This window comes from Rhinatrema bivittatum, chromosome 11 (genome assembly GCF_901001135.1).
Source record: "Rhinatrema bivittatum chromosome 11, aRhiBiv1.1, whole genome shotgun sequence".
Classification (NCBI taxonomy): Eukaryota; Metazoa; Chordata; class Amphibia; order Gymnophiona; family Rhinatrematidae; genus Rhinatrema; species Rhinatrema bivittatum.
This window is the reverse complement of record NC_042625.1, coordinates 22,680,142-22,919,185: the sequence shown is the minus strand read 5'-3', so window position 1 is coordinate 22,919,185 and position 239,044 is coordinate 22,680,142. Positions and strand designations below refer to the sequence as shown.

Here is a 239,044-nt window from a genome sequence, read left to right as displayed (position 1 = left end):
CTCCGGGCAGCCCTGGGCTTCTTTGGCTGCCAGCAATGTGGGTCCTCTGCCAGCAATGTGGGTCCTCCCACTGCTGGGATTTTGCTCCCCTCATGCCCACGGTTTGGCACACTGGGCAGTTGCCTTTTTTGTGTAATAGCAGCGCTGGCCCTGCCCATTTCCCACATTCTGGTGGACTCTTTGCTAGGCTGTGGTCCACCTAAGTGAGGGGAGAGTTTGTAAAGGCCGGGCTTAGGATAGAGATGGTGGCTGCTTAGTCCATTTGCAGTGAACAGGAAGCAGGTATCATGGTGGAGGAGTGGCTGCTTGGTTAGAGCAGCAGCCTGAGAGCCAGGGTTCACATCCTGCCAATGCTTCTTATGACCTTGGTTAAATCACATCACCCTCAGTTGCCTCAGATAAAAACAGATTTGAAGCCCGCTGGGGACAGGGAAATACCTACTGTACCTGAATGTAACGTAGCTTGTGCTAGCAATGAAAATTATAAGCTAAATCAAATAAATAATTATTCCTTCTACCAGCGTCTAGGGCCATCCCCATTGGGGGTGGGTGAAAGAGGCAGGGCTGACCCTAGTAGTAATACAAGGCCCTATTGCCTTCTGTATTGTCTCCCTCCCCCACCTCCACTTGTGACTTCCTCCTCTCCCCAAGCTTCCACTCAGCCCTCTCTCCCCACTATCACTCTTCCCCCTAATCCCTACTTTGCAAGGTAAAAGGCTGCTGCTCCAGCCTCCTACGAGTCTCTCCCTCCCACCTCCTCTGCAGCCTTGGGAGCTGGGCTAGTGGTCCTGAGCTTTAACCAGCAGCCATCGACTCCTCTTCCATGCGGATCACATTACTGTTTGAGCTAGCCGGAGGGCGAGAAGTGAGTTAGAAGCTCAGGACCAAGTGGGCAAGGACCCGTGTGGATCTGGCCCTGAACCACCCATAATAAAAGGGGCAAGTGCCAGAGAGCCAACTTGGCTCCAGAAACCCAGATACTGGGAGGTGCTGTCCCCGTCTCACCAAAGGACTCACCGATGGTGCTGTGCTCCCTGCAAGTCATCTTGTTTTCAGAAAATAACTTAACCGAAGTGGGTGGGGGGGGGGGGGAGTTACAGCCACTGAGAGCTTCTTTCAGCGCATTAACACCTGGTGCATGGCCAATAAAAAAGCCTACCAACACATCTATTGTAGAATAAACTTTATTTTCCTGAAACCATGACGTTTGTGATGCCCATTAAGGTGTCAGCAGTGAAATAAACACTTGACTTATTTACAGTTGATCTAAGGTCAAACATGCATTTGCAGTTACTGACTTTGTCTTTATTTTCAGAATTGCAGCACAATCTTTGTATTGCACCAACACCTGGCTACCACATTTAGAATTAAATAAGTTACATTACAGTGCAAAAGATTCCATTTGCACACCCAAAATAAAAAACATTCTGCAATTGTGAACTGGAGGTTTACATTTTAAACATTCAACATCTGTTAAGTGGTTTCAATTTATTTATAAATAGACTAGCATATTGTACATAGCTGTTTATAAAGTAGTTAAGGTTGAGATGACAACAAGAGAGAGATTTGACTACTTACAAAGGAAGCCATGCATCCGAATATTGTACATTTTATAAACTATGACATTTTACACAGAGAAATAGGGGAAACTTGGTTGATTTCTCCTTACTTCTTTCTTAAGGTTAAGAATGAACAACAAAATCTTCTCCATGCAGTAATAAGTCCCCTGAAAGAATTCCAATTTGTTACGCTATATTGTACATCTGTACACCAGCTTCCTCTCTTGCTAACTGAAGCCTTAGCTATACCACACATCTCCTCCACATAACACACTATTTTTTACTTTTGGTTTTTTTTTTTTTATTTTTTAGAGAGGGATTTTATACACATTATACATGCAGTTTATTTTTAAATTTTTTTTTGTTTTTGGAAGATGTGTTGCTACAACCGCATGCAGGCAGCAACAAAAAACAACCTTACAGTTCTGCAAAATTGTTTGGGCAGGGATTACTCCAGTTGTGCTGAAAAGGAGAGAGAGAGAGAAAAAGAAAAGCAGGTCAGCTTGAGAAATTCAATCGTAGCTGCTGATGCATTACAAACGTCCTTTCTATGCTCATTTAATAAATAACTGCTGTTTCCACTTCTCTGAGCCAAGTTGTGTATCTTGATTTGGAAAGCAAGCAAACTGGCACTCTTTGAACAAGTCCTTAAACCCCCAACAGGCAAGGCAGCTTGGAGTTTGGAAGAGTCAAGTAAAGGATAGGACAGTGGATTCCATTTTACAGGAACTCCTTAGGGCCGTGCTCTTGCATGGTAGGCAACATATTAAGACTAAGGAAATGTTTGCCCTAGACAGTACTGCCACTGGTCATGCAAACTGGCATGCAATGAGCCTTCAGAGGCGGGCTTAGTACAGCGTTAGACTCGAGCTAGCCAAGGTCAGGAAAGCAGAGTTAGAAGTGTGGAGCATGGCAGGGAAAAAAAAAAAAAGCTGAAAGAGCAGACGCAATTCTATATTATTTATTATATGAATTCCCCTCTCCCATTTTCATGTTTCTTCATCCTCCTTGTTCTCTCTCCTTTTCTCAGCTGCTCCTGGCAATCTTCCCTTTTTTCATGACTGCAGAAATGTTAGTAAAGTCTAACTTTAAACCATATTAGCTGATAGCAGTCAAGGATAAGATGAATCTGTGCTGGTCAAAAGCCCTTGGTTCTCTACCATTCTGGATGGATGAACAAATGTTCACACCCCCTCCACTGTCTTTTACCCAAACTCTCATTCCTTCTTCCACTACCTATCCCAATAGTTAAATACTAACAAAGCGTTGGTCCCCACCAATTCTTCTAATAAAACAACCTTTATTTTACCATTTTAAGAATATTCTGGGGTTTGATATATTTAAGAGCAAGGCGACTTTGCTATTAAAGCCAAGGTAGTTTTGGTAGCGCTTTCTTACCCCACCCAGATGATAGTGAGACTCGAAGTTAGGTCTGTGTAGCCCTTTTTCAACTGATCCATAATGGAAGACTTCCATAGCCAGTAAATGTAAGACCCAAGTTCAAATCCTGCTGCTCTCTCTCATTTTTCTCCCATGGCCTCAGGGAATTAAACTTTCTAGGAAAGAAACTAATTGTATTCTGTAATTTGTTGTAAAGCACCCTTGGGTTGGGAGTACTAGATAAAGGCAAAAATAGTAGTAATATAGTGTCTTCATTCAAAAAATGATTTGTTCAAAGGCACTGAATGGGAAAAAAAATAGTTCTCCAGTAAGAACCTTTAAATTAGTTCCTTATGGGGGCTGTCTCAGAGGGGGGATAATTCAAAACCTTGTCCTAAGCCAGTGTGGCCAATTCCAGTCCTCAAAAACTGGTCTGGTTTTCAGGATATCCACAATGAATATGGATGAGAAATTTGCATGCATTGTGGATATCCTGAAAACCAGGCCTGTTTGTGGTTCTTAAGGATCAGAGGTGGCCATTGCTGTCCTAGACGCTCTCACTGCTTTAAACTGGATTTCTTATTCAGCCAGATGTTGATTGGTCATTTATAGCAGTGGTTCTTAACACGGGCCTCAGGATACACCTAGCCAGTCAGGTTTTCAGGCTATGCACGATGAATATGTATGAGAGATTTACATACAATGGAAGCACTGCATGCAAATGTATCTCATCCATATTCATTATGGATATCCTGAAAACCAGACTGGCTAGGGTTCCTGCAGCACAGGTTTGGGACCCTCCGCTCTATTTGTTAGGGAGTGGATTATTATTATTTTTAAACAAATGAAGGGACTATATATCTAAGCAGCATCCAACCTTTGTATCTGTATTTTTGTAAGAATGCTTGGGACCTTATGCATATTTGAGTGTTCTCCAAAGGCCTGGTCTCTAGGGCCCTGACTCAGCCTAAGAGCATGAAAATCTGAACCAAAAAAAAAGAATGAAGGTAAGGTCTAGAGGCACAAATTCCTACCCATATCCGTATGAAGCATCTGCTTTTGTTTAATGCTTCCTGCCTAGATGGGGCAGTGGGGAGGGGGCACAATTTTAGCCGGATGGACACTGAAGTCCTCCATGTCTTAGAAGTCCCTTTAACGAGCAGTAGCAGCATCACCCAAAAGGGGCCCAAACCCCGTTCCACATGGCTAGAAAGCAGTCACAGCAGCTCCTCTTTCGTCCGTGCTAGCCCTGCTCCCTTTCCAAGGATCATTTCTTTAGCTCCCTTTTTGTAAAAACAAACAAAACAAGGAAACCAATTCCAGTTTCTTCAATGCTCTAGGCAGTTCTTCAAGCTGAGTTGTTGAATTCTAAGGACAGAGTAGAAAATAGAGGCATTGTGCTGCAATCCTGCAGGTTTGTGCTCTAGGAGATTAATTGCACACTGATTCCCTTCCACTAACCTGTCTATAAAAGCAAACTAACTTTTTGAGAAATCTATTTTGGGGAGTGCAGGTACTGGAGGGCCTTACTCAGCCCTAGTAGAAATCTAATAGAAGCTGCAGCATTAGCATGGCTCAACCCTGGCATATACGGTTACATAAGAACATGCCATACTGGGTCAGACCAAGGGGCCATCAAGCCCAGCATCCTGTTTCCAAAAGTGGCCAATCCAGGCCATAAGAACCTGGCAAGTACCCAAAAACTAAGCAGAGCCCATGCTACTGATAGAGAATAGTCACTGCTATTACTGGTAAGACAACTTGATTAATAGCAGTTAATGGACTTCTCCTCCATAAACTTATCCAAACCTTTTTTTAAACCCAGCTACACTAACTGTACTAACCACAACCTCTGGCAACAGATTCCAGAGTTTGTGCATTGAGTGAAAAAGAATTTTCTCTGATTAGTTTTAAATATGCCACATTCTAACTTCATGGCGTGCTCCCTAGTCCTTCTGTTATCTGAAAGAGTAAATAATAGATTCAACTTTACCTGTTCTAGACCTCTCATGATTTTAAAGACCTCTATCATATCCCCCCCCCCCCTCTTCTCCAAGTTGAACAGCCCTAACCTCTTAGCCTTTTCTCATACAGGAGCTGTTACATCCCCTTTATCATTTTGGTTGCCTCTGTACCTTCTCAAGCACAGCTATATCTTTTTTGAGATACAGCGACCAGAATTGAACACAGTACTCAAGGTGCATAAGAACATAAGATAAGATATAAGATAAGAACATGCCATACTGGGTCAGACCAAGGGTCCATCAAGCCCAGCATCCTGTTTCCAACAGTGGCCAATCCAGGTCACAGGTACCTGGCAAGTACCCAAACACTAAGTCTATTCCATGTGCAGTCTCACAATGGAGCAATACAGAGGCATTATGACATTTTCTGTTTTATTAACCATTCCCCTCCTAATTCCCAACATTGCTTTGACTACCACAGCACACTGAGCCAGCGATTTAAATGTATTATCCACTATGACCTCTAGATCTTTTTCCTGGGTGGTAGCTCCTAATATGGAACCTGACATCGTATAACTACAGCAAGGGTTATTTTTCCCTATATGCAACACCTTGCACTTATCCACATTAAATTTCATCTGCCATTTGGATGCCCAATTTTCGTCTCGCAAGGTCCTCCTGCAATTTATCACAATCTGCTTGTGATTTAACTACTCTGAACAATTTTGTATCATCTGAAAATTTGATTACCTCACTCATCGTATTTCTTTCCAGATCATTTATAAATATATTGAAAAGTAAGGGTCCCAATACAGATCCCTGAGGCACTCCACTGCCCACTCCCTTCCACTGAGAAAATTGTCCATTTAATCATACTCTGTTTCCTGTCTTTTAATGTTTGTAATCCATGAAAGGACACCACCTCCTATCCCATGAGTTTTAGTTTCCTTAGAAGCCTCTCATGAGGAACTTCGTCAAACACTTTCTGAAAATCCAAATATACTACATTTACCGATTCACCTTTATCTACATGTTTATTAACCCCTTCAAAAAAATGAAGCAGATTTTTGAGGCAAGACTTGGATTGGGTAAAGCCATGCTGACTTTGCTCCATTAAACCATGTCTTTCTATATATTCTGTGATTTTGATCTTTAGAATAGTTTCCACTATTTTTCCCAGCACTGAAGTCAGGCTCACTGATCTATAATTTCCTGGATCTGCCTTGGAGCCCTATTTAAATATTGGAGTTACATTGGCCACCCTCCAGTCTTCAGGTACAATGGATTTTAATGATAGGTTACAAATTTTAACTAATAGATCTGAAATTTAATTTTTGAGTTCCTTCAGAATCCTGGGGTGCACCCATCTGGTCCAGGTGATTTGCTACTCTAGCTTGTCAATCTGGCCTACTACATCTTCCAGCTTCACAGTGATTTGGTTCAGTTTATCTGAATCATCACCCTTTAAAACCATCTCTGAAACTAGTATCTCTCTAACATCCTCATTAGTAATTACAGAAGCAAAGAATTAATTTAGTCTTTGTGCAATGGCCTTATCTTCCCTAAGAGCCCCTTTAACCCCTCGCTCATCTAATGAGCGAACTGACTCCCTCATAGGTTTCTTGCTTTGGATATATTTTTTAAAGTTTTTATTATGAGTTTTCACCTCTATGGTCAACTTCATTTCAAATTCTCTTAGTCTGTCTTCTCAATGTTTAACACTAAACTTGACACTGCTTATGCTTTTTCTATTTTCTTCAGATGGATCCTTCTTCCAATTTTTGAAGGTGTTTTTTGTTTTTTTTTTTTTTTGTTGCTAAAATAGCCTCTTTCACCTCACCTTTTAATCATGCTGGTAATCATTTTACCTTCCTTCCACCTTTCTTAATGAATGGAATACATCTGGTCTGTGCTTCTAAGATTGTATTTTTAAACAATGTCCACGGCTGTTGTACACTTTTTACCTTTGAAGCTGCACCTTTCAATTTTTTTTTTCTAACTATTTTCCTTATTTTATCAAAGTTTCCTTACAAAACTGAATCCCTCTTCCTTGCACCATTGTCTCATCCACGCATTGAGACTCCGGAGCTCTGCCTGCCTCTGGTGACCTGCGCGTGGAACAGGAGCATTTCAGAGAATGCTACCCTGGAGTTTCTGGATTTCAGCTTTCTACCTAAAATCCTAAATTTGACTTCCAGAACCTCTCTCTCACATTTTCCTATGTCGGTGGTGCCCACACGTACCACAACAGCCGACTCCTCCCCAGCACTGTCAATTTTAATTTAGATTTTTTTCAAGCCTGGTATTTGTAACCAAATGCAGTATTTTTCAAAACAGCTCAAACTTTCTCGATGCTTGTATAGTAATTTGAAAAATGAATTAGTGATCACAATCCTGCGATAGCCCAAAGACATGTTCAATGAAACTGGAACCAAAACAAAGACTTTCTTTGTAGTAGGCCCTAAACAAATCAGGTTTTATCACAAACCATGAACATCCGTTATTCATAGGGCACTATTTTTAGTATTAAATGAGAGAAAACATTAGAACAATGCCAATGCCTGCAGTACTAATAACATCTGGATTTTAATTATTGAAGGTTTGGCGTAGACAACTTTAAACTCTTCCAGCAGTGCAGAATACGGCCCAGCTTTGACCAACAGCGTCAGACAGATACAAAGCAGGCATTGTTTTCACTACAGAACCTATTTACCTACTCAAGTTTTTTTTTAAGCAATAGGTAGCTCCCCGAATGGCAGGTAACTTTAAAATTTCTCTTTTCAAGGAAGTTATACTTTGTGTACTGAGAAGCAATTCAGAGGAATGTATCATATAAATGGAATTTGCAGAGCAAAGGAGTTGTTTTTTCCCTTTAAAGAACAATTGTAAAACATGTGATGAATTGGTTTAAGTCTGGTCCCATCACCGCCCTAGGATAGAGTGGTCATTGGGATGGGAGGGAGTCAATTCAAGCTTTAGGGGATTCCATGGATATGGAGGGAATTACCAACATCACTTCCTGTTCCTTGGGAATCCCTGCTCCCCAGAAGCCAGTGCCTCTCCTCCCCCACTCTTCAATTTCAGGGGCAGCCAGGAGACCAGATTTAGAGGTCATGAGACAGGGCTCCAGCGGGAGCTCTGCTGCACGGCACCTGCCCTCGGGACCTTTGCTGCAATGACCAAACTAGGAACATTTTATTTGAACCGGATTTACCACTTTTTCATGGTAAGCAAAGTGGTTTAGGAGTAATATTCATAATATAGAAAGTCCTACTTCTATTAGCTCATGCCTTTTCACTGGCAGCTCAATGCAAGTTACATTCAGGTACAGTCCGTATTTACAATACAATCATAGCACATAAAACAAACAAATGGTTCAAAAGATGAACCACTATTACTTGATTTTCCCTGGAGACCAGGGGATTCAGGAAACCTTAAAAAAAAAAAAAAAGCAACCCCCAATTTAGTCCCTAATGATTGAAACAAAAAAACCCCCCCATCACAAACCAATATTGCTAGGTGGTTGTTTCCCTCTTCTCACATACGTGGCTAAAGAGCCAAAAGTTGACTTGCTCCCTAGTCAATTGTTTAATACTGGGTGCTCAAACTGGTCCTACAGGCCCTCCCAGCCAGTCAGGCTTTCAGGATATCCCTAATGAATATGCATGAGAAATATTTGCATACAGAGGAGATGGTGCATACAAGTTAGTCATAGATATATATTCATTAGAGATATCCTGAAAACCAGACTGGGGGAGGGGGGAGCCATAGGACCAGTTCAAGCACCCCTGGTTTAACTCATCCTGAATTTTATCCCAAATAAAGAGGCCAACAAAATTGAAGGCTAAACGTCTTGTAGGTTTTTGTTTCAGAGATGGTTAAACCGGGCTGCCAAAACCTGACCCCACAGCCAATCAAGGAGATTCCATGCATGCAAATGTATCTCATGCATATTCATTGCGGATATCCTGAAATCCCAACTGGCTGTGGGGGCCCCAGGATGGGTGTGGGAAACTGGTAAAATCAAGCGAGCTTGATGACATGGATGGGCCTTTACAGGCTCTTATCACCAGTCTAGTCCTTTTGCCTAAATAAGCAGGCTGCCTCTATGGAGGCACTTAAAAGTATCTTTAATTATGATGCAGCTTCCATAAGAAGTTAAATGAAGTACAGGAGTAATGTGACTTTTTTCTTCCTGTCAAAAACCTGGCAGCCATATTGTGAACTTTCATCTTTTTAAACTGGAATTAAGCAAGCCTTGGCCGAAGGCATTACAGTGATCACCAAATCATGGATCAGGATGGCTAAGTCTGCCTGATCTAAGCAAGATCAAAGCTGGTAAACTTAGGCATAGATGACAAAAAAAACCCCCTAAAAACCTCAAGCGTACCACAGCCGATCTGAGGGGCCATGGATGGACAGGCAATTTTACCCTCAAACTAGAGGCGAGAGGCCTAGACTCCAGTGCTACTCCTGAAAGTTGCAGCAAGCACAGGCAGTGGATTGGTTTTCTGTGACAGCCACTAAACTGTGGACTTTGTTTCAAAATGCATCATAAGCTCAATCTGAATGCTACAGTCTCAAGCAGGGCTGCTGCACCAGCATTAGGCACCTTAGCTGAACCCTTAGTCTTTTGCCTGCTACTCCTCTTCTCACTCCCATTAGTATGAGTACAAATTCTACATTTATATTAAGATTTTACATGAAAAAAAAAACCCCAGTGACTGCAAGTGGGGGTGAGGCAGGAGGCAGTTGTGGCCCTTCCTCTCTTGGGTCCCACCTGGACCATTTCAGGAAGGTGGTGGGTCTGGGGACAGGCACTGGCGCTCTTCCTGCCTTCCAGCACAGGTCCTTTTTGCCTCTGCTCATCAGGAGGGAGGCACCAGTAATGGCAGCTGTGGTAGAGCAGCTGTCCCCCAAGGCAAAGCAACAAATGACGGCAACTGCCTAGTTTGCCTAATGGTTAAACCAGCCCTAGTCTCAAGAAAATTAACACTGGCCTGTTACTGTGCCACACAGATGACGTTGGCCAGAAGTGCTGAACATTATACAGGACTGGAGTAAAAAAATAACACTCAGAGCCTGAAGTAACTCACAACAGGGATTCTCCAACCAGTCCTCAGGGCACACCCAGCCAGTCAGGTTTTCAGGATATGTTTAATGAATATGCAGAAGATTAATTCACCTAGAGTGAAGTAGTGCATGCAAATCTATCATGCATATTCACTGCAGATATCCTGAAAATCCAAGTGCCTGGGCATATTCTGAGAACCCCTATCCCACAAGATAGCAGCTGAGGCTCAGGACATTGCGTCCCACCCACCCACACACAGAGTGGCTTGGATCCTTTTTTCTTTTTAATCAAATAGGACCCAAAGAGGTTCCTGTCACTCTTAAGACCAACAGAACATCTTAAGAGTAAGGGTATGGTCAAGTGAGTGCAATGCAGCTGACCGGTCTAGTTGTTCCAACCACCCTCTCCCGAAAAAAAAAAAGCACGTCACTGTTTGCCAGGAAACTCACTGTGCATGGTCTCTCTATCAGCTTGAAATCCCAGTTGAAATGAATAATGTAGCTGCCTGGGTCAAATAACCAGAAAATTGGTAATTTGCCAACTTCTCAATCTTAAAGGCAGGTTAGATACTGGGCGATAACATGAACGTAACCCTTTCTTACCACCCTTTTGAGCATGGTGTCACCAGTACTTTTAAAGTAGAAATACCACCCTGCTCCAGGGATGCATTAATGATTTGCATTAACAGAAGTGCAACCTCCTGGTGGTGCAACCGCTCAGCTATTCTTGTCAGTGCAGATTCTAGCTTAGTTGTCCTTTGTAAAAACCCCAACTTCCTCCTCAAAAAGCAGCCCATAGAACCTCTCTCTCCTGGTCTAACTTAGCATCTCTTCTGAGCAATATGGCTGGCAAATTTAATAGAGAGGCTGTTACAAAATGGACAAATATCCTTTATTTTATCCACAAAAAACCCTAGCAAAAGTCATCAATAGCAAGCAAAGGCATAGCGCAAAGGATGCCCAGTACACAAGTAAGTTGATTCGCTAACTGGTATAGCTTCCCCAGCTGATTTTCTGCCATGCACAGCTGTCTTTGACTTTTTGCCTCTGAAGATTTGATATAAATTATGAGACTCGCGGCAGTGTTCATCACTGCTTTGCTACATCTCTAATTAGTATCTCATCATGCAGAGGCCATGATGATATGGTGGAGCTTTAGCAGATTAGTTCTTTAAAAAATAGATCTGGAGGTTGGGTTTATTAAAACTGGGGAAAAGTGTATGGCAAGTTGTGAACGAAAGGTTATGGTGCCAGAATCCCAGCACTCGTTCCGACTGAGCTGGAAGGAAATGAAGGCAATACCAGGTCCAACACAAAAGGTCATCCTTAATTTACAAGCAAAAGTGGCTTTTTAGGGCATCCTATTGCCAATCCTTGTATATTGTTTAAAATGTATCCACTGAGGAAATAAAATCCTATCATGAGCAAGCTACTGGTGGCAAACTTAAAAATAAAAAAAAAATTAGATTTTTTTCAAAAGAATATAATTTTTCCAAAGGAGGATTTATAGCACTATATTGCAGATAAGTGTGAGGACTATGTTTATGGCTTTTTGATGTATCGCATTTTTAATTGTAAAGGGAGCTTTGGGACACAATTAGACCATTGATGGATGAGTAAATCCTCTTAAGCCTGTGAGTGCAATTGGGTGAGCTGCATGTTTCCCCAAAGTGAATGGGCAGCTTTATATCAGTAAGTTTATATACAAAAACATTTTTACTACTTTGATTAAGTTTGTCACCAGTAGCTTTCTCATAAGATGACCTTATTTGTTCAATGGATATAGTTTTTTGTAAGATCATATTCTGCTTCACTTTTTTTTTTTTTTTAAATTAGTTTCAATGTGACATTTTCAATGTTTGAATTTGTGCATATTTAATGATGCAAAACTGCGTATAAGCCACAAATGCTGTAGAATTTACTTCCTACTGTCTGCTGCAGGAGACTGGGGTTCTCTCTTAGATGATTTGTCTGCTTGCCTTAGGCCAGTGTTTCTCAGCCACCTGTCCACAGCGGCAAGTTCAGAGAACAGGGCTGCAGCGATTGGCTATTTCCAATTAGGGTCCCTACAGGAGCCAGTGGAAGGAGAAAGGTTACCATCCCGTCCCCATCACTCTTCACTGGCGGTGCAGGATATATCAGCAGGAGCTGAGGATCAATAGGGACCTACATTTTCAGTTTTTAATTTTATTTTTCCTAGGAATTTAGGGGGTCATTTATCAAAGTGCTATATGGTGTTTTCACATGCGAAAACGCCATAATGCATAGTGCGATGCAAATTAGGAAACGGGGAGGAGTTTGGGGTGGGATTTGTGACCAAGTGGGCCGGCTTTGTAATTTGTGAAGCCATATTGCACGGCTTTAACTACATCTTTTCATTTGCCTTAAGCCATTCAATATGGCTTTATAACGCTTTGCGATGTTTTCGCAAATAGTTTTTAGTATCTTAAGCTGCTGGAGAGCGTGAGAGCGATAAGGCCGTCATACTAAGTACGTATTTATACCTGTGATATGAGGCCCACCTAGTAACTCGAGGTGAGGTTTAGGTATTAGTGTAGGGGTTAGGGGCCACTTTGACATTCAGAGTGCGATGTACGAACAGAACAGTGCTCTCTTGTGAAGATCTGATGACCTTCGGAGTGAGGAAACTCAACCAAAGATGAGAATTGTACAATGGTCTCTCAACCTAGCTTAATGTTATCCAGGTAGAGAGTCCATCGAGCTAGGTTGAGAGAACATTGGCCCCTAACTAATACCTAAACCTCACCTCGAGTAGCTAGGTGGGCCTCATATAGAGGTATAAATACCTACCTAGTATGAGGGCCTTATAGCTAGTCTCTCTCTCTCTCCCCCCCCCCCCGTGGGTGAAGGTAGGAAATACAACAATTCTGGCACTTATTGCAAAGTGCGAAAACGTTATTGCAGTTTGTGCTAATACCTGTGCGAAGCGCTAAGATACTGTTTATCGCAAAGTGCGCTATTACCTTAAAACATGCCCCTTTTCCTATCGCATGCGATAGTGCATTTTGATAAATTCAGGCCTTAGTTTGTTATAACAATTATATTTACCCAGAAAAATGGAGTCTTTTTTCCCCCAATCTTTCCTATTTTTGTTGTAATAAAACACTGAAAGCATCAGTAAGAGCAGTGTGGCAAGAGAGATGGGAGACACGAGTGGCTGAGTGGGGGATGTGACTGACTGGCAGTCTATCAGTTTGGGAAGGTGGGCGGCTGGTAGGGATGTGCATTCGTTTAATTCGTTTCATACATTTCCCATTACATGCCAATTAGATGTGCATTTGTTTCATCAGTTTCATATTACATGCTTGTATACGAGCTGGTCCCTGTCCTAGCTGGTCCCTGTTCTAGCTGGTCCCTGGCATCAAAAAAAGGTTTAACTACTACTCCAAGGAGTAACAAGATTAGTTTCCTGTCTCTTGAGCTTGTATGTTAATTGAAAGATAGGGGATTTTGAGTCATGGGAAGGGCTGTGGGTGAATATAGGAAACAGTAAATTTTCTAGAGGAATGTTGACAAATATTGTAGACAATGTCTTGGATTTGTTTTACATTTTGTATCAATGTAGTTACTAGTTTGTCTAGTATACCATTTTCCATTAATGCGAATAAAGATATATAAAAAAGATTAGTTCCCTAAATAAACTACCTGATACATATGAGAAAACATTTTTGCATACTGGTGATCTGTAATAAGTTATAATAAAATTCAAAGGGGAGTCACCTCATCAATAGTAAGCAAAAGGTGGCAATTAAGATTAGGAAAATCTTGAACAGAAACATTTTTGTTTGCAGAGGAATGCTACCATCTTAACACTATTTTCTCAAGCTACACGGCTCTTTCAAGATTACTGAACTTCTGGGTCCTGTCCTCAGCATGTGCCTCTCTTTCACTAGGCCACAGAAAGGTACAGGGCCCCTATCCTGTTCAGAGGCAGATCCAGAGAGAGAAAACAGCAAACAGTGTGTTGGCTAGCTAAAAGAATAGTAATTCTTTAGGAGGAGAAGCTTAGTACATTTCATGCACTATATTCTTTAAACCGTGCTAAGAATATGGCACCACATATATACATAAAAAACACGCAGCATGGGATGAAGGAAACAGTACTGTTTATTCTTTAACAAAGTACACAGAACGTCATTTTACATCAACACATCAGGGGGATGAAGGAATGTCTGAAGAGCAGGAAATACTCACTTTAGTTGAATGTTGGAAGGCATGGAGGAAAAACATCACAGTTAGGACTGTTAATGGCTTAAACATAGCTGGACATAGGGACAACCCAAACACATGCACTCGCATTTTATCAGAACGGTGGTGGTTAGTGTAACATTAAAATAAAAATAGTTCTGTACAGTATATTCATTTGGTCATGTGCTATTTACAGATTTTACAAAAACACACACGCTTGAGCTGAAGTTACTTCTCCAAATCTGGTAACACGATGTAGATGACTAATTATTAGTGCCCTAAATGTGTAAGAAATCCAGCTTCCAACGCGGCAGTACAAGATAATGCAAGCACACATTCCAAACATTCTGTAATCCATATATCTATACCGATATAGGGACTTAAAAAGAAAAATTAGATAAGGAGCCTTAGGTGATAAAACTTAAAAACAAGACATTCATTTTTCTCTGTCCATTAAAAGGTTTTATTGTCACTTTTACTTGTAGCTAGAATGTGAACTAGCCACTGAAGTGGGCAACACTGGCAAACAAGGTCTGTTACAATAAAAATACAATAGACATTTAAATAAATAACCTTAAAATCTGTGATGGTAGGAAAGCAAGACTGGCGGAGGGGGCCAAAAGAATTTTCTGCACAAGCGAGAATCGGCATACCTCATGAGGAGACTGGTGTAAACAGGACAGTCTGGGTGAAATGTGGGTCCAGGGTAAAGCAAACAAATACTGACTGAGGTAGCAGTACTCCGCTTAGTGCAGAAAAACTGGCTAAAAAAATATTAAACCTAACAGACAGCAGAACATCAAATTAAATTCAATCAGATACCCATGCAGAAAGACAACTCATGCTTTTTAGTCTTGTGAAAAATTCATTCCCTGCCAATTTTTACTGAATGTCCATTGGCTCAATTTTCATTTTCCTTGCTTTTATTTTATTTTTTTTTACAAGAATGAAGACTATGAAACAGAACACTGTACATGCTTTTCATCTACAAAAAAATATTTGCATAAAATAGTGTTAGTTCTCTGTACATGTCAATGGACACTAGGTGTATAAAAAAGGAAAAAAAAACGTTTTGTCCCCACTGGAGTCAAACAAAAAAAAAAAATCTAGAGTATGAAACCTCCTTCACCAATAATATGTTCATGTGAAAATTCAGCAGAAATAGACAGTTTGCTTCAAACAATAAAAAAAAAATTGGTTAAGTTAAACATCTTATGTAAAACTAGGTCAGTCAAGACCAGAACATCTCGGTAATGTTAGTGTCTGTACTATAAAGCCAGATAATCAGAGGCATGGTAATGCACACAAAGGGCCAGGAAATCCCTTCCAAGCATGCGGAGAATGCGCAGGACTTGGCGGCAGGCTTTTCACACTCTTTACCAGGTTCCAGGTAGTTACGAGCGATGTATTTAAGTGTCTCGTCCAGCAGAATGACGGGGATCGAAATTTTCAGCACCATCAGCCACTGTATCAAGTTTAGAGGCGTGATCTGGAAGATAAGCTGAAAAGGAGGGAAGAGACTGGTTTAGTTTAATAAAAATGCCACATAAAATACATGTAAATTCAAAGAATTCTGAGAGGACACAAGCAAGATCATTTTGCTAGATTGGTACTGGAGAGCAGAGACTTATTTAAAATTACCACCTGCCCTTCCTACATTCAGGGCGAGGTAAAAACATTACATCAGAATCAAACAATGAAAAAAATCAAACAAAATCAGATATTGACAGCGCTTCTAGACCCAACTATTGTCAATATAGATGACTTTAGAGGCTCAGATGGAAAATGCTTTTTGAAATAAATGGGTTTTAAGAGCTTTCCAGAAAAACTTTGGTTCTATTGTTATCATCTTTTGGGAGGGAGTTCCATAAAAAAGTGCCTGCAATGGAGAAAGCACGCTCCCTAGTCTCAAGATGGACTGCCTAAGGAGAGGGAGTATCTACAAGGCACTGTCTGGAAGAGCTTAAAGTTTGGGATGGAGTATGAATTTTTAGTGTTGTTGCAATCCACTGTGAAGGAATATTATGATTGAGGGCATTAAACAGTAACTGCAAGCTTATATTGTATCCACAATGAAATTGGGAGCCAATGTAACATTTGCAAAACTGGGGTGATATGTTTGCATGTGTGTTCCCGTTAATAGCCTGGCAGCAGAAGTTTGGATAATCTGTAAAGGGTGAATTGAATAAGCAGGCAAATTGGTGAAAAGTGCATTACAATAATCCAAACTAGAGAAAAGCAACTGAAGAACCGTTTGAAAATCAGGAGGATCCAGAAGTGGTTTTAGTTGGCAAAGGGGTTGCAGCATGAAAAACAAAGTTTGTGTAAGGGTCTTGATGTGAGCATGCAAAGACATGGATCGATGAGAATGCTCAGATTATGAACTGTTCTGGATATGGGTATATTCTGCTTTTGGAAGACAATTTTTCCAGGAACATAAAAGGGAACAGATATAGGATCATAATTTCGGTTTTCAGGATGTTTAAGGCAGTTTGTTTTGAAAAAGCCAATCATGAATAGTTTAAGACATGATGAGATGAATTACTCAGATGCCAAATATCCTTGAGGGGGAAAAGATTTGTATGCCATCGTATACAATTTATAGCGAACCCCAAGGCTGGCAAGCAGTAGACATAAAGGAGTCAGATGTTGAAAGGGGCTGCTGATAATGCAGAGTCCTGGGGTATACCAGAGGTCAGAGGGACCCAAGTTTTACCTGTTGAGAATGACGTTACGTATGAAGTAAACCATGAAGTCACAGAACCAGCAACACAGAGAGAAGGATACAATGATCCATGGTGTCAAAGGCAGATGGAATTTCTTTTGCACTCATTCACTTAGATATTTCAAGCCCATCGAATGGTGTCAAAACTAGAGAGGAGGAGTATTTCAGCATTGTGAAATTGCCAGAACTGAAATTGGTACAGATCTAGAGAAGGATTGAAATTGCAGAAGACTGAATTCTCTGCTATTTTGGCCAAATATGATAGAGATGAGAAGGGACGATAATTCAGAATAATGGGTTAGCAGAAACCTTTTTTAAGACTGGACAGACCGCTGCTCTTTTTGAGTCAGGAAGAGAACCTGCATTCAGTGATGTTTTTTTTTTTTTTTTTTTTAATTCTTTATTTTCAAGTTTTTTCACAACTTATTTACCAGGAAAACTCCTTACAGAAAAGTCAATGTCAAAAGGAAAACAATAAATTTCAGATTAAACATTATTTCAGCATAATGATTAACGACATTTAAATAAGAAAATTTTGAGATGAAACTGGCTGATTAAACTTTGCTAAGTATTTTTTTTTATAATTAAAAACGTATATTGGATAAGTGCAAGTAAAACATTGATGTACTGTACAAAACGAATCATCCCCAACCATCCCTCCCACTAGTGCATCAAATGTAAATATACACTTAAGCACAGTGTACATAGAGAATCAAAGGTAGTACAAATATACATTACCCAGAACACCTTACAAGGAGAAAGCAGAGTTGCTTACCTGTAACAGGTGTTCTCCCAGGACAGCAGGATATTAGTCCTCACATATGGGTGACATCAGATGGAGCCCTGTCACGGAACACTTTTGTCAGAGTTTCTACAACTTTGACTGGCACACTGAGCATGCCACTAACCCTGTGGCCACACGGGGTCCCCCTTCAGTCTCGTTTGTAGCAAAAAGTACGAGCAAAAAATAAAATAAAACTGTTTCGAACCCAACTCCATGGGGTGGTGGGCGGATTTCGTGAAGACCAACATCCTGCTGTCTTAGGAGAACACCTGTTACAGGTAAGCAACTCTGCTTTCTCCCAGGACAAGCAGGATGGTAGTCCTCACATATGGGTGAATAGCAAGCTACAGGCTGACTCATATGAAGCAGGCCAATCAGCACACATGTGCAATAGGCACAACAACTAGATGCTGTTGGCAATGAGGCAGCCTGAAATTCACAGCTGGTCAAGGTAGGACAAGTTGGGTTTCTACACTGGGAATAAATTCCTTAGGACAGACTGGCCAAAGACAGTCTTGTCGTCCAGCCTTGTCTGGACAGTAGTGAGCTGCGAAGGTGTGGAGAGAGTTCCATGTCGCAGCCCTGAGGATGTCTGCAATCGGTACTGAACAGTAGTGTGCTACTGACGTTGCCATGGCCCTGACTGAGTGCGCCTTCACTCATCCCTGAAGTGGAAGGCCTGCTTGCTGGTAGTAGAATTCAATGCAGTCTGCCAACCAGTTGGAGAAGAGTTTGTTTGCTCACCGCTTGTTTTTGTCAAAAGAAACAGAGTTGGGTGGACTTCCTGTGGGCCGTAGTGCGGTCTAAATAAAAAGCCAGCGCTCGCTTACAGTCCAAGGTGTGCAGAGCTGGATGAACATGAGGCCTTGGAAAGAAAATGGGCAAGACTATGGACTGATTTAAGTAGAAATCTGTTACCACCTTAGGAAGGAATTTAGGGCGAGTTCCAAGAATCACCCGGTCATGAAGGAACCTTGTGTAAGGTGAGTAGGTCACAAGGGCCTGTAACTCACTTACTCTGTGCGCAGATGTGATTGCTACTAGGAAAATAACTTTCCATATAAGATATTGGAGTTCGGAGTGCAGGGGCTCAAAAGGACGATGCATGAGCCATGCAAATACCACATTGAGGTCCCATGCCACAACCGTATTAAGCCTCTCATGAATCGACTTACAAGGGGTTGAGCCATTATCGGGGCATCCCCTACTCCCTGATGGTAAGCAGAGATGACACTGAGGTGTACTCGTATGGAGGAAGTCTGTAGGCCAGATTCCGGGAGGTGCCAGAGATAATCCAAGAGTGCTGGTGTGGGGCAAGAAAAGGGGTTAAGGTCCTTTTGTGTGCACCACACGGTATACCTCTTCCATTTAGAGCGGTGCAACTTGAACTGGAGTTGATGGAGCAGAACGTTTTGACCCAAACATGTGCTCCATCTTGTCCAGTCGATCATGGCAGCTTTTGGGAGTCATTTGTGCACAACTGGGGCACCGGACGTCATGCGAGGGGGCCTAAGCACAAAAAACACATTGTGCGGGTCCATTATGGACATGGCCCTTGGACACTTGGGGCATTTTGTAAAATCGGTCGCAATGTCGAAAAATTGGCAGGCGGGCGAGCGGTCAGTGATATGCTGCCAGGAACAGACCAACTGCGGTAAAAAACACTTACTGAGCATCAAAGGGAACGGAGCGCGATGGGGGACCCCGGGTGAGGGTGAATTAGGAAGATAAACTTCAATTTTTTTCCCGTGAGGAAAAATATGAGAAATTTCTCAGAGCTCCTAAACCGCGAGACAACTTGCTGCGCAGAAAGAGAGAGACTGAAGGGGGACCCCATGTGGCCACAGGGTTAGTGGCATGCTCAGTGTCTCAGTCAAAGTTCTAGAAACTTTGACAAAAGTATTCCGTGACAGGGATCCATCTGATATCACCCAAATGTGAGGACTACCATTCTGCTTGCCCTGGGAGAACACCCAGAGTGTTTCAACCACATGGATATTTAGTAGCAGCTTTCAACAAGTAGAAACGCCAGCAGAGCCATTTGCCAGGGATGTATACGTTATACACTGAAGCCCTGAGATCTATGCCAGTTATCCAAAGGGTTCCATATCTTCTTAAAAGGTTTCAAGTGATTGAGACGTAAAGCTGTGAGATAATCACCTTATAAGCATCAGCGTTTCGACTAACTACAGACTGAAAGGTAGGTACCTCAGAACGTTCCCAAAACAGTGCCACTTCACATCGAGCTGCTATAAAGGTTTGCTGGCACAGGCACTGGACAGCAGTACCTGAAACCAGCTTTCCAAGTAAAATAAGACAGGTATTGTATACATCTCCCACTCAGACATTTGATGTCCAGTCAGCAATTCGCCGCCAGAAGGGCACAATGCCCTCCAGCAAAGATCTGACACCAGGAGATAAATACGACGAAGCCTTGCAAGGGTTAGGTGCCATCTAAACAATAGTTTAACACAATTCTCTTGAAGGCTAGCAGATATGAACATTTACTAGCCCCAGAAAAGATGTGCAGCAGGAGCACAAAGTCGGCAGAAAAAGGTTTAAAAGTTCCAGCCTTCGGACTTCCGGCGATGACGTAGAGGCGCCGGCAGCACGGCTTTAGAGCTCCGGAGTCCCGCTCCCTGCCTCTGCGGAAAAACCCCATAAATTCGCGGCGAAACGCTCCCCAATTTACTTGCCAACTTTCGGGGGACGGGCTACAGCGGTTCCGATCTGCGTGGGCGGTGTGGGGGATGCGGCAGAGGAATCTTCGCAAGACTGCGGTGCGACGACCTTGCTGCTCCAAGATGGCGGCGGCCCCATCTTCTCCAGCGGGCGCGAAAGTTTTGGAAGTGGTGTCGGAGGACGCGCTGCTGCAGATTTCCCAAAGTGTGACTGCGGCTCTGGATGCCCGGCTTATCCGCATACAATCTACAATGGAGGATCTTAAGGCGGCTGTGGAGGGTCAGTCTAAGCGCCTAGATGAGGCGGAACAAGTTCTCTCTGATCACGGGGATCGGATGGCGGCGGCCGAGCGCCACGTGGCTGAGCTGCGAGCACAGCAAAAGGAGCTGTTAGACAACGTAGAAGATTTGGAGGATCGTGGGCGCCGAAATAACCTCAAGATAGTGGGGCTACCTGAGGCAGTAAAAGACACTGAGCTTCTGGACTGGATTGAGAATTGGCTCCCTGCCCACATAGGTTTGGCCTTGTCCCCCGGGGAGCTAAAATGTGAGAGGGTCCACCGGGTTGGGCCCGTGCGAGACGGGGCGCCCAGACCCCGACCGGTGATGGCGCGGATCTTGAATTGGGAGCACAAGACTAAACTCTTGCGAGCCTTTAAGCAAAAGGATCTTGTGGAATACAACAGTCACAAGATTTTAGTATTTAATGATTTTTCCGCCTCTACTGCTGCAAAAAGGAAGCTGATGACGCCAGCTTGCTCGGAGCTCTACAGGAGGGGTATCAAATTTGGTTTGCTGTACCCTGCTAAGCTCCGTGTGTATCATAACAACAAAGTTCTCTTCTTTAATACTAAGGAGGAAGCTGATGGATTCCTTGCTAGTCTACCTGGGGCAGCCGGGGACTGAACAAGCTAGGGCGCCCATAGGATTCACGATTTCTTCTTTTTACCACCGTTGTGGTTTTGTGAGCTGGCCGACCCCTCTCCATGGAGGGGGGGGGGGTGAAGAGTCTTTGGTTGCTTTTTCAGGATGGTGTGACTTATCATTGGCTCCATTTTGCCGGCTGACAGTCTGGTGTTTTCTTACGAAGGACATAACGCATCCTTATTTTTCTCCCTTTCTTATTGCTAAAAAGACTTGAGAGCCTAAGGATGTTATTTGATTCTTGTCTCTGGTTACATTGGTTTGATGTTAGGGTGTGTGTTCTGTTGTATGGACCATGTTTCACTAACTATGTTGGCTGGGGGTTCGCGGGGTGGGAGCGGGACGGAGGGGGGTATGCTTGACCTATGGGAACAATCGGTGGGTGAGATGCCTCTGTACCTCCTTGAGCGGTTTTGGGTATGTGTGGGGGTGTGTGTGTGGGTGTGCTTGTGGGGCCAGGGGGAGGCATTGTGTGGGGGGAAGGATGGGAGGGTTGGGATAGTTGGGGGATGGGGGGGGTTGGGTCCAGGAACAGTGGTGCTACAACTCTCCTGTTGTTTTTCATAACCCCTTGTGGTCTAGGCTGGGGGGCCATGAGGGAAGGTGGCGTACGCTCCTAGAGCCCACTGGTTGGGCTCCCATACAATTTGTGCGGGGTACCGTGCGCCATGGCGAAGGTTAGAGTAACTACCATGAATGTAGATGGGATACACTCCCCTGTTAAGTGGAAAAAACTATTAACTATGTTTAGTCGCATGCATTCCCAAGTTGTTTTTCTCCAGGAGACACACTTGAACCATGTGGAACATCGTAAACTTAAGCGGGAGTGGGTGGGTCAATGCATATATTCTTCTTACAGCTCTCGCAAGAGGGGAGTGGCTATCCTCTTTCATAAAAACCTGCCCTTCCGCCTCACTAGAACTTGTCATGATACAGAGGGTCGGTATGTGATTGCAGCTGGGGTCCTAGGTCACCAAAAGATAGCTTTTTGTAATGTTTACGGGCCCAATGTTTTTTCTCAGGATTTTTTCTCGTCCCTGGCGGGCTTGCTCACAGAGTTTCTGGATTATGTGTTGGTGGTTGGGGGAGACCTTAATGTAGTAGCGGACAACCTTTTGGATCGAAAACCGCCCAGGCCAGATGCCGCCCGGGGCCGTTCTTTGGGAGTTCACTTTTTATGTGATGAACTTCAACTGCTAGATGTGTGGAGGGTTCTTCACCCTGGTGAACTTGATTTTACATTCTATTCTCATCCCCATCAGGTCTACTCCTGTTTGGACTACCTGCTGGTGTCTGAGAAGTGGTTTGCCAGGGTGGAGGAGGCGTCTATAGGCGTTCGATCGGTCTCCGATCATGCCCCGGTGTCCGTCTTGTTGCGGAGTGGTACGGGAGAGCGGTCCCCGTTTTCGTGGCGTATGCGCCCGGACTTGTACCACGATGAGCAGTTTCGTGAGTATTTACAAGGGTGCTGGAAGGAGTATGTCAAGCATAATTCTACCCCAGATATCTCCGTGGCGACCTTGTGGGAGGCCGGGAAAGCGGTGATGCGCGGGGAAATCATTGCGTATGTGGCTAAGACGAATCGTCAACGGAATGCTGAAATAATCCGCCTTACCCAGGTCCTTAAAAGTGCCCAACAGAGACACGTGGTTGATATGACCCCGGAGGGTAAGGGACAGGTTGACCAGGCGCGAGCTACGCTGAATTCTTTGCTCCATCAACGGGCGTCCAAATCACTCAAATATTTTCAATATCAACTTTATAAATATGGTAATAGGGCCGGCCGACTCCTGGCCCACTTGGTTCGCCCTCGGGGTCAGAGGCAGGTTATAGTTAGTATTAAAGATAGTCGGGGCGAACGTCGAACGTCCCCTGGAGATATTGAGGCTAGGTTTCTTGAATATTATCGCCAACTGTATGCGGAACGTCGTAGCGATCCGCTGGTTCGGGAGGCGTTATTCCAATCGACTGAATGGCCGAGGGTGACTCCAGCTCAGTTGGCAGCTCTTAACACTCCCATTACTGATCAGGAGGTGCATCGGGCCATTCATGCTCTCCAGTTGGGCAAGGCTGCGGGGTCGGACGGACTCGGCTCCGAGTTCTATAAAATTTTAAAATTTCATTTGCTTTCCCCACTTGGGGCTTTCTATAATACATTGTTGGAGGAGGGGGGCCTCTCTCCTGCGCTTAATCACTCGGTTATTGTGGTTCTCCCTAAGCCGGGAAAGGACCCGGAGGAGGTGGGGGCTTACAGACCTATCTCCCTGATAAATGTAGATGTTAAGTTATTCGCGGCTATTTTGGCTGCCAGACTTAGTGGTCTTCTTCCCACACTCATTCACGACGATCAAACTGGTTTTGTACGGGGCAGACATGGGGTTCGGAATGTGCGCCGCCTGATGGCCTCTCTTAGTTATTCTGCTGGTGCGGACGCGGCTGTTCTGAGTCTTGACGCAGAGAAGGCCTTCGACTCATTGTCTTGGGATTTTCTTTTTTGGGTGTTGCGGCAGTATGGCTTTGAGGGGGCTTTTGTGAAGTGGGCGGAGGTTCTATATAGCAACCCTAGTGCTAGTATTTTATTGAATGGGACAGTGACCCCGCCGTTTGACTTACATTGTGGAGTCCGTCAGGGTTGCCCCCTTTCTCCCTTACTTTTTGTTTTAGCGCTGGAACCACTGGCTATTCGGTTGCGGGAGGAGCCACTGATACGGGGATTGCGGGTGGGCCAACAGTCCCTTCGTACTGCTCTTTTTGCGGATGATATTTTGCTTTTTGTTGGCAAACCGCAAGCCAGCGTTCCCGTTATTAATCTTTTTGACCAATTTCGGGAGGTGGCGGGACTATGTATTAATTTTGGGAAGTCGGAGGCGCTGGCCTTGAATCCTCAGCTGCAATCTTCATGGGTGGGCACTTTTCCACTTAGGTGGGCGCCAGCTAAGCTGAAATACTTAGGTATTTGGATTCCGAGGGACCTACGGCACTTATATGAATTGAATGTTACTAGCCTATTGGAGCGGATCCGCTCACAGCTGGAGGCTTGGGCCTCGCTTCCCTTATCTCATTTTGGTCGCTGCGCTCTTATTAAAATGATCATTGCTCCCAAGATCTTGTATGTCTTGTCCATGGTTCCTTGTTGGATACGGGATAGGGACTTAAAACGGCTGTACGCGGCCCTTCAGCACTTTATATGGCGGGGACGGAAAGCCCGTCTTAGTTATCAGGCTATGACTTACTCTCGGGATCAAGGGGGATGTGGCCTGCCTGACTTCCGCTTGTACAACGCGGCATGCCAGCTGCGCTTCATAGGGGAGTGGCTTACGGGGGACTATAAATTCTGCATGAGGGGGCTGATTTCCGGCATGGCTGCCCCTTGGTCGCCCCTGAGTCTTATTCAATCTAGTGCTGGGGAGCGGCGTGGGCTTACATACCCTAGGGTTCTGCTGTCTCCGTGCATTGCGGCATGGCGATGGTTACGGGGGCAGCGGGGATTGGACGGGGTGATTTCCCTCCTAGTGCCCCTGACTGGCAATGTGGGCTTTTTGCCGGGACGGGACTGTGGGGCTCTGTTTCATACGTGGGCGTCTAAAGGGGCGATGTTTGCCTTTCACTTTTATGACACCGACACTCATACATTGCTGGACTTTGCTACCTTGGCTCGCACTTATCGATTACAGACTCATCAGTTTTTCGCGTATCTGCAAACCAGGCACTACTTAACCTCTTTCCGCTGGACGCCAGACTGGGTGGGACTCGAGTGCTCCTATGCTAACAAGGTTTTTGACACGGCCTACCTAACTAATACCATCGCGAAGTGGGCTACGCTTGGCAGATCGTGGCGCTCAAACCCGCGTCTTGCTGTGTTGGCGGACAAATGGACTGTTACTTTTGGAGAACCCATTACTGAGCAATACTTGGCGAAATGTTTCGAAGCGGTGCATCGCCAGCTACCTGACATTGGACTGCGGGAGGTGCAGTTTTGCATCCTTCAGCGGATTTACTGTGATGATGTGCGACGCTTTAGGATGGGGAGTACTGACTCTCCTCTCTGTATTAAATGTGGCCAAGAGGAGGGCACTTTGGTACATAGACTGTATTCTTGTCCCACTCTTCACTCTCTGGGCCACGGTGATGGGCGTGATTTCCCAGTGCACTGGAGCACCGCCGCCCATAACGGGGAAGTTTCTTCTTTCCAGTCCTCAAGCCTGTACTGCTGTTGTCAGCCGATCCAAGGACCGCTTTGGACGTATTGCGGCTATGCTGGCATGCCGCACCATATTGTCTGGATGGGCGACACCTGTGACGGCCCCTACTTCAGCAGAGTGGTTTCAGCGCATGGCCTTGGTTTTGCAGATGGAACGATTGGATTTTTTGAAAGGCCACCGTACGACTGATAAACTGTATGGGGCGTATTGGACTCAGTGTGTTTCATTGTTGCCGACCTCAGTCCAGGTCGGCCTGCGGGAGAGTGGGTATACTAATGATTGGATTGCTAATATGGTCTCTGGGGGGACGGGGTTGGGAAGGGGGAAGGGTGGCCCGGTATGAATGTGGTGTGAATGGGTTGGGTGGGGGGTATGTGGGTGGGTGGAAGGGGCGAGGTGGTATATTTAGACCTAAGAAAAGGCCAGAGCGCATCTACTGGCCTGGACGGCTTCTGTTCTTACGGTTTGTCTTGCTTCTTTGCTGTATTTCCCTCCTTGTGAGGGGTTGATTGTTATTACCTTATGGTTTTCCTTGGCTGGTTGGTTGTGTTTTGCCAATAAAAATTATTCTGACAAAAAAAAAGTTCCAGCCTTCTCAGGCAAGGAACTAGGCAGCAGCAGGATAGTATCCTCGTGGTCACCACAGTCTCCCCGATCACGGGCGGAGACGGCACGAGCCAGGGACAAGTGAGGAGGAGCATCCCCTTCCAACAGCGCAGGAATGGCAGATGGAAAATCCAAGATGGCTGCTGTTCCCATGCTGATTGGGAAAGAATCAGCACCCTGGTCAACAACGTGCATCAAAGCTGGGACGGAAGCAGAGGCTCCCAGATGCTTCTTTGCAGCAGCTGGACAGTCGGAGGGGCCTTCCCATCCCTCAGAGCATGCAGCACAGAGGCCGAGTCGGCTGAGCTGCGAACGAGTCATGCTGCATGCGTGCCAGGCCGACCCCCCAGCCCATCAGTGCACGCTGCCAAGACAAAAAGGCAAGAAGCCGGGCAGAAGCCAAAAGGAACAGACCTACCGCATTGCTAGAAGAGAGGAGAGGGTTGCAGCTCAGGAAAAAACTTCTGAATTTTTTTTTAAACTTTAATAAAGGGGCACTCTACAACATGAGACAGAGCCTCACATAATAGAAAAATATAGGCTGTTGCAGAAAAAGGAAGGGTGCCTACAGCCTGCAGCTGACCAAGTGGCCTCGTGAAGGAGAGGGATCTGGACCACCAGATTTACTCCCCACGGGTGCACGGGTCAGGCTCACACAAGGGTTACCAACCCGCGTCCTGCCTGCCTCAACCAGACAGGGAGAATCCCTCAGGATCCAGAACAAACACACACCAGGGAGGAAGGCTCAAAAAAGGAAAATAAATGTCAAAAAATAAAAATGGTCTGAGTCGCAGAACTGCAGGTATGCACCCATCTACCATCTGCTGAAGACAGAGAAATACCGAGGAACTAGAGGGTGCACGTGTGGTTAAGTAGCAGTGTCAGTAAAACTGTCTCCATCTGCTGGAATGGAGGCACAACCCTGGAGTCTGGACCGATCTGGGTACGTACAGGGAAGAGAGAACACTGAAGTTGAGAGCATATTCCAGGAAGCTCAGCGACTCTATATGGTACCCGGGGGTGATAGCAGCGGGAGTCATGAGATCCCTGTTACAGTAAAGATGCCCCATCTGGGCGATCCCATGCCTTTCCCAGTTTTGAAATACTTTAGGATGCAGGCCAGCTGAGAAAGATAGAAAGAAGAACTGCTACCCACTAATTTACATTTCCATCAGGACCAAACCTGCAACGTCGTTTGGAGAGCTAAAGGCAGACTCTGAAGAAAACACCAGGTGGAATGGGGTTGCCAGGGAAGAGCAGACAAAGGCATCACTCCTATCAGGGTTTGCTCAAATAAGAGCCACGGTTTTACAGTATGAGTCCTATGACAGTCAGGAAGTGCACCAAGCTGAGAGGCAGCAAGGTAGCATACTAAATTGGGAACACCTAAGCGCCCCCCCCCCCCCCCCCTTTTTAGGCTGAAACAGTACCACTCAGGGAAACCCTAGAAGGCTGCCGTTCCCAGATAAAATCAAAAACCTTCTTCTGCCAGGAGAGTAAGATTGCAGCAGACAGGTAAATGGGTAAGGTTAAAAGCAAATGACATCGTGGGAGAACGGTCATCTTAGTTATTGCTATACGACCTAACCAACTTTGATAAGTTTTAACAGAGCTGTAGCACATGGATTAAGAGGGCTAGCTGATGATTTCATTCTATTGATGATGGAAATATCAGCCTCTGACACGGTTTCAAAACATTCCTGTGTCATTCACACCGATAACGCATCATCAGTTACAGCCTTCGCAGAAGTTTGAAACGTTTGCCCTAAAGCAAGTAACACAAGTGTTAATGCGTGCTACTTGTGATAGATAATGAAGGCATTTAACACATGTAAACTAGCTTGCATTAGTGTTAATGAAAAATCTATGCTAAGGTAATAAGACGCAAGAATACAGAAAACAGCTCAGCACCGAGTAGTAACATATCCACTTCCTTACCTAACTATTCCTGCCTTTTTGCCTTACCATCTACAGTAATGCATACTCAACACCAGCTGTTAAACTGCATTAACACATTAATAAATCAGCCCCTTAGTTACTGGGTCAAATCAGAAGCAACAAAATGACCACCTCCCCTCTCTAAAACTCACTCAGTACATTTGGGGCTTACACTGTGATATGTCTTGAACAAAAGAAAACAAACCAGGAAGTGTATATACCTTTAAGACACACACTTACCGGCAATGGCTCAACATAAAGGATGAGGAAATGGAGTGACATGGAAAGGCAAATCGAGCCCAGCAGCCAGATGTTCTCCCACGGGGGCATGCGCAGTAAGGACTGGTTCTCCGACAGACTGAGTCACAAGACAATTTAAAAAAAACAGAATGAACATCGAGTCAGGACAGCACTCCTCTCCAAATACTTTTCAGACATACCACAAGTACTACTGATCAAACAGTATTTAGGTTAGAAATCTTGCTTTAGATTCTTTGGAGACACTACAGTTACAAAATTAAAACTAGAAAAGAAATGAGCAAGCTGTGGGCACTGCGAAGCACTCTTCTTCCAGAGAGATACTAATAAAGCTGAATGGCTTCATAGCAGGATTTTCTGCTTTATGTGCAGAAATTTATCTGCAGTCCCTCCAAAAGCTGCAAATTTTAAATATTTGTTAACCTTATAACAAGTATCTCTATCAAACTAATTTATTTTAGCTGGTTTTAGTTTAGAAGTGGCAATTATGGTTTGTGAATACGAGAAAGGGAGGCGTGACTTTGTAGAGCAGTTAATATGTTATAAGAATCACAGCTACATGTTCTGGAGCACTTTAAAGGGTTTAAAAGTTCCCAGAAATTTCAACATTATCTATGCATAATGCAGCATCTTTAAAAGAAGGCTAGTCTATACTTTAACTGGGATGAGGTAAAGAAAAGTTGATCAAAAACATTAAAACCCCAAAAGACTGCTACTGCATTTTAATCAGGGTCTGCTGCACCTTTCAAAATAATTCAAACCAGCTATATATAAAATTCATCTTGTTTTTCAATTAGCCTTAACACCTTGTACAGTTTACAAACTTCTCATCTATAAAATTAGGTTAACTGAATGTAGCCAAATTCCTTCAGGATATATATTTATTTTTAATTCCATTATTGCTGTTATTCTAGAAGGCATATCCAAGACTGGAATTTCAATGGTAGCACATGGCACCTATACCTTTCCGAGTCGACAAAGGTCCAATGCTTACATGCATGTCAGACTGCATTCACCCCTCCACGCCAAAGTACATACTTCACATGATGTGAAAATACTAGGCATGGATTCGTAGTGTAACCCATGGAGACCTTGCTCTTCTACATAACCCTTATTAAAGGATTTATGAGCCTTGCAGCAGAGTGTTTTAAGGTTAAACTTTATTGATCGACATACACAGATAGCGGCTCGAGAGCAGCCAATTAATTTTTCCCTTTTATCCCCAAACTAAACCTACAGTAAAACTCTAACCTAAGAGAGAACAAGATAAGAGTATTATCAATTGCTTCCTTTCAAACAGGCAGATCAATGTTTTAATAGTTTTTTCTCTCTTGGAAGAAAATTGAATTATGTTGGTCCAATCAAAGTTGTCAGGTATGTATGATGTTCTGAGGTTATATGGATCCTTTCTACAAAAGCTGTCCCATCCCTCCTTGCTTGAATTACACCAACCTGTTAAGAGCATTGCACATCTCTATGGTGACCAAGACGGACAGAGCCATTGTCATTGGGTATGGGGATTCAAAGACCACACACTCCACACCAGCAAAGTCTGGGTTTTCCTCTTTACATTGCAGGAAGTGGCTCTGCAAGGAAATAATTGTCCTGTAACATCACTCAAAAGGAGATAAACATGCACAAGAAAGCTGGAAAGCTAGATTCAGTGAAAATGTGTACAATGAGAACTTCTTCCTCCTTTATTTTAGTGTTGTAATCATAGCTTCCAACAAGAAGTTTCACTCAGAACTGAGGAGGCCTATTTTCCAGAACATGCATGTGTGTATGAATACAGACTTCCCTAACCACCCCCCCCCCCCCCCAAAAAAAAAAAAGAGAGAAGAAAAGAAGAAACCCATTCCATTTGGACTCCGTGACAATCCCTGAAAATCTGGTGTGATTAGGACACCAGCCAGGTTATTAGGATGTGGGACACACAAAGATGGGATCTCATGTACATCCGACTTTTCTTTCTTTGGAAAGTAAGTACAAAAATGTAATTTCCATCTTGGAAGCTCTCCAGCTGACACCTGAAATCCTTCAAAAACAGTTGTGACTCCTTCTGCTTGTTTTTAACAAGTCTATTTAAAGCTGGGTAGTGCTAAGCTGTATGATCACATTACAATCTAAACAGAGGTTACTTTTTATGTTCCCTGAAAATTGGAAAGCTCACACACAAAATATACCATCCTGAACACCTGTGGATCATGTTAAATAAAATGAAACAAGCCAATACCAGCTGGTAAAAGGTAACTCTTGGGCCATCATCTGCAGCAATGAACCACCAGGCAGCAGCACCCACTGTAGCTGCTCCAACATAACCTGAAAAAAACAAAACACAAACATTGTATATTGCACAATTAATATTCTACAGTAGGGTTCGTTCAAACAGCTTTATCTACCTACTACTAATGGGACACATTGTTGCTACTTCATTTTCAAAAACAAAAATGCCCAACTTTGTGATCACTATTCATCACAGAGGACAGCTGCCTGCCTTTTCATCTTATTCTGGGATGAACCACAGAGTTAAATAAGTAAAACTGTAGTGAAAATTAATGTCTAACTATTATGGGCTATAACATCCTGGAGAATGGAAAATTGAAAGGGAGCAGCAATTACCCAGAGATTGATTCTTTAGTATTCAATATGTGCAGAAAATCAGGCCAGCGTGTACCATGCATATTTTAGGTGTCTGCGTTCGTATGCAAACAACATTTTTTTCCAAAAAAGGAGTGGGGGGGGGGGTCTGAGCAGGGCAGGGGCATTCTAGGATTTATGAAAAAACCAGCATGCAAATACTTCCGTGCACAAAGTGTGCGCTGGGATCCCCTACCACGCAACTTTACTTCTGCTACTGATGGTGTGTAAGTCCTAAAACAAAAAACTAGGCTATTCAGCAGGGTTTTAAGGGCAGGGGCTAACAGAGTAAAAGGCTGGTGGGCAGGTGCGTGAAAGAGAGAAAGCTGATGTGGGTGGGTGTGCTTGTGTCTGCACCTTTGAGAGCCTATATATATTACATACAGGCGTCTGTGAGGGAGAGAGGGAGAGTGTGTGTGTGTGTGTGGCGTGCACAGAGCCCCGGGCCGCACGTAAGTCCCGGGGCTTTGTAAAAGGGGCGTGTCCTAAATGACGCGGTGTTGCGGGGGCGGGCCCGGGGGCATGGCGCCTGCCCGGGGGCATGGTCGAGGCCTCCAGACTAACCCCCGGGTCGGGTGATGGCGCGCGCAGATTTACGTCTGCTTTTAGCAGGCGTAAATCGTGCAACAAAGGTAAAGGGGGGGGGTTTAGATAGGGCCGGGGGGGGGGGGGGGGGGGGGGTTAGGTAGAGGAAGGGCGAAGGAAAGTTCCCTCCGAGGCCGCTCCGAAATCGGAGCAGCCTCGGAGGGAACAGGCAGCGCGCGCTGGGCTCGGCGCGCACAGGTTGCACAAATGTGCACCCCCTTGCGCGCGCCGACCCCGGATTTTATAACCTATGCATGTAGCTTATAAAATCCAGCGTACTTTTGTTCGCGCCTGCTGCGCGAACAAAAGTACGTGCTCGCGCAATTTTATAAAATCCAGTCTTGTGTGGCCTTACCTCCCCCCCGAATCCATGAAAATCTCAGGATGACTGGAAATCAAAAGGTCCCAGGTGTGGAGAGAGCAGGAGATTTTTTAATCCTTCTTAATTTTAATTATTGGGTGTAACTTGCTGTTTTGAAATACTTTGTTTTTTTAGGACATTAGAACTTTAATTATTGGATTTTTTGAAATATTGTATTTGTGTTTGGGAATTTTTGGATATTTTATTCATTAACATTTGAAATATTTCTTTTTATGAATATGATTTTACTATGTTATGTTTCTCAATTTTATTATTTAATATTTTATGAAGATTGGTTATGTTTTTGTTTTTCCATTGTTGCTCTGCATGTAGAGGCTGGCTTTTTGCGAGTTCCAGTTCACTTCTCAGCACGTTTCTATTTATACTTTCTGGACTTTTTTTTTGTATTAAAAACTTTTATTAGCAAACAGAAAAAAGAACATAGGTCCAGTGTACTATTAAAGTAGGTACATGCATCCAGAATCCTTAACAAGTACACAATCACCATCATAATTCTACTCCCCTCCCTCCCCTCTATATCATAATCAACATTTTTCAGCCCAGTCAAACAGTGTGATATAATGACGTCAAGAGAAAGAATGCTATAAAGGACTCTGGGTAACCTAAACTAAAGAAGGCCTGAGCAAAGGGATAACAAGATTGTTGAATGTAATATAAGTCAGACCTAAATCATGCCTCGAATCATGAATATCAAAAGGATTTACAAGACCACTGAGCTATGCTGTGTCATATGTCTTATACTATAATGTGAAAGGGTCCCAGACAGCCTGGTATGATGGTAAACGTTGATGCCGAACAGCGGTGATATGTTTCAGGACTTGTATTTTGTGCAGGTGATTGACAAGTTTCATTGGGGGGGGGGGGGGCAGTATGGGTGCATCGCCAGTTACGGGCCAAGGCAATATGAGCCACCATATAGATTCTGCTGGCAAAGGCGTTGTTGATGTTGAGATAGGCCTTCAACCGATATTCCAAGAAGAGCATAGGTAGGGTCTAATGGGATAGTCTGACCCACTAGTTGAGAAATCCAGTTTGTAATCTCCTGCCAATACAGGGTGATGACCGGGCAAGTCCACCATATGTGTATGTCCCAGTTTGCCCACACTGGCGCCAACAGGCTGCTGAGGAAGTGGGATAACATCTTAGACAATCTAGTAGGAACATAATGCCAGCAGTACAACATCTTGAAACAATTCTCTTGAAGAGCAGAAAGAGAACTTCTACGAGCATGGAGGAACCGATCCTCCCATTCTTCAACTGTCCAGGATAAATTAAGTTCTGTTTCCCACGCCAGGGAACAATCAAGTTTAGTCGACTGCGCTCCTTGTAAAAGTATATATAGTTTCGAAATGGTTTTTTTGAGCCCATGAGGAGAGAAACAAGTTTCAAACATGGTTTTTGTAAAGTCCAACCGATCAGCATTCATAAGGGTTCTAATAAAATGTGCTATTTGTGCATATTTTAAGAATGGAAGATCCACGGTGGGGTATTTAGCTTGTAGGGTCGGGGAGGATAAAGTTCTTTTTTCCTGTGTCAATGCTCCAATATTAGACAATCCCAGGGATTTCCAGACTGCAAATGTGTTATGAGGTAGTCCCGGTGGAAATTGGGTGTTGTAGAATAGAGCAGATAAGATGATACGGCAGTCTTCCTACCAGCTTCGATTTCCACCGCGTCCAAACCTTTAGCGTTGTGTTGAGAGTAGGAGGAATCAAGAGTACTGTGCGCCAGGTACATCGGGGTTGCCAAAACATTGCGCTAAGGCTCATTTCCCCAACCAAATATTGTTCAATATTCTGCCACGGGACTATATCAGGGAGTCCAGCATGCAACTGTATTACAGTCTTCATTTGAGCCGATGCATAATACCATGCCAAGTTTGGTACTCCCAATCCCCCGCTTGCTTTAGAACGAAAAAGTACTGCTCAAGCAATCCTTGGTGGTCTTTTCCGCCAGATAAAGTCGAAAATTTTCCTCTGAAGAGTCCGCAGTATGCTGTTCGTCAAGTAAATGGGTAACGTGATGAAAAGGTATAGTAATCTAGGGAGAACGTTCATTTTAATTATGGTTATACGTCCAAGCCAGGAATGAGGATCCCTATACCAGCGGAGAAGGTCTCTCTCAATGGCCTTAGTCAGCGGTAGGTAATTGAGTTGGTAGAGACAGGTAATATCTGCGCCCAGATAAACGCCCAAATATTTTAATGGTTTAGCCATCCATCGAAAAGGCAACTGAGCCTGAAGGTTGTGCACAACTGGGACAGGCAAACTGAGATTCAGGATTTCAGATTTCTCTAGATTTACTTTAAAGCCAGAAACCGAGCTAAATTGTTGAATGGCTGTCAGTACAGCAGGTAGAGATAGCTGGGGGTGAGTAAGAGTAAAGCAAAATTGCTTACCTTGTAATAGGTGTTTATCCCAGGACAGCAGGATGTAGTCCTCACATATGGGTGACATCGATAATGGAGCCCTATACGGAAAAACTTCTGTCAAAGTTTCTATTAAACTTTTGACTGGCACAGAGACGACTGAGCATGCCCAGCATGCCATTATATTCTCTGCCACAGGGGTCTCCCTTCAGTCGCTTTTGTAGCAGTTAGCGTTAGCCAAAAATAAAATAATAAAATGTATCGGACCCAACTCCGCGGGGGTGGCGGGTGGGTTTTGTGAGGACTACATCCTGCTGTCCTGGGATAACACCTATTACAAGGTAAGCAATTTTGTTTTATCCCAGGACAAGCAGGATGCTAGTCCTCACCTATGGTTGGTTAGCAAGCTAGAGGCTGGGTCATTTTGTAGTAAAGCAACAGTAATATTGTGGTTGAAATGAATCAGCCGAAGATCACAGCAGATTGGATGTAGAAGGAGTTGGGATTAAACTGGAAACAAATTCTTTAAGACAGATTGTCCATAGGCTGAATCCTGTCGTCGTCCTTTGTCCAAACAGTAATGAGCTGCAAAGGTGTGAAGAGAACTCCATGTTGCTGCTTTACATTTGTCAATTATTGGCACTGAACGATAATGTGCTACTGAGATTGACATTGCTCTTACTGAATGTGCCTTTACTCGCCCTCGGAGAGGAAGACCTGCTTTTTCATAGCAAAACTGTATGCAATCTGCTAGCCAATTGGATAAAGTATGTTTACCCACTGCTTTACCCGGTTTGTTTGGGTCATAAGAAACAAAAAGTTGATTTGATTTTCTGTGGACTGCAGTGCGGTTCAAATAAAAGGATAGTGCACGCTTACAGTCCAAGGTATGTAAGGCCCTTTCTCCTTGGTGAGAATGCGGCCTTGGAAAAAATGTGGGTAAAACTATGGATTGGTTCAAGTGGAATTCCGTAACTACTTTGGGAAGGAATTTTGGATGTGTACAGAGAACCACTCTGTCATGTAGGAACTTCGTATAAGGTTCGTACGTGACAAGTGCTTGTAACTCACTAACTCTCCTAGCCGAGGTAATGGCTATGAGGAAGATAGTCTTCCATGTGAGAAATTTAGATCTCTGGAACATCCTTGTAATCGTCAGATTCTGGGACGCCACGGATCCGTAAGCTACAAAAGTAAAAAATGTCCAAGAGGCATGGTCATTGTTAAAAAATACCATTCTAGAAGCACAGTCCAGATGTATTCCACACATTAAGAAAGGTGGAAAGAAGGCAAAACGATTACCGGCATGGTTAAAAGGGGAGGTGAAAGAAGCTATTTTAGCCAAAAGATCTTCATTCAAAAATTGGAAGAAGGATCCAACAGAAGAAAATAGGATAAAGCATAAACATTGGCAAGTTAAATGTAAGACATTGATAAGACAAGCTAAGAGAGAATTTGAAAAGAAGTTGGCTGTAGAGGCAAAAACTCACAGTAAAAACTTTTTTAAATATATCCGAAGCAGAAAGCCTGTGAGGGAGTCAGTTGGACCGTTAGATGATCGAGGGGTTAAAGGGGCACTTAGAGAAGATAAGGCCATCGCGGAAAGATTAAATGATTTCTTTGCTTCGGTGTTTACTGAAGAGGATGTTGGGGAGGTACCCGTAATGGAGAAGGTTTTCATGGGTAATGATTCAGATGGACTGAATCAAATCACGGTGAACCTAGAAGATGTGGTAGGCCTGATTGACAAACTGAAGAGTAGTAAATCACCTGGACCGGATGGTATACACCCCAGAGTTCTGAAGGAACTAAAAATGAAATTTCAGACCTATTAGTAAAAATTTGTAACTTATCATTAAAATCATCCATTGTACCTGAAGACTGGAGGATAGCAAATGTAACCCCAATATTTAAAAAGGGCTCCAGGGGCGATCCGGGAAACTACAGACCGGTTAGCCTGACTTCAGTGCCAGGAAAAATAGTGGAAAGTGTTCTAAACATCAAAATCACAGAACATATAGAAAGACATGGTTTAATGGAACAAAGTCAGCATGGCTTTACCCAGGGCAAGTCTTGCCTCACAAATCTGCTTCACTTTTTTGAAGGAATTAATAAACATGTGGATAAAGATGAACCGGTAGATATAGTATACTTGGATTTTCAGAAGGCGTTTGACAAAGTTCCTCATGAGAGGCTTCTAGGAAAAGTAAAAAGTCATGGGATAGGTGGCGATGTCCTTTCGTGGATTGCAAACTGGCTAAAAGACAGGAAACAGAGAGTAGGATTGAATGGGCAATTTTCTCAGTGGAAGGGAGTGGACAGTGGAGTGCCTCAGGGATCTGTATTGGGACCCTTACTGTTCAATATATTTATAAATGATCTGGAAAGAAATACAGCGAGTGAGATAATCAAATTTGCAGATGACACAAAATTGTTCAGAGTGGTTAAATCACAAGCAGATTGTGATAAATTGCAGGAAGACCTTGTGAGACTGGAAAATTGGGCATCCAAATGGCAGATGAAATTTAATGTGGATAAGTGCAAGGTGATGCATATAGGGAAAAATAACCCATGCTATAATTACAATGTTGGGTTCCATATTAGGTGCTACAATCCAAGAAAGAGATCTAGGTGTCATAGTGGATAACACATTGAAATCGTCGGTGCAGTGTGCTGCGGCAGTCAAAAAAGCAAACAGAATGTTGGGAATTATTAGAAAAGGAATGATGAATAAAACGGAAAATGTCATAATGCCTCTGTATCGCTCCAGAATGTTGGGAATCATTAGAAAAGGAATGATGAATAAAATGGAAAATGTCATAATGCCTCTGTATCGCTCCATGGTGAGACCGCACCTTGAATACTGTGTACAATTCTGGTCACCGCATCTCAAAAAAGATATAATTGCGATGGAGAAGGTACAGAGAAGGGCTACCAAAATGATAAGGGGAATGGAACAACTCCCCTATGAGGAAAGACTAAAGAGGTTAGGACTTTTCAGCTTGGAGAAGAGACGACTGAGGGGGGATATGATAGAGGTGTTTAAAATCATGAGAGGTCTAGAACGGGTAGATGTGAATCGGTTATTTACTCTTTCGAATAGTAGAAAGACTAGGGGGCACTCCATGAAGTTAGCATGGGGCACATTTAAAACTAATCGGAGAAAGTTCTTTTTTACTCAACGCACAATTAAACTCTGGAATTTGTTGCCAGAGAATGTGGTTCATGCAGTTAGTATAGCTGTGTTTAAAAAAGGATTGGATAAGTTCTTGGAGGAGAAGTCCATTACCTGCTATTAAGTTCACTTAGAGAATAGCCACTGCCATTAGCAATGGTTACATGGAATAGACTTAGTTTTTGGGAACTTGCCAGGTTCTTATGGCCTGGATTGGCCACTGTTGGAAACAGGATGCTGGGCTTGATGGACCCTTGGTCTGACCCAGTAGGGCATTTTCTTATGTTCTTCTTATGTTGTTTCACCGCGATCGGTTCGAGATCTTCAAGTTTTTCTAGGATGGCTTGGTTTTCATTTTGCAATTGTAAATATTGTGTTACACGTCGCCATTTTGTCAGCGTGGCTCTCTGCCCTGAGCTCCAGCTCCTCCACTCTGTTGCCCAGCGCCATGTCCTCTCTTAATTCCATCATTGTGGCAAGGAGCTCCGCTTTGTGTTGCTTTAGGTCATTACGAATAGCCATAAACCAGCCACGCAACTCGTCTCGACTAGGAATGTCAGTGATCTGTAGCGCGGGACCCAGAGCAGAGGGATTCTCCCCGAGGGCGGTGCCATCTTGGGATCCGGGGTCCTGCAACTCCTTCAGTCTGCTGCTCCGATTGCAATTTCTGGTATTTGTATTGCTTAAGGTCTGCTGTTTTTAGTTTTGCAGCCATGGGTGCTGATTCTCTGACAACTCAGTAGTAAGTTATGATCCAAAAATCTGTTGTGCGCGCACAAGGACAGGGTTAAGAGATCTTATGCACGGGAGCTCAGCACTCACACGTCCATCTCCAGCGCGCGCTCAACAGCACCCCCTTTCTGGACTTTTTAATTCTGTATTTGGTCAGGGTCTGTCTGTATTCTACATACGTGACAGAGGTGAGCTAATTTTGCTGGCATGTAGTTTCTGTGTAGGGATCTATAGTAGCCTGGCTTGTTTTGTTTTCCCAATAGGAGGTATATTAATGTTCTAGGGCCTGGTGTAATATTTGCAGTGTTGTCTTTTCATAGATAAGGTTGCTACTGTTTGAATGCTTGCAGTTAGAATTGTTTTGGTATGGGATGTTTACTATATTATGATGGTAATTACATTTATTCGTGGCTTTCTGAGATGATGCCATAAATCTAGGAGTTCCAAGTGTCTTTTTTGCAGAGTTTTTCGGTTGGCAACACACCAGTGCATGTAAATATAATATGCATGTTGTGATATTTTGCCTCAGAAGACTGTACTTGTGAATATTTTATGTAATTTGTTACAAGTGCATAATTTGTTACAAGTGCACAAATAAATTACGAGGGTGTGGGATTGTGGGGGTTGGTGTGCGTGCAAAGCTGTAAGGTTTCCCTAGGGTATTTAATACCCTTCCCTTGACCATGGGTTCTATGGAGGTATGGATGGGTGTCAGTTTTTAAAAATATAGATTGCTGGAGGGGGCAGCACAGTAATTGTTCACACAAGCCAGCAACTTGAACAAATCAAAGAAACTGCATGGGATAGAAAAAGAAAATGTACAATTTTTATTCACTGCAAACAGCCTCAGTTGGATTTACCTACAGCTTTACTTTTTTTTTTATATCCCAAGCTCCATGCATACCCATTCATCCTCATCTGATTACAAACACTTATTCACCCTTTCAAATCTGTCTCAGTCTAGGAGATAAAAAGAAGTTTCAAGTTCTATGCCCAGGGATAGTCATACTTGGCAAAGGCTGAGTTATAGTTCTATCGAATGTCCACTGGTAAGTCCCTGACCCCCCAAAAAAAAGAATTTTAGTAAACATATCAGATCTAGTGGACATTCTTGTAGATTAAACATTTCTATATGAAAGAACAGTATGTGATGCAATATCTCCTCAACATTTCCTGTTCTTTGTACCTTTTAGAGAGTGAATGTGTACTAAAAATGCTTCCAGGTGCGCTTTCTTCATTGCAGCACCACCAACTTTATGAAATTCCCTTCCTATAGATATCAGAATGCGATTCACTTAATTTCAGAAAACAAATCAAAACTTTATTTAATTTAGCGTATGGTTAATTTTACCTCTATTTTGCTTAAAAAAAATTTATGTTTTCCCATTCATTTTGTTTATTTGACATTTGTCATTTAATATTAGTGATTTTATGCTGTCTTCTGTATATTTTATTATGTATGTAATTTTGTTAACCGCCTAGGCCTAAGTGTTAGGTGGATTATAAATCCAAATACATCTACATACATTTAAAAGCTACAGTTAGAAGCATACAAAGTTTCAGTGATATTGGAAAAATAAGCTGAAAATGTTTCTACTCACATCCAATAGCCAGGTAGCGGAAGAACAGCCACCCGCTGATAAGTGGCTCTTTGGGATTGCGAGGCGGTTTGTTCATGATGTCCAGATCAGGTGGATTAAAGCCCAAAGCTGTGGCAGGGAGGCCATCAGTCACAAGATTTACCCACAGAAGCTGGACAGGAATCAAAGCCTCAGGGAAACCAAGAGCAGCAGTCAAGAAAATACTGAAGAGAAGAGAGACAAGAGTGAAGTTAAAAGGTTACTCTGCTACAGAGGACTCAACATCCCCAGCTTCCCATCCAAGAGGGATTATACAATGAGAATCTAAGACCGTTCCAACATCACATGCCTAGAACTGTTCTTGACAAAAGCTGATCTGGCTCACTGTAAGAATGGAAAAATTACTTACCTGATAATTTCATTTTCCTTAGTGTAAACAGACCAATGAGGAGTCTTTACTATATTTGCCCTCCAAAATACCACAATAAATGATTGTTATACCCCGCCTTGAGCCTATGTCACCTAGAAAAACCTCCCTACTGTTCAAGTGCCAGAGAAGCCTACCCAAGTCAAGCTTGGAGACAGACTAACCTGGTAGTCCAGTAATACACACTAAGGTTAGGCAAGGCCATCCCTCCCTGCTACTCACTCAACCAAAGTTGTCTCCATTTCATCCTAACAGGCTCGCAGTTCCAGATAAACTTACCCATCAGTCCATGTAAATCAGAAAATAAAACCCTATTAGGTATAGCACATGGGACATGTTGGATTAGATATAAAACTAGGAAGAATATTCATCTTGAGCAGATTAATTATTCCCACCCATGAGATAGACATCTTGCCCCAGGTCTGCATCTTTTTCTTAATGTCCCCAAAGAGGCCACCAAAATTTTTAACAAACAGCACAGATCCCTGGGGAAATATACAAACTGTACAAAACCGTCTTTGCACTACTCAAAAGCTAGTAAAAACTGCGCAGGATTGGCCTTTTTTATCATCAATAGGGAAGTTCTCAGATTTTTCTACAGTTTTTTATTTATTTATTCCACGTTTTGCACTTTTTCAGCACTTCAAAGTGGATTACATTCAGGTACTGTAGGTATTTCCCTATCCCCAGAGGGCTTACAATCTAAGTTTGTACCTGAGGCAATGGTCACAAGCAGTGACAGTGGGACTTGAACTATGGTCTCCTGGTTCATAGCCCACTGCTCTAACCACTAGGCTACTCCTCCACTCCTCCACTCATTAACTTTATAACCTGAAAGGATCCCATACTCATCCAAAAGGCTTAACAGGACAGGCCCATTCACAAATGGCAACAAATAAATCAAAACATCATCTGTATAAAAAGAAATCTGCTCCATACCACTCAGCTTGCTGCCTTATGGCCATGGCTAAAAGTCAAGGAGCAGGGGACAACCCTGACGCATACCTCTAATGATATTAAAGCAAAAGAATAATGGATCACTGATCAAGACGCGCACTCAAAGTCGATGGTATATGGCCTTAACCCAAGATACTGATCTGGTAATCCAGCAGCAGCAAGAGTCTGAAACAGGAAGGGCCACACCAGCCTATCAAAGACCTTCTCAGCCTCCAAAGATGACCAAAGCCAGCTGGCCCCCTTTCTTGGCCATATGTAAAATGCTGAACAGATGTTAAAAGTTTTCATCACAAGCTTTTTCCAGCAAATTCCAACTAGAGAAAAGTTTCACTGGTTTCTAAACACACCTTCCTAGCAATTCAAGGACACTGGCTTCACTGTATCTCTCTGTTATGCATATATGTGGTTAGTAAAGTAGCATCCCCATTCACATCTTGGCTAATGGGGATATTACTTTACTAGCCACATATATGCATAAGAAGGTTTAAGGTTTAAAGATGTGGGTCTCTTCTGGAGGGGAGGGGGAGGAGGGGAAAATAAGATCACAAGCCTCACTGAGCTCTCTTAGGAAATGTTTCCCCCTGTGGTGTGAAATCAGATAAATAATGAAATAAAGAAACATTTTTCACGATTACAGAAGGTAAAAACATTAAATGTTTTGGTCAAAGAATGGACTTAATGTTATCTCTATTAAACTTCAAGAAGTCTGCTCGGAAAATGTGAAGACTCCTATAAACAGGTTTATTCAAATATTTAAAACGTTATATGGTGTTAATCACCAGTAAGAGTGATATCTGCTAACAAAATGGTAAACTACAAATCCTTAAACTCCCCTGATGCAGAATGAAACCCCAGCAGTAATGTTTATAGGGCATTAGGGTAAGCAAATTTTTTTTTTTTACTGGACATACCAAACTACCTCGCCCACATTGGAAGAGATGAGGTAACGAATGAACTGTTTCATATTGTTGTAGATTGCACGCCCTTCTTCCACAGCAGCCACGATGGTCGAGAAGTTGTCATCAGCCAGTACCATTTCTGAGGCAGTTTTAGCCACTGCCGTGCCTGACCCCATAGCAATGCCGATTTCAGACTTCTTCAGCGCAGGTGCATCGTTCACACCATCGCCCGTCTAGAACACAAATTCAAAATTTACAAAAAAACCCCAGCATTTTTCAGTTTCTCTCCTCTCAAATACATCCAGCCGTCCACCCAGGCCTAAGCGAGGACCTGTTCAAAGCCCATGCTCTTGCGTCAAGATAAGAGGATTAACCAGGAGGGGGGGAAAAAAAAAAAACCCAGCTTGCAGGAAACCTTGCCACAAAGCAAACGTTGCATATTAAGCTGTTAAGCTAGCAGGGTCATCCTACCAACAAGAGGTAGCCCACAGGCGCCCCCAGAACAGTTACGAGCCCAATGCTGACACAAGAAGCTTGACCAGCATCACCTGCTTCCCCAAAGATTGAACTAAGCAGTCACCAGGTCAAATTTAAGATTATAGGGCATTAAAACATGCCTCAGTATATTTTGCAGAGTATAAAAGTGAAAATGGAACCCAGGTCTTCTGGCTGGCAGCACTACCGCTGGCCTCAGTCCATCTCAATTTAGAGGAAGCTAATTTAACTAAACCTGAAAATCATCCGGAAATACTCTCTCTCCAGCATTTAATTCTTCAAACTGTGTCCCATGTGCGGTGGCATTGTACAAAACCATGCTACAAACAAAATGTTTGAATATAACAAACAAAACTCTTGCAAATCTGTACAAATAGAAAAATTAAACCCAAAATGAAAATCTGAATATATAGGACTATAAAGGACCTAGAATCTAAAAGACAACTTCTGTGTTTGCTACTTAAACTTTAACATAAGTTTTCCGTGCCAGGCTCCATCCGATTTCACCCATGCGTGAGGACTACCATCCTGTTTGTCCTAGGAGAATTAAATAATTCAGATATTTGGCAAAACAAAAGAAAAATCTTACACCCATTGAATTGGTAAAACAAAAAAGAAATCAAACTGTTATCAGGGTATTACTGAAATATGGCTAAGCACGTACAACGGAGGGAATAAACGAAGCTATAAAAACAAAACAAAGAAGTGCATGAGTCTTCCAGAAAAAAGTAAACCCATTGGTGCAGATTTTAAAAGACCTGCGTGCATAAATCCGGCTGGATTTACACGCGCAGGGGGGGTTACGCGCGTCAAGCCTATTTTGCATGGGCTCGGTGATGCGCACAAGCCCCGGGATGCGTGTATGTCCCGGGGCTTGAAAAAAGGGGCGGGGCGGTCCGGGGCAGGGCACAGCCAGTGGCCTCCGAAGGCCTGCCAGGCCAGCACGCGCAACCTATGCCTGCCCGGAGGCAGCCGCAACTTAAATAATAAAGGTTTGGGGGGGGGGGGGGGGGGGGGGGGTTTAGGTAGGGCTGGGGCGGGGCAGAAGGAAAGTTCCCTCCGAGGCCGCTCCGATTTCGGAGCGGCCTCGGAGGGAACAGGGAAAGCCATCAGGGCTCCCCTAGGGCTTGGCGCGTGCGCAAGGTGCACAAGTGTGCACCCCCCCTTGCGTGCCGACTCCGGATTTTATAACATGCACGCGGCTGCGCGCGCATGTTATAAAATTGGGCGTAGATTTGTGCTCGCCAGGTTGCGCACACAAATCTACGCCCGCAAGTCTTAAAATCCGGCCCATTATTAGCAAATCCAACAGCATTTTTCAGATTGGAAGCTTAAGAAAGTGAATCATATCCTTGATGCCAAGCAAAACTCTTGACTCCAAGTGAATAGGATCCAGCAATATATTTCTGCTCAGGCACCAGTAAAGCAATGGTATGTTAGCTAAGCATGCTTCGTCTCAGAGGGCATGAAGGTGCTGCTGTACAGAAGTACACTAAAAAGGTTATAGGCAGTCATTAGTCTGCCTATTTAAAATAAATTCATCAATGGCACTGAAATCTTAATTCGTATGGCTCACTTTTCTTGCTCTTCCCAGCATTTATCAGGCATCCATCTAGAACACATTATACCAGTTACTGCAGTGAAGATGCTCTTACAGACCTCTCTGCAGACTACTCACCATGGCTGTGATCTCATCAAAAGACTGTAGGAACTCCACAATCTTTGACTTGTGTGTTGGCTCCACCCGAGCAAAGCAGCGAGCATTCATGCAAGCATCTCTCTGAGCAGCCGGAGAGAGTTCATCAAATTCTCGGCCCGTAAAAGCCTTTTCGGAGACATCCTCATCTTCCCGGAAAATGCCAATACGACGACAAATGGCCACAGCTGTTCCCTTGTTGTCCCCGGTTATCATGATCACACGGATACCAGCCAGCCTACACAGCTTCACCGATGTAGCTACTTCTGTCCTTGGTGGGTCTAACATACCAACACAACCTACAAAGGTCAAATTGGTCTGAATGAAAGAGAAAAAGAGTTCAAGTTGAGCTCAAATACTTGTAGTTTCAGGTTCCCTTATTATAGACTCAAAATACACACACATACTCCATTCTACTAGTCTACAAATAAAGCCATCATAATCCCTTTGTAAGAATGTTAGGTGCTCCAGGTAATTATGTTGGGTTTGCACATGCACGACGTAATGATCTCACCTGGAGCAGCACAGGACTGTAGGGAGCGAAGGGGAAGTCTGCATCGCAGCATGGGTTCAGTCAGTGCAGCAGCCATGGCATACAGCTCTTTTCCTCTACAACACTTTCTGTATATGGGGAGAGGGGGGGGGGGGGGGGGGAGTAGCACTGAGCTGCAGCCCTGTCCTGTCTCCTCTCCCCCTGCTGTGCTTGGAAGCTGTGAGTGGGGAAAGGACCTCACTCGAGTGCACTCGCTCTAGTAGCTGCTGTGCAGCTCTTCCCCCACCTCTTCTCTCTGCTGTGATTGGAAGCCATGGAAAGAGGGGACGGGGACACAGCTCAATCTCACCTAGCTGCTCTTCCTGCACATCTCAGGAATGCCCCAGAAAAGAGAGAAGCACAGAAGAGGCAAAAAGGAAGGGATGACAGAAAAAATAGGAGTACAAACAATGGAGAAAGGAGAGGAGGGTGAGAGACAGAAGGCACAGGGAATGAAGGAGGAAGAGTCAAAAGGGCATAGGAGATATTGTAGGATGAGAGAGAGAACATATGCACCCCTCCCACCCTACACATACACCCCCACATGTATGCACCCTCATCCCATACATGCACCTCCATGAACCTGCACTCCCCCCCATGCTATTCAGACATGCCCAGCCACTCCACACACACACACACATCCCCTCTACATATCCAGGAAGAGGGGCAAAGTAGAGAGAGAGTGAGGATGAGAACATAGATACACCCAAAACGAGTACACTCCCCCCTCCCTGACATGCACAAATGCATCCCCAATACTCAAGAGTCCCGTAGCACAAACACTCAATCCTCCACCCCCACAGGGGGAATTCTATGGAGATTGCAAGGGAGAATGAGTCCATCTACCCTCTCGTCTTTGTGCACACATGGAGAAGAGGGGAAATGGGGAATGCAGTGAGGGAGAGCGAGAAAGGGCACATGCATACAACACCCCCATGCACAGGGTAGGAGATGAGAAGGAAGGAAAATGGGGGTGGGTCCCCTGCCCCAACACACCCACCTCCTAATGCCACTTCCCAGACAGGTGGGGAAGAGAGTAGTAGGGAAGAATGCAGAGAGAGTGCCCTCCCCCCAACCAATCCAACACCACATGCATGCACCCCACCTATCACTATAATACACCATCCCACCTGCATGCAATCACCTCTGCTGCTACCCCTGCAACCCCCCCACCTTCACACCCTCTGCAAGCCTTCTGACCAACAACCCCCCCCCCCCACACACACACACACACCCCTACCCCCAATCTTCCACTCCCAGCAGAGCACATACAACAACCAAAGTACATATCCAGCTGATGGAGTCATAAAACTGGCTTTTGATGTGGCCATGCAAATTAACGACTATTTTAGGTGTTCCTTTAATATCCATGCACACTTGAGGGTGGGGGGAACGTATTCTGGTGCTCTCCCTGTCCTTCCTTTCATTAAAAATCACTGGCCTTCCCCAGCTTGCATTTTCCACCTAGGCATGAACAAGGAATCTATAGCGGAGTCCACTGGCAGGGTTGGCAAGTAAACTGGCCGATACAGTAAGGAGCGGTAGGAAGAGCTGCGTTAGTGCCGGGCGCACCCGCGTTTGCCGCACGCACAGTCCGGCTCACCTACCGCTCGATACTGTATTTAAATAGCTTGCAAATGCAAGCCGCGTCCAAGAAGCGTCTGTGACGCGTTAGGCCCGCGCAACCCATTTTACTGTATAGGCGCTTAATACAGCGCCTATACAGTATCCTGGGTGCGCTGGTGCCTGTCATTTCAAATGACAGGCACCAGGAAGTGGATCCCAACTTTAACCCATGAAAACTTATTTTGTTGCTTTCAGCCCCTTCCCTTCTCTGCCGTCCTCCGGAGGGGGCAGCCGGTGGCGAAAGCAGCTTGGAGCGGTCCCCCCCCCCGTGCAGGTCACTCATCTGAAGATTGTGAAGTCAGGTAAGAGCCCACTGTTCTGTGCCCTCTCCAGTCACGGTGCGAGCGGAGCGAAGCGAAACGTACTTTCATTGGCCTGAGCGCCCGTCAATTTGGGCGCTCAAGCCAATGAAAGCACATGGACGGGCAGGCGTGACATCACCCGCCCGTCCATGTGCTTCATTGGCTTGAGCGCCCAAATTGACGGGCGCTCAAGCCAATGAAAGTACGTTTCGCTTCGCTCCGCTCCGCTCGCACCGTGACTGGAGAGGGCACAGAACAGTGGGCTCTCACCTGACTTCACAATCTTCAGATGAGTGACCTGCACGGGGGGGGGGACCGCTCCAAGCTGCTTTTCGCCGCCGGCTGCCCCCTCCGGAGGACGGCAGAGAAGGGAAGGGGCTGAAAGCAACAAAAAGTAAGTTGGTAACATGTCAAGTCGCTTCGGGAGGAGGGGATTTTAGGTTTTTAGGTTTCCTTCTGGGGGAAAGTTTGCCGCCTACCCTTACCCCTGCCTCTAACGCAGGGGTAGGGGTAGGCGGTAAATGAGCAGGTTAAACGCGCGGCAAAACAGCAGGGTAAAAAAGCGATAGTCGGGGCGCACGTTAGTGTATGGGAGGGAATAGCTAATTCGATCGTTTACATGTAATATACATGCCGCGTGCGGAAGGGATTACCCGGTGACTTAAAGAGGCGGTAAGAGTAGGTTAAAGGGGATAGTGTATCGCGGGTTGGACTAACAAGGCCGAAAAGTGAGTAGAAAGCGTGTTAGGAGCCGGGTAACCGCAGCCGCACTTTACTGTATTGACCTGAAAGTGAGCAGAGGTGTGACCTCCCCCCACATCCCTAGTCCTTCAATATTAATTTAAGGGAAAATTGCAATATTTAACGTTTTGAGGATTAAAATCACTTTGCAGTCCCTGTATTTTGTTTAAAATTCAATTTATAAAGGCCTGAGGTATCCACAGGAAAAGATGGCACAAGAACAAATTACAGTGATTTAGCTGAAACATGGTATTGTTTACTTTAATGTAGCTACCTAAGAAATATGCACAGTCAATGGTGACAAGGCTAGAAATAACAAAAGAGGAATACTGCACAAATGATTTAGCTGTATATTTCATCCACAAAAGTGTGACCTCAATTTTCAAAAGGTGAAATCAGCAGATCTACAGAGGCTGATCTGTTGGCATTCCTGGTGACAGATTAGACCCACACACTTGAATTCCCAGCCCATAACCACCAAGGGGGACACAGTGGTAACATTACAGTTTGCATATTTTCAAAGCATCACATGTTTGCGAAAGAGCTATTTAATAAAACTGACCTCATAGTTGATAAAATTTGCAGACTCTTCAAGGTTCATTTCTTCTTTTCTTGGTGGATTATCATGAGTGGCCAGAGCCAAACAACGCAAAGTATCCCTGCCAGTACCCCACTCTCTGATAACACTCAGGATCTTCTGCTTGATGCCTGCCGTCAAAGGAAGTTTGGTGCTGCCAACACGGATGTGTGTACATCTATCGATCACGCCTTCAGGAGCACCCTGGAAACACAGCAATGAAATTAAGATAGATTAACAATTCCACACCGAGATCAGATTTAAACTTCATGAGGTGTGGGGGAGAAGAGAGAAGACTGGATATTTAGGATTAGAATGCATCGGCTTTATAGATCAGCAAAGCCATCTGAGAACCTTCTGAAATGTTAAGACAAATTACGCTAACTATACTTGCCTTAACAAACATCTTGTTCATGGCAGTACGACTTGGTTTATTTGGTGAGCAATACACAGACATAGACTTTCTGTCTCTCGAAAATTCTAAAGTGAATTCTTTCTTCATTAGTTGTTTTATGACCTGTGAATGAGAAATGTCATGGATATAACATGTTGCATTGATGTGCCTACATCACAAAGAAAACACAACTCAGAATTAAGAAATAAATACCAACCGAGTTGCAGGCATTTGCACGTTCAATTCTGGAAAGTCCTTTAAGGTCAGTATCAAATACGTTCATCTTCTCAACCAGACAGGTGAGTGCTGTCTCTGTAGCTTCTCCAACCTTTTCATACACTCCTTTAACCTTTAATTGGGATGAAACAATCCAAACTCCTCGGTCAAGTAACATGTCAAAATAAACAGCTTTAAAGTCAGCTCTACTGTAATGTGTGCAGAAGGTAAGAATAAAAAAAAAAAAAAAATTGGCTTTCACTAGATGAAGCATGTGCCAGAACTTCTACGTTGAATACCCAGCAATACGCAAGTTCTTTGTTTCACTTGGCACCAGTACCAGGGAGTATACTCCCAGCATAGGGTGCAGACAACCCATCAAGGGTTTGAGCCTCACCAAAGAACACAGAGGGAGGGAAATCTGAGTTCCAGAACTGCACTCTCTCAGAAATAATGGTAAACAACTTTATTTTTATCGCCTGATAAAATAACACCAGCGGAAAAAAAGGTGGTGCTTTTTTTCCTAAATGAATTAAAAGCAATTTGCCTTTATGAACTATGATATTTTCATTAAAATTGATTTTTGACATTTGCCTACATTTTTGGGATCCTCTGATATACCTTCCCCTTTATCCCCAGACTACAAAATAGCACTACATATTCAAACACACTTCAGAATCAAATTTTGACTTAGCCCTGTTGAATCACAGCTCTAAATTGGCAAGTAAAAACACAAAGATCGCATGAAATTGCATTGCGAAATGTAGTGTAAACAATAATGCTCATTATGAAGCAAAAACCTGATGTATTAAAAAAAGTATTATAAAAACCCTAAAGAGAAAAGCTGAAGTGTGGATGTACAATCTAATTACATCTTAAGATACAAATTTGAATTCTCTTGAGTGATGCTGGCTAACCTGTTATATGTTCCCTCTCTGCTTTGGAAGCAAACATGCAGCCTAGGGTCAGAAATGTGCTCAGCCTATCCACCCCAGGACTGCTGCATGCAGATTTCTTAAGCTCTAGCACTGGAAATGCCTTGTGCTTTCCATCCAAATCACAAGAACAAATTACATCCTGCTCCTATGAAGTAAGCATTTTAGAAATTAAAATCAGAACTAGATGAGCTGCAAGCTGAATAGTTTGCAAATTAATTTTGCTACTTACCTCGTTGTAATCCAAAGAGGAATCATTGCAGAGTGCGCAAATTGTGGCCAGTTCTATAAGGCCATCATACTGATGGCATTTAACCAGTTTGTCATCTTTATGCCTTTCAAAAAAAGGGAAGAAAAGTTCCTTATAGATTAATTCCTAAAGATGCAGATATTTTCATGAAGTCTGGCATTCTTGTAACCATTAGTCCTGGAACAATCTAGTCTTTGAAAGATGTGATATCTCAAAGAAATCAACAAAAAAGTACATCAGCTTTTGAGGTCTCTTCAAAGATCTTATGTAGAGAAGGCATGTAAGGGTCTTGACCGCTCATGTACAATGTTTAGCTGTTCCTTTAAAAAGGTATCACAGGCCACAGACTATTTCTCTCTCATTTAACCTTTTGAGGCATTTATTGGTATACAGAGTTTAAATTGCACATGTTCCTCTGCTGGATAAGATAATTACTTAACTGTTGCTCAAAGTAGTATTTCCATGGACTCTCATAATACATATACTGTTCTTCCTAGGACTACTTTAGTCTCTCTCAAGATGAAAGCAAACTAAACTAAGGGCTGGAGCAAATTGTTGGCAGACAGTCACTAGGCAGAACTCTAAGCTCCATGGGCAGCACTCAACAGGTCAGGTAAGTTTTGCAAGAATTCATACTGTTGATTTATTTCTGGAGAAAACTGAATGGCAAAAAAGCAGGCAGACTGAAAAGATTTCATGAATTAACATACTAAAAACATTTTAGACTTGTTTTATACTCTCTTTGCACAAGACAGTCTAGCATCTCCCTTCTCTCATGCTTTAAACAGAGTTTCTCATGATTATTCAGCAATCTCTCTCCCCCCAGGCAGATGATAATTCTTTTGTCTTATCAGTCACACTTGGTGGCAGTGTTCAGACTACGTACTTGTCTGTTCATAGTATGCAACTAACTAGAATGTAAAATCTTTCTGGAAAACAGGCTCCTTAAAGCTTAAGAACTTACAGGTGTTCAATGGATATTTGGGAAGCTCCAATGTTCCAAGTAATTCTTGTGTCTTATCTAGGGCCAACCTTCAATGGGTGGCGGTTACATAGTTTCAATAAAAACTGTCTCCATCTGCTGGCAGGGGTACAAAACCCAGGAATCTGGACTGATCTGGGTACGTAGTGGAATATCAGATACCAAAGCAGTTTTAAAAATACTTCATTCTAAGTTATAAGATATCCTTAAATAGCTTTTTCTTTAAAACCCTGATAGCATAATTCTTTGCCAACATAAAATCTGTTTCTCATGGCGATTACAGACTTATCTAAAACATTTTCCATAGACAATATCCTTATAAAATGGTGGGAACGTTTCTGGAGGCACTGCAAGAGCCTACTTTATTCCAAAAATTACAGGCTCAGTTCCTTACAATGAGCTCTTAAAGATTTTTATTAAAAAGAACGAGGTGATCATGATATATTTATGCAATAAAACTCTGGTAATTTAAGAGCCATTTGTTTGGACACAAAGCTACATAGCATCTCCAAACCATTAATCATGGCACACTTATGACAGTGCCTGCACTAAAACCAATTACTAGTTATCTGCTCAAGAACAGATCTCTACTCCTTAGGATTCCTTTATGGCATTTGTGGGGTATTTGCCGGCACCTGTTTCTGAACAGAAATATCCCAATGTACACGACTTGCTGGATTCCTACCTAAACAGCAGCTGTTTAGTAAAGCTTAGTCCTGCATCAGGTTATACAGCTCTAGTTCACTTGGCTCAAGCAGTGGTGTGGGATGAGTAGCTAAAACAAACCACTCCTGATACCAAGAGGGATTAACTGTGCTCCAGTCTCAGTTAATTACATTAGGAGATTATACTGCATGATTTTAAAAGGCACATTTTATTTTTATAGCCGATTCAGAGTTTAAAAAAAATGTGTGATTTTCTTGGAGCACATGCCTTATGGACCTAGCTAAAAACTGCAGACTTACCGTACTTAAATTCTGACCTATTGCAAGGCAGCCTGGTATGTGCTATCTACAAACAAGGCCTAAGAAGAAAGCTACAAAGGGGAGGCAGGAAAGGATCCCTTCCCAGAGCTAATACGTCACTATTTTAAACACAAATGTAACGAAAACATAAACAACAAATGGGTAGAGATTAAATTACTTGTTCTTTCATGTCTTTCAAATGTTCCCAGTATTACCACCCTTGTCAGTCTGGGCCGTTTCCATAGAAACCAAATAAAGAAACCTTAAAATTTGGTTTACACACTTTTTATATTTCTGAGAACTATATAATCTCGACTACGGATTCTGCCAGCAGCTGAACTGCCATTTACCTGTACTACTATAAATCAGTGGGACAACTCCCCATGTCTAAAAACAAAAAAACTAAGAAATAAAAAGTGTTGTGCCTTGCCAGTGTTCCTTAAGTACAGTTAAATTTAATTTTCAAAGGAAATTAGAAAGAATGCAAAGTTAGCCCAAAGATAGAATCAGTGAAAAGAAAAACCCTGTAGCACTATGTCTGGTGGTTAAGAATCTGGTTCTAATCTGTTCAACATCAGGACTAATTGGGGGTCAGATTGCTTAGTCTTGAGGAAGGAAGGAAGATGGCTGCTGTCCTGATCCCTTCTGAACTCTCTTGTTGAGGAAACCCTTCCACCCCTCAGGGCTAGCAAGGGTTTCCAGTATTGCTTGGGCATGCTGTCTTGTGGCAGAGAATAAAATCAGAAGTAGTTTAGCAGTGGTACCTATTACAGGCTGATAAGAAGCAAGATTTATCATTACATTTACCATTTGTTAGCCTTATAAAAAGATATATCACCAGTAGCCAACTAAACCTAAAAATTGCAAATCATTTAAAAGGTGACCACCCTGTAAGTAGGAAGCAAAACTGAGTTTGGACAAGCAAGCAAGCTTCAGGTACTGTCTGTGGTGGTGCTCAAGTCAAAGCCAAAAAGTAATTCAGCTCTTGAGAAGCAGCCAGGTAAAGCAACTGATGAAGAATGAAAGTGATCAACATTCTGAATAGCATGTGTTTTTGCTCTATTGCAGCCATTTTAAATACTTAATGCAAATTAAACACTTTAGAGTGACTTAAATGTCTGGGACCTCACCTCCTCTGCAGAGTTCATATGGTCGGTTTTTTTTTTTTTTTACTTCAGTGGTTCCTAACCCCAATCCTTGAAGCCCACCTACTGGTTTTAAGGATATTCACAGGGAATATGCATGAAATGTTTGCATACACAAGTGATCTATACCTCATATGGCCTTTTCAGTGCTAGATGAAATACAACTTTTAATTCCAATAAAGATTTTTCAGGTTATGCTTAGATTAGGTATGCAAAGTTATTTTCCCTACATAAATATGCCCATCCTGCAAATTGCATTTGTCCATCAATAAATGTATACAAACTTACACTTCTCCCATTGGAGCATATGTAGAGCCAGTTACAGTAAATTCATTCAGCAAACAGGAATCACCTTCCACTCTTTCCACAACAAACATCTGTAGGGTAAAAAAAAAGGTTTTAAAATTTTATGGTAATGATACAAACCTCTTGATGGTGGCCACTTGATTAAGCAACATAATACCTCAAGTACACCAAGATCAACAAACATTTTTTGCTGCCTAGCACCTTCACTGGTCTCTGCCAGATATGAGAACCTTTGCTGGTTTCTAGGACTGGAGAGGGGCCTGCCTACCCCAAGGAACACCCACAGTACTGCCAGTTAGCTAATAGAAGCCATCAGTAGTAGCACAAACTAAGCTTGGGTGCACCACTGCCAGGATCAAATTTTAAATTGAAATGAAGGCAAAACCACTTAGTCTGTAAATTCTCTGGGGCATAGACCTGTCATATCTGTAAAAATAATGTTGTAAACCATCTTGAGCTAAAATCAGAAAAGCAGGTCTTGATAAAAGCACAGTTGCTTAACTGTAACAGGTATTCTCCTAGAACAAGCAGGATGGTAGTCCTCAAAGATGGGTGACATCAGATGGAGCCTGGCATGAAACTTTGACTGGTGCACAGAGCATGCCCAGCATGCCACTATCTGCACATCCATGCGAGGTCCCCCTTCAGTCTCGTAACAGAGAATACGAGCAAAACACAAAACGGAAGGAGAACCCTACTCTGCAGGGTGGCGGGCGGGATTCCTGAGGACTAACATCCTGTTGTCCTAGGAAAACACCTGTTACAGGTAAGCAACTGCACTTTCTCCTAGGACAAGCAGGATGGCAGTCCTCACAGATGGGTGAATACCAAGCTCCAGGCTGTCCCTGTCAGCAAGTGAGATCAACAGTTACCGAACAAAGTGCCAACGGAACAACAAGAACTGCAGTGCTGATGGTCAAGAGGGGACGGCCTGGTTCCAACCAGGGACTCTAGGCAGGAAGAGCTGGGTTTAAGTCTGGAAGAGACTGTACAGGACAGACTGGCCGAAGGCACTGTCCTGTCAACCATCTTTATCCAAGCAGTAGTGGGCCATGAACATGTGAAGAGAACTCCACATTGCTGTTTGGCAAATTTCGGTGACTGGGACCGCTCACAGATGAGCCACCGACGTTGTCATGGCATGCACAGATTGAGCTTCAATTTGGCCTGCCAGCTGAAGGCCCGCTTGCGCATAGCAGAAGGCGATGCAATCCACCAGCCAGCTGGATAGTGTCTGTTTACCTACCGCCACTCCCAATCTATTGGTATCAAAGTTGAGTGGACTGGCTGTGACCAGCTGTGCGTTCTAAACAGAAAGCCAAGGCCCTCTTACAGTCCAAAGTATGAAGAGCTCTCTCTCCCCTGGATGGGTATGAGGCCTGGGAAAGAAGGTGGGTAAAACAATGAACTGATTGATGTGGAAGTCAGTCATGACCTTAGGTAGGGAACTTGGGATATGTACACAAGATCATACGATCAAGAAAAAACCTTGTATATGGCAGGTACATAACCAAGGCCTGAAGCTCACTGACCCTACAAGTTGAAGTAATCGTCACTAGGAATATAAACTTTCCAGGTGAGGAACTTCGGATCGAAGGAGTCCAACGGCTCGAAGGGAGGATGCATGAGCCGTGCCAGGACAATGTTCAGGTCCCAGGACACAATGGGAAGCCGAAGAGGGAGCTTCAACTGAAGCAGACCCCTCATAAAGCGACCCACTAAAGGCTGCACAGATGTGTGTGCCAGCAACATCTCGATGGTACGTACTAACTGTGCTAAGATGAACCCTGACTGAGCTGGTTTGAAACCCAGACTTGGAAAGCGCCACAAATAGTCCAAGAACTTGGAGGGGGCATGTGAATGGGTCTAAACCATGCCCAACACACCAGGTGGAGAATCTTCTCCATTTTAATCTATAAGACTTCCTGGTGGAAGGCTTTCTAGAAGCCACCAGCACCTGGAAGACACTGAAAGGGCCAGGGGATGAAGTAGGCACTCAACATTCACACTGTTAGGGCCAATGCCCGGAGGTTCAGATGGCACAGGGTGCCCTAGTTCTGAGTTATCAGATCAGGTGCAGTTCCCAGCTGGATGGGATCCCTTACCAACAGATCCTGAAGGAGAGGGAACCAGATCTGCCGAGGCCAGTAAGGTCCCATGAGTATCATGGTCCCCGTCTTGTTGAAGCTTCAGGAGAGTCTTCAAGAGGAGCGAGAGAGGAGGGTTCACGTACAGAAGACCTTTCCCCCAGTGAAGGGAGAAGCCGGAGGAGGCCGGATGACCGTCCCATGGCAACAGGGAGCAGAAATTGCTCATCTTGTAGTTGTATGGGGAGGCGAAGAGGTCCACATCTAGGGTTCCCCACCGATGACAAGTCCTGGCTGCTACTGCCAGATTTAGGAACCACTCGTGTAGCTGGAAGGAGCGGCTCAGCCGGTCCGCCAGTACATTCAGAGTCCCGGGCAAGTACGTCGCTTACAGTAACATCCCTTGTGACAGGGCCCAGGACCACACCTGTACTACTTCATACTAGCAGGAATGATCCCATGCTCCTTGTTTGTTGATATACCTCATCGCGACTTGGTTGTCAGTTCAAATCAGGACTTCACTGCGTGACAACCGGTCCCGGAATGCCCAGAGGGCATAACAGCTCACCCAAAGCTCTAAAAGGTTTGACAGAAAGCTTCTTGAGCAGTCAGAGACCTTGCGTGTGGAAGCCATCCACATGGGCTCCCCGGCCCTGAGAGGTGTCTGGGGTGAGGACCACTTGAGGAAGGGCAGCCTGGAAGGGGATTCCCTGCTCCAAACTGGAGAGGTTCTCCCATCAGGACAGATGTACTCTAAGGTTCCATGACGGAGAGGCAGGTCTCGAGGTCCTGGGAGGCTCGCTGTCATTGCGACCCCAAGGTCCATTGTGCCCTTCACATGCACAAGTGGCGAGTGGGGTAACATGGACTGAAGCTGCCTTGTGGCCCAACAAGTGGAGCAGAAGGCAGGTACTCATTCCAGCTGTTGTGCATGAAGGTTGCCAATGAAGCAAGGGCAAGAGCCTGATCACATGGCAAAAACTTTCACCTGCACCATGTCCAGCCTAGCTCCTATAAAGTCTAGTTGGGGAGACTGGCAGAGGTGATATTTTCGGTAGTTGATAAACCAAGGATTGCAGTGTCTGCATGGTCAGAGCTAAAGCGTTCAGCGCCCCTGTGCATGAGTTGCTCTTGATCAACCAGTCATCCAGATATGGGAAGATGGCACCTGAGATGCACAGCCACCACCGCTAGGCATTTGGTGAAAACAAGGGGCCGAGGCAAACCCAAAAGGCAGCACCTTTTACTTATAGTGAGCCTTCCTCACCATGAAGTGGGAAAGATAACTATTGGGCCGATACAGTTAACACACCATTGGACGCACATTTCCCTTACCCCTTATTCAGTAAGGGTCTGAAAACGCGCGTCCAACTCGCCAAACCTAATAGCGCCCTCAACATGCAAATGCATGTTGAGGGCGCTCAACATGCAAATGCATGTTGAGGGCGCTCAACATGCATTTGCATGTTGATGGCCCTATTAGGTATTCCCGCGCAATTCAGAACACAAAAATGTGCAGCCAAGCCGCACATTTTGCTTTCAGAAATTAGCGCCTACCCAAAGGTAGGCACTAATTTCTTCAGGCACCAGGAAAGTGCACAGTAAAAACTGCTTTTCTGTGCACCCTCCGACTTAATATCATGGAGATATTAAGTCTGAGGTCCCGAAGGGTAAAAAAAAGTAAAGAAAAAAAAAGAAAAAATTTTTGAAGTCGGCCTGCGGCTGTCGGGTCGAAAACCAGACGCTCAATTTTGCCGGCGTCCGGTTTCCGAGAGTCCGTGGCTGTCAGCGGGCTCAAGAACTGACGCTGGCAAAATTGAGCGTCTGCTGTCAAACCCGCTGACAGCCACCGCTCTGGGCCAAAAGGCGGCGCTAGGGACGCGCTAGTGTCCCTAGCGCCTTCCTTTTGTCTGTTTCTACCACCGGGCCTCATTTAAATACTGAATCACGCACACAGGCGAGCGGGTATTCACCTGCTCTCCCGCGGACTTTAATCGGCCCATATGCAAGTGTAAGCTTCCTTGAGATCAAGGGAGCAGAGGCAGTCTCCTCTTTTGAGGAGACAGATCGGAGTGCCCAGAGAATCCATCTTTAACTTAGAGAAATTTGTTCAATGCCCTGAAGTCGAGAATGGGGCATAAGCCTCCGGTTCTCTTTGGTATGAGGAAATACCTTGAATAGAACCCTCTACCCTGCCGAGGGCGAGGAACAGGCTCTACTGCTCCTGTCGTGAGAAGGGCGGACAGTTCTGTCTGAAGTTTGACCCCCCCCTGGGGGGGGGGGGGGAATTCTCTGGAAGCCTTCTGAAATTGAGATGGTATCCCTGGTGGACTATGGCAAGGACACATTGGTCCGAAGTGATGGTCCTCCAATGGTGGGCGAAGCCAATAAGCCTACTTCTACTGGGGGATCCAGTGCCAGGGGTACATTTTGCTGACTCGTGTTCTCTCGCTGCCAGTCAAAAACCCACAGCCGAGGCAGCACCTGGGGCCTAGATGCCCACTGTTGACAGAAGCAGCCTCTGAAGCTAGTATGCAGCGTGCAAGCCTGAGAGGGGGGATATTGCCACTGCCTGTAAATGGGCTTCCTGGAGCTTGGTCTGGAAGACTTCCTGAAGCGCTAGCAGAGAGCTGCTGGAGGGTTTTGTGGTGGTCCTTCAACTGAGCTACCACATCTCTGATCTTGTCCCCAAAAAGGTTGTCACCTGTGCATGGGAGGTTAGCCAGCTTCTCCTGCACTGCTGGGCGGAGGTCGGAAGCCCAGAGCCAAGCCATTCTATAGGCACTAATGCCCACGGTGGCTACCCGGGCTGCAGTCTCGAACACATCATAGGTGTATCTCACCTCATGTTTTCCTGCCTCCAGCCCCTGCAGAACAATGGCAGAGAACGATTCCTGTTGCGGCAGGCTCTCTGCAAGGTGGTCCTGGACCTGCTTCCACAAGTTTCCTGTTGTATTGGGTCATATACAACTGGTAGACAGAGATACAGGCAATGAACACAGCACCCTGAAGGACCTTCCTACCCAGAGCATCTAGCTCCCTATGTTCTCACCCTGCAGGGGCAGAGGAATAGGTGTGGGAACCCTTGGCCTTCTTGAGGGCAGAGTCCACGACCACTGACTGGTAAGGGAGGTGACTCTTCTCAAACCCTAAGGCCTGCTTTATCAAATAGGTCTTCCTATTTACCAAAGATATGGAGATCTGGTATTCCCACATCTGAAGGAGAAGATCCTTAAAGATGTCATGGATGGGAACCGCCACAATTTCCTTAGGAGTGTCGACAAATTGGAGTACTTCCAACATCTTATGTCGTACATCCTCCTCCGTGAAAAGCTGGAAGGGCATAGCTTCAGCCATGGCCCTGACAAATTCCGCAAAGGAGAGGTCCTTGGGGGGGGGGGGGGGGCAGGGGGAAACAGACTTCTTTCCTCCAGTGGGATGCCTTGGAGAGAGGTCGTCCAAGAATTCAAAGACTCGAGGAATCATTCCCCCCCCCCCCCCCCAACAGGTCATAAGGGCCTTCTTCACTAAGGCCATCGCGGGATTTACACGAGTGAGGCTTGTGGAGAACCCTAGCCCTGGGCTCCCAAAGTTTTTAAGACACTGAGGGCACCATGGGAATCGATGGTCCCACTGGTAACGAGGGGACTGGGGGCCACAGAAGGCCAGAGGGCCTGGGCAAAGGCTTGGGAACAGAGGCCTCAGGAACAGCACCAGCTACATCTTCCTCCCTCGGAGGACCTAATAATGGGAATAGCTCCCGAAGGTCCCTCTGGCACCTGCTGGTTGGAAGGGTGCCGAGGAGGACGTCCAGACGCTTTAACAGGGGCGCCAGAATAAATGGCGGAATCTCCGGCACTGACATGGGAACCAGTGGTGAGGGCAGCTCAACACTCCGCAGAGCACCATGCTCTACACCTTGCGGTCCAACTCCTCTTAAGTCCAGTGAGGCCAAGACTGAGGGAGGGGGCTGAAGCGTTCACCGGTGCCGTCTCGGTTCTCTGAGGAGGTACATGCCCAGCACTGATATCTGTGGGGAACGTCTGGGACTCCTGGGTATATCAGAGGATGGGGCCTCCAAACTACGGGAGTTGCTTTGGTGGTGGTATGGCAGCAGCCAGTACCATATTGGAACTGTAACCAATGCTTGCGGGATCTCCCATGGTACCCAGGCCTGGTCTTTTCCCAGCACCAAGGATGCTGATGTCCTGGAAACCGGTGAGATCATGGAAGACCACTCACCGTTCCCTTGGTCATTCAAAGATGTAGTCTGAGTAGCAGCAAGAGGGTGTGTATCAAGTGGCTCCCCTTGACCCCCAGGTGTTGAGGACTCCGACACAGGTGTGGATGGAACAGACTTGTTGGAATTAAAAAGCTTCTCCATTTTGTCCAGGCCCTTGGGGGTCATCTGGTCACACAGCTGACATCCACCGACGTCGTGCGAGGCCCCCAGGCAGAGTATGCAAGCCTCATGCAGATCCTTGATGGACATGGGTCTGTGGGCACAGACGAAAGCTGGACGATACCATGAAAAATAACTGGTGCACGGTTGATGACTTGGGGGCCACTGAGAAGTGGGATACTGGGAATCAACCACGGAAAATAAAGGAAAAGTGATTTCTACCTACCGTGCCAAGGAGAGAGAGTCTGTGAAGGGGGGGGGGCACTTGTCGATGGAACAGGGAAAAAATCCCGATTTCAGACACAAAGACAAAGAAGCAGAGCTCCAAAAAAACTGAGAGGCAACTGCACAGCGGAAAGAGAGTGAAGGGGGATCTCGCGTGGATGTGCAGGCAGTGGCATGCTGGGCATGTGCAAGCATGTTATAAAAGCCTGGCCACATACAAATGTGCGCCACATTTTAAGTAGGGGCATGCAAATCCTGCTTCTGCCACGTAAATGGGGGGGGGGGGGGGGGGGGGTGGTGAAGATTTTAAAAGGTGTCATTGACAGTTTTACCAGTTCATCCACAGTTAAGAGATAGATCCTTCAAGCCTCCTTAGTTTAATAGCCTTCACTCCCCCCAGTTAGCCCTGGCCCTCAATATCTGCCGAGTTTATTTTTTTGAACTTACACATCATCCATAGCAGAAGTAAAATTAAGCAGATGGGGAATCTTGGTGCATAGGTATTTATGCACACATCTCTGGTTCACACCCCGAAACGCTCATGCCCACGCCTCGCCCCTTTTTGAAATCTCTGAAGATGTGCGCACTGCAGGAGATACGCATTTATCCAGGCGGCTGAAAAGCCGCTCAGCGCACTGGGCTTTTAAAATTCACCTCAGTTTGCAAGTTAAAAAAAAAAAAGCAAAAGAAAAAATGCAGAATTATGTCTCAGTAATATTTTAGAATCCTATTGTATTTGCTCTCCCAATCAAATTCCACTTTAGAACAAGTTTAGTACAAGACACTTACTGTATTCAAATAGAATTCTCCCTATTAATCCTGAATTTTTATAAATGGGAGTTTAGCAATTAATCCAGACAGCAAAAAGGAAAATGAGTTCTTACCTGTTAATTTTCGTTCCTGTAGTACCAAGAATCAGTCCAGTCTGCTGGGTTATGCCTCCCTTCCAGCAGATTGAGTCAGAGAGAAAACTGAAAAGCACCACCCACATAACCCGGGGTGCCACCTGCAATCCCTCAGTATTATCGATATCAAAGCAAAATGAATGGACATTGCTACAGAAAAATTTTTTTGTGAAAGATAAAAATCATACGTAAATACGCTTTTGCAACCAGTGACTGACTAGATCAAGTTAAAAAACTAAACCTGCTCAATAACATGAACTTGTAAGAAGAACAAGGTAGTCTGCCCTATGTAAAGAACGGACTTCCATTAGAACCTGTCGAGAAAATATGAACAGCTGACTAGACTCTCCTGTGTATGGGCGGGCGTCTGGACTGATCCCTGGTACTACAGGAACAAAAATTAACAGGTAAGAACTAATTTTCCTTTCCCTGTATGTACCAGGATCAATCCAGACTGCTGGGATGTACCCAAGCTGCCCTAAATGGGGTGGGACCTGGAGAGTCCCACGCGAAGCACACTACCGCCAAAGGAATCCACCCTCGGATCCCTTACATCCAACCGGTAATGTTTAGCAAACGTGTGTAAGGATTTCCACGTGGCCACCCGACAAATCTCTTGCGGCGAGACACACTGGCTCTCTGCCCATGAAGCCGCCTGAGACCGAAGAGAATGCCCCTTAAGACCTTCCGCACTGGGCGCCCGCAACATATGTAAGCAGAAGCAATAGCATCCTTCAACCACCGGGCGATAGTGTTAGAAGCCTGAGCCCCTTTCTTAGGACCGCTCCACAAAACGAAGAGGTGATCCGACAATCGAAACGGATTAGTAACCTCCAAATAACGCAAGAGGACCCTACGGACATCCAACCTCTGTAGATCCTTATCTGCATCAGAAAAAGCCGGTAACTCGATGGATTGATTGACATGAAAAGCCGAGACCACCTTGGGCAAAAAGGAAGGTACTGTGCGAAGAGAGATACCCGAATCAGAAATAAGCAGAAAAGGCTCTCGACAGGACAGGGCTTGAAGCTCAGAAACCCGCCTAGCCAAACAGATAGCCACGAGAAACACCGCTTTAAGCGTCAAGCCTTTAAGCGTTGCTCGCTTCAAGGGCTCAAAGTAGTAGGACCGCTCTGGTCTCCAACTTGTTGATGGACCACTGTGCCTGAAACAAGTCCAAAGGCCCTGAGCCGTCCTCGACTGGCACACTGCTCCCCAACCGGAGAGGCTGGCATCAGTCTTTACCACTATCCATTGTGGACTCTCGCGGTAGACCCCCTTCAGAAGATGATCCGGATTTAGCCACCAGGCCAGACTGGAGCTGGCCGGTTCGAGCAGAGGCAAGGGAATCTGGTACTCCTCCGACTTGGGATCCCAACGCGAGAGCAGCGCCCTCTGCAACGGTCTTAAATGTGCGAAGGCCCAAGGGACTAGCTCCAGGGTAGACACCATATATCCAAGAACCTGCAAATAATCCCACACCACTGGGGAGGGGAGAGAGAGAGCAGACGCCGTACCTGGGACATCAACCTGTCCATGCAATCGAGGGGTAAGGAAACTCTGCCCGCCAACGTATCGAAGCGAGCCCCCAAGAACTCTATTACCTGGGTTGGGATCAGCTGACTCTTGGCATAGTTGACAACCCAGCCCAGAGACTGTAAACGACACACAACCGAATGGACGGCCGCCCGGCAGAGTTGCTCCGATTTCACTCAAATAAGCCAATCGTCCAGGTAGGATGCACCAGAATTCCTTCCCGACGTAAGCTCGCCGCTACCACCACCAACAGCTTGGTGAATACGCGAGGAGCAGTCGCCAGGCCAAAAGGGGAGGGCACAAAACTGATAGTGTTGCTCCAGAATCATGAATCTGAGAAACCGCTGATGGTGTTCCTGGATCCTTATGTGAAGATATGCCTCCGTCAGATCCAAAGAAGCCAAAAACTCTCCCTTGTGGACTGCCGCAATGACAGACCGCAACGTTTCCATACGAAAGCAAGGCACCCTCAAGGCTTTGTTGACCTGCTTGAGGTCCAAAATTGGGCGAAAAGTCCCATCCTTCTTTGGTACCACAAAATAGATGGAGTATCGACCGGTCCGGTGCTCTGACGGAGGAACCAGCATAATGGCTCCCAGAACCTTCAACCGATCTAGAGTCTGAAGGACCACCTGTTGCTTGCGTGGTGGCCCGCAAGGAGACATCAGGAAAAGATCCCGGAGGGGACGAGCAAAATCCAAAGTGTACCCCACTGATCGGAAGTAATTTTGACCCATTCCTCGTAAAAGTGGGACAGCCGACCCCCAATGTTTAGAATGGGTCGGCATCCCTTCATTGTGCAGGCTTGCTGCTGTTGGCGAAGGCATGGGTCCCGGCTCGCTGAGGCCGCCTGCCTTGAAAGGAAGACTACCAAGACTGTGCTCTCGAAGCTGACTGCCGAGGGCCATAGCCTGCAGCCCCCCTATTTAACGAAAACAATGCTGTCCCCTGAAACAGCCTCAGTAGTGTTTTCAGCGGGAATTCGGAAAGCACCTTCAGACAGCTTTATGATCTCAAAAGGCAAGTTTATTGACAAAGACAAATACAGTATAAATGCAGTATAAGAAAGAGGAACAAGGAAAGAGGAAGTCGTTGTTTCTCTGGAGATGCAGGTCAGTGGCAATTGGCATTCAGCTTGCTTCTCAAAGTGCAGAGCCCTCGGGCTGGAGTTTTTAAACTTTTAGCATTGTCCAATAGAAATACATTGATGCGCATCCTGGGTGTATTATCTTCTTCTAATATCCAATCATGAACGTTACTTTATAGTCCAATCAGGTATCGTCTCTGGGGTGTTGGCTTCTTCCGGTACTGAGCTTGCCAAAGCACATGGTTGCGAAATATGTTGCCAGCAAAGTCAGGAAATACACAGCTCAGGCTTAAGGCCTATATACAGTAGTTACCAGGAGAGCGGGCCGCCCTGGGCTTGTCCTCTGGCAGCTTGTACACCTTGTTGTCACCCAGTGCCTTGATAAGTTGTTCCAACTCATCACCAAACAACTTACCCCGAAAAGGGAAGGAGCCAAGTTGGGATTTAGAAGAGGCATCCACGGACCAGTTCCGGAGCCACAGTAGGCGACACGCCGATACCGCCGAAGACATGGTACGTGCCGAGGTCTGAAGGAGATCATAGAGGGCGTCAGCCGTATAGGCGACAGCTGATTCCATACGGGCCGCCTGTTCAGCCTCCCCGGGGGGGGGGGGGGGGGGGGGGGGGGGGGGGGAGAAGGTCTTGGGCCATCAACATTTGCTGAACCCATCGAAGCAAAGCCTGCTGCATAAGGCTACTACATACAGCTGCCCGTATTCCCAAGGCGGATACTTCAAATATACGCTTAAGCAATGCTTCCAACTTCCTATCCTGCAGGTCTTTAAGCGCAGTGCCCCCATCACCGGAATAGTAGTGTGCTTGGCCATGGCCGTGACTGCGGAGTCCACTTTGGGAACCTTAAGGAGGTCAAGCGTCTCAACAGGGAGTGGGTATAACTTTTCCATAGCTCTAGTGACCCTCAAGGAAGCCTCCAGGGTCTCCCACTCCCGTGACACAATCTGTGAAAGTTTCGGATGAAAAGGGAACGTCTGCAGCGGGGCGCGGATTCCCGCTAAATGCTGCATCCCCTGTAGACAAATCCGATGAGTCCTGAGATTGGGGGAGTTCCAGCTCCTGCAGCACATGCAAAATTAAATGGTCCAGTTCTTCCCTATGGAACAGGTGTAGGACCTGTGGGTCGTCCCCCTCCACCGGAGTGATGTTATCTCCCTTATCATCCAGGGTGAAAGGATCCTGACAGATCAGGCGACCGATCAGGCAACTTACCACCCCCCCGAGTCCCTCGGGATCTTTGCAGGGAGGGGAGACTGAAGATCCCACTCAGACTCTGCCTCTAAATAAGCTTTATGCAGCAATAATATAAATTTAGATGAAAAAGGTTGCCGTCCCCCCCAAGGCTTTACCCGGGAAGGAGCTGGTTCGGCCGGCAAACCGCGCAGCCTGTGTGGCAGGGACAGTGGGGGAGTGAGATCCCCCTCCCTCCTCTTCGTCTGAGGCAGACAAAATGGCCGCCGCTCCCGCGCTAATTGGGAGCAAGCTAGGCCTCTGCACCCCTGCCTTGTGCCCGTCTGCGCCGCGATATGGCCGCCCCCCCCCCGAGCCGAATCGCCGCGCTGCGAAGGCCCCTCGCCCCCGGGGAGACACCGGGAGCAGAGGCCTTCACGGGAGAGCTGGAGCCCCGGCTCTCCACAGGAGCTGCATGCCAAGGCATGGTCTGCAGCTGGGTGGAGAACTCCACCCCCTCCGGAGGCCCACGAGTGCTGGCAGGCGTGGCTGAGAAGAAAACTTTTTTTTTTTTTTTTTTTAAACAAAACTCAGCCCACAGGGAATGGTGCGTCTCAGAGGGGGGAGAGTGACCGGCCCACTGGTAAATCCTCTCCCTCTTCTCACCGGGCCAAACTGAAACAATCCGGGAAATAGAGACAGGACCAAGCCCTGCCGTGCCTGCGGCTGACTGCTTCAGCAAAATAGGGAAGAGAAAAAAGTGCTTTTGATTTTCCTCTTTTTTTTTTTAAATGATCCAGTCACAGGCTCTGAAGCCATATTGTACAAACTTTCTTTATCTCTAAAAATGCATAAAGCTAAAAGTTATTTGGCAAAACCTAGTCAGTGAGACAACCAATCTGAAAGTACTTAAATATTAAAAACCAATGTTTCCTGTATTTTGGCATTTTTAAAAGGAGAAGAGAGCTCCTGTATAGACCACAGCAGTTATGCAATTTTACTGAAGTAACTTCAATTAAGGGTACTTGATTTTTGCTCCCCCCCTCCAAATATAAATACTACAGTGCTTTACTGCTCTGTCCTATCTCCTCCATCCCAATAAAGAAAATATAAAGAATACCCTATTAATCAGCAACGACATCAAATAAATCACCAGTAACTGCATTAGAACAAGTTAATACAAGATTAATGAAGCCAACTTTCCAGGACACATGCATATAAATAGATAATAAAAAATATGTATACAATTCTCCCCTATTAGGATTCCCTGACATCTACTGAAAATTTGGTGTGGTCAGGACACACACAAGTGTCATTAGGAAGACAAGACATGTGATCTCATAAGCCTTATTTCCTTTGAAATGTACACTAAAAAAAATTAGAGAAGTTTTAATGTTTACATGGAAAATGTTTGATCTGGTGCTGTATTTTTGAAACTAAATATTTAGTCATGTATCCAATGAAGTACCATTACAAAACTAAGAAATACTTGGAACTTAACAAGTCCAGCACCAAATCAATCTGGCTAGCAAAAATTAAATGTAAAACAAGGTAGAACATTTGAGGATAGGGCATTAGCAGTATGACGACATCCCTACTTAAAATGCATAGAAGAAGATATGATGGGTCACATGGCGAATGATCAACCTTAACTAAAAAGAGCACTGCATGCTACTTAGATTAATACAATAATCAGCACTGGAAAGTATTTTTGGGAGTATAAACACAGCATGATGAGTTGAATTACTCAGAAAAAATCTAGTATCTAAAGTGACATTGAAAGTGTTCATCCGACAGCATTCCAGACCAGGAAACCAAGCTTGAGTTCTGTGGTTTGCCAATGTAATCTGGTACGCTGTAGTGCTCTGTTCACCTTAATCCCAGTTAAATATCATGCTTCATCAAGGGTGGGGAGCCTCTGGTCCTCGAAGATCACATACTGCTTGGGTTTTCAGACTATTACCAATGAATATTTTTGAGATATTTGCATGCACTGCCTCCAAAGTATGCAAATTACATACATATTCATTAGTGATATTCTGAAAGTCCAATTGGTATATGATCCTTGAGGATTGGAGATTCCCCATCCCTGTGCAATGCAATAAAAAGAAACCACACACAAATATTCTAACTCCTACTTAGAAACAGATCCATGGCACAGTCTCCCAGTACAACTGAAATGCTAAAATAAAAAATGTTTCTAAAAGAAACAAAGATGGGCTAGAATTTAAATTTGATGGAGTCTCAAATTTAATTCATTTAGTGAATGTAGACAGTGTTAAGGCAGCAAAGTAAGCCATTAGTTTGCTCTGAAATGCATGTGTCTCTTGTAAGTGCAAGTATGTGTGTTTAGGTGAAATTTAAAATCTAGTTAAAAAAAAAATGTTTTCACTTTAAAACTCAAATGGAGATACTGAGGAATTAAAGTTTTTGCCAGATCTTTACCCTGTTCTGGGGCTGCAGGAAGTTTCTGGAACAGCTGTCTCAGTGACAGAGCAGGAGGAGGAGAAAAAGTAAGGGAACAAAAAGGGGACATGGATACACACACACAAAGAGTATTTCGGCTCCACCCTGGGCTACGGCTATGATAGTTCACTGGCCTATGGCACTGGAAGACAGATCAAGAAGATACACAAGCTGAAGCATTTCCTTAGAAACTTCCACAACTTTGCGCTTCTGGCTCTGATAGGGAAGAAGGAGAAGCCAGATAGCACCAGTTAAGGCCACATGCTGATCATCCTGCCTTTTGCATCTTTGTTCAAATTCTAGAACAAGATGGCATAGAAGGGCCATCTCACCTGCTCTATTTAAGTGCTTGACAAGTGGAAATGCATAGCCAAGAGGCTAAAATCTCAACTAGTAATATATTTAGGACATGTGGAAGAGATCCAATACCCTTTTAGCAATCAGATGCTATACAAGTGCATACCAAAACATTGTGAGCACAAAATCAGACTGGAAGAAAATTCTTACATACCCTACAGACTGACATCTGGTTGGTGGTAAGGGTACCAGTCTTGTCAGAGCAGATGACAGATGTACATCCCAGGGTTTCCACAGATGGTAAGCTTCGGACAATGGCATTCTTCTTTGCCATCCTACGGGTTCCTAGAGCCAAGCATGTGGTAATGACAGCAGGCAGACCCTCAGGAATAGCAGCAACAGCCAGAGCAACTGCTATTTTAAAGTAGTAGATAGCACCACGAATCCAGGAGCCACCATGTACTGGGTCATTGAAATGTCCAATGTTGATTATCCAGACAGCAATGCAAATGAGTGAGATGACTTTTGATAACTGTTCACCAAATTCATCCAGTTTCTGTTGGAGTGGAGTTTTATCTTGTTCCGTCGCAACCATTTCATCACGAATCTTGCCAATTTCAGTATTCACCCCCGTTGCTACCACCACTCCTATGGCTTTACCAGCAGCAATGTTTGTACCCTGAAACAGGAGTACAAAAGAAAGAAAAAATGTTTGCAATTAAGTTAACCCATGTAACATGATAGAATTACATTATTAAAACAGCTTCCCCTCAACGCAACCGGAACCCATTCTTCAACATACAGGATGACCATCTAAGCCCAGAAAAAATGAAGATCATGAGAATGGGGAAAGTTACAATACCACCATGCTGGATGGGATTGAAAGGGAGTGAGCAAAAGGGGGGGGGATGGCTGGTGGCAGGAAGGGCAGATTTATGAAGAAGGCTGGGAGTGTAATTAAGATTAGGAGAATCTTCTTGTGTATTAGCAGCTACATTAACTGTAGTTCAATCTTTGTATTAGTTATGCTGTAATATTTTTAATTTAAAACCCAAAATAGCCCCACATCCTCCAATTATAGAAATTTTATTCTACATTTTGATTTAATTTTAAAGGTGGAAATCCAGTGCACTGACAAAGTTATCTGCAATTGTGTCAAGACTATCTTTAGAAACCAAGCTTCTCAATTAATTAGTCTGGATTCTCTCTTTAGACTATGTTGCAATTTAAAAAGCTTTTAAAGCATTTCAACACAGCTGATTAGCCTGCTAGCAGTCCTGTGGCTGTGTGGTGCCACTGTATGGTTTTATGCCCTTCTGGAGGGTCAAATTTGAACATAAAATATGGACGCTGACTTTCTAGAATACTGCTCAAAGTGAAAGTGGTGTTGATAATCGCAAGGGCAGCTGCACCTCGTCCTATATGTGTTCACTTTTAAGGTAACTGGAGGGGATGGACCTGCTGCATGGATTATGAGCACCATGTCCATGAGAGGCTGCTTCTTATCCTTAAGAGAAGCCAAACTCAGGATACACCATTCACCTCAGGCACAGCCAGATCAGCTACATGGTATGGGAGATGAGGTAGCTGTATGAACATTAGCAATCAGGATTTTTGAGAAAAACAAAGGCTGATGGAAGCAACAAGGTATTGAATGTCAAACTCCTCGGGAAATTGTTTTACTTCTGTTCTCTGTGAGCTGCTTTATGATAGGAGCTTGAAGGGAGGTGTCAGAAACTAGCCGAGAACAGAGAAATAAGGAAAAGTGTCCCAAATTACAGCAAATTTACATTTTAGTTAAAAATGTTCTTTTAAATGATGTACAGCATTACAAAACATTAAGATAGCTTATTGTACATCCAGGGCCAGGTAAAGCACTAATATGGGAAGTGTTAAAATATCCAGATAACATTAAGATACTCCAGACTATGCTTTAAACAAAAAAAAACCCATCCCATTTTAAATACTTATGATGCCAAGACACTGATTTCACTTGGCCATTACAAAACAAGAAATCTGTTGAAAAGCGTATCAGGACAGACTAAGATCTAAACATGTGTAGGCCTAGAGGAAAGGTGGGATAGGGAGATATGAAAGACATTTAAATATCACCAAGGAATAAATACACAGGAGGTGGGCCTTCATCAATGGAAAGGAGGATCTGGAATGAGGGGTCATGGGGCGAGGGTGAAAGGACAGAGTCAGAAGTAATCCAAATAAATATTTCATTAGAGAGGGTGGTGGATACATGCAACAACCTGTTAGTGGAGGCAGTGGAGACCAGGACAGTGGTGAATTAAAAAAAAAAAAAAAAAAGAAGCATGGGATAACAGAGGATCTCTGAGGGATGGGTAGACTAGATAGCAGAAAGAAACCAGACATGATAGGCTGTATGGTCTAAGTATAACTAAGAAGCCACCTCAGCTTCTCTCCCTTCAACTGTCCCTCATTAGTATTTAAACTCATTTTAAATTAGCAGGGCCCCTCCCCCCACATTTTTTAAACTTGTTCCCCACTCTTTATGTTCTCTTTTTAGCTGAAATGCTGATTGTTTGTCCAAACAAATCTATTGGGATAAATAGCACCTCTGGAAGATTGGGCACCCAAATGGCAGATGAAATTTAATGTGGACAAGTGCAAGGTGCTGCAAATAGGGAAAAATAACCCTTGCTGTAGTTACCACAATGTTAGGTTCCATATTAGGAGCTACCACCCAGGAAAGAGATCTAGGCATCATAGTGGATAATACTTTGAAATAGCAAGCAAACAATGTTAAGAATTATTAGGAAGGAAATGGTGAATTAAAACAGAAAACGTTATGTCTCTCTCGCTCCATGGTGAGACTGCACCTTGAATACTGTGTGCAATTCCGGTTGCCACATCTTAAAAAAAAAAAAAAAAAAAAGAGAAGGTACAGAGAAGGGCGACCAAAACGATAAAGGGGGATGGAACAGCTCCCCTATTAGGAAAGGCTAAAAAAGTTAGGGCTGTTCAACTTGGAGAAGAGACGACTGATGGGGGAATATGATAGAGGTCTATAAAATTACGAGAGTTCTAGAACAAGTAAATGTGAATGTTATTTACTCTTAATACAAAGACTAGCGGACACTTCATGAAGTTAGCAAGTAGCATATTTAGAACAAACCATAGAAAATTCTCACAACACACAATTAAGCTCTGTAATTGGTTGCCAGAGGATGTGGTTAAGGTAGTTTGTGTAGCTGGGTATAAAAAAAAGATTTGGATAAGTTCCTGGAGGAGAAAGCAGAGTTACTTATCTGTATCAGATGTTCTCCAATGACAGCAGGATGGTAGTCCTCACACATGGGTGAATCCCTAGCTACAGGCTGCTCCTTAACAAAAAAGGGGACTAACAGACACCTAACCAGGTGCCAATGGGCACAATACCGGTGCTGTTGCTAACAGAGGGGGACACAACCTGAACCCAAACAGGGCCTAGGTTAGGAGAGTTGGGTTCTATATCTCAAACAGGTTCCAAAGGACAGACTGGCTGAATCTGCTATCATGTCGGCCATCCCTATCCAGACAATGTGATGTGAATGTGTAGAAAGAAATCCATGTCGCAGCCTTGCATATCTCCTCCACAGGAACTGTTTGCAAGAGGGCCACCAACACTGCCATGACTGACAGAATGAGCCTTGACTTTGTCTATGCTGTACATGATGGTTCATATTTTGTAGAACATTGTTAATACTTGTTAAAACTCTAGTAAAAAACAAACAAAAAAAGCCTTGACATGTCCCACAAGATGCAGTCCCACCTGGGCAAAACAGAAGGAGATGCAATCTGCTAGCCAATTGGATAGTGTTTGCAACAGCAATGTCCAATCTATCATCAAAAGAAACAAAGTTGGGTGGACTATCTATGGGCTTCTGTCCACGCCAGATAGAAGGCTAAGGCTTGCTTGCAGTTCAAACTGTGCAGCGCTCATTAGCCTTGGTGTGAATGGGAACTGGAAAAGAATACTGGCAAGACGACTGACTGGTTAAGATAGAAATCAGGCACCACCTTAAGCAGGAACTTAGGCTGCGAATGCAAGTCCACCATGTTGTGATAAAATTTAGTATAAATGGTGGATAAGTCACTAATGCCTGGAGCTCGCTGTCAGGTACTTCAGGTCACAGGTGACAGCAGCTCCAAAGGAGCTTTCATCAGCTGAGCCAACACACGTTGAGGTCCCAATACAGAGCGTGAGGCCTTAAGGGAGGCTTCAACTGAAGCAGGCCCTGCATGAAACGTAAAACTATAGGCTGTACAATGATGTGCATACCATCTACACCATGGTGGTATGTGCCAATTGCACTCAGATGAACTTTAATGGAGTGGGTTTTCAATCCAGCCTCCGATAGGTGTAAGTGGTAATCAAGTAGTTTTTGTGTGGGTCAGGAGAATGGATCTAGGACCTTCTGCTCACACCACATGGAAAACCTCCTCCACTTCAGTCCATAGGACTTTCTAGTGGAAGGCTGAGACAGTCTGAAAGATCAAGCAGCTGCAGAATCAACCTCTCAACATCCAGGCTGTGAGCGACGCCACAGCCTGCCCTGATCTTGCGTGATGAGATCAGAGGAAGTCCCCAGACTATTGGTTTCCGGATGGACAACTCCTGAAGGATTGGAAATCAGACCTGTCTCAGCAATTGAGGGGCTATGAAGATCAGTCATATGTCCTCGTGAAGCTTCAAGAGAATCTTAGGATACACATACAATAGCCCTGTGTCCCAATGGTGGGTGAGGGCATCTGAGGCTGGTTTGCCGTCTGTCCTGTGCAGGAAGTAGAACAGAGGCACCTTCCTGTTGCAGGGGAATGAGAACAGATCTACGTCCGGGCTCCCCCAGAGACAGAATATTCAATTCACTATCTCCTGATCCAGGGACCACTCGTGGGGTCTGAAGGCTCGATTCAGCCTGTCCGCTACCACATTCTACGTCCCAACCAGATACATGGCAATGAGCACCATCCTTTAGGACAGGGCCCACGACCAGATCTGGAATGCTTCCTGACACAGGAGGTACAATCCCATGCCTCCCTGGCTTGGATGACATACCACATGGCTACCTAGTTGTTGGTCTGGATCAGGACAACTTTGCTGGACAGCCAATCTCTGAAAGCTCCTAGCGCATACGTGATCACCCTAAGCTCCAGGAAGTTGATTTGACAAGAACATTCCTGAACAGACCAAAGACCATTGGTATTGAGCCCCCCCCACCCCAGGATAGAAACATCCATGGCTAGGACAATTTGAGTGGGGAGACTTCAAAACAAGATCCCCTGTTCTAGACTGGAAGGTACCCACCACCAGGACAATGAGTGCCAGAGAGACAGGGTGACTCAGAAGCAAATCGTGGAGGCTCTGAGTGCCCTGGGACCACACTATGACCTCGGGTCCACTGAGCTCTGCACATGTGTAAATGTGCCAAGGTAGTAACCTGGACAGTTGCAGCCATATGGCCCAACAGCCTCAAAATGTGCCAGGCCGACATCTGCTGGCTTTGTTGAATCTCTGCAGCAATTAATTGCCATGTCGGCAGCCCTCTGGTGGGGGCAGAAAGGCCTTGGGCTGAGCTGTATCTACGAAGGCCATGAAGTCCAATTGAGGTGATGGGCTGAGATAGGACATTGGGTAGTTGAGAACAAACCTTAGTGACTCCAACAACTGAATGGTCAAGTGCATGGACTTGACTGCCCCTGCCTGAGATGTGCTCTTGACCAGCCAATCATCCAGATATGGAAAGACATGCACTCCCAGTCTGCAGAGGTGCACAGTCACCACAGCCAGGCATTTTGTGAAGACCCCTGAGGCAGATGTGAGCCTGAACAGTAACACTTAGTACTGGAAGTGATGTGTTCCCACCACAAATCAGAGATACTTCATTTGACTTGGGAAGATCTCAATATGAGTGTATGCGTCCTTTTGTTCGAGGGAGCATAGCCAGTCCCTTTTTTGCAAAAGGGGGATAGAGGTTCCCAAGAAAACCTTCTTGAACCTCTCAAATGTTGAAATGGGATAGCCTCTGCCATCACTCTCACAAACCCTGCAAAGGTAAAGTCCTCCAGTGGGGAATTCCTTCACTCATCTGGAGAACTGTCTGATGGGAGACTATCAGAGTGCTTGGAGGAGGACAGTCAGATCCTATTCCTAGGGGGTCATAGGGACCCTCATCCTCACTATATGCTATAGGGGATAGGGCCCTAGGTGCTCAGCCTTTGGCCAGAGGGGCAGGCACCAATGAACTGGATTGGGGGGAGGGGGGGCCCTAAAGTCCTCAGCATTTCTGCCAACATTGGTGGAGTTTCCTCTTTGGAGGAACCAGCAATGACCACTGTATTGGTAGGGGAGGACTGTACCCTGTTGGGCACTGATGATGCCCCAGGAACCAGCACCAGCTGGTCTTATACATTGATGAGCACATTGAGCTTCTACAGAAGTGGTACAAGGATGGGTGGCACTGGGCCCAGTGCAATCAGTGCCACAGGACTGAGGCCCTGCAGCACCTGCTCCACCGCCAGCTGGACTCAGCACTCCAGCTCCTCAAAAACGTTGCAAATGCCAACACAGACTGGGAGGAAGGAGGGTTGGCCAAATATTTGGACCCACAAGGGGGATTGGAGACAGGCACCAGGACCGGAAGAGACAGTCATAGACCCCCAAAACCAATAGAGGATGGGCTCTCCTCACCACGGAGTTGCTTCAGGGGCACAGTGGCAAAAGGCAGTACATCTCTGTGCCTGGCATTGTGCATAGACAGGAACCGGTGCCAATGCTTAATAGGCTTACCTCTATGCTTGGCCCGGTCTTTCCCTCATGCAGAGGTCAAAGAAAACCAACCTGATGACCTCAGCCCAGAGGAGACTGACAACTTCTATCTGCCAGCGGCACTGACAGAACAGACTGTCCCGCCAATGTCTATAGCATGGTGTCCATCAGTGTGGCTCCAAGGTCCCTCAATGCCTCGGATTTCCTTGATCTGAAGAGCTGATCCATCTCGAGTCAAAACAGACATCCCTTCAGGGTCATCTGGGTGCATAAGTGGCAACCTCGGACATCATGCGATGCCCCCAGGCAGAGGATATATACCTCATGAGGATCAGTGATAGACACTGTCCGACGAAAACCGAACATGGCCATGATGGGGTGAAACAAAAGTGCCACAAAGTCGAAAGACATTGCCATCATCGGGGGGAGGGGGGGGGGATCATGAAAGAAAACTTACTCAAAACCATGACTAGAGACACTACGGGAAGGCACAGAGAAAGACCTGGTAACAGACTTGAAGGAAAAAACAAACCCCCAAAAACCAAAAGAGAGCAAAAAGGTTTTCCACAAGGTTAAAAGCAGTCAAAGTGAGCTCATTCATACCACAAGGCTTACAGCTCCACGAAAGAGACTGAAGTGGGACCCTGCGTGGACACATGGTATCGGGCATGCTTAGTATCTAGTCAAAATTGTAGAACTGATATATGTTTTCCACATCACTGATCCATATGATGTCACCCATGTGTGAGGACTACCATCCTGCTTGTCCTCAGAGAAGTCCATAAACTATTAATCAAGATGACTTAGGGCAGTGGTTCTCAGCAGGTGTGTCGCCACGAACACGCAGGTGTGTCGCCACACTTCCTGGTCCTCCACTGACTCAGCTGCTCCCCGCTCCTCCTCCGCCCGGGCTTAAAATGCTGTCAGCCCAGACAGAACGCGGCAGATCAGGTGGCATCAGCGGCACCGGCATGGTCTCTTCTTCCCGCCCCCCCCCCCCCCCCCCGCAGCCCGGAAGAGGAAGTGGTGAGCAGTGGATGCGTGCGCGGGAAGAAGAGACCATGCGAGTTTGGTCAGCATCGGCCCGAAGAACAAAAGAGACACGGCCGGAGGAATGAGCAGCGTGGCTCAGAAAAAAAGATGAAGAATGTCAACCCCCACGGCCCATGGAGCGCCTTGCGAGGGCTGAAAATGAAGGAGGTTAGGGTTGGGAAGAGGCTGCTGCTGCTAGTTCCGGGGAGGGAGGGAAGGAGAGAGAATGAATGAGCAAGCAAGCATGTGTGTTTGAGAATTCTGTGTGTGTGTGTGAGAGATTGCATGTATGTGAAGGATTGAGAGCCTGTATAATGTGAAAGAGAGTATGTCTGTGATTGAGAGCCTGTGAGAGAGAGCATGAATGTAAGTTTACGATTGGGAACCTGTATGTATAAGTTTGTGATTGAAAACCTGTTTGTGTGAAAGAGTATGTGTGAATGATTAAGATCCTTTGTGTGTGAGAGATCATGTGTATGTATGATTAAGAGCCTGTGTGTATATGTAAGAGAGAGAGCATGTGTGTGTGTGATTGAGAGCTGGTTTAGGTGAGGGTGCATGTGAGTATGTGATTGAGAGCCTGTGTGTAAATGAGAGAAAGAGAGAGCATGTGAAAGTGTGTGTGAGAGAAAAAGACAGCATGTGTGTGTGTGTGATTGAAAACCTGTGTGTAAGCCTGAAAAGAGACAGCATGTGTGTAAATGTGTAGTTAAGAGCCTATATAAGTGAGAGAAAAAGTATGTGTATATGTGAGTGACTGAGAGCATATGTGTATAGGTGTGTAATTGAGAGCCAGTGTGAGAGAGCGCTGGTATGTGACAGAGGAGAAAGTTCCAAGCAAACCACCCCTCCTGCTAATTCAAAACAACCTCAGGAGACCTGGATATCAAACGTTCCCAGGTATGCAGAGCAAAAACATTTTTGTATCCTTATTTTTCATTACTGGGTCTTTGTGTCTGCTATTTTGAAATATTTTATTGGTATCTAGAAATTTTTTTATAAGTTTTTAATTATTGGATATTCCACTCATCAGCTGTTTCGAAATAATCTGTTCTTTGTTAGTATGGTTTTACTGCTACTGATTTTATATTTCTTGATTTGTTTTATAAGGATGGGTGATGTTTCTTTTTTCCTTTATTACACTGCATACAGAGACTCTGGCTTGTTGCAGTTTCCAATTCAGTTTTTGTCTGCATGATTCTAGTTATGCATTTTGGTCTCTTTATTCTTTGTTAGGTGAGGGTCAGCACATGTGATTCAGGTGAGGTTTTCTGCTGGTGTGTAGTTTCTGTGTAGGGCTCTATAGCAGCCTGGCTTGGTCCGTTTTCCTAATAGGTGGTGTATTGGGTGTCTTAAGGCTTGGTGTAATATTTGCAGTGTTGCCTTTTCTTAGGTAAGGTGGTTACTGTTAAGTGCGGGAAATTGGTGCTGTTTTGGTGTGGGACGTTTACTATTTATGTAATTTCTGTTCAGACAGAATATGTATCTTTTCCTTGTGTCATTTTAAACAATAAAAATAATTACCGGACCTTTACTTTTTATTTCCGCCGTGAATTGTAATAAGCAGTGTGTCACACATGTGAGCGTGGCCTGTCAGGTGTGTCACGATGGGAAAAAGGTTGAGAACCACTGACTTAGGGAATAGCCACTATTACTGGAATTAGTAGCATGGGATCTATTTAATGTTTGGGTACTTGCAGCCTAGATTGGCCACTGTGAGACAGGACTCTGGGCTTGATGATTTTATAAACTTCTATTATATCCCTCCCTCACCCATATCTTCCCCAAGCTGAACAGCTCTAACCTCTTTAGCCTTTCCATCCCCTTTATCATTTTGGTTGCCTCTCTGTACCTTCTCCAGTGCAACTATATCTTTTTCAAGATGCAGCAACCAGAACTGCACAAAGTATTCAAGGTGCGGTCTCATCATAGAGTGATACAGGGGCATTATGAAATTCTCCGTTTTATTCACCATTCCCTTCCTAACATTGTTTACTTTAACTACTGCAGCACACTGAGCAGATTTCAATGTATTGTCCACTTTGTTGCCTAGTTCTTTTTTCTGAGTGGTAACTCCTAACATGAAATCTAACATCGTGTAACTTCAGCATGGGTTATTTTTCCTTATATGCCTCACCTTGTACTTGTCCACATTAAATTTCATCTGCCATTTGGATGCCCAATCTTCTAGTCTCGCAAGGTCCTGATGCAATTTATCACAATCTGTTTGTGATTTAAAGGAAAATTGGTTCTTACCTGCTAATTTTCATTCCTGTAGTACCAAGGATCAGTCCAGACCGCTGGGTTGTGTCTCCCTTCCAGCAGGGGGAGTCAGAGAAAAAACTGAAAAGGCACCCCTCTTAACCTGGTGTGCCACCTGGTCAACCCCTCTGCTGGGTTAGAGAAAATACTGAATGATCACAGGTGGCACACCAGGTTAAGAGGGGTGCCTTTTCAGTTTTTTCTCTGACTCCCCCTGCTGGAAGGGAGACACAACCCAGCGGTCTGGACTGATCCTGGTACATACAGGGAACTTCTCCGAATAATTGTGTCACCTGCAAATTTGATCACCATACTCAAACCCCTTTTCCAGATCATTTATAGATGCATTAAAAAGCACCAATCCAAGTACAAATTCCTGAGGCACTCATAGGTTTACCTTGTTCCACTGAGAAAACTTTTCTGTCTTAACAGGTTTGCAATCCATGAAAGAACATCACTTCATATCCCACGATTTTTTTTTTAGTTTTCTTGGAAACCTCTCATGAGGGACTTTATCAAACGCCTTCTGAAAACCCAAATGTACTACATCTACTGGTATTTTCTTTACTTTGGACACCATATAGGCCAGATTTTTCCCCAACTGTTTTTGTTTTATTTTTACTGAAAGAAGGTAGTGGGGGAATTTATACTCTTCCAACTATTGCTAGTTAGAACGCAATCTGTCCAAAATATTTAACCAGATCTGCTGCATGTTAATATATCAATCTCTATCTACACACTATAATCTCAATACTATACAGTTTTACCTACCAAATTGTCAGGAAATTCATTCAGTCACAAATTCCTCCAATTTTGAAGCACTGTTTGAAATAGTATTTTAAGAATGTAAAGGAAACACTTTGGTCAAGTACAGAGGACCATTAGTAAGAAATACAAAGAAGAGAAGACAAAGAGAAGACAGTACCCTTGAGACCATACAGACAGAACATGTCTCAGAAGATCAGTCAGGAACTTCTGAAGTTGATCCCAGCAATGGTCTTTTTAGTAAAAAAAAACCAACTGTATTTTGTAAAAATGTCTCCCACCAGTTCTTTGCCTTTCTACAGTAGCGTTGTCCTTCTTGCAGTCAGTTTGACTTCTGTAGCAAGCAAGAGGCCCTGTTGTCATAAGGTATATCTAGTGCCCTACTCACTAAGCAATCTCCTTAATCTTTGCCTCTTCCAGGTAAAGAGGGTAACTTGCTGGTGCAGCAGTTACTACCCTTAACCAGTAAGCCTTCATGCTGTTGATGCAACTCCATCAGTGCTCTCTGCTTCAAAGGCAGGGGAAAAGATGAAAAAGGGAATTAGATTCAGACACAAACAAGGACAGTGAATTTTGTAGTCTGGGAAAACACAATTAAGCATAGGGGTAACTTGCTGATGCGGCTGTTACTGCTCTTAATCAAAAAGCCTGAAACTCTTGATGCAACTCCAGCATTGCTCTCTGCTTCAACAGCAGGAGATAAATAAAGGGGAATCGGACTCAAACAGCAACCAACAAGGGCCCTGACTGATGGCTTTGGAAATTGAAAAGTATGGGGGTGACTTGTATTGCGTGGCGGAGACTACCATAAGCTTGCTGGGCAGACTGGATGGACTGTTGGTCCTTTTCTGCCGTCCTTTCTATGTTTCTATATACTTGCAGAAAAAACTAAAGCAAGAAATTTTGAAATTAGATTTTAACTAAATGTGTACAAATTTGTCAATATTCATAATCCAGCTCTATAGTTAACATATAGGTTCTTATATCCACTGTACTATATACACATGAAAACATGTTTCCACAGTGACTTTCATTAAAATTAGTATTTAGCTGGCATACCACTTGGACTTCTTGCTATAGCAGAAGTAAAGCAAGAGAGTATAAACCTTAGAAAATAAATCTTTCCAGACATTTACTTACAGAAAAGAGCATGTTCTTTTTGTCTTGATTGACAGCACGAGGGTCAGGAACAGGGTCAGTGTGTTTGATAACAGAGACTGATTCACCTAGTTGAGAAAATCCAGAGTTAAATGTAATCATATACCCACAACTACATCATGTTTTCCCTTTTACAACATGATATAATTTCTAAATGTTAGCATTCAGGTCCAATAGAACAAACTGATCATTCACAGATTTAAATGTAAAGTTATTTGGTGAAGCCTCTATCCCACAAAATTAAATCCCAGTTTTAGACCATTTTATAATGAATTAATGTCATGTATCAGATAGGGAGGATAGAATGTAAGGGGGACAAAAATGTATTACATAAAAATATCTAATCTATGACTGTATAAAGCTTGATATGCATAAGGAACCAATGTTTTCAAAGTGTTTATTCATTTGTTTTATTTAATAAACAGTTTAAATATAAAATTAACAATAGTACTTGACTATATGGTTCCAAGTGAGTTTGTAAAGACTTTTTTTTTTTTTTAATTGACTCCCATTATCTGGCAGGAGAAAGAATCTTGCCTCAAGGCTCTCCCAAGCTTGCAATCTAAACCTTATACCCTATCAAACAGGCTCTCTAATATACTGTCACTGGCCCAGTGCAACCAAATGAGTAGGGAGAGCAGTCTATTTTGAAGTGCTTCGTCCTTGCCTACAGAATTTAAGCAAAAAACAATCCAGCTCATACTAATCAGAAAAGCAAGGAACAATTCCTCGGGCTGAATTCTCAATATTACCATTTAAAGCTTTATTTTGACTACCTGCCCAGAATTTCTAGCTGAAAAGTTCAACTGTTGAGGGACTGAATAGTCTGCTCTTAAGATTTCAAGTAATCTTAAAAAAACAAAACAAATTTCTCCAAAATGAGGAAAACAAAGTCTAGTATGAAAAAGTAAAGCATTAGATAAAAAAATACAAAATAAAGTTGTTCAATAATGCAAAACCAAATAATCTACTAAATCTATTGTTCCAAGATCTCATTTAAGTTAGCAAAAAGTCAAAGGTTTCAATTCGGTTTTTTTTTCTTACATTTAAATCTACTGCTCTGGAAAATTATCCCAATTATTCCTTACTAAGAATTAGCAATGAATATCTTTGGGCTGACAAGTCTGAGCATTAATCATTCAAAAATCTACAATTTGTTTACCAAGTAGCATTAGGTAAACTGCAAAAGAACAGATATTTACAAAATTAACCTAGCTATTCAGTTTACAGGAAGGATTTCTAGATGCAGATTTAAGAAATCCTTTTAAGATCTCAACTTGGGATGTGTGCTGTATTCCTGTAATGCCACACAACAGAGCTATATGGAGTTAGAAGTGTTTATAGAAAGCTGGCCTGGTGGGAGGGGGCTGCTACAGAGGCAGCATTCACAGCCCTTGGGGGGAGTGCAAAGAGTCATGTCGCTGCTCAAAAGTGACATCTAGTGACCTGGATTTAGGGCCCATGATTACAGGGATCTGGAAGAAATCCTGGTAACATGGCCTCCAGCCAAGGACAGTTACAATGGCTGGGCAAAATGAATTGGGAGAAGGGTATGAAATGAAGGTGGTGGGGGAATCCCTGGTAGTTGTGAATGAAGGTTAATGGTGCTGTTGCCTAATAGGGGCTGGAGAAAGTCATTCTGTTTTCCTTTTTTTTTGGCTGAGTTGCTTACCTGTAACAGGTGTTCTAGGTCAGCAGGATATTAGTTTTCACACATGAGTGACATCGGATGAAACCCGGCATGGAAAACTTATGTCAAAGTTTCTAGAACTTTGACTGTATACATTGAGCTTGCCTAGCATGTCACTACCCACACAGAGTCCCTCTTCAGTCTCGTAACATAGAATTACAAAAAAAATAGAACATGAGAAATCCAACTTCTGTTACAGGTAAGCAACTCTGCTTTCTCCTAGGACAAGCAGGATGGTAGTCCTCACATGGGTGAATTCCTAGCTATAGGCTACTCCTGAACAATGAGACCAGACACCTAACCAGGTGCCAACGGACACACCACTGGTGCTGCTGGTAACAGAGGGAGATAACCTGAACCATGGGCCCTGAGCAGGAAGAGTTGGGTTCTACAGCTGAAATATTCTAAAGGACAGACTGGCCGAAACTGCTATGGCATCAGCCATCCCTATCCAGACAGTAGTAAGAGGCAAAAGTGTGGAGAGAACTCCACATCGCAGCCTGGCAGATCTCATCCACAGGGACCATTTGCAAATAGAGCCTTGGAGACTGGTGGCCTAACAGAATGAGCCTTAACATGGTCCCCAAGCTGCAGTCCCACCTGAGCATAGCAGAAGGAGATACAATTCGCCAACCAGTTGGACAAAGTCTGCTTGGAAACCGCAACTCCCAATCTATTCCTGTCAAAAGAGATGTAGAGTTGCTTGGACTGCCTATGGCCTGCTGTCTGCTCCAGGTAGAAGGCTAAGGCTCTCTTGCAATCCAAACTGTGCAGAGCCCATTTGCCCTGGTGCGAATGAGGCCTGGGAAAAAAGGTGGGCAGGACAATTGACTGGTTAAGATGGAAATCTATCACTACCTTAGGCAGGAACTTAGTTTGCGTGCGCAGAACCATCCTGTCATGGAAAAACTGTGTAGGGTGGATAACGTCACTAAGGCCTGTACCCTCTGTGAACAATGGAGAGAATCCACTGGTCCGAGGTAACACTGGGCCAAGGCTCCAGGAAGAACCATAGCCAACCTCTGACCAGAGGGCCATGCAGCAAGGGTATGGGCATTTGGTTTTATGCTCCCTCTCAGATAGTCAAAACCCCATTGCAAGGCTTGCATGGGGCATCAGCTGAGGCCTGGGGGCCCATTGCTGTCTAGGGTGGGCCCTAGAGCTCACCTGCTGGGACTGGGTGCAACAGACGGGAGGGTAGTATTTCCTCTGGCGGTAGGACCTCCTTGGGCACTGACACAAGGATTTCCTAGCTGAGGACGGCGGGTCTGTCATACTGGCCGAGAGATGCTGCAGGGTCTCATGATGATCCTTTAACTGAGCCATAGCATCCCTCACTTTGTCAAAGATGTTTTCACCAGTACACAGCAGGTCCATGAGCCTCTCCTGCACCTCCAGTCAGAGATCCAAGGTCCGTAACCAGGCCATCTGGCAGGTACCAATTCCTGTGGCCACTACACTTGCCACGGTCTCAAAAGCATTATAGGTTGATCGCACCCTCATGCTTGCCACATTCAAGACCCTGCTGGACTACCGCTGAAAAAAAGTGTCCTGCTGCTGCTAGGGCAGGTGCTTGCTCAAGTCCTGGATCTGCTTTCAGAAGTTCTGAGAATACTGTGTCATAATAAATAGTAGGAGACAATACAGGCGATCAGCATGGTCCCCTGAAACACCTTCCTATCCAGCACCCTGCGCTCCACCCCAGAGAAGCAGAGGTATGGGTGTGAGACCTCTTGGCCTTAAGGGCAGACTCCACCACAACCAATTGGTGTGGGAATTGAAGCTTCTCAAACCCCATAGAATGCTGTACTAAGTATACTGCATCGGCCTTCCTGTTCACTAGAAGCTTGGAGATGGGGTGCTCCCAAACCCTAAGGAGCAACGTCTTGAAAATTCTCATGGACACCCATCACCTCCTCTGGGGCATCCACAAATTGGAGAACCTCCAGCATCTTGTGTCTGGCATTCTCCTCTGTGAGAAGCTGGAACGGGATGGCTTTGGCCCTAGCCTGCACAAAATCAGAAAAGGTTAAAGGCAGAGATAGATGCCACTCCTCTGGAGGGGGATGGGTACAAGGGGAGGTCACTGGAGTCATCTGAAGAAGGCTCTTAGGTATCACCCCCCCCCACAGGTCGTAAGAGGTGTCATCTTCACTAAGATTGCCCAGAGATGCCTGTGGGTGGGGCCTTGCCAGGCCCAGCGACTTGGGCACCAAGAGCATTGAGGGCCCCGACGGACCCAGAACAGGCAACGCTAGCCTCGGAACTGAGAGTCTCGATGGCCTCTCCAGCCTCAAAGGCCCTCTTCTCCTCCTCGGATCCCAGAATTGGGATAGCATCAGTAGGAGGCACCGATGGCTGTTGGGGTATCTATGGCACCCTGGATACCAGCATTGGCTGCGTAAGGAGAATGCCAAGAAGAACATTAAAGTGCAGGCTCCGGCACCAGTGGGGCCGGCGGCTTGATGCCCTGAAGGGATTGAACCACCACCAACTGCACCCTCCACTCTAACTCCTCCTCAAAGACTGCCTACGACAGGACAGCCTGAGGTGACGGCGGCATAGCCAGATCTCCCTTAGAGCCCAGAGGGAGATTGGTGCCCGGCACTGGAATCGGTAGGGAACGCCTCAGACTCCCAGCATCGATGGAGAGAGATACTTCCTCGCCGCGGGATTGCTTTGGGGTTATCACAGCAGGAACTGGTGCCAACTTCAGCCCGACACTGTGCGAGGACTGAGACTGGTGACTGGGCCGAGCACCGTGGGAAGCCCCAGAAACAGTCTCCCCAGCACTTGAGGGAGGAGATGACAATCTAGAGGTCTTCTAATGAGGAGACAGATGAAGGCCAATCCCTGGCACCCTTCTCCACCAGTGGCACCAGCAGAGGGGTGAACACTGAGGGACTGGTGTCCATCAGTTCCCCCCAGCCCTTTGGTGTTGATGCGCCCCCCCCCCCCCCCCCCGACACCAGTGTCATGGGTTTGGACCTCTTGGACACAAGCAGCTTCTCTATCTTGTTCAAATGGGTGCGCCAGCCCTTGGGGGTCATATATTGTCACAAAAACACCACTGAACATCATGTGATGCTCCCAGGCAAAGGATGCAGACTTCATGTGGATTTTTAAGGGACAGAGGGCACTGGGGGCACTGAAGAAAACCTGATTCCATGTGGAAAAACTGTTGGGGTAGCCAGCAAGCGGTCAATGACCATTGGCCCCCGAAGGGAGCCACTACTGGGAGTTGACCGCAAAGAAGGTAAATCTTACTGAGCCGCCAACTAACTAGAAACTGGGAGGCATGGAGATGGACCCGGCGCAGAAAAAATTTTTTCCCAAGAGGAAAAAAAAAAAAAAAAAAAAAAAAAAAGAGTACGAGCTCCACAACTGCGAGATGACAGCTCCACGTAAGAGATTGAAGAGGGACCCTGCACGGACAAGTGGATAGTGGCATGCTCAGTGGGCTCCAGATGTCACCCATGTATGAGGACTACCATCCTGTTTGTCCTAGCAGAAATGAAATAAAACAAAACCAAGTGTCTAGGTCTGATGCACAAGGAGAATGACACAGGTTTGAGTGATGGTGGAATGGAAAACGTGCAACTTGTTACTCTTCCAAAACCTGGATTCTTAAAATTCTTTTTACTAACAGCTCACAGACAAGTTAGCGTTATACTACTTTTAAGCTGCAGAAAAAGAAGGACCTATGAATAATTCAGGGAGGGTAATTTTATAACTGTGTGGGTAGGACTAAAATCTGTGTGTAACTTGTACATGCAGTTTAGCGCCAACATTTTCAAAGCAAACTAAAAACAAATTTGCTTTGAAAATGCTAAGATAACTGGCCCGATATATGCCCAGATTAACATGCTCAAAGTTAAACCTTCTCTTCATAGACGTAACTTGTGCAGATTAACATTTTAGTTTATTTTAAAGTGTGTTTGCAAATATGCTGGTAAATTACAACTCCACCCTCAAGCTCACATAAGATACACACCTGAGCATGTACTTATGCACACTGAGCCGCAGGCTATTTTCTAACCACTTATTCACATAAAGTACAAGTTTTGTGTGCAAAATGGCTTTGAAACTTCAGCCACCCCCAAGGGACATGCGCTGAAAGAATTTAAAAGTAAACTGATGGATTAAGATCCCTTGCACTCAAAGCACTGCTAAAGATTGCAATCTGTTCTGAGAACATGCATTTTAATTTTTTTCTTCCCTTGCTGCATTATTGGGAAAGGCTGAAAAATGAAATGGGAGAAAAAAGGGATAAAATAAAAGTGCTATAATTAATGTCACTTAAATGTGCAGTTTTAAAATTCTCCTTTCCACCCTGGTTGTGGATTAAGAATCTGTAGTCTATTGTAATCTAAACCAGTACTGCATTCTGAGGGGGGGGGGGGTGATGGGGGTTAAAATAAATAGAATAAGAGTGGGGCACTCTGGATGGTCTGTCCAAAGACTGGAAAATCTGATACATTTTTCCTCCTTTAGGAAGAGCCAAGGATACATCACAAGCAAATGTTTTGATGCAACTTTAGCCACCCAAATAGTTTTACTACCAAGTTACAGAGGAACTGAAAAATCCCTTCATTATAACATCCACATAAGATATTCCAGGAATATACAATTTCCATTCAAAGTGAAACAGGTACTAAAATGTTATGTTTATAAATCCAATGTATAGTCAGATGAAAATTATACCTGTGAGGATTGACTGGTCTACTCTCAGGGTTGTAGATTTGATTGAAACAAGTCTTATATCAGCAGGCACTTTGTCTCCAACTATGGATTAAAAAACAGCAAGTTTATTATTAGCAAAATGCCACCATTTTATTGTTTTATATTACAGGTAATTGTTGAAGTAAAGGTTTAATGACAACACAGGCCCAGTTACAATTTTATCTACTTCAAGCATTCTATAAAAACAGGTAGTTTCCACTGCAGGAGAGCATTTTAAGGCTGAACCTAATTAAACATACAGTTTGGCCAGTCAGATACAGGGGAATAAATCTGCAAGATTCCTCACAGGAGAGAGAGTGTTAGAGTCCCAAATGCAATTTAAAACTCTCATATGAAGCTAACCAGACATGTACCGTGTCAAGTTGGTCATGCCCTTGCTTCCGATCCGTGGCCCAGAGATGACACTCGCTATCCAATTTAATCAATTATAAATAGTGTAAAGACACTTATGTGGCAAAGTGGAAGCAAATCTGGTTTTACAAATCAGAAATTAAAGGTCTTTTATTTTCAATATTTCTCATTAAAAAAGTTTTAAACAAAAGTGCAAGATTGCAGAACAACTGACTGGTATTTATTTGAAGGAACTGTAAAACATTTCATTAAAATATTTTTTCTGAATTCGTGTTTTTATATTTGTCATTAGTTTGCTAAAACCAAAGCTTTTACTATATTAAAACACCATACTGTCCCTCTGAAGGGGATGCGGTTGAAAACAAGTTAAACGCCTTCTCCTTTTGCAACTGAGGATGCAGGATTTTATGAGCAAGAATTTATCAATGTATCTAAACCAGCTCTAGCTCAAAAGTAGCCCAAAAATCAGCAAAGTTGTCAACACTGGGCTTTAATGTAGCAAACTGTCCCTCTCACTGCTCACTCACGTTACAACACAATGTCCTTTGAGATCTACATGTAGACACACAGACCCCCTACATACATGCGCCCCCAGGCATTACTGAAAAACAGGACCAAAAATCCACATTTATTTCATTTTCCTAAACATGGGTATTAGTATTTCAACAGCAATCTGTGCAGTTCTTAAGAGTCAACTGAAAATGACTACTATAAAAAAAAAGTTGTCCCACAGCACTTCCCTATGCACATAATAGAAGGTCAATACGTGAACTCTTGACTAATAAGCAATTAGCTCTTTAAAAATGTATTTGGTCGACACTCCTCAAATATACATAAACTGCCTACTGAAGTAAAATACACAGCAGATATTTACATTCATAAAAACCTGGACTGAAAATGTGCAATTAACAGTTATAAAGCTTAAAAAAAATTTTACTATGAGGTCTAAGAAATCTTATAGAACAAGAAACAAGCTAGAAAAGTTTTTAGCAATGCAAAGACACGAGCCTGTCCACGAAAGGCCTGGTGATGACAATTCCCTTCTCGTTTTACTGCAGGGAATTTTAACGTGCATAGAAATTCCTACTGGAGCTGCTTATGCAACTAGAAGCAATAGCTAACATTAAGAGACTATGCAGTCAGAAGTGCCGGCAGTGCTGTAGTCTGCAGTCTCCAAGCCTGTACAGTCAAGCAGTAGAGCAAGGTTGAAAGTAAAAGAAAAAAAAATCAGAGTATTCCTTGGAAGAACTGCTACCCAAGAACGTATTTATTAATTTTAAATTATAAAAAGCCTCCACTACTGGCTTTCAACATTTTTATTTATTTTTAAGTAGTCTAGGCGAGGATGAAATAGGGGAGTTTGGGATGTCTCCTCTCTGGTACGAGCAGCTTTATTATTTTTCTATAGAAAGTTTCAGTATGTATTACAACTGCAAACCAAAAAAAAAGCTAAAGAAATTACTGTGAAAAATGACCATCTAGCAGTTTAACTCAATGTTCCCCTTTCATACCACTACTGCACATGAAAATTAATGTACACTACTATGCCCTTGAGCAGTGAGAGAAAATAGCATTAGACAAACAATGAGCAAGGCCAAAAATGGGAAAAGTATTTGAATACCCTCCCCTGATGTGAGGAGGTTTATGTGGACATATGATAGCAGCTGGTTTTCAGCTATCACAATTCCACATGAACAGCGAGCCAATGCTTCCCCCTGAAATGTGGTGCACTGCCTGTCACTCTCTGGGAACACATTATTGTTAAACCTTTTAACAGCTGAGCAACCAGCAACCCTCTAAACTCAATATTACGGGCTAGACCCAGCTTGCACAGACTGTCTTTCAAGGAAAGACAATACCAGGAACAAACGAATAAGGCAGAGCTTAATAAAGGAAAGTTCTCACAAACTGAAAACATGAAAACCCTTATCCTTTGAGGCATATATATATATATTATTTTTTTGTTGAGCATTAAAATATAAACGCAAAGAGCAGAGGAGGCAGCATATACAAATGCCAGACACAAAGTCATTGGAAACACTAGTTTTGGTGTCAGCTAAGATAATTGCTGGCAATGTTGTCATGGAACAGCTGGCTAGCTCTCTGCATCAAAAGCAGTATCAACCAGAAGCCCTTTCTGCAATGTGAGGAGGAGCCACAAAGTGAAAGTCAAGTCAGGTTATTTATTCTAAGAGGAAGGAGACTCCCTCCAGAGTTGTTTGTTTTTAAGTCAGGGCCCATTCAATGACAACTTGAGATAATTACTGCAATTAATAGGTTATGGCAGTTTTCCTTTAAAAAACAAACATTGGGTAAAGTTTCTCTGGGTTTTTTTTTTTAAACCAGTTTTTGCACATTTTCCTCATATGATCTGTGCAGGTAAATGGTGAAATAACCAATTATAAACATGGAAAAATTGCCACAGAGAAAACCATGTGTACGTTTAAGTCATCCAGATTTTGACAAAACATGCTCAGAATATTTTTCTCAATGCCTATTTACTGAAAAGGAACGCCAACAGCTAAACCTGAACTGGAAGCTCAAGAATTGAATATGCTGATAGATTTTGCAGAATATAAGAGAGTATTAAATAAACTAAATAAAAAATTCAAAAAAATTCATTAAGGTTTACTAGCATGTGCTAAACTCTAAGAAGCACTTTCACATAGATATAATTCAGTTGCCTGGAATTATTCCCCCAACACTATTTTAGAATACTATATAATCTTAAGTAAAATTCACTTATCAGTGCTGGCACAGTAGCTTAGTGGCAATTACTGAATACTGATTTGCAAACTTGTTTTATTCCTGGGCCAGAATCCTGTTCCCTTGACCAGATGGGCAGCACCTAGTGGGCAGACTTAGGATCTGGGTGGGCTGAATTCAGAGGGGGATATAAAAATAACATGGGGCAGGGGAGACAGCTTGGATATTGCTAAATGAAGACTCATGGCACCGTAGACCAGAGGCTGGTTCAGATTGAGTTGGAAACCCAGAGGAGCAGGAGGAAAGCACCACCAATACAAGGATCAGGCGCATTCTCCAATGTGGCTGAAAAGACTTCCATTAGGCAAGGTTAAGTGGGAAACCTTCCTGGCACTCTAATACCCTTCCCATCCACCGCTTACCATCAGAGGGTCATACACGCGTATCAAATTTAGGAATTGACCACAATTAAGTCCTGCATTAAGTTCTAGAAATATATTTAAACAAAAAGTGAATTGTATTCAGGTGTTTCTGCAATTTTCCTTCATTTTATCACCTCACTCATATACAGCACTGCAGGAATACTGCATTTGTAGCACACAGCTAATGGAAAGGAAGCCTTTAAAACAAACATTTCAGAATCTGACACCAAGTTACAATTTACAAAAAAAAAAAAAAAGTAATTTTATTGCCACAGTATTAAACAATGTACAATAAAGATACAATCTCCAAACATGCAAGACTTTCTTCCACAGATTTTATTGTAAACACTACATGGACAAGCCACACCCATCTCCATGTTAAAGTAATCCATCTCCCACCCCACAAGAAGAATAAGAACGGGTGTGAGACAAACCCCTACCCCCCCCCCCCCCCAAAAAAAAAAAAAAAAAAATCAGACAGCCAGCTGAAACTTTAATCCAGCCAGATAGCAAGTACCAAACTCCTAAGGTTACAATATTTTGCTGACCCCCAGGAGCCCTTTTGGGGGGGGGGGGGATTGCATTACCCAATCCTTAAATAAAATTGCTAGCGCAAAGAAATCCACTGTACAAAAGGATCCCACACATGATTAAATCTTAAAATATTGTGATGTTTAATTGCTGTTAGCATATTTAATTCACAAATCTTCTCAAGTCTCTGCAGAAGAGTCATTACCGATGGTATTACAACCGATTTCCAACAGGAGGCTAGCTCCCATCTTGTAGATAATATAATGTGATGCATCAAACACCACCTAGCAGCAGAGTTATCCAAGGGAAGATCCAGAACACACACTTTTGGGAGAAAGATCAACTGGTACATGAATTACCTCATGAATGTACGTGAAAATATTCTCCCAGAACTGAACAATCTTTGGGCACTCCCACCACATATGAAAAAGTTCCTTTCCAACACAAATCTCTATTAGGATAAGCCTTGTGGAGGCATACCTGAGTAAGGTGCCACCTTCTAATACTTTATAGCTATTTTCAGATATCACCACGGAGATTGAGCTCCGCTTTGTATTAAAGAACACCAGATCCCATTCCTCCTCTGACAATTCACGGCCTAAACCCCTCTCCCTAGTATAGGCGGGGCCTATCCCCGGGGTCTTTATTAAGAAATCTATATGTTATTTTATGATTACTCATTTTATCTGCATGATCACACCAATGTTCAAACTGTTTTACCCAAAAGTAAATCCTCCCCCACTTTCTCTGTTACCATGAAATGTTTGAAGTTGTAGATATAGAAATATATCAGTACTCCTCAAATGGTAATTATCTTGTAGAACTGGGAAAATTAAATATACCCCAGCTTCCCACAACTGATCTAGACTGTGTATTCCATTTGCCATCCAATTTCTAAAAAAGTGCATATTCCATCCTGCCAGAAAAGAATTATAATTAATGGATGAGTTGAAGAAATACCACCTCCTGCCCACTAATTTCTGCTGCTATTGCCTCCATAACTTCAAAGTATTATCTGTAGTCTGAGGCAGACAGGCTATTGGTTTCCAAGTCTACCAGGTCAACGCCCATATTATAGCTTGTTCTAGTATCACCCACATTTTCTGTTCCCCTTTTCTATTCCAATCTAAAATAGCCCAGATTTGCGCAGCCACGTAATACCAACTAACATGGGGGGCACCCAGACCATTACTCTGTTCAAATGATTAGCCAAAATATTTGCTAATATCTTACGGTCCACATTAAGCAAAGAAATAGACCGGTATGACCCACAGGAAGTTGGGTCATGACCAGGTTTGGCTGGAATAGTAATACCCACCACACTGTACCTGGGGAATAAAGAGGTACCCATCCATAAAGAATTAAACAATCACCAATATCAAAGGTATCAATTCAGGAGAAAATGTATTTTTATAAAACTGGGCCATGAAACCATCCAAACCTGGGGCTTTATTCACTAAGATCTTTGATCATTTGTTGAATCTCAAAAGCTGCAATTTCCTTACCAAAATATTGTTTCTCGGAAGATTAAAAGAAAGTAAGTAAAGATCTGCACATTGGTGATAGAAGTATTTGCACTATAAAGTTCCCTGTAGAAATGTATAAACCTTAGCCAAATATCAGTAGAAGAGGGGCAACGAAAAGCTATCTGTATTTCTGACCCTAGTAATTTGATTTTGATATATGTGTTTTTTCAACCTGTGAGCCAGCAGCCTGCTTGCCTTATCCCATTCAAAATGTTTAACCAAATTTAACTTTAAAGTGACAGCATCAAGTTCTGAGTATAAAGCATTTCTAGCCCTCTGTAATTTAATATACACCACATTAGATAACTTTTTTGTGTAACGAAGCCAATGTTGCAGTTTGTTTCAATGTCAATTTCCCTCTCTTTTTAAAAGCTGCCCGGGAAATCAATCACCTATGGGTGACAACCTTTAAGCAGTCCCAAAGAAGAGAAGGATTAGTATTTCCCATTTCATTATCCACATACTCTCACTATCCTCTGCCAGCTGCACACAGAAGTCCTAGTCCAATAAAGTATCATTAAGTTTCCAATACCTTTTCCCTGCCGACATCCATCCCCTTATACTGTAAGTCTAACCATATAGAAGCACGGTCCAACCAGGTAGTTATTCCGATCTCCACATTGGAGCCCTGACCAAGTACTGCCTTATCCACCAAAAAAATCAATTCGGGAATAGGATTTATGACCAGAATAAAATGAATAGTTTCGCAAATGGGAAAAAACGATGCCTCCAAACAACAATATCCCATCATTTCATTAAAAGCTTAAGATGGTTTCTATGCTTGCTGGTATTCAATCCCCTGCCCCCCAATTGTGACATCAAGGTCAAATTAAAATCCCCTGCCACAATCAAATGACCCTCCCCTTCCACATTCAAAAGCGTACCAATAGCATCACAACAGGGGCCCTGCTTTGTATTAGGGATGTACACATTTAATAAAGTAAACACTTTACCCCCAGCTTCAAATTTTGCCAAAATAAATCTGCCATTAGGGTTTGCAGCTCATTTTAATGAAACATTCAAAATATTTATGAAATAGAATTCCCACACCTGGATTTCTCAGATTTAGAGGCTGCAGCAAAATAAGAGGGAAAAGTAGGCCACACTAAAAGGTACTCAAATAGTTGTAGTACTATCAAAGCCCCCAGATCCTGGATCTCAGATTTAAGAAACTGCCAGTTGCGAGGAATGTTTAATCCCTTAACACCAAAAGACAAGATTCTAGTTAAAGCCATGGCATAAATAAATTAACACAAAGAAAACCTCTCCCCTCTAACCCTTTCCAAAGCAACCAGCACCCAGGCCCTTCAGAGTCCAGAGAAGATTTAACATAGGATAAAAGCAATTTAGGACTTCATTTATCAAAAAGGCTTTTCCCCATAGAAACAGAATGAACTTTTTTATTTAAAAGAAAAAGGCTCAAACTTAGTATTTGGAGCTACAGAGTTTATTTTTCTTTTTTGCTCTCATTTCAGTATTTATATAGTGTATAACAAGGCTGCTTTATAACAAGTTACATATGTACAACATATCCCTGCCTCAAAAGGCTTTACAGTCCACGAGGGTCTCTCATGCACTGAGACAAAGTGCCTTGCCCCAAGGTCATGACGTGCCAGTGAGATGCAGAATCTGAACCCTGGTTTCTTGGTTCCCAGCCAGTTACTCAGATACATTTTCTATGGATTCTTAATCATTTTGTGTCACCAGCCTAGTGGTTAGAGCAGCTGCCTGTATGTCAGGGTTCAAATTCCACAGACATTCCTTGTGACCTTGGGCAAATCACTTCACCCTCCATTGTTTCAGGTAAAGAAACTTAGATTGTATGTCCACTGGACACAGGGAAACACCTACAGTATCTGAATATAATACTCCTTGAAGTGTCACGAAATGTGGAATATAAAAAAAAGTAACAAATCTAGTCCTATGACAATCCTAAAGCAAATCATACCTTAACTGGAAGGGGAACAGTCATTAACATCTGGAAGTAATTAGTAATGGACATAGTATTTTCTGTCAACTGCTTTTACAGATTAATTTTTATTACATGCTAAAAAAATTATCTAAGCTTGGCACAATAAAAACAATCACTAATAAAATACATACAAAAGTAACAAAAGCCTAACAAAACTACACAACCACCAGGATTTTCCATCTGATGAAATAAAGTCTAAGATATAGAACCGGAGTTTGTTCTAAACATGTCTAAGATTATAGGAAAAAAAACAAGGCTTACTAGAATGTCATCCATGCCTGCTTTTCTATCAGTCACTAATAGCAAGCCCATATGCAATAGATACAACATATACATGCACCTTATTCAAACCACAAAACCTAACTGATCTTGAAAGAAAAAGTAAAATTAATCCTTATCCTTACTTTCAGAACCTATTTTATTTTAGTTCAAATATGAGAAAAAAGGAATTTAATTTATACATGGTTTAATGTAGGGTTTCAAAGCCTGTACTGTTTATTGCCAATCATGCAAACTTCTTACTGAAAAAAAAGCAGAATACATACTATCAGCTTTCAAGCATATTTACCTTTGTCCCTAGTGCCTTTAATTTATCAGTCAGACTGTAGAAAGAAGTGTGAAATAGGCTGAGTTTCATTTCAATCTTTTCAAAACCCACATTGTAGTCTACATAAAAATACAAAGACTGCAAGACTACAGCTTGGGAAATGCCCAGTCTACGCTACACAATCTGTAGTGGATGTGAGGGCAAACCAAAATGAGAAGTTCAAAGGAATTAGTTCTTTAGACTTTCACTACAGGAGCTCTGGTGAAATCGGATTTAGCATGCAAGTGAAACAAATTGCAGTCTTCATTTTACTGCTTGAGGACATGTCACACACACACACACACACACGCACTACAACAGGCAGAGGAAAGAGCAGGACAAAGGGGAATGGACATTACTTTAATTAGATAATTTAAATCTAGTGTGCACTACCAGGCACCTGACTGCTCTTTCCTCTGCCTGTTGTACACAAGCATGCTTTCCAAAAGAAATGCAGAGGTGCTCAATTCATGATTACCTAACTGTACCTTAAGCAATCACAGCATTTCAAGTCCTCCAAACCTCTTCAAGAATTAGGGGCAATCAATCCTAACAAATTGAAAGACAAAAATTCATTTCTGGCAGCACAATGTTTATACTCCAAATGTGCAACACTCCTCTGTAAAACCTTTCAAGCAGAAAAAAAATTTGTTAAAATCCTTAAAATGTACAAATGCTCAATTTCACTTTTATATTGACCTAAATATTTTAAACTATTTTAGCCATTATATGGAAATTGCAAGTCTAATCTAATGATTAGAACATACATGTATACTGATACTGTTTTTTAGATTACTATTACTGACTGAGTCATGATTAAACAACTAAAATAGCAAAACTTTCTTATGTAGTGGGAAAGGGATGAAGGGGAATAAATTTAGTTTGCATATTACAAAACGAGTATTTACAAAAAGATCTATCTGCTCAGTAGCTTCACAGAGAATTACAATGAACACCTGCAGCAGATGTGTTTTGTTATTCAGTCTGAGTAATATTCAGAGAACAAGGATGCTAGAAACAGCAACTCCTGCTCTAACCTCAGTACCGGCACCATCGAGCCAACCACACCCAGGTCCTCTTACTCATTGGGAAAAACTGGAGAAGGTTCATGTTAGACTTTTAAACAGGGGGGATTTTTCTGCTGGGTTATGCTAGGTTGCTGATCTGGAATCTTTTTGAACTTGCTTTCCTCTCAATAGAGGCTGCCACCGGTGCTGAGCTACCACCTTATTTTTAGAAACTAACCATTGGACTTACATCAAAATCCAGAGAGGAGAGGAAACAATGGACAAGACATGCAGGGCAGAATATTATATCTGGTTTAAGTGGTGCTTTTTCAAAACTGGATATAGTATATATTTTATATATCATGAGAATCCTGTATCCCACTATGGCCAACCTGGGACACTTGGAAGTACCCGGCAGATCATAATGTGGAGATCCATTCTCTATTGCTCATCCCCAGAAGTAACCACCTTCAAACCTCCCTGATTCATAGCTGCTAATGGACTTGTCCATACTTTCTTTTAAACCCAGCTACACTAGCAGCCTTAACCACAACTTAATTGAGCAGTTTTGACTAGAAAGGCAGGGGGTAACAAGTCTAATAGACTGGAAAAAAAAGTGTTTTTAATCTAAAACCAGTTATACATAGTGGGGCGGATTTTCAGAGCCCTGCTCGCCTAAATCCGCCCAAATCCGGGCGGATTTAGGCGAGCAGGGCCCTGCGCGCCGGTAGGCCTATTTTACATAGGCCTACCGGCGCGCGCAGAGCCCCGGGACTCGCGTAAGTCCCGGGGTTTTCGGAGGGGGCGTGTCGGGGGCGGGACCGAGCGCAGCGGCGTTTTGGGGGCGTGGCGGCAGCGATTTGGGGGCGGGTACGGGGGCGTGGCTACGGCCCGGAGCGGTCCGGGGGCATGGCCGCGCCCTCCGTACCCGCCCCCACGTCGCGTCCCAGCGCGCAAGAGGCCCACTGGCGCGCGGGGATTTACGCCTCCCTCTGGGAGGCGTAAATCCCCCGACAAAGGTAAGGGGGGGGCTTAGACAGGGCCGGGCGGGTGGGTTAGGGTAGGGGAAGGGAGGGGAAGGTGAGGGGAGGGCAAAAGGAAGTTCCCTCCGAGGCCGCTCCGATTTCGGAGCGGCCTCGGAGGGAACGGGGGTAGGCTGCGCGGCTCGGCGCGCGCCGGCTATACAAAATAGATAGCCTTGCGCACGCCGATCCAGGTTTTTAGCAGATACGCGCAGCTCCACGCGTATCTACTAAAATCCAGCGTACTTTTGCTGGCGCCTGATGCGCCAGCAAAAGTAGGCCAATTCGCGCTATTTGAAAATCTACCCCAGTATCCCCTAGCCCTAATACTACTCTGAAAGGATAAACTGCTCCTATTAACTTGTTCCATCCCAACTCATGATTTTATAAACTATCATGTCCCCTCTCAATTATCTCTTCTCCAAACTGAGCCCATAGCCTGTTCAGCTTCTCTTAAAAGGAAGCCATTCCATACAGAGAAGGGGAACAAAAATGACAAAAGGTATCTTTTAAAGTTCCTCCATTTCTTTTGAGATGATGCACAATAGTCACAGTGTGGTTGCACCATGAATTTAATAGGCAGACATTACTATAAATCAGTTCTTCTATTTGGTTTTGTCTGCCACTACACACTGAGCTGAGGAATTCAACATATTGTCCACAATGACTACAAAGATCCTTTTCCTGGGTGGTAACTCCTAATATGGAATCCAGCATTGTGTGCAGTTATGATTTTTTTTTTTTACATATGTACATGAATTTGCATTTACCCTCATTAAATGTATCTGCTATTCAGGTGCACAGTCAGAAGTCTTGCAAAGTCATCCTACAAGTCCTCACAATCTGCTCATGTTTTAACCATTTCAAATAATTTTATCATCTACAAATCTGAATACCTCACTTACTCAATGATTTGGAAAAGTGAGCAATAAGTTGAACCCTGGTCTCAGTACAGATCCCCAGAGCACACTATTCACTTCTCTCCATTGAGTAAACTGACCATTTAGACCTACTGCTTTCTACCCTTTAACCAATTGCCAATGCACAATAGGACAATGCCTATCATTACCTGAGAAGCCTCTCATAAGTACTTTACCAAATGCCTTCGGAAAATCTAGATTATTATTGACTGGCTTGCCCTTCCCCACCCCATACTTTACACCTTCAAAAAAATTCCAACTGCTGGCTCATGGAGGAATTCTACGCAAAACACTTTAAAACCTCTGCACATTTTAAAATTCTGCAAAATGTTATCAACTATTTGTTCAACCATATAAATCAGTGAGTAATTAAAAAAAAAAAAAAGGCAACACAAAATTATTCAAAGATTAATAATTTTGTGCAGATTTTCCCCATCAAAAAGTTTATCCTCTCCCCCCACCCCAGCTCTCTTCCAGAAATCAACCACTTTTTCCCAACCCTCAGCTTCCCCCACCTGTCCCTGTTCTGCCTCCACCCCTGAGCAAGAACCCCCAAGCTTTCTCTGCCTCCCCACCCCAGTTCTCTCCTTATTCAGCCAACAAGACCTCTGCATTTCTCTGCTCCTCCTCCTTCCCTTCAGCTGGCCCATACAGGCTGCAATCACTACAGCCTCCTCCCCAGGTCCATGCAAGCTACTGCAGCAGCCTCCTCCTGGTGCCCATACTAAACCTTTTGGGAAAATACAGAATTACCCTCCAGTCCTTAAATACAGTGGCAGATTTTAATGACCATCAGTTGCAGGTCTGAAATTTCATAGTTTAGTTCCTTCAGAACTTTGTGGGGAACACCATCAGGACCTAATGATTTGATACTATTTTGTCAATTTTTTCCAGAAGAATTTTATGTTGGAAGCTTTGACACGTGCCAGATGAACCAGCTACAAGTACCAAAGGCTCACCATCACAGTTCTAAGAATATTGTTTGACAGTTTCCTCTCTCTAACGTTTACAGATCACAAGCAAAACAAGTCAAGCAGCACTGACTGATACATGGGGGTAACCTGCACGGCACAGCAGATAACTACCATGGGAAGCTTGCTGGACAGGACTGGATGGACTATTGGTCCCTTTTCTGTTGTCATTTCTTTATGATGTTACAACTCTGGTACAAAAAAAGAACTTCAGTTTGAAAGAAATATGCATGTGGTGCATTGAATAAAGTCAGGGGTACTTTTCTTGATATCAGCATGTTGAATTTGCTGACTGTACATCAAACAATGGGACAGAAAGTTTGGTGTGTATGTTTTGACTAGAAAATTATGTAGTCAATATCAATCTGGATATATGTAAATATTTAATATTAGAATCAATGTTGAAAATTTTTAATTAAAAACTTATTTCTGCAATTATAAGTCATTGATACCAATTTCACAAATCTCATTTTCAATCTGTCTAACCCCCATCCTTGAGCTAAAAACCCTCTACATGCCACCATATAAGTAAAAAGATTTAACTAATGGATAACTGTTTCAGACATAATGATTTCTTTACTTACAAAATTCAACACTAATATTGAGCTTTTTTCTAAATGCACTGACAGCTTTAAACTGCTGCACAAATGCTATCGAAGACTGGTAGCAGTACCTGGTATTAACTGAACATTATCTTTATACTTAACATCCAAGCATTATGTTCAGGACATGTCGTGCTGAGAATAAATCCAAGCTGAAGTATCAGCTCTGCACATGGTATTGGAGGCCAGGTATGTTCTGAATGTAAACAGGAATAGAATCAGTTTCATTCTTGCAAGATCTACTTAACAGATAATACTAGCAGGGGCAGAATTCCCAGATTTTGAATTTAAGTGTCTTAAACACTAAGTTGTATGACATTGCCCTTTCCTGTCATCACATTCAGTCAATGTTTGCACATTTAAATAATTTTTCCATTAACATTCTCAACCATCACCCCTCTAAAATACCACTTGCATTTTGTAAGCTTGAGAGTGATATTTCTTACTTGTGAGTGCAGCTAGATTTAACCCCTTCCTCCTCCCACTGCATGCCTTTACTGCTATATCCACTCTACTAATCTCTACTCTAACAGATGTAGCGCTGGGCTCTGCTGCTGTCAGGAATATTAGCAGCTACAGCAATATTATGAGCAGCACAGTCCTCCTGGCAGTTCCTCCCTCAAAAGGAAATCTAAGGAGAGTGAAGAGTTGCTGCAGGGACTGAGTGAACTACTCCAGTGAAAGTTCCATATACTACTATCTCCAAGAACCAATGCACTTAAACTGGGTTGGGGGAAGAGGGCAGGTCAAAGTACATTAAGCTTCCATTAGGTTTTTAGAGGACTTCTTGAGGGCCAACCACCATTTCAGAAGTTAATGATAAAATAAAATGTGTACAATTCTGGTCGCCGCATCTCAAAAAAGATATAGTTGCGATGGAGAAGGTACAGAGAAGGGCAACCAAAATGATAAAGGGGATGGAACAGCTCTCCTATGAGGAAAGACTAAAGAGGCTAGGGCTGTTCAGCTTGGAGAAGAGGCAGCTGAGGGGGGATATGATAGAGGTCTAAGATCATGAGAGGTCTTGAATGAGTAGATGTGAATCTGTTATTTACACTTTCGAATGATAGAAGGACTAGGGGGCATTCCATGACGTTAGCAAGTAGCACATTTAAGACTAATCAGAGAAAATTATTTTTCACTCAATGGAGAAATTACTTACCTGATAATTTTGTTTTCCTTAGTGTAGACAGATGGACTCAGGACCAATGGGTATAGTGTACTCCTGCTAGCAGTTGGAGACGGATCAGATTTCAATCTGACGTCAGCCCCTAGTACATATACCCCTGCAGGAAGTACAGCTCTTCAGTATTCTCCTCGAAAAGCATTGTGGATATATGCGTGACCGACTGATTACTTTAATAATTTGATTAACTAAGTTATGAAGTTATTCAAGTTAAACGTTAAAACTTGATTAACTTGAACTGGTTGATTGACTATAGCAGGAGACCGCCAGTGTCCTCAACCGGAAAAGCGTAGACACCTGGCAGGGTGGATGCCCTAGGTAAATGAAAACGTGGCTTACCCTTGAATCATTTGAAAGACCATGCGTAACGGCAGCCAAGGGTGGGATGCTGAGTCCATCTGTCTACACTAAGGAAAACGAAGTTATCAGGTAAGTAATTTCTCCATTTCCTAGCATGTAGCAGATGGACTCAGGACCAATGGGATGTATAAAAGCTACTCCCGAACCGGGTGAGAGGCTGCCCGTGACCCACTTAGAATTGTTCTTGCAAATGCCGTGTCCTCCCGAGCCTGAACATCCAGACGGTAGAATCTGGAGAAGGTATGGATGGAGGACCATGTCGCCGCCCTGCAGACCTCGGCAGACGACAGCATTCTAGTTTTGGCCAGAATACTGCCTGGGCTCTGGTAGAATGGGCCTTGACCTGTAGAGGTGGTGGCTTGCCAGCTTCTACGTAGGTCGCCTTGATGACTTCCTTGATCCAGCGGGCAGTGGTTGCCCACGAGGCCGCTTCCCCTTGTCTCTTTCCGCTGTGAAGAACGAAAAGGTGGTCTGTTTTTCGTACGGGTTCCGACATTTCCAGGTATCTGGATAGGAGTCTGCCGATATTGAGGTGGCGTGGACTACGGGCTTCTTCCGAATTCTTCAAGCCATCCGTCGTTGGTAGCGAGATGGTCTGGTTAAGGTGGAAGTGTGAGACCACTTTGGGGAGGAAGGAGGGAACCGTACGTAGTTGGATGGCTCCCGGGGTGAACCTGAGAAATGGCCTACGGCAGGACAGTGCTTGTAGTTAAGAGATGCGGCGGGCTGAACAAACTGCCAGAAAGAAGACAGTCTTTAAGGTTAACAGGCGGAGGGACAGTCCTCGGAGGGGTCCGAAAGCAGTTCCCGCTAGGAAATCCAAAACGAGATTGAGATTCCACAGAGGTACCGGCCATTTTAGTGGTGGACGAATGTGTATGACTCCTTTTAGGAAGCATGACACGTCCGGGTGAGAGGCTATGTTGTCGCCCTCGCTCTTGGAGCCGTAGCATGACAATGCGGCCACCTGTACCTTGGAGTTGAGGGACAGTCCCTTCTGTAAGAATTCCAGGATCACGGGAACTTTAAATGAGCGTGGCTTGATGTTGTGGTCTTCGCACCAGGCTTCAAATACTCTCCAAATCCTTATGTACGTTAACGATGTGGAGAACTTGCGTGCTTGGAGGAGGGTGTCTATTACAGCCCCCGAGTATCCGCTCTCTCTCAGGTGAGCCCTCTCAATGGCCAGACCGTAAGAGAGAATTGAGCTGGGTCCTCGTGGAGGATCGGACCTTGGTGTAGCAGGTCCCTGTGTGGAGGCAGGGGTAGGGGGTTCCCTGCCAGCAGCCTTCTCATGTCTGCGTACCAGGGTCTTCTTGGCCAATCTGGAGCCACCAGAAGAACTAGCCCCCTGTGTAGTTGTATCTTGTGAATGATTGTGCCCAATAGGGGCCACGGCGAGAAGGCATATAGCAGGATCCCCGGTGGCCAGGTCTGTACCAGGGCATTGATCCCTTGGGACTGCGGTTCCCGCCTGTGGCTGAAGTATCTGGACACTTGGGCGTTGGATCTGTTTGCCAGAAGGTCCATGTCCGGAGTCCCCCACCGATTCACTATCATTTGGAAGGCTGTGAACGACAGCCTCCATTTTCCTGGGTCTAGACTTTCCCTGCTGAGGAAATCCGCCATGATGTCTTTCCCGGCGATGTGGACAGCGGAGATTTCCTGGAGATTTGCTTCTGCCCACGCCATCAGGGGTCTATTTCTAAGGACACTTGTTGGCTTCTGGTTCCCCACTGTCGTTTGACGTAGGCCACTGTTGTGGTGTTGTCTGACATTATTCTGACCGCTTTGTCTCGAAGTCTGTGAGCGAACTGCAGACAGGCTAGTCTGACTGCCCACACTTCTAGGCGATTGATGTTCCATCCCGCCTCTGTGTTTCACTGCCCTTGGGCGGTTAACTCCTCGCAGTGTGCTCCCCATCCTCGTAGACTGGCATCTGTAGTGAGTAGGGTCCAGGTTGGGGAGGATAGTCTTGATCCTCGGATCATGTGGTTGGCCTGCAGCCACCACCGTAGCTGGTTCTGGACTCTGCCCGGGAGTGATAGACGTACGGTGTAGTTCTGGGACCGTGGGCTCCACCGTGATAGAAGTGAGCACTGTAGGGGCCTCATGTGGGCTCGCACACATGGCACAACTTCCAGTGTGGATGCCATCAGCCCGAGGACTTGCAGGTAATCCCATACTGTGGGACGAGGATCATTCAGCAAGGTATGTAGCCGGTTCCACAGTTTTAATCTCCTTGTGGGGGTCAGGCTGACCTTGTCTTCTTTGGTGTTGAATTGGACTCCTAGGTATTCCAGCGACCGAGGGTTGTAGGAAACTTGTTTGTATTGACCACCCATCCTAGGCTCTCTAGTAGAGTTATGACTCTGCTGGTTGCTTGGTAGCTTTCCTCCGGTGACTTTGCCCTGATCAGCCAGTCTAGGTAAGGGTGGACGAGGATTCCTTCCTTCCTCAGTGTTGCCGCCACCACTACTATTACCTTGGTGAATGTCCAGGGTGCTGTGGCTAACTCGAAAGGTAGTGCCCGGAACTGGTAGTTACGGTTCAGGACTTTGAAACGTAGGTAGCGCTGGTGTTCCTGATGAATTGGGATGTGTAGGTAGGCCTTTGAATGGGGATGTGAGAAACTCTCCCGGTTGTAATCGCTCTTATTAGGGATCGCAACGTTTCCATGCGGAAGCGGAGAATACTCGGGTGGCGGTTGACAGACTTGAGGTCCAGGAAGGGCCTGAATGTTCCCTAAGAACATAACATGCCATACTGGGTCAGACCAAGGGTCCATCAAGCCCAGCATCCTGTTTCCAACAGTGGCAAATCCAGGCCATAAGAACCTGGCAAGTACCCAAAAACTAAGTCTATTCCATGTTACCGTTGCTAATGGCAGTGGTTATTCTCTAAGTGAAATTAATAGCAGGTAACGGACTTTTCCTCCAAGAACTTATCCAATCCTTTTTTAAACACAGCTATTCTTTTTTTTTTTTTTTTTTTTTTTTTTTTTTAATTGGAAATTTTTTATTGCTGTGATACACAACAAACAAGTACAGCAGCTGGTATAACACAACCATCATCGAAAGCAGATGTCAAAACACAAAAACAGCCTTATACAGTAACAGCAAAATTTCGATAATGATCCCCTACCCCCCGCCCCCCCAACATGCCATTGAGAGTCCAATTAGTCGTGAACAAAAATGTATTACTCCAGACTACAACATCTCGAAGTCAAAGCATAGAATGATTAAGTGGTAGGTATAGAAAATAAAGAAAAATAAGTCAGGTGGTTGCTCAAAAAAGCTTGAAAGTTAAGGGTCTCCATGTAATATAAGGTTCCCAGATCCGGTTGAATTTGGTAAGTCGTTGATATTTCAGCGCCGTGAGTCGATAAAGAAGGCAGACACCATCCAGACGTTTCAACAGCTCCTCAGAAGTAGGTGGGTGTGGACGCTTCCAACGATAGGCGATCTCCATTTTAGTCGCCGTGCACACTTGTTGCACTAGGATTTGAGCATATAGAGGTAGAGAATCACAGGGAAAAAATAATAATGCCTGTTCCAGAGTAAGCAAGCAGGGAGTGTGAAGCAGGTCAGTGAGCAGCCGTGAAACATACGACCACAGGGGACTAATAAAAACGCAGTTCCACCACATATGGAGAAAAGTCCCGTCCTGATGACAATTCCGCCAGCATTGACGATCCACGTGCGGGTAGTAGCGATGGAGCCGAGACGGGGTTAAATGCCACCGGTAGATGACCTTGTAATTGGCTTCTATAATTCGGGTGGACACATTCCCACGAGATAGTTTAGAAAATATGGAAATCCAGTCCTCTTCCGAAAGGGATGTGTGAAGATCAGCTTCCCAAGCCTTCATGTGGGCATGTTTGCTAAACGGACGGTGCAATAGTTGCTTATAAAGTTTGGAGATAAGGCCTCCAGTGGCCTTAGACGAGACACAATATCCCTCAAATAAGGAGCGTGAAGGAGCCATAAGTCCCCGGGAGTGAACAGATAGTAAAAAGTGACGGAGTTGCATGTAGGACAGAAATTCCGTGGCCGGTAAGTGATATTGAGTACAGAGAGTGGTGAAGGGCAAGGGTCGGTCCTGATGCATGACTTGAGAAAGACACGAGACACCTCCAGCCTTCCAAAGATCATATGCTCTGTTGGGGAGACCAGCCGGGAAGTCAGTATTGTGGAATAAGGGAGTGAGGGGAAAGTAAGCATAGCGTCCCACCAGCCGGTGTCTCCACTGTTAAACACAGCTATTCTAACTGCACTAACCACATCCTCTGGCAACAAATTCCAGAGTTTAATTGAGCGTTGAGTAAAAAAGAACTTTATCCAATTAGTTTTAAATGTGCCCCATGCTAACTTCATGGAGTGCCCCCTAGTCTTTCTACTATCCAAAAGAGTAAATAACCGATTCACATCTACCTGTTCTAGACCTCTCATGATTTTAAACACCTCTATCATATCCCCCCCTCAGCCGTCTCTTCTCCAAGCTGAAAAGTCCTAACCTCTTTAGTCTTTCCTCATAGGGGAGCTGTTCCATTCCCCTTATTTTGGTAGCCCTTCTCTGTACCTTCTCCATTGCAATTATATTTTTTGAGATGTGGCAACCACAATTGTACACAGTATTCAAGGTGCGGTCTCACCATGGAACAATACAGAGGCATTATGATATTTTCCGTTTTATTCACCATTCCCTTTCTAATAATTCCCAACATTGTTTGTTTTTTTGACTGCCGCAGCACACTGAACCGACGATTTCAACGTGTTACCCACTATGACGCCTAGATCTCTTTCTTGGGTGGTAGCACCTAATATGGAACCCAATATTGTGTAATTATAGCATGGGTTATTTTCCCTATATGCATCACCTTGCACTTATCCACATTAAATTTCATCTGCCATTTGGATGCCCAATTTTCCAGTCTCACAAGGTCTTCCTGCAATTTATCATAATCTGCTTGTGATTTAACTACTCTGAACAATTTTGTATCTGCAAATTTGATTATCTCATTCATCGTATTTCTTTCCAGATCATTTATAAATACATTGAAAAGTAAGGGTCCCAATACAGATCCCTGAGGCACTCCACTGCCCACTCCCTTCCACTGAGAAAATTGTCTATTTAATCCTACTCTGTTTCCTGTCTTTTAGCCAGTTTGCAATCCACGAAAAGACATCTCTACCTATCCCATGACTTTTTACTTTTCCTAGAAGCCTCTCATGAGGAACTTTGTCAAACGCCTTCTGAAAATCCAAGTATACTACATCTACTGGTTCACCTTTATCCACATGTTTATTAATTCCTTCAAAAAGTGAAGCAGATTTGTGAGGCAAGACTTGTCTTGGGTAAAGCCATGCTGACTTTGTTCCATTAAACTATGTCTTTCTATATGTTCTGTGATTTTGATGTTTAGAACACTTTCCACTATTTTTCCTGGCACTGAAGTCAGGCTAACTGGTCTGTAGTTTCCCGGATCGCCCCTGGAGCCCTTTTTAAATATTGGGGTTACATTAGCTATCCTCCAGTCTTCAGGTACAATGGATGATTTTAATGATAGGTTACGAATTTGTACTAATAGGTCTGAAATTTCATTTTTTAGTTCCTTCAGAACTCTGGGGTGCATACCATCCGGTCCAGGTGATTTGTCAATTAGGTCTACCACATCTTCTAGGTTTTTGATTTGATTCAGTCCATCTGAATCATTACCCATGAAAACCTTCTCCATTACAGGTACCTCCCCAACATCCTCTTCAGTAAACACCGAAGCAAAGAAATCATTTAATCTTTCCACGATGGCCTTATCTTCTCTAAGTGCCCCTTTAACCCCTCGATCTTCTAATGGTCCAACTGACTCCCTCACAGGCTTTCTGCTTCGGATATATTTTAAAAAGTTTTTACTGTGAGTTTTTGCCTCTACGGCCAACTTCTTTTCAAATTCTCTCAGCCTGTCTTATCAATGTCTTACAATTAACTTGCCAACGTTTATGCATTATCCTATTTTCTTCTGTTGGATCCTTCTTCCAATTTTGAATGAAGATCTTTTGACTAAAATAGCTTTTCACCTCCCCTTTTAACCATGCCGGTAATCGTTTTGCCTTCTTTCCACCTTTCTTAATGTGTGGAATACATCTGGACTGTGCTTCTAGAATGGTTTTTTTTTGTTTTGTTTGTTTTGTTTTTTTTTTTAACAATGACAACGCCTCTTGGACATTTTTTACTTTTGTAGCTGCTCCTTTCAGTTTTTTTCTAACAATTTTTCTCATTTTATCGAAGTTTCACTTTTGAAAGTTTAGCACGAAAGCCGTGGATTTTCACACTGTTCCTCTTCCAGTCATTAAATCAAATGTGATCATATTATGATCATTATTGCCAAGTGGCCCCACCACAGTTACCTCTCTCACCAAGTCCTGTGCTCCACTGAGAAATATATCTAAAATTGCTCCCTCTCTCGTCTGTTCCTGAACCAATTGCTCCATAAAGCTATCATTTATTCCATTCAGGAACTTTAACTCTCTAGTGTGTCCTGATGATACATTTACCCAGTCATATTGGGGTAATTGAAGTCTCCCTTTATTACCGCACTACCAATTTGGTTAGCTTCCCTAATTTCTCTTAGCATTTCACGGTCCGTCTCACCATCTTGACCAGGTGGACAGTAGTATATTCCTATCACTATAGTCTTCCCCGACATACAAGGGATTTCTACCCATAAAGATTCAATTTTGTATTTAGTCTCATGCAGGATGTTTATCCTGTTGGACTCTTATGCCATCCCGGACAAAGCGCCACACCTCCTCCCGGGTGCTCCTCTGTCATTGCGATATAATTTGTACCCCGGTATAGCACTGTCCCATTAGTTATCCTCTTTCCACCATGTCTCTGAGATGCCAATTAAGTCTGTCGTCATTCGCTGCTATACATTCTAATTCTCCCATCTTACTTCTTAGACTTCTGGCATTAGCATACAAACATTTCAAAGTTTGTTTTTTGTTTGTATTTTCATTCTGCTTTTTAATTGTTAGGGATAAGTTACACGTTTTTAGCTCAGGTGAGTTTTTAGTTACAGGAACCACTACTTTTCTTATTATTGGAACCTCACTGTCGGGATGCCCTAATTCTAATGCATCATTAGTATCCTTTGAAGATACCTCTCTCTGAACCATGCGCTGCTGAGCGACTGTCTGCTTTCCCCTTTGTTCTAGTTTAAAAGCTGCTCTCTCTTTTTTAAAGGAGATATCGGTTTGGGGACTATAAAATAGATGGAATAATGTCCAGTATTTATTTCTTGTGGAGGCACTGGGGTTATGGCCTTGAGGGCCAGTAGTCTGGACATTGTAGCTTCCACTGCTGCCCTCTTGAAGAGGTCGTGGCAGGGGGACTCCACGAACTTGTCCGGAGGGGTACGTAGAAAATCCAAGTAGTACCCCTCCCGAATGATGGCTAGGACCCACTTGTCCGAAGTTCTCGACCCATCTGCAGTAGAATAGGTCTAGTCTGCCCCCTATGGCTTCTTCCCTTGAACAGCTCGACAATCTCATTGTGGGGTGTGGCTGGGGCCTGTACCCAAGCTGTACCCTCTTGTTGTGCTTGTTCAGACAGGACTGGTTCCTGCTTGTAGGGCGGGGCGCTTGATAGTTGCTCCTGTAAGGATTGAAGCGCTGTGAACTTCTGCCCCTGGAGGACCTGGGGAAGAGTCTCTGGTTTCTCTTTGTTTTATCCTCTGGCAGGCGTGGCACTGGGGACTTGCCCCATTTGTTGGCTAATTTCTCTAGTTCGCTGCCAAACAGGAGGGATCCTTTGAAGGGCATCCTCATGAGGCGTGTTTTGGAAGATGCGTCGGCCGACCAGCTTCGGAGCCAGAGTTGCCTTCTGGCCACCACCGCAGATGACACTCCTCTGGCTGCTATACGCACAAGGTCAGAGGCAGCGTCCGCGAGGAATGATACTGCTGGTTCCATGTCTTCTCCCGGGCTGTTCCTGGTTTGGGATAAGCAGGCATGTGTCACCACTGTGCAGCAGGCCGCAATTTGTAGAGACATAGCGGCTACGTCAAATGACTGAGGATGGATTCCAGACTCCCATCATGTGCATCCTTGAGCGCTGCTCCTCCCTCTACTGGGATAGTGGTGCGTTTAGAGACCGCGCAGACCATGGCATCAACTCTTGGGCATACAAGAAGATCTTTGGTCGCCGGGTCCATGGGGTACATGGCTGCCAAAGCTCGTCCCCCTTTGACTGTGGACTCCGGGGCATTCCATTCCAGGTCAATCAGCTGTTGTGCCGCTTGTAACAGAGGGAAATGGCGAGAGGTCTGACGGAGACTCTAGCAGGGGGTTCGGTTTAGGTTCCCCCGAAGTACCTGGGCCCGGGATAGCGAGCTCTATCAGACATTGGGTGACCAGATCCGGGAGCTCGTCCTTTGTGAAGAAGCGTCTCATGGTTCGGTGAGGCTCTGTCCCCGGGGGGGAGCTCCCCCTCTTCTAGGGGCTCAGCTTCCTCTTCAGAGATGTCCGTGTCCCCATAGGTGGGCCTTCTGGGTAGTGGAAGCCTGTGCCTGGGCCTTGAAGGGCCTGGGGCCTGAGGGTCCTCCGGCGGAGCATGTGGCTGACCAGCTGGAGGTTCAGTTTGCATTTGAACAAAGGCATAAATCCCCTTGAAGAACTCCACCCATGAGATCAACGCTGGATCCAAGCTAAGGGGCACTGGTTCCCTAGGGGTCCCCGGGGGTGGGGAGGTCCCACTGGGATCTGCTAGGTCCGGGGTACTCCCTGAGGAGCTAGTACTCTGCCCTGGGTGGGACTGGCCCTGAACTGGATCTCCCAGGGCCTCCTCACACTGCATGCACAGGGCGGCCTCCTCACTTTGTGCGGCTCTGATGTGGCATGCTGGGCAGAGGCCTTGAGCCTTTATCCGTGTTTCTGGTGGTGCCATGGCTGTCGGCGCGTAAACTCTTATGCGCTCCGGTGAGCTTAAGATGAGCGTGAGTTGTGCGTGCAGCTGTGCGTCCAGCCGTAGATATGCACCCAGCTCTGTGTGTGCAACTTATGCGCACAAGGTTTTATGTGCCTGTAAGTCTATGCGTGCACAAGTGCTTTGTGCGCATATCTCTGTTTTGTGCGCTCGGGCCGAACGGCGAATAGGGCCAAGATGGGGACGGCAAGCACGTGGGCAATATGGCGACCCCCTCGGAGGGTCTCCACGTGGGTAGACCCTTGGAAATAGCCGGGGCCTGGCCCTGCTAGGGCGGATCAACCCGGTGGCACTGGTTCCAGCCGGTGACCTGTGCTCTTCCTCGATCCTCGGAGACTGGATTCAAGCAGAAGATTTCTACCTTACCTTGTCTTCGGCGCTTCCCGGTTTCATCCCAGGCAGTCTCCAGCTGCGGGGGAGAGGGCAAATACCTTCACCGCCACGCTCGAGGGTGCACCCGCTGCCTCTCAGCCGCGCCCGAGGATCGGGGGCTAGGTCCTCGCCACGATTCGGCCGGACTGAAGTTTACCTCTGAGGGACCACGGAATTCACCTCGGGAATCTCAACTGGGGGAGGTACCAGAGGGTATCACCGCAGGAGAACGGGGCTCGTCTTCAGGTAGGTTTCTTCTTTAAAATTTGGTTTTCTTCTTGGAATTTGGTTCTAACGCTGTGAGAGCATGCAGATAGTCCCTAACTGCTATGGAGACTGAAAATACTGAAGAGCTGCACTTCCTGCAGGGGTATATGTATTAGGGGCTGATGTCAGATTGAAATCTGATCCGTCTCCAACTGCTAGGAGTACACTATACCCATTGGTCCTGAGTCCATCTGCTACACGCTAGGAAATGCACAATTAAGTTCTGGAATTTGTTGCCAGAGGATGTGGTTAGTGCAGCTGGGTTTATAAAAGGTTTGGATACGTTTTTGGAGGAGAAGTCCATTAACTGCTATTAATCAAGTTGACTTAGGGAATGGCCTCTGCTATTACTGGCATCAGTAGCATGGGATCTTCTTGGTGTTTGGGTACTTGCCAGGCTTTTGTGACCTGGTTTGGCCCTCTTTGGAAACAGGATGTTGGGCTTGATGGACCCTTGGTCTGACCCAGCATGGCAATTTCTTATGTTCACAGTTTCCTATAGCTTTGCTGCTGTTTAGAAAGGAAATTTCATAGTTGCTAGAATTTGGGATCTCTAAAACTAAACACAATGTCCTGTTGTCAAATACTAAGAAATTATACAAAAACTCCACTATCTAGGATACAAGCACCAGGTTAATATTTTACATGAAATCATTTCCCAGTCTATACTAGGTAAGACCTGCCACAGCAGTCCCCCTCTCGAAACAAATGACTGTAGTCTGGCAATTGCTACATCCAAAAGCCACATCTTCTGATACCCTATTTGTCAATTGGATGTTTAGTGATGAGATGCAATCTAATTCCAGATACTTATTTTATTTATTTATTTAAAAGATTTTGTATACCGTCATTTGTGGTTACATCACAACGGTTAACAGGGTAGTAACATGCTTTGTACACATCTGCCAGAGGTGCCTCTGCTCAAGGGAAACTACCACTCTGGCATAATAATTACCTACCTTTTACATCTCAAAGATGCAATTTATTTTCAATCTACCTGGCAATAGAAAGATTGTCTTATTTAACCTATAGAGTACCAGCCTTTGAAACAGGAAAGTGTTCTACAAGAACTTCAAAAAACTATGCACAAAATTTTTACCGAGGGATATAATTGTTTATAATAGCACCAAACCAGATATCACCTCAGAATCACCCTATAATTTCTTTTTATAACATTTTACAATAGGAGAAAAAATTCCTCTCAAACTTTAAAAATGTTAAAATCAAAAAAAGAAAAATTTTTGGGAAGAGGAAGGTTTCATACCAATCTTATATCATTGCATCCAGCAATGTATAGCATTTTTAATCATAAACCAACCTCCTCCGACCCGTGAATATTTTTTTCTTTTCTTTTTCTGTGATGAATTTTAGTGAAAAACAAATCTTCAAAAAATTTTTTTAAGACCCCACAAATGGGTTTATTCTCAATCTTCTATTTTTCAAATAGTCCCGAACACTTCTCAAATGATGCCGATACACAGATTTTCAACTGGGATATTCATTCAGATGTTTCTAAAAAATTGAGAGATTTTTACCGCCCCCCACTGGGGCTTCAAAAGATAAGTTCATGGAGGAGAAGTTCTTGTACAGCTATTAATCAATAAGAAAGTTTCTCAACCTTTTCAAGCCCAAGGCACACCTATATTAACAAAAATTGTGTATCACACCAACCTCCATGGAGCAGGCAATGCAGACCTAGAGAGGATTCATATGACCAGAAGAAAAGCACTGAAAGTCTCTCTGGAATTTTAACATAACAGGGGGGGCCAAGACATGATCCCCATCACCAAGGACCAGTTCTCTCTACATATATGTGCATGAGAGAGGAAACGTCAGTGTGGCATAGGCAGCCAGCTCAGTTACCTTGGTTGCCACATGTGGCTGCCAGAACTCCTCCACATTCTGAGTGTTGGAGCAGCAGCACTTACTCATGCACTTATATATAGAGAACTGGTCCTTGGTGATGGGGATCATGTCTTATTTAGTGTTTTTTCTATACCGGCATTCTCGATAGGTATCACATCATGCTGGTTTACAATTAACAAAGGGGTGTAAAAAGAAGATACAAAAAGAACATTAACAGGTGGGGAATGAAAACGTTGCAGTTACAATAAAACAGGGAAATACACAACTGGGGAGCAGTGAAAAGTCGATAGGAATTTAACAGAAAGAACAAATTTACAAGTTTATGGTATTTACTAAGTTATGGAATTTCGCAATGATATTGTTTACCATGTTAAGGTAAAGTCTGAGAGTCCGTTAATGAGTTAAGGTTCAGGTGGGGTCTGGAAAGGTTCTCTTAAATAACCCCCCCCCCCCCCAGTTATGTTAAAATTCCAGAGAGACTTTCAGGTCTTTCAGTGCTTTTCTTCTGGTCATATGAATCCTTTATCAGTCATATCTGGTGCTCAGCGCATGTTCTGCCTGTCTCAGTCTAGGAGTAAGACAGAGGCTGGAAGGACTGAAAGACAGACAGTGGAAGATGTGTGCCGAACAAAGTGGAGCTCTGCTATCCATACTCTGCATGGTGCTTATTAACCTCCATACTCCAGGGCTCATGCTGTAGCTAGGGGGGGAGGCACGTGTGTCTACACATGTTCTAAGAAAGGAGCTTCTACATGTTTAAGAAGCAGAGCCCAGGTGCTGGTCTGGATCTGAGAACCAGGCAGTGGTGACTTTTCCATGGCACACCTGATCAGGTCTGAAGGCACATTGGTTGGGAAACACTGCAATAAGGAATAGCCATTGCATGTTACCAGCATTAGTAGCCAGGGATCTATTTAATGTTTGGGTATTAGCCAGAACTTGTGACTTGGATTGGCCATTGTTGGAAACAGGATACTGACTTAAGGACTCTTGGTCTGACCCAGTATGGCAAACCTTATGTTCTTATCCCTCTCCAATTCTAAAATTAGGCTACAGACACTGTCAGGAACATTTGACTGAAATAAAAAGCCAAGTTTACTTTTGGCATAATATTAGGTACTGTTCTGGAGGACCACCTCATCAGAAAAAAACTGAAGGAAAGGAGAGCCTGAACAAAGCCTGTAGCTCTCCGATTCTTCTGGACAAACAAATGGCCAACAAGAAGTCATCTACCACGAAGAAATAAAGGGAAAGTCAAGCATTTCAAAAGGAAACATAAGCACCTTTAAAGCAAGACCAGTTCTAGGAGCTTCAATGCCTCTGGTCCAGTCAGTTTAGCTGCACTGAAAAACTGAATATCATCCTGGTGAGCATAAGGATCCCCTCTCATAACAGGATCCTCTCCTGTAAGCAAAACAATTGTCACCACTGACTGAGTAAGCTCACTTTAAGTCCATTAAAAAAACAACACACACACCATAATTAAATGCTGTGGTTGACAAATTACACAGCAAAGATCTTTCCAAATATGTTACTAAGACTACTTGAACCCAGGTAGTCAGAGTGCTTTCTCCAAGCAACCCTTTGCTCCAGGCCATCAGTCACAAGATTCTGTGTCTAGATGGAATACCACATCCTGACTGGATGTCTTTTTCCATTGGGAGCTCTAGTGAGTTGGATACGGATTATTCTTTCAGTTCTGAAAACCAGTGTCTTCTGCGTCAGGCTGGAGACAGGAGGATATGAAACGTGGATACTGCTGGATCTGCATACAGCAAAAGCAGAGTTCCATCAGCATGAGTGCATGTTACCTCAGCCCAGGAATACCTGTACCTCCAGAGAGCACAGAACGTCTGGCCCGATACTTTACATAAGAGATACATATTCCATCTTGAAATATTTCTCCCCAAAAACCCATTGAGGTTTTAACAAATCTGCTCATTTACCTACAGCTGTAAGGCCATCTCAAAGGCAGGCACCAAGAGACAAATTCTAGTTCCCCAGATGACCAGGCACCTGTGATTTTTTTCACCTCTGCTTTTGTGGCTCTTTAGTTTATGACTTGAGCATTAGAGTCACTTATCTGGTTAGCATGCTCATGTGTCATTGAAAAGCCAAGTCTTTTGGAACTTTCTTCCCCCTTTTTATATTCACAGAGCAAAATCTCTGGAGGATCATGAAGGACACCAAGGCTGCAAAGTTCTTGTACTGAACAGTTTCTTTTCAACTGCTCTTTGGACCTCATGAAGCTTCTAGAGAGAACAGAACTCTTAAATCCAAATCTGTTTTTAAGCACAAGTTGTGCAAAGTACAAAGGATAGGGGGAGTTCTAAGGTTGCACCCTCTTCCTGAGAGGAAGCCTGTCACATAATCCCCTCTCTCAGGGTCAGACTGGTAGAATTCATGTCTGGAGCTCCCAAGATGTTCCCCGACTCCTAGCAGCTCGTAAAGTCCTAGCCACCAATATGGGGGACTCTGCACTAGTTAACGAGTCTGCTCGCCCAGTGAGAAGATTGCAATTGTGGTCTTTCTAATACTGTTAGACCTGGTCTGAAATCCCCCCCAGGCTTTTGGAGACAAGGATTTGCAGCACAGAAAGAGACCAAACTGTAACCACAATGATCCAGGCAACATACTCCAAAAGCTAGGGATTGAATTCACATTACAGGAAACATCCAAAATGAGAAGCTGCAGCCATGTAGTCAGTGACCACTCTATATTCATTTTATATTTTTTTTTCATTTTAATAATTCACACAATGTGCAAGTCAAGAAAAACATTACACTGTTATAGCATCTTAAGTAAAAAAAAAAAAAGATACTATATAGCAAAAGCCAAGCCCATAAGGATTTGGGGGGGGGGGGGGGGGGGAAGAAAAGATAAGAAAATAAACTATTAAATCTGGTTACGTCTTGTGTCCCCACTGCACCATTTAAGGGATGGGAAGAAAAATCAGTTTGAAGGTTATTTATCCTGAAGGAAACTTTCAAAATGAGATAGTCATAAAAACACAAACTTACTCCCTTTATAGTTAGATAACATTTACAAGGAAGATTTGAAAAGAGAAACCTCCAGCCTTACCACAAGCTGCTGAGAAAAAAAAAAAAAAAGCCTTCCTACAAAGCTGAATAGACCTAGACAGATCAGAAAACATCCTTATAGGCCACCCACATAAAAACATTCGTACACTTGAAAACCATTCTACTCTGACGCAAAAGTCACTTATAGCCTGGCTTCCAATGAACTTTCTAAAAAAGCAGAAAGTCTGGATCTAACTGGAGAAAAGATGGTATGAAAGCCTCCTTCCCCTTTGGTAGATAGTACGTATTTCTGATTCTAGGTGGCTTTCCTCTACCACCTTAATCTCCTTCATATACTTCTTAAATAACTCCTAAGGAAAGTTTAAAATTTGCAACTTCCTCTGAGATAATTTTCTAAGACTCCCAGTTTAAGGCCAAACTATCTTTGACAAAATAGTCATAGTATGTCTGTAGAGCAGTTATTTGGCCTGCAATAGTGGGAAACCTTCCCAAGCTGGGTCACAAACCTTGCTGTTACTTCAGCAGTAAAAATTATATAGGATTAGTCACAACAGGAAATAAAGTACTTTCCATTCTGATAACGATGCAGATGTCCTCCAATATGATCTTCCTCTCTGGGGTAGAGATATCAACACCTCTACTTGCTCTGGGCATTTTCTTCTACCTGCTTACAGGCCTGAAGAGAGACGCTTGCCCCTGGCACTGGAAAACTGATCCCCTGCAGCACAGACGCTAAACAGGGGACTCCGCACCCATATGCTCTCCCCACTTCCATTTTCAGGCAGTCTCAGACATGTCAGGCTGCTTTGGAAAGAGGAATAGCCGAAGGCACTTGGAGGTGGGGGAGGGCAGTTCCCACAGAACATGCAGCTTCATCCACTGATGCAGAGCGCCAGTCCAGGCAGAGGAATCAAACAATTGGCCTCCTAACCAGTAGAGGAAAAAAACAGGACAATTCTTAGCCTTCCTTTTCACAGGCATAGCAAAAAGGTAAAGGACTAGAAACTAAACATCGGCGGTCTGCCTTGGTGCCATCTTAACTCTTTGCTGCGGTAATAGTTTTCCAGGTTTTCTCCCTAGGATTGCTGCTCTTTAGTCATCTTTTCTGCTATTTTGAGCAGATTTTGTTGTTCTCCAATTCCTTCATTGCTTGGGTGTGACAAGACAATTTCGTTGACTAGCTCTTGCCATACCCTCCCTTCCAGTTTAAATGCCTGATGGAATATGTGCTGAATTTATCACTTAGCATGCTCCTTCTGGCTTAAGACAAATGTAGACCATTCTTACAGTATAACCTTTTACTGCTCTAGACCTTTGCGGTCTCATACTGCCTATCTGACACAGTCTGGGGCAAGATGTAGCAAACTATATTTAAGATTAATACCACCACAGTATAAAATATACATTTAGAGTTTTGGCAGGTTAATAAAGGGGCAAATCTCAAATGTGTGAGAGGGTCAAAGAATAACCCACAAGTTGTAGGCCACACAAAATTTGTAGTTTTGAAAAGAATTATCCAATGTTAAAGTTTCAGAAGTACTACAGTTATGGATAAAATTATCCTACATTTCCCCCTTTCCAAGCTGTGCATCCTGTTTTTATTGATTTAGCTTATCTACATCTAGAAAAATGTTTCCAAAATGCTTTTTGCTTTGAAAAACAAAGTTTAAGGTTGCAGAGGATTCCAACATTTAGGTTACCGGCTCCTTCCTTTGGACCTGAATAATCTGTTTTCCTTGCCCTCTATTCTGGATCAGTTATGTTTTCTGGACGTTTTCTTAAGCACATTTGTTTCTTTCCCCAAGTTTTTCCAGTTCTAACATGAAACTTCACTATAGTATTGCAATGCTTTATATTTTTAATCTAGTTTAATCTATTCTGCCCGGCTGATATTTTATGCATATTTAGTCAAAGTAAATCAAGTCATCACACGGAATCCAAACCCCAATCCCACTGTCTCCCCTATAGGGTTGCAACTGCTGCTCCAAATATGAGAAGTACAAAAATTGTAGCTGAAGAAGTCTAACAGCAAGTTTTTTCTCTCCCCCCCCCCCCAAAATGGTCAGGGAAAACCCCTAGTATAAGAACACTACCGAATCAACACTGAAGATTGATAATTCAGCTCCATCTGAAGCCCTGTTAAGAGAAGATATAGGCGAAACTATTTTGGTCAGGACAAATGTTTTCCCTCAGGAAGCAAAGAGGATTTTTATGTATAGTCCATTATCTTCACCCCATGTAAGAGAACATGCCTCTTACATTCTACTCAATGCTGTCAACCTAGTTTTCACCTGTGATCTACATATATTAATTAAAAATACACTCAGTATCTGCTTCCTAGCTTGAGTCCATACTAATAGCTGCTAGCCATGAAAGTTAGCAATGCTTTTAAGCTTTTAGCATTACCAGTTTAAAAAATTCTCTCTCCTCCCCTGCTTCTTTTCCAACTGTCATTAAGTGGTTAGAATAGCAAGGAAAAAGTTGCATTAGAGCTGTGATAGTTAAGACGAAAGTGTATTTGGAAAATTAAAGCTATTTAATCTGTAGTTTGATGACCATGTGTTACCTCCAAGTCAATTTGATTAAGCAGGCTTGTCTATAGATAATCACAAATTTAGAAAGAGCTTTGTCTGACAAGTGGGGGAAACCTACCACCTGGTTATTTGCACCATCCTCACTGGTGACAGACACTTGCCTGGACATACAAATGTCATTGGCACGTTGCCTAGAATCTCATGCTTAGATATGTATTCCTGTGAGGTGCTCTGCCATTTCCCTAAATGGTCATCTCTCTACAGATGACATGTTAAAGACCATCCCCAGCCTCAAAACTTGAGACAAAGGCATGCTTATAGTCTATTTCACACCTCTAAGCCTTGACACAGAGTAAGATAGACAGATATACATGATGTACCCTGAAAGGAGGCAGCAAGGAACTTGTTTTTAGAACTATTTGAACCATATTTTGCCAAATATATAATTTTAAACACTGTACCTATAATACTCAGATGCAAAGTTTAACAGTTTAACACCTATTTTCTAGTAGACAACCATGCACTTTATAGATTAGCTTCACAAACCAGCATTCAAAGAGTTTAATATACATTTGCAATGGAAAGCAATGCAACAGATTACAATTATTTTGGCAAATTCTGGTCAATTTAATTTAAATAAACTTTGCCATATCCAAGAAATGTCTTCCAACTTACATGTAAGAATGAAAGAAAATTGAGCAGACCTTTAAATATACAGCCAAAAGGAACTGATGAAGAGAGTGTTTTGTAATATAACATGCACATAAATTTAAATATAGCATTCAAAACTATTGCATCTCGTGTGAATATTTGTATCTGTAGTGCAGCAACAATCATATGTAAATTAAAACCGGACTGGGAATTCATGGGGGAAGGCATCTCAGCCCTTCAAGATGAAAAACAAATGCTTGTTAAAGGTACCTAAGACAAATTAATTCAGACTTTATATCAAATATTTCAAAAAACTTCATTGTGGATATCCTCAAAACCAGGACTGGTTTGTGATCCTCAAGGATCAGTTGTCTACCCCTACTTTTAAAATTTAAAACAAAATGTTTGCCACTTCAAATAATTACCAAAATAGGAAATAAAGCCAAAGGCCAAATAAAAAACATCCCAAAACGATATAAATAAGTTCCAATTAGATACCATGACCCTTGTCTTCAAAAACTTCTCTTGCCCATTTTATCAGTGCTACAATATCCTTCTGTGATTGTCTTTGGCTAACATCAAACTCAAAGTCTCAGCGGTGAGCAGGGAACCATCCCTTATTGACTTTTTGGCCAATATTAAGAAATTTCTACAACATGGTATGTCAACATTCTGCCACCTGACTTCACTGGGGATAACACATTACAACCATGGCCAAGGCACAGGGATTAAACCTCCTGTTTAAAACCACACATATATATATTTAATATATAAAAAGAACGCACACATATTGTCCCTTTCAGCCAAGTCTGGCTGTAACTATTTGGGCTCAAGCACAGAATGCAGCTCTAGAACTACTCTTGAGGTTAAGTCAACCAGCCAGCAGAGCACATGTTGGCTTGGCCAGCCTTCCCTTACTCTGCCAAAAGTCAGAGCAGCAGAAACATGAATTCAACAATATCCAGGTCTCCAACTTAGCCACACAAAATTACCATAGCTAAGTTGGCGAGGGGAATTCCAGTATCTGAACACCAGACACTGGCCTACTATTAATCATGTCTATAGATTTACTAGATATATGCAGCATAGCATATGTAAAATTACCTCCACTCTTATGCAAAATGTAATACTTAGGATTAGGGATGTGAATCGGGCTTCGGACAATTGAAAATATCGATATTTTCAAAATAGTCAGAAATTGGGGGCTCCCCCGAAACGATAGGAAAACACGATATTGATTGTGGGGGGTTCTCTTATCGTTTTGGGGGAGGGCGGGAAAAACGGCACACAAAAATAACCCCTAAACCCACCCAGACCCTTTAAAACGAATCCCTTTGCTTCCCCTACCCTCCCGACCCCCCCAAAAACATTTTACAGGTACCTGGTGGTCCAGTGGGGGTCCCGGGAGCGATTTCCCGCTCCTGGGCCGTTGGCTGCCACTAATCAAAATGGTGCCAATGGCCCTTTGCCCTTACCATGTGACAGGGTATCCGTGCCATTGGCCAGCCCCTGTCACATGGTAGGAGCACTGGATGGCCCACGCCATTTTTAAAGATGGCGCCGGCCATCCAGTGCTCCCTACATGTGATAGGGTATCCGTGCCATTGGCCGGCCCCTGTCACATGGTAAGGGCAAAGGGCCATCGGCGCCATTTTTATTAGTGGCAGCCGGCGGCCCGAGAGCGGGAGATTGCTCCCAGGACCCCCACTGGACCACCAGGTACCTGTAAAATGTTTTTGGGGGGGGATGGGAGGGTGGGGGAGGCAAAGGGATTCGTTTTAAAGGCTCAGGGTGGGTTTTTTGTTTATCGGCTCAGGCGCAGCTGATAAACAAAACCGCGATCGGGCCAGATGGAAAAAACCCCCACATGTGAATCGGAACCGGAATCCGAACAGATTCACATCTCTACTTAGGATCATTTTGGGTACCATGAAAACATGTCAGGTCTGAGAGCACTAAAGTGACATATCCTTCCATGCTATGTACAGACTTGAGTTTCTACTTCTGAACACTGTGCTGTATCAATAGGGAGAAACAAGCAATTCAAATGTGTACATTCTTGCTTTCCAATATTTTTTCATATCTAATGCAGAAAAAGCACACTCTTTACAAGTTTGATTTCTCTCTAGCCTGCCTCAACATTTTCTGGTTTAAATGGTCATAGTACTTACTTTCTAGTGAACTACCAAGCAGTTTTGCATCATCTTATTTTATTATTCACACTATGCTTCAGACGTAGGCATAGTATTCAAAAATTAAGCTAAATTTGTTTTAATCTGCAAAGTGCTTTGTGAATCTGGAAGTGGAACCTGGACTTTAAAGTGTCACACTTCTTGTTCTCTGTTCTTTCACATACAGGTAGGTATTTTGGGGTTCCACATTTCCTCCAAATATGCACATTTGTTCCACATTCTTTTCTGAGAGAGGTGTAAAGACGCAGAATACTTTTCTGCTCCGATATGCCATTTTGCAGTGACTAGATGACAAAAATATACATTTAAAAAAAAGGCAATTAACTAGACACTAAAAGAAGAGGCTGAAAGAGGTACCCATAACTGGAAAAGGCGATTTTATGTTGGAAAAAAATATGGAAAAAATATAAATTGTTTCCCTCCATGTAGCTGAGAGAGAAAAACGGCCTTGGCTCTGTAGGAAAAATAGAACAGAGATCCCCGAATGCTCACCACTGATGTAGCACACACACATCACTCAATAAGGCAAGGAGATCCCCGAATGCTCACCACTGATGTAGCACACACACATCACTCAATAAGGCAAGGAGATCCCCGAATGCTCACCACTGATGTAGCACACATACATCACTCAATAAGGCAAGGAGATCCCCGAATGCTCACCACTGATGTAGCACACACACATCACTCAATAAGGCAATTTTAAAAGTACAGAGCATAAATCGAGCTCTAAAGTGGACAGCGGCTGACCCCCTCCCATGCGCAAGAACTAACGTACACTACTTGTCCTCAGAAAAAGGTATTTGCTGCTAGCAATGAATTCTGCACTGGGAATCAAGGTATTAAAATTATTCTTGCTCTCTTGCATAAGAAAAAAAAAATTGGATCCTAAATCCCAGCTGGCACACCAAGTTACTGATTCATACTAAAGCACTAAGTTTGTAATGTCATGCCAAAGTTTCCAGTGCAAGTACAAGCACTGCCAGAGGGACAATTCCCAGAAAGAGGGAAGTCCAGGGATAAAATTAGGGAAACCCAATACTCCCAAATGAACATGCATCCTAGGAAAACAAAATGCATTATCTCAGAGTCTATTATTAGAGCATCATCTTAGATTCTGTACATAAATGAAGTTTCTGTTCAGAGCCACACGTTATATCAATAAAATTAGGCCAGTGTCATTGATAGCATGCATCGGATTAAGTTGGAATAAGTGGATTCAACAATACTAAAAATTTGAGAAAAAAAAAAATACATGAGTAATAAAGAATTTGCTGCTTAAGTCACATTTTTATCAGCACTACTCTGTGATCAAACATCACATGCATGCATTACCCAGGTACCAAAACCAGGGCTCTAAAAATGCAGTCACCAATGGCAACCAAAAGCCTGCAGGTGATGTCAAGGCAGGAATCCACTCCCTCCTCACCATGTCACGAAGCAGAGAGAAGCCTGCCTATCTTCCCTATCAGAACGCTGCCACCCATCCTGGCCCAAGGAGACACAGGAGGCAGCACCCGGGGTTAAGGGACTAAGGATCAAGGAGGGGGTGAAAGGGTGGAGCAGTGGCAACTAAACTTGCTTTAACTATTTTTGGAGCCCTGAACAAGAGCAATCGTTTAGTTCAGAATTTTGGATAAAACCAAAAAGCCCCCCCCCCCCCCCCCCCCCCCCCGTCAACACAATCCCACAAAATACAACTATATATTATTTAAATGATCTTTCATACCTGCTACCTCCACAATATCACCAGGTACAATGTCTCTAGCTTTGATCCTCTGTACGCTCTTTCTATCCTGTCGATAGACTTTACCCATTTCAGGTTCATATTCCTTAAGAGCTTCAATAGCATTCTCAGCATTTCTTTCCTGGGGATGAAAAACACAAATAAGAGTTTACACATTTGAAGAAGTTTCATTACAACAGATTAAAGTTATTAAAAAGGTGTTTTGTATTATGCAATAATGCATGTCATAATAACTAAATATGAATTTGTATCAAAACAATGCTAAACACCAACAAAATGAAGATACAGTGCATTGTAAGTATCTTGCTCATAGTAAGAGTAAAATGGTAATTTGCAACATCACAGTTTTTCTTCATTAGCCTTTTACACCAACACAGCACACACTCCCAGCAAGCCAACACATACCACACACACTTAATATGGGTAGCCAGGACTGACGTTTCTGCCCACGCCTGTCCCTTTACAGCCAATAAATACATTTAACACAGATTGGGATCAACAGGCCGCAACTTTTATTAATATCCAGGTGCCCGAGTCAGTTCACCGTAACAACCAATTACCCCTCCCCCCCCACCACGAGCCAGCAAGACAGGCAATCCTACGACTCCCGCCACCACCCAGCAAGGGGCAGACCCCTTCGACCCCCGCTCAAGCAAGGAGTCGTACCATCATCAACAACTGCACCCAGTTTTTCAGTTCGTAACCACTGACCTGACACCTGTCAAGTCACACTTTAAACCACTGCATAACCCCCAATCGGCTCAGGCTACCCACCCCCAACCCCAGCTGCGACAATGCCAAACCCCCAAACAGTAACAACCAAATTTTTTAGGGACGGGTGGCATCAGCGACCAGACGCCACAGAAGGTAACCAGCAAATGCCTCCCAGACCCCAGGACCCTCCCCTTCCCAGCTGCCCCTGCTGAAGGGGAACCAGTGGGATCCCCAGAAACCAGAGGTTCGAAAATAAACTTCCAACTCCCCCTCCCCTGCCTTATCTTGCAGCACGAGCCCGGATACGGGCTGCCGCAGCTCCCCCCAACTCTTAACCCCTGGCATGCCAGGGAGGAGCCTGGCACCATATTACTGTGGCCAGGCAGGTACGAGACCCGCCTGACCTTACAAACATTCAACACCCAATGAGCGATATCCTCTGAAAGGGATTAAGATTACAAACCTATGCTCCCAAAATGTCCCTCTTACTATTGTTACTTCAACTCATCCTGTCCCAATCTGGAGAATAGCCCAAATCAGAGACACTTTGCCTTAGATCTATTGGCAGTTGGTTAAAAAATTACTTCCATGCCTCCACATCCAACCTCTCCAACTGCACAAACACAGCTATTCTGAGCTGCCACAAACAAGGTTAGAGGTGCTTCCTCATCCCACTTAAGCAAAAGGCATTTGCAAGCAGATTGTAAAACCAGATAAAGAAACATCTGCAAACCTTGAGGCCGATGCAATACCATGCGCAGCGGCTAGCGCACGGTTTAACATGCAATTGGATGTGTGTCCATAAACCCTGATGCAATATGGGGATTAGCACATCCAAATCACCAATAGTGCTCCTTACATATAAAATTCCATATTAGCTAATCTCCGCTAGGCAAAACATTTCCCATGTGGCCAATGCGCCCATTGAAATGTGGCAAATTTTACGGCAGCCCAGGGATGCTGTAGATATGCCATGCTCAAGGGCGCATCGAAAAGAGAAAAATCCTGCTCTTTGATTCCTCCAAATAGTATCACAGCAGTACTAAGCAAGAGGAATCAAAGCAGATTTAATTAAAAAAAAAAAGTCTGGATGCCCAATAAAAATGCACATAAGATACATGGTGCAGGTCATGTATGCCGGTAGCGGGAGAAAACTGGATGCTCAGATTACTCGTCCATTTTCTCAACCCACTTGAAAGCCACCTCTGTGTGCCTGATGCCAAGGAGGCACTAGGGATGCACAAGATCTCTAGTTCCTTCTTTTTTGCACGACCCCTAGTTTAGATATTGGCTTGTGTGCCTAGGAGAGGTAGCTGGGCGCACATTAGCGTCAAGCACCTGTTTTCCCAAGTGCCCATTTTCTGTGCACAAATATTGCATAAATTCACATAGGCCTCCCAACAGCACTACTACATCCTTCTGAGGAAGTGAAACCCCTATACAGTTTTGCAAGGCAGACAACATATCGCCCCAAAAAGGTAGGATTTTATTTAACAAACCTTAAAAAAAAAACAAAAAAACCTATGCAACTTAACATTAGAACTTGCATCTAAGGCAATTTGTCCTATTGCTCAATTTCATATGACAACATTCTACATAATCTATACAGGAGTGATGCAACAACTTAAATCATCTCTCTCAAAGTCTTGGCAATATTAAACTTCTGCAGATGTAAAGTGATGATGCATGTCTTCAACTAAATTTCCTCTGACAATACTACAAGGGCTTCAAAAATTTAGAGTTTTACAAAGAAAATGCCAGCCAGAGTTTTTCATGTCTCCCATGCTCTTAAGTTTGCAGCATCAGTCCAGTTCAGAGAATTCGACATGCTTGTTAAAAAAAAAAAAAAGTTGCAAAGTTTGGAATGTTATGTTTAGTTTGGTGACACAAAAGGGCTTGACAGAAATTTTATTTATTTATTTATTTAAAGGCTTTTATATACCGGAGTTCATGCACTTGTGCATACCACTTCGGTTTACACAGAACAAGGAACAGAAAATTACATCAAACAGATTGAACAATTAAACAAATATACAATTACATCTAACAATTGGGTGTAAATAACATGGCTAACTTAGTAGGAACTTAGAGTTTGAGGTAAAGGAGAGAAATAGTACCAAGTGGTAACAGAACAATGTTAATAGCTAATATTTATATTTATTATTATTATTTAGCTATTAACAGAAATTTTACCCTCCTTATATAAAGGACCAATACATTTTACCCTCAAACTCTGCCAGAATTTGAATTTATTAAAAATGTATATTCTGTACTTTCACAGGGAACCATTACAATGCGGTTTACATGACGACTCAAAGAAATAAAAGTACAAGTATAATTACAAAAATGGCCAGGTTTGAATGATTTTTTTTAATATTCTAATCCCAGAGCAAAAGCTTTGCTGCCTACCAATGGAAGAAACGTGGAAGTATGTTTTAATCCCCACCATCTTCACAACTAACACCAAGCCAAGGCACCAGCCCACAGTAAAAAAAAATAAAAAAATTTTTGAACAGGTTTAATCATTTTTATGCCATTCACAAGAATTAAATGAAGTGGAGACCATGGATAAATCATGCTTTCCACCATTTCCAGTTCACAATACACATTCTACAACAAATCCAACTGACATGCTATAAAATTTAAGATTGTGTGGTGAACTCCACTGATCTCCCCATTATACATAAGCTTATCAGAGTTCATCCACGCACTCGTCTCGTGCCAAATGAAACTAAGAAAGGCAGACCTAAGAAAAGACAGGTGTCCCTTAGTTAACCAAGAGGGTAGCACATGCAGTCTGTACAAAAGTTTTGGAATGATAACCACTATTAATAGATCACAATGACCTATGAAGGATACAGGCAGATCCTTCCACATATGTAGTTGTGCCTCAACCACAAAAACTATTTCCTTAAAATTAAGAGCATAAAGATAGGCAAGATATTAAGGAAACCATATACTCTGATTTGTCTCCTGCCCATTAGAAAGGAAAGATACCCCATCACCCGTCTAAGGTTCTTATCTAGAAACAAGGCCTCTGACTTATTTTTAAGTTCTGCAAAGATTCTAAATTGTCTTTTTATTTATTTATTTATTTAACAATTTTTATATACCGGCATTCGTAGGACACATCATGTCGGTTCACAATTAACTGAGAAAGGAAATTACAATGAACGAGGATAGAGAGAGTTAACGATATTACAATGAACTAGGAACAAGGATAGAGAGAGTCAACGAGCAGGGATACAACTTTGTAAAAGAACTGGATGGAGATTATCCATGTTAAGAGTAGATATGCATCAGGATGTTAAGGATGCATGTACACTTAAGAACTTAACATATGAACTTATTTACAATATTAATGTTAAATGCAGGGGCAGGGAGAGGGGGGGGTAGGGGTAGGGGTATAGGAGATCGTTAAGGCAATGGCACTTTCAAGGAAAGGCTGTTCGTAGGAAGGGAGGGGGGGGGGTAGGGGAGAGGCAGAAGGGTGCTGGGGAAGGGAGCAGAAGGGTGCTGGGGAAGGGAGCAGAAGAGAGGCAGAAGGGTGCTGGGGAAGGGAGCAGGGAGGGAGCTGGGAGGGTGAGGGAGCTAAAATGGTAAGGGAGAAGGGGGAGCTGGGAAGGTAGGGGAGCAGGGGGAGTTGGGATGGCGAAGGGGAGGTTGAGGAGGGGGTGTGTAGGCTGAGCGGGAGCTGAGTAATTTCGAGACATGACAATGACTAGGATTGGGAGGAGTTGGGGTATGCCTGTTTAAAGAGCCATGTCTTGATTCCTTTTTTGAAGTGGCTCAGGGAAGGTTCTAGGCGGAGTTTAGCAGGAAGGGAGTTCCAGAGGGTAGGACCCGCAATGGAGAAGGCTCTGTCCCGGGTAGTGGTAAGGTGCCCAATTTTGAGTGAAGGGGTTTGAAGGGTGCCAGCGAGGGTGTTTCTGGTGGGGCGATTAGTTTGACGGAAATGTGGCATATCCTCAAGCCAGGGGGAGTTGTTTTTGTATAATGTGTTATGGAGGATAGTAAGTGTTTTGAATTGGGAACGGTAGGAAATGGGGAGCCAGTGGAGATCCTGTAGTATGGGAGTGATGTGGTCAGTTTTCCTGGTGTTTGTTAAGATTCTAGCCATAGCATTTTGGAGGATTTGGAGGGGTTTAATAGTGGAGGCAGGGAGACCTATGAGAAGGGAGTTGCAATAGTCGATTTTAGATAGTATGGTGGTTTGCATAACAGTGCGGAAGTCGTGGGCGTGGAGGAGGGGCTTCAGTTTTTTGAGGGTTTGAAGTTTAAAGAAGCCCCCTTTTAGTAGTGATTTAATGTGAGATTTGAAGCTTAGCTGATTGTCTAGGGAAACTCCTAAATCTGACACTGGGCGGTAGTGTGTGAGCTTGTGAGGCGTTTTGATTCATTTGGTGGATCGAGTCGATAGATTGATTTGTTAGGATGAGGATTTCTGTTTTAGAGGCATTGAGTGCAAGGTGGATATTGGAGAGGAGAGAGTTGATGGATGTCAGGCAAGTTTCCCAATATTGCAGGGTTTCAGTGAGGGATTTCCGAATGGGAATGAGTATTTGTACGTCATCTGCATATAAGAAAAATTTTAGTCCTAGTTTAGAGAGTAAGTGGCAGAGTGGGAGTAGATATATATTGAAGAGGGTGGACGATAAGGAGGAGCCTTGTGGTACGCCTTGTGTGAGGGGAATGTGAGCGGATTCAAAATTATCAAGTTTGACTAGGTACTTTCTGTGGTCAAGGTATGAGGAGAACCAGGATAGGGCTGTATTTGAGATGCCTATCTCCGCTAACCGTGATAACAGGATTTGATGGTTCACGGTATCGAAAGCGGCAGAGATATCAAGGAGGGCAAGTATATATGATTGACCGTGGTCCATGCCTTTGAGGACGGTGTCAGTTATTGCAAGCAGGAGTTTTTTACTACTGGATGCCAGCTCTAGTGTCCAGAGCAAAATATGTGCAAAGATATCTTTATCGATACAACCCCCATTCAAATACCTTGAAAATCCCTAGACAGTCTTAATTTGCCAAGGGCTCAATAACCAATACAAACAAGAGCAGAGAAAGTGAGCAACCTGGTTGCATCCCATTTTGCAGTTTTGTTTTGTTTTTTTTTAAATAAAGCAGTGATTCCCAACCCTCCCCCTGCCAGTCAGGTTTTCAGGATATCCACAATGAATATGCATGAGAGAAAGTTTGCATGTACTGCCTCCATAACATACAAATTCTCTCATGCATATTCATTGTGGATATCCTGAAAACCTGATTGGTTGGGAGATCCCCAGGACAGGGTTGGGAACCACTGATAAAGAACTATTAATAAAGGGTCAAACACTAGGGTTAGATTACAGCAGTGGTTCCCAAACCTGTCCTGGGGATGCCCACAATGAATATGCATGAGAAAGAGTTTGCATACAGTGGAGGCAGTGCATGCAAATCCTCCTCATGCATATTCATTGTGGACATCCTGAAAGTATGACTGGCTGAGGGTTCCCCAGGACAGTTTAAGGAACCTCTGGTTTACAGTATTTGAATCCATTTCAAAATTTCCATTGGACCCCAAAGTTGTCAAGTGCCCAAAAACAAAACCCCATTACAGGAAGTAAATAGCTCTTTGCATTGAGGCCTAGTATCAGGGCTTGGAAATTATCACTTTGAAGTTAGTACAGCTAATAATTTTGGAATATTACCTCTAACAAAACCAGCCTGATCAGGAGCCATATCTGGGAGCACCCTATTTAGTCTAGTCACCAACACATTGCTAATATTTTCAGATCTACATCTATTAATGAAATAGGATGATGATAAATATCTAGGGGTCCTTGTGGGGGGCGTTTTTTGTAATTCTTCAATCAGATTGTTTTGGTTCTGAAGAATGCGTGCCCTGAAACAATATTATTCAATTTACAAACACTTCATTTTTTAACTTTGCCAGGTTTGGACCTGAGGCAAGAAGTGCTGTACATATTACCGAGCACCTTAGATTTCTGAGATTTGTGCACAGAAACCAGAGATGAAAATCCAATAGATATCTTTTATATGAACAACCTAATGACATTCTTGGAGGAAATGCTTGGTGAGGGCTGGTCTGATGGCCAAACATCAGCACTGTGCACTGCTGCAGAGACCCAGGTACTTCATCCTTGAGTTTCATCCACAGGCCCAGCATATGCCTGATAGCTGCACTAAAGCACCACATATCAGTCAGTCAAGGGCATATTTGCACCAAGCTCCTAAGCAAGCCATGGTCTGTGCTGAGCTAGGGGCTGTTGCTGTGACGGCCAGACTGGAGGAGATATCAGGTAAAAAAAACCAAAACCATGTGGTCTTCTGCAAATGACTTATGATGCACACAGAGAACCACCAAAATTCAAAAAAGCCCAACAATGAGCAGCAAGAAGCTGCCAGGCAATACAGAGCATTAATAAAAAAGGTATAAATAGGAAGTTCTGTCAAAAAAAAAGTTTAAATCAATTTTACACATGCAAACAGCCTCCAAGGAGATTAGTGTCGTATTCACTGGGTTGAATATAGCCAATCTCTCTAAACAAAATTTCTAATGGCTTTGCTTGATTTATATTCTGCTTTTTCAGGCACTTCAAAGCGGATTACATACAGATATTATAGGCATTTACAAACTTCCTATATCTTAGTCCCTTCTCTAGATATAAGTTATTCATAGGTGCTCACTAGTAAAATTGATCACTTATGTATAGATCACAGTTGTTTGTAAGAGGCCTTGTTTAGGCACGATCTCAAAAGCACGTCTATATATTCATGTATCAGATCTAAGACAACTATTACAGTGTCACCACTAAGAACAAGCAGTATTCGTTAACTGTGAGCCCTCCCTCCCTGCACCATCACGCACAAATCACAGCGTAACCCAAAAGAACAGACATGCACTAGGCCAATCCTCATCTCCAAGAGCAGCAGCAGCTGTGTCAATCTGTGCACCATTGCCTTCTGTTTGAAAATCACAGCACTAATCCACTGAACATGTCTTTGGAAAATCCAGGCAAGACAGGCGGGAGCCCCAATGTCATTCTTTTTTCAAACCCATATACCAAGCTAGATGGTCAGTTCTACACGGCAGATGAGCATATACATTCATTCTTTAAATGAGACATGCCAAAAAGCCAACCATCTGGTTTCACAGGCATAGTCTCCAGTGTCAAACCATAGTGCAAACTAATCTACCATAAATTCTAAGGAAAAGTCAGTTTACCTTGATAATTTGTCACCTATTTACTGTCCACTGCCTACTCCCCATGTCTTTTGAGCCAACATCTTGTACCTGAAAATCTGAAAACTCAAGTAAAACTGGATGTTACATTTTACGTTGGAGGATACTATATATAAAAAAAAAAAAAGCCACACACATACCTCCAGCTCAAAGCATGCAATGCAAATCTCTGTATGCTGTTCCGCCATGTCCAAAAGACCTTTGGTAGACCCAGCCAACTTTTAGTTATTTTAGCTGTCAGAGGGTACAATACTTTGCTTTCAAATAAGTTTTCACATATCAGTATTCTGCTTAAAATTGGTCTCCCTTTACCTCTAAAAAGAATGGCTTTTTTTTGGCAGTTTCCATAGCCTATTTTTATTTGGCTTCACTTATCAAGGCTGAAAAAGAGTTCAGCTGATCTGCCAGTTGGAGAAAGTACAATGGCTTGTAAGAGTCAGCAGATTTGTGTAGATTACAAATGACACTTACACAGATTGTTCCAGACAGTAAGTTTATTGTAAACCAGTATGTTCTTAATGAATTGTGACTGAAAATTTACTTTATTTCTCTGCATTTTTTGTAAGATAAAATTAAACTATGAAAAATGCTGCTTGCATACGTATTCAACCCTTGTACTTTGGAAGCTCCAGGTTTACATGGATGAGAAGATATTGATCTAACAATGTATTTTTGAAAATTTGTATATACAGACATTAGCAGGGGGGACATCACATTGGTTTACATGGAACTGTAAAATTAGCAATTGGCCTCTTATCTGTGAATCATTAAAAAAACGCCAGCTTTTCTGGATAAGAGACCCCCTCATTCCAGTACCATTGGTCAAACTGTGAATCTGAAGGAGAACTGTGAAAATGAATATCAAACGGCATTCTAAGGAAATAAAAGTTGTAGCATGCACAAGAAAGGAAAAGGCCACAAAAATAATATTCAGTGCTTGAGTAACCCAGTGAGAACTGTTGATCAACTGTGAGGAAATGGAAGGCGCATAACACAACTCAGACACTACCTAGACAAGGCCATACCTCAAAACTCAAAGCCAGAGCAAGGAGAAGACTTGTAAGGGAAGCCCCAGAAAGGCCAGCAATCACTTTGAAGAGGCTACAGAGTTCAGTGGCTTAAACTGGAAGAGGTGGACCAGTCAACCATAAAGAGCTCGGCATACAACTGGCCAGCACAGGAGGGTGGCTAGAAAGAAGCCATTACGGGGGGGGGGGAAACCACGTCAAAGCATGTCTGCCAGAAAGCAGAGTGCCCCAACTAAAATGTGAGATAAGACTTTGTGGTCAATTTGTTTAGTTTTGATTATAAGCCAAGCAGGTTCTTGAGAATCTGAACAGCCAAACATGAATTGCTCAAATCTGCCAAAATAATTAAAGAAACCAAGGTAATGCAACACTGTATATGCTGGCAGATAAAGACCATTTGGTCCACCCACTCTGCCCGGTTGCCCCTGCCTACATTGCCAAATGTGAAAATACGAGGTCTTGTTACATGTAACATTAGTAGAGTATGCAGGGAAGCATTTAGGCTCCACAAAGGCTTTCCTTAGCAGATCAGTGCCAATGCATTTCAATATAATCCCACATGCAGGGATGTCCTAATCATAAATTCTGATGTGAAATTCAAAACATTTCTACTGTAGGACCTTGGAAGATGAGGTCCACAATTCTGGTGAAGTATATGATGATACTGGTTGGTAAACTCCTTTTTACAGCTCAGTTTACTATTGCCACATTCTGAAAATTCAACCTGATACAGATTACTGGAGAACTTAAGTACAGAATATCACGGATATTGAGAAATTAAGGCAGGATCTTAAATGTGAAACCTTTAAATACAATAGAATATGGGGCTCTTATACATTGTATAGCTTTACTTTACTTGAGTTATGTGTATCTGTTCTTCTGGATGGGTGCTCTACACAGTGGGTTCTTCTGGGCAACTCATTCTTTTTCTTTATGACCTTCTCAATCATAACTTTAACTTTGTATCAGAACAGTGTTTTGTTAATGTATGCCAAAAAAAATCTTTAAAATAAGTTATTAAAAATAGAGCCCTTGGCCCAAAACCATCACCACAAAGACCAGATTAGTATGGACATTTGTGTTTGGAGGGAGGGTAGAAGACATAATTGGGGTGGACTCTGGATAGTTATAAAGGGTCATGGTGCTATACTGGTTTCAATTGAGCTGGAAGAAAAAAAAAAACAGCTCGCCTGCAAGGTGTCAGTTGTCATAACTTAGCTAAGAATCAGATTAACCACAAGAACAATGTTGCACATACCATGACAGAAGTGAACCTCACTGATAAGACTAAGATCATACGCTGGCTATCATGGTACGCCTGAAATTTTTTTAAAACTTTCCAGTAGCACCCAATATAAAATTAGGGCAATTTCTATATCTTGCTGGTCTCCAAATGCACTTCTTGATACATTAGGATCTCTTTCTCCTTATGTGGTATAGAATAATCACTTGGTACTGACATTTCTATTAGCAATGCTGCCCTTGTATTTTTCTCCTTTACCACAATGTCTGCTTTCCTTATGCCAAGCTTTTGCTCAGTTGGAATGGAAAATTCAAGGTTAGGGGCTCAAACCCTTTTTTATTCTCTACACTTCTGTTAGGGTCGTGATCCCAGTGCTTTGCTGGTGCAATATGTCACGGTTTCTACAGTTTCCAGTAGAGGAGTTGTGCCACCTTATTGTGCCTTTCCATATACAGGACTTCTGACATCAGCAAGTCACACCCAGCAATTTTCATGTATGTTTCCAGTAATATATACTTTACATAATCTGCATTTGTCTGTTTGATTTATTTTTTTACTATGTAAGCTGTGACCATAGTCCACTGTTCTGTGCCACAATTATCAATCTTTAAGTTCTCTCCATGGCCACTCCTGTGTCAGGTTTTGATCTATGTACAAATTGCTGAATTCTTTTGTATTTACCACTATATTTATGATTTTACCAACTGGTTTTCTTTGTTTGCTGGTTGAGTTCTTTAAAAAGATTTTTTTTTTTTTTAATTGTTTGCAAATTGTGGTCTCTCCCCATGTGTGCAGGTAGATTTGCACTTGTGCCTTCTATGCATTGGAACACATTCAAAAAGGATGGAAATCAATAAGAACATATAAGAGATGCCATACTGGATCAGCCTATGGGTCCATCAAGCCCAGTATCCTGTTTTCAACGGTGGCCAATTCAAGACACAAGTAACTGGCAAGTACCCAAACATTAAATAGATCCCATACTACTAATGGCAGCAACAAGCTGTTACCTATTAATAGCAGTTAATGGACTTTTCCTCCAGGAACTTATCCAAACCTTTTAGCCCAGCTGTAGCTACCTCAGATTGAGTGTTAACTGAAAAACAAAAAACCTCAAATGAAATCTGTTTTAAAATTTGCTACTAGTTAGCTTCATGGAATGCTCTCTAGTCCTAATACTATTTGAAATGGTAAATAACCATTCCCTATTAACTTATTCCATACACCACAGTTTAAAAATCTTTCATATTCCTTCAGCTGTCTTCCAAATTAAAGAGCCCTAAACTGTTTACCTTTCTTTAGAAGGGACTGTTCTCTCTTATTTTTGTTGCCCTTCTTGTAACTTAATTCCATTATATATTTAAAATGGGGCAACCAGAACTGCACAAAATACTCAAGGTGTAGTCACACCAGATTTACAAAAACATAGCCTTAGTTCTCTATTCCTTTCTGAATAATTCCTAATATTCTATTTGCATTTTTATTTTTTTTTACCTCTACTGTTGCATACTGGGCTGAGGATTTTGGTTAGTCCAAGGTCAATTCCCTGAGTTGTTGCTCCTAATGTGGAACCCAGCATTGCATCTATATAGTTAGGATTGTTAAATGATGTTTTCCCTATAAGCATTAATTTCATCTGCCATTTACATTTCCAGTCTTACAAGATCCTTCCACAATTTCTCATAGGATGTTAAGCATTTTATATTGGTAATTCTATCTTGTATAACTTATTTGTACTTAGCTAGTTATCCAATTAAGCTGTTCTACTATATCAGGTCATTATAAGGCTAGCCTTAGACCTCTTGTTATATGTAAACAGATGTGATATGGCAAATCGAATGTCGGTATAGAAAAATAAAATAAATATCACATCCTGCTTGTGTTTTAACTATTTTGCATAAGTTTGTGCCAGCTGCAAATCTGATTATCTCACCTACTGCTTCCTTTTCCCATATCATTAATGTATGTATTAAACACTCAGTGCAGATCCCTGGAGCATTCTATTATCTAATTCTCATTTGTTGTAATCCTACTCTATCTTTCAACTAGCTACCAGTTCACAACAGGACATTGCCTTCTATCTAAAGACAATGCCTGCTGAAAATTCAAAGACATATTGGCTGACTCACTCATAGCTACATTTATACTATCAAATAATTCTGAAAGGTAAGGAAGACTTCCCCTTCTATTCATATGACAAGGAGGCTGAAGTGCAGATGCTAAAATGGGAACAGAGGTGGAATGGAAGGTTGTTAAGGATTAAGAATAGAAATTGAGATATTATATGGATGATGGATTATGTGTAGATTGGAGGAATTGGGAGACATAAGGAATGGAAAGCTTGGAGAGGAAAATGGAGGAGAGTTGAAAGATTTGAGGAAAAAAAGTGAGAAGAGCGAAGAGATGGTAGTTGAGAAAGAAAATGGAGAAAACAAAAGAACCTGGGTCCCTGGTGGTGAGCTAGAAGCAGCAAGTAGTGGAACTAAGGTTAGAAACAAGCTCTTACTGCTACACCAGCCATTCATGTGCCCAACAGTAGGGTACATCTGCATATACCCTGGAAAATGTTAGAGAGAACATTGCTTCCTGCTCAAGATTTTGTTTTATGCAGCCTTCCAGTCAGTTCAGTTCTCAAGTTTTATTTAGTTTTCCTAAAAGAAAGGTTGCATTAGCACATTTGTCATGGTCAAATGTCATCCAAGAAGCAATTCACTACTCCGAGTTGGTCACAGAAGCTGTAAAGCTTCACATCCACTACAAGTAGTAGGTGCAATGTTATCTTTTGATTAGTGCCTCCAGGATTAAGGCTAAATCTGTAGCCCAAGGTGCTGGATTTGGTGCCAGACAAAAATAGGATTGGCAACAGGGAATCTCCCCAAAGTATTCCTCGCTGGATCTTGATGTTAGGAAGATAAACAATGTTGTTCCTAATTCATACTGAGTTTGGTCTGCCACATTTTCAAAGTAAATGTTATGTACTCAGTTGATCCAGGGTTTATTCCATACATTTCAAGGCAATTTATCATCCAAGAATATGGGATGCTATGAAAAGCTTTTTTTTTTTTTTTTTTTTAAATAATCAATCCATCCTATACTAAGGTTTTGATTTTTCTTATAGCTGGAATTATTCAGCATCATCTGGTTTTTGGATGCATATGCTCCTCTTATTGACCTTCTGCCCTGTCACCATGATGTTAAAGTTTCTATCAGTATCCATAGCAATGAACAGCTTGTAATCTACACATAGGCAAGCTGTCAGTAGGTTTTGGGTATGTTACTTAGGTCTTCCTTTTATTAGCTATACCGGTGTTTGTTCTAGCTCGCTGATAAATTAGTTTTTTGCAGCTTTACAGCTCTTGATGAAGTGACGTTAATGTTTGAGCCAAAATGTTATACTATTGAGAGCACAGCTCTTTCAATTTGGTCTCCTTTTTAACCTGTTACTTCAGTCTTTTCCCCATTCTTCTGTATGCTGGGTAGCTATTCTGCTTCTCTTTTATAGGATCCTCACAAATTTCTCCAGAACTTTTCTGTTTCGGCTTTGATTGAAAATGTTTTAACTACACCAATGTTTTCCAGGTCCCTGTAAGATTGCTTTGGGTTCTGTCTAATGTCAACTTTAGGGCGATGTCTCCAAATGGATTAATTTTGCATATACATCGAAGGCGTGAACTTCATTTATAAGCCAGGGTATGTTGAGTGCGATGGCTTCTTAATACTTGCATTGTGCCAAAGAGCTTCCTTCTGGTTTATAAGATGTGATATGAACAGGCAACATGTCTTGATGGAACTAAGTTCTGTTTAATCAGGCCAGTGGCATCCAATATTTCTGTATCTTTCTGCCACATTCTCATGTACTCCCAATTGCATCATTTGATTTAGGTCACTCTGTAAGGTCATGCTCCACTTTCAACCTTGTTCAAACCAAGAAAGGTCCAATCTTCCACTAGTGGTGGTTTCTAAAACTTTCACACTAACTGTATAAGACATTAAAAAAAAAAGTGTCAAAATACAAAGCTAGTACTATTTATTCGCTTCCTTCCATGCCATCCAGTAATTAACAAAGGGTATTCTAGGCCAAACTTCCTTGTTCAACAAAAAAAGAGCTCTCTTTTCAGACAAGATAACCAAAAACGTGTTTAAGCTTTTTACTTTGCAGAACTGTGTACTGAAATTGTGATACCAGAAACTGGAGATTTTTTAATACAACAAAACAAAATTAGATATAATCTGACAAATACAAGTATTCAAAATTCTAGGGGAGAAGAGGAAGCTTTTTTCTGTTTACAGGTAACACAAAAGTACTGCATGACATTTCACCATCACAACTTGCCAATAAAGTATACGAAGAGCCAGGAATGATAGTAAATTTCAAAAGAGCAGTGTCAATACTATGTTCTGCACAACAGTGATAACAGTATAATCATTCTCAGACTGATATGGTCTGCACTATTATGCTTCTGCACCTTTGCAAATCTCCAAAGAACTCATCAGGTAAGAGAAAACTCAACATACAGCAATATTGGCACAGTTCCTTTAAAGTTTTTGTCAAGCTGCCTCTAGTTAGCTAATATATTACATTTTTGACTCAGTTACTTCAAGTCCATCATTGGTTTACAGAATAGTACAGGTGGGCAGATAAGGAGCATTTGGCCTACCCAGGTTATTTTCATACATACTAATGGATCTGGGAGTCTAGTTTCTAATTTGATATGCAAAAAAGTAAATTGATTCTCTTACAAGTTAACTGCCCCTGGCTATTCGAGATCAGAAACATCCTGACAAACTAATTCATGTGATACCACTGAACAGAAACAGTAAGATCAGGCTCATTCAACTCATCTTTACGTTTACATGTCATACCTGTATATCATTTTTAGGTGAAATCTAATAGCATCATGCCAACTGCTTGGGAATGGGCTGTAAATAAAATAAGCTATATTGTATCTACCAAAAGGATGTGCTTGCTAAAGTATGGGGTAAAAAGATAGCTATATACTTAAGTATCTATAAAATTTAACAATATAAGAGTCAATCACAAAAATACAAACTAATTAAAACCAGAGCCTCTGGTCCCCTGCAATTCACAAATTGTAAAGGGATGCAAAGTCCAGTCCTTCCTCTCTGGATTTACCATGGGAGACTAGGGGGCCAGTACATTTTTGTGTGTCTTCTTCCATCACCCATTCACCGATCTGGGTTTCCTTAGCCTAGTACACAGCAGCAGCAATGCCGTGCCTCAGTCTGTTTCCGCTTCCTGTGCAGCCTTGGGCCAGAGTGTGGCACTTTAAACCTTGCAGCACTCAACAGCCCCTCTGGTTTAAAGCTCAAAACTCCTGCCCCCTGTGAAAATACATACCACACTTGTTATAGCTAATATTTATTTTATTACTACCTTCCATATGGGCCGATTCAGTAAAGTCCGCGGGAGAGCGTCCGGTTTTCGACCCGACAGCCGCCGGCCCATTTAAAAATTTTTTTTTTCATTACTTTTTTTTACCCTTCAGGACCTCCGACTTAATAATCGCCATGATATTAAGTCTGAAGGTGCAGTTTTTACTGCTTTTTTTGTGCACTTTCCCGGTGCCGGCAGAAATTAGCGCCTACCTTTGGGTAGGCGCTAATTTCTTAAAGTAAAATGTGCGGCTTGGCTGAAATTTAGTTTGTTTTTTTAATATGTTTGTAAACCGTAGAGATAGAGACCTAGTTCTCTCCACAACGGTATAGAAAAGCTGTATAAACAAACATTTTACTTACTGAATCGCGCGGGAATACCTAATAGGGCCATCAACATGCATTTGCATGCTGAGGGCGCTATTAGGTTCGGCGGGTTGGACGCGCATTTTCTGCCCCTTACTGAATAAGGGGTAAGGGAAAATGCGCACCCAATGGCAGGTTAACAGTGCGCTCCGGAGCGCACTGTACTGTAGCGGCCCAATAATTTTTTAAACATGAGGGAAAAAAAACTAATACGAGGGAAAGATTTATTTAATTCTTTTTCTATACCGACGTTCATGGCAAGTCATATCACATCGGTTTACATCGAACATGGGGTAATAACATGGCCAATAAAATGGGTAATGACCAGGGTGAGATTCCTTGAACAGGAAAACATGTGAATAACAAGGGTAAAACATGAGCAAGATTCATAGGAACAAAGGATAAAACAAGTTAACATGCCTTAAGCAGGGAAGAGAGACTGGGAGAAGGAAACTAGAGCTGGGGTACCAGGGTAGGGAAGGGGGGTGGGAAATACACAGCTAGTGTTACCATGGTAACAGAAGATATACTTCAGTGAGGATTGACAAGGAGAAAAGAAAGGAGGCATACAGGGATGGTATTAATGATTATAACATGGTGCTAAAGACCGAGTGGCATCGAGAGTCAGTGAGAATGTTACACTCCGTTCCATGTAAACCGATACGATGTATAAACGGTTATTGGTATAAAAAAAGCCTTAAATAAAATAAATTAGTTAAATAACAGGAAGAAAAACAATGTTAAGCACTGCATTGCCATCACTATATGCTAAAGCAGCCCAGATCAGTGCACATGGATAGGGGGAAGGGGATAAGAAGGAGGAGTGTATGAGTAAGAAAAGGGATCATCGTGAGAAAGGATGCAAGACTGGATCTGTTCTCCCTCCATCTTCCTCCTGATCCAGAATCACCCCCTGCTCATGATTCCCTCTCTCATATCCCACCTCTTATCCATCTGCCTGCTCTTTCCCATCTGCACCTCATTCTATAGGATAAGATAGTAAGAGGAAGTAAGGGTGCTGGAGTATGAGCAAGAGAATGGACTGAAGAGCTGTGGGAGTGTGTGTAGAGACACAGAGTAAAAGGATCAGAGGTAGTGTGAAAGGACCATATTGGAAGAAGAGGTCATCATCCCATCCTCTCTCCACCCCTCCTGTATTTCCCTCCTACCTCCCTTTCTCCCCAGTACCAAGTCACTATGATCCCTTTTCCTCTAATAAAGATACAAATAAATTAATTGGACACAGAAATGTTAGAAAATGACTTTATAAAAGATAAGAAAAAAATTCAATACACAAATATATGCATGCAAAATTAAGCAAAATTTTCCATATAAATGGCACAGAATCTTGAAAAATCTGCTACAGAACCTTAAGATCTGCTGCAGGAAGAAAGGGGCACTGGTTAAAGCTATACAGTCATTTCTAAAACTCATTTTATAGTTATGTATTTGGGTTGGTTTTTTTTCCAAGTTTCCTCTTTAAATTTGGCATTTAGCAATACTGTTGTGGATCCAGTGCTGCGAAAGCATGGACACCACCTCCAGAGCGGCACAGGATGGCATGAGGAGGCTAGGGCTAGAGCAAGGCAGGCAATGCTGGAACTCAGGAACAGACTGGAGCTGGGTGTAGGTAAGACTGGATCTGGAACAGAGACTAGGGCATGGACAGATTAAGAAAGAACAAAACATGGAACATAAAGCCTGAAGGCAACAGTGCAGAAAGGCCCCAAAGGACAAGGAAGGGAGAGGCCTAGAGAGGCAACAAAACCAGGAGGCCAGAGGTCAGGAGTAGGCCTGAATAGGCGCCAGAGCAAGACTAAGAATAGAGGGCCATATGGCCACAAGGCGCGACAAGAGAAGATGAGGACAGAAGGTCCAGAGGCCACGAACCAAGGCTAGGCAAGGTCAGGAAGACTATCTGTTTCAGCATAAAATGATTAAGGCCTCATTTAATCTTGATTGCCTACTGTGCTTCAGATCAATTCCCTACTAATCCAGAAAAGCCATTATCGTATCTCCATGTGTGCATATAACAGATTTGCTATTTTACACTAACCCAAGAGCAAGTTAGAAAGGATCTAATTTAAGCACAATTATTTTAAATGCCTGAAGATTTCAAGAGTTTGTAAATGCATTCATACTACTCGGCTGAAGGATATTCCACCTACTTCACATATATCTGAAGACTGTCTCGTGGAGCAGTATACAATATTAAAACTTCAGCAACATATCCTGTACAGCAGAGGTTCCCAAAACGTGCAGTAAAAGTCTGGCCCCCCTATGGCTAGAAGAAAGGAGATCACCACAGCCACCTCTGCTGGCTGGAAAAAAAAAAAAAAGTCATCTGTCCTTCCCCATCCCCTCCCGCCAGCTGGAGTCGGCAAACAGTGGTCCTTACATGCGATTGCTGGCCTTTGCCAGCTTTGTGAAATCAGAACAGTCTCATGGGACTACAGAGCCCACAGAGTTCTGACTTTAGTAGGAAGACAGAAGATGAGGCAATATCAGCAGCAGGTAAGAAATACCAAGGCCAAAGGGTGGGAAGGAAGGGAAGGGATGGTGGTGATGCTGGGAAGGGACAGCAGACGGAAGGTAATCGCTCACAGTGACAAAAAAAAAAAAATGTGAACCCAGTGCTGGGTGTAGCATGGCTTAAAGAGCTTTAGGAACCATTGCCAGCAAGCATGACTATCTTTAATTTCAGATTCTCTTGCTTGTAACATTATTGGGAAGCAACTTTGCAGCAGAGTTGCCTGACAGTTAATACCATTGTTTTGTGAAGCCAAAGCAAGCAACACTAGTGAACTCATTCCTTTTCTATTACTAGTTATTCAAGTTTCCTCAAGTGAATTTATATTAAACTGAAAAAAACAAATCATTTTCCCAATGAAGGGTTTTTGTGTTAGCACCTGTACTGGTAGAACATCTAAAGGCTTAAGATTTTACAAACAGGAAACAGTTTTACGTTTGGTCTGGCCTCTTCTTCGTCAAGCCAATACAGTAAATAGTGTGTCCAGAAAATTAATATGAGCTCAAGGACAGAGATCTAGCAGGTGGAGAGGAACATGGGACAAAAAAAAAATAAAAGCAGAAACTCAAGCCTGAATCAGATTTCCAATCTCAAAATCCAGAGTGGTTTGCAGGCTGCTGCAGGAAGCAACCGCATGTGTGGGCCTGAAAACAGATTATAAAAAGAGGCGAGAGACGGTCAAGGAACAGAGAAAGTGCAGACAAACTCCATTTCAGATTCTCTATGGATACAGAAAGCATGACCCAGGGGAGGGAGAGAGAGAGAGGAGAAGGAAAATGTGTGTTCTGGTAATGATGCGCTAGATAATCAAAGCTCAACCCACTGCTTTAGCTAGACCGCTAGGACATAAACAGTACAAAATACAGCCTCTCTTTTTCATATTCCTTACATGTTTAAGATAAATAAGTAGAACGTATGGCACAGTCAAGGCCGACGGGAGGGAGGAAGGGGGGGGAAAAGAAAGTCAAACCACTGAGAGAAACTGATTTAGATCCTTCAACTGGCAGATCTGCTGTGCACGATGAACCTAATCAGGAAGCTCTGCTTTAGCTGCCCTCCAGGTGAGCAGTTAATAGAGCATAGAATTCTTGCTACATGTTTCTAAAAGGAAGAATGAATAGGCTAATCCATTATATATTCTACTTTCTTCTCTCATAAATAGGAAAAGCTTTCAGCAAAAAAAAAAAAGCAAAACACGAAAGAAATGACAGCCCTGATAAAATAAAGGTTTGAGACCTTTTTGTGCTATCACTAGCATTCAACCTTTATCAAAACTGGTTAATCTTACCATCTTCTCATATGAAGCTGGATTTCCAGTAAACATTTCTCTGCCCATTTCCTTAAATATAAACTGTATACTTAAACACTCCTTTTACTAAAGGAAAGCGCACAGAATATTTCTCTATTTAGAGGAAACAATCCAAATCTGATCTTGCGGAAATATTTTCTAACCAGAATGTATTGTACAATCTATGCTGGGAGTTAAATCATTCCTCTAATACTCTCTTCCAATCTGAAAGTCCAAAACTGGTCATAATTTATATACAAAATAATTCTGAAGGAATTGTGTATGATGCAATATAAGTTTTAAAGTAAACATCTCAGCACTCTTTAAACAAAGTTAAAATTCTGCACCAGATGTATGCTGTACAGTGTTTCAAAAGCATGCACAAGGACTATGAAGATGTTTCCTTTAATCAATTGAACCTGGGTGAGCAGCCATGTTAGTCATCAACTGGCTCGCACTCCTGGGATCCAATTAGCTCATATGGGCCATGAGATCACAAAATTACATCTCACACACCGGGCAAAGTAACCTGAAATATAGCTGACATGGGTGCAGCAGTCAGCTTATAGTATTTAAAATAAAAAAATAAAAAGTAGCGATGTTTCATCTGGCTATATCTCAAATACTGTGTAGAGCTCAAAAAGGTACAGCTTTCTTTAATACTTTGTTAAAGTGATGTTCCAGAAGGCTGGGAAATGCTGCCCTATAGTATCATATATGCCAGGGTCCAAGACTGAACATCTGCTTTACAGCAAGGGGCAAGAGAACCTGTCACTCCTAGAAACCTGCTAGATGGGCCATGCCACATTAATAAAGCAGGAGCTGGGGGGTTCACTTCCATTTGTAGCCACTGCAAAAGTAGTTATCGAAGTGTAAACAAGGAACCTGCTCTACTTATTGCATTTATAAGTTTACTACTGCCAAGGCTCTAAGCAGAATACAAACACCACTCATAATACAAAGATGAAAACAAACACCAATCACAAAGAACAAGCCAACCACTAAACTGCTCTAGAAAAAAAAAACCCAGTCTCAGAAAAATGCCAGCTGGAACAAAACTAAGCCTTGATCTGAAAAGCTTATATGTGGTCAGATGCAAGTCTCCTCTCCCCCCCCCCCCCCCCCCCCTGTGTCTCTTGCCAACCACACCTCTGGAACAGAAGGAACATCGAGTAACCTGTGCTGTGATGAATGCAACCTGCGAGTTAATACATTAATCCTTGGAAGAGAGTCAATGCCCAACATACTCTACAGCATCATAGTATTTTTTTTTAAATTAAATTTTTATTGGCAACAACTTGAACCAATACATAGTAAACCATATCATCATACAATGCTGGATGACAATAATCCTCTTGAACCACCTGTATATATTTTCCCCCCTTTAGTCCCCCGAGGCAGCGTAAAATTATCCAGTCTAGTACAATATTGCCAATTAACAGGAATTATGGTTAGACTCATCATAGTATCTTTATATTTTATTTGCCACTGAACCAGCAACCACTGTATTTTGCGCAGAACTGGGGTAATATGGTCTCTCATACTCTGCCCTGAAATCAGTACAGGGGCTGAGTTCTGCAATATCTGAAGCTCTCAGGGAAGAAGCTGGCAAGCCCATATAGACAGAATTACAATGGTCTAACGTTAAGACTAAGGCTTGCACCACTGAGCAGAAGTCAGAGGAATTCAGTAATGACTTAGAGGCCACGGAGTAAATGAAGCTTAATAAAGCCTGACCTACCACAGCTTTAAAATCGCTCCCAGCGTTAAGTTAGCATTGATTAAATTTACCCATACTTCTAGCATGGACTAGAACTGGCAACCCTTTTCAAAAAGGTAATGCTCTGAGAACTGCCATCTAGTCAGACTACGTAATTGAATGCGGACTGAGAAAGACAAGAGAAACAACTATCAGGCAGATACCGGCATTTGGACACGCGTTTGACGCGCTAGCTTTACCCCTTATTCGAAAACACGTGTCCAACCCCCCCCCCCCCTTTCCCGAGACTAATAGCGCCCGCAACATGCAAATGCATCTTGATGGCCCTATTAGTCATTCCCGCGCGATACAGTAAGTAAAATGTGCAGCCAAGCCGCACATTTTACTTTAAGAAATTAGCGCCTACCCAAAGGTAGGCGTTAATTTCTGCCGAAGCCGGGGAAGTGCTGCTTTTCTGTGCAACCTCTGACTTAATATTTAAAGTTTTTTATATACCGATAGTTTGGAACATCTAATCGGTTTACAATGTAACAGCAATTCAGCAACAGGCTTTACATCTCCAATAAGTGTGTCGAAGCATGACCCTCCAATGCCCTAATTGGCATATGACACACCGAAACGTTCATCAGTACACAACGCAATGGCATGCCATTCGGAGAACGAAGCTCTGGCGCATTCAGCAGCGCATGATGCATCATCGTATCCATCGATGCATGGTGCTTCAACATGACCTTCACATCAGGGGCATAAAGGCCTCCAGCTGAAACCATCCAAGTCAGGTTTATCAATACAAACTAGTCATTTTAAACCTGTTCTCTTCTCAAAACAGACTTCTCAGAAGAGCAAATTACTAAAGGAGACTAACATTATCACACAAATCTCCAATCCTCTCATCAGATCCATTCCAGGATACCCTCTCTCAACCTCCCTGGGTTTCACCAACACCCAGCCTGTAATATCTGGAGCGTCACCCTGTTCAAAACACCAGATGTCTTATCAAAAAGTGTACCCAACCAAAAACTCTAAACTGGGAAACATCCTGTGAAGCTTCACAGGAAACATCAAAAGAAGCCTGACAAAACAGGCAGTTATATCTCAAGAGGCCATAGACCAAATCTCCTCCATTATTAAAGATCTATTCTCTATGCCACGTCCTCAAGATTCTCCTTCACATCTTGTCCCCTTCTGGGGTTCTCCAGTTCTGAAATACCATCATTGTACAATCCCTCGTTCTCCACAAACCAGAGAGCAAAGCTCTATACAGGATGACTCTCCACGAAACCATTCTCCGGACAGCTCAATGGGCATTCTCTCTGATGCCCCAGAAGAACCTGTGGACTACTCATCTTCTCCGGAAGATCTCACCTATTCAAAGTTTGTGGAGAAAATGGGAAATTGTCTGGGAGTAGAGATCCACAAGATTCCTGACCCACAACAGGAGGTGTTTAGCTTACCAAAGCTACTAGATGGAAGAGCTGATGGCTCTACCAGTACATCACAAACTGCTAGTCTGTCTTATCTAAAATGTGGGAAACCCCTCAATCTATTCTTCTCGTATCCAGAAAATTAGATTTGAAATTCAGACTTCAGAAGACAGCCATGTATGGTGTTGTCCAGCTTCCTCTGCCATGAGAGAAGCCAAAAAATCCAGACTACATGCTTCTAGTCCTCCAATTAAAGAACATAAAATCCTGGATGACTATGAAATATTTTCTTTGCAAAGTGCTATGCTAACTTCAAGGATTCGAACAGCACCAATTTTATATGGTGCTGTTACCTCTACGAGACCTTAAATCTCCTAAAACCATTCCTATGCTCTGAAGCAGGTCAACCAATTATTCCTCAACCATTCTACAACCTACAGGAGGGCCGCCTCAGTAGTATACGAATCCTCCGAAGCATCTTCATGAACATCAGCTACCGCCATAGAGGCTCGAACTGCCTGGCTCTGCTCTAGTTCAATTAGAGAAGACTTACTCGAAAAACTGGCCAATCTTCCATGTATCCCAGACAACTTATTTGGTGAAAAAACTCAAAGAACCTGTGGCACAATTAAAAGAACAAAAACTGTTCACTTTCATCAGTTCCTGACACCCACTCTTCCAGATGCTATTATCAACAGTGCAGGAAATTGTACTACAACCAGCAGAAACCCTTCAAATATTTTCCACCTTACAGACTACAACATCAGTCTTTCCAGCAAGATCACACCCAGACTCAACCAGCTCCATCCAGGAAAGAAAACAAAAACCATCCCAACTCTCAGTTCAAAAAGCCCTATCATCTTTTTAACAAAGGCAGAGCCACAGCCTTTTCCAGTGGGAGGCAGAACACTGGAATCACATCACCACTGATCAATGGGTCCTTCAAATTGTTCATGAGGGTTATCAGCTGAATTTCTTTTCCCATCCTCCCCTCCCACATCTTAAGAACATAAGAAATTGCCATGCAGGGTCAGACCAAGGGTCCATCAAGTCCAGCATTCTGTTTCCAGAGGCCAAACCAGGCCACAAGAACCTGGCAATTACCCAAACACTAAGAAGATCCCAAGCCACTGATGCAATTAATAGCAGTGGCTATTCCCTAAGTAAATTTGATTAATAGCCGTTAATGGACTTCCCCTCCAAGAACTTATACAAACTTTTTGAACCAGCTACACTAACCACATCCTCTGGCAACAAATTCCAGAGCTTTATTGTGCGTCGAGTGAAAAAGAATTCTCTCTGATTAGTCTTAAAATGTGCTACTTGCTAACTTCATGGAATGCCCCCTTGTCCTATTATTCGAAACTGTAAATAATCTATTCACATCTACTCTTTCAAGATCTCTCATGGTCTTAAAGACCTCTATCATATCCCCTCTCAGCCGTCTCTTCTCCAAGCTGAACAGCCCTAACCTCTTCAGCCTTTCCTCATAGGGGAGCTGTTCCATCCCCTTTATCATTTTGGTTGCCCTTCTCTGTACCTTCTCCATCACAACTATATCTTTTTTGAGATGCAGTGACCAGAATTGTACACAGTATTCCAGGTGCAGTCTCACCATGGAGCGATGGATGCATTATGACATTTTCTGTTTTATTAACCATTCCCTTCCTAATAATTCCTAACATTGTTTGCTTTTTTGACTGCTGCAGCACACTGAGCCAACAATTTTAAAGTATTATCCACTAGGATGCCTAGATCTTTTTCCTGGGTGGTAGGTCCTAATATGGAACCTAACATCGTGTAACTACAGCAAGGGTTATTTTTCCCTATATGCAACATCTTGCACTTGTCCACATTAAATTTCATCTGTCATGTGGATGTCCATTCTTCCAGTCTTGCAAGGTCCTCCTGTAATGTATCACAATCAGCTTGTGATTTAACTACTTTGAATAATTTTGTATCTGCAAATTTGATAACCTCAATGTATTCCTTTCCAGATCATTTATATATATATATTGAAAAGCACCGATCCAAGTACAGATCCCTGAGGCACTCCACTGTTTACCCTTTTCCACTGAGAAAATTGACCATTTAATCCTACTTTCTGGTTCCTGTCTTTTAACCAGTTTGTAATCCACGAAAGGACATTGCCTCCTATCCCATGACTTTTTAGTTTTCTTAGAAGCATCTCATGAGGGACTTTGTCAAATGCCTTTTGAAAATCCAAATACACTACATCTACCGGTTCACCTTTATCCACATGTTTATTAACCCCTTCAAAAAAATGAAGCAGATTTGTTAGGCAAGACTTCCCTTGGGTAAATCCATGTTGACTGTGTTCCATTAAATCATGTCTTTCTATATGCTCTACGATTTTGATCTTGAGAATAGTTTCCACTATTTCTCCCGGCACTGAAGTCAGGCTCACTGGTCTATATAGTTACCCAGATTGCCCCTGGAACCTTTTTTAAATATTAGGGTTACACTGGCCACCCTCCAGTCTTCAGGTACAATGGATGATTTTAATGATAGGTTACAAAATAGTAACAAATATGGCCTACTACATCTTCCAGGTTCACAGTGATTTTGTTTAATTCGTCTGACTCATCACCCCTGAAAACCATCTCCGGAACTGGTATCTCCCCAACAGTAAACACGGAAGAAAAGAATTAATTTAGTCTTTCTGCAAAAAAAAAAAAAATATATATATATAATAATAATAAATAAATCTTCCCTAAGAGCCCCTTTAACCCCTTAGTCATCTAATAATCCAACCAACTCCCTCACAGGTTTCTTGGTTTGGATACATTTAAAAAAAGTTTTTATTATGAGTTTTTGCCTCTATGGCCAATTTCATTTCAAATTCTCTCTTCGCCTATCCTATCAATGTTTTACACTTAACTTGACAATGCTTATGTTTTATCCTATTTTCTTCAGATGGATCCTTCTTCCAATTTTTGAAGGATGTTTTTTTGGCTAAAATAGCCTCTTTCACCCCTTTAACCATGACGGTAATAGTTTTGCCTTTCCACCTTTCTTAATGTGTGGAATACATATGGACTGCGCCTCTATGATTGTATTTTTAAATAATGTCCAGGCCTGCTGAACACAACCTTTGCAGCTGCACCTTTCAGTTTTTTTCTAAACTATTTTCATCCACTCCTGTGTGGCCTTGTGCTTGTGATAACTGTCCTGCTGAAAGGTGAACTTTCTTCCAAGCTTAAGTCTTTTAGCAGACTGAAGCAGTTATCTTGCAGTATCTCCCTGTATGTTGCACCATTTATCTATCATTTTTATATACAGAGGTTCCTGTAGGAATTACCATCCTTCAATTTTAACAAGATGCCCAGCCCCTGTTCAGGAAAAGCATCCCCACAACACGATGCTGCTGCTACCCCCATGCTTTACTGTTGGGATGGTGTTGGCTGAGGAATAGGCAGTGTTACGTTTGCACCACACAGTTTTGAATTTTGGCCAAAAAGCTCAATTTCTCATCTGACCACAAAGTCTTCTCATATTTTAGTTGGGTCACTCTGCTTTCTGGCAGACATGCTTTGATGTGGGGTTTCCCCCCCCCCCGTAATGGCTTCTTTCTAGCCACCCTCCTGTGCTGGCCAGTTGTATGCTGAGCTCTTTATGGCTGACTGGTCCACCTCTTCCAGTTTAAGCCACTGAACTCTGTAGCCTCTTCAAAGTGATTGCTGGCCTTTCTGGGGCTTCCCTTACAAGTCTTCTCCTTGCTCTGGCTTTGAGTTTTGAGGTATGGCCTTGTCTAGGTAGTGTCTGAGTTGTGTTATGCGCCTTCCATTTCCTCACAGTTGATCAACAGTTCTCACTGGGTTACTCAAGCACTGAATATTATTTTTGTGGCCTTTTCCTTTCTTGTGCATGTCTACAACTTTTATTTCCTTAGAATCCTTCAGATTCACAGTCTGACCAATGGTACTGGAATTAGGGGGTCTCTTATCCAGAAAAGCTGGCCTTTTTAATGTTTCACAGATAGAGGCTAATTGTTAGGGCAATATCTTCTCATCCGTGTAAACCTGAAGCTTCCAAAGTACAGGGGTTGAATACTTATACAAGCAGCATTTTTCAGAGTTTAATTTTATTTTACAAAAAATATCTGGATCGCCCCTGGAGCCTTTTTTAAATATTGGCCACCCTCCAGTCTTCAGGTACAATGGATGATTTTAATGATAAAATTTATAACCTAATAGATCAGAAATGTCATTTTTAAGTTCCTTCAGTACCCTAGGATGCATACCATCCGGTCCAGGTGATTTGCTACTCTTTAGTTTTGTCAATCTGGCCTAACCCGCTTCAGGAATTCTTCTCAATCATCTCTACTGAATCCAGAAATATATGATCTTTTCTTTGTCAGGCAGCCATTCAACTGGTACCCAGGAACCAGATAGATATGGGTTACTATTCCCAATATTTCCTCATTTTCCAAACGCTCAGGTGGTCTCCAACCAATCCTTGAACTATGCTCCCTAACAAGTATCTTTGAAAAGAGAAATTCAAGATGACTTCCCTAAAACTAGTACTCCCTTTCATTCAAAGGAGAAAGATCATGTGCTCTTTAGATCTCAAGGATGCTTACACATACATCCCAATACACCCTTCCTGTTGGCAACTGTGCTTCCAGGTCAACTCCACACACTACCAATACAAAGTTCTACCCTTTGGTGTATCCTCTGCTCCCATAGTCTTCAAGTGTCTAGCAGTGGCTGTGCCTCACCTAAGGCATCAGGGATCAACCTTTTTCCCTTATCTTGACGATTGGCTGATAGTGTCTCCCAACCAGAGGTCTCTCTGTCAACATCTAGAATCTATAATTTCCTGTCTGGAGTCTCTATGATTTCTCATCAACTACAAAAAGTCCGTACTCAAACCAATTCAAGTCTTGCAATTCGTAGGAGCCAGAATAGATTCGATCCAATCTCAAGCCTTCCTTCCCCAAGAAAGGATTGGTAGTCTTCATCACTTCTGCAAGAACTTGCTCCTAAATTCAAAGATCACAGCCCATCTAGTGCTAGTATTGCTTGGTCACATGGCAGCAGCTATGTAGTACCTCATACTCGCCTTCACATGCAGTTTTCAATGGGGTCTCAAAGCACAATGGATGCAATCTCTTCAACCAATGTCCTCTCAAATAACCTTATCAAGTTCCAAGACAGACAGACATTCTTTGGTGGCTAAATCCAGAAGTGTTAACCATGTGATCACCTCTTCAGGATTCAACCCACAATCTCATATTAGCCACAGATGCTTCCAAATAGGGTTGGGGAGCTCACTTATTCCATTACAAAAAACTCAGGGTCAATGGTAGGAAAAAAACAAAAAAAAAACCAAAACCACACAGCTTCAAATAAATCTTCTGGATCTCAGAGCCTTGAGGTATGCTTTAATGACCTTTACACATCTCCTACAAGGACATACTATCATGATTCACACAGATAGACAATCAAGTGGCCATGTTTCTGGAAACAAACAAGGAAGGTCAAGTTCCTGGATCCTTTGCAGGGAAGCAGTGTAGATCTGGGAATGGGCCCTCAGCAACTCGATAACCATGAGAGCCACACACTTACTAGGCATAGCGAACACCTTAGCCAACCGACACAGACTGTTTCACCCCCACGAATGGTTGCTCAACCCAGCAATAAAATCTCTTCGCTGGTGTCAACCTTTGGTAGATCTTTTTGCCACAGAATACAGTAAAGTTCCTCAATTTTGTTACATGTGACCAAGCAGTCTCATTACAACCAGGATACCTTCCTAATATGATTGACAGGTCTCCTTTATGCATTTCCTCCAATTCCACTCATCTCAAAAACAGCACAGAAAATGATAAAAGACAAGGCCCGTATGATTCTCAAAGCTCCAACATGGCCAAGACAACCTCGGTTTGCTTATCTAGTTCAATGCTCTGAGACCGGATCCTTAGGAGATCTTGGTTTTGACCTAGATCTCCTAACTCAGGAAGAAGGATCTCTTCTACACCCTCTTCACTCCTCCCTCCATCCCACAGCTTGGATGTTGAACAGGAAGCTTTACAATCATTGACACTTTCACCAGATATCAAAAAGTTAATAGCAGCTAGAAAACCATCCAGATGTAATTACTCTTAAATGGAGAAAATACACCAACTGGTGCCAAATTTGAAACATTAGCCCTTTCTCCTCCGAACCCTCAAATACTTTCCTACTTACATCTATCTAAAGCAGGATTAGCAATAAGTTAGAGTTCATCTAAGTACTATTGCTGCTTATCATAAAAGAATCAATAAAGTGTCTCAATAGCTTGCCACCCATTGGTCTCACATTTTATGAAAGAACTTCTAAATCTACATCCCCCAATCCGTAAACCTCTAGTACCCTGGGATCTGAATGCAGTCTTAGCACTAATGAGAGCCCCTTTCGAACCACTAAACTCTGCCGTCTAAAATACCTCACTTGGAAAGTGGTTTCTCTCATAGCAATCATCTCAGCCCAAAGAATTAGTGAGTTACAAGCTTTAGTTCACTTTTCCCTACCTACAGTTATTTATTTTATATATCATTCCATGTATAGATCACAATGGTTTACAATGTGACATTCATAATTATAACAAAGATTGGTTACAGAAGTGGTTTTCATTGGCAGGCATTATCACGACAAATTAGTTCTAAGAACTCATCCCAAGTTTCTACCTAAAGTAGTTTCAGCCTCTCATCTCCTCACCTACCTTCTTCCCTAAACCTCACAAAAACAAGAAAATCTATCCTCCATACTTTGGACTGTAAAAGAGCTTTAGCTTACTATAAACAAAGAACTCAACTTCACCGCCAAGCTTCACAACTGCATCTCGTTCAACCTTAACTCGTTAGGAGTAGCAATTTCAAAAAGAATAATTTCCAGCTGGATCACAAATTGCATCCAATTCTGTAACTCCTCAACACAAACATTACCTACTCCAGTCACTGCTCAAGCACGAGCAACAGTATCCTCTGTGGCACAACTCCGTAATGTCTCCACAGAAGACATTTGTAAAGCAGCTACTTGGTCATCAATACATACTTTTACCGCACATTACTGCCTCGATCAACTGACAGCTTCAGATAGTGTTCTAGGAAAAGCAGTATTATCAAAATGGGCTTGGTGGACGAAGCACCTCCACAGAAAAATAAAAAACAAAAAAAAACAAACCCAACCACAGATGTTAATATATTAAATCTTAAGCTGCCCTCGTAAGGTATTCTTGTTTAAAGCTTGGGACTCCCAAACAGCATGGATAATTCAGCCTGCTTATGGACAGAAAAGAAGCAGTTTGCTTACTGTAAACAGTGTTTTCCGTAGATAGCAGGATGAATTAGCCATGTGTACCTTCCCTCCTTATGTAACCTATTCCAAATTCCATCTACCTTTCTAACAAACTGAAGAGTCTGGACTCAGATATCCGCCAGGCCCCATCGTGATGACATCACCCAAACATGGCTTATTCACCCTGCCTACTACAGAAAATACCATTTACGGTAAGCAAACTGTTTCTTATATGTATATCAGCATTTTATAAAGTGTAATAGGGCCAGCCTGTTGGCTCATTGGCAGTGCTGAGCACTTCCATCCCTGGTTTAATCCCAAATTGGGTCTTCTGCAGAAGCAGTGCTTACAGTCCTGGAAAGGTGGAGGGAGTTGTGGTCATTACTTATACGACAACACCTAGAGGCCTCATGACTGTAGGCTTCCCCGAAGCAGCCTTGGGGCAGGATCCCAGCCCAGGACCAGATAAAATATAGATAACTTTATACATACACACAGCCAAATTCAACTAAGATATCAAAATAACGAAAATGAGTAGTTATGGATTTCAATAAAGCTTAAATTTCAAAATGTTGCTTCTGACCATAATTAGCTAAAGTGAGAGCGTTTGTTATTCATGTAAGGGCCCTGCCCAAAAGTTAACCTGTTTTTTCAATGTTATATGTAAGGGTTCTGCCCATTTGTTCCTTTTTAACTGTAAACCGATGCGATGTGTAAACGGTCATCGGTATAAAAGAAACTTTAAATAAATAAATTCCCCTTCTTCATATGATTATGATGCATATTTACTTGACTGTGTATGCTCTTACTGAACCCAGTTCTGATTGTAGAAAGGGTGTGTAATAAGTGTTTTTAAGTAAAATAAACATGCTCTATACTACTGGCACGAGTCACCATTTCTAAACTGGTGACATTTCTACCATTTTTACCCATGTGAAGATTTCAAACTTAGCATGCCACATTGCCTAAACCTTCCCCCAAACAGGAACCTTAGATTTGAACCTGCAACCTTCTGGCTCAACACTAGGGACTATCATTTAGCTAAGGCCTTGAAGTAATAAGTTGTGCTAGAATGTGTGCACGTGTGCAGAACCAGGAGTTCAGATGTAGCAAGGAGTTTTGCACACAAAAATGTGCGCACAAAATTAAAAGTCAAAATGCATGCAGTTTAGCATGCCTCTATGTATTAGCTATTATACCACAATACAAAAAAAAAAGTGTGGAGGCTTAGCTCATGTTTTCTTAATGCTGGAAATTTAACTCCTGGTCCTAGGGTTAGTCTACAGGGCTGAACTTGGAGTTCATGGTGCCAGGGTCCTATACTCAGGATTTATGAACATAAGTTTAGTGCGGGTTTTCTGCATACAACCTATGAGCACAAATTTTGTACGTATAATTTAGGAGCATAAATTGTGCTCATTAGATGTTATTTATATGGGATTTTTTTGTACATGTAGGTTTATATATATGTTTTAAAACCGATACATTTGCCATTAGCTTACTGCATCAGTAGTTTAGTTTAAAAAAAAGGCATTAAAAAAATGGGCAATTAAAAACATCTTTTACTCCTGTGTAGTTACATTGGGCTCTATGTTAGAATAGTATGAACTCTCGTTTGCTTGCTCATTTCCCTCATCTTATCACAAGCTAACACCAGAATAGGAAACCAGTTACTATTCTTCCTCCTGATATTTTTCTTAACATACCAAATTCTTGGCCAAATGAATTCTTCTAATACGCATTTTAAGCCACCTATGCCCCCTGCATCATTTCCCTAATGCATACATCTGGGTCCTGTTGAACACACTCTATAAACTGATGACAGAAGGAATGTGGCAACCTGCAGCTAAATTGCAAATTCAAGGACAACTGGTTGCAATGGCTCATCAGGAGGTAAATGGAAAACGCAGCAAGCAATGCAGGACAAAAAACAAGGCAGCAGCGCACTAAAATATTTGTACAAATAAAAATGTATACTTTTGGGACTATAGCCAAAGAAAAAAAAAGAGAAAGCAGCAACCAGAAAAATCAAAGTTTAGTGAAAAAAGGATTCTGAGGTCTACAAAGGCAATATTAATATTGCACATTCTACAACTTTATAATACCGAGCTTGCTCATGAAGCATCAAGAATAGATCAGTTCCTTTCATCTAATATGTGTTCAAATTCTCTTAAATTTGTATACATCCTTTTCATATTCTTTGTAACACTACTTTGGAGGAACTAGGCATTCTGGCATATTAGTTGCCATGTACAAAGAATAACTGTTGAACTCTTCTTCCAAGAAAACAAAAAAAAAAACCTTCTGACCATTATTAGGTCTGTCTTCAGTCTGGGAATGGAAGATCAAACTAAATCAGCAGAAGTGGCAAAGTCCGTACTCAAACTGGAATAAGACTTCACCGTCTGTTTGTCTGCACTGTTTTAGGGGGTGGCGGCAAGAGGATGCTATCCACTTCTCAAATTTATATACGTTGCAAGAGCCCCTTGGCTCTGGGAAAACATAGCTGTGCAGCAGAGATTGCAGAGGCTGCCAGAAAGAGGACACCTGCAGATTAAAAGGGGAGAGAATGTACCAAGCACCTATAATCTAAAATATCCTGTTGAATTTAAAGGATTTACTAGTTTTAAAGAATATATTCAGACTACCACTAGTTGTGCTGAAACTGTACTTCCTGACAGTTTAAAAACAAATCACATTTAAGATGTATTGTGTGGTTTACAGTAGAATCGAAATCAATTTTGCCGACCTACCCAATTAACCAAACTTTACGTTTTTCTACCAACCTACAGCTACAAAAAAGGTCTGAGAACACTCGATGTGCAGCTTGTTGGTTTCATCTAGTGCTGATACTTTCATACAGAGGACCTAGGTTTGATTCCCTGGCCAAACTTCTGCTCTGTAGGTAAGCTGGGGTTAGGGAGATGCTGCAGGGCCCGTGTTCACAACTCCTGAGGAAGGGAGTTGCACTCTCTGATCAAGTAACACCTTGTAGCTCAATTTATGGACAATTATTATAGGGTTCCAGAGGAACTTTCATACATAGCCCCCAGCTAAGGGCTGTTATCATCAGGATTGGGCTAAGTTGGGAGGGAATACAAAAAAAAGGGAGGGAAAGTCACCAGATAGCTGTGAATGAAGTTTCTCAGTTCCATAAACCAACAATAGGCTGGTTCCGATTGAGCTGGACACCTAATGTACTTGATTATAAATCACCACTATAGTGAGTTTTTATTAGCTATCAAACGAAACCATATTCTGAGCAAAGGACTATTTGCGATTGACAAAGAATGATCCAGTGTGTCCTGTGTTACATAATATGTAACACCTGCTTCTGGAGGTACAGAAATATCAATAGGAGAGCCAAAAAAATAAAAAAACCTGGCTGATGCCCAATTTGTTTCTCAGTCAACAAATATAATATTTCATCTTGACAAAACGAGTTTCAAGAACAAAACAGATGTATGTGTTCACTTTAATACAAAAGAAAATTTACATCTATCAAGAGAGTCTATGAATATTCAAGTATAACAAAGACTGAATACATAGAAGAGAAGATAGTGCTGAGATCAGTCACCTAGAGATAGCGCACACAAATGACAGACGAGTCATTCCCTGTATGCCTCCATTTTAATGTACTAGGAAAATGATCACATTTTTCTGATAAAGTGCAAAAGGAAAATCGAATGTACTGTTCCATTTTATTCTTCCATGTACATTCATAAAAAACAGCATTTCTTCCAATGCTTTGTGGCTACCTATCTCAGCGTCACTGTCAATTAAGAGGCATAGTGTTCAAATGCAAAAAGATAAACTAAATGAATCACCATGTGGGATTTGGGAGCTATGGTAATAAAAGCAAAACTTTAAAATTTCCAATATTGATATATTTTTTAAGTTTAAAATCATTGTGTTTCTAAGATGCAAAACTGACTGACAATGTTGAGCTAAGAAAGATTAAGACAGATGCTGATATTAAGGAGGAACAATGAACAATTAGCATTGCCTGATAAAACAATACAAAGGTTTATTGGACAAGGAACACCACTGCTTAAAAATTACATTTTAAAGTGCTCTCCCATTCTATTTTCCAATTTCAGCTTTTAGCCAATGATTTGTATTGCAAAGCATGTCAACCTCAGGCACAGCTTATACATTTATTAAAAAGTGATAATTCACTTGTCATCACAGAAGATTAACAGAGTGCAATAAAATAATCAATTGCCCATTCATCCCACCCAACAAGCAAGTTTAATGCGCTAGAAATATCAAATGCATTTCTAAACCTTGAAGTAAATATGCACTTACCTGCCACACTCCTACTATGGCATTTGCTACCAATATAAGTAATATTACAAAGGGCTCTACGAAGGCTGTAATCGTTTCTTCACCTTCTTCAAACCATGCCAGGACCTGCAAAAGAAAACCACATTTAGAGAGGACTAATTACACATTCTTGTCTTGCAAATATTGAGACAAATAAGTGCAAAAATAGTAATGTCCCTTCTATACCATGCACCATTTCAGAAATACATCTAGCCTCCATCTTGTGTTACAGTGCCAAGAACTTTAAATTCCTTAAGGTGTTCTCCTGCATGTCCTCTAAACACAGACATACTGGAGAAGTGTCAAAACAAAATCTTACATAATGTGAGATACTTGCATCATAAATATGAACTAGCAGGTTAGGAATAAAATCGGCAACTCTTGCCACTGACTGCTCTCCCAGAGAACAAGCATGGAAGCTGCTTAAAAAGTTATGACCTAATGGCTTAGTGGCAGTACTGACCACTGCCATGCAAGGGACCCAGGCATGACTGCCAAGTTCAGCTCCTATGTATTTATTGCGTAATAGCAATACCTGGTAGCCAGACTCAAGAGACTCACATACCAGATCATGGAGGATGCCATAGTCTGTAGCTGAAATAACTGGACTACAAATAAGTGGTGAGGGTTTGTTTTAAAAGGGGGGGATAAACTCTAAAGTAGTTGTGAATGAAGGCACGTGAGGCCTTAGCCCAATAAATAACTTCTCCAATTGAAAAGGAAGCCCAAAAAGAGCATAAGGAATCTGCCAAGAAACAAAATAAAAGGATAACCAAATATTAAAATATTGTAAGCGATGGAAGTTTAGCAAGTGGACTTCTGAAACGTTACATGAGTAAAAGAAAAATTTGTCTCTCCTCTCTAAGAGCAAAGGGGAGATGTGCAATAAATGAAACTGTTCTGTACTGAAGGAGAAAAACTTGTAGACATTTAGTTTCCAGTGTTCAAATAAACTTATTTATAAAGCTTGTACAAAATACAGTCCCCAAGACGGCCATATTTCGCTCTGGTTACTTGTGTGTGGTTATATTACTCTACTTTTCCTGTGTGCAATCTCCTCTCTAAGAGCTACATTTAAATTTGAGGTTGCGGAGGGATATGTCACATGCTAAAGAATACAGAATCAACCAACAAGTCAGATTAGTTCAGAGGGTTCTAGTCTATAGTCACTTAAGCAGCCAAATGAATGTAACTGAGACCACATGTAGACATTAACTTTTATATGCTCCCATATAACAGAAGTAGAAAATAGCATCAACTTCTAAACATACTTCCCTGGAAAAGCTGAGAGAACAGCACCTTTGCTATTCAGATTCTCGGGAAACGCGATCAACTACTTCTCAAGTTTCATCTGTTAATCTTAACATAAAACATTCAGGCAGAATAGTGTCCACAGATGTGGAATAGCTGCATAGCAATTATAGCAGTAGGCTGTGAACCAGGAGTATCCTGCTGATGCTCCTTATGTTTTTGGGCAAGTCACTTCACCCTCCTTTGTCTCAGGTACAAACTTACAGGCCGATACAGTACAGTGCGCTCCGACAGAGCGCACTGTTAACAGACATCAGGCTGCGTGTTTGACATGCTAGCTTTACCCCTTATTTAGTAAGGGGTAATAGCGCGTCAAACGCGGTCCAAACCCCTCCCCCCCACCCCGAGACTAATAAGGCCATCAACATGCAAATACATGTTGCGGGCGCTATTAGTTATTCCCGCACGATACAGTAAGTAATGTCCAGCCAAGCCACACATTTTACTTTAAGAAATTAGCGCCTACCCAAAAGGTAGGCGCTAAGGAAGTGCACAGAAAAGCAGTAAAAACTGCTTTTCTGTGCACCCTCCGACTTAATATCATGGCGATATTAAGTCAGAGGCCCCAAAAGTTAAAAAAAAATAAAAATTAAAATGGGCCCACGGCTTGAAAACCGGACGCTCAATTTTGCCGGCGTCCGGTTTCTGAACCCGTGGCTGTCAGCGAACTCGAGAACAGACGCCAGCAAAAATTGAGCGTCGGCTGTCAAACCCGACAGACGCCGCTCCTGTCCAAAGAGGCGCTAGGGACGCGCTAGTGTCCCTAGTGCCTTTTTACTGCGGACCCTAATTTAAATAAATTAATTTACTGTATCGCACTCACAGGAGAGAGAGTGTCCTGTGCGCGTGCTGGGATTTTTACTGTATCAGCCTGTTAGGGCCTAATTTGCTAAGGCTTTTCTCCCATTCTATGTGTATGGGAAAAATGCTTAATAAATGAGGCCATTAGATTGTAAGCCCTCTGGGGATAGGGACATATCTACAGTACCTGAATGTAATCTGCTCTGAAGTGTCACAAAAAGTGGAATATAAATTTTTTAAAATTTACTTAAAGGAAAACAAATTTACTGAAAACACAGTATGGCTTGGTGGGATCAGATGCAGTACACTCCCATATAAACCTCAAAGAAAAAAAATGCTGCATTTTTCTGGTTAATAGTCTGCATGAGCACTAGCACTGTATTTAGTCAACTGCTGAAGAACTATGGAACTGTTTTCACAACAGGGAAAGGCAGAATTCAGCAGGTGAGGGTATTCTGGTTAACTATCAATCTTTTCTCAAAGAAAACTTTGATGGTATTCACCAATAGTTAGCAAGAAAAAAACATTTAGAGGGCCGTTAACATTTCAGTTCCAATTTCATACAGTGTGCTTCCCTTCATTACTGACCATTTATCTCACAGATGAAATTACAAGTATCATCCAGCCCAAGAAAAATCTGCTAGCTCAATAATGGCATAGCACCAAGACATTGATACAAAAAGCCATCCTTCCAATTTTCACCCAACTCCACATACATATAACAATCTGCATGAACTAAATTTCTCTGGATTAGGCCACCAGGTTATTCTCCCATTTGAATATATAAAATTTATTTTGGATGCATCCACGAAATTAAAAAAAAAAAAAAAATTAAGATGCAATTAGTTGAAGGTGTTAAAGATGATACTTTCTAAATTGTTCGAATTATGGATAAATGAAAAATTTCATGAGCAGATCAAAAAGCTATATTTTCCTAAATGCAATTTTACAACATATTGTAACCAAGCTCATATTTAATAAAGATTTAGTACCTTTTAGGTATACCAGAAAAATGTGAAAACTGCCTTTGAGATCTGACATATTGGAATCTGTACACCACTACAAGCCTTTGATTTTAGTACAATCAGAAGAGACATTTGGATTTGTAAACCGCTTTTTTTTGTATTTTTTTTTTTTTTTAATAAACTACTCACCCAAAGTGGTTTGCAACTTAAGTCTGAATTTAAAGAAAAAAAAATGTAACTTAAGTAGTAATCCAGTGCAAATGTGGTAAAGACAAGGAAACTGGACTAAAAACCAGAAATGTTCAATCCATAGAAGCAAAGACATGAGTTTTGACTCTTCACATGTAGTGAATGATAAATCCAGTAACCTGTAATACAGAACCAGCCATTCATTCATTTTCCTGCTATGCTTCTGTTACTCAGTTACCCATCTCCTACCACGGGAAAATTATCCTGTCACAATCCTATCAAGGCACTATGATTACAGACCAGAATTAGATTTTAGATAAAAATGAAACCCTGTAGCAGTGTTATGAAATAGGAAATTTCTTCTCAAAAGCATGCAAAGCTGCATAAAGCTGGATTGCAAGTATTCTTAGGCCACAAGATGCTCTCATTTACCCAATGTTACCTCTAAACTGAGCAAAACTGTCAAACATCAAGCTCAAATATCTTTCAACAAATCTTCTCAGTCATAACATTCTTGCAAGCAATTTAACTTCACTGCTTAAGCATGTACCATATACCGAGACTCCATGCAAATTTCTCTCATGCATTTTCTCTGAAGAGAGAGCGGTTTTAAGTGGTGTGCCGCAAGGATCGGTGTTGGGACCGGTCCTGTTCAATATCTTTGTGAGCGACATTGCGGACGGGATAGAAGGTAAGGTTTGTCTTTTTGCGGATGACACTAAGATCTGCAACAGAGTGGACACGCCGGAAGGAGTGGAGAGAATGAGACGGGATCTAAGGAAACTGGAAGAGTGGTCGAAGATATGGCAGCTGAGATTCAATGCCAAGAAGTGCAAAGTCATGCATATGGGGAGTGGAAATCCGAATGAACTGTACTCGATGGGGGGGGGGGAAAGGCTGATGTGCACGGAGCAGGAGAGGGACCTTGGGGTGATAGTGTCTAATGATGTGAAGACAGCAAAACAATGCGACAAGGCGATAGCAAAAAGCCAGAAGAATGCTGGGCTGCATAGAGAGAGGAATATCGAGTAAGAAAAGGGAAGTGATTATTCCCTTGTACAGGTCCTTGGTGAGGCCTCACCTGGAGTACTGTGTTCAGTTCTGGAGACCGTATCTACAAAAAGACAAAGACAAGATGGAAGCGGTACAGAGAAGGGCGACCAGGAAAGTGGAGGATCTTCATAGGATGACGTACGAGGAGAGATTGAAGAATCTAAATATGTACACCCTGGAGGAGAGGAGGAGCAGAGGTGATATGATACAGACTTTCAGATACTTGAAAGGTTTTAATGATCCAAAAACAACGACAAACCTCTTCCGTAGGAAAATAATCAGCAGAACCAGGGGTCATGATTTGAGGCTCCAGGGAGGAAGATTCAGAACCAATGTCAGGAAGTATTTCTTCACGGAGAGGGTGGTGGATGCCTGGAATGCCCTTCCGGAGGAAGTGGTGAAGACCAGAACTGTGAAAGACTTCAAAGGGGGCGTGGGATAAACACTGCGGATCCATAAAGTCAAGAGGCCGCCAATGAAGAGTGGGTGACTCGCCAGAATGATGGCTATTGACACAATACCCTTATTAAATAAACATACACATGCTTACTGTGACTCCTACATCGCTCTAAGCTTCAACAGCAAGAGGTAATGGAAAAAAGGATTTGCACTCACAAAGAGGGGAGTAGCTGGCTTGTTACGGCGGTTACTACCCCAAAACAAATATGCCTGATACTTCACTTTCAATGCATATACAGCATAGCTCTCTGCTTCAATGACAGGGGAGAAGAATAACTGATACTTCACACATCCAGCAGAGCTCTCTGCTACAACGGCAAGGGAGAAGAAAAAGGGTTCGCACTCAAAACGCGGGGAGTAGCTGGCTTGTTACGGCGGTTTCTACCCCAAACCAAATGTGCCTGATACTTCACTTTCCATGCATATCCAGCATGGTTCTCTGCTGCATCGGCATGGGAGAAAGACTGATACATCACGCATTTCCAGCATAGCTCTCTGCTTCAACGGCAGGGGAAAAAAAATTAACAAACAAACAACAAACAATGGCAGGGGGAAAAATAAAACAAAAACAAAAAACTGATGCTTCACGCATATCCTGCATAGCTTCAACGACAGGGGTGAAGAAAAAAAGGATTCGCAATCACAAAGCGAGGAGTAGCTGGCTTGTTACGGCGGTTACTACCCCAAACCAAATGTGCCTGATACTTCACTTTCAATGCATATCCAGCATGGCTCTCTGCTTCTACAGCAGGGGAGAAGTAAAAAAAAAAAAAAAAAACCAACAAGAGCTGTACAACATAGTCTAGGTAAAACAAATAAGCATGGGTGTAGCTTGCTTATCGCGGCAGTTACTGCCCCTACTACCCCTAACTAATCAAGCTAGATATTTCACTTGCATGCAGCTCCATCACTGCTCTCTACATTAATGGTGGGGGTGGAAGGGGAATAGAACAAGGAGCTAAGAGTAACAGATAAGAATGAGAGAAAAAATGTGTGAGGCTTGCTGGGCAGACTGGATGGGCCATTCGGTCTTCTTCTGCCGTCATTTCTATGTTTCTATGTTTCATTGTGGATATCCTGAAAACCCGACTTGCTGTAGGGTCCCCAGGACAGGTTTGAGAAGCCCTGCACCAGACAGAAAAGAAACAAGGTAGGGGCTGATATAGTTTCCACACATGTATACCCAACAAATCCAACTCTTCCACACATCCATACTCTTCCTAAGATAAGGATAATTCTGCCAAAAAGCATTATCACTTTTATTGGTGAAGTAACAGCCCAAAGTTATGATAAAACAGCTGACAAAAAAAAATAAAGGGGGAGGTGGGTTAGTGGAATATTTCTATACTGCGAAAATCTGGGGGTTTCCCCCCTTCCTGCTGGTTAAAGCAGTAAGTTGCCACAGTCTCAAAAGCACTATTGCCTCTTCTATACAGCTCCTGAAGGCGAGTTTCTAAGCCTACTAATATCTGTTTTGTGTTCAAAGATGGAATGTGTCCTTTATCAGAATATATCTATCAACTACAACTTTCAAAAATTAAAATCACTATAGTAAGATTTAAGTCAAAAATCTTATAACAAAATGTCTGTACAGTACCACGGGGACTTAAAATGCAACATGTACAGTACTTACACAGGGCGGCCCATGAAAGAGTAGCCCGCTTCCAATACCAGTGCCACGCAGGCAGGCTACTTTTCCATGGGCCACCATGTACAATAGGGCACAAAGAATTAATAATGGCTCTTAAGTCAGCATGCACTCTTGCCAATCACAAAAATGGAAAAAAAAAAAAACCCCCCACACACCACATTATGTCCAATCACAGAAGTGTAAAGCACTCTGACCAGCCTTATTTGTGCCTCAACCCCAACATTTCCAATCGCACTGGCTGACTGAAGACTCACGTGCACAAAATGTTCTCACCATGTGACCTCATTACCGGATTGATCCTTTTAATGAAAAACTCTCCAAAATGTGCTTTGCAAGAGCAAAAGCTGTATTTTTGCTCCCAAAACAATCACTCCCTAAAAAGCAGTGATGGAAAATCCCTAAATTATAGCAACTTTTGGCAATGAGAGAACTACACACAATTACTAAATGCCAAAAGATTACCTTAGCAAGTGCCTTAAGAGGTGGCTTCTATTAAAAAGAAAAATGCATTTTTTGTGCAGATTTATGAGCGCTTGTAAATTTCAACAGAATGCACCATGGGGTTGATTTTAAAAAGTCTGCGCACATGCACACAGATGCACCAATATTATAACTTGCACATTATAAAATCTGATGGCAAAGCGCACATATGCGCCAGCTTTTAAAATCCGCGCACGCATGTGTGGGATTTTATAACCTACGCACAGCAATGCAAATCAGGCCTCCCCCAGTTCCCTCCCAGTCCGCTCCAATTAGGGAGTGGTCTGGGAAGGAACTTTCCTATTCGTAACTCTACCCTTCCTACCTCTTTCCCACTCCACCCAGACCCCTAACCTAACCCTACCTATCCCTAATTTTTTTTTTTGTTAATTTTGTTACTTACTGCTCCTCAGGAGCAGTAGTAATCTGCACCTGCTGGCCGGCTGCCAGCAGGCACTTCCCTGGGATAGCAGCTAATGGCGTGCAGTGCGAGCAAGGCCCGGCCACACACAGAGCCCAGTTTTTACATGCATAGCCATTTGAAAGTTTACTTGAAACTGTTTAGCTCTCAAAGTGGTCCATTTCATGTTACAACAGCACAACCAAAATAATTCTGAATACCTAGGCTAGTTATTACATCCAAAACATTGCCTGGTGGCAGAAACAGGCCACATAGGTAGAGCAAAGTTGCCTACTCAGACGACATTGCTTTTAGATTCAGAATAAATGAAATGTTGAACAAAAAAAAAAGCAGCAAAAACATTGCGCTTACAGAATCACAACACTGGGGAACCATCACATTTGTATGCAGCACTTGCTTGCTTGAAAGCAACCAAGCCAAACAAATCTGTACTTTACTACTTCAGCTGAAAGCCAATGAGGTTCTATAAAACAGTATAGCAGACCAACATAAGGACCTTTGTTCATCAAAAACTTAAATAAGCTGCTGTAGAAGATATACTTGTACATAGAATTTAATTCAAGAGGGCAAACACTTCATTTTAATTTATATTTATGCTATCCTTAAAAAAAAAAAAAAAAAAAAAAAAAAAAAAAAAAAAAAAAAAACAAAAAAAAGGACCCAAGGTAGTTTAACACATAGCAATCAAATACAACATTCATAGATTTCACCACCTCCACAGGGTGGGATTCTTGAAGAAGAAAAAAAAAGGACAAACGTTCAGTCCAGCTTGAAGGGAAAAGAGCTCTTGAAAGCTGGCCCTCCTAAATGAATCTAACTTTTCACCTGCTTTACACCACACATCTTTTTCACAGCTCATTTAAAAATAAAACTGCAAAATCAGCCACTATTCTCTCTTCCAGTGATGCTACCAATTTCCCAAACTGGCATGGTCTGTAACATATTTCATCTGGTTAGCTGGTGAAATAAAGCCTGAATCTTCAGTCATGATTGCAAACCCTTGGACCCTTAGAAGCAGTGTAAACACACTGCTTCAGCCTGAAACAGTTTTGCTATAAGTAAATTTTAAATCAGCCCCTCCTAAACACCATCACCATACTAACACCTAAATCTTGTCTATTTTGATATACATGTCCCACATATTTATTAAGCAAATCACTTTGTGTGCCTGACTCAATATCCAGAGACTACAGCTCTTAGTTAACCTACATGATTCAGAGGAAATCATTACAAGTAGTACATTACTTCTATTTCACTATCTGGGTGACAAAGTTTAGCTGCACAAAGCAGCTGGTTTCTAAAATTGTCCAGAACATATGCACCCCATCATCTTCCCACCTCACGTCTTTCACACAGTGGTTCCTTAGTAACCATACAATATACACACAGTGATAGTGAAACCCAACCCATTTAAAAATCTCTTTTTTCCCCCTCAGAATCTACTACACTGCCCAGTAGTCCACAGACCCTAAAGTCAAGACGAGGCAGCCATTTTACATGAATAGACCATCCTAAAGGTCAGTTACCAAATTTGGTCAACAATGGTGCCATCTCTGCCGCCACTCTTGTCACTGTCAAGAGTAACAACTGTCACCTTGCTATTATCAGGACAGCAAAGCAACCAGAATATTCTCTATGCAAATTCTATTTACAGTTTATAGTGTATTCAAACATCATTATGCAACTACCCTTACAATGAGTGTATCAACCCAAAGGAAAATGATTTAAAAAGAGAGAGTCTAGGGTAGTATTGTTTAAGCTAACTAGTCAGATACACACTCCCCCCATTAGTGAAAAAATGCACTCATTGATTTCTTAGCAATAAAGAAACACATGTTAATTTCATATCAAACTTTCACACCATTATGAACCTATTTTGAGGAAAGTTATATAAAAATAGCATACTAAAAATCTGAAGCTATTTACCCTCATGGCCTCCTCAATCTATATTCTAAACTTTAGATTCAAGAACAAAGTACAGTGACTGACAACATACAGGAAGGAAGGGCATAGACAGCATTTCCCTCATACTTACAAAAGATATACAAGCAGCCAACAACAAAATTCTAACTAACAAGTCTTCAAACTGTTCGATCACAAGCTCCCATAGGGTTTTTCCTGTAAAATAAGTAAAAAAAAAATTAGTATATCTAAATAAAAAGCATCCAAATAAGATTTGTTTTTAATACAAAAGTACTACAAACTTACCTTCCTCAGCTGGTAATTCTGTTGGAGATTAAGATTCGCCAGGGAAGATGTCACCGGGAAAAGAAAATAGATCAGAGATGCAACTATATTCAGTATTTATATAAAATATTTATCATCCACTTATCAGCCATTATAACATTTCCGTACATAGCTAGAAATAGTGATCTGTCAAATCAGAAACTAAATTAAGAGTTCGCCCAAAGACTTCAATAACCCTCCGTCCCGTACTTGGCTTTTAGCACGGCTCGAGCATTTCAGCCAAGTCATCATCGTCATTCTCCTGCCAGCTGTGTAACTTCTGGTTCTGCACAGCAAGGGTCAGATTGCTAATGCTTTACAGAGCAGATCCACCGTCTTAACATTCAGCAACTCGGCTTTCCGCTTTGCATCATGTCATTCCTAGTCGAACCCAACGAAATGGCATTTCTTAATCATCCCACGAACCAGGGGAGGGAGGGAGGAGGGAGAGAGAGTTAAGTGCGTTAGAGGGAGATTACTGACAGATACCACTTTACCTCTCCCCCTCCCACCCTCTCCAAAGAAAGCAAACCCGGACAGGTGCAAAGGTTACGCCGGGTTAAGGAGTTACGAGAGCGCGGCGATGCCAGCACCAAGCCGCCGGCTCCCAGGAACACCCACGAGGTTGCACCGAGTCAGCCATCTTCTGTCTCATTCAGTTCCTGGTCGGATGCCGGCTCCGACGTACAGGTTAGGCCCCGAGGGCGGGCGGGAGGCCGGGCCCCTCACCCCCCCCCCCCCCAGCCGGCTTACGTACCGTTGGGCCCCCACCTCTCCTTCAGCCTCTTCACTTGCTCCAGGCTGAGTCCCGTGCTCTCGTTCACGTTGAAATAGGCCAACACTTCCTCCACGGTCTTCGTGTGCGCGTTCTCCATGGCTCCCCTCGTCAGCCGGCAGCGAGAAAGAAAAGCTTCAGGGGGTCTCTCTATCTCACAGGAACGGGAGGGCAGAGGCGCTCAGACCTCTCCCATCCAACCGCCGGGCCGGAAAAAAAAAACCCCCAAAATTAAAAGAAAAAAAATATATCCAAGACCCCCCCCCCCCCCTCCTCCTCCCCGACAGCCCCCGCTCCTTCAATGGCGCTCCCCACCTCCAAAAAAATAACCCTCTCGCTCCAGAGCCACTTCTCACCCCCCCTCCAGGGTCGGCTGCTTTGTCTAAGTAGCGTCTCTACTCGCCTCAGGGGGAGAGGAGGGGGCGTATTTGATAAATCTGTGTGGTAGAGCGCGCTAATGAAAATGGATAAAGAAGCCCTCTCCCCCTGGCGCCGACACTGCGGCTCCTGCCTGGCCCCGGCTGCAGCCTCTTCTGCGAGTCGCCGCTGCCGCCTCTATAGCATTTATTCGCCGCACCTCGCCGCTGCCCCGCTCCCAGCCCGCGGCATGTGGACGCCGCTCATTGGCCAGCGGCCGCCTGAAGTGGGAGCGGAAAAAAAAAAAAAAAAGCCCAGAAGAGACAGAGCGAGGCGCATCAGCTGATCCCGCCCTCCCTCCTTCCAACAGGATCCCGGATCGGTGACGTAGGACGGAGGCTGAAGTTGTAGGCCCAAGCCCTCCCCCCCGGGTCGCGGGGACAAACGAGGGGAGGCTCCGCCTCTACCTCTCCCTCCTCGCGCCCCTCCCAGCCCGGGGCCGGCGGAGGGCGCGCGCAGCTGTGACTCACAGGGCTGTATAGCAGAGGGGAGGGGGGGAGCTCGAACCGCAGTTCTTATGCAACCCTGGCAATGGGTAAAAAACAAAAAAAAAAAAATCTAAAGGGATCTTTGCTATTACCGCTCCTGGAATTGTATTTCCTGAAAACGAAGCAGCTCGGGGTAAGGGCTGGGACGGAAGCTTTGAAAGAGGAGCCGACGAGGGACACGTTTCTCTGCCTTTCCCTTATTGCGGCTTTTTTTTCCGCTTTGTTGTTTTAAAGCAGCCTGGGCTATTGCTGTTGGGAAAGTAATCTAGGAACATTTTTTTTTTTAGATAGCTTTTTGTAGCTATTGGATGGCAAGCACAACCCTCATGAAAGGGAAATAAAAATGTAAAACAATTTCCAGATTCATTTACAAAAAAAGACGGATCCACAACCAGATTCCTCTAAGCAAACCTGTTTTGAGATGAAGCATTGTTAACCCGATTTAAAAAATATATGTAGTCTCAAGAATATCTTTCTTTGATAGCAATAATATTCTGAGATGTGTTCTAGAAGAGATTGGTATATTGTTTTCAAGTATTTCATCATTAAGGTTGACATCATTATTATTATTATTCAGCATTCTGAAATGAGCTGTGGATACAAAACAGGAGGATGTGTTTTGAAGGGTAATTAAACCAACCACCTGACCCTGGGGACAATGAGAGTTCCTACTACTTTTCCTTTAGAAGTTTCTCCCTTAGAAGAAGGGGCAGAGAAGTGATTTTTGAGGAGCTGAGAAATAAGAGGGTTATTTTTCAAACATGCCTATAAGATGCACTAATTTTAAAAGTAGTCTTGTGCACTTGAATTCAGTTTGAAAATTATCCCACCAAATCTACCCTGCTTTGTGGTGCACACAATTTTCACCAAATTGTACAGGCCAATGGTTAAATTTTACAAAGTACACACATATGCCCCCAGGAACAAACACGAACATAACATTTGTGAATAAGTTTACCCACCTAACAGATGGGCAATTTTGTAAAAGATGTCTTTAACTGTGGTAGAGCACTGTTTTATGCACAGAAGTCCTTTTTGAAAACTATATCTGAGAGAATGAAGTTCAAACTCTGCTTCTCCCACTAGTCCTCGTTCAGGCTAATTTTAAAATGAGCACGTGGGCACCCATACACATACCTGTGGGTGTGCGAGCAGACACGCTGGAATTTTTAAATCTTGCATGCACTTGTGTGCATCTGATTTAAAATACATCTAAAGGTACATTTTAAAAGCCCTACGTGTGCCAAAGCAGGGAGATCCACATGTGTCTCGGACCTGCACATGCCGCCCAGATTTTAAGAAGCGCCCGAGGACATGTCTCTCCTGGTACGCGTACAAATCGAAAAGGCAAAAAAAGAGCGGGGATAGGGTCTAGGCAGGACATGGGAGGTCCAGCTCTGTAACATGAAGTCTGCACTCACTAGGGTCCCCTACCATGTAACTTTACTTCTTCTATGGATAGCTTGTAGGTTTTAAAATAAAATCAGGGCTAGGCAGCAGGGTTTAAAGGATCAGGATTAATAGGGTAAAGAGAGGCTATCTAGCTAGGGGAGTTTAGAAAGTGCTATCCTTTATAGGGATAAACTGGGAACGAACTGAGAAAACGGGTATTTGCGTCGGTTTGTGTGCCTAACAAAATCCCCCCACTTACGCAGTAGAGGTGGCATTTGCATGCACATGCACGTGTCCATATAAAATTGCACACGCGTGTACGCACATACTGCCAAGTTTATAACGCGCATATACATGCGTATGGTATAAAATGGCCGCATCCATTGGCATGAGTTGGCATGCGAGCATGCATGTCCGCCCGCATGGCTGTTTAAAAGTTAGCGTCTTAGCATGCATGTGTGTGCTCCTAATTTTAAGCGGTTACTCGAGCAAACGTACTTTGTGTATCTTCCTTAGAACTTTGTCAGTTTTAACAGACATAAGGAAGCAGATTTTAAAACATACTTGTGTGAGGGACATTCCCAGTTTTTACAATTATTCCACCTAAGTTTGCCCAGCCAATCTTGAGGTCATTCAGACCCTGCTGCCTCTTCATTTCCGCACCTCTCATCTCGTCCGATTTCTGCAGATTTACACCTCATTGGGAGCAGCAGTAAATGTACATGGCTAACAACCTACCACGCCTTGCAGCCTCTGCTCAGCAGGGCGGGAATTTTAAAATATAGGGTTTGTCTGGCTAAGTCCTAAACCCACTGGATATTGACCTCAGTGATGTTATGGCCATTGCCAAAGCAGGATGATCCTCCTACTAAAAAATAAATAAATAAAATAAAAGCAGTGAGTTATGCATTTAGACTGCAAAAACCCAAGGGAAAGGTACAGTATTGGAGGTGAAATTCTTCTAAGCATGAAAGAAGAGCAGGATCTGGGGGTGATTGGATCTGATGATTTAAGGTGGCCAAACAGGTGGATAAAGCAATGGCAAAAGTCAGAAAGATGCTTGGCTGCATAGGGAGAGGAATAGTCAGCAGAGAAAGGGAGGTGATATTGTCCCTGTATAGGTCCCTGGTGAGACCTCATTTTGCAATACTGTGCATAGTTCTGGAGACCACATCTTCAAAAGGATATAAACAGGATGGAGTCAGTCCAGAGCAGGGGTAGGCAATTCTGGGCTTGAAGCTCCACAAACAAGTCTGGTTTTCAGGATATGCACAATGAATATGCATGAGGTAGACTTGCATGCACTACCTCCATTGTATACAAATATATCACATGAGTATTCATTGTGGATGTCCTGAAAACCAGACCTGTTTGTGGCTCTTAAGGATCAGAGTTGCCTGGTCCAAAGGGTGGGTAAAATGGTCAGTGGTCTTCAATGGAAACTACAAGAGGACAAACTTCAAAATCTAAACAAGTATACCCTAGAAAAAAGGTAGGATAGAGGAGATATGATGGAAAAAGTGGCAGTATGTAAATGTTTCTATGTAGAAGATGAACCTCTTTCAAAAGAAAGGCTCTAGAACAAGGGGGTCACGGGATAAGAGTGACAGGGAATAGACTCGAGTAATCTAAGAAAGATTTCTTTACTTGGCAGGTGGTGAATGCATGGAGCCACCTCCCCATTGGAAGTGGTGGAAACGAGGACACAATTCAAGAGAGCATGGGATAACCACACAGGAGCTCTGTGGGAGTGGTAGGGATTGTAAAGCTGAATAGTTGGTATGGATGGGCAAAACGCAATCGGCCGTAACGGTCTTTTCTCTGCCGTTTCTATGTTTCAATCAAATTGCTCTTTATAAAGCACTTCTCAAATCCACCATCCGCTTCCAGATTTTCTCAATTTTACTTTTAAGTATTAGATCACACAATAGAGACAGAAAAAAAAAAGACAAGAACATGTTTGTCTCATGAAAAGAAAGCCTCTTGCCTTTGGCCACCCTACGCCCTTAATGCATCGTGTTTTTGTGTCTGTGTCAAATACCACTGGGGCTTGTCTCAGGCAGCAAATTCTAAAGTAGAGCTGAGAATGTAGGTTGTTGTGAACGAAGGTGCAGAGTACCACAGAGTACCAAAAGCCTGTTCCAACTCCGCTAGAAGCACAAAGAAGGAGAAGGGAACTATAGGGCTGAAAGTAGCTACAACCCGACTGAACAGCTGCTCAGTTTGGTTTGTTTTTTGGTTTTAGCCGATAAGCACGATACAACATCTATGGTCATGAAAAATTCCATCCATGTTTTATCGGTTAAACACTGGAAAAACGCTGCCACCCCAGTATTCTCTCCAACCCTCCCGCACCTGCTTCAGGCCCACCGCTTGGGCTTTCACTGTTTTTCCATGCTGCCAGCTCCTCAACTGCACAAGATCTTCTCCTATCAGCTCCTTGCAACAGCTATTCCCTGCCAGGAGGGCCTCGCCAACCACTGCGCTCCAGCTCCTCTTCCTGCCGCCGCTTCTGTTGTCACTGGTCACCGGCGTCTAGGCTCCTTCTCCCACCGCTTCCATCTCTGACCCATCTCTGGCTCAGGCTCCACAGGGCTCTCAAGGTAGTTTGGGCTGTGCGGCACTTGTAGTCCTGCGCCATTCTCGTGTCTCACCTGCTCAGCTTAGACCATCCACAGAACATCCAACAAGAATCGAGTGCTATGGCTCAAGTACAAGACCTAGAAATTAGTTGGCAAATGTTAGGTCTAATAGATCAGCTATTTAAGTTTGCTGCATTGTGACAGCCTAATTTAAGTTGTTTTACCTTTGATTTTATATTGCCACCTTGTGCACTATCACTCTACAATCTGCATTCCTTCAGCTCATCACATTCAATGTTTAACGCTCAAAAATCTAATGCATGGCTTATTAAAAAGTACTAGATAATTAATTGTCCAAAACAATGCATTTCTATGTTTCTTGCTGGGAAAAATGGAAAATTAATACAGAAACGAATTAGATCAACTGTATCCATGTGGGTCTTCTGTACACTGGGTCAGATGAGGATCCTGCAGAGGCAGCACTAACAGACCCCAGGGGAAAGGGAGTCATAGTCACTTCTACTGGACATTTTAAGCAATATCCGCTAGATAAATGAACTATAGCGCTGCCATCATAGCCTTGGCCTCCACCTGTACATCTAAATATCATTTCCCGTTCCTCGGGAACGCCAGTGGGACAGGGGCTGTAGCTAGCCAGGTGCGGAGACATTTACTGAGCTCAAAGTTACAGTGACCTCGCTCCCCTTTGCTTTGCAGCCTCAGGGCTCCCCCTGCCCAGCTCTTCATTATCTGGTGGGGAGGGGCGCCTGCAGAGGCTGAATCGCCCAGTGGTGGTGCCTGGCGGCTGGATTTATAGGACCTGGAAGACTCCCTAGTGCTTGGCTCCTGCCTTCAGGGCTGTTTGCTGAATGGTAGGGGGGGGGGGGGGGGGTTCCATTAAAATAGGGGAAATAGTCCCGGGATAGTTGTGAATGAGGTTTCATGGTGCCAGAATCCCAGCAAGACTTACTATTGAACTGACAGGAAAGGGAGAACTGCTGGGGCCAGCAATAAAAGCCTCAGAACAATTCAGTCCTAGTAAGTTTATTCCTTCATCATAGTCTGATGTGTTTAATCCACTTTTCAGTCAGACCTTTAGCAGGCTGTACCGACAAGGATGGATTGGAAAGTTCAATCATGGTGGCTGCTTGGCAAGGAGAGCCAGAGCTCCAGCGACTGAATGCAGACAACGACATCCTTGTCTTTTAGAGCAGTGAGTTTCTAAAACCTGGACAAGGTCAGTTTGTGGGTAATTGTGCATCTCTCAGCATAAACTTAGTATGCGCACCCAGAAAACCCGAGCATAATGCACTACCCAACCCCTCTTTCAAACCTCAGTCCAATAAAGAATGCACCAGCCGCAGCTCCCCCTTTATTCCTGTGAATACATCACGTGCCCATGGGGGGTACGTCCCAAAGCTGCTCCGGCACCTAAAATCTGCTTTTCTGCATGGAAGAACCGCAGAGAGCCTGCATGTAGAAGTGCAGGTGGAACTTGGGTACACTCCTGATAGGCATTCTGGGGAGGTAGGGAGGAGGGGGAATTATGCACAGGGCTTTTTCAGAAGTCCGTTGGTAAGTTTACGTGCAGGGGTTAATGCTCTGCCAGGAGCGGGTGCACCTGGTATGACCTGTACTAGGGACATTTTCAGAGTTTATGTGCATAAAATTGCTTTGAAATTTATCAGTAAAGCCTGCATGCAACAAGTTTGTGCAAACTGTAGTGCTATGCACTAGACTTTAGAATTACTCTATGCATTATATTATGTCATATACTTTTTCTAGTAAATATCTGTAATATTAATAACCAGGAAATATACAAGTACACAGATCTATGTCACCTAATATCGTGGAAAATGTTCAGAGAAAGATATTTGCCTAGTTTAGTGAATAAAAACTAATCATATTTTATATTTAAAATTGCAGCTCAAGGACCCTATCTTCAGGAAAATTACGGCTGTTAGGCCAGTTACTACTCCAAAGCCGAGTAACTATGATTAATTTCATTAAATTCTGTGTGACTTTCATTATCCCATATTGGGTTTGCAGAGTCCCATTTCTGATCAAAACCAGCATCTGCAGCTGAGTGGAGGAAGCCAACTGAGTATGGTCACACCATGATGTTAGCTGAAACCAGGGCCAGATTAAGGCAACTGATGCCCTAAGACTCAGTGGGGCCAACATACTGTATAACCCGCACTCCGACGCGGGTTAAATAGGCGCTAATCCACCCCCTAATGTAATAGGGGGATTAGCATCTATTTAACCATGTTGGATGCAGAATGAATGTGATAGCGCTCATCGCATGCAAATGCATGTAAATGAGGCTATTACTCATTCATTCCGCATGCAAAAAAATAAATGTGCGTCTCAGACACACATTTATCGCTCAGCGTATAGCTGAGCGCAGGTAAAAGAAGTACAGAAAGCAGAAAAAACTGCTTTTCTGTACTTAAGTAAAAAATTAAAAAAATAAAATAACTCGGCAGACCACCGAGTTATGAAGACCGACGCCGGTTTATCGGCGGCCATTTTCATTACTGGCAGACTGAAGCCGAGTTTACCGGCGTCGGTCTTCATAACCTGCAGCCACGGCGGGGTCGCGTTAGCAAGGAGGCGCTAAGGTCGAGCAAGCGACCCTAGCACCTTCTTGCTAGCACGACCCCCTAATTTGAGTATTGCATGGCGCCCCACTCACGGTCGCCATGCGCACGCTAGGAAAGCGAGTGCTGACTTTTTCAGCGCCCGCTTTCTGCGCTTTATAATTGCATCAGCCCCAGTAAGTGCTGAAGGTGAAATAAGATTAAAAATTCAGTTTTCTTCCAGGCCATCCCCCAGACCAGACCCCACAACTATATTAAAAATAAACTTTTAAAAGTTTTATTTAACACTAAATAGCAGTAAGCAATATAAGCACATTATTTACTTATAACTAAGGGGCAACAGGAAAAATGCAGATTTTCAACACTTTGTGGTGCCCCCTGCCTTCACTTGGTGCCCTGTGCATGTGCTTATTTTGCCTAATGGTTAATCCAGGGTGACTGAAACTAAAGCCAAGAAGCTTAAAATGCTTGCCCACACTTCAGTCACATGCCGCCTCATTTTGAGTGTGCTCCAAGGCATTTACACAATCCCAAGTCCTTAGGAACAAAGGGGGAGAGACAAGTGAGAAACAGAAGGTTTGAAATATTTGTAGGAAAACACTTTTTTGTTTAGAATAGTGTAAAATAGAATATTCTACAGAGACTAGGAAGGGCTCACATGTACATATGTAAAGAAAAAAAAGCATCCTGTCTCATCCCTAATATACACTTTGGCTTGCTTTCGGAGAAGCACTGCACATCAAAGAGGACCCTTCCCTTTGCAAACACCATAACTCTGTAGTCTCTACACCATGAAGTTTCACTTTTCATTATGCCACTCCTAGCGTAGAATGTACTGATAGCTATAGAAAGCACCGGAAGGATACAGGAACAGGCAAACACATGGCTACCCAGAGACCTTTCTTCAAATTTTAACAAATGACTGCATTTCCCATATCAAAGTGTTTTTTTAAAAGTGAGCATTATGATCCTTGGCAGAAAAATCAGTACTAGCCCTTAATATGCCCTAGAATACTGGGCATGCAAATGGCAAATGAAATTTAATGTGGACAAGTGCAAACTGATGCACTTAGGGAAGAATAATCCAAATTATAGCTATATAATGCAAGGTTTCACATTAGGAGTCACCACTCAAGAAAAGGATCTGGGTGTCATTGTTGAAAATATGTTGAAATCCTCTGCTCAGTTTGCAGCAGCAGCCAAGAAAGCAAATAGAATGCCAGGGATTATTAGAAAGGGAATGGAGAATAAAACAGAGACTATCATAACGTCTCTGTATCGCTCCATGGTGCGACCTCATCTTGAGTATTGTGTGCAGTTCTGCTCACCACATCTCAAAAAAGATATGGCAGAATTAGAAAAGGTACAGAGAAGGACGACTAGAACGATAAAAGGGGATGGAATAATTCCCCTATGAAGAAAGGCTAAAGAGGTTAGGACTCTTCAGCTTGCAGAAGAGACGGCTGAGGGGAGATATGACAGAGGTCTATAAAATAATGAGTGGAATGGAATGAATAAACATTAATCAGTTGTTTAGTCTTTCGAACAGTATAAAGACCAGGGGACATACAATGAAGTTCTAGGTAATACATTTAAAACTAATATGAAAATATTTTACTCAAGGCATAATTAAACTCTGGAATTCAGAGAATGTGCTGAAAGCTATTAGTATAGCTGCTTTTAAAAGAGGTTTGGACAAGTTCTTGAAGGAAAAATCCATTAACCATTAAGGTAGAGTTGCAGAAATCCACTTCTTATTCTTGGGATAAGCAGCTTGGAATCTTTCTGCTCCTTGGGATCCTGCTAAGGACTTGTGACCTGGCTTGGCCACTGTTGGAAAAAGGATACTGTTATGCACGCCGGCCGCAGCAGACCTGCGGCTCGGCCCCCTCACCTCTTTCAAAGTGATCCAGCACTTGGTCCCTTGTCTCTGGCGGCTGTGGGCCGCCAGCTCCTTCCTCAGGCTGCCCCTGGGGCCTCCGGCTCTGCTGCAGTTCCTGATGTTCCGCGTCAGGCCTCTCCGCCTGTCCCGCGGAGAGACGCCATCCCGACCAGGGTCATGCCCCTCCCTAGGCACGTGCGCACAGCTGATCCTTTCATAGGGCCTGCGGCAGGAACCTGGCCGTGGCCCCAGATGACGTCGGCAGAGCTCCGGTATATAAGCCCGGGCTCTGCTCTCTCAAATCGCTTTTGCAACAGGTCCCCTCGCTAGTCAAGTGCTTGTTGCTTCTTCTGTTCCTGGTTCCTGATCCTGATTGCCTTCGTTCCTGCGTTTCTGTTCCTTCTGTTGTGGGAGTCTCAGTTTAGTGGACCCTTGGGCCGACCTGCTGGAGACTTGGAAAGGTGATCACTGTCTCTAATGAATAGCAGGCCGGGAGGCAGATGTTCAGGCGGGACTTAGATGCTCTTCACCCTGGAAGCTGGTGCTCCCCCGGGAGGAGCCCGTAGGAGCCCAACCGCTGGGACTTAGGTGGCTTCACCCTTGGAAACCGAAGCCCCCCCGAGAGGAGCCCGTAGGGGCCCGGCCGCTGGGACTTAGGCAGGTTGTGGATCAGGACAGGTAAATGGAACCAGACTAGGACAGTAGCAACACTGTAACTGGGTTCGGGTTCTGGAACCAGGCAGGAACTGTAGCAGGATTCGGGTTCTGGAACCAGGCAGGAACTGTAGCAGGACTCGGGTACTGGAACCAGGCAGGAACTGTAGCAGGATTCGGGTTCTGGAACCAGGCAGGAACTGTAGCAGGACTCGGGTACTGGAACCAGGCAGGAACTGTAGCAGGATTCGGGTTCTGGAACCAGGCAGGAACTGTAGCAGGATTCGGGTTCTGGAACCAGGCAGGAATTGTAGCAGGACTCGGGTACTGGAACCAGGCAGGAACTGTAGCAGGATTCGGGTTCTGGAACCAGGCAGGAACTGTAGCAGGATTCGGGTTCTGGAACCAGGCAGGAATTGTAGCAGGACTCGGGTACTGGAACCAGGCAGGAATTGTAGCAGGATTCGGGTACTGGAACCAGGCAAGAACTGTAGCAGGATTCGGGTACTGGAACCAGGCAGGAATTGTAGCAGGATTCGGGTACTGGAACCAGGCAAGAACTGTAGCAGGTAAACAGGAACCAAGCAGGTACTGTAGCAGGAACAGAGTGACGAAGCCAAGCGAGTCACTCCGGGGCACAGCGCAACAGGAAACCGGGAAGCTAACCCGTTGCAAGGCAAGGACTGGGTGGCTGCGGCCGGCTAATCAAGGCCGCGGCGTCTGACGTCAGGAACTGGGCGGAGTCACCACTGGCGGGAAACGGGCTAGAAAGGCGCCCAAGTGGCGCGCACGCGCACCTAGGAGCAGGACATCCTCAGGCGCCTTCGCGGCGGCGCATCCCCAGCGGGGACGCCGCCAAACAGGCCGCAAGCCAGGGCTCCGGAGGCGGGAGCATGTCTGGGAACAAGGAGGTAAGGGCCTGGTCGCGGTGCTCACGGCCAGGACCGCAACACCTTCGTTTCTCCTTCAGACTGCTAACCTGCTTTGACCTCTGCATTGCCTGACTACTCCGTTGCCTCTCTCCAGCCCCGGACCTCTGCATCACCTGACCACGCCGTTGCTTCTCTCCAGCTGTTGTGTCTGTCGGTGACCGACGCCCTCTCTCCGCCCTCCTTACCTCTCTGGCGCCTCCCTCTCCATCCGCGGGAAGATTGGCCACCGCAGTGTTCTCCTGCCAATTGTCCTTGGGCGTTCCCGGACCGGCTCGACGCTGCAACCATGTTTCCTGGAGGCCTAGGGGCGTGCGTGCAGCGCGGCCCCGATTGAAGTACCGGCATTGGCGCGAACCTCGGGGCCGTCCCCTGAAGATGACGTCACCCGCGACGGATATTTTAGGTCTTGAAATTTGCTAACACATCGAGTAAGCAAGGGTTTCGCTACCTAAGCAACTCTGCCTCCTCGGACTTACCAGAGGTACCCGCTCCTCGGGGGCCTCGCTCTCTCCTTGTTTTTTTTCAGGTGACAGTCTGGAACCGGTACTCGCTCCTCGAGGGCCCTGATCCCAGACTTGCTTCGTATACTCCTCTGCCTGGAAGTCTTCACTACCAACTATCTCAGCTACATCAATGAGTTACCATCGTTCTCTCTGAGCTTTCCCTGGAACCAGGTACTCGCTCCTCGAGGGCCTATACTTTCTAGCTCATGGGCTTCATTGGAACATTGTGTGAGTGATACCATCAGGTTCGGTACATGAACTCTGCATACCCTGCCTACTCACTATATCTCAGTTTCTCTACAGCTCAGCTTCCAGGGATCGCTGTTCCAGTATCTGAGGGACTACAGCCCAGCCGGGCATTCCAGCTCACTACTGCCACCTCTGGTGGTTCAGTATACTGTCTAATAAAAGAACTAGTGTGTGTCTGTCTCCATACTCTGAGCCTGACCGGTGGTCCCTCTCGGGATCATTCCCCGGGGGCGTGGTCATCTGCCACCGGTCCAAGGATCCACCCTCAAGTCTCATATATAACTACAAATCCCGAACGGATTGCTAACTACTATTTGATTGCTACTCCCATCAAGCATCAGATTCAGAACAGATTGCTAACTCCCTAGAAAATCCGGAACACCAGCCCTGGACTTCTGCTTCGTCTGACCATCCTTTGACTCTCTCCTCGTCCAGACCTCAGCCTTGCTTGCCACTGCTTCCAGACTGCCGCTAGTCCTGAACCCAGCTTGCTTAAAGATGCCTCTTCAGCCTTTGCCCTGGATGTAGTTCATTCAGGCTTCGGCCTGCTCTTGCTCGGGCGCCCTCTGTCAGACTGTGTTCCTATTGGCACCCGGGTCTCCGGGACTCCGCCTCATCCAGTACAGACTACTACTATACTAGTTGCTGCCTCTGGGCTGACCTCGATCCACCCATTGATGACCACTGACGGAGGCCACCTAAGTCCAGCCGGCTCCAGCACCCAAAGGCTCAACCCGCGGGGAACGAGGGCTGGTATTGGTGAAGCGCCAGCCGGACTCCGTCCGTCAGCCCTCTCTGTCCGATGTCGGTGGGGACCCGTAGGATCCCTCCTACGGGTAGCGTCAAACCCCACCTCGGCCCAAGGGTCCACCTCCGGCGCAACAGATACTGGGCTTGATGGACCTTTAGTCTGACCCAGCTTGGCAAATCTTATGTTCTTGCATGGAAAAACTTTAACCAGTCAATAAAATATGGGAAAGGGTTCTAAGAATGATTTTGAGAAGAAATATGATACAGTAAATGAAGAAAATTTATTTCAGCTAGCTTTTCTATTTTTCCTAATCATAAAAATAAAACAGATTTTAAATTGTCAGAATGACTCCCATAGGTGTGAACAGGAGTTGCTGGCTGCAGCAGTATCTCAGGCCTGGACTTCTAGCAACTTGGAGCAGGAGTAAATATGTTCTGGGCGGTGAATTAAAGGCGCATGTGTATTTGGGGGAATACATGGTTGTAGGTACACCTGTGGGCAAAATGGAGGGTGTTCATGAAGCGACTAGGGCAACTCTGCCTCCCGTGTGCTCTAAACAATCTTTTTTCAAGCCAGGATACATATTTTTGGGACCCATATTTCCTTTTATGAAATGTGCATTCGATCTATGCAGACATTTTGATCATAATCCCCCACATAGCTATTCTATGCCTGCATGGATCGACGTGCATTTGAGTGAGTCGTGCCAGTTAGATTCCGTCTCTCTACCTGCTGTTCTGTGTTTCAGGAGGGCAAGGACAATAACAGCCAGAGTTAAAGGAAATGAGAGTGTGGGTGGTTAGGAAGAGACACAGGGCTGCCCAGAGTTTCCAGCTTGCTTTTTTTTTTTTGCTGCAGCTGGCGCTCCATTCCCCTGTGAGTGAGAGGAGCTGAAGGAGGGGAATTTCAAGCAGTCTGCTAAACGCCTGGAGCTCCTTGGGTTGCTGCTGACAGGGTCTCGCTGCTTGGCGTGCGCCTTCTCCAGTGATTTATTTCCTTCGGATGGTGTTAAGCCGATGGTTTCCTCAGACACCGCTTGTTGTTTTCTCAAGGCACGTACCAGACTGCGAGGAGATGCCTGCCGCGCTGATTCTCTCCTGAACGTGGCAGCCTCAGGTTGACTTGGACACAATCGCCTCTATATAGGTGTTCAGTAACATCCGAATATATTTATTGTGGGGCTGCCCATACTAGCGTTGACTGTGGCTGATGCTTGCTGTATAATAGATGTAACATGCTAAGCAATACATTATTTGACTGAATATTCAACAGCGCCCATTGAAAGTTGCCATGTAAAGGCACTTGCAAGGCATTCCATTATACCCCATTCTGCTCCCCAAACTTGAATATCTACCAACACAGTGCAAGTCAGCTAAGTTACTTTGGGAGCAACTGTTGATATTTTGAAGATAAGTATTCTGTTGAGGGGATTATAACATAACACACACACACACCTACATCCTCCCCATCCCTACACACACACACACATACATATAACATAATACAGTAAAAATGATATATGTTGATGGCAGTTATACCAGTTAATAGTGTTCCTAATGGATGAAATACAGATACAAAACAGGAACACTGTACAAATTCACAGAAACATTAAGATAAATTATCTTTATCAATTTTCACACAATTTAGAAACTACAACACAAAAATTACAAAAACATTCCCTGAAGACCTGAACACCACAGACTGTTTTAAATATGACTAAACTATGCTAAAAAAATCCTGTTTTGATATGTTCGGCAACGCCAAGTCAATACTGATCAATTCTTTTTATTGAAGCTATGTAACACTTTCGCTCAGTTCTTAAGATTCCATTTCCCTCAGTATTGGTGAAACATCTTGAGGCCTTTGTGGAGGTGCACTCAGCTGTGGATCACTTTACTGCCACAGACTCCTGGTGAAGCAGCCTCTGCTCGCTTATGGACACTTCCATCTACACAGATTCTTGGTGGAGCTGTCAACTCTAAGAATAACTGTACTGAATTTTTCAACAAGTTATCGTTTCCCTAAGTTTCAGAAGCAAATCCTTATTTCTTATAGGATTTTTATAGGGATTTCATAAGGATTACCTTTTCCAATATTGATGCTTAAGTACTTTTATCAAGCGGAGATCATTAAAATCTTTTTCTAATAATTTTGTTTTGTAATTTTTCTGTTGTATTTTTCTAAATTGTGTACAAATTCATAAAGATAAGTTATCTTAATTTTTCTGTGAATTTGTAGTGTTCCTGTTTTCTATCTATATAACATTATATATATATATTATTTTTTTCCCCATTATTGACTTGCAGTATCAGCGTTTTTGACCATATGTCCCCCTGAGGAAACCAGTATTGGCGAAACATCTTAAGGCCTTTTGTCGGGTGCGCTCAGTGGTGAACATCTGGTGTATTTTTGGCTGTGATCTCCATCTTTCAACAGATTCTCATTGTAATGTGATATGGCTGGTAGTGAACATTTCTATCTACACTGACTCCTATTGGAGTAGCCTGCTTGCTTATTTATTTATTTATTTAATTGCTTTTATATACTGACATTCGATCAAGATATCACATCAGTTTACATATAACTAACATCGATTTACATATATCACATCGGTTTACACATCGGTTTGCATATATCACATCGGTTTACATATAACTATGCTTTTGGATTCATTTTATTAAATCCATCTTCAAGCAATTGGTTTTCTTATATTTTGAAACAGGTCTGCTTTTCATAGGATCTTTATAAAGACTCTTTTTCATAATTCCCCACATAACTATTTTATTAATTTTTCAAAACATGATCTTTCATTACACTAGGTTATTTAATAAGATTGTGAATAATAAATATGCTTTTGTTAACTTTCTACCATTTTCAATAGTGTTTCCATTGTCCTATATTTATTGCATGTATAATGATTTTGGAACACTATCAAATATATATACTGCCTAGTATATATATATATATATATATATATATTATAGCATTTTTATTGCTGGACTGTTAAAACACATGGGGATTTGAGATTTCATAAACAGAATTGAACACTGGGTGTTAAAAAGAGGATTTTTACTCTGTTCTGGCACACCCAAGTGTTTTTGTATGTGATGATTAGAAATGTTAAGTCTGGCTCTCAATTACCACTGTGAGACGCCAATGAATTATAAACATACTTTTCACTTCTTCCTTAAGAAACACTATTTCAAGTTTTGCTTTAACTTTGTTGAAAATACTGTGCACATACTGGGACTCAGCAGTTCACTGATACTGCCACCAGTTCACCCAGAGCCTCCAGCACCTCACCCTGAACTCCCACCCAGAAATGATAGAATAAAGGCCAGCCCAATTTCAACTGCACGAGTCCATTAGCAGGCGCAAAAATGTTCAGACATTCTTGATGAAGTCAGGCAATTTCTTTCATGTTTGTTTTTATTGTTTTAATAAGCAAATATGTTAAATATTTTGTTATTGTAATCCACCTAGCATGATTGGCCAATATAGGTGGAATACAACCATTTTTAAATAAATAGACAAATGTGGTAATGATTTATTTGATTTGATTTATATTCTACTTTTCAGGCCCTTCAAAGTGGGTTACATTCTGGCACTTTAGCTATATAGGGCACAGTATGCCCCTTATAGAATAAATAACTTGTGCGCATACTTCTGAATACCTTGCAGTGCCCCTAGAACACCTCCTTCCCCCCCCCCCAATAAAATGTATATGCCATACTGCAAGCATGTACATATTCTCGAGGCTTATAAAATAGCATAGATACACATACCTGCTGCTTACATGTGTAGGTACTATTAATTTTGAAAGGAATTTCCACAGGTAAACAGGCTTTTCACTGCATACTTTGACTCTCTACAGCCAGCAAGTGAATTTTCTAGAGAAACTCTGCAGTCTTTCTCTTTAAAAATCCACTTGCAGCCTTCAGAAGGCCGCAAGCTACTGGCTGCCTCTGAAATTACCCTCTCAATTAACACCTTTAGTATATTGTTCCCTCTTTAGAATTTCGGATGCGATGGAGCAGCTTGCTTATTGCGGCGGTTACTACACCAAACCAATTAGCTAGATACTTCACTTAGATGCAGCTCCAGCACTGCTATCCACATCGATGGCGGGGGTGGAAGGGAAATAGAACCAAAAAGTTAATTAAAAGGGAGAAGAGTAACAGATAAGTATGAAAAAATAAGTGTGAAAGCTTACTGAGCAGACTGGATGGACCGTTTGCTCTTCTTCTGCCGTCATTTCTATGTTTCTATATATGTTTCTATGATGTGTTATGCATGTGGTCTGCAGCCTGCCTGCTGTGATATTAACTAGGACTGGAGAAGTGCTGGATGCCCCGCCAGGGATGCTCCATGGGCAGCTAGTGAAAGAGCCCACTCGAGGAGAGGCTATGTTAGATCTTGTAGTGATAAATGATGACAGTGTAGGTCATGGTCATGGAAAACGTAGGGTCTAGTGGTCAATCTTGGACTCTGACCTGACTGAGCAATACTAAGGCTAGGATTTTCAACTTTAGGAGGGATGACTTCAAGATGACGAGTGACAGAGTTGAGGAGGCCCTGTTGCAATTCCAGAAGCTGAAAGATAAAAGAGGAACTTTGGTGGTCAATAAAAGGAAGCACTGAGAAGGCAATAAATCTTTCTGCAAGACAGGTTAATAAAAGGTAAAAGGAGAAAAAGACTGATATGGTTCTGTAAGAAGATAATTGCAATGCTCAGAGTGAAGAGGTTAGCATTTAAAAAAATATGAAGAAAAACAGAACACAGGAGGAAGAAGACAGGCAGAATAATCAGGAAAAAGAAAAGGAGGCAGTAAAGATGGTTAGAACAGTAAAGACCTAAGTGGAAGGAAAAAATAGCCCGATCAATAAAAAGAGTAGAAACATAAGGGTGAGGCAACAAAAACAAAGGGGAAAGGTAAGATAAAGGGAGCAGGCAGGATTTGCAAAGAGGATGACCGACATCTTAAATGAGATTTTGTCTATATTTACTGAAGAAGAGAGAGGGGATGGATTCTAAGGTGGAAAACGTCATTGGTGAATGTGAAATAGTTACAAACCAAACTATAGCAGAGGAGGATATGGCTATGGGACCAGCTCTGTGGGTGCAGTGGGTGCTTGAGCACCCCAATATCGAGAACGTTCCTTCGGTGGGTCCAGGGAGGGGTAATTTGTGTTGCGTTTGGCCCCCCCAATCACTTTGTACAGATGGCTCCTATGCCCTCCAGGACACTAAAGGAGAACATCCTTAAGCTATATTTGACTTGTTCTTAAAATGGAGGTGGTTCTGGGGGACTAGAGAAGAGCAGACGTGGTCTCACTACACAAAAGTGGGGACAGAGGGGAGGCAATTAAACACCCATTAGCCCAATATCAATAGCATGCAAAAGTATGGAAACTCTACTAATGAACAAGCTAGCGCAGCACCTTGAAACAAGCAGAGGACAGGACACCGGACAGCATGGCTTTACAAATGCAAGCTCCTGCCAGACACATTCAATTGAGTTCTGTACTGAGATGACAAAAGCAGTGGATCAGAGAGGAGCCATAGATGTTGCCTATCAGGACTTCAGTAAGGCTGTTCGCTATAAAAGATTGGCAAGCCAGCTGGGCAGAATGGAAGTAGACCGGAAAGTTGCAGATAGGGTGAAGAACTGGTTGGGTGCTGGGACGCAGAGAGTGGGGGTACATGGAGTTCACCTGGGTGAAGGCAAAGGTATCAGTAGGGCTCCCTAGGGCTTGGCACTAGGAACAGTTCTTTTCAAGAGCTTTAATTAGCAACATTGCCAGAGAACCTGAGGGGAAAATATGCTTGCTTGCAGGTGATACTAAAATGGGTAACACAGTAGACATGCCAGGAGGTGCTGAAAAAAATGGAAGGGGAAATGAAAAAAAAAATGGAATAGTCAAGGGTTTGGAAAATTAGTTTCCATGCAGAAAAGTATAAAGTCATGCATCTGGGACACCAAAATCCATTAGCCATGTAGTTAAAAGGATAAGAACTGGAAAATGTTGAATAGGAAAGAGGTTTAGGATGACCTGAAGGTAGCTAGTCAACATAATAAAGCAACTGGGAAAGTTAATGTAGCAGTATCAGCAGCAAGCGAAGGAAGTAATATTACCCTTGCATAGATCACATATGCCCCTTAGCTCCACACTCTTGGCATAGCTTCCTACAGCGTTCTGCATCCTTGTGCCTCGTTGAAAACACCCACAATTCCTGTAGCCCTTTTATAGACTATACAGCCAGTATTTCCTGTGGGCGTTGACTGATGATGTCATCCTAGTTCTGGTACATAAGGAAGCTGAATTCCACCACCCAGGTCCCTTTCTCTTGCAGTGTGATGCTCTGCTTTATCTTGTGCAGACTGGTCCTGCTTGTGGTTCCTGACCTTGCCTTTCCCTTTGCCCTCCCTGCTCCACTTCCAGCCTCTTGCCCTTGCTGTCCTGGCTCTTGACCCCTGCTGTGCCTTCTCTCCTTGTTGCTCCCTGCTTTCCCTTGGACTGACTTCTTGTGCTTGATCTCTGCCTGGTCTCTGACCCTGCCAGTCTGCTGCCCTCTCTGACCTGTTTCTGGACACTATCCTTTGCTCATAGGAACCTTGCCTAAGACCTGTGGGGAGAAGGGGTCAATAAAGATGAAGCCAGAGCTAGTCCTAGAGTGCATCCTGCTTACTATTGGTATGGGCCTGGTGGGTTTTCCTGTTAGGTTGCATTAATCATGCCACAGATTAAGGGCTCCCTCTCTGTGACAGGTCACTAGTGAGGACCCATCCTTGATTACTGTGTGTTTGCTTTTGGAGGCTGTACTCTTGTAAGAACATTGAAAGGCTGGAGAAAGTTCAGAGAAGGGCTGCTAAAACTATATGAAGTTTGCAACACAAATCCTACAAAGAAAGGCTTAAGTTGCTCAAAAAATGTACTCTCTGAAGAACAGAAGGGATGGGGGATATGATAAAAACATGCAAATATATGACAGGCTTCAGTTAAAGTGTGGGAAGGTGAAAATGTCTATAGAAAATGAAATTCAAGGACAAGGGGTCATGATATGAAGTTACAAGGAGGAAGGTACAAAAGAAACATGAGAAAATACTTCTTTCCTGAGTGGGCAGCAGATGACAGAAACAACCTACCAGCAGAGGAGCAGCAACTAAAAGCAGGACAGAATTTAAACATTCTTGCAGTGAGGGGGAAGGGGCCTGCAGGGTTTGCTCAGTCATATGAAGATTTAGCAGGCCTAAGAGGGCAAAATGCAAACCAATGGGTAGAGACTGATGGTCCAATGGCATCAGTCTTCCAAGAAAGACTAGGGTAACCTGCACAAAGCAGCCAAGGTTACATTCCTAATAGGATATGAGTAAAAACCCTAACAGAAGTGGTACAGCTACATCGGGCTTCCAAAAAGATGCGGGTAACCTGCATGGGGTGACCATGGTTAAAACCTTAATATCAATGAGCATGGGGAGGCCCAATGTGTTGGACAGCAGCTTCCCACATTTCTGTACCTTTAAGGATAATTACAAAATGTAGTGGTAAAACATGGAAGGGAGCCTAAGTGTTGGATTAAGTACTGGGCCTGGTAAAAATGAAAAAGGAAGATGATGTTCTATAGAAGAGTCACAATTGTCTGGAATGCCGTTATCTTCCCTCCCATGGCAACCAAGGAAAACCTGGAAAACATGTCCATATATGCTTCCATCAACCAGACATACCATGCAAGTCTGGAACAGATGGAAAATTGGTGGGAAAGAAAGATTATTTTTAACTGTCTAGCTTATTTCATAATTCTGATTTCCCCCCCAGGACTCCCGTGCTCTGCTTTTAAGATATGGAAAGAACGCATAATAACTAAGCTAGTGTTGTGGTCTCCACCGCTTCCCCTTCTCTTACTCTGAACAGGGCTCACCTCCACTACTGGAAACGCCGCGTTCCGTACGCCCGGGACCCCTGCAGCTCTGCCGGTTCCTCATGGCGTCCGCCATTGTTTGCCCGTCTCCCCGCTGCATCGCGCGCGCGTGAGGACGCACACTATGTGCGCACAGCTCCCAGATGTCTGGCCCCGCTTGTACTAACGACGCCACGCCCTAAGGCTGATTTAACCGGCGTCCGGACGCCTTCTCCTTGCCTTGCAACGAGGTTCACTACTGCTTAAGTAGTTCTGAGTTGCGCTTTTGTCTGTTCCTCGCTCCTGACTTGACCTTTGGATTGCCTTGACTTTGCTTCAGCCTGCTGCCTGCCTCAGACCCTGGACCGTTCCTGGCTCCCCTTCAGCCTGCTCCGGTTCACAGCCAGCTGCAGGCCCCGTTCCAGTCTTCAGCCTGCTCCGGTTCACAGCCAGCTACAGACTCCGTTCCAGTCTACAGCCGCTCCGGTTCCCAGCCAGCTCCAGACTCCGTTCCAGTCTACAGCCTGCTCCAGTTCACAGCCTGTTTTCATCTCCTGCCTCACGGTCCAGCTTGCCACAGGTGTTGTTGCTGCCCGCTGTTCTTCCTTCAGCTGGTCCCCAACCTGCATTGCTGGCCTACGGACTTTTGTGTTCTCTTTGGACTTTCATCGCTACACCCTCTGCCCAGGCTTTCTCTGTTTATAGACTCTGAGCGTTCTCCTAAGTCCCAAGGTTCCAGGACCCTACGGGCTCCTCCTGGGGGGTTTCTGGTTCCCGGGTGAACAGCGCTAGCCTGTGGCTCCGCCTCCCGGCCTACCCTGCCTCCCTGGGTAGACCAGCCCAAGGGTCCACTATCCTGACTGCAGCCCCAACTGCAACAGCTAGAAGACATTTGGGGAGCTGATAAAATATTGTCATATGAATCTACCAGTCACAGAATTCCTCGCTTACCATCAGATCTCTCACTTTTGTCAGAGTAAAAATATACAGGCGGAGCTAAAATCCGGGAAATCACTGTTCGAGGGGTTTTGCTCCCCCCTCAGCTCCACAGAAGGGTCTTAGCTCTAAACTATATAAATTACTGACTACTGGACTTTCAGCGATCCCGTCATCTGGCAAGGCCTGGGCAGAAGACCCTTCTAGGGAACTGACCCCGGAAGTCTGGGCTGATATTTATTTTCACATCAGAAAAGCCTCTCTATCTTCTTCCATACTTGAAAACAGCTATAAGCTTTTGTGCCGCTGGCATGTTACCCCTGAAAGACTCAGGAACATTTCAACATGTTATGTCGGGTTATGCTGACGAGGCTGCAGAGTACCTGGGACGTTCCTGCACATGGGGTGCTCGGGGGGACTGCATTGCACCAATTCGGAGGCTACTGGAGGACTTCCTTACTAAGGGACTAACCACTATAGTACAACTGTCTGTTGAAGGAGCTTTGTTGAACAGTGTGGATGGGTCTGGGTCTGTACTCAGGCATGTATAGCTGCCAGGCTAGAAATAGCAAGAGCATGGAAGCATAAGACAGGCCCTCACACTTGCAGTCATTCTCAGATGCTTGGAGCATGTATGTACATTGCATAAGCTGACTGAGGAGAAACATTGGACTTTGCGGATATATCATCAAACCTGGGACTCTTACTCACGTTGGCGTGACACTTGTAATACTTAAGGACATGATGCTAATCACACCAGTGAACCGTTCTCATCTAGCAGGATACTCTAGCACTGCGTGTACTTTATCATCAAGGAGGAGTATGGGTTAACGTACAGAAAATCGCAAAAGGACCGTGCCTCATGTAAGAATTACAGGGATACTCATAAGCTAATCTGTTAACACAATATACGGATGAATAAGTGTATGGGGGAGGGGTCTTAGGGTACATAATGAAAACTCGGGTGAAAAGATTGTATTTTATATTGTTTATTTGTACTGTTAACCAGATGTTCACCAATAAAAGTGTTAAAACAAAAAAAAAAAGAAAAAGAACATAAGAAATTGCCATACTGGGTCAGACCAAGGGTCCATCAAGCCCAGCATCCTGTTTCCAACAGTGGCCAATCCAGGCCATAAGAACCTGGCAAGTACCCAAAAACTAAGTCCACTCCATGCAACCATTGCTAATGGCACTGGCTATTCTCTAAGTGAACTTAATAGCAGGTAATGGACTTCTCCTCCAAGAACTTATCCAATCCTTTTTTAAACACAGCTATACTAACTGCACTAACCACATCCTCTGGCAACAAATTCCAGAGTTTAATTGTGCATTGAGTAAAAAAGAACTTTCTCCGATTAGTTTTAAATGTGCCCCATGCTAACTTCATGGAGTGCCCCCTAGTCTTTCTACTATCCGAAAGAGTAAATAACCGATTCACATCTACCCGTTCTAGACCTCTCATGATTTTAAACACCTCTATCATATCCCCCCTCAGTCGTCTCTTCTCCAAGCTGAAAAGTCCTAACCTCTTTAGTCTTTCCTCATAGGGGAGTTGTTCCATTCCCCTTATCATTTTGGTAGCCCTTCTCTGTACCTTCTCCATCGCAATTATATCTTTTTTGAGATGCGGCGACCAGAATTGTACACAGTATTCAAGGTGCGGTCTCACCATGGAGCGATACAGAGGCAAAGGAAGATGATGAGGTCAGAAATAGCCTTTCAGTGGAAGTAGTGGAGGGCAGCACTGTAACAGAATTTAGAGAGGCTTGGGACATAAATGGAGGGCACTGGCAAGAACAGGGTGGAGAGGTCAGATCAAAGACATGGTTGGGGGGAGCTAGTGTGGGAATTTCTGGGCTTATATGCTCAAAGTGATAGATAACAAGAGACTGAGAGGAGACATCTCAGCTGGGCAGACTGCATGATCCAGTTGGCCTTTATCTGTGGACATGTAGTATGAAACATAAGAAGTGCCATACTGGGTCAGACTACAGGGCCATCAAGTCCAGCATCCTCTCTCAGACAGTAGCCATTCAGGTCCCAAAGAATGGATCCAGGGATAAGCAGTGGCTTCCCCAAATTAACCTGGCTAATAATGGTTTATAGACTTTCCCTCCAGGAACTTGTCTAAATCTTTTTTAAATCCAGTAATTCTGACTGCTTTCACCACATCTTCTGGCAACATGTTCCAGCACTTAATGCTTCAAAATGACATTGCTTACCTAGCATTTAGCCTTTATTTTACATATTAATCCACTTTTCTTTAATACCGTAAATATATCAGATTTGCATCCTTTGAAATGTGTGTTCACTTACTGCAAAATATCTTCATAAATATTAGTTCTTAGGTGGTCAGTACACACACACAGTGAGCATCTCACATAGAACAGGAACTTCAGAAGAAGATAAGCAAGAGGAGTTTGTACCTTCAAATAATTATACAGGATTCTTTTGCATGTTCTCCTTGACTTGTCCTCCATTTTCCAACCTTTCCAACCTTCACCCCTTATCCCATCCCAAACAGCACACCCAGGCGATGCTACTAACCATTCCCAGCTGAAGGCACAGATCCTGCATGACACACAGCGCCATTCTACTAACCATTCCCAGCTGAAGGCACAGATCCTGCATGACACACAGCCAGCACCACTCTACTAACCATTCCCAGCTGAAAGCACAGATCCCGCAGGACACACAGTCAGCACCACTCTACTAACCATTCCCAGCTGAAGGCACAGATCCCGCAGGACACACAGTCAGCACCACTCTACTAACCATTCCCAGCTGAAGGCACAGATCCCGCAGGACACACAGTCAGCATCACTCTACTAACCATTCCCAGCTGAAGGCACAGATCCTGCATTACACACAGCCAGCACCACTCTACTAACCATTCCCAACTGAAGACACAGATCCTGCATGACACACAGCCAGCACCACTCTACTAACCATTCCCAGCTGAAGGCACAGATCCTGCAGGACACACAGCCAGCACCACTCTACTATCCATTCCCAGCTGAAGGCACAGATCCTGCATTCCTAGCTGAAGGCACAGATCCTGCATGACACACAGTCAGCACCACTCTTCTAACCATTCCCAGCTGAAGGCACATATCCTGCAGGACACACAGTCAGCACCACTCTACTAACCATTCCCAGCTGAAGGCACAGATCCTGCAGGACACACAGCCAGCACCACTCTACTAACCATTCCCAGCTGAAGGCACAGATCCTGCATGACACACAGTCAGCACCACTCTACTAACCATTCCCAGCTGAAGGCACAGATCCTGCATGACACACAGTCAGCACCACTCTACTAACCATTCCCAGCTGAAGGCACAGATCCTGCATTCCCAGCTGAAGGCACAGATCCTGCATGACACACAGTCAGCACCACTCTACTAACCATTCCCAGTTGAAGGCACAGATCTTGCATGACACACAGTCAGCACCACTCTACTAACCATTCCCAGCTGAAGGCACAGATCCTGCATGACACACAGCCAGCACCACTCTACTAACCATTCCCAGCTGAAGGCACAGATCCTGCAGGACACACAGTCAGCACCACTCTACTAACCATTCCCAGCTGAAGGCACAGATCCTGCAGGACACACAGCCAGCACCACTCTACTAACCATTCCCAGCTGAAGGCACAGATCCTGCATGACACACAGTCAGCACCACTCTACTAACCATTCCCAGCTGAAGGCACAGATCCTGCATTCCCAGCTGAAGGCACAGATCCTGCATGACACACAGTCAGCACCACTCTACTAACCATTCCCAGTTGAAGGCACAGATCTTGCATGACACACAGTCAGCACCACTCTACTAACCATTCCCAGCTGAAGGCACAGATCCTGCATGACACACAGCCAGCACCACTCTACTAACCATTCCCAGCTGAAGGCACAGATCCTGCAGGACACACAGTCAGCACCACTCTACTAACCATTCCCAGCTGAAGGCACAGATCCTGCAGGACACACAGCCAGCACCACTCTACTAACCATTCCCAGCTGAAGGCACAGATCCTGCATGACACACAGTCAGCACCACTCTACTAACCATTCCCAGCTGAAGGCACAGATCCTGCATTCCCAGCTGAAGGCACAGATCCTGCATGACACACAGTCAGCACCACTCTACTAACCATTCCCAGTTGAAGGCACAGATCTTGCATGACACACAGTCAGCACCACTCTACTAACCATTCCCAGCTGAAGGCACAGATCCTGCAGGACACACAGTCAGCACCACTCTACTAACCATTCCCAGCTGAAGGCACAGATCCTGCATGACACACAGTCAGCACCACTCTACTAACCATTCACACAGATCCTGCAGGACACACAGTCAGCACCACTCTACTAACCATTCCCAGCTGAAGGCACAGATCCTGCAGGACACACAGCCAGCACCACTCTACTAACCATTCCCAGCTGAAGGCACAGATCCCGCACGACACACAGTCAGCACCACTCTACTAACCATTCCCAGCTGAAAGCACAGATCCCGCAGGACACACAGTCAGCACCACTCTACTAACCATTCCCAGCTGAAGGCACAGATCCTGCAGGACACACAGCCAGCACCACTCTACTATCCATTCCCAGCTGAAGGCACAGATCCTGCATTCCTAGCTGAAGGCACAGATCCTGCATGACACACAGTCAGCACCACTCTTCTAACCATTCCCAGCTGAAGGCACAGATCCTGCAGGACACACAGTCAGCACCACTCTACTAACCATTCCCAGCTGAAGGCACAGATCCTGCAGGACACACAGCCAGCACCACTCTACTAACCATTCCCAGCTGAAGGCACAGATCCTGCATGACACACAGTCAGCACCACTCTACTAACCATTCCCAGCTGAAGGCACAGATCCTGCATTCCCAGCTGAAGGCACAGATCCTGCATGACACACAGTCAGCACCACTCTACTAACCATTCCCAGTTGAAGGCACAGATCTTGCATGACACACAGTCAGCACCACTCTACTAACCATTCCCAGCTGAAGGCACAGATCCTGCATGACACACAGCCAGCACCACTCTACTAACCATTCCCAGCTGAAGGCACAGATCCTGCAGGACACACAGTCAGCACCACTCTACTAACCATTCCCAGCTGAAGGCACAGATCCTGCATTCCTAGCTGAAGGCACAGATCCTGCATGACACACAGTCAGCACCACTCTACTAACCATTCCCAGTTGAAGGCACAGATCTTGCATGACACACAGTCAGCACCACTCTACTAACCATTCCCAGCTGAAGGCACAGATCCTGCAGGACACACAGTCAGCACCACTCTACTAACCATTCCCAGCTGAAGGCACAGATCCTGCAGGACACACAGCCAGCACCACTCTACTAACCATTCCCAGCTGAAGGCACAGATCCTGCAGGACACACAGTCAGCACCACTCTACTAACCATTCCCAGCTGAAGGCACAGATCCTGCATTCCCAGCTGAAGGCACAGATCCTGCATGACACACAGCACCACTCACAGGTACACGTCCGCCCTCCTTAGATCTGATTGCAACACTTCCAGACTGACCAGTCCCAACAAACAAGCAATTCAAGATGTTGCATGTTACGTGGAGAGTTCTTTTTTCACATTAGGGCTTTTATCTACTTTGCATGGTGATGAATTTCTTTTGGTTGGTAGGACTGATTTCAAAATTACTTGCAAACAAACAGTAGCAATAAACAGGCACAAGTGAATGTGTACAACCAGTAAAAACACAATAAGCAGCCGGAAATTTTAAAACTGAAAGGAAGGTACAGTTATTCTGGGCAGGGAAAGCAACCATCAAATGGAAACCCAAAGGAGAGTGAAGGGAAGGATTAGTAAAACAGTTTAAACCACTCCTCCTCAGCCCGAGGCTGGGGTGTATGTTGTATGCTGTAATTGATGCGTCTTAGTGACGAAGAGAACAGAGGAAGGAAAACATTTTTCACATGGGTCATTCCTATATTTATGCTTGAGGGCGTTTTCTCTGTATAAATGAGGGCAGGTGATGATTCTGCATGTATAAAAGAGATACCTGCTTCTGCAGAAGGAAAGGTCATGCATTCATACATCGGAGGATCTGCAGGTGAACAATATTTATTTTTATTTGCATAATAGATATTAACTGCTGACCCAGTCAACATCCAGCTGGCTGAATTATCAGCATAATAACATTAAAAAAAAAAGATAAAATCAACACTAGTGAGCAAGACCAGAGAAATGGTAAATTATGGGCTTACAACATTTGATTTTCCTCCCTGTTTAGGTGTCACTGCTGGTGTCGCGCTACTGAGAGCAGAGGCCAGGTGCTGGCCTGGATCTGAGCATCAGGCAGTGGTGGCTTTTCCATGGCAAAGGCAAACCTGGCTGACGTCTGATGACACACAAGCTGGGAATCAGTGGATTAAAACAATGTGGGAAACCTGATAGTTTGACCACACCAGCACCTGTAAAAGCTCTGATTACACATGCACAGATTTCATCCTACAAAGAATTTTCACAAGAGATACATTTTACATAATCTTGTGAAATCTGCGATGAACATGCCAAAGCCAACCATAATTGTGGTCAAAGGTTCCTGACTCAATAATTGTCCGTCACAAGTCACATTGGTAAGATAAGTAGCATTTTAAAAATACCATTTTAGGTAGCTCTTACGTACTGTATATAATGTATCTCATTCATTAAGGCAAGTCTTTTCTCTATTTGGGCATGGCCAATAATGATCCTGCTTTCCTAGCCAGCAACGCAGTGAGAACTTGCGAACCTAAAGCCTTTGATATTTATCTGGCACAGTAGTTAATATTTTTGTTTAAGAATCCATGATGTCTTGAAGATAAGAATCCCTTTCTCTACCAGGGCACTTATATTTCCCGGCAGCAGACGTCTTGCCAGGACTGTGTGGGAAATATCTCACTTCCTTTAGTTCTGCCCCATCTCATATCAACTGACCAGCTGCCGGTGGCCTCCTGTGGCCAGCAGCACTAGAGAAATGATAAGTAGGAGCTGTAGAGAACCTCATTTACCAAAAAAAAAAAAATCCCATTTTCAAAAACAGCTTTGCTGCCAGCACTCAGACCAGGCAAGTCCAAACCAGCTAAATAGTGAAGGGTCCCCTCTTCAGAAAAGACAATCATGGATTTCATCAGCTAACGAAAAGGTCCTGAGATTCTCAGTCATTTTTTATTGTCTCTTGACGTCTCCTGTGCTGCTTAAAAGCAGAGCCACGATAAACCTGTCAGCCTTCTGGATATTTAATAGGTTGAGTGGTTGTTTCCAGTGTTACCGTATGTGTACATTTATTTAAATTGTATTACTTTTCTTCCTCTCTGAGGACTATATCTCCATTAATTATACCTTTTGACTTCATTGTGACTATAGCAATCTCAAGAACTTTTTTCCCCAGTCATCTGGGAATATTTTATTGACTTGTTAGCACACAGTGAGTTTATATAAGAAAATCAAAGCTCCTCAGGGCTGCCTGGAAGGACATTTCCATCTAGTAATATTATTCTTATTTATACAGTTCCATTGGTATATAAGATAATTCAGAGGAGCTTTGAACAATACCTGAGCAGATGTAAGGAAAGCAAAGGTTAGTTACAACCCTGGAATCAGCATTTCTGTTCTTTCGCAGACTGGCACTGCTTTTATAGTGCTCAAACAACAGGCTAAATCTCCATTTCACTCCTGCCCTAGGAAGAGTCTTAAACCAGCTCCCTGCGGCTTCTCAGCCTTAGAGCCTTACCTGGTGAGCTCCTCATCCACTTGACTGCTTCCAGCAAGCTCACCTCTTCTCTTTGAAGTCGTACAGCTCTGTCTACAAACCAGTTTATCCTACCCAGGATTGCCTGGCATTGAAATCTTCGGCTGCCACTTTTGCTTCCTGCCAGCACAACAGATCTGCTTGGACCTGGTTCCGCTGTTCCTTTTTCTAGCTCCATTCCGGTTCCTTTGCTTGTCTGCTTGGATCTCTGCCTGTTGCTGTTATCATCTTTCTGCTTGTGCTCTCCAGCACGTGGCTTTGCTCTGTATTTGTGCTAGCCATGATGTAAAAGGTCCACTTTCACAAGCAGAGCACAGCCCTGGTACTGTGTTCTAATGGCTTTATGGTTCAGAAGCAAAAGGACTACTTCTTGTATCAAAATGCATTTGGTCACATTGGCAAGACTGATCCGGCACCATCCTTGTATATACAGCGATCACTGTAATCTCTGAAGTATTTATCCAAATTAATATTAATAGAACACCACATAGCACTGAGGATCCACATATTTTCCAAGGTAATCCCAGATTCCCCTGCTTTACATCCCAGTGACTTAATTTTTTATGTCATAAAGTCAAAGCAAAGGATGTTTGGACAGCTTAGCCAACAACCCTGGGCACAGCGTGATCTGCTATCACACTGCTAAAGAGATTGAGGCATTTCTTTCTGTTTACAAATGGAGTTCTCTAGTTTAGGTTTGTGCTAATTCCACCCCTTTTTATGTTCGATACCATTCGTCCAATATTCGTGAACATATTCCGCAAATTTCTGTGCATGGACAACCTGGTAATAAATCTGCTCTTTGCTCATCAGCAAATAGCTCTGCAGAGAGATGTTGTGGGTTGAAGCAGGCCTACTCGCCTGTAGCTTTCACTTCTTGAGAAAACACAGGCTAATTAATATGAAATAATGTTAACATGGGAAAGGTCAGATGTTCCCAGCATGCCTGTGTTGAGCAGTCTCGTTCCCACTGTGAGGATTATCCTTATGCTGTACCACTGCTTGGGCCTATCAGGCTGTTAATATCACATTAAGAAGCAACCAATGTCAGGGAAACTTTTTCTTGTTCTTGCTTGTGGTTTACGTTATTAATTTGAAGTATTTGAAAATATAATAACAGAGAAAGCAATGACCTAGTGTTTCCCGTCCGTGTCTGACAGCTCACTCTTCCAGGACAGGACCCCAAGCAGGCAGGCAGGCCTTCATTATGCAAATAAAAAAGACTGATTAACAAGGAGGCTTACAACAGAAAAATATTGACCCAGATGAAGGGAGGAGTTATGGGGAGAGAAGAGATTTTTCATAAGCCACGTTCCGTTAGGGATAATATTTTTTTTCTAATATATAATGAACGTGTTAGCCTATAGCTGGATGATCTTGAAAAACACAGGAAACGGTCACACTGCCCACCCTTTGAAATGTGAGAGCAGGAGGATAATTAATTCTATTGCCCTTCATGTGATCTTTTCTCAATAAATCCAGGCTTTCACAAATAAAAGAAAGTGTGGTAGAATATTCAGGGAAAATAACGGTCCATGGCTCTCTCTTTTTATTTGTTTTGTCCATGGGATCAATCCTGCTTGAGATCACTTTATGAAAAGATTGTCGATAAGTGCACACGTGAATAACAGGGAAGAAAAAGGCAAAAATAGCTGAATTATTTTACATGAACTTAAAACCCAGCTAATTTAGTTCATATGGTTTCCCTAATGTTTGCTTGTGGTACTCAGAGCTCTGGGGAAGCTTTCCAAGTGTAAACTTTATCCTCAGTTGTTTGTGCTCTGTTGCCATCACACGTAGGGTCTCCAACGGAGCTATTTGTCTGCAGGCTGCCTTCCCTAGCCTCCCCCTCAGCGTCAGCATCCACTGAACATGCATCAACAGACACCTCCCAGTGCTATCCTGCAGTGGAGAGGGCAGTATCCTTTCCTGCCACTGAAGAACCATTTTGAATTGGAGGCTCCAGGTCAATACACCTGTAGGTATCCCTTTCTTCCACCCCACTCAAGATGAGCAGTTTCTCCTGTACAATATTCCTACACCCTGAAGATCCGGGTGCGACTGCCTCAAGAGTGCTCCCTTATTACTTAACACCAATTCTAGAGCCTTGAGCCAGCTCTCCTAGAACACTGCAGACCGCTCAGAGACCCAAATACATTACGCTAATGAAATATCTGTCCCTTTCTTCGCTTTTAATTAACCTTGGTTCCATAAAGAATAATGAATTATCAAATCTTCAAATGTGTCTGTCAGACCGAGATGAACCAAATTTTGGGTGAAGGTAGGTGCTTCAGGGAGGTGGGGATGGGGGGTACTTTTGTCTTTTGTACTTTTCACAGTTTGCCGGAAATTTGGGGGCAGTGCATGAGGAGGTCAAATTTTTCTGTTGACAATTTCTCTGTAAGAAATGCAAGAGGGTCAAATTCAACTCATCATACCTCACCAGACACCAGGATCATTCCAACAAAACATGATACCTGGACATAAAGCATAGGAACTTTACTTGGTCAGGATTACATTTTGGTTGATCCTAATAGGTACCAATTGTTTAATGTGGCAACACAATTCTATCTCCTCCCACGTCTAGCTCCAAAACAATTTGACTTTGCTGTACTGTTTTGTGTGGCAGAATATATTTCAAAACTGGTTATGTATTGATAGCTTCAACTACATCTTGGTAGAGCATATCGATTTTTCCATCCGTTGGAAATACTGCATGCAGATGGAAACAAGGCTATTTAATAATCACAGTTTCCACTGTTTATTGAGAGCAATCTGTTTAACCATCAACTACAATAACAACCACAAGTTTCTCAGAAATCAAAAGTGCTATTGCAGCCACTAGGAATGAATGATTTCCTAAGCGATCCTGCAGTCTCTTATGAGCGAGTGGAAGAGAAGGCTGGTGCTTAGAGTAGTAGGGCTACAAGCCAGGGCTCAAATCCTAATGATGCTTTTTGTTACGTTGGGCAACTCGTTTCCCCCTCCATTGCCTTCGGTGCGGTGTTAGCCCCTCATTTACTAAACATTTTTCCCATAGACACAGAATGGGAGGAAAGCCTTAATGAATCAGACCCTTAGACTGTGAGCCCTCTGAGCACAGAGCAATAACCTACAGTACCTGAATGTAATCCGCTTTGCAGTGTCACCAACAGTGTAACATAAATTTAAAAAAGAAATGGAGAAAGAATGACGTGATTTCACAGTGCTAGAAATCACTAGAGCATGGGAACGTTATTATAAACAGGGTCTATTACAGCAGGAGGCCCATCTAGTCGTCCCACCTGATTGGTTTCCTGGTGTGATCCCCGGCTTTCCCTTCCCTTTTCCATATTTAGGGGATCCCCTGGCCCTCCAGCTCCTCCGCTCCTGTTCTCTGCAGGCTGCCTAGCAGGGGGAGAAGTTACAGCAGAGGTGGGTCTGGATAAAGGAGCAGAGTAGCCCATTATTGCTCTGCTCATGCCAACCTCACAGGAGCAGAACGAGGGAGCAGAGTGGCTCTTCTCTTCTTTGTCTGCTCCAGCCTTAGCCTCATCCCCTCCTCTCCCTTTTCCTGCTGGCTGCCTGGGAAGGGAGGGGATGAGGCTAAGAGGGCTTTTCTCTGTGGAACGAGATTGCTGAATTTTTGCAGGAGACCTGTGTGCCAATGCCTAGGGAGGAGGAGAACATTGGTGAGGGGGAGTGTGCTGATGTCAGGAAAGGGGAAGAGTGCTGGGGTCAGGCTTGGGGATAGTCCTGGAGGGAGGAGGAGAGAGATAAAAATAGGGAATGTGAATGTGTGAGTCAGGGAGGAGGGTCAAAGGGGAGTGGAAGATTGGAGGTGCATTCCCCTCCCACAAGCCACACCTAATTTGAGGGTGACCTCCACTTAAAAATCCCCAGGTATATTTATATGGGGAGATGGCTTTAACACACCTTGTGAATATTAAGTTAAGATTTCTGAGCCTGAGAGGAATATTGGTACTTTGAGTGCTCTGCATGTGTGTGTTGGCGTGCATTCCTTTTTATCCCGAAGAACTCTGCGAGTGGGAGTTAGTTCTTTCTCTGCATGCTGAGCTGAGAGCCCGTTACTCGTTCTGTTTCTTGGTTAATGCACAGGTTTTCCCCTTTTCCATTTTAAGCGCTTTTGTAGAAAATATTAAAATTCAATAGCGTATTATTCTGCAACCCCCTCCTGCTGATATCAGGGAAGCTTTCTAGCAGCTTGCCTTCTGAGAACATTCACGTTTGGTCTCCCTATTATGGAGCTAAAGAATAATCTTGCACAATTGAAAGTGAGTCAGCCAAGGGTGGAAGATGAATGGAAAAAAGCCGAGAGCTGACAAAAGATTCTTGAGGGAACATCATCTGCAGAGGAGCCGTAACCAGACAAGGCCTATTAGCATGGGGAGGAGGTCGCTGACTGAAGGGACATGCCCGTTGCTTACTGCTTATTGACGTTCTTTTTTTCTTTGTTTTAAAGCTAAGATCAGGTCATCCCCTTCAACATCAATATTTTTGGAAAGGCGGCTAAGAAGTGGGACTGATCCAATAAACATATAAACAAAACATTTATTTTGTAATTAAACACCGAGAACTTGGAACTATGCAATGTAAAATTAAACAGAAACAACGGTACAGTATTTAAAAACAACCATTACCTATTTGTGTTCTTTTTTTTTTTTTATTCTTCATTGCTTTCCAAATATCGAAAAAAGTAAAACTACTCAAAAGCAATATTTTGGTATTTCCTGATCCTACAGAAATGAAGAAATAATATTTTAAAGATAAATAAGTGTTAGAAAACCTGTTTCTTGAATCTACCATATCAGGGAGGAAGTCCAAGTTAAAGGAGAAAAGAAGGGAATAGCATAGGAAAAGAAAAAAAACATCTGGGTGGTGCAATATATGCTCCATTTTCAACAGGCAGCTCAGTACTGGGACCTTCAGGAGACTGAGTCAGCGATACAGAGACAACTGCTTTGTTGGTCAAAAATGCAGTCAGTCGAGGTGGATTGAAAAGATATTATGCATTCCCTGAAAGATAACAAAACATTTTCAGGGAAAAACATAAAATGAAAAAAGCAACAACTTAGGCCTCATTAAGAAAAATTGCCTCCTCTTCTTTTGTGTGGTAGGAGCCACATCTGGAAACAAATAAAACTTACAATTCTAGAAAGAAATCTGTCCATACGTAAAGAAGATTTTGAGCAGCCACTCCCTATCCAAATCCAGGGCTCACTGAACAACCAAAGTTGAAGGGACTACAGCACCTCTCAAGAAATCCGGCTAAATCAAGACTACGGAGAGACAACTGGCATTGCTGATCCTCCTTAACTTTCCTCTTAGCCTGAGGAAGGTATATAACTTTGTGAGAGAGAAGCAAAAGCTGCACCTCAAGCTTCACCTGATCAATTCTTCACACGTGCTCTGTAAAATCAAGTTATCCTAAACCAAAAGAGAATCATTAAAGTCAAGCTTCTTTTTTTTTTTTAACTTCATCTTTATTGCGTCAGAAGTAGTCTTGGGGGAATTCTGTTCCTTCCTCCTACTCACCCTTCGAACTACATAGTTGTCCATATTGTTATTGTTAGGACACAGTTATTCATCTTGTTATCATGTAATTTCCTTTTCATCTTTCACATGTTTACTGTAAACCGATGTGATGTGTCAAACAAATGTCAGTATATAAAAACGTTAAATAACTAAATAGAATGTATGAGAGAGAAAGGGAGCTTGTGTGGGTGTGTATGCAAGAGAGAGGGCCCTGTATGAGGGGAAGTGGGTGTGCGAGAGAGTGAGGGAGCCTGTATGAGGGTGTGTGTATGTGCACTAGAGAGAGGGAGCATGTGTATGAGAGAGGGATGGACAGAGGGAGCTTGTGTGAGGGGCAGTACTGAGAATGGGGTCAAACTCTGGGAGTGGCGATAGAGTGGAAGGGGTTGAGCCTAGAGGTGGAGGGGAGAGATACTGGCAGGTGGAGGAGTTGGGGCCTGAGAGGGCAAAGTGGCTGGAGGAGTGTTATGGTTTTGAGGTGTAGGAGTGGATTCTTGGGCACTGTGGTGATGGCCATTCCCTCGGGGAGGAGCCCCGTGAGGAACCGCAGTACTAGTCTAGACTCTTTACACTCAAACACAGAGAAGATGACTTTATTATACAGCTTGATGGTACTGCCCAGGAAGCGGGTAGCAGTGGAGATAGACCAGTGAAGCAGTCCCAGAACCCTCAGCAGAGGAGACAGTCTCTTATTTCGAGTAATGGTAGGCAGCGCGGCGTAGCAGGAACAGGTCCCGGATATAGAGCAGAACCCTGAAGGTGAGACAGACTGAGAGGTTAGTACTCACTGATGCTGAAGCTGTAGTGAAGGTCCAGTCAGGCAGAAGTTGATCAGGCACCAGGTTAGGGAGAATAGGACCTCGAGGAGTGAGTACCCGATGTCCCAGTAAAGGCACCTGAAATAGAGTAGAAGGGCCCTCGAGGAGCGGGTACCCAGGTTATAGAAATACCCCGAAGGGCAGAGAGAGTTTCCTGCGGCAGCTGGAAGCGGCAGAGCAGCTTAGACCGGAGGCAATCCAATCCAAACCAATCCTTGCTAACTCGGTTTGTTTGCAAATGAAGGGCAGGCTAAATACCAGGATGTGATGACGTCACTCGGAGGGGACGCCCCTGAGTTTCCCGCCATGACGTGGATAAAGATGTGGGTGGCGTGCGCATGTGCACCCTAGGAGGCCCTCAGGAGAAACATGGCACATGCCGTCGCCATTGCCGATCCGGGGACGCCGGAGAGAGCGGCATGAAGATGCGGCAGCAGCCATCTTCCCAAGGCTTGAGGAGAGAGAAGGAAGAAAGGTGAGGCACAGAGGTTGAAGCCGTCTGAGACCGACGGACACAACAAGGAGTAGGAAGAGCGAGTGGAAGGGACACTCTTACAGTGAATTTCTAGGGGAATTCTGCTCAAAATATTTAAATTTCTGCATCTTTAAGTAATAACCTTTTTCTGTATTAATTTAAAATGTAATTACTTAAAGACTGTCATGTAAATTGTGTTATTTTGACCAATATAAAGTATGCAGAATTTTGCAGAATTTTAAATTTTTTTGCACAGAATTCCCCCAGGAGTAGTCGGAGGAAGTACAATATCATTCGGCCACAACAAATAGGCAAACAGGTGAACATATGCAACCAATACAACCGCATAACAGCCTCCATGTAAAAAAAAAAAAAAAAGCCATTGCGAGTAACCCAGTGACTCACCAAGTTTTTCAAGTTAAACAACAGAGTAAAGAAGAGAAATAGAAGAGAGAACCCCCTACCCCCCAACCCACACATCCACATCCAGACGCATCCGCTCCACCACATCCATAACCTACAAAAAGACCAGACCTTGCTGTCCCAAGGAACAAAAGACAAGCATAAAAAAAAAGAAGGAAAGAAAGAAGAGAAATAAGCATTCTGGTGATAGTCACCGACATTAGTCCCTCCCCGTCGAACTTAGAATGAAGGAGGCCCATTCCTGCACAAAGCAGAGGAGCGTGGCAATATTATAAACTCTCAAGTGAGGAAGGCTCCCCCCTCCCTCCCTCCTTGGTTCCTCTCCAGCTGCAGCACATCGAAGCTGTCGCGCGCACGCTTGCCTTGCCAAATGAGATTCCGCACCAGCGCGCGACACAAGTTAATAGCGTGCAGCTTTAGCCAAAGAGGGAGCATTTGCCGGGAGGAAAGTAACTTGGGAAGGATCACCATTTTTACCAGGGTGCACTGCCCCATCAGGGAGAGGGGGAGAAGCCTGCCACAGATGCAGTAGCTGTTTGATTTTCTGCAGACAAGCATCAAAATTCAGCTTCTACAGCTTTGGTCCCCAGCCCATGACAATGGAAAGGACCCCACCCAAGACTGTGGTAGTGAAGAGGATAAATGGAAAGGCTTCAGGCTTACCAAAATTAATACGATAACTGGGAAAAAGACCCAAATTGAGCAACTATCCTGATGATGGTCTGCAAACAGTCCTTAGGATTTTCCACAAAAAGTAGCATGTCATCAGCAAATAAAATCAACTTGACCCCCTTTCTCCCATATTCATATACCATGAGAAGAACTAAGATCTCTTACTTTGACCAGCAAGGGTTCTAGCGCAAGGACAAATAACAGGAGAGGTAGAGGACAGCCCTGTTGGGTGCCTCTACCCAATACAAAGATATCTGATAAGGATCTGTTCATCAAGAGCTGCACCTAGGGACAGTTATATAACAATTTCGTCCAACGTAAAAACCCATTCCCAAAATTAAAGTGCCTCAGCACTGTTTCCAGGTAACACCATTCTACATGGTCAAACGCCTTTTCTGCATCCAGGATGACAAGGATCCCCCAGAATGAGCCACGTGGGTATGTTCATAGCAAACAGTGCCTTTAAAATATTAGAGTTAGGAATGCAGCCTTTAAATAATCCGGTGTGATCATGGTGGACTATCTTCTTGACAACCAAGTTGATCCGCATGGCCAAAACTGCCGCCAAGATTTTAATATCCTGATTGAGAAGAGAAATGGGTCGGTAAGATTGAGGCAAAGTATGGTCCTTGCCTGGCTTGGGCAATAGAATAATCGTTGCTAGATTTTGCCCCTCCTCAAATGCACCTCTATCCTGCACAGCATGAAACATGTTTTTTAAAGGAGCAAGAATGCGATCTCCCAGCAAATTATAAAATTCAGGGACAAAACCATCAGGTCCCAGGGCTTTAAGTAGCTTCAACCGGGTGATGACACAACGGATCTCTTCTTCCGTGATAGGCTTATCCACCAGGTCCCGTGCTTGCAATCTCAGACCCTGAAAAAATTCACTTTGGGCCAGAGCATCCACGGGTCCCGCTGTATACAAACATTTGTAATATCTTTCAAAATAGAAGAAGTGGTCAGCAGGTCCTGTGAGTCATAATGTAGGCACATGATGAGGCCTTTCGAATGTGAACTGGACTTAACCAAGCGAGCTAATAACTTCCCCGACTTATTTCCCCATTGATACAGCCTGTATGAGAAATAGAATATTCTGTTGTGCTTTGCTTTCGAGTAGTGTATTCAGTTCTGCCCAAGCAAGTTCCTTAGAGGATTTTCCCTCATGTGCTATTGGCGCAGAGCCATTATTCTTTCAGAGAGATCCAGTATTTTTTAGTTCCTAGCCCTCTTTGCACACGCTGGATAAGCAATGATATTCCCTCACATGACTGCTTTGGCAGCTTGCCAAAAGGTTATAGGGTCCATTTCAGGCCTCAAATTAAATTCTGCATAGTCCTGTTATCTTTCTTTAAGAAAAACAGTGAAGCATTTATCATTGTACAAATACGGAGGCAAGGACCAACGAAACTGACCTGGGGCATCCAGCACTAACGCAAGGGTCATAACTACCATGGCATGATCAGAAAATGACACATTAAAAATATCACTCGCCATGTTTTTGTTAAAAATGTAATCAAGCCGCAAGTACACATTGGGGTAGATTTTAAAAGGTTGCATGCGGGCGTACTTGTGCGTGCGCTACCCTGTGCGCACGCATGTTATAAAATCTGGGGTCGGCACACGCAAGGGGGTGCACATACTCTAATCCCCCCTGACTTTTATCTTACCTTTTGCGCCTGGCTTCGGGCAGGTGCAAGTTGCGTGCTCCGGCAGCCTGCCGGCATGTGATCCTTCAACACAGTGGAAATGGCCACTGTGTTGGAGGCCTCTGGCCTGCCCCACCCCGCCCCCTCCACGCCCCTTTTTGCAAGCCCCGGGACTTACATGATTAGATGGGTAAGAGGATGGGAAGGAGGGTAAATTGTATGAGAAATGGGGAAGAAATGGTGGGGTTTTACTTATGATTGTACCTAAAATGGTTTTAGTTTTAATTTAATTTATTGATGATGTAAGATGTGCAAGGATATGTTTCCTATATATGTATATGTATTTGAGTGTTGCTACTGCAACTCAATTTAATGTAAACCACCTTGAAATTAATTTGAAAGTCGGTATATAAAGTTGAATAAATAAATAAATAAATAAATACATGCATCCCGGGGCTTTATGCGCATCTCCGGGCCTTTTTAAAATAGGCCCAGCACGCATAACCTTTTTAAAATCCGGCCCATTGTGCACATGTGAAAAAAGAGTGTACTCATGATCTGCTGGGTGCAGCACACGCCAAGAATCCAATAACTGCAGTATTTGGAATACAAAGGCCACCCCCCAGGTCAGCTTGGTTCTTCTTGGGAGTTTTAGGTGGTTTACAATCTACTAAAGGGTTGTCAACCACATTGAAGTCGACCCCCCCCCCCCCCCAGTGATGGAATATCCTTCCCACACAGAGAATTTAGCCATCAGCATAGAGAAAAAAAACTGTGGGAGTAAACAATGGGGCCGTACACATATAAAAGCACCACCTTTTGTCCCTGGAGGACTCTGACCACTATGATGAAACGGCCATCAGTATCAGAGAGCACTTTTTCCTTCGTGAAAGCAACACTTTTATTAACCAAGATAGCCACCCCCCGTTGACGTGAGCTAAAAGAGGAAGAGAAACATTGGCCCACCCAACTCTGCTGCAACTTGGAGTGCTCATTCTAATCCAGGTGAGTTTCCTGGACAAAAGCAACACTCATCCTGTGCCTGCGCAAATCAGTGAGATGTTTAGTCCGTTTAACAGGGGAATGTAAACCATCATTAATCGTAGAAATAACTACGTTAGACATAAAACCAGGAGGTGCAATAAAGTCCCGCAGCATAAATAATCTTATGTGTAGAGAGAACCCTCCAGCCCAGGCTCTCGCCTTTACCAAGGCAAATCCAAATAACCAAGAATCCTCTGGTTACCCTGATCAACACAAACATAGAAACAGCCCACAACCACATGAACCCAGTCATCCATTCATACCCTCCCCACAGAAAGAAAACACATCCCCTCTCCATTTTTATCTTCTCTTCCCCAAAATAGAGCAGGTCTCCCCAGAAGCTGGCGAAGAGGTGTTCCTTCTCTCCTCGCCCGCAGGAAGGTGTCCACTACTATCCGAGGGCTCCTGGGGCCTGCAGGTGATATCCTGGCATGTACACATTTATTTATTTATTTTTATTTAATGAGTTTTATATACTGTCATTTGGAAATGTCAAAATAACGCCATCATAACGGTTTACAAAATAAGGTTATAGGGATAAAGGGGTTGACAAGGAGTGTAAACATAACATGTTATTAGGCTTAGTAGTAAACAAATTCATGCTTAAGATCAAAACGAGTTCATTCTTATTTTAGAAAAGTATAGTTGTGCTGATATTCATTTAATCATGAGGTTATAATGGAGGGCAGTGATGATTAGTTGATTCTTTGGGTGGTTTGATATGCTTTGTTGAACATTCTTTTTTGAATGTTTTTAGGTTTTCTTGAATTCTGAGTTTAGTTGGGAGGGAGTTCCAAAGTTTTGGGCTACCAAGGGATATCGCTCTATTTTGAGTAGAGGTGAGTTGATTTGAGTGCGTTAGTGGTGTTTTTAGGAGTCCTTTATTTGCTGACCTCAGGTTTCTACTTGGGGTATGTAGTTGAATGTAGGGGCTTAGCCAATTTTTCTGTTCTTCATATATAATTTTATGTAGGATGGAAAGGACTTTATATTCAATCCTGTATTTTATTGGCAGCCAATGAAGTGATATGAGGGTTGGGGTGATGTGGTCATGCTTTTTGGCACCTGAAAGGATTCTTGCAGCTGCATTCTGCAGGATTTGGAGAGGTTGAATGGTGTTTAGAGGTAAGTAGAGGAAGAGGTAATGTAGAGGAAGGCAGATACCTTCGCGGGCCAGAGCAAGCAGTTAGTAAAGCCAAGTGGGAACCCCAAAAAAGACAAAACAGAAGGATCAGCCACTGAGAAAACTGACATCCGGGGCAAGCATGCAGTGATGAAACAGTCCGGTCCAAAAATGCCGAGTTGCTCCAAAGTCTCGTCTCCAAGGCATAGGCCAGACGAAGTGGTGAAAAAACAGTTCCGCATCACAAAAACTGGGAAAAAGGCAACAGCCTCCAAGGACCACCAAAACAAAGACAAAGGTTATATCATCTCATACACCCTCGAGAAAGTCATGGCAGCTTGTCTAAGAACGCTTTGGCCTCTTGAGCTGTGACAAGCCAATGGAGCCCTCCATCGTGGAAAACTTTCAGGCGAGCAGGGAATTGTAGTGAAAACTTTATGTCCCTATGGAAGAGAGCTTGCTTGGTACAACAAGGAGAGAAATCCTTCCGAGCTGCCTGCACCTTGCTCGAGAAATCCGGGAATATCAGCAGCTTGGTCTCTTTGTAAGTCACATCCCTCTTACTGCAATACGCCTGCAAGATTTTTGCTTTATCGGTAAAGTTAAGATACTTAACAATTACTTGCGTGGCTTCATTTGGTCCGGACCCTCCGGGGCCCAACAGAGGCCTACGCTCCACCAGAACCGACCAGTCAGCGGTGCCCACAATCATAGGGACAGCAGCTCCTCTCCCTAAACCGAATCAGGCCACCTCCACTATGTGCAGGTTATCGCGCCTGCGGCAATTCTCCAGATCATCTCATTTTTCCTCGAGAGCCCAATGCTTTTCACGGCCCGCCGCAGCCTCTGACTTGAGCATGGCCACGCGGTCCGCGTGCTCAGGCAGGGTGTTACGCAGGCCATACAGGGAAGCATCCTATGTTTCCAACCGCTCCCGTGGCTCCATCCAGAGGACTGGATGCGCTGGAGTTATTCGGCTAGGGCAGTGGAGAAGACCCGAGTGAGATCGCGGATTACCACTTCCAAAAGGCCCTCAGATGCAGGGCCTTCGAGCGCCATCTTGTCTTCACCACCACCAGCCTTTTCCGCTCCAACTCCTTTCGCGCGACTCGCCATCAGATCGTCAATCACACTGCACTGCTCCCCGGTGGTTCCACTTGCAATTCTGCTGCTTTTAAGAAAACTTTGCCCGGTGTAATGATGCAGATTTAATGAAATCCTTCAGGCCCATAAGGAGCGAGAGCTTGGAGCGTGCTGTCAGGTCAGAGTCAATTGCCATGCCCCCAAAGTCAAGCTTCTTTAATCTAGCATTATGGGAAACAATATTTTCCCTGAATTGTGTTAGGTGAGCATTAACCAAAAAAGGATTCTGAAGACATCACATCCAGCTGGTTGGACAACTGTTGAATTTCCCCTGGCAAAGTTAGCTATACTGCAGTTATAGCCTCCCATGTTGTTTCTAGATTTAACAATTTCAGGAAACTTCAGTCGACCCAAGCCTGTCTGGTGCCTGAAGACTTCCTAGAGATTGCTTTACAGGGCCCCAAAACACTGGTGCTCCTTCCTTGCCTCTGCCCTGCCCCAGCCAGCACCCACAGATCCAACGCTGCTCCATTGCCTGCCCCCCACCCCAATCTGCTAAAGTCAGACCTGATGCTCTCTCCTCCTGCCCCTCCGCCGATAACATCATCATTGCTTGCCCATGTGGGGAGCCTCCACCAGCAGGGCCATGGTGCCAACTGCCTCTCCATGCAGGTTACCCCCATGCCTTCTGTTAAGGGTACTCGTGCCTCATGGGGCACATAGCTGTGAAAGACTGAAGCCTCTTCACACCTCCAGTCTCCCCCAGCAAAGCCAAAGTAAAGTGGTCTTCATCCAGTAACAGCAGTGTATGATCCTCTGGATATCAACCTGAGAGATGGATGCTTTATTTTTAGGCTGGATGTGCATCTAAGCAGTGTCTGAATATTGCATTGGTCTATTTCTGTCATGATTTTTGCATTTAACAAAGTTAACAGAGTTAACAGAGATGCCACCAAAAAAAACCCAAGACTCAAAACCACATGAAATGTATTTATGCCATTACAATCAACTTCTTCAATGTGGCTGCCAGTGATCCTGACCAAGGTGTTGCTCTGGCATAGTAGTGAAGTTTCTCCAGCTGGGGAGAAGCTCATTCATGGCACTCACCAGACTGGCAAGATCACATACTGCACGTCCAGGTATGCCCTATATTATGGAACTCAATGCCACCCGAAATAAGATTAATGAGAGACCATAAACTCTTCAAAAAAAGCCTAAAAACATGGCTTTTCAAAAAAGCTTTTCAAAATGAGAATGGGGAATAGGTAGTACCAAGAAACTAGAAAAGGACTTATACACACAGGCAAAAGTCAGCAGATAACATATATGCGTTCTTTACCTTTATTTTTATCACACTTAAGTTTTAAGTTAAAGAATTACAGTATATCGCATATATGGTTAGCCCTTAAAGGGAATTTCAATACACACTACATATAGCTTATAATATTTTGAATCATGTACCTGAACAACTTCGGCACCCTCTGTTTAAAGTAAAATCTATTTCAAATTTATTCATGTGCCTATTTGTAAACCGTTGTGATGGTATATCACTAAACGACGGTATAGAAACGTTTTAAAATAAATAAATAAAATAAAAAATGCCGCTTTTAAAGTTAGCTACAACAAGGATGATTTTTAACCTTTTAAAATTTGCCTTTGAACAATGTTACTACCATTGAGTGCTGTGCAATTTCTAGACAAATCCTATGTTCCCCCTGTAGCTGCAAGAAAAGAATACAATGCATATTTCTACTTAGACTTATATACCTTCTCCCTCCCCCCAAAAGGAGGCAACAGCAGATTACAATATAAACAGGATACAATATAGCAAAATAACAGAATAAAGCAAATACAAATAACCATAAACAGCTAATCTTAACAACCACAACCTCTGCACTCGCTACAGAAGTGAAAAGCAACATTACAAATCAAAAAAATAACATTTCCTCCAAGGAAAAAAACCCCCCCAAACTAACCTCACACAAATGGACAAAGAAATAGGCTTAATTGGAGAAAATATCTCTGTACTGTAATATCTGATATAGAGATTTAATTAAAATGGAAGCCTATTCAGCCACGCTAAAACTATACTAGAAAGTAATTGACAAAGCCCTCCATTTCGTTATCTTGGAAACCGAGCAGGTGAACTCCATTTATTAAAGAGCTTAAAGCTCTGCACTCTTTTCCCATGCACTCATACAGCAACACTACTCTTCCAGGCTGCATTCAGCAGCAGAACAAAATGGTAACGGGACAGAGGAGGCAGCATTCTGATACTGCAGTTATAATACGCAGTTCAGCTGCTATTTGTCATTTTGCATTAAATTTCGTCATTAGAAAAGCTCGGAGTTCATGGAAGTCTATATTCTGAGTTAATAAACTGGTCTCTGACTGGGTGTCGTCCCCCCCCCCCCGCACAGCGGAAAAAAACCCAACCGAGATGTAACTTAAGTAAAGCAGCGACATGCAATCTCGATCTATGCTGACCTTTTGCAGTGTCTAAGAAAACACACTTTGGATTGCGCACAGCTTAGCTGGGCTTCAAATGGGATGCCATGCATGGAGCCTTTCATGCTCTGGGTTTCAAGCTATTAATGCTGTTTAGGGGTATACAGGATTAAGAAGGACAGCCAGATCTCAGTAATCAAAAAAAAATTCCAAAACAAAAATAATAAACTTACTGGTCTACGCTCAGGTTCCTTTCCTCCTCCTCTTCCCAAGTACATTCATTAAGCGAACCCGAAAATGTAAAAGTCAGTAAAATGTACTCTGAGTTTAAGCAAATTTACAGCATTAATTGACAAACACTTTCCACAGCAACCAACCAAAAAAACAAAACAAACCCTTAACTACTCTAGAATTCACCATTCTGAAATAAAGAAGCAGTGTGACCCTTGATAAATCTGAACACTTCCAAGACAGTAGTTGCATGTCACCAAAGGATCATTTTAATCTAGCCAAGCACTTTTAACTATTTATTTATTTATTTATTTATTTATTTATTTAAAAAATGTTTCTATACCGTCGTTAAGCGGGTGCCAACTAGTATTAAACATTTTTTTTTATTATGCTCAGATTAAACAAAAGAAAACTCTTGGTATGTGTTGAGCAGTGTTTCTCAACCATTGGTCCATAGCCAGCAGCTGCTCCCCAATAGCATTTTTGCCGGGCCACGGAATGGCAGTCATTGTAGGAGGAAGCTTATCCGTGCTGCAGCCACAATTGGGACATTCCCTACTACTCTAAACCAGTGGCCTAAAATGTCCTGGTAGTGGCTTTGCTCTGGGTCCCAGAGCACTGCACACTGCTACTGCTTTCAGGTGTGGGGACAGACTGCTAGCAGGCTTGGCTGTTCACTACCACCGGCACTGAACAGCTGATCGGGCTGACAAACTAAACATGAACATCGGACTCAGCTGAGCCCCAGATTGCTCCCAGTCTGGCTCTGTAAATAAGTAAAAAAAAAAAAATTCTAGTGGGATACTGGCTATGCACATAGGAAGGCAGCTGCAAGCACCAAGCCCCTTAAAGGGCCAACATCTACCCCCCAATGTAAATTCTTATAGCCCCGGTGTGAGCTATCCTCTGGAAAGCAGGGCTGGTGCTTCCGTTAGGCAAACTAGGTGGTTGCCTAGAGCGCCAAAGTTTAGGGGGCAGCAAACTCCTGCCAGCAAAAGACTCAAAGGGAGGCTGTGCCATAGCTGATACTGCCAAAAATGGGAGCACGGTTCTGGAGCCACTGCCACTGATAGGGGGGAGAACTGTTCTGGAGGGATGGTGGGGGAGGGGGGCATGACTGAAGGTTGGCTTAGGGTGCCAAATACTCTTGCACTGGCCCTGCTGGAATGAGGAGATCAGATTTTTTTTTCACATACTCTGCTCTGGAAGCAAGAAGCACAGCTCGTTTGTTATAATTCTTGTAATATAAACATTAATGGGCGGGTTGAGACCGGGGAGGCTCCTGAAGGTGGGGTGAGCACTTTATCCATGGAGGGGACCCCCATGCTCTTCAGCCACAGGAAGGAACTCCTCCTACTTCTGCCAGCAAGCCAGTTCACCTCAGTTTAGGAGATCAGTCAACCAGTCCCTGGCATCAAAAGGTTGAGAAATGCTGGTATAGAGCCTTCAATGGAACTGTCATCTCGAAACTCTGAAGTTAAATTCATGGCAGTTACCTTGGCCCTCTCTGAGCTGGTTTTTTTCCAGTTGGACAAAAAGTGTCCATCATCATCAAATCAGGTAATAGGTGAAAAAGAAAAGTGGTGTCAATAGGTTGTCCCCACCTTTAAGAATATGGGCCTGTGAAGGAGTGTACAGAAAATTCCCTCAGTCTACCTTAAACAACCGGGCACAGCTGTCTTGCCCGGTCCTCCTTAAGGTTGAGACCTGCAGGGAATCCTGGGGGAAGGGAGGAACCCGCCAACAGATTATAAGACCTGAGGGCCTAGAAGGGTTAGGCAGGCCCTGGGGAGCAGAGAGAGAAAGAGCTACCATATGCAAGGATCTGCTATGTTTAAAGGACTGTGAGGTACCTGAAGTAAGGTGAGCTGTATTATTTGTTTGGTCTCCTGAGGTGAAGGTGTGCTGCTATATTTGTTTTGTTTTCACTGTAAATAAAATGCACTTAAGGAACAGCCAGAGTCTGCCTCCTGTTTCCTCTGGCTGTTATCAAGATGCCTAGCGCTCGAGCTACCACAGTGCCATCATTTGGGCCAGTTAATGAAAAAAAACATTTTCAAAGTTGAGTATTACTGTAATTAAACCCCTATAAACCCACTGTAATGCCATTTCCTTATTCCTTATTATTACCAGACACTACATGATTTTGCGATTAGTTTGCAACACTTAGCTGAAATACATCTTGTCTTAGTAGCGACCGTCACAATACTTGGCAGCTGCAGGCATGCCAAGTTCATTTTGCTAATACCCAAGTCAAATGATTTTGCGTAAAGGAGCATTTCAGCCTGGATGACCACAAGCTGGTTAGGCTAAAATGGAACTCAGAAATCCTCCCATGATATAATACTTTGGAGTTAGTTCTGCTGAAATTCTGCTCTAACTGAAAAGAACTGAAAATTAGTCTCTTTGAATCTAAAGGAAAAGCCATATTATTTAAAAATACCATCTTAGAAGTGCAGTCTAGATGTATTCCATGCATTAAGAAAGGTGGAAGGAACAATTGTCAGCTTGGTTAAAAGGCAAAGTAAAAGAGGTTAATTAACCAAAAAAAAAAACCTTCCTTCAAAAATTGGAAGAAGGATCCATCTGAAGAAAACAGAAAAAAGCATAAACATTGGCAAGTTAAATGATAAGACAGGCTAAGAGAGAGAGTTTGAGAAGAAGCTGGCCATAGAGACAAAAACTTATAATAAAAACTTTATAAAATATATCCAAAACAAGAAGCCTGCAAGAGAGTCGGTTGGACCGATAGATGATCGAGGAGTTAAAGGGATACTTAGGGAAGATAAGACCATAATGGAAAGTTTAAATTAATTCTTCGGTGTTTATAAATAAAGATGTTGGGGAGATACCAGTTCTAGAAATGGTTTTCAAGGGTGTTGAGTCAGATGGACTGAACCAAATCACAGTGAAACTGGAATATGTAGTAGGCTAGATTGACAAACTGAAGAGTAGCAAATCGCCTGGACAAGATGGTATACACCCAAGGGTTCTGAAAGAACTTAAAAATGAAATTTAAGATATATTACTAGTAAATTGTAACCTATCATTTAAATCGTCCATTGCATCTGAAGACTGGAAGGTGGCCACTGTAACCCTGATATTTAAAAAGGGCTCCAGAGGTGATCTGAGAAACTATAGGCCGGTGAGCCTGACTTCATTGCTGGGAAAAATCATGGAAATGATTCTAAAGAACAAAATCAACGAACAGATAGAAAGACATGATCTAATGGGACACAGCCAGTGTGGATTTACCCAAGGGAAGTCTTGCCTCACAAATCTGCTACATATTTTTGAAGGGGTTAATAAACATGTGGATAAAGGAGAACCAGTAGATGTGGTGTGTTTGACAAAGTCCCCCATGAAAGACTTCTAAGAAAATGAGAAAGTCATGGGATAGGAGGCAAAGTACTTTTGTGGATTGCAAGCTGTTTAAAAGACAGGAAATAGCAGGATTAAATGGTGAGTGGAGAGAGGTATACAGTGGAGTGCCTCAGGGATCTGTATTGGACTGGTGCTTTTTAAAATATTTATAAATGATCTGGAAAGGGGAATGATGTGTGAGGTGATCACATTTGCAGATGACACAAAGTTTTTCAGAGTAGTTAAATCCAGGACCAGTGCTAGGAGTTTTGCTGCCCTGTACAAACAATTTCTGTGCTTCCACAGTGCCCCCGCCCATTCATTCATTCTCCGTCCCGGGCCCACCAAAAAAAACACCAGCTCCCTTCATGATACAAACTTTAAAAATTAACATCCCGCTCCCCCTCCGAACCCATGACTGGAACAAGTGTATTAGGTGCCCTAGATGAACCTTATAGCCTCACACAATGTCCCCACCCCATTCCACAGACACAGTTATGCATTTATATTTTACATGATAAATATCAAAGTACAGTATTCTGAGGTAAAAATATCCCTTACATTATATTTACATGCACCGCTGTGATGCCAACCAGAAATCCCTGCAAAAAAGACACCTGGAACCCATATGGTATTAGGTCTATTGTGTTGAGTGTGGGCTTGACCCTCTGAAAGCCCTAAAACACCAATACACTTCCTATTAGGAGAATGCCTCACCTCAGTCACACATGCAGAACATAAACAGACCCTTACCAAATACAGAATAGAGCAATCATAAAGTAGAAATACAAACGTGCAGACAAAAACTGAAATGGAAACCGCAAGAAGCCAGACACTCTATGCAGTGCAACAATGAAAAAACAGAATCATCACCATTCCTCAAACATCAAACAATAAACTCAAGAAATACAATAAATACATAATCATAATACTAAAAACATACTAATATTATTTTTTTAAAAAGCTGATGAATAAAAGATCAAATAATTAAAAACTCATGTACAAGTTTTTTTTAAATGTCCCAAACACCAATAAAATATTTCAAAACAGCAGACACATCAAATAATACCTGAAAAATAAAACTAAAAAGGATTTTAAAAATTCTTGCTCTCCAAATCTGGGAACTTTTGATTTCCAGTTGTGGATTAGTGGGAGTGGGATGCACAAAATTTCTCCTCTCTTTCTTATATATACACAAAACACACACAAGCTCATACACATATACGCTCCTTCTCAGACAAACTCGCAGGCATCTTTGGTTGGGATCTGCCAGCAGGCCCCATTCTCTCTCTCTCACGCACACATACAACCCAGTCAGGCTCCCATTCACATACACATACACACCCATTCCAGGCAGCCTCCCATTCACTCACACACACAAACATGCATCACAGGCAGTATCCCATTCACACACATACACACATTCATCACAGGCAACCTCCCATTTTCACACACACACACACACACACACACACACCAACCCATCACAAGCAGCCTCCCATTCACACACACACACACACATCACAAGCAGCCTCCCATTCACACACACACACACCCATCACAGGCAGCCTCCCATTCACACACACACACCCATCACAGGCAGCCTCCCATTCACACACACCCATTATAGGCATCCTCTCATTCACACACACACACACCCACACCCATCACAGGCAGCCTCCCATTCACACATACACACACCCCTAACACAGGCAGCTTCCCATTCACACATACACACATGCAGACCAGGCAGTCAAGATCTGGGGGTCATTTCTCCTCCACTGCTGCTGCTGCTGCCAGCCTGTACTTCTTCTTTGTGGACAGCAGCCATTCTGTGGCTCCTCTTCATGTGCTGGCCCCACAGTAATTCAACATTTGCAGTGCTTGCAGTTCTTGTATTCTCATCTCATGAATCACAAGATAAGAATACAGGAAGTGCTAGCACCGTGATTGGTGAATACAGTGGGGCTAGCACATGAGGAGGACCATGGGCCTCCTGCTTCTTCCACTGCTGGTAGGATCGGGTCCACTGGCGGCAGAAGGGGCCTCTCCTGCTCCTGACACCGCCCCACCGGGTGTGGTGCCCTGTGCATTTGCACAGTTTACACACCCAGTGGCGCTGGGCCTGGTTAAATCATAAGTGGATTGTGATAAATTACAGGAAGACCTTGTGAGACTGGAAGATTAGGCATCCAAATGGCAGATGAAATTTAATGTGGACAAGGCATATAGGGAAAAATAACCCTTACTGTAGTTACACGATGTTAGGTTTCATGTTAGGAGTTACCACCCAGGAAAAAGATCTAGGGGTCATAGTGGATAATACATTGAAATCATTGGCTCAGTGTGCTGCAGCAGTCAAAAAAGCAAACAGAATGTTAGGAATTATTAGGAAAGGAATGGTTAATAAAATGGAGAATGTCCTAATGCCTCTGTATCCTGGTGAGACAGCACCTTGAATGTTGTGTTCAATTCTGATCACTGAATCTCAAAAAAAGATATAGATACACTGGGGAAGGTGCAGAGAAGACAAACCAAAATGATAAAGGGGATGGAACAGTTCTCCCTTGAGGAAAGGCTAAAGAAATTAGGGCTGTTCAGCTTGGGGAAGGGATAGCTGAGGGAGGATATGATAGAGGTCTTCAAAATCATGAGAGGACTAGGATGGGTAAATGTGAATTGGTTGCTTACTCTTACAGATAAGAGAAGGCCTAGGGGGAACCTCATTAGGTCAGCAAGTAGCACATTTTAAAACAAATTGGAGAAAATTATTTTTAATTCAATGCACAATTTAAGCTCTGGGATTCATTGCCAGAGGGTGTGGTTAAGGCAGTTAGCTTAGCTGGGTTTAAAAAAAAGTATGGACAAGTTCCTGTAGGAGAAGTCCATAAATGTTGCGTCCGTCGGTGCTTGATGGCTTCGCCCCGTTTGCCTCATCTTGTTCACGGCTCCTCCCGCTTACCTAGGAAAGATGGCTACCGCCGCGTCTACAAGCCGACCTCTCCGACGACCCCGGAACAGCTATGGTGCAGCCTCCTGCCATGCTCCTCCCATGTACCTACTAGGGTGCGTGTGTGTGCCACCCATGTCTTTATTCCAACCTTGGTGCTAACCTCGGGGGCATTCCCCCTTGCTGATGTCACGCCATCTGGGTATATAACCTATTCTAATTTGCTAGCTCGTTGAGTTAGCAAGGACTTGAATCCGTTCCTGTCTTCGCTACTCTGCCGCTTCCGTGCTGCCGCTGGAAGCTCTCTCCTTGCCCTACGGGGTAACTGCTAACCTGGGTAACCGCTCCTCGGGGGCCCTCTGCTTTATTTCAGGTGCCTTACAGGGAACAGGTATTCGCTCCTCAAGGGCCTGCCCTCCCTGCCTCGGTGCCTTCTTCTACAACCTGGTGGAATCACATACTTACAGCAAACACCTAGTGAGTACTCTAACTTTCAGTCTATCTCATCCACAGTACTACCTTGCTGGGAAACCTGCTGCGGAGACCAACGGCGTGAGAAGGGCACCCTCTGCCGAGGTCCCTGAGACTGCAACTACCAGACTGCCTCACTACTGCCACCTCTGGTGGTTCTCTTCAAGCTGTTTAATAAAGAACTAACTGTGTTTGTGCGTTCTGAGTCTAGCCTAGTACTGTGGCTCCTCACGGGGCTCCTCCCCGTGGGCGTGGTCATCTGCCACAGTACCCAAGGATCCACCCAAACACCGCTAAACCATAACAATAAACTGCTATTAGTCAAGTTGACTTAGGGAATAGCCACAGCTTATTACTGGCATTAGTAGCATAGGACCTATTTAATGTTTGGATACTTGTCAGGTACTTGTTGCCTGGAATGGCCACTGTTGGAAACAGGATGCTGGGCTTGATGGACCCGCGGTCTGACCCAGTTTGGCAAGTTCTTATGAAAGCAAATATGCGAGGATGGTATTTTTAAATCATTTGTGCCACAGGCACAGAATAGGATAGACCTTTATTATAAAGTCCTTTGATTTATTATGCCAAAGCAAGTTAACCACAAGAAAATATTCAGCTTGAAAACAAAAGAGGCGCTGCAGTGTGACTCTCACTTTAACCATGTGGCTCTTATATTCTCTTCTCACTGCTAGTTTTGTCAGGTTGGCTCATGACCAACATGTAGAGTTTACCTTTTATCTTTGACCCATGTACAGGACAATGCAGACTTTCTCTTTGATTAGTTGCTATTACTTGGCTTCCAGGTTTCTGTCTTGAGCTTCAACAGTGTGACTCATTTACAAGGCTGAGCTTGCAAAATTATGCTGCGGGTTTATTTTAATACATTGTCAGTGAGCTCTGCTGCTTTGTTACAGATTTCTAAAAACTGGTTTCCTGGATCCTCTGTCCTTTACACCAGCAACAACTTTTTGAGCCCCAGGCACTGAAGAGTTTTTTTTTTCCACAAAAACCACTGATTCTTTCCCATTCTTTAGATGACTGCTGTATGGTGGACAAGAGAGAAGGCGTTTTACAACGAATGTGCCTTTTACAATAATATGCAGAATGCCCACCTGAATACATTATCATTGAGAATCAAATCGTAAGAACATAAGCAGAGCCATGCTGAGTAGGACCAAATGTCCATTAAGCCCAGCATCCTGTCTCTAATCTGGGTCATTAGGTTTAAATATATTTATTAAAGAATTTCAATAAACAGGTACAAAACAAAGAATCACATAATAGAAACAGAATCAGATGCACTGGCATACACTTTCCATCCAATATCGGTATACCAAGCATGTACCACACCCCTTCCAACCAAACAACCCCCTCTCACTGCCAATCACCCCCTGCAACCATTAATTCGTCAAAGTGTTATCCAACAAGGTTTTCAGAAAAGACAGTCTATAGTCATTGAATATTACACTTCTAGCTCTGTAGGACAAAGATTGTAAGGAAGGTTCCCAAAGAGGTAAAAAGACCCTGCGCTTTCGGGTCAGATCAACTTTATCAACCTATGTTGCATTCAGGCACAGAATAGGAATCTGATTCCTCCAATATGTCAGAGTAGGCAGAACCTCTCCTACCCAATGTTGCAGGACAGCTTTCTTTGCCAACAGAAAAACCGTTCTAATCCGTAACCGGAGGAATCTTTTACCCAAAACCTCTGCCCACAAATTATCAACAAGCATCACATCAACCTGGAAGGGAAGGTGTATACCTGTCATCTGAAAAATATATCGACCCACCAGCTTTCAAAAATGGTTTATCTTTGGGCAACTCCAAAATTGGTGTCCTAAGGTGCCAACAGAGCATTTACATTTGCTACAGATCTCAGAATCCGTAATCGACAAGCAGAATGCTTTCTGCTGAGACCAAAAAATAGCACATTAAGAATTTGTAATGCATTTCCCGTAAATCTACTTTGCAAGTAGCAGATTTTATTGTTGTAAAACAAATTGCATATTGATGATCAGAGATCTAAAATCATTTCAGCTTTCCATGTAGCAAGCACAGAACCAAAATTAATACTAGGTTCCAGATCAAGCAATTGGCGATAGAAGTAAGAAATTGAGTGACAAGCTGGGTCTTCTATAATCAAACAAATCCGATAAGAGGGCTCGATTGTGAGACCCCCAATCTGGTACCTTCAGAGAACAAATATAACTTCTAGCCTGTAAATAAGCAAAGAAATGTTTGTTCTCGAAGTCGTATTCTGTCATTACTCCTGGAAAAGATTTTAGCCCACCCTCCTCACTTAAAAATTGCGATATCACTTTCAACCCCTTCTCAGCCCAGTTAGTAAAAACCGCATGGTGGGTACCCGGGAGAGAGCCTCATTGCCAGTCAGAGGCAAGAACTGAGAAAGGTTGCTTTGCAGCTGTAAGGAAGAACAAAGATGCCTCCAGGAAAGAGCTGTTCCTTAAAGAGAATGGTAATGACATCCATGAAAAATGTAAAAGATAACCCAAGTTAGCTTGAGAGAAAATGTCTCTCTCCCACACTATACGAGGATAGAAATCAGTGCCCAATAACCAGTCTGATCTATGACGTAAATTAAATGCCACATTGTAAAGCTTCAGATCAGCTAATCCCAAACCTCCATGTTCCCATTTACACATCAACTTGACCTACACCACCCTCAGTCTTTTATTCTTCCACAAATAGGGCCGTATGAAATGTTCTGTTTAAGGGTCTGTCGGGTATGATAACAAGGGACAGTTTGAAACATATATAACCATTTAGGTACAATGATTATCTGAAAGAGATTCACTCTACCCGCCAGAGATAAGGGGAAATCCTTCCACGCTTTTAGCAGATTTTCCGTGGAAGGTACCCTCTGAAAATTCACCTGATGGATCTCTAGGCAACTTAGTACCCAGATAAGTAAAAGAATCATGGACCTAGCACATAGGAAATGTCCCTCCCCAAGAGGTACGAATTGCATCTGTTGGCAATGCCTCGCATTTATCTAGATTCAACTTAAAACCTGCCAAACATTCATAAACATCTAACTCATCTAAAAGGGCTTGGACTGATGGTTGTGGATTAGCAATGTGTAAAAGGATATCGTCAGCAAAAACAGTTTGAAGACATTGGGACCTTTGCTTCCTGATTGGAATACCTTGAATTTATTTATTTACTTATTAAGCTCTTATATACCGTCGTTCAGACTGGCCATCACAACGGTTTTCATATATAAAACATTAATAACAATAATAATAAAATAAAAGGCGATTTATTTGTAAAATATGACAAAATAAAACAAAATAAAATACAATAGATAAGAAAAACAAAAAATAAATCATACAGAATTAGAACATTTCATTAATATGTTAAAAAAAATTCTCTCTCAGTTATTAAAAAGATTAAGATTAAGTGCAGTACAGGATTAACCCCTTAATTAAAATGTTATAGTTTCTCTCTCTCAGATGTTAAAAAATTAAGTGCCTCATGTATTGCTGCTATAACATCTTATGATATTTCTCTAATCATTTACTGTACCTGTCAAAAGGAAAGGACTTCCTTTCTGCACCTTTCAAGTTATTTGTAAACCGATGTGATATGTAAATCGAACACCGGTATATAAAAACAAACAAACCAATAAAGAAATAAAAATGTGCAGTGTATATAATGGAACAAAAATAGAAACTGGAATAAAATAATATAAAAAACAACAACCTAAAATAAAACAGTTAGTCATTCCCCCCAAATGCGATTCCGAAAAGCCATGTTTTCAAATTTTTTTTTAATGATTTTATTTCGGCTTGGGTCCTTAACTCAACAGGCATATCATTCCAAAGGTCTGGACCAGCGAAGGAGATACTTCTCTCTCTTACTTGACAAAGATGTTCTGATTTAACTGAAGGTATTGTAAGCATTCCAGTGTTGGCTGATCTCACATTTCTCTTGGGTTTATGTAATCTGATTTTTAACCATTCTGTTAGTTCTCCATAGATTATTTTATGTAAAATACATAGTACTTTATACTGTATGCGATATCTTACGGGTAACCAGTGAAGATTTTGTAGTATGGGTGTAATGTGATCATTCTTTTTTGTCCCTGTTAAAATCCTAGCCGCAGTGTTTTGTAAAATTTGTAAAGGACATATAGTTGAATCAGGTAAGCAGGGGTCCTTTGGAGCAGGGGTTCCAAGGAGAAAATAAACAACAAGGGAGAAAGGGGTAGCCCTGCCATGTCCCCTGCCCAAAGAGAATTCATGGGATGTGCAATCATTAACTATGACAGAAGCTTGAGGGGCATTATATAATGTTCTCACCACTTGTACAAAATAACCCGAAATCCCAAAGGCCTTCAGAGCCTGCCACATAAAATCGCACTCCAGTCTATCAAATGCCTTCTCCGCACCCAAGCTGAGCAGCAAAGAAGGATTTGATGCTGCTTACTACTCACTAAGGAAACAGCAATTTTTTAAATATTCATTACAGTAGAACGACCCTTCACAAAGCCCACTTGGTCTTTCTCTATCATATGTGTTAAGATCCTAGCAAAATGATTGGCCATCATTTTGGCTAAGAGCTTAACGTCAAAATTCAATAAGGAAATGGGACGATAAGAAGATAGAAATAATGGGTCTTTCCCTACCTTAGGGATCACTGTAATGAGAGCACTAATCGGAATTAATGGGAAGCTTTGCAATTCAGTAAGATGCTCATACATCTGTCCCAAGGGTTTTACCAATTTGGATACCAGCAGTTTATAAAATTCTGCAGGAAGACCATCTGGTTCTGGCGTCTTTAACAATTTGGCCTCCCTTATTTCCTGCTCAATCTCCTGGGGCTGAATCGAGCGACTGAGCAAACCTAATTGCTCCTCTGTTACTTAATCTTCAACTTCCAAGTGTCAAGGAAACCCCTTGATACGTGGTTTTTGTGCGGTTGCTGTTGGGGGACCAACCACTCTGTGGCTGGCCTGTTTCAATAGCTCCCGTGTTTTATTCTTTTATTTCCTTTCTCAAATTTTATTTTTGAAATTTTTTTTTTAAATTGTTTGTGCTTTTATTTTCCCAGTGTGCGGTCTGACCCACCATTCACTTATAAAAGTCCTTTATCGGGTACTTATCTTATCTTCAAAATGCTGATTGCTGCCGCTATTTATGGGTTCAGCTCCGCTTGCCCGACTATGGCCATGTTTCGGCAGCGCTCTGCCTGCTTCAGGGGCCTCAGGAAAATTCTTCTATTGTGTCCAAGTTACAGGTCCACCATCAGAAAAGCACATAGATTCTTTAAAAACATTTAGAAAACAATTCAATCAAGTCTTAAATAGAAAACCTATATCCCACTACCCAGGCTTATAGTACTTACTATTTTCGCGTGTAGAATCTTTGATGTGAGCGGCGCCTTCATGTGTTAATCTGGCGTCTCCCTCTATCCTACCACTTATATAGCTCTCTTCCCCCACTCCTGGACCAAGGGCAACCATACAGAACGAAGATAGTGAGCAGTATCCCCCTGGGAACCCCGGGTGTGCTGTATATAACTCCTAGTAATAATCTTGAAAAATATTGGTGATAGCCTTACTAGCATTCACCATCCGGCCTTTTGCATCTTTCATCGATACTATATATTTAGCTTCCATCCAACGTCTAGTGAGGTTTGCTAATAGCCTACCCACCTTATTACTGTGTGGAAAACAATCCCCTCTATAATAAGCCAGTCCTTTCCTCGCCCTTTGATGGAGCAGGGTGTTGAATGCCACTTGTGTTTCAAAACATTTTTCTGTGTTTCTTGACTTGGACTCTGATCATAGTTTTTCTTGTCTCTGTAAAGTTGTTTTTCTAGGGCCAATATCTCTGATGTTAAAGCCTTATGTTTTGCTACCACATATGAAATGATATGTCCCCTCACCACTGCTTTTTCAGTCTCCCAAAACAAAATTGGGGAGGCCTGGTGTTCCCGCTTAAGAAATTCATAATCCTCCCACTTTTTAACTAAATATTCTCTGAATGCAAGATCTCTGAATAAAAGGTTTGGAAAGTGCCAGAGCAAACCCGTGGCTTTTGGATGAAAGCTATCCAAATTGAACCAGACGGGTGCATGATCCGAAATTATCAAGGGACCTATCTGGGACTCTAAGATCTTGCAGAAGGTTTCCCTGACTGTCAAAAGATAATCAATTAGAGATTGTGAGCCATGGGCTCTCGAAATATAGGTATATTCCCTATCTATAGGATGAAGGGACTTTCAAGTGTCTACTAGATCTACAGTATTACATAGATACCCCACCCCTTTATTCACCCGTCTGGACAAAGCGGCTGTGGGTACCAAATGGTCCAAATGACCATCTAAAACACAATTTAGATCCCCTCCAACCACTATCGGTGTATTCAGATAGGGTGACAAAAGTCAGCCATTGTAACAAAATGTTGTGTGTTCCCGTTGCTGCAGGTCCGTGACCAGGCCTATTCAACTCCGGTTCCCAGACCCGGCCCGTCCTCCCTGGCAGTGGTGGCTAGCCGCTTGCGCTCCCGCACCCCTGCTGCCTCCTCAGCCTTTTGCTGCCCTCTGCGGGCTCCTCTGGCTCTCCTTGTTCTTCCACAGACTCCTCCAGTTCCCGGCGGGTCTCCCCACGTGTGCTGCGGGGAGACGTCGCTGTCCAGCAGCCAGCTTCCTCCTAGGCATGCGTGCGCACCTCTTCCTCTTTTAAAAGAGCCATGGTGGGAATCCTACCCACGGCCCTGGATGATGACATCATCAGGCCCTGCTACTTAAGGCAGGGCCTGCCACTCATTCCTTGCCTTGGCACCAGGTCTCCACGCTTGTCGTGTTCGTTGCTTGTCCTAGTTCCTGATTCCGTTCCTGGTTCCTCCCTAGTCTTGCTCGGACTGACTTCTGGCTTTGACCCTTGCCACGCTTGGACCACGCTAAGGACTGACTACTGGCTTTGACCCTTGCTTCGTTGCAACTATGCTCCGGACTGATTCCCGTCCTTGGTTCTCACTTCCCTGCACCTTGACTAGCTCTGCTACCTGCCTCGACTCCAGCCTGTTCCCAACTACGCCCTCAGTATCTCTTGGACTTGGCCCTCTCAGGCTCCGGCCTTCTGCTGTCTGGGCATCACCTACTCTTGTGACTGGCCCTCCTTTGGCGCCCGGGCCTCTGGACCTGCCTCGTTCCCTCCGATACCTCTGCTGGTCCCTGGCTACCTGCTACAACACTTACTGTGAGTCGTCTCATGGAGGCCCGCCTAAGATCAGCCAGCCCCGGCACCCAAGGGCTCAACCTGCGGGGAACGTGGGCTAGTATTGGCGAAGCTCCAGTTGACCTCCGTCTTCTAGTCTGCTCCGCCTCCTGACAGTGGGGACCCGTAAGGCTTGCCCTACGGGTAGCGTCAACCCCATCTTGGGCCAAGGGTCCACTACCAGCGCAACACAAAATCACATGGTCATAGTTATTAGGGGCATATATATATATATATATATATATATATATATATATATTGCACAATAAGATCAGTTTCTCCTATAATCGACCTTCTACTAATATAAACCTCCCCGCCGCATCTGAAACCACTTTAGTATCCTGAAAAGGGACGTATTTCCCAATGAGGATTGCCACCCTAGTATCCGTTTGAGAGGAGTAAACGGTGCCAACCCACTGTCTACATAATTTGCATTCTCCGCTGCCTCTAAATGTGTTTCCTGAAACATAGCTACATGTGCTCCCCATCGTTGCAGACCTGCAGCACTTTATACCGCTTCACTACGGAGCCAATACCTCCCACATTCCAAGTGACGCATCGGATCCTAGTAGTCATCCTGCACCACCCAATGTGTTTTTCAATGAAAAAAGCATCACAAAAACAAAACAAAACACATAAGCTGATCAGAATCCCCCAGCCTAGGCCCCAACCAGTGGGCAATCTCACACATCAGCCATGAATATATCCCCCTATCTGTCACCAAAAGGAGAACACCCTTAGAGCTCCAAAATTGCAGCTGTCCCTGCCTTACCCACCTCCCTCTCCCCACACTATCCAACCCCACAACACAGAAATAATTTGAAACACATTTTGTGGAAGGGCCCCACTCTCCCAGACCTCCCATACCTTCCAGACAAAGGAGTAGCACTCTGTACTGGCATGATGAAATATAAAACATTCAACAAATCCTGAGCAAAAGAAAGTGTTCAGTCCATGAAACGCCGATGAAAGAACCAAAACTTTACAGAAGATAAGGCCAGTTCAAACCGGTTTCACAGCGTTATTTCCTGCGGGATCCTAAGCCTGCTCTTCTCTCCCAGCTTGCCAGTTCCTCATAACTCCCAGCCTAGAATGGAAGAACTCTTGCGCCGCGGTGGCAGAGTCAAATGTGTGAGTTGTGTTTTGCTAGGTCACTTTTAGTTTGGCAGGATATCGAAGAACAAAAGGAATCTGATGCCTTACCAGGTCCAAGCAAATCTTCGTAAAATGCTTTTGCTTGGCCGACACCGCTGAGTAGTCAGCACAAATTAAGACACGGTGACCTTCATAATCCAGGGCTCTAGTCCGTTGGTATTGCGTCAGAATTTCTTCTTTATGTTGAAAATTTAAAAATTTCGCAATGACAGGACGAGGCCTCTCCTGACTGCCAGGCCACACTCCCAAGCGGTGCGCTCTTTCAATTTGAAGGGCTCCCGGAGCAGCAGAGAAAGAAAAAACTTTCAGGAGCCAGGATTCCAGAAGTCTCTGGAGGACCCTATGGGTAATCTCCTCAGGGAGCCCGATAAATCTTAAATTGCTCCTATAAGAGCGGTTCTTAAGGTCCTCCAATTTCACCTCTGTTTTAGCTGCATCTGCTTTGACCACTGCCCTTTCTCGTTCCAGCTCCTGCACACACTCGTCCAGGCCTGCAACACGATCTTCTACGTCTGCGATGCACTTGGTGTGTTCGGTAAGAATTCCCTGCAGCTCATCAAGACGTGAGTGGATTTTATCCAGTTTCATATCCATCGCCGTTAGTATCACCGAGGCAATGTCTCCGGCATCTCCTGTTGAGGCCAGCGGGAAGTGGGGATCTCGAATACCGTCCGCCATCTTACTCACCCCCGGCTTCCCCTTCTCATTGCGGATCACTTTGGTAAACATAAGATCACCGCAGAACACTGGAAAAGAAGGTCGATTAGCTTCTCCGCTGCCCCTGTTCACCGCCAACAGTGAGAAAATCTTGATTTAAGGCAAAAAAAAGAGGTGAAAGGGATGCATTTACAAGGAGTGGGGCCCCAGAGCATCGAGCAGACACGTCTTACTGCTCACACCACATCACGTGACCTTCTCTGAGTCATTTGGAGGTACCTGGCAGATCCCATAAAGTAGATCACCTACTACCGTAATCGAACAAGCTGAAGAACTGTAAATAGGAAGTCTATCAAAACCCACAGGTATGCACGTAGACAAGGAGACATTACATAGTCTGTGAGCATCCACTCGGATTGACAAGTGCACAATTTCTATCTGGAAATGTCCACATTTTGCACACATATTTATTTAGGGTATTGCAACAGTAGAGAATAAAAAGTCCATGGGTGGTGGTGGTGGTGGATCCAATTCTTCAGAAGGTGACTGTGAAGGAACTTAAAATCATACAGTGTTTAGAAATAGCGACCACAAGATTGTATCATTTGAGGAAAAGACAAAAAAGCAGGAAAAGTTAAAACTAAGATATTAAACCTTATCTATATCATGCTGGGTAAAGTAAGATGGATCCTATAATTAATTGGAAGAGGCATCAAAGGGAAATGAGAGGTATTTTAATATATAGTTGCCATTAAGTATATACACTGATAGTAAACAAATATAACAGAAAAGTTAAATTACATGTGAGTTAGGGAATAAGTCAATAAAAAGTACCTAACTAAGAAAAGTCTTTACAAATAACAAAATTGGAAAGGTGCATTCCATGGAGGACACACAATTCCCAAAGGCATTCTTTACCTCCAGCCATTATTTTTAAGGGACTGAATGCATTTGCTATGCACATTAGTACTTATTTGTGTGTCTGTGTGTATGTGTGTGTGTGTGGTGGGGTGTTGTGTAGATGTGATTTGGTGGTTTCATGTAGGTTGGTGTTTTTTGTATGGATGGCTGTGTGAGTTCCAGCTCCAAGGGAGAATGTGTGTGGGTGGGAGAGTGCGCAGTATGTGTGTGTATACTACAGTTGCTGTTGGGGAGATGTGTGTGTGTGTTCCAGTCTTTGGGGGGGGGAAATGTGGGGTAGATTTTCAAAGGGTACGCGTGTAAGATACGCGCGTACCCCCAGAAAACCTACCCCAAACCCCCCCCTGCGCGTGCCGAGCCTATTTTGCATAGGCTCGGCGGCGCGCACAAGCCCTGGGACGCGCATAAGTCCCGGGGCTTGCATGGAGGGGCATGTCGGGGGCGTGTCCGGAGTGATGCAGCGTTTTGGGGGTGTGTCCGGAGTGATGCAGCGTTTCAGGGGCGTGGTTCCGGCCCGGGGGCGTTCCAGGGGCGTGACAGCGGCCCCTGGACCAACCCCCGGAACGGAACATGGAGCGCAGCAGCCGGCCCGGCGCGCACAAAGTTACGCCTGCTTCCAGCAGGCGTAACTTTCGGGCTAGAGGTAGGGGGGAGGTTTAGATAGGGCTGGGGGGGGGGGGGGTTAGGTAGGGGAAGGGAGGGAAAGGTGGGCGGAGGGCGAAGGAAAGTTCCCTCCGAGGCCGCTCCGATTTCGGAGCGGCCTCGGAGGGAACGGAGGCAGGCTGCGCGGCTCAGCGCGCACAGGCTGCCGATTTTGGGCAGCCTTGTGTGCGCCGACCCCGAATTTTAATGGATATGCGCGGCTACGTGTGTATCTATTGAAATCCCACGTACTCTTGTTCGCGCCTGGTGCGCGAACAAAAGTACGCATGTGCGCAGATTTATAAAATCTGCCTGTGTGTACATTGGGATGCATTTGCACGGCTCTAGCCACTGGGGGAATGTGTGTTCGTTTGTTGGAGGGGCAGTGTGCGCGCGCGCGCCTGGCACCAGCTCCTCCCACCCATGGAATTTTGCATGCATAAGTGAAACGTGCACATAAACTGACAACGCATGCACAAATGAAAAGGACACACACGGGCTCCACTGTCAGGCGCAAAAGTTCCTAGAATACCTCATTGTAAAGAACACCTCATAACAGTAGGAGGGACAATGAAAGCCCACAAGGCACGTAGCAAAGTGCAGGACAGGAATCATGCAAGCTAAAATTAGACAAAGAAATAAATCTTGTTAAAGACAATAATCCAACCCCACTAGATTAGATTCACTAGAAGCAAAAGGATGAGGAGGGCTCCTATTGGTCCTTTTGCGGATGGAGAGGGAAGCAAAACTACTGGGTCTAGAGATGAAGCAATGATCAAAGAAAAACTGCTTGAAAATGAATGCCTAGCCAAGAAAAGGTCCTGTTCCCTCCCAGGAACCAGAATGAGGTTTCCATAAAGGTGATGAATGGGTTGGTGTTCTGCGGCACAGACCGAGAAGCGTTCTAAACGTTTTTTGCCCCTTGCGCATGGTCACGACTTTCTCGCAGAACAGACTCGAGCACTGTGTTTCTTAGATAAGTCTTCGGCTTGGATCTCGATAAGCACAATCCACTGGGTTGAGGAATCTGATGTATCTGATGTGTCTTGCACGTTTGTTTTCTCATTTTCTGCTTCTGATCCTGTTGCATCACTGTGAGAGCACAAGAAAACGGAATTTGTTTTTGTTTCCCCGGGAGAAATCAAGCCCACCATCTGGGAGACTTGTGGCCACCCTGCAGGACCTGGCACCCCATTTCGGCTGCTACCAATGCTTTAACCCTGTGAGAATCTACGAGGCAGGACTTTATATTCTGTAACTGCTGGTTATTCCTGCAAGGGATTGGACGCTCGCACTTAACACACAGGCCTACACTGTAACTTCTGGCACCAGACGTCAGGATTTTCAAACTCGAACACGACAAATGATGGCAACCTTTAAATTCAAAATCACCAGAAACTGTCTCAAGAATAATACACAGATTCTAAAGCAGAGTGTGCTTTGGTTATTTAAGTGTACAACATACGCTGTTCAAGTATTAATATTTTAGCTCTCATTGACACTTTGGGATGAAATGTTGAAAACAGATGGTGTACATTATATTCATGTATACCAACACAAAAATAATTATTCAATAAAATGGTAGAAAACTGTGTTATAAATTAATACACATACAAATATAGTTCAAGTTGCATTCAGATATAGTATGTTGAGTACCAGTGGCCCAGTGGTAGTGCCATGCAGGAGACCTGGGTTTGATTCCTGAGCCTGACAGCTGCCCCTCGGGCCACCTGGGGGTTGGAGATACTGCACAATGGCAACATCTAGAGGAAAGACTCATGGTGCACCCAGACAGGTCCTGGAAGCACTGTCACACTGATGGTTAGACAGGGCAGGTGCAAGAGTTTTCAGCACCCTAGATGAACCTTTGGTCATGCACCCTTCCTCCCTGAAGTTTTCTATTGGTGGCAGCTCCAGCACAGCATTGCCCTCCTACCGGAGCTAATGGTTCTGGCACGGCACCCCTCTGGGCCTTGTGCTGGCAGGATTTTGCCGCCCCCAAATGTTGGCGTGCTAGGCGACCCCCTAATTTGCTTAATGGAAGCGCTAGCCTTGTGGTTAGATTATATTTTTGTATGCATGTTTAGTGGGGGAGAGCATGGGTTACAAACTGGAGAAAATTGCATAGTTGCAGTGAAGGCTCATAGTGCCATAGCATACGAGAAACCGGCTCCAGTTGAGCTAGAAGCCCAAAGGAACAGGAAGAAATTTCTAGGCCAAGAAAAATAAAAGGTAAGTTAAACTTCATCAGGAAGAGATTTACTACTGTGGATATTTGTTTCTACATCTTCAGATTTTGCCTATGTAAACAGTGCAACACCTTCCCTAGCTGATAGCTTTATATGTAATGTAGGACTGCTGCATACCAGAGGCACATGGTGCTTTACTGAAATTGTACAGTGAGACTGGAGTTAGTCCTTCTTTTACATAAAGGAGTACAGCCATTAACTGGGGCGATTGTTCAAGGATTTACTGTATATGACTATTGTTTTGAGTCCCCTCCAAACTATTTCTTTGGTAATAGCAGGGCTGTTTTCAGGGGGTACTTGCTGGTGCTGAGTACCAGAGCCTTTTATTCTCCACCTACTTGATTTGCCCTGTAATCCCTAAACACCCCCCACCCCAAAAAAAAACAACAATCCATGCATCCTGCATATTTTTTTTTTTTTAAAGATAGCACAGAATTATGGAATGTCTTCCAATTTCCATCAAAGCATTGCCAAGTTCAGTTAAGGAAGATGGGTCTTCGCAAAAGTAATTTTTGCTGGGGCTACCATCTCCTTCCTCCTGGCTCGGATTAAATGTGTAATCCAGTGTCAGCTTGTTAAATGTGGTGGTCAATTCTCTCTTCCATCAAAAGGGAATGCCCCTAGGACCTTACCACATGTGAATTACTGATGCTGTACAAAGGGACACAGCTCTCCAAAGGGCATATGCTGTCTGTTCCAGAGCTGATCTATTGTGTATATACAGCTTGCTTGTAAATTATTTATTTTATTTAGTTATTTTATATACCATCATTCCAAATAAAGATCACAAATATTTACAACATAACATACATATTATAGAATGACATATACGACTTAATGTAAATACATAACATACATATTATACATCGGCATGAACATTGACTTAATATAATCAACTGAGATATAGATGAATGAGGTGTTCTAGTGTTTTAACTAAAGGTACTGGGGTAAGAGGTTAGTGGTTTATAAGAGGTTTCAGATTTTTTATTTTGGCGTCGATGGGGAGTGATGGACTATTTAGTTCTATTGTTAGTTTATTAATGTCTTTGACCGTGTTGGTGCTTATTCTGAGCACATGTAATTTTATGTTGTCCTTACTAGTGTTTGCTCTGATTTCAGGTACGTTTTAAGGTAGGTTATAAGCATTTTTAAATAACCATGTTTTTAGTTCACTTTTGAATTTCTGGGGTCAGTCGTAGGGTCTCGGGTAGTGAGTTCCATAGTATTGGGCCAGCTATGGAGAACACAGTTTCTTATTTTTGTTAGATGAGTATTCAGTAATGTTGGCACAACTAATAATCCTTTATTTTGAGATCTTAGCGATCGCTGTGGAATTATGGTTGTAGGCCTATGTCTGTCAGACCTGGGTTATTAGAGTGGATGGTTGTATGTATTAGTGTTAATACTTTGTAGTGAATTCAGGATTGTACAGGTAGCCAATGTAGAGCTATCAGTGAGTCATGATGTTAGAACTTCATCTGATATATAGATAACTGTGTAAGAAGATAAGTCAATAAACATTTAATTGATAGGATGGAAAGGCAGTTTATAAATCTAAAGAGGCTGCTCAAAGCAGATCCAATATCATAAAACTTCTAAGAGAACAAATCCGATGTTTCTAAACTAGGCCACTGCAAATCAGAGCATAAATCATCAGAGACCCACTATTCAGCACCACTTAGCCAGATAAGTTGGACTTATCCGCTTAAGTTGCGGTGTTGGAACATTTGGCCATGTTCAGGAGCCACTGCATAGCTGGATAACTATTTATCCCTTTTCTATGCATCTCCGCATTCTTCCGCATCCTTGAGCTCAGACGGTGATGATCACTCCAGGATCATAACCGTTGTTCCTTTTTTATCCCCCTCCCCGCTCCTGTTTTTTGTACTTTCCATCTGTCAGTTCTAATGTAAACCGGTATGATGTTGCACACTAATGACGGTATATAAAAGCTATAAATAAATCTATGCTTTCCTGTTTGCTGCACATCAGAATTGCTTCATTTCCCTCCCTCCCCCCCCCCCTCAATAATGGGCCACTCTCTTAATTTCCTCGCCACAAATGCAGAATTACACATTTTTGCATTACACCGTAGCTGGAAAACTTTTGACCATGCCTCATGCTTTCTACTCCAGCTGGCAGGTTTATCATGCAGATCTTTGTATTGTCTGCAGAAAGACAAAATTTTCCTACCAAACCCTCCGAAACATAACTTATAAAAATACTGAACAAACTTGGACCCAGAATTCATTCCTGTTGCATTCCGCTGATAGCACCCAGCTTCCCCTTGGAGCGAATGCTATTTGCCATTTGCTCTCTGTTTCCTATCACTCAACCAGTTTCTAATCCGTTAACCATATTAGGACCATCCCTTGGCTGCTCAGCTTGTTTATGATTCTCCTGTGCGGGACAGTGTCAAAGCCTTACTGAAATTTACATATACGTTTTATTTATTTGGATAAATAATTATGTTTAAGTGGTGGGTGGGATGGGATGGCTATTTGGCTAACTTAGGGCCAGATTCATCAATTTTGTGTCTATGGGAAAAACCCTTAGGGAATCAGGTACTTAGATAAGTGACAATATTCAGACTTAGCTGGCTAAGTTAGCCTGATAAGTTAGACCTGCTGGAAAAACGTATCCAATCAACTTAAATTTATCGAGGGATATTCAGCAGCATGGCTGCGCCACTGAATATCCTAGCTAAGGAGGTAATTTCAAAAGATTTTATGCACATACATTCACTTTACATATGTAACTGGGCTTTTGAAATTTTTTACTTTTACCCACATAATTCCTATGAAAATTCACTCCACAGGGCTGAATTGTCAAAAAGTTTTACATGCATAAGTGGGCTTTTGAAAATTGCTATATTTGCTACTTTTATGCTTGTAAACGACCCAAGTTAGCCTGATATGTTTATCCGGCTTTCTTAGCTGGATGTTCTCTGAATATTGAAAGGTTTTAATGATCCAAAGACAACGACAAACCTTTTCCGTAGGAAAAAAATCAGCAGAACCAGGGGTCACTATTTGAAGCTCCAGGGAGGAAGATTCAGAACCAATGTCAGGAAGTATTTCTTCACGGAGAGGGTGGTGGATGCCTGGAATGCCCTTCCGAAGGAAGTGGAGAAGACCAGAACTGTGAAGGACTTCAAAGGGGCGTGGGATAAACACTGTGGATCCATAAAGTCAAGAGGCCGTCAATGAAGAGTGGGTGGCTCGCCAGAATGACGGCTACTGCCTGGAGATAATACCCTTATTCAATAAACATACACATGGTTACTGTGACTCCAACATCGCTCTAAGCTTCAACAGCAAGAGGAAATGTGGAAAAAAGGATTTGCACTCACAAAGCGGGGAGTAGCTGGCTTGTTACGGCTGTTACTACCCCAAACCAAATAAGCCTGATACTTCACTTTCAATGCATATCCAGCATAGCTCTCTGCTTCAACGGCAGGGGAGAAGAAAAACTGATACTTCACGCATATCCAGCATAGTTCTCTGCTTCAACGGCAGGGGAGAAGAAAAACTGATACTTCACGCATATCCAGCATAGCTCTCTGCTTCAACGGCAGTGGAGAAGAAAAACTGATACTTCACGCATATCCAGCATAGCTCTCTGCTTCAACGGCAGGGGAGAAGAAAAACTGATACTTCATGCATATCCAGCATAGCTCTCTGCTTCAACGGCAGGGGAGAAGAAAAACTGATACTTCACGCATATCCAGCATAGCTCTCTGCTTCAACGGCAGGGGGGAAGAAAAACTGATACTTCACGCATATCCAGCATAGCTCCCTGCTTCAACGGCAGGGGAGAAGAAAAACAACCAATAAGGGCTGAATAAAATAGTCTGGGTAAAACAAATAAGCATGGGTGTAGCTTGCTTATTGCGGCGGTTACTACCCCTACTACCCCTAACTAATCAAGCTTGATATTTCACTTGGATGCAGCTCCATCACTGCTCTCTACATTAATGGTGGGGGTGGAAGGGAAATAGAACCAAAGAGCTAAGAGAAACAGATAAGTATGAGAAAAAAATGTGTGAAGCTTGCTGGGCAGACTGGATGGGCCGTTTGGTCTTCTTCTGCCGTCATTTCTATGTTTCTATTTACCTCTACAGAAACAGAGAATACGACAGCAGGCAAGGATCACTGCGCCTAAGGATCCTCTGTATTTATCCCATGGTTTCTTCAATTGTATTGCTGTTTTGGCCTCCATATATCCACCACGCCTGCTATGAAGAAATATTTCTGAATGTTACTCCCAAGTCTGTTCCCTTTGAGTCTCATATCATGACCCGGTGTATAGAACTTATTTTCCATTGGAAAATGCTTGCTCCTTGTCCACTAATTATATCTTTGAGGTATATGAATGTCTCTTCTCATATCGCCCCAAGCTCATTTCATAAGGCTTCTGCCGCAGACTCTGCATTATTTGATTGCCTTTCTCTAGGCTGCCTCTACCATTTGGAAATATGGCCTCCAGAACTGAACATAATAGATGAGAGGTTGCACCTATTTTCTGTTTGTTTTAGGCTTATATACTGCCCAAAGGGAGTCCAAAGCTGTTTACAGTTTAAGGAGGCGACAGTATCATTTTTTCCCCCTAAAGCTAGTATCTTTTTCTGTGCACCCCAGCATTCTGCTGGCTCTCTTCGGTAACTTCTGACAACCTTGAGATCAGATAGGCTGATCTCGCCAGGATCTGTTTGCTGCATATCTGCATCTCATTATTCCCCTGCCCTCCATAATGGGCCACTCTCTTAGATTTCTGCACTACAAATGCAGAATTAAACATTTTTGCATTACATCTTAGTTGGTAAAATTTTGACCATGCTTCACGCTTTCTGTTCCATCTAGAACATCCATCCTGTTGTAGATCTTTGTATCATCTCCAAAAAAATACCCAAAACATTTCCTACCAAACCTTCTGAAATATAATTTATAAAAATACTGAACAGACCTGGACCCAGAATTCATTCCTGATGTACCCCACTGATAGCACCCAGCTTCCCCTTGGAGTGAATGCTATTTCCTCTCTGTTTCCTATCACTCAACCAGTTTCTAATCAAGTTTACTCTATTAGGACCATCCCCTGGCTGGTCAGCCTATTTATGATGATCCTGTGAGGAACAGGGTCAAAGCCTTACTAAAATTTACGTACATTTGATTACTCACCTTATCCTGTGAGCCCAGAGCAAGTTACATTATATCAAATCTACCTAATACAGAAAACATGTTTACAATAAAATAATCATAAACAAATAAATCCCCTCATTCCTAAAACTCTCCCCTCCAATCCCAGTCCCTGTCCAGTACTTGCTTCTGATCTAATTCGTTGGTCACCCAGTCAAAGAAATCGATCAGATCAGTTTGACATATGTTGAGTATCTACTGAAGAAAAGATTGTGTATACATGTACAGTCCTCATTATACAGTAACAGACTTCAGAAGAAACCAATCATAAATACATTAATTAGACTTCACACTTAAGTTCAAATATATTCATGTCCTCATATGCTGTGGTGCTTCCATTTGAAGATGTTTGTATCTGACAGAACCTAGGAGAATGTGGGGTTCTGATAACTAACTAGCAGGGTGGGGGGGAGAAGCAGACAGCAGCTCATTGGGACCACCATGTGACCACAAGGACCTCACCTCCCGGAAGAAGGCAGCCAGTAAACAACTAATTAGCTGACGGACAAGGTGAGGTAGGCAGAAAATGGGAGGTGGGGCATGTAAGCTTTGTGCCTAGAAAAGTTGCCCCATTGACCACCCCCTAAGGTCAGCCTTGGTTTTAAACACTTGTGATAGAAGAAAGAAAAGAACATCAGTCACAGTTGTAAAGCACAGAGGGCCTGGCATGTAACCTTGCTGTTTAAATTTGAAGCTTGACATGTCATATTTCTCTTGTGATCTGGACAGGTGGCAGTCCCCTCACAGAGACTTTGCCAGTATTACCACTGTCCTCATTTAGACTTTACATCAAGACCGAGCGAGTCTTGGCTGGAAATCAAACTTTTGATGTCAGTAACCAAAGGCAAATTTTAAGAGCTAGTTATATTTTGTTTTTAAATACAAATGTTACATTAAATAGTAGAGAAACGACTGCCATATTTGCAAAAAACAAAATGTTACATAGATATATATATATATTTTTTTTAACAGAAATATTGCAAATTATGCATGTCTTAAAACAACTAGAGCTGCTAATCCTTATTACAGATAAACAAAAATACAATGCTGCATATTAACAAGTGTTTTGCTATTTATATGTATTCTAAAGGTTTCAAGAATATATATATATATATATATATATATATATATATATATTCAGTAGACTCAGTGAAGTCCTAAATTGGAAAGGCAGCTCAGTCCAAGGTCGCTTCTGTTGTTTCCAAAAATATCTTGAAACAAGCACAAGAGGGACACTTCATTGAATGTTATCAAGACATATAGAGTTTCAATCAAATTCTTCAAGAAGTGTCAGAATAGAAGCTGGACAATTGGTTGATACTGCTAAAGCACTAGCAAGTCAGTGCCTTTAAAGGCTGAAAATCTCTTTAAGAACTGCGCTAAGAACACTGATGTTTTTCTACCATAAATTTCAGACTGTGTTGAAATGGCTTGCTATTTAACTTGGCTTTATTTCAAAAGGAATGGAGTGCCATTCTCTTGCTCCTTCATTTCCATGCTTTCTTCCAAATAAACTTATGCACTATGCAAATATTCTCGCATCTATTGTACCTCTGTAGTTAAAACTATGCTTTATTCCTGCTAATCCTATGCTACACCAGATGACGAGTTCAGTAACTAGGTATCCAATGGTATTCTCAAACTGGAACACAGCTCCTTGAGTGTGCTGCTTGCTGGTGAAGTACTAACTGTTCGCATGCAGTATTGTCAAAGATGCAGTCTGCTGCTCAGACAGCAAAGGTATCAGGAAGCTCAGAGTTTAAATCCACGGAGGTCCTGCTCTAGAGGTCCAAAATTCTAATCATTAGCAACCCCATGTTTTCTTTAGGAACAAAGCTGACAACGTGAATTAAATCAGGCTTGAACAATCTTCATTCGGACTCTTCAGTAATATTTCTCTCGCTTTAGCATTTAGACTTCCCATTACAATTTCTTTGCACTGTGATAAGTTTTACATGCAGAAAGAATGATTCATGTAAAAAAAAGAAACACAATAAGAACGATAAATTCCTTCAGCAGCATAACTGCTTTCTTGTCAGAGTTCAGCTCCCTTTGGGTCCAGATGTTATTTATACATTTTCATGCTAGAACGTAAGGGCATTCAGCCAATCAAAGTGCTCAACTGCTTGAACATTATAAAACCTCTTGAGAACCAGACTGTGACCTTCACAATATACATTTTTAAAGACACAGTACTTTAAAAAATGCTTTTTTGATCTCAACATTTTGCTATGAAATAATGACCCAGGGCACTTGGGCAATTAAATGGTTATAAATGGCCAAGTGTAGGACAATAGGTCAGAAAGACAAACTTGTAATTAGATGTAAATAGCTTAAGCAGGGACAGAGCAGAGACTATGATTCAAAGGCAAGGGAAAAAAAACCCCTGGAAGCAAGACTTAAAGCAGTGTCCAGCTTAAAGACCGGTGAAGAGAGCGAGCAGCCATCACATGAAATGAAGGAGGACAATGATATGAAGCATAGAAACCTCCCAGAGATCTCAGCATACTAGAAGGGCAATGTTTGTGGTGAAGTTTTGCATGCCCAATTGGTTTCATTTTCTAAGGCTTCTTTGTACAGAGTGGTAGTTCCTAAAACATTTTTACCTGTAGTCCAGTGTGAAAGGTTTATGGCAAATCATTGCATCTCTGTTAAGGATTTCAGATTTAATCATCCTCAGCTTAGCTAATAAAGAACATCATTTTACTGCAATGTATGCCCCAATCCCTATCATCTTTCTCACCACAGTGAACACAATCCAATTAACAGAACAGATAGGAAGCCTTTTCTGAAGTTTAATCTGTAAAATGATCAGGAGGTATCTTGCCTCTCAAATACTGCACCTCATTTGCATGTCTCGCAACGGGTAATGAGCTGCAAGTGACAAGGATTTGAGTCTTCTTTCTATTGTTCAGTTCAGAAGCCTAAACTTAGGCTGGGGCAACTGGGCTTGGATGCGTCTTGCTGTTCCATGCCTTTAGAAAAAAGGAAGCCAAGAACCCCGACAACCAAGGTGTCCCCAAGGAAGGTCCTTTCCCATGTTTACAAAGG

General features: G+C 43.4%; 1 protein-coding gene and 1 long non-coding RNA gene across 3 annotated transcripts; one reads left to right on the top strand and one right to left on the bottom strand.

Annotated features, from left to right (window-relative positions):
- Nucleotides 1-1,168: 1,168 nt before the first annotated feature.
- Nucleotides 1,169-166,798, bottom strand: ATP2A2 (ATPase sarcoplasmic/endoplasmic reticulum Ca2+ transporting 2). 2 transcript variants are annotated; one of them, XM_029571797.1, is made up of 21 exons: nt 166,539-166,798; nt 165,764-165,781; nt 165,591-165,673; nt 156,208-156,312; nt 121,622-121,760; nt 85,787-85,867; nt 79,375-79,460; nt 67,612-68,076; nt 53,190-53,278; nt 49,792-49,894; nt 48,626-48,757; nt 48,409-48,531; nt 48,000-48,218; nt 44,219-44,554; nt 42,058-42,278; nt 39,784-39,986; nt 30,537-30,622; nt 29,756-29,889; nt 28,286-28,403; nt 15,566-15,686; nt 1,169-2,021 (listed from the first exon to the last, which is right to left on the bottom strand). In XM_029571797.1, the coding sequence occupies exons 1-21, from the start codon at nt 166,654-166,656 to the stop codon at nt 2,008-2,010; spliced, it is 2,994 nt and encodes a 997-aa protein (XP_029427657.1). In that variant the 5' UTR covers nt 166,657-166,798; the 3' UTR covers nt 1,169-2,007. The 2 variants fall into 2 exon arrangements, with proteins under 2 accessions (XP_029427657.1, XP_029427656.1); XM_029571796.1 differs by lacking the exon at nt 1,169-2,021 and having other exon boundaries at nt 14,087-15,686.
- Nucleotides 166,799-193,892: 27,094 nt separating this feature from the next.
- On the top strand, nt 193,893-228,079 carry LOC115073474. Its single transcript, XR_003852024.1, has 3 exons — nt 193,893-193,963; nt 194,144-194,489; nt 226,795-228,079. It is a non-coding gene; the product is annotated as an uncharacterized LOC115073474 (long non-coding RNA).
- Nucleotides 228,080-239,044: the final 10,965 nt, after the last annotated feature.

Bases quoted from the DNA above. Each gene is read 5' to 3' on its own strand.
- ATP2A2 (XM_029571796.1), bottom strand. From the start codon at position 166,656: ATGGAGAACGCGCACACGAAGACCGTGGAGGAAGTGTTGGCCTATTTC. The intron at 79,461-85,786 runs GTATAATTTTCA...TTTCTCAACTAG, and splicing joins AGACCAGTCAATCCTCACAG to GTGAATCAGTCTCTGTTATC. The intron at 48,758-49,791 runs GTAAGTAGCAAA...TCCCAATTAAAG, and splicing joins CCTCTTTGGATTACAACGAG to GTTAAAGGAGTGTATGAAAA.